Source organism: Tyto alba, unplaced genomic scaffold (assembly GCF_018691265.1).
Source record: "Tyto alba isolate M040663 unplaced genomic scaffold, T.alba_DEE_v4.0 Super-Scaffold_23, whole genome shotgun sequence".
Lineage (NCBI taxonomy): Eukaryota > Metazoa > Chordata > Aves > Strigiformes > Tytonidae > Tyto > Tyto alba.
This window is the reverse complement of record NW_024881297.1, coordinates 14,140,289-14,428,646: the sequence shown is the minus strand read 5'-3', so window position 1 is coordinate 14,428,646 and position 288,358 is coordinate 14,140,289. Positions and strand designations below refer to the sequence as shown.

At 36.4% G+C, this 288,358-nt stretch overlaps 3 long non-coding RNA genes across 3 annotated transcripts; all 3 read left to right on the top strand.

Moving 5' to 3' along the window:
* Positions 1–62,465: 62,465 nt before the first annotated feature.
* LOC116962801 lies at positions 62,466–230,377 on the top strand. Its single transcript, XR_004407826.2, has 4 exons — positions 62,466–62,549; positions 71,180–71,304; positions 215,639–215,846; positions 230,299–230,377. It is a non-coding gene; the product is annotated as an uncharacterized LOC116962801 (long non-coding RNA).
* LOC122153786 lies at positions 79,786–93,561 on the top strand. Its single transcript, XR_006165674.1, has 3 exons — positions 79,786–79,807; positions 85,453–85,458; positions 93,550–93,561. It is a non-coding gene; the product is annotated as an uncharacterized LOC122153786 (long non-coding RNA).
* Positions 230,378–250,150: 19,773 nt separating the features above from the next.
* Positions 250,151–261,174, top strand: LOC122153787. The gene is made up of 4 exons (XR_006165675.1): positions 250,151–250,317; positions 254,824–254,895; positions 255,688–255,777; positions 259,475–261,174. It is a non-coding gene; the product is annotated as an uncharacterized LOC122153787 (long non-coding RNA).
* The last annotated feature ends 27,184 nt before the right edge of the window (positions 261,175–288,358 follow it).

The following is a 288,358-nucleotide window of genomic DNA, read 5'->3' as shown; positions in this document are numbered from 1 at the left end:
TAGCTTGAATGTTTTCTTCACGTATATCTTGCACCGAATTTTCCTGCATTAAAACTTACTTATTGGCATCCAGGAAATCTGATCATTCTTTAATGGTTCTATGCCTTGCTTATTATCCTTAAAAACTTTTGTAGGTGTGGCAGAGTTGCTGGTAATTATATTGTAATCTGAATTGCTGATGAAAATACAGGAGAGCATTTGTCAAAATATGGATTCACAAGGGTCTGTTGATGGTTTTCTTTACCAGGAAATTTCAATTTGGTTTAACTTGAAATCCATTTTATTGTGTGATATATTAATTCCATTTACAAGTTTTCTTTAGTTAAGTAAAATGACCTGGAGAGTGGAAAATAACAGAAAATTAAACCTGCAGTCTTCAAAAAAAAGCCCTGACAAACAACAAAAAAAACCCCAAGTTTGCTAGAAAATATTTGAGCTCAGAGAACTGTCTGAAAAGCCTTTAATTTTCTTTATGAAGTTTACCCCTCTTAGAGGCTTAAATAGGTAGTCCCATTAAACAGTCCTATTCCAGATTCATCAGGACTATCACTTACTGGTTCCCTGAAGCAATTATCCCCTTTTTTTTTTTTGGTACCAAAAGGGATGAATATTATTCCCACTCACTGCAGAAACATGCTGTAAAGTGAACATCTCAGAAATATTTCAAGCCATAGAATATTTCCATCCTCACTGGGAGACTGAAACGCTCTCCTGGCCAGGACAATTCCCTGAAAGGAAGCTGAAGAGCCTGGTGATCACCTGACACACACCTTGAGATGCAAGCAGCCATGATAAGGAATGCTTCCTGGAGAATCAGTGATTCCTGTTGTGTCTGTAGTTCAGAAATCAGAAGAAATTGGGAAAGTACAAATATCTGTGGGGAAAAAGAAGAGGTTGCAACGGCTACTGTGTCCTAGGAGGTCACTCAGTGGACTTTTTCTTCAGAGGCACCCAGAACCTTGTAGAGCTCAGGTCAAATGAAACACCAGGTGTGAGGGCACGAAGTAGCCTTGCTGAGCTGCCTCCCCTCCTTTAAGGAAATAGGTGGTCTCTTAAAGGAGCTATATGGGAAAAGCACTCGCTGCTCTCTCTGCACCCCCTACAACCTACAAAAGTGCCAATAGAGGTGAATGGGTGTGCAAGGAAATCACACCATGACTTACTTTTCTCTGATCCAAGGGGGAAAATATGGAAGGGGGATGTAACCCATTCCCTAGGCTCTCCTGCTATGACAGAAACTGTTGATTTACCAAGTCACTCAAAATGCTGAGAGGACACTCAGACTATCTCACATAAGAAAAGGGGATACTGGTAATTTCTCCAAGATCTGAGTATGAGAATTCAAATTTAATTTAAAATTAATTTTGAATTTAAAATTCCATCAACCAAACGTACTAGACTGTTTTAATGCCAAGTAAGTTTTAATTCTTGTTCATGTAGGTTTACAAAATGAAGACAAAGAAGAGCCAAAGAGGTGAGAAGCATTCTTGCTATATGTTCAGAAATGAACTAGAAATAACACCTAAGTTAGGGAATTATTTATAGAAAGCAGAATTTGAAGAGAAATGCCAAGAGATGTCAAAACTGATTGAAACATGCAGCCTTGATGGATCTGAAATTCATAGGCTGACTGCCTGCCAGAATTTGTGCATGATGCTTTATTTTCTTCAACCGCTAAGTTTGGCTATCAGTGTGGTAGAAATGGATGAAGGAAGACAAGAAACTAGAAAACATTTGTCAGCTCTACTTCCTTCCCTCAGTCTTGCACGATGTATACTATTAACCGCTCTGATGCAGAACCAGTGCAGCTCCCTGAAATAACACTCTTTTAATTTAGTGTTAAAAAGCAGTTTAAAGTAGATTTCAAAAAGATTAAATTAGACAAATTTTCTATGCAAATCTGATTCTTGAGTATGATACTGAATAATAATTACATTCTGATCATTTTAACATTTCTCACAGCAAACCAAATTATACAGAGAAGCAGCACCAGGAAGGACTGATATACAACAAGCTCTATTGTCCTGTCAGGGTCCATGAGTACTATGTCTTTGCACTGAAATATTTGAAGTTACGCTATTATAAAAAATATATAATAAAAAGAGAATGAGATACAGTAGTTTTTTTTCATTATAGCCATAGATTAATCAAAGTTCTGTAACAGTGGCACAGAACTTCAGTGTATCTGAAGCATGTTATATAAGCAAGCCTTGCAACACCACTGAAAATATAAATATTATTATACTGTAGTATTATGTCTTTACCTACCTTATTATCCTCCTTTAACAAAAAGGCAAACTGAACTGTACAACAGTTAACTGACCTATTTAAAGTTGCACAGTATCTTCAGAGGTACATCTGAAACTAAATCTCAGATCATCTAACCCTGATGTCTGCATAAAGACCAATAAAAAGATTTTCTTTTCTACAAAAAGAAAAATAAATAGGCTTTGCACAATGACGTCTTATGTAGATCCATATAAAGGCTTTGTCAGATGTAACACTGTCAGGATTCTCTCTTATTCAGGACCCATTATAATCCAGATTCTCCCAGAGACTTATATGAAAGCAAGACGTGTGCCTTGTTCTTGTTATGCTGTAAAATTTAAAGGAAAACTTATCTTAAATAAAAGTAAAAATAGCAATTATGATTATTCTGTGTTTTTAATTTACATATAAAGCTCTTACAGAGATAGAGTAAAATAAACACAGAAATATTTTAGGAAGTATTAATCTGATTTCATTACTATACATTTCAAACTGGTATTTTCAAAGAATATCATTTATCTATTCATAACCCCTTCTTAGAGTGGAAAAGTACATTCTTACAATAAAAGCAAATTTAGGAGTAATACATTAAAATTGCAGAGGAGATTTTTCTACTGATTTGGTGCAAACAGAAGATAAGCACTTCAATATTTCAATAATCATCAGAAATACCTTTCCAGTTTCAAGACATAGATATGTGATCAATTTTATCTTTCTTTAATTATGTTTCTTAGCATAACCTTCTGCTGACAGACTACTCAAGGCTTATGTCAACCAGAATAATAGGTTGCACATGTTATTGATTTAACTATCACTTCTAGGAACTGATCTTATGGTTTTATTAGACTGTTTCTAACAGTTCTTTTCAGACAAGCTAATTCTACAGATCTAAACAAATATAGATCATGTTCTCTCGAGATGTGCAATCATTATACCTTCCTTTTAACCATCTATGATAATCTATTAAAATGACAGAGTATTCAGGCAGATGTTCAGATGCATTATGTTGGATGCATTAAAGATAGAAAGATGTAAGTTAAGAAAGAGCGTGTATGCAAGACAGTTTTATGCAGAGTCATTATATCTGAGAAGTTATCCCTTAAAGCTAATCTGCAGAATTTTTGACCACAAGTCATAAGGATTTTGTTTACCCATTTCCGTTTCAATATATGCCCAAGAATTAAGGAAATCCACCAGGTACTCTTGAGGGTAGGAACACCATCAGACCTTCCATAAAATAACATTTGTTTAGATTTGGTGGAAACTGTCTTAGTTAATGTTTACAAGTCCTTTCTTTTATATTCAAACCTTAATTCAGTGCTCAATAAATTAGAAATAGTGAGACTTTTCTTTCAGTGTTGATGTATGCCTGCACTTTCTCTCTTCCCTCTGCTTTTAACTTTTCCCAGCTGTGTGCTTCTGAATAGGCATTTAGGTTTCTACATTATGGATCTGTGACCCTTAACTCCAGGTTCATGTTCACACATTTACATCCTACACCATTTGCTATGTGCCCGCAACATCCTTCTGCTATACATAGGTGGTCACTAAAATCCAAGGGATAGTACTTAGTAAATAAATTTTGCTCCACTGAGGTGAATAGAAGGCTGCTCAGTTTTGTGAGCTGAAGCTGGCATTTAGACTGAAAGCATGAGGCCTCAGCCTGCAGTGCTGGGCTATGAACTTCACTAAACCCCCGGAAAGTTTCGGTAGTCCTTCAAGCTCAGTATGCGAGTGGTCAGATTTATACCTCTGTTTACAAGCTATAAGATGCAAACGCCTGGCTGGTTCTGTTGGGCACCAATGTCTGCGCATACAGGAGACCAAGAACCAGAAGCAATGACATCAGGCTTTTAAAACTCTCCTTCCCTGAATTTCACAGTTTTTCTTCCAGAAGGCTCAGCTCACCTGTTTTTCTCATTTGAAACTTCTAGGGGTTTTTGACAGGTGAAGAAAAGGTGACTATTTTCCTTTTAATTTCCATGTTTCCTATGTTTAATTTTCTACACTGTCTTTCTTTTCCTTAATAGAGTTGAATAATTAATGGAGTTTCTGCCTTCTAACTTTGTAGTACAAACTGGTGAATCATCACAGATCTTTCAGTGTTACCTTTAGGGAAACAGGGAGCTACCTTCAAATATCTCCTATTAGAGGTAAGTAATTTGATTTCTCTTCCCCATAAATCATTCTTTTTTAGAATATAAAATTAAAGAGATTTCTTGACATTTACCTACCCTTACCTAGAAAGAAAACAAAACTGAAAGACACTTCTTTTATGTTTGCTGTACTAAAACTTTGCATGTCTTTTCAGAGTTAGATGCGTACAAGCTTTACCTTAGTTTAAAAATAAAAATAATAAAAATAAGATAAAGAAAATACAAAGTTTTCCTGTGAAGTACTCTGGGACTGAATTTCTTTCTTTGCACTTACACTGAGATGCTGATGAAATGTCAAGTAGATGATATCTGCTTCTTCTGCTGAATATAAAGCTCTTGACAATTGGAATCTTCTCATGTGATAGCATGTAGGCTTGGTTTGAACCATGCTTTCCATAAAGTTCATAAAGAGCTGAACTTATTTTACTTCTGCAACTCCACAGGAATCATATGGAAATACTTAAATTGCCTTCCAATTTACTATTGCAACATTTTGGTGAAGTCAGTCTCACCAAAATTGACAAAACTCCACTGATGTAAAAAAAAACCTTTACAACTTTACATTGTATTATTTGTTTTTACTTTATACTTACTGCTGTTCCTGTTTTACAATAGTATTACTATCATAGGAAAGAGGTTGACAATATCCAAATCATAGCAGAATTTTTCTTGCTTTTCTAACTTGTTAGCTTCATCAGAATAACTACAAATGTGTTGGGAATAGATGCATATAGCTTGCAGATTTGCTTGATACGCTTCCATCTTCTAACTCATTCTGTTGTATTTCTGTGTAACATTATTCAAATCCACTGATTTTATTACATAGATATCTAATAGTTAAGATTGTGTTCAACCCACTGTAACATGTCCTACCTCTTATAAAAAAAGTTCATTAGAGTGTCTTACTGTCTTGTAACAGACTTTGTTTGAGGTATATTCATTGGTTCAGAAGAATGAAAACCTACATGTGTGCATATAGTGTCTTTAGTTATCAGACCTACTGTGCACATACAATATGTACAGTTACATTTATATAAATTTATTCAATCTCAGTTGTTTTATCAAAACTCACTTGCTTTTCATTATAGTCAAATACAGGCAGCCTTTCTGATGTTTCAGCTCCCCTTTTTAAAAAAGTGTTTTCAAAAATACCTTTCCGTATGGTATTGCAAGCTTTCTAAATAGGTCAATTTTCATAGCTATTTGGTTAAAAAAAAAAAATACTGAACTCAAGCATCAAAATATGTACATGTACTTGACAACTGAAATGATAGCAAAGATCTGTGAAATGTATCAGTGGTAGTAATTGCTATTTAAATTATTTTGCTTCTTGCTAATTAGTGGGGTTGTCTCCTACAACTGTAAAATTGTTATAATAACTATGCAATGTAAAAGTTGTACTAAGAATGCGCCCTTTCTTTTTCCCTAGTTATTTGATAGATGTAATACATTTTAAAGAAAATGCAGAACATTTTGTTTCCATGATTATCCCTATTTTAATAACATGCACTTCTATTTTAGACCTGTTCGGTATAAAATCAGGCTTGTAAAATGTAGATTAAAAAAAAAAAAAAACAAAAAAAAACAAACAACTCAATAGACAAGTTACAGCTTGCAGGATCAATGCATTGCTGTAAAGAAAACTAGGAGGGATGAAAAATTGGAGGGAAAGACTGGTGAAAGCGAAAGCGAGATCATCAGGTAGAGATGTGCTCTTAAAATATTTTAATTACTGAGTGTGTGCTAGTATATAGAGGGTGTAAAAATAAAATGGTTATTCATAGTTACTTATATTCTGCTGTGCTGTTTTTTCTATTGAATAGAATTTTTAATTAGCTTTGTAAGTTTTGCACAATTTGTAGTGACCGTACAATGTCCATACAATGCTTCTTTCAGGATATCTGGGTCATTATTTTATATTTACAGACTTTCACCAATCTTCTGTCAACATTCACAGTAAAGTTTCCCAGAACATCTTCTACATAAGTACTGGTTTCTAAATTTGAGAGTTCCATGGATTCCAAGCACAGCTGGAACATAAGGAGGACCAAAAATCTGAAATTCTTCAAATCACGTTGTGCTTTATCAAGAATTAAATTGATCTTATATACCAATCTTTAGGAATCTTTAGCACAAGCTACTTTATTCTGCTTCAGGGATGTGGAACAAAACTGTACTTTGTGCTACTTTTTGTTAAGAACACTGTAAGCATAAGTAATATTAAAACTGAATAAGCGGTTAGAGTCGAGAATAAATGAGGTCTGCAAGAATTGAGACAGGTATTTAAAACTTATGTTTGGGGTCAGATAAAGTGTCAAATCAGTGCCTTCTTGCTTCTATTCTTTTTGATGCTTGTTAAGTCAAAGATGAATCTCACTAGGTATAGAGTAAACAAATATTTTTTTTACTTCAGCAAAGCATGTACATAATATTATATTTCATTTTTACATAGTATGTCTTAGATTATGTTTTTGCTGGATAGAAAATCTACTAGAGCTGTATCTTTCACTCACAGCAAGAAGGCAGTGTGGTTGTGTGTTTCTACAAAGCTTTAAATTACCTTCTTTGGAGTTAAAAAACTTACATTATTGAGAAAACTTGCAGTGATCCTAAGACACCTAGTGAGAGGGCTGTCTCTTAAGTTCCTGAGTACTGTCTGTGATTGATATTTGAATTATATTCATTTGAGGAGCCAATAATTTCATTTTACTGAATCTCATTGCATTTTCATGTTACTTTCTGCCCTCCTAGCGTACAGTATTGCTACAGGGTTGATTCTGAACTTTTTGTGTCTTTCAGTTACTGGTAAATCTGTCAAATTCTTCATACTTTTATTAAATAAAAACTTGTAGTTGCAGCATTCTATGATTAGTTCCATATGTGATATTTAGCTTTTTTAAGTCTTTCAAAACTGGGGGAATTTTATGGAAAATAAAAAAACTTTTTCTCCTTTTATTTCAACTATATTCATTTTATTTTGCCAACCAAGAGATGATGACAGCCCATTTAAAATGTCAGATCCTTAGCGTCATTGTTTCAGTGATCTGGGTTAGAACTGCCTTAAATCTCACCTGAGAGGAGGACCTCTGTGGGCACACAAACCTGAAGAAAAGGCAAATGGATAGCGAATGTCCCTTACTTTTACTCTGTGTACTAGATTGGTTCTTTGGTACAGATGGAAGCATCCCGCTCTGAATTAGATGTCGTGATGCTGAGCAATGCTCAGGTTAAACATGAGACTAGAAGAACCAGACGGTGGTTTACCTTTGCCCGGGTCTTCCATTCCTGGACAAGGCAAAGTTCTCATTCAACACAGCTGCAAGCACAGGGTTTGCTGACTCCCCAGCTTCCACTACCCCCGGCTGTACCTCAGGCATTGCTGCTCTTGGGGGCACATCTGGGCCCAGGTGAGTCAGTTTTCCCTCAGCGTGGCACTGCCACTGGCGCGGCGTGCCGTGGCTCCGTGGTGAGGGGACAACAGTAGCGTGGGTCCCTCCGGGTGGGACACTGAGCATTTCACCTTTATTTCTCATGTCTGAAACTTCTAGCTCATTGCAGACCACCCTGTGCTTTCCTGACTAACAGGTCTCCTGATTTCAAATGAACCAGTGACCAAACAAAAGTGGGTCCTAATTACTTAGATCCCATTTTTTTTTTTCTCTGACAGAGTTTAATGTGTATGAAGTGTTACTATTGATTTCCATGGGAACAGGAAAGAGCTCGTGTTATCCAATGCATGCTGAAAATCCTATGACAGTTACTGGAAGGCAGAAAGACACACTAACTCTGCTTTAAATTGCAGGATGAAAATTGAGTATTAGAACAATTATGCCTCAGGGTGAATGTGTAAGTATAATGATACTGAAACTTGGCTTCTTTTCAAAATATACAAGTCTATGACAGTTTTGTATTGAAAAGCTAGTGATTCACATATGTAAAAAATAGAAGCTGAGCAAAAATGTCAAGGTGCGACAGAGGGCAAAATTAAATTACTTCCAATAAGAAAAAAAATTGTTCGTTTTCAAAAGCATAATTGCCGAGTCTCTTTCTAGGAATATATTTATATCATTAAAATATCATTTATGTATTAGACATAATTATAAGTTGGATGGAATAATTTTTTAAAAGGTGCAAGTATATAAAGAAGCCTCCCACTCTGCACATTTGCCACACACAGAAACAGCTCATAGTATGGAGAGTAGGAGTTAATGGTCAGTTTTCTTGCTGGAGTCCCATGGGGACGTATTCATCAGTGATCTGGAAAAGAGAATAAGCAGAGAAGTGACACAGTTTGCTAAGTTATTCAGGGTAATGAAGGTAAGGGTAATGACAAAAAAGGTGTGGAAGGTGCTCTCAGGGACTGAGTGGTAAAATAGCAGATCAGGATCCATGTTGATACATGTAGCGTGGTAAATGTAGGAAGAAAAATAATTGTAATTTAACATACATTATGGTAGGTAGTGAATTAACTCTTACACTGAAAATCTTGTTACTGAGTGTCATAAGAAAGAGTTTTATGAAGTCCAGTTTAATTTTTCTCTGTGGCCAAAAACCCCAGATATTTTTAGGAAAAAAGGATAAAGCAGAGAGCATTGTAAGCCATTGCACATACAGCTGCCATGTCACCTCAGTTTGAACACTGGGCGCAGATCCACTCCGCCCTCTCAAAACAGTACAGCAAAATGTGATACTATACACATAGCACAGTAAATCTTGATAAGATACAAAGACAGGTGACCAGGATAAGGAGTGGTTGTAACAGATTTTGGGCAAGTATTTGGGAAAATTCAGCCATGAAAAATGGGGCAAAGGAGGTGAGAATAAAGTGTACAAACAATAATGTGCCTGCACTCCTACACTCTTCCAGAGATATCTATAATTGCCAGTCAAAACCACACTGGTTTACAGACCACGCTAAACTAGCTTGCTTTTTCGTTTATACCAATACCGCTACACTTATGAAACGTATGTACCTGCATACTATACTGTTGAAACATTCTGTTTCATTTAGTGAGAGAAAATATCCTTTTTATTTGCACAAATATCATCCTTAGATACACTTGCGTAGCTTCTACTGAAGTTACTGGATGTCCTCCAAATTCTAGTGAAATGATAAGCAACTGGGCACTGGACTAACAGAGGAATTCATATGAGTTGTGAGTAAGTAGCTTAGCACCCCTTCGGGCCTCAAACCTTGTAGCTCAGTAAGTCAATTATATATAATAGTTACATATACTACCTCTACTGTTATCCAATTTACAAATGAACTATACCACTCTGTCACATCCATTTATTTCCTATTTAATTTCTTTCTTTCTGGCAATTTCAAACCACTCTGTTCTTTTATTATCATTTAATCTAGGACAAATTGAAGAAGAAACAAGAGACTAAATTACAATTTTTTTCTTTTACTTTATTTCAATTTTAAGCATCTCTTCCTTTTTTTCCACCACATTACTAATACCACCTGTTACTTTTTGTGGAAAATGTGTTTTAAAACAACATGGACTATGTGCAAGCGTTGGAAATATATAGGTTTATGACTGCTGCCAGGCTTACAGTCAGAGTACTCTTTATCTCCAGTCAAAGAAACATTTAATTATGGAGGGACAAGATTTATTTTCAGGACAGGTTGAAATGGTGCTGGTCCAGAAATGTACAACACTGCTTTGGTTTTCATCATGCTTGGTTTGGGGGATCTCTGAAGTAAGTGTTGTAAAAAACTAGGACGATCTGCTTAGCTTGCTTTGGCAGTGATTGCTTTTAAAAATATCTCTTTAAGTCCATGTCAGTATTTTGTTATGCCACAATGAAGGTTTTGTTCAATGTATTATGCTTTATCTCATTCAGTTAATAGTACATTATTTTTTTTTCTTTGACAACATGTTTTGACTGCATGGGATAACTTCTAAAGGGACACCATGCTTTGTAATTATGGTGACCCTTAGGTAATGGGATGATTTTACTAAACCATTGTACCTGTCTATTGCAAGATGGACTGTTAGAGTTAGTGTTATACTTTGTGAATGGATGGTTATGCTTCATACAGCAGTGATCTGGCCGGAAATTCTGTTCTGCTCCAGCAGAAAATCAGATCTGGAGGAGTTCAGTGTTCTCTGATCTTTTCCACATATGAAAGGAGTATTTAAAAGTATAATGTCTTCCATGGTCTTATTTCATCAATTTGAGGGAAAAATAATAACAGCATTAAATGAATTCCTGTGTAGAAAATTGCCTAAGGACTTAGGACCCAAATGGTTTGAATTTCAATATAAAATGAGAAATAGCTGCTTTTCACCTATCACAGCATTTTTTCCCTTCAGCTTTTCAATTCTGCCTCTGCATGTCGTGTAGCTTCAAATGTACTGATATCCTGAGCATGAAAACAAGCTCTTCTGGATATTTTCAATCCAAATTTTTATGAATACTCTTGAAGTTACCTATTTACGCACCGGCCTTTTTTCAGCTTTGTGTTCAAATCAGCCACTCTCAATTGAACAAGTGGGGAAATTGGTGTTTATTCATATTAGGTTTCTTAATATCGCTTTTATTCAGCTACATTGCCTGCTTAAACATACATTTGTTAGCATGAAACCTTACTATGAATAAGATATTAATTGGTTGAGCGGTAGGGGAAAGGACAATTTTGTCAATTTAGCTCATAACTTACAGGTTTATGAAACCTAAGAAGTATCACTGTGTAAAAACTATAGATTCTTGAATCAGTATTAATTAATAAGCCCAGTTAACCCAATCTGACCATTTCTTTAAAAATTCAAGTAATTTGAATAAAGCCTACCACTTAGATTCAGCACAGTCACCTGTAATTTGGTGTTGAATTCACTAGTGGATTCTGCAACATCTTAAAATCTGCTTGGGAATAGTAGAAACATTTTGCACTTTCAGTGAAAAGTTTCTAAACCAGCCACACTAGATGTTCTAGCAAGTCCGGTTTGAGCTGCAGGTACTCAATGCTTTTGGTTTTCCTTGAATAAGTTAAAAAAAAAAAAAAAAAAAAATCCAAATAGGGAGAATTTAGTCTACTTCATTCTGATAGACCACTGCATTTTGAACCTTTGCTTTATTTATCAGGATTTGCCACCCCTTTAGCTCACACTTAATTCTCCAACTTCCTTTTTAATCGCTTGTTGTTTGAATCCTACTTAGTATGAAAAAATTGTGTGTTATGCCAAAAAGCACTTTGAAGCACTCTCCCAATCACATATAATTTCCCATATATTTTTTAAAGCTTCTGCATATTCAAACCAGGGGTTTCCAACTCAATATGATATTTAGCAATACAAACTTTATTAAATATTCCAATTAATTCCTTGCTAGCTGCTAGAAGGATCCTGGATTTATTTTCCTTTTAAGACTTCATTCAGAAACAGACTTCATGCTCTTCTGCCTTTACAGATAAGAATAGGCCAAGTTGTTCAAATTTGGTAGCAAATGTTCAAGACCAGGGACATACATAAAATACAATACAACAGTCCCCTCTCCTATAAGCACATGATCAGCTACAACTACTACAGCTTGGATAGATTCCAAACAGCTGCCCTTACACAGCAAAACTGACATACCAATAAACAAAAATAACCTTTGTAGAGTGCCAGAACTTGAACTATGGAAGCATCACACATGAGGTGAAATGGTGCTGCTTTATTTTTGATTCTAAAATGGCTCTCTTAAATAAGGTACAGGTTAAAACACGACATTCAAAGCATAAGGGACAAAGAATTTCACTGGATGTGCAATTAGTAAGAACTACAGAGTATTATCTTCCAATCTTGCTTGAGAAAACAAGGAGAGCTGTTTCAGAGTAGCAGAAAAAAGTATTCGTATATTCAAAGGGACCCCTGTACTTCCGAGGCTGATGGAAGGGAAATAAAGGTCACTGCTTATGCAAGGTGTGGCCTCTCAGAGACAATACCAGTAGTTTGTTACGAGTGAAAAACACTCTGATTTTATCAAGGTCATGCAGAACAGCTCAATTTTTCTGGAAAAAAAGATTTTATTTATTATGCCACATATCACACTATTTAAATCTTTTCAGCCTTGTGCCAAGTATGTTTCTTAGGCCATATTTTCTATTGTAATACACTTACTTGTAGGAAAGTGTCCTTGTCTTTTTCACAGAAAGATCATCTTTACTGAAAAAAAAGTCCTTGGTTGTATTAAAGAAGGGTTTTCTTTTTCCCCCTCATAAATTATAAGACTAAGGTAAACATTCCACTTCTGCTCTCCTACATCATTAATAATAATTGATTAGGGGAAAAAAATGAAGAACTTTGTTTTGTAGTTTATGCTAGATTATGCTTTGTAAAGTCCCAAATGCCTATTGACCTCTTTTTCGTCAACAGGCTGAGTTTTTATATGTTGTACTGGTTCATGAGCTTACATAAATTGCACTGCATTGTGGAATGACATAGGAACACATTTTTTTAAGGAACTCTGAAAAAACAAGCAAATGTGGACCTTTAACTGTAAAGCAAGCACTTAAAGAAACTATGGTCTTCAGTTTACTTAGCACTATGTGAATTCTAGTTTCTTGTTTCTTATGAAAGTCTTTAGCTTGCTTCTGAGTTATGTGTAGCTCATGTAACTAAATTATAGTAACGTGGTTAGAACTAATTTGTTCATCCCTACACACAGATTTTCTAAATCTGAGGACTAAGTGATGCCAAATCGGTGTCATGTCTGCAGCAAGAAGTGGTAACTGTAGTAATTGGATGTGAAATCACGTCTTTTGCTGGTGTCACATCTGTGGCTGCCACCTGACCTTCAACACGCTGCTTTGAGGTAGGAATGAAGGTTCCTCTCCACAAGCAGCTTCAGACCATCTCCCCAGACATCACTGCATGTTGCTGCTGCTCTTACTCCTCCTCTGCACGGTGGCAGCACCAGTGCTGTTGCAGAGCTTGTGTGCTGGAAGAGTGGCCATGGGAATCTCCCGATTCCCTCCCCTGCTCCAGTCCAGCTCCCCTGATGACTGAACTCCTTCATGTTTCTAGGGGCCTGAGGACACTCCTGACTCATGGTAACCATCACCTTTGCACTATGAACAAAGAGCCGTGACTTCCATGATGCGACATTTTCTTTGAGATCTCATGAAAGAATGTATAAGATGGGCATTAGCCCGAAATAACATCCCTAACATATTATCTATGGGGAAAATCAGGAAAATTTTCCTGAGTTTTTCCTGTGCTGGAATGCTTTCCATATCATAACTGAAACTTTGTCACAGATTCCATTTACAAGATGTTTAACAATAACATAAGCTTCAGCTGAGCCCTTTTATGGTAGATATAAGGTGTTATACATAATCTTCTTTAGAGCTTTGCATGCACTGCCTTATACAGACAGAATAATAATAAAGTTACGTTGACTTGCTCACCAAGAAAAAAAGACATTACTACAGCAAATTAAATATTCTCTTAAACAAGCATTTCATTAACAAAACAAGATACAGTAGTTATTGTTGGTCAATTAGAGATGTAATAATTATTCACGATTAGCTGATGAGAACATGGTAAGTTGACAATTACCAGAAAAGAACTAAAGTGCAAGTAAAATCAAGTAAAGCATATATTATGTTGAAACAAGTAAGTGGTAACTGAAGTATACCACCAAGTCTTCATCTTTTCAAGTACATGCTGAATTTAAAATAAAAAGGTTGGTATAGAATGGTAGTATAGAGCTATTATTATAATATATGTAATTAATATATACATTAAAATACTATGCTCTTAGTGTAGAATAGCATTGATCTCTCTCCCTCACTCTTCACTTTCAGTTGCCCCAGTTTCTGTAAAAACAAGAAAAAACTGGGCTTCCAGATTGTGTCAGATTCTTCTCAGAGAGAAATTGAGGCCCAAATGGGGATATATTTTCTAAAGATTTTTATTTTTAATATTTATTAGAACTGGGGAATCAACTTACAAAAATTAACATATTCAAGAATGACTGTCCTTATTCTGTTTATAACTTATTTCCAGACTGAAATTAAAGAATTCATTCTTATTCAAAATTACTCAAAAATAGATTATGCAAAGATAGACTAGCTGTTCACTAGCTCTTTTTATAATACTTACCTAAATCATATTCCATTGTTCCTTTACTTTGATTAGATCACTAAAATATTTATAAATCTGCAAAAGGATAATCAAAGATTTTCTAGTGCTGAGTTCTTGAGGCTATCACTGAGATGCAGAGACTAACAAATCATCCATTAATGAAAAATAAATTTGATTAGCAAATATTGAATCAAATGTCATTGACAATAACTTAACCTTTCCATTTTGATAGGAAAGGGTGCCTCTATTAGACACAAAGTAATTTTCATAATATTTCAAATAATTTAAAGGGAGACACCGAGACTGGACTGCACTGCAGTATATTTTTTGTCGCTCAGCTGCTGTAAAGAGATTACAAAATAAACTCCATCTGCTCCAAGGGATAGCTCTAAAGCATGTTCAGAAGTAAGTACTTTACACATCTTCTAAGGCTTGGTTTTCAGGGATCAGATCAGGGGTGAGAGTGGCCATAGCCAGAGCACTTTTACAGGCATTGGGGTCACGGTGCAGCCTACGCACAGGAGGTTTTTAGCAGCTCTCTAATTTAGATGAAGAGCACGGACTCTTCCCAAGGACTGAATTCTCCCCCTGAAGAAGGGTGCCATGGGCATTTCTTTGAAGGCAATACTGGCTTAAATGTCCTTATCTCTAACACTGCTCCCTGCCCCTCGTGCTGCTGTGCTGGTACTGCTGTTTCCACAGCTTAGTATTGAACTGGACAGGGGAACGGATTCCTTAAAGAACCCAAAAAAAGTTGTTTTGCTTTGTTTTGTTTTTTTCAGGGGGATCACTTACCGCTTTTTAACTAAGTGTTTCTCTGTTCTCTGCTATAATATCTAAAAATAATGGATGCATTTATTAGATTCCTATTTTTAGGACAAATTATGTAATTTTTAGATGTAATCATATTTCCATTGTCATCCACTTTAAGATCGATGGGCAAAAGTATTTTTTAACTGTAGCCAAGTCTTCTTTTGAAATGAGGTTCATTTTATTATTTAATTATTCTGTTTAATTTAAATGTTCAGTATAATTATGTAGATCAAATAATGACTCTGAACCTGTGAAGTGTTGGATTCTGAATTTTAACATCAGATTCATCTATTGTTTTATTATTTTCCATTCATCACGTGCAACTTAAGAGGGGAGCCATTGATTATACAGCTCTTTCAGTCTCCAGGTACTTTAAATATGCTCATCCCTTTTGCTTTCTGAAGGAGCTGCAACTTAGACCCAATGTTCAATTTCTGCAGTTTTTATATTCCCACTTTGGGAATAGAGAGCACCACAAGTAAGTTCTTTACAATGATTATCATTCTGTTGGTATGGAAGATGATGTGTATAGACCTCATTGTATTAGATAATATCCTTATTTATCACCTTCAAATAATTATACCAAAGGGTTCAGTGGAAATTACACTAGTGAAAGGTCACTATTGGATGGAACTAATTTTATTTTCCTACCAGGAAAAGAAAGGCTCTTGCTTTTTCCTGATGGTGCTAGGACAAAAAAAAATCATTCCATGATGTGTTCATTACCTGCATACCAATCACCTTGGGTAAGTATGCACAATTTTTTTATTTTTTATTTTTTTTTAACTTAAGCATCTTTAGTCCTTAAATTCACAGAAGTCCAAATCACAAACATCTGATTCTTTGAGTGTTATTCTGCAGTTTCATCTTGGTGAGAAACGTCACAATGCTAGCCTACATTCCATTGGTTTTGTAACATTATTTCTTAATCATGTCTAAACCACAAATTTGACAAAGGCAGAAGTACAATGAATTGAGAGCTTAGGTCTATAGTCTGCTGCACTGTAGGACTGGACAGAAGTCAGGAATCCCTTCAATGGTTGCTTAATGTTACAGGCAGTAAAATCTTAGCCTGGGAATTTGGACGCTCAGGAGAATAAGATGATGTCAGTGTATGTTCTTTAGTATGGTTCACAAAATGAAACCTTTTGTCTTTGTTCTGTAGAACTGGCTCTTTACTCCAGCCAGTTTTCCCCATATATTGTGTTTTGAACATGAGAACCAGAAGGTTGCTGAACTTTCCAGTATCTCTGTTTCTTTACTGTGTCTTTTTTAAGAGTTCAGAAATACCCATGGTGCATTTTTTGTTAATTCATAACATTGGAGATATATATTATCTTGCCTATAGATCCCTTCATTTTTGATTCCAAATAAACAAAAAGTATGCATCTAAACAATTGTAGAAGTGTAGTTGGAGTGTAGTTGGAGGCAACTCTTAAAAATAGGGAACACTTATTACAGAAGTCAGTGGATCCAATGGTGCACTATACTGCTACTGCTTAATCTCCCTCACAATAAAGGCATTTTCAGCACAGTAGCTCTGCAGCAGAAGTATCTTTGGATGAAGTTTGATGGCATAGAACTTTCACAGTAACTCATAAAAAAGAAAAACCTTCCTCCATAAAGCCAGTAGGTCTATCTGGACAACCTCAACTTGCTGTTGGCAACTAAAATGAGTAGGAACAACTTTTGTGTTTCTCTGGCCTTTAACCATTGGATCAGCTGGCATCAAGCCTTGCCAGAATCCAAGGTCACCTTCTCACTGCGCTTTTCATCTGAGAAAACTTGGCTATGATGGGTGAGAGCCTGGACCAATATATACCGATATGAGAAATCAATCCTTAATTCAGCAATAATAGCTGATTAAACATTGGTAATTTAAATAGAGAGTCATAAGGAACATTTCCCTAATTAATGTACTGGCAAGAAAACTCTCTCAAGGAATGCCAGATTTATGTATTTTGAATGTGCATTATATATATGTCATTTGTTAATGTGACTCTGGAGAAACTTGACATCAGAAACTCTAGAAAAGCAGTCTGTACTTTAAAATCTTTAGCCTAATGGAAGTTGGAGCACTTAGAAAAACAGATGGAGAAAACTGAAGGGAAAACATGAAGAAAAGTACATTTCATATCTACGGTTCCAACAACTTTGAAATATTGGAAGACCCATTGAAATCTTTATCGTCTAAAAATCATGTCCAACAATCTCAATATAACTGTTTGTTGAAACCCAAATTTAAGCTGTTTAACCTTGTATTTACTAAAAATCAAAACCCAAAGAAAACTAACCCCAACAATTATATATTTCCATGGTTGTAGAAAGGTTAATGTCAGAAGATAGATTCTAAATCTAATGATCTTCTAAGTATTATAAAGCACAGTCATTTTGCATTTTTTGATTAAGTCAATAAGTGTATTACTATGTAAGCAATTTTCTTGACACAAATTCAATATCTCCTTGTGTGACCTGGATTTTCCACAGTGAAGGTGTCCAAACCATAGAGCATATCTATTGCAATGGTAGACTATAACAGTATTTGAGTATTCATCATCATCATCAATATTAATATTACTATTAGCAGTAAATTAAAAAACCCATATGTTCAATTTATGTCATTATTGATAGCTACTAAATAACTTAGCAATAAGGCTCTGCTGTGTTTTATTTGTTTAAATGATGTCTAATCTTTACCTGTGTTTTCCTGAAAGTATGTATGGATGTATTCTAATGGTTGCAGCAGTCTGGTCATTCATATAAATCTGGAAGCAACATTCTTTCTGAATTCAGAATTATGACACAAAAATAAATTCTACTTGTGTGCTCTTCCACAGAAAGGTGGACTTTTTGGCTAATGTTGCTGTTATTCTGTGATTCCCAAAGGATTTTTATTTAGAAGTTAGGTTTGTGGAGTGATAGTTAGCCATGACAGCTACAGAGGTGTTCTTGCATAAGTCAGATTTTTGTAGGAAGACCTGTCAGAAGCCAGAAAGGTTTAAGTATTTCACAAGCTGTCCATTTTTAGTAGAGAACTTAGGAAGTAGTAGTGATAAAATTTATAGTTGAGAAAGAGAAACCTGCTGTGTAGTCTCATGGTATTTTAGATCTAATCATAGAAGAAAGACATTCTTTTTAGTTGTATTTTTAAGAGATAAGAAACAAATAAAATAAGAAGACAATAACTTCCTTTTATTCTCTAAATTACCGTATTTATTTTTGTGGGGAATATAAGAGGGAGAATGTGTGACTTCTACACGTGCTTTCAAATTCTGTGCACCGCTGTAGCTCTTTCAGGTACCACTCTGAAAGAAACTGTGCTGAGATAGAGTATTTTTTTTCAGAAGGGACTTTGGGAGAGGTCTGATCCAGCATCCAACTCAAAGCAACTTCAACCCTAAAGTCAGATTCCACTCTGGAGTTTAATGAGGCTGCTCAGGGCCTGGCCCAGTTGAAATCTCGGATGCTTACTCCAGTCTCTCTAGACAACGCGATGGCTTTCTACCTCATCGGCTGCCAGACTGCACAGGTGTGGGGGGACACTGTGACCCAGGTGCAAGGCTCTGCATTTTCCTTTATTGAGTTTCATGAGGTTCTTCTAGCTTGTCAAGTTCCCTTTGAATGGCAGCTTTACCCTGCAGCTTTTCAGCCTTTCTCCTGATTTAAATAATTTTATATTTTACATTTCATTTAAAGTCTTCATAGAATATTTTATGAAGAAGTGTATCGTAAGAAGCATTCAAGAAATAAGGAAAATGTAGCACAGAGATGTAGCATGAAATGTTCAAGGTGACTGACCTTTGGTAATTGTATTGAGCAGTCAAAATGGAAATGAAAAACAGTTTTTTATATCTCTTCTGGTCACAGAATGTACTAAAAGTGAGTATATAGTGTCTAAACTTAGGACTCTTAGACAAAACCTCCATTCAAATACCACTGCAGAACAGTCAATGACAAAAGGTGATAGCAAGGTAAAAGGGATGCAAAACACAGATGTAGGATGGAAACCTGGGGAGGTCCATCATGACTGAGTCACTTAGAAACTGTGTATTTACTACCTTCTTAGATATTTTTTCTCTTAGTGGCTTATTAATATTTATCATGTGTATGTCAATATCAGTACAGATCTACTAATAAGAACTTTTATTTAATAGAAAATATTTTTAAATGTAGCTACTTTTTCCTCTTTGATGCCTGAGTTTAAGAACGCTTGAACTGCAGCAACTTCAAAAGAGCTAATTTTCAGTGGGTGAATGTCAGGTTTTTTTCTGTATCAGACCTTTTGACATTTCCCCTTAGGTTAAGCAAAGCAAACAAATATTTTTTACTAAAAATCTAACTTGAAATTTAGTCAAGTACATATATTTATCAACATACTTCTATTTCTGTGTATACCTATGGGAAAGTCTCTTCTTTGTAGATGATTTTTAAAGCAACAGAAAAGTCTATTTAGATCATCTTTTATACAGGAATATTGGAAAGTTTACTGGTAATCCAGTTAAAAGCCAATTAACAAACAGTAATTAACAAGCAACAAACAGTAATAACAACAGTAGGCAACAGTAATAGCAGGCTGATAATAAGGTAGTTACATTCACAATGGAAAAATGAGAAGTAAAATGCTGCCAATTTGATTACTGGATATTGAATAACTTCAGATAAAATCCTCCAGTGATAGGTTTGAAAGAAATGCATTGAACATTTAAACCTAAAATTTAAGGTGAAAACCACAGCAATAAAAATTGTCACTAAGCATAACTTTTATGGAACCTGAAGTACTCTTTTATTCTCTATAGACTCATATATAAATAAATTCTGAAAATCTGTACTGATCAGAGAAGGAAATGTACTATGTTCCATAGTTAAAGTGCTTATGCAAATACACGTTGCAATATTACATCTGGGAGACATGATATTGCTGCAGTAGTTTTAATATATCATACTAATGCACATGGTCATACACACAACATATTCAGGATAAATGTGTCATTAAACCATAAAAATGCTGCTAGTTGTAAATGATGCATTAATGTGCTCTTCTAACATAAGAATACATAGATTCATGGACATTAAGTTAGAAGGGAGAGTTAGATAATGTAGTTGGAACTCTTCTGTACCAAAGGTGTTACATTTCACATGCTCCCAGTTATTCTGCCCCAAGAAACAGAGAATCTCTATTTTCATTTGTCTCATAGTTAATCATCTTCACTGCTTACAAATGTATATATATGTGAGTATATCCTTACAGTTTCCAACAACTGTCTGAAGTCGAAATCATCTCAGCTGGTGCACCTGTATGAGGCAATCCTATTTTGTTTGTATGATACTCGGGTGTTTGATATAACATTCTCCGAGAGATAAAAGAGAACCTTTCAGAATTCAGTATTTTCTTGTCTTTCACATATAATTCTACAATCAGGTTTTGCCCCATGCTGCTTCTGAGAAGACAAAGAGACAGTTCTTTTTTTCTCACTGTAAAAATTTTATCTAGCATTTGTGACTTCTCATTTTCATAATTTTTCTTCCTTAATGTGGACATGAGATCAAGATAAAACATTTGAGCATTGGTATCTTCAGTGCTACATAGAAGGATTAACACCACCTCACTACTCCTGTCCATTATTTCCAAGAAGACTAAGATTGCTTTCTTTATTTTCATTTTTCCATACCTAGATTTGTTTATTCAATGTAATCCCCACAATAGATTTCTGTCCTTGGAAACCTTAGTTCAGTCCCCTGTGCTATAGGTAGGACTTTGGTTAGTTTCCATTAGATGAAAAACATTGCATTTTCTTATTTTAAAACTCATTGTGCTGGAAGGAGCCTAGAGTATCAAGGGTGAAGGGATTTTTAAGGAAGACACAAACGCTTTCTACTAATACTCCAAAACCCAGACAGCAGCAAAATGGAAGCTGTGCAGTCGTGAGTAGCAGGACTGTGTGCTCAATAAGCTAATGAACAAAGCTGAAAGTTCAAACGCACTTGTTAGGCAGCCTGCATCTGCATGCCTTTTGCATCAGAGCTAGAACGCATCTGGCTGCCTCAGAGCAGAGCCAAAACCAACAGAAGTCAAATAAATGTAACTATTGTAACCCAGATCATTCCAGATGAACGTGAGGCCTGATTATAATTATTTGCCACTCAACCGATCCTTGCATCAGCCATAAATTTTTCAGCAGTGATTTTGTGATTACTTCCAAATCACTGCTCAAAATATTGAGAAGCATTTATCTTAGAGTCCTGTAGTTGAGTCCTGTATCACTCTACTACAAAGTGCTGTATGTTTAAAGTGTTTGACTCAAATTACTTAAGAGATATGCACCTATAGATGTATACAGTTTGACAGCATATATATGGTTGGAAGTGTTCTCTAACAGCAAGAGATGCTCCTAGACAACTACTTATAATTCACCTAATGATAAATTTAGACAAATCACATCTAGTAACTATTTACAAACCTTACAAAAAAAGTTTTTATAATTAAAGGGCTGTGAAAACAGCTTGCCACATGTAGGAGTCACAAAGGAAAAAGAGACACACTCATACCACAGTTAAAATTCCTGTCCTGAAAGTAAAGATGTCTTCATACTTGTTTATTTAAAACTAGCAGCCTGAATTCTAGCATCCATGTGAAAGTCCAAAATGGAAAACATGAGTGATTTTATATTCTTTAGGATTGATCTAATTTATAGTCTCAAGCAACAACTGGATCCTTAGAAGACTGCCAGAATACCATGTATTCTGGTCACTCCTCCCCTCCCTCCCTGGACACTCTTTTATTTGAGATAATTAAAATACTTGTTTACCACTCAGGTCTTCAATTATGCGGTCAGTATCCCCAACTGGCCACTTAATCCGGTTTTGGGTTTGTTTTTACCAACAGTCCAGCATAAAAGTACCTTTTATGCAGCTGGATCTTGACTATACTTTTCAGAAAAACAGTTAAGTATTATTTGCTGATTTCATTACTGCTGTCTAACTGATGACTTTGCAGTCTTATTCTTTATAGTATATTAAGAACATGCACTAAAATAAAATCTCTGTCTGCATAAAAAAAAGCACTGGTCCAAAATGCAGATGGAAGAGTAATATGGAATAATGGCCATTTTGTTTATTTTTGGCTCTAGGCATTTCTGGCTTTAAATATCTACTTAAGAAGTATATTTTGCCTTCAGATGTATCACTAATAGAGACATATGGAGTGGTTTTCCCAAGGTAGGTCTTCCAACTTAAGTTTTCTTACACAGGTTTAGATTTTCAATGGCAGTGCCTAAAGGACATGGAGGGATAAGAATATCATTAGCTCAGTAATTCAGAGCACATTAGAGTGACCTGGCTGTCCTAATTTTAAAGGTTATTTTAATTTTATGTAAATCTGTAACTGCCATTCCCCCCCCCCAAAAAAAAAAAAAAAAAAACAAACAAAATATCTGCATAATATGCTTGCATTTTAGTTTTACATCCATTTTTGTACATGAACATGAATTAACTTATTTTTTTGTGTCTTCCGGTACACCAATGTTCTCAAGTGAAACTTGAAGAACTAACTTAATTAAAACTGAAGAGGCTTTTCTCCACCCTCCTTATGAAATGCAAACTCGTAACTTTCCATGCTTCCTTCTTTTTGTTCACCAAACAATTTTCAAAATTATGTGCAGAAAAAGCTGACTGTTTCATATCTTTGAAAAGAATTATCTGAACCAAGGAAAATATTCAAATGCTTAGGCTAGACTCTGACCCCAATACTCATATTAGTGAAGGGTTATTCACCTTATTAAAATTAATCCCATGTTCATGTCACTACCTGCCCCAGAAGGCATTTCTTTATTTTAATATTTATTATATTTCATATTCTGTACTTTTAATTAAATTTTATCTTTAATAAATCCCCTTTTGCTTTGTTTCACCCTTGTGAATCACAGAAGTTGCATGATAGGGACTCTAATTTCCTGATTGGTTAAGTCTACTTCCAGAACAAATCTCTAAAACTGAATGATCACATTTTATACGTTACCAGAAAGTCAAAGAGAAAAGAATCAGTGCAAGAAAATGCTCCCTCTTCAACAGCAGCAGATGATATCTTCTGTTCTCTGTACTTTGAAGTTATTTTTTACCCTTTAAGGTTGGCACTGGCCCTGGCTGAAAGAAATATCAGAGCACATTCTTTGAAAATCTCCTCCTGGTCCTTCCCCTGTTTGGTAAAAGAAAGACTGCATGGCAAAACACACAAATATGCAAAACATCATATGTTGTTTTTTGTTTTAATCAGAGGATGTTAATCTAAGGAGGCACAAATTTTCACAGGTATTGGAACACAGTAACATGTATGAAATTCATGACATCAAGCCTCAGCTATGTAAGAACTAGACATCTACTCTTAGTGGGTCTCCTAGTCCCTCTAATCAATTCATAGAGGGTAAGAAGGGGTAATAAATTAAGGCTGTGGAAGCCTCCGTAAGATAATGGGGAGAATCACCCTTTGTAAAACTCTGTCTACTTTCAGTAATGCTAAATATCCAAAATATTTTCCAGAATGGTAGGAATCTATACATTTCTGAAGAACAGATTGACAATTAAACAAAGATCATTACTTTCTGTCATGAAAATAGTAAAATCATGTAACACCACATCATTTAAAAAACCTGAGCTCCAAAAACTCCTCTCCAGGTGAGGACATGCACCTCAGATACCAGCAGCAGTAAATTTACCTTTCTATCCATGTAGTAGAATTATTTCAGTTAGTTTTGAAGTATTTGGATAATCTGGATTTTAATTGTTCCTGGATTTTAAATATCCTGAAGCTCTTATCAATATAGGGTGGACCATGAGTATGATTTTCACATCACACTATAAAATTGTTAAATCTTCCTGTCTGTTCACACGTATGTTCTGGCTAGGAACGTGGTGATAATGAAGTCCTCACAACAGCAGCATCATGTTAATCTTTTTTTATCTGTTGCTGTCGATTCTGGACTTTACCATTTTATAGTTCTTTTTAGTTTAACTCTCACAATGACTTTGTTCATTGTTCTTGTTTTATGTTCAGCACGGCTCATCAGGAGAAGAAAAAAAACTTGAGGCATAAGAAACATCACAGAGACTGTCAATTAGTATCTCATTAATAAAGAAAACAACAACAAAATGAACAAATAAACAAGGAAAATAGGCTAAGTGGAAAGGTGTTAATTGAGGAAGATCTGAAAGGCTTGAAAGATCTAAACATGAAGAATTAAGAGTGAGTTTTTCATCTGAATTTATCTGCTTGGAGGTTTGAGGAATATGTCCTGCACAGCTGTGATGTTGTGCAACAACATGCATAAGCAAAATTGTCAGAACTGAGAAACTGAGTAGACAGTCAGGATTCTGGCTTAGTGTACATGGAACAGACACTCAGTCAAAGACTTTTTGTTTTCAGATGTAATTGGAAAAAAATATTCTAGTTATTTCTACTAGCTGAACACCAAGCCAGTGATCTGTAGTAAAGAAAAAAATAATCAACATTTGTGACTCCTGTTTTTCCTGAAGGGCTTGGTGTGAGGGATGTGCAGCACGTCTCAGGTCTCTGGAACTCAGTCTCCTGTATCGGTCACTCTAAACATTTTACTTTGTTCTCTTGACCTAGCTATGTTAAATGCCAAAATGGATGAATGAAATTTGAAGACTAATATAGCTTTGGGGGTTTTGGTTTTTTTTTTTTTTTTTTTTTTTTGAGGATGACTAGGACAGTTGGGAAAATTGGAATAAAAGTGAGGGGGGAGGAAAAGAGAGAGACAGAATCCTTCACATAGAAGTCGCATCTATTTAAAATCCAGTTAGTACAACCAGTGATAAAAATGAATTCCTGTGTGGTAACTTTGAAGAAACAAGTTGATATGTGCAATGGAGATTATAGGAAAAAAATAGTCAAACTACACCTCTGACCACTGCATTATTGACCCTTACTGAGTATTCTAATTAATTACAGTAATTAATTTTGTTAAGGAACTTGTTTCACCCTGTTGTGTAGGTCTAGCTATGATTAAATAGTAAAACATATAAACAAAATATGAAGGTAGTTTTGATGCATTATGTGTAAGAGAAATTTTAGTTTCAGTCTTCTGTATGATTCTCATTATTTGCATAATCATCTAGTACTATGTTATTTTTTTCCCCTTTCTTATATTCACTAAGACAAACATAAAAAAAAAATAAAGATCTTGGGATATTAGTATTTTTAAAGCTTTTTTTAATCTTTAAGTTTTTTTTTATGGAATGAGGAAAAACTAGCTGAAATCAGCAAAGAAAAAAAAAAGCATGATTATTTTTAGAGCTGGCCTCTTGGGCTGGGTATGGGCATTTCAGATCACTGGAGAAAATCTTGCAGTTCCAGTGTCATACTTTCTCTCTTTGCATATTTTAATTTCTAACGCTGTCAAGTCAAACCATTTTATCAAAACTAAATTGCCTGAACTAAAAAAATAAAAACAACACAACAACAAAACCTAGACCTTCTTCATTAACCACAGTGAATAAGGTGTACAGTATATTTTCCCCAAGACCAATTTATTCTGTGAACCATGCATTCAAGCTATCAAAAGCTGTAAATTAGTGGTCACCTCAGGCATTAGAAGTAAGAGCTCCTTTACATGAGCTCCCATTGAGTCAGTCTTTTTCATCTTTGCTAATTAACACTTTTTTACCATTGCCTTATAATAAATAATTGAAACTATCATGTAGGACATGATTCAGAAAAGAGAGAGCAAAAACTTTAAACTAGATAATTTTCAAAGAAATCCTTCTCTGATTGGCTTCTTCAGTAAAACTCTGAGTAATTAGAAAATAAACTGTTTTCTGGCTTTAAAATGTCTTTGAAAATCTCTAATACCTGAACAACTTTAATTTATGTGCATATAGAATATCTTACTGGTGCTGAAAACCAAACATTTCATTCCCTTAAAAATGCAGGTAAGCCATGAAATACTTCACAAGTAGCACAAGGATCACAGCAGTGTACTCTGTAGTATGTAAAAATGCTGCAGTATCACAAGATATTCTAATATGAGGAAGCAACTTTTAGTACGAAAAGGAGAGAGTTCATCTTAAAGCTTTTGGATTGTGTGTCTTTGATCCTGACTGTACAAGCAGAACACTCAGCCAGCCATGCGAGCAAGGTTTTGCCCCTATTTTTCAGTAGCTTTTAAAGCATCCTAACTTCATACTAATTCTGAGCTGGTACTAGCTCTTAAGTATCACCAAAGGCAATAGTTATTTGTGTATTTTGAGCTACCTGAGGTAACATGATCAGAAAAGAACATTTTTATGGTCCCGGCTCTCACCTGCACTTTTGTGTGCTTTGAGCAATTCTGTAATAATTAGACACACCTGCATAGCCCTCATTTGCAAGGAAGAAATTTCTGGTATACTGTGATTGTCAATATAAAGACTGGTGTGATTAAGCTGTGTTAAGCAAACGTTAAGTGTGCCTTTTTAAGGATTGGTCCACAGAGTTTCACTGCAAGGAAATGCTGTATTAATAAATATAATTACAGAAAAAGAAAACCTAAAGGTAATTTGATAACCCTCTGCAGAATTTAGCAAGGTGTCTAAAAATGAAATGTTGACATTTCTATGGTTACTTTACATATAAAAGAGGTACCTTTCATAAAAAGCAAAGCACTTACTTAACATTCCTCAAAGGTGGATCTAGTATTCTTCATTAGCTAAGTTTCAATTGCCTTTGTCAAGCTTGTCTTCCCAGCAAAGGTCTCTGTCAACTGTGAAATCCACTTAAGGTAATTAGTATTCTGTTAGATTTAACAGAGTCTGTGAATTAGAACTGTAACAAAAGAGAATGTCTACTTGTTTCTTCATCATCAAACAAGTGGAGCTTCCAGCTCCTGTGGCAGCTGAATCTGGCTCTTTTACATGTCATACAGGCCACGCTTAAGAATAAGGATTAATAGTCCTGCTCAAAAATTTGATTTTCCATTTTACCAGAAAACATGGCATTTCAAAGTGTTTCTGTTCTGATTCATAACTAGAGTAAATCTCATCCTCTCCACAATCAGGAAACATTCACCTCCAAATCAGTGTATCACTTTATTTTAAAATTTTCTACAGATGTTCAAAGTTTGTTTAAGAATTTTGGCATTTTGCGTTTTATCTGTAGTCTGTAGTCATACTGTTATTTTTGTATTTAAATATGTGATAGAATCAGTGGCCATGTATAAATGTACAACTGTTGCAGACCTCTGAAACTCTAACATGAGGTAACATTTGAAGTATTCTAATGCATACTTTATTTTCAACATCTGTCACTGAATATTTGCCATTTGTTGACTGGAATATTTTCTCTTTTCTAAGCCAAAAAGATGGGGGTTTTGATCCAGAAAAAGTATGCTGGGATGAAATGGAAAGCTTTGCTAACGTCAAACCTGCACAGACTCAGAAACAAAAGTTCCCAGGTATTTATAAGCAGATATAAAATCTGAGCAAGGATACAAAACCTGGAAAAACACTGGGTTATTCTTTGTAAGATCAAAGAAGAGACAAGGAAGAAGATAGTAGATCCATTGGCTGAAAATCTCACTGTCCATATACTAGTGCCAGTAATATGGAGAATAAACAACAGAAAGAAGGAAACCTTAACAGTTTATGAAAACATATGTTTTAGCCTAAATTTATGATTTCTCCAGCATAACAGAATTTGATAGAGCAAGACTTCTGACTGGAATATAGTAATAGTAAACACAATATATTAGCAATAAAAATTGACATAATATGAAATGAAAATTTGCTGTCCTATGCTAACACTACACGTGTGCACCCTCAGAACTGCAGACTATAAAACAAGATGGTTCTGTTAGTAATCTATTAACCACAAAGAATGGCTCCTTTTTCTTCCTTAGGAGACCAAGGGAGTGTCTCCATCAGGTTTCTACTAGTTTATACTTAAACATGCATGTTCTTAACATTACCCACGCTAGCTAAATTCAGACTAGAATGGATATCTGTACTGTCATCGTATCTTCAGTATGTTGTATAGATGTACTCTGAGATCAAAGTGTTTTCTGTTTGTCTTACAGTGACACAGTTGGACAATTTGAAGTACAAACACCCTTAATTACAATACAAATAAGAGACATTTTTGACACAGAAAATCTGTACCAGTCACCAGGATGGGTTTGTCTACACAAAGATGCTAGTGAGAAATTGGGAAGTACGTGAATTGAGAAATAGCAGCTGTTGCAGACTAACTCTCTTGTTTGGGCAGTTTTAGTAGGTGCTTATGGCCTTTCTGTGATTTAGCTAAAACCATCTGAAAATGCTTTTAATAAGAAATATTAACAGCCACACCAGGGCCTAGAATACATTAATGATGCAGGTCATTTTAGAAAACTGTGTTTAAGTAGAAAATGTCTCTCTTGCCATGAGTGAAACTGACTAAAACATGAAAACATGACAGAGTTCTGTACTTTTAAGTCTGAGTTTGAAATTCTGAATTTCTGAGTTTTCTTCTGAAAATTTCACATATGATTTAATACTCCAAGAAAAAAAAAAAAATCTTATCAAAATAGCAGCCAGTGCTCCTCCAGGCAGAGTTTTCACATTCCCAGTTGTCCTGTGTATGTCCTTTGTATTGCCAAGTCACGCTCTCTCAGGGTAATGCTCAGGGAAGGAATTATTTTGGTCCATCTCATTTGTGTGTTCACACAGCTTCCCTGTGGCACACTCACTATTGATAGAATTCTTCAAATAGCTTTCATATCTCTGCTGACATACACATATAGCTTGCCTTACTGTCTTATTTATATATATGTTTTAGTTTTAACTATACCTATACTTTTTCCTAAGTGCCTGCTATTGTTATGAATTGTCCAGGGGGCTTTTCAGAGCTGTGCTAATGCATACACATGCGGTGGGAGAGAAAGAGTGAGTCAGTCCAGCTTGCCATCTTATTTATGTATTTATTTTCTTTTAAACATACCTATATATTTCCCTAAGTGCCTGGAACAATATATGCAATAAACAATATTAATCAATAACCATGCTCAAATCATTTGGTTCCTTCAGTTCAATGCTGTGAAACAAATGTGAGAAACTAAATGGACCTTGTAGAGTGCCCTATAGTTCAATAAATCCAAGGCCTGTCTGATCACAGAGACAAGGTAATTTTAGCAATTGACATCTCATCTACAGTACTCTCCCTCTGTTTCCCCTTCAGCTTCAACTGGAGAATTATGAACCCTTTTTTTTTTCCATTTTCAATTTATGTTAACTGTTATGACATGAAATAGGAGGAGAAATAGTTAAAAAGAAGTCAATGGAAAAAACTCACACCGTTTCAAGACTGACAAAGTACCACAAATAGCTTGATTTTCACTCAGTGAAAGAATCTTGGACAAAGAGGAGAAGAAAGAAGAAAATCTTAGTGGTAATCTTAAGAAAACACTGAAATCCAGAAGAAAACTGAGAGAGAAGACAGTTAGAGGAAAAACGAACAAGAAAGTGCCAGGCATAAGTAAGTACAGCTGCATGTCTGAAGTGTTAGTTGTATCTCTAGGTGTGTTTTCAGTTCTTCTATACAGTTTGCACAGTTAATACTGTATTCAGTATTACTCCATAGTAACTCTTATTCCCATAAATCTGGGAAGTAATATTAAAGCAGTTTCTTCTCATCAAAAGCTGAGAAGAAAAAACAAATAATTCTGGTTTTCAAAAACATGATCATACCAAGCACTAGTTATAAAAACAGATTATGCTCAGAGTTTTCACCTTTGCATGTTATAAACTTTTCAGTTGCTGAAGTTTCAGACTATTAAATGGGAAAGCAGAAATGTCAAGTGATTTCTGTCACAGGAAAATGAAGAAATTTGCACAGCTATTGTGTACTTAGCATATAAGTGCACTAATAGGACAGGCCTGATACAGTGGAGAAAATGTATCAAATCTATACAATAACTGTAAAAACTGACAGCTAACAAATGTTTATCAAGTTTAATTTTTATGACACAGTTGTGGTTTTTTTTGTAGTAGTAGATCTATGATCTCTTCAAAGAGTTTGAAGTTGAAATTATATGGACACTCATAGACCTTGAAATATAGCTCCTTTGACAGTGTTCTTTAATTGAGTAACGGAAAGTGAAGACAACCTCTTCCCCTCCGTCAAACACATATCTATGCTGGCAGTATGTCTGTGCATTTATGTGAGAAAAAAAAACAGGTACATGTTTTTCTGTTGTAATTATGGATTTATTTTCACTGTAAAGACACCTATTTTTTTCCCTGTGTGTCAACCATGGATGTGAATTGTTCACCTTGGTTTTAAGTCTATGCTAGTGACTTTCTGTTTTCTTCATGTGCTTGTACTGCAATAACACTCCGGAGACTCAGTCATGGATGAGGTCTCTTGGGGCTGAGAAGGGTGTACAAACCCAGAACAAAATATTGGTGATCCAAATAATCTGATTTTGTCCACACTTTCTTCTGTCCTTTAGTATGAATATCTTTAAAAACTGCTTTTCATCATTAGGTTTGGGGTTAGAATAATCCTTTTCTTTGCTGTGGCCTGATGATTTATTTAGCTTATGTAGACTGCAATTTCAAAGTATATATATTATTATATTATTTTTTAAACTGCAAGACACATTTGTTTGTAGAGGTTTTATTGGTAACTGAGCAACTGTACCAGAGACAACATGTTGTATTGGCAAATCTGTCTCCAATTTGTATGCACACAGCTTGATATTCTTCTACAAGGTTCGTATTTTAAGCACTGGAGTCTAGATGTTCAGGTTGATATCAATCAAACAAAATGAAAAAATGAGAGCCAAAATGCCTGCTTATCCTCAGGGATGCCGCAACAAATTAGTAAGACGATCTCATATTATAACAATGCTTTCTGTTGTTATGATAGTTGTCATATTTTAATTCTTTATGAGCTTTCATTTGGGCACCATCATCAAAATTATTTGTACTAGCTAATTTGCTTTTGAGGTAAACCTCCCTTATTTCCCAGTTCATTCGAGTATGTGCCAGCCTGGTCCCCTGTGATTCAGAGCATCCTGAGAACCACTCCATTTTCTAAGAGACTGTCTGTGTTCCTGAGGCACCGTTTTGGCAGCAGCTGATGATGGAGATGCTGCAGCTATCCCCGCTTGTCCCTGGCTGTGGTGGTGGTGCTGCTGCTGCAGAGAATAAAGCAACTCTGTGCCACTTATGGATTAGGCAGAAAAGTCATCTGAGAGCTGTTTTAGTTGGGTTACAGTTGTTCTATGCTTCCAGCATGGCACAAAGCGTCTATAAAACAACATTTGGGGCATGGGGTGGGGGGGATTGTGACTGTCCTTTTGTATCCTATTCTAAGTTGTTAAGTAATGCTTCTGTTAATATTTGTCACCAACCTAACTAGCTTCAGACTGAAAATCAGGAGATAAAATGATACAACTGTCATTCCTAATCCCCAAGTCACTTCTGCTCTCAAGTCTTGAAAATACTGTGGGTTGGTATGTTGGACCTTTGGTAAGAGTTTCTTCAGATTTTGATTACATTTCTTCATTTAATTTGGAAAAAAATTAACACATCAGTGCAGAGTCTATTGTGTTTATTCTTAAGACATGAAGTGACTATTAGTAGCCTTCAGAAAGTGTAGATGATACTGTATTGTACAGCTGCATCGTGGATCTCCCTCCTCTAAAATAAATCTAAATAAATGAAGCAGCAAACCCCAATCTTGCTCTGAGATCATGCACTGAGTGGCTAATCCACTCTTGCTAGACATTGGAAGTCTCTGTAGACTGAGAAAAGGTGTCATTAGCGGATTTTCATTCCAGGACCAAAACCAAATACAGCCAGGGCTGAAAAAAAACCCCAAAATGTATTAAGCTGACAAAAAAGAAGTCTCCAGTGGGAAATGGAAGACAACTAAAAACAATGATAATAACATTTTCATGTGCTTTCATTACATGAGCAATTTGGGGATGTGCTGAACAATTCACAAATATTTCAAATTGCTGTGTATATGCCATAATTGCTGGTTTACAAATATGTCAGATTCTTTACCATGCAGGCTCCTTTTATCCATTGCAAACAATTCTAGATCAGATGTTTTCCATTTAAACTGTTAGAAGAAAATAGTGCAATAGTATTAATTTGCTTGGCTGCACTGATGAGGATTACTCAAGTAAAATATAATCCTGGCATTTATCAATCTTAAATTCCATATTGATCTCAATTAGTCCCACTCTATACTAATGCAGTATAACATAGAATATATATATACAAAACTAAGTATAAAGCTGAGTTGCCTGGGACAATAGTTAAAATGGACACTTGCAAAGATGATAGAATTAAATAGAAATTACCTTTGTTTTAGATTATCTGGTCTAGCATTAATATAAACAATTGATTTTGAACATTTATTGCTTGTTTATATTGTAGCAGTAGTCATCCAATCTGAGGGTTTAGCATAATAATAAATCTCTTTAGCTGCTTATTGAATCAGAACAATTTTTATATCATTGTGCCTTTCTAACTTTTGGATGGTAAATTTTATATTTAAAAAGTCACTGAATTTCCCCCCCTCTGAAAAGTGGTTAGAGACCACAATATCTTTGTCTGATTTTACCGGTTCACTAGAGAGAGAGGCAAAGGAAACCTTTTGCAATGAACTGCACTGTAGACCTGGAGGAAATGCCACTACTGATCTGAAGGTGTTTGACAATCAACGTGCACTGAGCAATTCTCACTGACTGCTTACAACCCCACAGAAGATGAAGACCGGTGATGTACTGTTTAGCAAATGCCCTGCCTGGAACAAGTTACTCTCACATCTTCCCTAATACATTTTTCCAGATTCTCATCTCCATCAAAAATAAATGCTATTCCAACATGGGGAAAACTCCAGGGGACTACCTGCCATCTCTGAACAGTGCTAGTGGGCCATGCAGGCATTGGGCAGATGCTTTGGGATGCAACTGCAAAGACTTAATCTCCTGACCCATCTCTGCTTAAAGTACGTTGGTTTACGTCGTGGAATAGCCTCAGAGCTTGAGAATCTCCTCCTTTTGGGCAAAACAAAACAGGAAGATGCACACTCCAAGAGCTTGGCTTCTGCACTTCAACAATCAGAGAATGCTCAGTCCACAGGGTGAGTATGAAGTAGCCACCGCAAAGCACATACAGTGTCAATAGTGAATTTTTGGCACCGTTTGCTTTGTTTGCGTGTTTCCACTGTAGTATAGAATTTGCCCTGGTAGCCATTGCTTTTGTCTGGTGGAATTGTACCATCACTAAGACTAGGTGAACAGGTGGTCTTGGGATTTATTGCATCACTGTGTGAAAATTAGCAAATTCCCTAATTCCCTTCACCTTATCACAATCCTAAAAGAAAGGGAATCTGGGAAGATTTTGACAATTTTTAGTCTGTTTACATCACCAAACAGTGTCACAAAATATGCTGGTCCCCCTGTCCTCATATGATAAATTAACAGATATTTGTCTGTGAATCATTAATAGAAATGAGCTTCAACCAAGGGTCTGGAAATTTTCATTTTCTTGCAATGCCAAAGCTGTACATTGCAGAAAACACTGCACAATGTCTGAGTAAACATTTTCTTGAAGCATGCATAAAGAATCATATTTTAATTGGAAAGTCTTACCCAGTAGGGGTTTTAGAAATGGAGTAGATTATAAAAACAAAGATTTGTTTGGGCTGGATTGTTTGCAGAAGGTTTAAAAAACAAAGACATTAGAAAAAATATGAATGTATTTATATTATTTTACCTCTCTCTTAAATTCCCTGTAAACAGTCTGGAAGCAGTATCCTGTTAACACATTCATTTGGTGTAATACAATTACTGTATTAAAATTTATGCTGTTGATTTAAGGATGTCTGCTAAAACTACCAAAGCCTCCCACTTGAACCTTCTGTCACCTTATGCTATTTAATGTGACATGATTATCTTAACTGATTTTGAAATTCATATATAGATTCACAATGCATTTGAATGGCTTCTTTCTTATATAGACCATTTGCATGAGATGGCATTGATATAACTTAATTACAAGACGACTGTAAGCAAAATGCTAAACATGGATGTAACTGTCCAGTACTGGAGAACTGCCAACCAGAACCCCCACACTTAAAAGAAGCCTAGGTCTCTAATTTATAGCTTAGGCTTGACTCTTGCTGTAATGACATTTTCCTCTTTATCCTATCATCACTTTCGAGTCTTCTTGTGTGGATTTGAGGGTCCCACCAGGCTGGGAAAATACAGAAGAGATTATCTAGGTCTGTGTTTATAAATAATGCAGAGGATCATGACAAAACAGTGAAACTAAGCTTATCATCATGATACATAATGGCCACCTAAATAATGACCAACGTTTTGTAGGCTAAAAATATTTCTAATGCTTATTAGCTAATAACATGAATGCAAAAATAGATAATTGAGCATACAGTCAGTAATCATCTTACAGTATTTTCCTTTATGGCAAATAAGCAGTTGCGTTATCTTTGGGGAGTAAGACTAGGATGAAGCTTGATGAAAATAAGCAAGCAAGGGTTCTTGTGAAGGTGCAAACTGCAAGCGATAGATTCACCATCACTGATTCTGTGCTGACAGTAAGTCACAACCAAGATAGAAGTCTGAGGTTTGTTCAAACTTTGAAGCATTTCAGACTTAGGTCCTTGTATTTCATTCACTCCTAGACCTACTTATGAAGGAGAACTGGTGGCGCATGTGTATATAGATATATATGTGTGTGTGTGTACATGTATATATACACCAGCATATAAATCTTAATTAGGAAATGGTAATCCCAAAATGTCTAAGTAAAGGAAGCATTTAATTTTGTCCATTATTACATTCCATTGGATGTGCTTCCCTATTGCACATCATACAGTGAATTGAGTTCATGTTTGACTAGGCAGTAAGAAGGTTAAATCAATCCTATGTTCCAATTATGTTACTGTGATCAGTCAAAAAGAAAAAATTATATGATAGAAAGAATATGCCACAGTATAAAACTACAGGGAACAACTGCGACTACAATTTCAATCTCAACCTGAATAACATTGGTAGGGCTCTGTTCAAGAAATAGATAGGGTCCTTTCAACCACAGTCATTCTTAACATTTGTTGTAAAGTTAGAACTAATAAATTAAACAAATGTAAATTATATTTGTTTTGTGACACAATACTTCAGCAATAATAGCATATTTCTCATTATCAATGTGATAACATTTGTGTGCATAAAAAAATCTAAGTTAAAAAATTGAATTTAATTTTAAATGTAGGAAATGCACTGAGAAGCATCAAATCAGTGTAATCTTCAATACCATGACCAAAACACAGTATTAAACTTTGCGGTTTTCTTTTAACATTCAGTGATGTGATTGTGTGCAAAACTGTACTTCTCCTATTAGTTGATACATGGTGGAAATATATTAATAGTAACAATGTACATATCCTTACATATCTGACCCATTTGGAGGATCATATAATTTGTTGTGGTTTGAGCCTGGTCAGCAACCAAACACCATAGCTGGTCACCTTCCCTTCCCCCTCCCCACCTGGGAATGGGGGAAGGAATTAGAGGGGTGAAGGGAGACTCACAGGCTGAGATAAGAACAGTTTAATAATGGCAATAAACCGAGAACAATTATGATGATGGGAAAAAAAGAAGAAATATATAAACAGGCAATGCACAACGTAATTGCTCACCACCTGCAGACCCAATACCCAGCCCGTTCCCGGCCAGTGACCCCAAGATACCAAGATCCCACAATCGCAATCCCGGAAGCGAGAGAGAGAGAGCTCCTTCCCAACCACCCCTCCTTTATATAGTGAGCATGATGTTCCATGATATGGAATATTTCATTGGCCAATTAGGGTCTGGTGCTCTGGCCGTGCTCCCTCCCTCATTTTTCTCATACCAAACCCAAAGCTAAATCCAAAACACAGCACTCATCTAGTCCCTGAAAAGGAATAATAACTCTACTTCAGCCCAAACCAGGACAAATTAAAATATAAGTAAATATATAAATAAATCAGATTCTGGAGCAGTTTCTTTAAAAATTAAAAATTCTTTTCTTTTTCTCGCAATCTTGAGGAGAATACTATTCTGCCTTTAATCTGTAACTGGAAAGGCTTTCTTTTGTAGGCTTTTAGAAAAATGCAGAATACATTGGCAAATTATACATAGAGATCTAGAGTCTTCTATATTATTTCAAACTGTAGATAATGGCTTCTTAAGTAACATGGAAAATGTTCTGAAGTATTATAATTTTTAAAAATCAAATTGAATATCAAATGCTAATATAATTATTCAGTGTTCAATAATAACTAATGCATTTGAGTGTCTATCTTAATACATGAAAAAGTACAGATTTTTCACTTTGAGTCTTCTGTAATGTTGAGAGTATTTTCTTTGAAATCATGGCCTTAAAATTGTTGCAGTTATTATACTAAGTAAAAAGTACAGTGAAACTGTTTATATTTATATTTAACTAACAGCTCAAGTACAGTGAAAATCTGGAGGACAAGACAAATGTGTGAATAGTTTCCATACCCTGCTTTGTGAAAATTTCCATTCCAAGTTAATCTTGAGCACATATGATCTGTAAGGAAGTCTGTCTAAAATATAAGATCTTATATGAGAGCATTATTTTTTACCAGCTGGCTAAACTGTACAGTTGTTACTTTGGTAATGTTTTAAGAAATGTGATACACAGTAGGACAGTTCACAAAAACTACGAGAATTCTTCAGCGCTGACATTTACTAAGGATGTTTTCTTCCTTATGGACGAAGAAAACGTTCTTTTTTTAACAGTGGCTGCACTGTGGAAGTGAGGTGTTGAGTGGGTTTTTTTGCCAGGGGAATTTGTAAAATTTGAGCATGTTTTCTTTGAAATTAAAAAAATTAGTTAACAGATGTTGAAAAGAGCTGCTGTTTTAAGTAAAGCCCACATCCATGGCAGAGCTTTCCTTGGAACGCAGAGCATGAGGCACACGGGACTGATGTTGTCAGTCTTTGCAGCAGCAGCACCACGGGACATTTAACACTGTCTGTGCTCTCCCTCTGGTGAGTGCAAATGATAAGGAAACCATGAGCAGTTTTATTAGTAGAGACAGAGGCTCTACAGAAGTATTCTGGCAACCTTGATTTTTAAGATGAATCCTGTTATGCTTTGGTTGAGTTTTATTTTTAAATGTTAAGTGTTGACATAGTCTTAGTAAACTAGTAATTTTGTTGTGGATTTGCACTACAGGTTGTATATTGTGCCGATTCATAAACTGATCTGTCCTTGCTTGGTTTGATTTGCTCCAATTTCCTATGCTGCACTAAGATTCTGCAGCCCAGACCTTTTCTGCAATGCCATTCTCAGCATCTCCGTTTTAGTTGGCGTTGTGAAGAACAGCTTAGCAGCTACCCAGAGTTGAGGACTGTTGCCCAAGCTCTTCAGCACAAGCAGAAGGCAGCAAGTAATGTTCAAGCTCAGGCCTGTATCCTGAAGTGCAGCTCAGTGTAATCAGAGAGATTGGTAGGCAGCATTTTCCCCCTAATGCTGTGGCAAAGAAAAGCTTGGGGCTGAGAAAGAACTGAAATGGATGCAGAATGGGCATGGATAAGCAAGAGAAGAGATTCACTATCTGAAATAGAATATATAGAAAAAGATTGGACTGTATGGATGGAGGATTCACAGATATGAAAAGTATGTGGATAAAGATTGAAGATTAGAACAACAAAAAAAAGAGAAATCAGAAGCAATAGGGAAAAAAAAAAAAAAAAAAAAAAAGAACAGAAATCTCAAAGTGCAAAATCTCTTTTTGGTGATGCCCTAAACCTCATCAGTTCATCCAGAAAAGAGAAAAGCCTTATATCCCACCCAAAAAAGAAATACTGCGGACAAGAAAAGTACTTATCTTTCTCCTAGAGAGCAGGTTGTCTCCTGCAAGACAGAACAGCAAAAAAGAGAAACAGAGAAATGCCTGTTGTGAGGTCTATATTCACTAAGTATATGTCACCTATTCCAGGAAACAAGAGAAAGGAAAACAAGAAGAGGCTGCGTTCAGACACAGCAGTATTGAAATTTATAAATGTTTAAGTATTCCTTCAACTTGCACAGGTTCTATATTTAAACATGCATTTTTAATTGACACCAGAAATAATTTCACTTTATATATAGTTTTTATAAGTCTGGGACCTACCTGTCCTAGACCTATTTGAAGATATATCTACAGAAATCTTTTATGAAGGAAGGAGGGAGGATTTCATTTACAAAGGGCTAAATCCAAAAGCCTGTTCTGGAATTTGTCTTAATTATTGATGTGCAGTTACACAGGGATTTCCCACACAACCTCCCAGCAGCATCAGATTACCTTGAAGTTACAGTAACCACTGTAATCTGAACAGGTCCCTTGTAAAGAGCAGAAATATAGGTCTGGATATGAAAAAAATCTTTAATGCATTGCACATTGCCAGCTTGGGACCACTCTAAAACTGTTCTTAAGTGATTCAGGTACTGCCCTTTGCTACTTCACATCCTTTCTTACCTATTTCTTCAAGGAAGAGAATCTCACAGGTTTAACTACAGTAGAAAGAAATAGATTTGCTTGGTAAAGTAAAATTACATGCAACTGGATAGTTTCGGGCTGAGGTCATAGTATATGGGGAATGTCTTTTAAAGATGTATGGGGTTGCATTTTCTTTTAAAGGCATGAGCAGGATTTCCAAAAGCATATGGGGAAGAGTCCTTCACAGTACTCTTGACATGGATACTGGCTTCCTTTATGAGGCTTTAAGTACCTAAGTATCTATAAAATCTAGCCTACAGTTCTTTTATCTCTTTGGTGGGGTCATTCCTACACCTGTATGGCAATGCGCCTATAATTTAAGGGCTGCATTTTTGACAATAGTCCCTGGAAGTGCTCTGAACATGTATGGAAGACAAATCCTCCTGTTCTTTCTAGAGCACCGTTAATAGGACACTGTGGGAAAGGTTTCATTATTGTTATGCTTAAAGTGAGCATAAACATGGGCATTCAAAAATAATACTTAGCTGTCATAAGCCTTGTATTTACCAACTTTCATCCAGCAAAATTTCAGTTTGTTTTATATGTTGTGTTTTGTATATAGGGATCAGTTCAGTCACCTCTGGGGCAAAATTCAGCAGCTGTTTAATAGTGGCAGCAATGCTGCAGAGAACAGTTTTAGGATATAAAGAGTAGAAGAATAACTTATCTAATTGAAACTGTGTGGGGAATTTAAGTAGGCAGAATGTAATTACTCAAGCTGGAATTCGGCCATTCAAATATTGAAGCCTTTAAAGAAATGCTAATAACTATTCACAGCTTTAGGAATATATCTTCAAATCACAATTTTAATAAGAATAAAAAAGGGGAAAATACATTTAGCAGCTTATGTTAGGGAAATATTGTATTAACTGTAGAGGACAAAAATGAAGGTAAATATTTAAATACATCTGTTATCATGGGATAAGACTTTGATATATCAATCCCATCTCCACTAAAGCCTCCTACTATAAAAATAAAACTCCCACACTGAAGTATGTTTCTGTTTTCCTTTTGCTATGATAAATAGCTATCACAAAAAAGGAAATTTGGCATAAAAGATGTGATTTAAGAAAATAACTTAAGGCAGTGGTTTTCATTACAAAAAGGTACAAAAGATGGAGCAGAGGCAGCGATTTGTTTTGCATAAACACTTTAAAAAATATTGTCTTTGCGATAGATGTTTATATACTTGCTATTCCATTGTATTAGTGATTGCTAGTTGGTGTGGTTATTCCTGAAGACCAAAAAAATTGGCAGAGTTATAAAGGTGGTCTATAATTTTATCAGAAGATAATTGCAGTGTCCGTTAGGTAGAACTAATTGACATTGATAATTTCTAGACAACCTAGTCTTCTTCAAAGTTTCACTTTGAAAGTTTATATAGCAAAATTTATGTACACTATCAGGTTACTGACAGTGATCAGAACTTTAGCAAGCCTCTCTATTAATTCTATTTCACTAAAAAAAAATTCCAAGTAATATTTAAAATTCAAGTTGAAATTTGTTTCAGTTTAGATGATTAGCTGAAGTTTAGCTGGATTGCACAAGCATCTGCAAGCTGACACAAAGGACTCCACTAGCAATGGTGGTACTTATATCTTCCTCTACTGGTGGGAGCGATACCTATTGCTATCAATCTTGTCACTGATGGTGCTAATCCTCCTAGAAATGCAAGGTTATGCAAACTAGTATGAGTATCTTCCACGTGGTGCAGTGCAGTGCATTCCTGTGCAATAGCTACTGGTTTGTCTTGAAACCATCAGAGCTCTATTAGTGCAGCACTTTGTCTCAGCTTATTATGGCTGAGCTGATGAGCTTTATTGCCATTGGTTTGGTCACGATGGGTTTAGAGATTGCTGCCTGGTGCTCCAAAACACACTGTAGACAGACATCAAATTTATCTTAGGCTTAGATACAATTAAAAACCAATAACAACAAAAAACACAAAAGGAAACCTACAGTGCAGAGGGACAGATAAGCATTTCTGTTTGAGATTCAACTCAGTCAGCATACTGAGTATGGTTGGCTGCAGGGTGTAAAACTAACATGCTTTTTACACATTAGCTGAGCAGCTAAGGACCAGAGTGCTGTTCCCTCCTCATGACAAAGATTTGAAATCTCATCTTTCCAGAGTCTGCCCAAGGCTAGCCTACCTGTTCCTGTTGAGACTGGGACTACTCACTGTACAGGATTTGTGGAGAACAGAGGAAAGGGCACACCTGTATTTGACACTGCAGTAATGTGGCGAGTCTGTGTTTGTCCCTTGGGCCAAACTGTCCTTCCCATCCTTCTGCCAGGTGAGAATTGCATGCATTCCTCTATGCAATTATGCTCACACTGGTTTTCGGCCTGAAATGAAAATAAGTGAGAGAGGAAACAGGACAGTAAACAAAATAGGGAAGGTTGAATGTCAATACCTTTTTCAGCCTCATTCCCCACAGTTGTCATCAGACTGCAATTATGTACCTTTCCAAATGCATCTGTGTGCCCGGCTGTGTGCCTCCCACATCCTCCAATAACTTTTGATAATTTCTGCACGGTTCATTGCAACCAGATTTGGTGGAAGGTAAAGGTCTCAGAAATAATTACATGGGTTTGAGTTTTGTAGCCACAGACAAGGTACAGAGGGAAACTGCATAAATGCAATACTGGACACCATAGAATACTCCCTGGAGAGGCCTCCTATAAAAACCTTTACGGCAGGAAAATCTTTAATGAAGATTTAATTTTCTATCACACTAAACTAGACAACAACAATAAAAAAATTCCAAAATATGGGGAACTTCGTTTCCTTAGTCCTGTTAGTCATGGAACTGCCTTTTTTTTCTTTTTTAAATATGGCTTAATCATCTATAATTTTTGTAACAAGCCTCCCAAAAGGTAATAATGATATGCTATGACAAATTTTATACATTATGATACATGTCCTTTAGGCTTTATAAAGGCTCCTTGTGATGGGTTGGACAAGCTTCCCTGAGGCAACTGAGGCTCCTTTACATATAGTTCATTAGTTGAAAAGAGAAATGGGCTTCAAGGTGCTTTAAAAAGATTAATATTTTTTTAGTTCACTGTTCATGGGGAGAAGTGCATGTAAGATAATTCAGGGCCAAATTTGGCTTTAATCAGAAAAGTATGTATTTTGGGGAAAAAATAGAAAGATTTATAGCTGGTTGCATAGATTGATAGATGACTGTTCATCAGAACAGAATGTGGCTTTAACAAGACAATTGCTGTCCTTAATTCTAAAACAGAAGTAGTTTGTCCTCTTTGTGCCAGATGCTGCAACATTTATATCAGAGAACATTTATAATAAGCTAAGAGCATTTATAATAGGATAACCTAGGACAGGATAATGAGTGTTTCTCAGTCACTCAGGGAGAAAGAAGTACAAAAACCTGACTCTCGTCTTGAGCTATACTGCCTCGTCTAGAGCTCAGCCATTAGTAAAGGCCTGTGCCTTAACATATTAGCATAACCTTTCCTTGTATTGTAGGTCAGAGAAAACTCCCATTTAAAATCTCCCTCATTTGTCAAGACAATTTCTCTTTTGACATCATCCAGAAGGTAGTTGCTCTTATTGCCATATCTCTACTATTTTTTTCTGGAAACAGATTATAGGAGCAGCTTCCATGGTCTTCCACATAATTACTCCCCTTCTGCCTTGCTACCAATCTTGATTTTTTGAGTGTGTCATTTAAAATGAACCACCGGCTTTTCCCTCAGGTGTAAATCCCACATAGGAGTCTCCTCAGTGGCAATCACTACAACATATCAAACAACACTAATAAAACAGATATGTAATGTTTTTATACTCCTTCCTATCTCTCTTGCAAGTCTTATATTTATATATACCCTTAATTACGGTGTTATGTTAATGCTGTAGGGCTTCAAAGTTAGTATGACTGCAGTATTGACTACCATCAGCTGTTGCTGGTAATCAGTGTTCAGACAGGTCATGGAGATTTACTCCAAGCAAGCTTTAGTGTATCTAGTAACATGTATGTAACTCTGAAATTAACTAGTAGCAACCATTATGGCAAAAAACATCCCAAGAAACTTATGTATAGATGTGACTTATGAAAATATTCTGTATGTATTAATAGACCATATGTTAATATTCAGGAAAAATTTATAAATTTATGCGCTAAATAACTGGCAATTTTTTGACATCTGTTTTTTTACATTTGTGTCATAATTAAAATGGCTTCAATAAATTCTAACTTTTGGTTATCAGATAAATTGTAATCCATCCCTCTTCCTTTACTTCAGTCATTCTTCTGTTATGTTTTGTTACAGAGTTTTAATACTGTAAAAAAAAACCCAAACCTTTGAAACCTTACAAGTTAAATTGTTATTTTAAGAAATATCTCCAATTTATATGTATTATATTTTAAAAACATATTTAGAGCATTCATGAACTGCATTTGTTATCATATGCATGTTTAGTTATTGCAGATAAAATCAGCACATACAGGCATAACAAATCTGTGAGGTAAAATCTGTAAAACTGGTCACACAAAGGCTTTTTATCTCTCTCTATCAGTATAGCTAAGTCGAGCCTGGTTAAAAAAAAATGAATACATGCAGCTTATATTACAGACTAAAACAGCCATAGGCCTTTGCATTCAGTGGGACTATCATGCACTATCACTCAGATTATATAACACTACATAAATAGGAGTGTCAATGGTTTATAGAGAACCTTGTCTTTCAGTTATGAGTTTCTGCATTTCAATCAAGTTTTCTATCAAAATAAAACTTACAGTAGCTTGCTAAAGATCAATGGCTAGAACAAAAAAAGTCCCGATGTTCATTTTTTCCCAGTGGCAGTTTCTCGTGACTTAGTTTTAAGAACTGATACTGATAAAAATTCCTCCTTATTCAGTATTTGAAAATACTGTATGTTTCAGTCCCAAATGTAATATTCTTTTAAGCACATCTGTACTACCATCTACTGGAAAGGTGAGTAACTATGTATCAGCAATCACTGTTTCCATCTGCTACTGAACCCAGACTAAAAATTGAAAAAAAAAAAAAAAAAAAAGATGAACCTTACGTTTCTCCCCCCAAAATTGCATCTTCATGTGCACTTTAAGTTGTACTGACACAAGAAATCTCTCATTGGTAATCTTTTGCAGAGATCAGGTTGAACTGAGGCTGGATAGTTTCCATGAGGATATGTTTCAGCCAAAAGTAAGATATTCTTTATCATTTTCTTATGATAAGGTATTGCACATCAATAGTTCTCTTTCAGCTTCTGAGATAAACAGAGGGAGGACAGTGAGCATGTCTCTGTGTGTGTGTGTACAATTACAGTTCTCAAGCAAGTAAGGAAGTCAGAAAATTCAACAGAGCACAGCAGAGACAGGTACTGTGCATGCTATTTTATATGCTTCCGGACTCCAGATCTTGATTGTTTTCTCATGATTCTGTTACACCATTCTAGGATATCTTGAAACAGCCCTGCCAAGACTGGCGACTTGTTTAGCAAGATGAAGAAACATCTTCTGAAGTGAGATTAGATTACTCTTTTTTTCTATATACATAACAGTCTGCATTCTGCACTAACCAGCTGTGCATGCACACACACAACAAATGCAAACACAATAGGAGTTTTGCAAATAGTACAGCTGGATACCATCAAGGGAATATGAAAGCAATCTCTAGCTGCCTTGCACGTTACCAGCCTCCTAGACAATTGCATCATATCTGCAACTGGCCACACACACACACTGTTACCTGCTTCTAGGCAATTAAATAATATTTGATACTGATTACAGACTTTTCCATTTTTATTCTTCAAAAACATGCACAGGCAGATGCAGGGAGAGACATGCAGGAGTGCAAGATGAGTGTACATAAATGAAAAGCAGAGGATGGCAGCAGTGTTATTAGTTTCTGGGTATGAGGAAATGGCTGTTCTCTGTACATCTATTTAAAACTATTTAGAATACTGCATATGAATTATTTTCAAGAAGGTCATTGTGTTGTTCTTAGGCACATCAAGGACAGCTAAAATAATCATCATTTGTTCAAATAACATTTAGATGAGAACTATTAACAATGTATACTGTTATTAGCATACATTATTTCAGCACATGTTAAGCAATGAAAAGTGTTGCAAAGAAGACTTTAAAAAAATGTATTTGATGCATTAGACCAAGCCTGTAACAACTGGGATATAGTTTACCTCTGTCCTTTTGCCATCTACCAGTGAGTGGAAGAAGGAACCCTGTCTTTCAGTAGGAAGCCATCTAAGACCCATTGTGCATCATCAGAAATCAGTCTAGCAGCTCATTTTGTATCTCTAAAAGCAGTGATAACTTATTTCCAATAACACAGCATGCAGCCCTTCTAAGAGGATATACAGTGAATGCCTTCCACAAAGGTATCTTCCTGACATCAGGACAGATAGTGGATAACCTCTCCCAGTCTTCAAAAACAAAAGAGAAAAAAATAAAATTGAAGGGAAAAATGAAACAAGCTAACAAAACACACTCCATTCTTTCATACGCTCTGAGTAATCCTTGCTGGATTTTCACCTCTTCTACAGTGTCCTATCACACAGGGAGAGCAGAACACTTCACAGTGATTAACACACTGTTTCATAGCCTTCCTTCAGCTTTAAACCTCATGTTTTCATGTTTCTGTTCAGACTTCATCAGTATAAGTTCTTTCTGTCCCTAACCCAAGACTTAAGAACCTTCAGTGATGCCAAAGGAAATATAGATCACCATTCACTCTCTTTTTTCCTTTCTACCTTCTCAGCAATGACATCTACCCCACCTTGTCTTGAATTTGGCCTTCATGCTCTCCTTTCTCCAAACTGGATTTTACCTTTCTCATTTCAGTGGCTGCTTTCTGATACAGTTGTATGTTCTTTCCTCCTTTAATATACTTAAAATTAACTTCTCTACTATTTTCAATCCTGCAAGCCATTTTTTTTTCAAATCATCTTGTGTAATTGGATTTCTTTGTTCCCATTATAGTTGTATATCTTTGAAAATGCTGTAACATAATCTTTACTTGCACTTGCTAAAATTCAGCAGCCTTTCACCATTTTTATCATAAATATCCTATATAAAGTTGCAGATACCAAATTTACTGGCAACAGTACTCACAGATGTAATACTGTTCCAACTGATAAATATCTCTAATACTGTCATTTTTCTTTGACTGTATTATCTGTGCAGGATATGACTTAAAAGTGTGAATTTTTTTCCTGATGTGATCTATAAAAATGATATCTCTTTCAAATACTTCCTCAAGACTCAACTCTGCCCTAAGGCCTACAAAATTCTAGCTGTTAATCATGTTGAGGGAAGTGATGGGCTGTAACAGTAATTGCCTTCCTTTTCTTATCCCTTTTTCTAATTAAACTCTCCATTACCCTCTCTAATTTTAAGTGAAAAAAATCCCAACAACATATAATTAATAGTTATATCAGTTCTTCCCTTTCTTTATTTACTTCAACACTGTAGCTGTATTTCTTACCTATCCATCTATTGCACCTTTTAAGACTATAAGCCCGCTAGAGACCAAAGTTTCCTTTCTCCTTACTTGTTTGTACAGCTAGCACAACCATTCTCTAAACCTGAGGGAGGCTGTTGAATTCTGCTATCAAATAAAGGTAACATCTTTTCACTAGCTCGCTGCTGTCAATTAGGCTAAAAACTACTCTACTTTCCCCCTTTTTTTTAATGTTATGATAGAGAAAGAGAAGAGGGGAGGGAAGCGAAGGGAAAGGGAAGAACCTATCAGTTTTATTTCAGGCTAAAATACATGTCTAGTCATACTTGGGCTGGTTGTATCTGTTTAATCTGAATCATTTGACAAGACAAATTGTTTGGCTGATCTGCACAAGGGTTTCTAGAGGAATGAACCAAACTGTTGTTGGAGAAAGGGATTAATCTCTCTGAAAAATTCCAATATATATGTAAATTTCAACATACTCATTTCCACCATGTAAATGGAAACATGTACATAGAAACATGCAGTTTGCAATCATCTGACAGCAACTTGGGGCTATCCTTCAAACTGCTCACAGATTTCTGACACTAACTTCCAGACCCATATATATCAGATATAGTTTTGACCTAATATGGAAAGATATTAATGTAGTAATGCAAGAATCAGTAAAACCCTATCATGTTCAGAACATTTCTTCTTTCAGGCATAGGTATAAAGTACAACACCATCACAAACAGCATGTTCCACCCACAAAAAAAACAAAACAAAACAAAACCAAACCACACCACAAAAAATTTACAACAACAAAAACCCATCCCCCTCACCCCCAACTTAAAGCCTGTTAAATTCTAAAATGTGATTATACTCTCTAGTTCAGCAGGGGGCCCAGCAGGAGAAACAGTAGCAAAACAACACCCTACACCCACTCCTGGGCTGCTGCTGAATTCATGAATATTGCAGGAACATTTTAGCTTGATGAAAAGGAGAGTGAAAAGATCAAATAAGAGCACTGAGTAGGAAAAATAGTTCTCTAAGCCATTCACAGTGGGAGGAGAAAAATATAGAGAAAGTGAAGAGAGGTCCTTTTAGACTAGAGAATGTTTGAGATTGGAATGACATGATTTCATTCTGTCATTATTAAAATTCATTGTTTTTTAAAATAGTACATTTATACAGCTGGGTTTTTTTTGACCCAGGCATGTAAAAAATGGGGGAAGCTATTCTGTAAATTACCTATTTCTGAACGTTAAGTCAATCCTATTTATTGTTCTTTATGTGGCAGGTGTGAGTGAGTGAGTGGATCTAAGAGTGAAGAGTGCCACCACCAGGACAACTGGCCAAATGGAAGCAATTTTTGTGAAGGTTGGTTACTCCTTTCCCAACTTCAAGGTTTACTTGTGAACATACTCTCCAAAATTGTCTTATCTAATCTTACCTGAGCAATCGGACACAGTTGATTGATTGGATTATTTACAGGAGGTGGAGATTTCTCTGAAACCTCACACTCTCTTTGTTATTCTCTCCATGTCACAGCACGTGGCTTTTTTCAGGTTTCACATTTTTCTGCTTGTGGTCTGTGTTGTCTTTTGACTCTTTCACACAATGGCAACTAAATCAATCCCAGTCCTTTTTTTTTTTTTTTTTTTTTTTTTTTTGTTTTTTGTTTTTTGTTTAGTCCTTAGACAACAGTTTCTTTGGTTTCTTTTATTGATAACCAAGAGAATACTAACTGTTCCTTCATTTAGTCTTAATGGAGATCAGAGACAAGCATGTTGAGAGCCACTTCAACCTCTGAATTAACAATATATTGCAAGATCTCAACAAACATGGCAGTCTCATTCTTCACATTTCATTCATACTAGGACTTCTTGAATTCAGAGGCAAACATGTTTTTGTTCTTTCATAGAATAAAAAAATAGTGGATATCATTAAAAAGTTCATTAAAAGTGAAGCATACTGCAACAAGCTGAGTAACAAACTAAATCTTGCCTTGGGCAACAAGCAGAATTTTACTTTTTGTCCCTTTATCTTCCAATCTTCTCATGTCAGACTGTGATGGATGAAAAGAGTTTCCACACCAAAATCTGAATTCTCAGCAAATTACTGACAGCTGGTGTCATTCCAAATTAGAGATAGGCTATTACTAGTGATTTACTAGTTTATTCCATGAACTTAGTCTTTTTGACTGCTTGCAAATTATTTGTGAATTGGTTTTGATTTTTCATGTGCATTTGTTTGTAATTGATTTTTGCTTGAGATGCTGCCTGTGTGGAGAAATGTTAATCGTGTAGGAAACTTGTTTACCCTCCATGAGCTTTGTAATATTTTTTAGAAAACTCATCTTACTATTTTCCTTCTAAACAAAAGAGGTTATTTTCTACTTAGCATTTATTCACTAACGTTTTTTGAGAATTTGTTTTGTGAAAAATTTAAATTATGATAGAGAGCTCTGCAGTATGAACCATTCAACAAGTCTTTTTGAGCAAGCATACTTAGCTCTGCCTCTGTGAGAACATCCCTGCAAATGAAACCTATCAAAAGCTTTATGACTGGACAGTAGAGAAAGGTCACTGATCACAGCAAGCATCACAGTAAAAGCACATTTTCTTTGCAAGGATATATAAAAATAACATTAGGCTTCATTTGTGTAATTCTAATTCAGTAATCTCTTTTGCATTATCAGTTTCTTCCATGCTTATCAGCTCGCTAGATACTACCTGTCAGTACCAGCAAAAGAGAGAAATTAAAGGATATGTAAAAACAAAATAGTGTACCTATTTCTTCTTTATATCATTCCTTCATGATGTGAAGTATAGTCTTCCCCCCTCCCCCCTTTTTTTTTTTTTGCAACAGATAAGAGATCATTTAAAGAAGCACATAAGCAGAAAAAATCTTCACATTATCCTTTTATAACTTGCTTATTCACTCCCTCTCCTATTGGCTTTTTTTCTAAGAAGGAGGATTCCCTCACATTTGATTTTATATTCCGAATCTCACGCTTCTCATTTCTGACCAAAAAATATGAGAAGGGAAGAAAGACTGAACCAAATTGTGTTGTTCTACACGGCTTAGATGATTATATACACAAAAAGAACCTTGCTGCAGTGCCAGGAAAATTAACTTGATCATCTGGAAAATTTTGTCAGGGAGGAGAGTCTTCCCTCTACTTTCTGCATATTGCTTGAACCAGTTCTTTTCCTTACTTATTGTAGGACATTTTGTTCAATAGGGCTTTTAGATGGTTGTATACCATTTTTACTTCATATTTCTCACAGCACAGAATTCATATTTATGATTCCTAATCACGTCCATTAGGAGAAACAGTCCCAGAATAAATCTTTAGTATTTGACCTTTATTTTTTAGTAGATGAGAACATTTTGGAACATTTTTTTTTTCTCTTTTCCCCCTTCAGTTAGATCTAGAATCAAAAAAGCCATTCTCTATATCTAGCTCAGCAGTGGTAAAAGATGTCAGAAATCTCAGGAGACTTTTGTCTCACAGGAAGAGATGGGTCTGTATCAAATGTGAATTTTATTTAAAATGGACTTTAGTTTGTGGAGACCTCATAAGCACATCTCTAATCAAAATGGAGTAATTTCTACACCAAAGCAGCATTCATACAGAATACACATTTCGATGCAGCTGAGCTTGACAGGGAAGATTTAAATGATTTCAGGAAGGGATATGCATGATTCAACACTGAGTAAAGGCATAATCTTTAGAGAACACGGAAAAGTGGCTCTTCTTAGAAGTATAATTTCTGCTGCGTGCAAAATGCATTAACATGAGAAAAGAGGATTGCGATAAGGTTCCATAATACTGAAGCTACATTTGTTTGTTCCGATGCTCTTTGTGTGACATCAGTATTTATTGCCTTACTGATTTGCATTATATGTCAATATGCATGCATCATTCTGGGGCTTCCATGAATCACATTGCTCCTTTCATTTTTCAGGTGCCACAATGTCAGCTGGACTGGTGCTGCCTCCATTCAAGGCTGACAAATTCAGCAATGATAAAGTCACCCTCCTTTTTCAGTATTTATGCAAAATGTCTTTGCTAATTAAAAATGATCTATCATTCTAAAGGTACTTATGGCACTGATGTATTTTCATCCCTGTGAAAACTGAACCCCTTGCAACACCCCACTGATAGAGAAATACTACTATTATTTTCATTTTACAGATGCAGAATCGCAATAGACAGAAAAAAATTACTTCTCCAAGGTTATACGGTAAGTCTACAGCAAAGCATGGAATTATCTGAGATTTCAAAGCTTCAGGCTAGCACTATAACTATTGGACCAAACATTTGTCTTCTTTTCAAGAACATACTGTATCCTAAATAGAGAAATGACACAAATCCTTAGAGGAAAGAAAATTAATCCTAAAGCACACATTTCAAATCTGTATATAACATTATGCCTACCATACAATTTTTCCCAGTACATTTCTGAAGCTTTAAGAGTATCAAGCATCAGACAAGCTTAGATTCAGGTGCTAGTCTTCTATTTTTTTTTTTTCAACCCTCTCACAAGTAGAAAAAAAACACAGCAAGTCTCCAGCAAAGTAGAAAATTACCTGAGTTTTCAAAGCTTCAGGCTAGCATTACAGCTATTGGACTAAATATTCATCTCCTTTTCAAAAACTTTCAGCATCCTGAACAGAGAAGTGATAATAAGTTACTGCAAATTTGAAAGCAAGTAGGACTGTTGTTTGATTACTTCACTGCACAGTAAGTAGAAACATTAGAGCATGAAATTTTCATATATTTTAAACAGTGGTTGATCAGAGTTTGAGTTAGTTGATATTCAGGTAGGAAATTCAGAAGGAAGGGGAAAGACTCTTACATAATATTTATAAATTCTCTGTTTTGTTTATCTCTGTTTAAAGAGAAAGAAGACAGAACTTTGGGTTATTGTTATTACACAAATGTGATAAAAGTTATTAAATGATAACCCTATTAACTTAATACATTAGCCTTTTTAAAAAAAAAAAAAAAAAAAAAAAAAAAAACAACCAAAAAACCAAACAAACAACCCCCCCCCCCAAAAAAAAAAAAAAAAAACAACAAAAAAAAAAACAAACAACTTCAGGAATGTTTCAGTTTTTCAAAGCAGACTGTTTCTTAAAAATGTGTTTGAAATCTCTTTCCATCAATGTAAATTACAGGGAATAAATTTGTTTTTTCCAATAGTCTTATAAATGGAAAGGGAACAGAACAAGCAAGAGGCAACATGTGCTTTAAAGGAGGTTGAGTACCATTTGCAAAAGTCATGTAACACACTCTGTAACAGGCCAGTTTTATTTCTTCTTCAATTCTTCAATTCAGTGGGAGAAAGTGGGTCTTTCCTCTTAGCATGAGTGGTATTACTGAAATAAAGACTGGTAAGCTGGAGACAATAAAAAGAAGGTAGATAAAATGCACAGTTCTCTTTCAAACTTTATAATGGCTGTAACATAAGTGGTGGAAAAAGAAGCAATAAAAAAAGAAAAAATCATAATGATACGGATGTTTACAGACCAATTTCAGACAGTCTAGTTTTGGGCCTCCTTCTTTCTCAGATCTTTGACAGTCACATTTTTTAATATGCCAGTCACATTTGCATCAAGGTAAAATGTTTACTTTACACATTTAATTCACTACTACATTTTATTGATGTTCATGTTTTAGTGAAATTCTTAACATTATGTTAACGTAGGTCTGTGTAAAACTCTATCCTTTAGAGGAAAGAAATGAAGGGATATGTGAGTAGGATAGTTTTCTAGGGTATTTATACAGGCTGTTTCTGGCAAAAAGAATGATACTAAACCACCTTGGTATTCTTAGAAAACAAAAATGTTGACTTAAAAAAACGGGCAATTTGTCAGTGGTATTTGACTCTGTTGCTAAACTGCCCTTACTGACTGCTCTCTAGAGTGGCCCTCCCCACACACTTGCTCAATGAATATATAATTATTTACATCAGAATGAGATTTGCTTTACTGTCTTCTGATGAAATTATCTATCGGGGAACTTCCCTAAAGAGTATTATGTAGAACACCAGTCTCTATGGTCAACATAGCCTTGTCTGGATTTATAATCAATTAATCAAACTTGATTTTAAAAATGAGAGAGAACCCCTCCAGGACAGGCACTGTACTGCAGAACACTCCTCAGGGATATCGAAAACCGATGTTCAAGTCACCGCTATACATCAGTCAGGTAGATTGCTTTGAAACAGTATCTCCCACATTGCAGGAAAGTGTTTTCACCACTGTTACCTGAGTACAGTGTTATTTGCGTACTCTTTTCGCAAGAGAAGTACTCTGCACAAGGAAAGTGCTATCTAGGAGGACATGAATGGTTGACAGCCATGTGCAGAACGAGACAGATTGCTCTGCAGAGCTGCTGCCTGTGTTACACAAATTAACCCAGGACTAGTTGCTCAAGTGCCATGGAAAGCATCATGACCCTTTCTTTCTCCTTTTCTGTCTTAAAGGATTCTTTCTACAGTTCTCTTATTCGTGTTGTGTGCAAGCCAAACTTCCTAACACAGAACTTGATAGCAGCCAAAAGTCACATGTTGGAATAGTGAGAAATCTTTGGAGCTCCTTTCTTAATGACTACTCCTTTTCTTTTTCCTCTACTGTTCCATTCACTTCTAAATAGATTAACGCGGCTAAGTGATATGGATAACTGCACCTGTACAAAACATCTTTTCTGAATGCTTTATTTGCTACAAAACTTCAGGTTGTCACAGATAAAAGTTGTGGACCTCAAAGTTACAATCACCTGAGTAAACAACTGAAATTCCCTTAACTTTGTTGTCTCTCTTGTTGTGGTGTGTTATTAATAAGAAAAGAAACAAACAAGGCTATTTTTCAAGCGTGACTTTGTTTTTCAACTTCAGAAAGCACCTGTAAAGAATTTCAGAAGGGGTATCAATATTATGGTGTAAGACTAGAGCTTTTCTACCACTTTTTTTTTTAGGTCTGCCACAATTTAAAAGCAAAGCATGAGGTTCAAGTTGTAGCAACGCATCAGAAAGATTTGAACTAGGTTTTTCTGATACTCCCTGTGAGTTTTTCAACCACATCACAGTTAGTTAAAGCCTTGATCGTTGCTTCAGGTGAGATGATTCCTTCAACAAGTTCAGTTCCTAAGCCTGTTGTAGTGCATTGTATGTCTCCAGAGTCTCTTATTGAAAAAGCTATTTTCACTGAGGTAAAATGGGTTTTGCTAATAGCAAACTTTGCAAAACTGCACTCAGCTGGGTTATGCTATGTATAATTGAAACTATATTCTTCCTTTCAGTTTTCCTCATGGCAGAAGAGACATACCTCATCACAGTAATTAAGCCATTATAAATATACATTGATTATTCTGAAACCTATGATCTGATATAAAATCCCAGCATTACTGTGCTTTAAAACATCGCTTTGACATATTACTTAGTATTACAGTATTGTACTCCAGCAAGATAGTAAACTATTCAGTATAGTACTCTCAAGGGAATGGGGGAGGGGACAGACATAAAACCAAGACGTTGGTGCTGTATCCTCAAGTACTGATTTTAGTAAAATGGCTTAGTACTATCTGTACAGGGCTAAAATATCCCCCTGCTTTGTTTTGGCTGTGAGAGTCAGAGTTGTCACCTACCTAACTACTGAGGTTAAATCTACAACACTATTTAAATAGTTTGCAAACTAGCACTTTTAAAAAAAAGTTCTTCTGTGGATTGACAGAATCTGGGAGGTGTAAAATGCAGAGGTGTGAATAGCTGGCAACAAAATTCATAGTGTGGGCAAATTTATAATGTATATCATAGACCTGTATATCCAGGATTTCTGTGTTCCATCGGAAGGTTTTGGCAGGCTCTTACTATCGTAGCATAAACTGGGTGAGAGAAACTTTTTTCTTTCTGATAACTAGTGGACAAATCAGTTTTAGTCCTTTTTATTTCCTTAATGCAGCCTTACTGATTTTGCAACACTATTTCCAGTTTTCTTGGCAACAAGAGAAATTTCTTAAAATTCATCTTCTATAAGGTGGCAGCCCAGAGCCTGAGTGTTGGGCAACACTGCAGAGTCAAAGTTTAAGGATTAAGGTTGTTCTTGCTATGGCTGTTCTATCTATTCAGAGCCTGACCCTCACTTCAGAGTCCTTGACTCGTTACAAGGTTGGTGATTTAGCTATTATGTTGTAGTGTATGTATTTGCATACAACTGCTCCGTAACTTCAGTCTTACCCATCAGTGACTGTCAGTTATCTGTAACAACACAGTCCATTAAAAATACTAAATTTATCATTCGTATTTGTTTTGAAAGTCTATTATGTAGAAAGGAAAACATAGTGTATTATCAGAGAGCCCACTGTACTGTGCAGCCACTGTTACCTATTAGTAGCTGCTTGTCAGTAGCGCTTTTGTTTATCTGAACTTTAACAAGAGTTACTTTTGCTCGTCTTCAGACTTGTGAAAACTTGTTACCTACGAGTAGAGTGTAAATGTTCCTCAGGAGGATGCACTAGATCACCTGCTGGGAAATCGGTAATGTGTGATTTTCAAAGTGGCGAGATTTCTTAGTGCTACTCAATGTCATCCTGTCATCATCCAGAGGAGAAAGTCGGCTGGCTGGTTGCTCAGCTTCAGCTCTGTGAAATAACTCTTGGTAAGGAGTCACAGAGAAGTGAGTGCTGTACCTTTTAGAGCTCCACTCACCACAACAGTAGCTTAACTTGAATCTTTTCCTCCTCTGTCCTCTGCTGGAACCAATCATCCGAGGAATTGCTTGGGAACATAAGTTCCTTCTACAAGAAAGGATTGGCCATCTGATAAGCAGAGCGACATGTGTGTGTTAGGATCACAGGAAGAATGTGGTCCACTGAAGCAGGTATCTCAGGATGCTCAGTCCTATGCAGATTTCAGAGAAGGAGAGTGTCAGAAGGGACAGCTATAGCTTTGTCTAGCTCAGTCTTGGAAAACTCCAAGGATAGGAAGTACACAACTGTTTGGGGCAATGTGGTCTCCACAGCTTTGGGGGAGGCTGTATCACTATCCTAGAAAAGGTTTTCCTAGTATTTACCCTAAGCGTTCCAAGACAAAATGTGTGGCCATTGTCCCTCATTTTACCATCTGCCACTACTAGGAAGTATTTGTCTTTATCAGCTGCAGTTTCTATCAGTTAAATATTTGGGGCCAATCCATGCTCTCTGCAGTCTTTTTTTCATGTTTGTCAGTGGTTTCATCAGCTTCTGATCAAGCTGGTGAAATGACAATAATTTAAAATACAAATTTTACTATATCCATTTTGGTAATCTGGGCTCAGCAAATTTGAGTAACAAACATTAAAGGTAATTCTTTGAACCATGTCTAGTTATAATGCTGACTTTGGTTTGCAGCAGCAGAGAAGCACAGTGCTGGATTCTAAGATGAGTATTTCAAACCATACATTTTGCAGATCAGTAGAGGATGATTGACCTCTAAACATTTTTGTTTTTTCCATTTGTAATATGCAATTCTATAGTGAGAGTTTTTAAACAGAAAAAAAAGAAGTTAAAACTCTTTGTTAACCAGGTAATTCCACAAAAGTAGTACAATTACATGCTTTTAAACAGCATTGTGTCTAAAGTCTAGGACAAAAATTGCTTAAAATGCTCTTTATGAAGAAACAGGGTTATTTCTGGCTTTAACTGAGGGACAGGCAAAGACACACTTAAACACCAAAAGATTTGAGTCTAATGTAGCAAATCAGTTAAGTGTGACCTTAATTCTAATGATGAATTTAATTCATAGCAATATCTAAAGGATATTTAAATGTAGTCCTTTGATCCAGAGTACTGCTTCTGTTTTCTTTTTTTTTTTTTTTTTTTTGGTACTTGATGTCTATTTAAAAGTGCTATTCTAGTGTTAAGTTTGAATTTCTGACCTTTTAACTCACAGATCTCACTATCTAGCATTCACTTAGTATCTGAAGTCATAGTATCAGTAATATAATGCTAACATTAAAGTTGATCAATATTGTACAATTCTATTATGTACAGCTGCTTTTTGAATTAGGATACAGCATCCTTAGCCAGATCATTTACAATTTTGGTACTACTTCACAGAACCAAAGATGGTGACATCTTTGTAGCTGACAGAAAGAGCAGGAACAAGTGTTATCAGAGAACTAAACAGCTAGCTTCAAAGAACTGGGACTAATAAGATTTTAAGAATGGTATTGACATTGTTCTTACATTAGTATGAATATTGAGAGAAGTTAATTTAATACAGTAGAATTGCATCCATACAACTGAACACTGCATCTTATCTCCAGACTTTCTGGAACTCTGGATCCTCAGACAAATCTGACTGTTGCTTCCATCCTTTAAAAGTAAATTAATTTAATACCATATAAATAACTTGGAGTTCTTACGGGAAGAAATAACAAACTTGTTTCTTTAGCATGGATAGGAAAACTTTTACTTCACTTTTTGTAGAAGTGCAGTAAAAAAATTGTAAAAATTTTGTAAAAAATATTTCATCTAAATGAATTGCTACTATCATCCCCATATATGACCAAGCAAGCTGTTGACTAGTGTTTTGCATGCTCCTGAGCTGTTGCAAACCGTCCCAGTGGCGATTTATATTTTAAGTCTGCTAAAGGCACATAGTTTCTGAAACTTGCTGAAGTCCTTTAGGTTAAAGGGCGCTATATAAATCTAGTATGCTTTAAAATATTTTTCCCTGTCAATGAATGCACATATATTTTCAGACATCAAGCAGAGATTGCACTGGGAATTTTGCAATACTGAAGGGATATTGTCATTATAATCAGAGTGGTTATTGAATAAGACGCATATTGAGGAAGACAACTGAGACCTGAGGTGACTTCAGAGTGAAATTCCAATCAGTTCATTGCAGCCCTTTCTAGGAACAGGAGAGATCCCATTATTTTGATCTGTACTGTCATTTGCAATACAAGCATACCCTTTAGTGAACCTTTCTAAAGCTGTTTATACTTACAGATTAAGATTCACAGTCTACTTTCCTTTGCAACCCATTTAGAGAGTATCTGCTGCATGTGCAAGTCTTTATGCTTTTTATTGAACTACATGCATTTCCACTTCTTTTTTTCTTTGGCTAAACAAATCATGTGTTGATAGGAGCTCTTACTGCAGTAGACGAAACAGCCATGCTCTTTGTAAAGTTCAGCCATAGAAGGATGAAGAGGAAAAGAATAATAAAAAAGGTTTTGTTAAATATTTTCTAATAATTTCTATGCTTTATGAAAACTTTGCACTTCTTGAAAACCAAAGAAATGTCAATATATTAATTCCTGTCTTTGTTTGTGAAGAAAATGGTACACTTCATTCAACAGATCTATTTTCTTTCTCTTCTTTCCCCCATGAAAATAAAATACATTATCTGTTCACCTTAAACAAGATATGTCTAGTCTCTTAGAAAGACGCCTATGGAAATCTTCAGCTCTTAATCTGATTTTTCCCTTTTTTTTCCACGACAGATAGGCACCTTCAAAAGTTATGAGAAAGTGCTTTAAACTCATATTTTAAGAGACACATATTCAGCCATTGTGGGGATGCGTGCAGGTAGCTGCAAGATTCTGCTTCCTGGAAACCCTTTAACACTGCTGCTAGAACTTCCTATATTATATTTTTTAGCAGAAATAAATTAGTTGATCTGATCTGAAGGTCTCAGTTTACCACAGGTTTTCAGACCACAACTACAACAGCTATGCTTCTGTTAACTTGTCACTGAGTTTATCTCATCTGTTCAGAGAATCCTAACTATGCCAAGCTATAGCACAGAAAGAAGCATCCTGCCTTTATTTTTGCTGAAGTTATTCCATTTTATTTAGAAGAATTCAAGACTTGTCAGACAAAGATCACCAGAATTAACTTGACTGTGTAACCAGTAAGAGTTGTCTTGATACCCAGTCCTTGTTTGAATTATATTTTATCTAATCACATAACGTCTACTTCATGTAAAAGTATATAAAGTTAATGAATTTGGGTCTCTCTCAAGTGAAAACTTTATGATGAGGCAGGAGTTATATCTGAAAGCGCCACCATCTAATTCTTGCAGATTACACAGGCGGCATTCAAGCATGATGGAATTCAGGATTACGCCACCAGGTTATCCTCTCCTGGAAGTTTTAATTCACTTACATTATCCTCCTATGTTTTCCCTGTTAGGCTGTGATTTTTTATGAAGATAAAAATTAAAAAAAAATCCTGATGTAATCCTATACTAAGCCTTAAGAGGAATGGCGTGGGACTTGTCTTACCATACTCCCTTAAAGTTCTTGGGAAACAGTCTAGACATTTTTTGTTGTTATTTTTTTCTTCACTGGAGCTGCCATTATTCTAGCTCACAGTACCAGATCTTTAGAGAGTCCCTTGTGGTGATGAATTGTGAGTAAAAATCTATAGTCATACACTGATAGTGGGTATTCTTAGGCAGGAGCAGACAAAACCAGCTGGTTTATATATAAACCTCTAAATTTATTTCACACAAAATAAGCTTTTACAGCTTTAACCACACAACTTCTCTTTAATTTGATTTAAGGTTTTACATTTCATTTGACAGTCACTGAAATGTATTGCATTGTCTCAAAGTGGTACTAAATTCTGAGCTGCCAACACCAATATGGCAGTCTTAATTTTATCCATCAGTAGTATAAGAAGAAAGAAAAACATTTTAAAAATGGAGGAAGTATACTTTGCAGAGTTAAGGCTTCAAGAAGACAAATGCAATTAGTTTTTTACTCTCACTGCTCAGTTAACAATTTGCAACCTGGAGGAGTAACAAGTCAGTCATTGAATAGTGTGTCAACACATGTATCTCATCTTTTATTGTGGCATTATCCTGCTGTTTTTACATTCTCAGAAGTGGACCTGCTACTGAAACTTATCATTATACAAAAATTAGGATGATTTAATAACAGTAGTTCGATTCCAAGGTTTTCCATGTAATTGGTTATTTTTTCTGTAAATCTTTATGTAATGCCAAATTGGCAGTGCTCAGTTTTCACATGTAGCATAGTTTGGTTTGGGTTTTTTTGAGTGCCTTTATTTTTTCTGAAAATAATCTATTCTTGACACTTACATCTTAGCTTTTAGAATTAGAGGGCCCTGTAAACACATATAACACAGAGGGAGATCCCTTCCCACATACCAATAAATTATGGATTATTTAGAAACTTTTGTTTGCTTTTTAACTTTTATGCCTATTAGTAACAAAATAAAAGAGAATTGACTTCCCAGGTCTCTCTTTGAAGTCTATGAGTATTTATACTGCCTCCAATGGTTAAAGGTCCCCTGCCCTAAAATTTACCTTGGAATGAGAGGCCACTCTAAGAAGCTAAAATGAAAGCTTCCCTACTGAGGCTAATTGTGGCACCTTTATGATGTCCCTAAAGCACTGTTAGAGAAAAAATATTTTGATCATTGAAGGAACTGAGCCTTCAGGCAGCACTGACAGCAGTGACACTGTAGTCACTGGCATAGAAGATAAATGCAGTGAATTCAAGTGAGTGCTTAAACTTTAAAGCAAATGGGTGTAAAAATCTCATCAAGTACGCGATTTTTATAGAATCAGACCCAACAGAATATTTTTCATTCTCTTAAGGCAGGTGGGCTCTGCACAGACAGCACTGACAGTTGGAAACTCCCAGATTTTAATCCCAGTTTCCACTCAAATTCTGTCTGTGATCATCACAGGCTACTCACATTGCTTACTGTACTTAAAGTCTCATTTCCTAAAAGGGCCATGTCAGAAGGTTATTTAATGAAGAGAATTTTACATCTGGAGCAATATGTTGAGGGAAGACATATTGAGAGATTATCACGTCGCACAGCAACAGTGCATGTTTTAAATTCATTAGCGGTCCAGGCAGTGCCTGGTGCCCCCTGGCTCCCCACAGTTCCCAAGATAGTTTTGAATCCGTCCTCCCACTCTGTTAACTCTGGTTTCTAACACTGGGTCTGTCCAGGCAATCCACGCAGCAGCAGGGAGGGAGGGCAGAGGCTGCAAGCTTGGAGAACGTAAGTGACTTTGGAAATGCTTTTCTCCCTGACAATATTGCCTCTGTTGTGAAGGACTGGCTTCCTCAGACAGTCCTATCAGGACTGCAAGGTTCTCAGGCCTGAAAAGCTACCCAAATAGAGTGTTTAGCCTTGCCTGGACTCAGACTATTGTTTTGTAATAAAAGTTATAAATTGAACTTCAGCAAACAGCGTTAGTGAATAAATGGTGCATCTGATGCTATAGTCTTTGAGTGTAAGAGGCCTTATAGTTTCTGCCTCAAGAACATCAGCTAACACACATAACTTGAGGTCTGCACCACTGACATCTTGCACCTTTATTCCTATTTTGCCCATTCTTTTCATCTGATGACTGCTGCTCCCGTTCATGTTGGCCTACACCTAGGAAAGTGTTTTCATTACTGAATGGGGGAGGCATGGGAATTCAAATGCCTTCTTCAGAGCAAAACAAGATTATAGGAGTCATGAGACTGTTACCTCTGTTCACTGTTTGCATTAATTTAGACTTAGTAACGATGAAATCCCTTTTCCCTGTTCAGTTACTGGATTCTTGAAGCTGTCATCTTGTCCTGGTTGGAAACAGAATTTCAGTAAAACCCTCCTCGAAAGACTGCAAGAAATGTTCCTAAGCCAACTTATTGTCATTAAACATTTAGTAAGAAGATTCAGTTTAAAACACTGTGAGTTGGCCACCACTTCATTTAATTAACATTGATTCTGAATGCACAATATAAATTTTAGTGCTTTTTTTAATCACTCTTTATATTCGTTGCACTGATTCTAAAGCTTATATGATTATAATCATCATCCTCAAAGTAAAAGGATTTTTCCCGTGCCTTCCATTCCTTAAATTGTTTTTAGATTTCCCAAGGGGCATATATTGTGTAAGATTATGATGATAAAGATTTTAAGCAATTATGTTTCTTTAGTTGGAAGCTGAAGTTAATGTTTTTGAAGGTTGCATTCCCAGGAGCCCTGGTAAAAACAGAAGCCATGACGCCCCTCCTTTACATCTAAGGCACCCAACTGTCAAAAACAAGGCAGAAAGGCTAGCCTATCTTTGTGAACCACAAGTCAATTTCTCACTTAATATATCTGCTTTTGGTTGACTAGAAGATGTCTGTAACAGAACATTAACAAACACTGTAATTTGCTGGGGTCAGCCAGGTCTGCAGCTTTGTGACTCTGAGCCCTCTTAAATTATGCTATCAGCTTTCAAAACCTTATTAGGTTTAACCCATTTCGGCGCCACTGGCTTCTCGGAATCACCAATACACCTCTAATCAGAAAACCGCAGAGAAGCCAATCTGCTGCTCTCAGAAACCTCAGTACAATTTTGTGTATTAATATTTCAGAAAGCATGTAGGAACACATGCTCCCTGCTGAGCATTACAACCAGGCAAGCTACAGTAACAGCGGAGATTGATCGCCAGTAAACCTGGCCAGAGAAACTTACTGATGTCTCTTGTCTGGCTGTGGATTTGGTAACCAAAGAAGGGAAAATGAAATGGGTTATTTGCCTTGTGATTAATAAATTCCCATAACTGTCAAGTGAGACGACGCACAGAAGTTACATCTCTTACAGGAATAGAAAATACTTAAAACAGCACCTGAGGGTTACAATTTTTGCACCGTTACCCTATGGCTGATGTTACAGACTTTTTCCCATCTCTGGTGAAAAGACATTCGGGCAAGTGTTTCTGAAGTGCTTCTCGGACATATGCAGCTGTGCATCCTCAGGCTGTTTCTGGACTGAATAAGCAAGCCACTGGAAAGAGAAGAGAAAAAAAAAAAAAAAAAAAAAAAAAAAAGGAGAACTGTTTTCCAGTGGTGAGCTATTACACATCTCGCTTTTCCTCCCCTTGAAAGTCCATATTCAAAGACCAGGGAAACACACCTGACACCCGTTCGCTGCGGTGCCGGTTTTCACCGTAGCGGCAGGCGAACACGGCGGCCGCCTCGACGCCGGGGCCGGGCTGGGCCCGGGGAAGGCGCGATGGGCGCCGGCCCGGCCGCCGGCAGCGTCGCCCCTTCCTGTCCTTTCCCCTCCCCTCCCCTCCCCTCCTCCCCCCGCCCCGCTCCGCGGCCACCAGCGGAGCACCCGGCCTGCCCGCCCCGCGCACCCCGCTCTGCGGCCGCGGCGGAGGAAACGGGAAGGGCCGGCGCGGCCGGGCGCGCAGGTAAAGGCGGGATCGCGGCGCCGCGGCCCTACCTCCCGCGTGTGCGGGGACAACACGGTTGTTTTGTTTGTTTGTTTGGTTTTTTTAAATAATTTTAATATTTCTTTTTCCTCAGTTTGGAGCCGTTTTACGTCGTTAGAGGTAATTTGTGTCCGGGTGGGTGCGGCGGCGGTGCGGAGGGAGCCGCCTGGCCCTGCCCGCCGCCTCAGGGCCCGGGGCCGCGGGCGGGCTGGCCCAGCTGCCCAGCCCTCCGCGGAAGGTATCAACCCTTAGCGCTTACAAGCTTTCAGCCCTGTTAATTTAAACTAACGTGAGATCTACTGGGAATTATCTATATTAAAAAAAAAAAAAAAAAAAAAAAAAAAAAGCAAAACCCCCAAAAACATGAACCCCCAAACTTTATGAAATCAGTGTTTCGCTGACACTTGTGATGTTTGGTGTGGTGTTTTCCTTCTGGAGAGTTTGATTGAAAGAAAGTATCAGCGTTTATTTGGCCCAGCTTTAACTTGTTTGCAAAGTCATCTCTCTGAAAGCTTCCAAAATAAGAAGTAAGTTTACAAATGACAAAAATATTCTTTTATTGGAAAAAAATACGTATGTACCCACGTAATTTGGAGTGCCTATATAATACTTTAGCAGTCTCATGTCTTGCCCACTTTTTTTGCACTAGACTGTAGAAGTTAATATTTTAGATTGCTGTTATGAAATAAGCTTAAAGGGCCCTTTAGGACTGTCGCATCTCTTCAGGCTTTAATTTATTATTTTTTTTTTTTTTAAACTTCCTCCAGGCTAGTGCGCAGAAAGTGCTTTTGTTCTTTGGGACTTCTGAAAATAAGCTATGAAAACAACTGAGTTTTAAGCAGAAGCATACCCATTGGACTCCATAGGTTATGGAGACATGCACACCAAAAAAATTAGTAAAGCTACTATTTACATTATAAACTAAAAATTTATCAGTTTATATCAAGAGTTATCCTGACTCCAGGGAATCCAAATTTGAGATGTTGCCAAAAGTAGCTAAACCTTATCAAGTCAACAGAAGTTCTACTTTTTCTATTCTTTTTCTTTTCTTCCCTTATTGATTTTAACAGTATTTTGAAGGGATTGTCTTGGGCAGATCAGAAATATGTGCAGTATTCTAATGGCAAAGCCTGATGGTGCTTGATGCTTTATAATCTTAATCTGCTGGAGCAGGTGATGCTCTACCATATCAAAACCTAGATATTCTCTTTTTAGTACTCTTCTTGATCTGCAGGTTTTTCAGACATTCTCTTCAGACCACTTTGTCCGTGCTTTCATATCCTATTTTACCACCATTTTTGTGCCAAGATAGTGTGGTGTGCTCACTCTTTGACTGAAATGTTTTCTTCTTTGTATGACATATTAATAAAATTAGCAAGAGAGACAGATTTACCCTGATCTAATAGGGTAGCTGGCAAGTTGAACTGTTCATGCAGGATGTGAGAGATCTCTAGTTCTCAGTCATACCTCTTAGGAGAGTTCCCTAACGTATTTTAAGCTATTATGTAAAAGGTAGTATTTGCACTTCTCTGCTTTTAAAAACAAGTGACTAAAACTACTGAGTGATCTCAACAGACAAAAACCCCTTCAGAACTACACTAAGTAAATTGATCCATTTTGATCAATCGATAATCTGAGGATTTTTAGACTCCTTTTTACCTTCTGATCAGTATTTTCATCAGGTCTTTGACCTGACCTAGTCATTTGACAGCTCATGCATGTTCTGTATACTCTCAGAGCACTACCATCAACTCTGAGTTTGTGTCAACCTGTTCTTTGTGTATCCTAGAATGACATCCAAGATCAGATTATTTGAAAGCAATATTCTTGCTGTCTAATTTCCTTTGTAGTTTTCAGAGTGATGGACAGTTTTAACGACCCTGGAAAATCACTAATGCTTAAGCAGGTCATTAAGAAAGACATGGAAGGAAAATAGGGACACTGGACAGTAGGAAATAATGTGGAGGCAACCTAAGGAGACCATGAACATCAGAGTGTAGAATATAGAATAATTTACATCATATGCCCTTGTCCCCTCTGTGCACATAGGTGATTGCTATTGACTCTGAGCAAAACTATGTTTGCCCATCTCTGCTCAAAGACTGAAGGATGCAAAGAGTAAATCGTTGCACATGTAGCACACTTACATCCAAGTTTTGTTCTGTACTGCCCGTGATTCAACTTCTATATTATAAGGAAGTTACAAGAATTAAACTTTTTTCAAAGAAGTTTGAAGATGAGTGCTCAAGACTTAATAGTTATTACATATTTATTGATCCATTCAGAACTTCGTTTGATAGTGGCTGATGGAGGAGGCTTTTAGGCACTAGTTTATAATGTCAAAATGCAAAAATAACGCAGAACGACTTAGAAGGAGTGGTAGCACCAGGAAGAAAACGGTAACTGTGTCTATCAGTATTTAACTTGACATTGTTACCATTTGGTCACTTTCAAGAAAAAAAGTTTATATATAAACGCAGAAAAGGAGTTTACACAAATAGATCCCCTAATTCCAGGGTAACAGCCTGTCTCTAGCGATGCGTTTTTTATGTTGGAGACAAAACTACACGATAAAACATTTTTTAGAAACATTTGCTAAACAAAGCCAAGTAACTTTCTGGGAGTACAGTGAGAAAGCTGAGCAAAGGGAGCCTGGTTAAATATCTAGGAATTTGGAATTGTTTGTTGCTAATAGCACATTCAAGATGTAGAGTTGTAACTGCTAGTGCCATCCTTCTGATGAGTTGGAAAAGTAATATTCTGTAAAGGGAAATAAAAGGTTAATCTTTAATTCTACAGTTATTCCACAGCAATATGAAGATATCCATCTTAATGCCAATCTGACAAGAGAAAGAGATAAAGCTGACTTATGGTATTGGGGGTTTTTTTGTTCTCTGGAATGATGCTGGGGCAAGGTAGACTATAGCTTCAGACTATAGCTGAACAAAGCTGAACCACCTTCTAATCTTGTATGCATAGATTCTTATGACAAGATTATGGAAATCCCCAGCTCATCCAGTTGTCCAAGGCTGCATCATAGAAATTCTCAAGCACACAAAGAACATTACTAGTGATGATTATAATCATGGAACTCATTTCTTATGTGAGGAGTCCTAATACAAGCAAGTAACCCATTTTTAATTTTTTTTTTCTTGCCCACCTGAGCACCCTGATCCCATTTTCTGTAGTGGTACTGTTGGCATGAATATGGATTAAAAGATCAGCGAAATTGCTAAATATATGAAGCCTCTCAAACCCATTTTCTGGACAAGGATCTACATGTCAAATTAATATCTTTGGAAAAATCCATGTCTATTTCTAATCTGGTCAGTGTAACTAATATAATCTTTCTTATGGTGTAGACTGTTGGGGGTCCCTCCAGGAAAGGTCTTCCAACCCCCCTTTTCTGCAGTTTAAGAGACCTTGAAGTAGCAAATATGAAAACAGTTAAGGAGAAAAAGATTTAAATATAGGAAAGATCAGGACACATGTGCCCACTTGTTCACAGAAGTATTGAGGAACTATGTTTTCTGTGTTGGGGAGAGGGGAGGGGGAGTGGGGTAAAGATGTAATTGGTGCTTATCTTCCAGTAATTTAGTATTTTCGTACTCAAAAATTATCCTGATTTGATAGCAAGCTAGAAATTAAACCACTTCTTGAAATAGTCTTGAGGCAGAAATCTTCATGCCATATAATAAAATATATTTTTCTCAATTAAGGAAAACATTTGCATTGCTTTTTTCCTAGCCAAACAAATTCAGTTAGGAGAAACACAGTTTCATTGTGCTTCCATGAGGATTCAGACAAAATCTTGTTTTGCTGAATTAAAAACCATTTGTTACAAGAGGTAAATGCCTTCTAGATCTTGTGGGATCCTGAGAGGTCAGCATATCTAGATGTTGTGATCTGTGTGGGGGCCTTACATTTTTGCTCTGTCCATAGTCTCCAGGAACCCTGGTTCACTTCTAACAGGGTTCTCTTAATGTGCTGCTTCGCTTCATCTTCCCAGAACTAGAGGCAGTAATTCCATCAAAGTTTATAAGCCATGGTTTTTAATGCACATTTCAATGATTTTTTTTGTTTTTCCCTTGCGCTCCACTTCCTGCAGCTTTATTTTGACTCCATTCACTTTCCCAAATATCCTGGGAACTGTAAAAGAATGACAGAATTTTTTCTTTCCTGATTAGGTACCTCTGCTGTCTCACTACCTTGCTTCTAGCAATGCAAAACTGATGAAAATCAATGAAGGTCTTGCACAGCTTTACGTAATATTGTTTTTCTGTCACCTTTCTGGAAGCCACATCTTACCTTTAGAGTTTCATAATAATATATAGCAAGTTCAGAATGAGTCTGTATTTGACTTGAAGTTTGCAGAGAAACTGCTGTCAGTGAACTAATGTTTTGCTGTGGCTTTGTGTAATGCAGTTGTTACTTAAAGCAGAAAAGCTCACGTGGTGGTTGTGTACTTCCTTCTGAGTTACTAGCATCTCATGCACTTCTTACAAGCTGAGTTGTAGTTTGTGGAAAAAAAAATGATGTACTGAAAAGCACTCCACGTGTGCGGGTAGTACAGGTGCACACATACAATGCTAATGAAATATGTGATTTCTCACTGCACATCACATCTCCAGTCTTTCTACCAAGTGTCAGTATAAATAAGCATTTCTTGCTAAATTGCTTTAATTTCATCAGTATGACTGCAGACTTTTGGGCCTCTGACTTTGCTGCTCATCTTTCACACAGCTCGAATCAAAAGGCTGTAAAGTTACCCCTTGTTTACAGAAGTGTCTTGCCAGCTGTTCGTAAATCATTCCTGATAACCTGTGAAGTAAACACCCTGATAGAAGTGCATTTGTTAAGAAGCTTCAGAACCACTTGATTGTTGCTGACTATACTTTGAAATGACTCTTGTTTGGATGTCAAAATTATGTTGGTGTTTAGCTATTGGGACAGAAGTTGGGAGATTAGAGGTTTATTTAGCTATAAAACTGCCTTTGTAGATTTATTAGAATTAAAAGAGCTGAAAAATAGTCAGGTAGTAGCCTCGAGTTTTCAATTCTTACAAACTTTATTAGCTAATAACCTGACAGCGCATTGCTGGAGTCTTACTGGTGTCAACAGGTGCATTGACAATCTCTGTATATTGGGGAGGATGGAAAGATTAATGCATACATATAAATTAGTATACATGCCCTCAATTTCATCTCCATTACAAAAATAATGCATATGGAAATGTACCTTCAGTTGCTTTTCATGAAAGATAGACAGTTTTGTGGATTGTACTAGTTCTTTCATTAAACCCATTACTGAAGAAAGGATGTTGTTTCCTTTCTTTAAAAGAAAGAAACTAGTTTGACGTCATGCATTCAGGACTGCACTTAGGCATGATATGATTTGTTATTATTTATATGAACAGGTTTAGTTACTCTTCAAAAACTGTGTTTTACATGTTCTGGGAGTCAAGAGTATTCCATACAGATATCCAATTTGTGTTAATTTCTGTATAAACAGGATATTTTTGTATGACTGATAAGTAAAAGCAATTTCAGGTCACAGAGGAGCATTATTTTTTTTCAAAATTTTCAACAAGCTGTCAAGTAAATTATTTTGGATGTTAGAGGATTAGAATTGAGAAGTTTCAAAGCCTTCTTTTTATACAGTATACTTCAGTGCCTAAAGCACTTGCCTGGCTGGTTTTTGATCCTGGATCATACTTCTAAACAATAGTCATTTTAAGTTTTTAAAAAAATATGTCAATTCTTAGAGGCAGATTGGCCTTTTGAAAGTCGTTATATTTAAATATGTATGTAGGTATTTACAGTCCGTTCCTATTGTTACAACCTAACCCTAGGAGGATGATAAAAGATGGTGGACCACTCTCCTATTTTTTTTTTAATTTTTTTTTTTTTTCCCCAAAGTCCCCTACCCTTTTTCTTGTGTAACTAGAAAGCCTTCTGACACTGTAGAGATTAAGATTCTTGCTTTGTAATTTTACTGTGTGAAATAGTTCTTTAATGATGTAATACAGTATCTAGGATATTGTACCAATTAATTTGCACTTGCAGTGCATATGACACAACAGTGATGTGTCTGGTAGCATGCTTTCGCATCGCTGATCACATGACCAAATTTTTTTCTGATTGTCAAATATTTTCATTTGGATATGCTGCTTAAGAGAGCTTGAACCCTCACCCCCCTGCAAAATCAACAAAACAAAGAGTTTATAGATGTCTGCTAGTGTAGATTCTCTTAGTTGCTTAAATAACACAGGCAACTTAATTATTATTTTTAAACTGATTTTTTCTGTTTAAATATTCTTACTCCAGAACAAGAGCTTTATGTCTTGTTAAGGCGTCTTGCACATTGTTGACTTCCATTCACATCAGAGGAAATTGAGTTTCATGCAATACTCCAATGAAATTGTTCGGTATTATTCAGTATTACCTTAAAAGATAATATAACAAAATTTATTATCCAGCCAAAGTCTGAATAACTGCTCATGGTATCCTGTCAGAGTGAATCAGAAACTCAATATTGGACAGAGCAGTAAGTGTTACTCATTTTTAACGTTGCCAGCAGAAATAATAGAACAAATGGGAAGGTACTGCACTGTGAGTTATCTCTGTAATTGGCACTGCCTAAAGCTGACCTTTAGGTTTCCAAAGCATAATGTGTATCTTGGGCACACAGCAAGAAGAGGAAATAATTAAATTGACAGGTTGGACTCATCATTGGAAAAAAAAAAATAATATATATATATATATATAATCCATTTTACATTGACACATAATTCTTTGAGATTCTGGAAGCCATCCAAAATCCATTTTAGTATTTTGAGACAAATGGCTGACACTTTGTAATAATCAGCTATTTAAGGTCAACAATTTAAAACAGTGGCCTACTTGTTCCAAATTAAATTTATTGTTTGAAAGGGAGTTTAGTGTTCAGCTATATGTGCAGAATCTGAAAACAAACTGACCTCCTAGAAGGAACTTGTCTGCATACACAACCGTTTACATGCACATCTCATGATGTTAATAGTGTCATAAAGGTTGATCAGTTCGATTAAATGCATTTGCCATTCTCTAGTAATGTACAGAGTGGCATGTGCATTATCTTATTAAAGTTTTACTTTATGAAAGGCAAGCTGGTTATAAAATGTTCTGTCTGCTGTGACATATTGAAAGACACATGGTGTGTATACCCAAATCACCTATCAGATCTCACTTTTCTAATTAATAAACATTGTGGCAAAATTTTGCTCTAGGCATATTTTGACTTTTACTGCATATGTTTTTAAAAACATGTTCCAAATGCTGGTCTGTCATCTTGTATAATTCTTTATTTCATAACTTAGCAATCATGACAGATTTTTGTAGGTGTACTGCCTACTGAAAAACTGCGTCTTGGTCAATACAATTTATTGAAAAGCAAAGGAAGCATTAGCTGTGTTTAATATCATTCTCAGCATTACACATAACTGAACCAATGCTTTACTATGCTCCAGGGGTGATAAACAAAATACCTACAGCAGGATGAGGTATAGTTCACAGAATTTCACAGTGCTTTTAACAAGAATAAAGCTAAAGCTTAAGAGAATTAATTGCAACATTGAATGTAGAGCACTTTGGATTATCTTTCTTGATCATTTGATTGAAAAAACATTTCCTACACATGCTTTCTCAATACAAGATCAGAATAATTACAGCTGAGTAAATGCCTCAGAAAACCTCTTGTGTTTACACTGAATAAAACAATATGCTAAATTGCCCTTGCCTGTGCTTATGCTTTCTCCCTGCTTGCCCCAGCTGTTTTAATGAATAGTTTAATATGAAAAATGTGTGCAGAAAAAGCTGCTTTCTCTAAGACTTCAGTAATTGTTTTTGAGGTTACCGGTCTCAAAAGACAGTAATTGCTCAAGAAATATCATCATAAAAAGTTGCTTGGACCAGTCATACTGTGGATCACATAGTGTGTGTCCAGCTCTAATTAAAGATGTAATTAAAGATCGTTGGACACTAGTTTAGATGATTTGGTAAATATTATTCAGCTACACTAGCTAAAGCTGCCAACACATTTGGACAATGCGAAATGGGGAAAAGGTGAACAGTTCCTGCGCCTGCTTTCTCAGAGATAGTGTCGGATTTTCACTCGGAGCCTGGACGCCGTGGGCCTGCGATTGGTATCCCCCTCTAGTGCTCCCTCAGCTTGGAGTGAGGCTGCTTTGAGCAGGGGGCTGAACAGGGGACATGGAGGAGTCCTTTTCAAACTAGATTACCCGCTCCCATCCCCATAAAGCAAAATCCTATCAGTGAATTTGCTTCATTCTTCTGGATCTGCCTTTTGTTCTCATTTGTTGTGCCATTAACTCAACTTGGAAATCCTGCTCAGCAGTTCTGCTGGTAGGCCTCGCAGAGGCAGTTGAGCTGCATTAGACTTTGTGGAAACCACTTGCTTGAACTACAGTGATTATCAGCCTTCTGTTTTCACTTGTGGAACAGCACATTCGTTGTCTTAGTATTTGATGTACTTAATTTTCATCCTGTCGCTGCATGCTCAGAGGACTGATCATATCATTTTAACTGACGGCATTTAATTTAACTGTCCAGGTCAGGATCTTGACTGCACTCTGGAGCTGATGGTGTGTTGGGACCCTCACTTCTGCCCGTGCTGGAAGCGGAGCACATAGACCTGGCAATGGGAAATTCCCACAAATGCGCAGCGACCTTATACAGTACGGTACCTTATGGTGGTAACTCAGCTATCTGGAAATAAGATAAGCTTGCAAATGTATCCTTCCCAGGAGACTAAAATAGCTTGGTCAAAATGCAAATAAAATGCTTCAGCAGACAAACCCATTTGTTTAGGCCTAGTTCTGCATGACCCCCTGTTTCACAGGGAGTTATTTGCAAAGACCTTGTCCAGATTAGAAGGGTTCTGCTCTCAAATGGTATTGTACTGATGCAGTGAACCTGTTTAATTTATTAATTACTCATCTGGTATGAAGTGGTAAGCAGCTGCATGTGGAAGTGTGTGGGGAAGGAGCTGCAGTGCAAGGCAGGGGTACAGCACTCCTCCCTGCTGCGGCCAGGACAACTGACTGCATCTGCAAAGTCTTCTAAACAAAGTGGGGTCTGCAGTAGGGTAGAGGGTGCTAACAAAAGCTTAACTAGCTCTGTGCAAAACAATAAATTTGGGCAACTTTTTTCGCCTTGATAAAGAAATGGACAGGAGAATCTTACTTCTTTTTGTGATACAGAATGGATGCGTCGACAGGTAGAAAATCTGAAAAAAGTAAGAACACCAGGGTTTGATTGAGAAGTGTTACTATCTTCATTCTTCTTATAACATTATTAATGAAATAAATAATATCCCTATAGGTAAATATAGAAAGGTGATGATAACTATAATTAAAAAATCTTTTAGCATTTTTACACTAGATCTTGATGTTAAATATGACTTTTTTTTTTTTTTTTTGACATGATGATATGTAGTCTGTTTAACCTATCAATACCAAAAGGACTAAGGACTCATGTGGAAAAAATGTTATTCACTGTATTTTCCCATAACCTCATATCTTCTTCAGTTATTTACACCTATTCACAGTGGATGCAAAACAGTGATAGATTGTAATTATCTCCTTGTGTGAAACAGTGCGTGCATTTTATCATTTACACTTTGCCTGGGTGTAAATTACATGATCAGTCCCAGAACATTCTCTCAGGAGTGGATTACCTGAAGAAAACTTGAAAATGGGGTCATCAAAGTAGTAAATTCATAATTTGAGTGTCAGTGTCCTGCTTTTGTTGAAAACAGTGTCTGTTTTTTTCCACTGTTGGTGGGGAAAACATTGAAAATGAGGGTCTTATTTTAACTACCTGAAGGGGATTATAAAGAAAGGACAAAAGAAGTTATTCGCTGTTTCTTGGTTTGCATCAGGTACAGACAGTTTGCTCTGCACTTATGTCCCAGTTGTGGTTTACAATTAATATTGCTTCACTTTCTGCATACGGAGCTACCCGAGTGCTCCTGTGTCAACACTACAGGAAGCTGTAGTGAGATCCTAAATATCATAGGAGGTAATGTGTTAGTCTCACAGAAAACATAAAGCAGATCATGGGCTGAAGAGAAAGATTGTGCTTAATCACTTCATTATCACCTTTGTTTTGTTCACCCAGACCCTGTTACAGTTCCACATTGCTAAGGGACTGCCTAGGGACAGACTGTACTAAGAAAAGTGCAGGTCCTGTTTTATGTCAGTGCTGTAATTTCTGCGTTCTTTTCTCACCTTGTATTGTAAGAAATAATCATCTTTGTTACTAGAAGTACTTTTGGTCTTTGTTTTCATACCACATCTTGGATTTTGATTTGAACAGCTCTGTTTTTTTTTTTTTTTTTAAAAAGGGGCTTGGTCAGCCAACAGGTGTTGATAAAGGTATGTGAAGAATTTTGCAATGTGTTCAATGCTGTGTCTTGGTGATGGGTAAACTTCATTGCTGTTGCAAGTTCTCTGAATACAAAACAAGGACTTCAGTATCACAGAGTTAAGTAATATGCCCGTGAAGAACGTGGGTGGTTCTGCTTTTGGGAATAACACTGAAGATGAAGATATTTTAGATTTCCTTCAGAGGAACTAGTTGCAATTGAACAGGTTAGTGGTTAGGATGAAAGTGACTGTGAAAACCAAGATAGCATATCTAGAGAAAGAAAATCTTTAAAACAGTAGACATTTGGATTAAAAGAAATCTATAAAGTTAGTATTATTAGTTGAAGTTAGTAGCTGTTAGTTGGTATATGAAGAATTCCCTGAGGAAGACATCTCACTGGGAGTAAAAGAACACAGGGTAGACAGATGGCAGCTTTGAAAAGGGAACATTCAAAAGGCACAGTAATGGTCTGTTTGGTGTTGAAAAGGATAGCAAGATACCAAAAGTATTTACCAGGGCCTTTCAGTGACCTGAAAATCAAAACAGAATTGTGCAAGAACATGGCAGAATATATTGTTAGGAATGGGTATAAAATAGTAATATAAGAATGTTTGGGCAAATTAAGGAATATTAAAGATTCTAGAAGTACTTTGAAATGTCATTTGAAAACGAGGAAAGCCGGAGGAAAGTATAGCTTCAGTGCCTAACAAAGTGAAGAGGGGAGTACTGGGTGAAATAAATGAGGCTGAAAGGTTTAATGCCTTTGTGTTCTAATTTTTCCGTTATTGGTGATCACGTGGTTGCCAGCGTGATCACAAAGCATTCTATATTAACTATTAGGGCAATGAAAATAATAAGTCTAGAATATTTAAAGGAACTACTAAATTGGGATAATGTGATGAAATTTGTAGTAGGCTATCTGTGGAGTTATCTGAAGAACTCTCTGAATTCTTAGTATTTGAAAATGATCGTAGGGTCCATAGGACTCCACATGAATGGAGGTTATCTGGCACAATTACAGAAGCAGAGGAAGGAGGGTCTGATATTCTGAACTGGTCAAACTAATGTAAATAACAAGGAAAACTTTGAAATAGCTTATCAAGCAGTTTAAAAGCCTCCAAAGGTGAGAAGAAACAGCTTGAGCTGTTCTGCTGAAAACATTGTGTCAAAAGCATTCTAATTTCTGTCTTGACAGAAAAGTTCTAATAGGCCTATTAGGGAGAAAAAGTTATGAATTACTGTGATTAGACTGTAACATTCTTATAAGAAAGAAGGGGAAATAAGTGCACAATGGTGTGTTCCTAGAGTGCTCCTACATTATAAATAGGCAAACATAAGTGGAGCATATCAAGTATTATTTTTTACTTCTGTTACTGCTTTGATGCCAGAATGGGGAAAGTATTCTAGTAAAATCTGAGCCCTAGTACTTCTGTGATTCTTGTTAGTGTCAGAGAACCAAGACTCCAAACACTTGTACAATTTAAGACAGGTCCAACAGAATGTTTATTGACTATGACCATAGGGAGAGAACGCTCCCCCTGTGCTCCCCTGTTCCCTGCCAAGAGTGCAGACACCCCACCTATCTACTGTTTTTTGGGGAAAAAAAGAAAGATGATGAAAAAAGCCAGTTGTTTTGATGTTAACAAAGCCAAGTATCCATCCCTGGGACGGATGGACTCCTTAGGTAGCTTGTTAACTGCCACAAGATGGAATCAAACAGAAGATACCCAGACAATATGGAGAGGGGGCTCTTGGTGGAGCCTGTGGGAGCAGCACAGCCAGTACTGTCTTGGCTCAGAAGTGAGGAGCTACAAGCAATCCCAGACCCTCAGCTTTTAGTCAAAAGGAAAGTTCTTTTACTAAAGATAACTTCCTAGCTAGGCCTCTCAATCTTAAATACTAATCTTTTTACCACTTCATTAGTTAAAGCAAAATCTGAGACCTTCTATGAGTGAAAATAATGTTTACCCTTGGAGATCTTGCCAACAGAATACCATTTCCCATAACTGGGAATTCTCTTCTAATATAAGAATACATATTTTTTCTATAGTGCTTTTGGCAAAATGACATAAAACTCTTCCTTTGCATTTTTTATCTGTATTGTGGGACAGTAGAGAAATCTGCTTTATTAAATTTAATTTGGTTATCTCAGGTGGGAAGTACTCCAAAATGCAAAGAACAATAGTATTACATGCCAGTAAAAAGTGATAAACTTATTCAGACTTTTTTTTCCCCCTCCTTCCATTCTAGTTTTAACTTGTTTATATTTGGTCCGTATTTAAATTTCAGCAGGTAGAAAATCTAAGTCCTCATCTGGGGGCCTGAGATTTTTGATTTCACTGCACAATTATCAAAGAATACATAGAATAGCTTAGGTCACACCTCAGAAGCCCAGAAGGTATGTGAAATGATCTTTATATTATAAGCTCTTGCAGCCTTAGCATGCTGTTGGTGCAAGTTACTCTCCTAAATTACTGGTCTGGAGCTTTAAAGTGCAGAGGTTTGCAGAAGTTGCCACTTAATACTAGTAGGTCTAGTATGTCAGTCAACATGAGCCATTGCATCAAGCGATAAGAAACATGTTTTTTCATGAAGTGTGAAAACGAAAGCCTGTTTTCCTTGATCTCTGTACTGCAGTAATTCCACCTCTTCTTTTATTCCCTCTGAAGTTTATAATTCTGTAATGCTTCCAGTTGCCCAGCTGTCCCTTTTAAGCCGGTAGTCTCACCTTGTCCTTGTGTCGTTTAATTAAGAGTACATGTTTTGCCTGGTTAACAAGTACATGCATTCACTTTGGCCACTCAGAAGACACAGCTAACTATTAATGTGACGCTTGCCTTTTGATGTTGTAAACATTTAATGTAGGTATTTCCCCTCTATTGGTTTTTCAGACTCCTCCTGATTTTTCACCAAGCTTGTAGAAACTTTGTCTTTTTAAGATCCTTATCGTTCTCTCAAACTGGGTTAAAATTGGCCAATAAATCATAGCTTACTAAGGAAAATAAGCACAGAATGCAATTCCAGAAAAGTTTTGGGAAATGCTTTAAAATTGTAACAAGCATCAACACTGCAGCTCTATTTTAAAAGTGGTGGCAGAAAATCCAGAAAAGTAGCATCATTTCAGTCTACCAGTTGGAAGATGATAAAGGAAAAAATTACGCAAGTCTACAGCTAAAAGTCTAAGTCAAAGCTGAGGCCTGAAGCCATGTGAAGATGTGTGATAGAGCATATGCAGAAGTGTAGCAGGTAAATACCTGGTTTTCCTGGTAGTATATTGGTCGTGCTTGAGAATCAGGCGATTCACATTCAAAATCTGATGTCATTTGTGTGAGCTGAAAACAAAAATGTTTGATTAGTTGCTTAAATCACAAGGGCTAAAGCAGTATATTCAAAACCAAAAAAGGGTGTCTTATCTGCCTCCCCTTTCTGTGGGGCTTGTCCCAGTCATAACCAAGTGAAGCAACAGGAGAGGCAAGAGGTTGAAGCATAAAAACACAGTTATCCTATTATATCATAGGACAGAATTCCTCATAATACTATAAAGATTAAAAGTTATGTGAAGGAAATGAAAGAGAATAAGAAAGTTCTGACGTTTTAAAGAGAGCTTGAGAGGGCACTTAAAAAGGTGTGTTTTGGGGAGGTCTTACCAGTGCAGTTAAGCAGTTAAGATGGAGAGGTATAGTGTAGAAGAGATGTGCAGGAGGAGGGTACCTGTGCATTGAGTAGATAAAACATGGGGAAGTGTTTTTCCCTTCCTCAAAAATAATATTTCTCTATCCATGTCTGTTTTAACTAATATATAAAACACAAATGACTAGCTAAAAAACTGTTTATTGCCCTGTCATTCTATAGCTTGTTGGCCTAAATATCTCATGCACATGCCACAAATAAAAAACTGTTCAGTTAGCATTTCTCTGGCAAAACCCCAAAGTACTAATGAAATTTTAATTTGTTTTGGCAAGTTGTGCATTTAAAAAAATATTTTTACTGGGGTGTTATGGATTAAATTTACATAGCTACTGGAAAATAGTGATAAAGGGCATGCTATTTTTATAATATTTTACCTGCTTAAGTCTTCTATATGTTGGTTAACTTTAATTATTTTTCCATGAGAATAATAGCTATTTTTTACCACTTGCACCTCCAGGCTTTCTGTCCTTCTTCTGCCAAAATAATTGCCACTTGTAATTCCTAGGTTTTCCTGAACTGTAGGGTTTTATACCTTTATACAAGAGCAGCTTGTTTAATGCCCAACCAGTCTTAAAAACTCTGTTGTCAGGAAATTCGAAGAATATTTTTGGGTGATTGTACTGTTGTCATCTGTTTACAGTAATTTACACTTGAATGACCTGTTGATCTGTTTCAGTGGGATCTGGAGTACCCTGTTAGGTGTAAAATTGTATCTAAAATAATAGCTTCATACCATATTATGTTCCAGAAATTGTATCTGCTGAAGAAATCTGTGTCATAGGATACAGCAGGCCTGTGAAATACTTAAGAGCTCCCTGGATATTTCCATTTTAGATTATCTTGGTCCTGAGTATCTAACTCATGATTTTGTACAATAGACAATAACAGAGCCAATGACACTAGATGTGCTTCACATGTCTGCTAAACACTTTTCACAGCACTATCTTGATTTATTTACTATTTCCTCTTCTCTAATTCAGAGCTAATTAAAGTCTTTTGACTGCTTTAAAGATACAAACTGTTTCTGTGGCTTTTTTTTTTGTTTGTTTGGGTTTTGTTTGTTTTGGGTTTTTTTTGTTTGTTTGTTTGTTTTTCTCAATGGTACTGAGATACCTGGAAAGAAGAAAAGAAAAAACCACAGTTACTTACTGCCTGCATAAACCGTGTACCTTATCAGATATTTGCACTTTTACTTTCTATATGCTTTAGCTCCTGCTACTGATAAACTCAGTACAGACCCAAATATTGCTTTAAAGGCAGTTTCTCTCACCTTTTTAACTGCTATTTGTGTCCCAGGAGGTGACAACTGTGTGAAAAGCAGTAACGTAGAGGGAAATATTCTTTTACTTCTGATATGCGTGTTCCTCATGTAAGTATTACACATAAATATGAAAATATACACCATGGAGTATGTATGTTACATTGCACTTCTGCAGTGGATTGCCTGGCTATTCTGTCATTATGTCCAATTCAGTAAAGAAGTTGCTTGTTCATTGGCTTTTTTATTTCTTAGCTAACGTGGAAGCTAGAGGGATTGCTCCTCCTCCTGCCCCTCCACGCTGAGTATCTTATTGGTATGAGGATTGGGACTTGACTTTAATGCCTGCTAGGTGTTGGCTGTGCTTAGAAGAGAAAATATTACTGGTGACAAGTGAAGGTTTATTCCAATATAGGCAAAATAGCTCAGTGTCCTTTCCAATACACTGTATAATCCATTTTTATGCCACATCTGTCAAGTCTGAGAAAGAAATATTTTCTTACAGTAGAGCTATAGTGAACCGGTCATCAGAGATATTACTGGACAAACACATTCAGGTTACCTCTGAAAATTTCATTAACTCCCCTACTCCTTACTTAAAATCTTGAATGAAACAAAGGATCCAAATCTCTTAAAGAGATTTATAAATTTATAATCTGGAAATTCAGATCTTAAGTACAGCTATTCCAAATTTGATCTATGAGTAGTGTAGGTTAGAAAGAACAGTTTCAGGAATAAAAAAAGCCTATGTTAAAAAAAAGAAAGTAGTCATAAGGGGTTTTCTTCTTAGCTCTTCTTTTATCTTAATTTCTGGTTACATAAGATCAGGGCTTTAAAATAATACTTTACTAGAGAAGCAAAATTTAAGCCAAGTTGCCAATTTAGATATTTTATATGAGCTCTCGCATCCTTTATAATAGTAATTCCTCTTGAGGAAAAGGTTAATTTTTGTAAGTGGAAACGCACCATGTTGGTGAACAATATATTAAAGTGGATTAAGAGCAGTATTAATATTATGGTAGATCAGGAAAAAGTCAGTTTTCGGAAGGGGACTTCTGAAACTTAGAAATATTTTAAGGTATTGTTTGTAAGGCAGCATACAGTAAAGGAAATCTTAAATCTTTTCAAACCATATTAGTGTACTGACCAGCTGTGTTTCTTGTGGAATTATGGGATCCAGTTGTTTTTGTGCTTATGTTTGAATAATATGATAGCACTCATAAAATGAAATTCTGAGATTACTTGGGATGACTGTTCCCAGGCAACTGGGTTTTGGCATCAAAATATTAGAGATATCTAGGCTACCATCTTTTAAAAGACTCTACAGTTCATCATTATATCCATTTTGCCTTTAATGTTCTATCTGGGTTTTTTATTCTTTATATGAAAGGCAGATGTACCCATTAGATGCTATAATTTTTTGCTTGTACTGAGCAACTTGTATGTTTTATTAATATCAAAAGGTATGAAGACAGCGGATCTAGAAGAGCTTCTAGATCTTGAGAGTATTTGAAGAGGCAAACAAAACACCTGTCTTGTCAAACATCTAAGTCACTGAGCTGTTCAGAGGTTTTCTTAAAGAAGATCCAAAGAATGTAGGAATGATTTTTATGAAGATCAAGTAGTGATGTTTTGTCGCAACTGTATGTCTTAGAGCATTGCTTTTCTTTATCATTCCAAAGTTCAGATCCTCACATGGATTTTTATATGTGTATAAATACACTGCTCCTTCAGGATCAGGAATCAGGGACTCCCTGGTGTTGCAATGTGGCATTTCTGGTCACTGGAGCTTGTTTCACTTCCCGAACTGGCCCTTACAGCCAAACGGGGAGCTACACTATCAGTATTTTCTATTGCTCTTTGTATATACTTAGTATGTAAAGGTTCTGGTTTCTGTGAAAGTCAGTTCTGAATTTGGTTTCATGTGTCACTGAGTTCAGGATCAGACTGTGAAGCTAGCTATTTGCTTTAACTCAATCTTGATTAACATAAGGTAACTAAAAGTCTCTCTTTTTTTTTTTTTTTTTTTTTTTTTTTCCCCTTCACAAGATCATAGAATAAACACAGTAGAAAAACTTTATACAGGTACAGATAGAGGACAATGAGAAACAAAACTGTGTTTACTAAATATTTAGATTAGCTCTGTTTTTTCTTCTCACTTTCTATGCATACAGCTGACAAGTTGACAGATGTTTTCTAGGCTCATGATCTGATTTATTTTCAATCTTGCGATGTCTCGTCTCCCACATGGAAAGAAGTTGCAGTTTGGAGGATTCACACTTTTTAATATATACCTTGCATATTTTTCATTTAGGGGGATTTACTTCATCTCTTTTAGGAATGACTTAGTCTGTAATATTATGAGAAATCAGTTTCAACTGTTCTTTGCAATTTAGCAGTAAAAAGCATTAATATCCATTGGGCATTGGTAGATGCAGTTGTCACCTATCCAAGTAGGTTAACAACTAGGCAAGCCAAAAATAGGTTGTGAAGGCAGTATGACACAAAATGTTTTTAATTGGCCTGGATTATGTGCAATATGAGAGTAAGACCTTTCTGTGTATTTCTGATGGTTGTGTATATATAATATACAAAGATGGACATTGCCAGTCACACATAGTACAGCCTATAAACGGGGTTAAGACAAGCACTCCATTACTGGCTGTCTTTTGAGACATGATGTGATTGTTGGTAACCAGTCATTTTGGGGTGATACTAGGGCTGTGGTTCTGACTGATGTCTTGAGTGATATGACACTATGTTTACTGAAATAATTTAATTTTAAAACCACTTTCAAATATCAGTTCCTTAAGTGATAAAAAGAATGTTATTGCTAACACACTTGGGTTTAAAAGTTGAAACTCTTGCTGTTCTTTGATCATGTAAAATGCTAATGTGTTGAAGGTACATACTTATAAATCTTTACCATAAAAATGAAACATTATATAATTGCCAATATGATTTTTATGTAAATGATGGAGTATAATACTGATATGTATAGGCCATTCAGTCAATAGCAATTTTTAAGATCAGAACACATTTCATTAACATAAGTCCCTAATACATAGAATCTTTGACATATTAATTCATTGACCAGCAATGCTTAACCTTCATGCACTAATCAGAAGAAAGAAAAAAACCAACAAGCCCAACAGAAATATCTTTAAAAATAAGTGAAAATAAATTATGATGCTTTTGTTGTTGTTGTTTATACATTTAAGTGTTTGAGGCAGAAAAAACACAAAACACGCCATGTATAGAAAATAATAAACTTTTCTTCATTTTTTGATACTCAGTACTGCTACCTTACTGCATATTCCATTTACCTATGCTATAGCAAATAGGATCATCAGGCCAAAATTTTATTTTTAGCGCTTCTACACTTTGCCTGAGTTCTCTGTAACTCAGGTAAAATAAACAGAAGTTAAATATCTGCTAAACCAGCAGTGGGTACTATCTGAGAAAAGGGTGACTTTCTAGGATGCAGCCCCTGTTGAAAACTTCCCTTAGAGGGAGGCAGATTTCTATGAGAAAATGGTAACTAAACCCAAAGTTAAAACTACAGTTACAAAAAATTAAGTCTTAGTTAAAATATAAACAACTATTTTTAACTGTATAATCAATTAAGAATTAAATACTATCAGTATATACATATATAAACAAATTGTTTAATGTAATACAATAAATCACAAATAATAGTTCAAGGACTCCTTTCCACCCGGGTTTTCCTTGAAACACACTTTCTTGCATTCTGTTTAGGTACAAGTCCATTAGTTTTATCATATAGATAACAGGAGCTTCTGTGGACAAGTAGGAGGCTAATGTGCAGTCTTACATCTTTCTTCAGAGAAAGATGGAACTTCCTTTGTATTTAGCAGTGAATGTCAGTACTTTTTAAAAAATGACATCAACTTCTATAATAATTACTGTAATTGAGTTAACTTTGTGTTGCCTAGGTATTGAAATCTATGTGAAATATAGATCTTGTATGAATTCAATATGTAACTGTGTTGCAGGTGAAACTTCTGAAAATCAGGTTTGCAGCAGTGGAACAGTTGACCATCTATTCTGATGAAAACTGAATTTCCACACTCATATTCACCTCTCTGAGTAGAGACTGATAAAAGTTTGAATACTAGTGGTAGGATGAAGACTTAAACTTTTCTTAGAGAAAAATAATGGTATTTTAATTCTTAATGGTCTTTAATTAGAACTCTGAAGTAATTAATTTATGCAGTACATGTCTAACTAAAAACTAAGAAAATTAATATTATTCAAGCCATCACTATAATTTGCTGTATTTCTCGTATTTGTTATGTAGTCAGTGACTTGGAAACCTGCTTTGATTTCTTTCTAAGGGCTTTGAAGTTGCTTAAGGTAACTGTAAATGTTTAAAACTGCATGCTCGCAAATAAGAAAGTGGGAGTATAATTTTTTTCATTGTGACCATGTTGAACTGAATGTCCATCCAAGCCCTTATCTGCTTTCAAAATTACAGTTGATACACATTATGCTTCTATATTAACTAATGTAAAATATCTAATAGAACTAATGAGGAGAAAATGTAAGTGAAGATTTTTTCAGTCAAAAGTACTATAGAAAACTGAAGATTTCTGTGCATACATAGGGCAACGGAATTCTCTAAAGGAGCGATAAACACATGTATTGAGTTAATTAATGAGCTTTCAAGTGAGTAAATTATTCTTTCTATATGTGAAGACATACTAGTATAAATAAAAATAATTTGGAATATATGGAATTTGGGGTGGGGGGAGAGAGGAACATGTATTTGTTGTTCCTCAGCAGATAAGTATAGAAAAGACCTTTCAGAAATGCAGACTTAGGCAACAGTATTTATCAATAATTTAGAGGCAAGGATACAGTATTTTTTTCTGCATTTGCAATGAGTTTTAGAAAGAAGTCTTGAAACAGATTTAAATTACAGAAACAGACTTGAGACACTCAACGTTAACTCAGCCCTGTACTGACACCAGGAGGAAAAAGCAAATCTAGAAACACTTTTCTCCAAGCTGGCATCTTGGTCACTAAAAGGCTTTTATCATGTCTTCATGATTAATGCATCGAATCAGTAATAGGAGCAAGCTGGTGCCTCTCATGTCTGTTTCTACATGTTTAGAAATCTTTTACATTAACCTTAACAGGTTTTTCATATTCATGTACTGCTTTGATTTGCCCAAATTTTTATATTGTTTTAATAACTTACCTGTTAAATTACTGGTAATTGTAATTACACGTTAAGTCTAGAAATACCTTTATATTGTGTGCAACACATGGATATAATCTCTGAGACATATCTTACGTATACAAGATACCCACTTGTGTAATTTTTGCAGAAAAATTGAATGTATTTTAAATTTTGAGCATAATCTTGCTTTACTTGCAACAGGAGAAATAGATTACTGTTGGATTTAAAGTACTGCTATCAAACATGGCCACAAACAAATAGGAAAATCTTGAGTAGAGGAAGAATCGTGATTTTGTTTTATACAGCAGCTTTTGACAAGTCCAGTAGACTGAACTAATGTATGTGCTTGAATCTTACTTCATGCTGCAGTCATGCTTCCAATCTTGAATGCCTCCACTGTTAAGAAGTCAAACGTATGAAATCTGTATGTTGATATTCAAGTGGCTTAGGGACTTTGAAGGATAGGATGTTGCTCAGATGATGTTCATGTGTAATTTCCCAAGAAACAGGAGTAGCCTAATGGTATTCCTCTGGCCATCTTTATCTGAATGCCAGTATTGTTCAAGGTGCACCAAAAATTCTTACAGACTGCAAGCTTTCGTGTTAGAAGCTTCATACTCTTTCACTTTCAGTTTTCCTCATATAAAACTGTTAGGGGAGAGCAGGGAAGGACACTCTTCTGTCTCTTTTGTCTGAGCAGGTAGAAGATTTGAGTCCTGAAAGTATTTTCTTGACTTCCATTCTCCACATCTCACAGGAGGAAGTAAGATTTTTTTTGGTTTTAAGTTGTTGCTAGCAAAGGATCTCATAATACTTGAATTAAAATAAATAAATAAATAGATAAGCAAACAAACAAATAAATAATACCTGAATTAGATTTAAAAAAAAAAAAAATAAAATCTAGCAGCAGGAGCTCACAGAGAAGGAGATGGACAGTTAGAGAGGAGGAGATGTTGGGCAGTTTCCACTCTGTCCTGCAGTTGTGAGGGCCCAGAAACCCTTTGTTGTGTTTTTACCTCCTCCCATGTAATCATGAGGTCTCTGACCTTAACTCCAGGATCCCTCAGCACTTCATAACCTGATAACTGAGGCCTTCTGCAAAGAGAACCAGGGTAGAAAGGGCTTTGGGGGAGAAATGAGAGCATTGGGTCAAATAGAATAATGTATAAATTAATGCATGTGATCTGGTATGTAGGTAAAACACCGAGCAGGCAAATGTTGGGCCTTGTGCACAGTCTAAAAATCTATTTTTACTAAAAGTATTCTTTTTATAGTGGTAGTAGTTCCAGGGCATGCTATCTAATGATCTGCAGTGTGCTTGCTTATTATTTTAAAAATAATTTTTGCACTGTAGATTATATTTATGTAAAGCTCTGCTTCTGGGTGCCCCAATTTCAATCTGCACATGTTAAGACTGTTAAGTTTAAACACTGCTTTGCTCCTAAGGTGGTATGTATAGAGCACTTGTACAAGAGAAATGGCAAATTTCATTGGATAGCCGTAACTGACAAACATGATATGACTCATATTGCTGCTTTCCCGCATGCACTTTATGAGGTGATACAAAGGTATTTCCAAGATCTGTGATGGAAGTCTAAGGGATTGGTAACAGTAATAGCTTTATTTGAGCAGAGTGGTCAGTGAACAACCAGGTGTATTTTTTGTTTCAGCAATGAACTATTGAAAACGTAAACGGGGTAATTACCTGAACTTTCCATAATCACTTGGTATCTTTTTTTATTAGCAAATTATCACTGGCCATTTTGCTTTTCTAGCACTGTAATGCTTCAATTAATAGCTCATAAGCAGCTTCAAGTATGAAACTCCTGGTTTGCAAACTCAAGATAGGTGTGTATTAACTAAAAAAGCCAACACATACTACTACTTTGACCCTAATATAGTACATGTATTTTGAGTTCTATGAAAAGTCTAGTAATAGGATAAATAAATAAATGTACCTCTTCAGGATTGAAGTATACCTTGTCATCTAAGAAATTGTTTTAATTTCTCCTCATTTCAAACAGTATAATTAGCAGCTCTTGCCCTTTTGAGAGCTGCCTTTCTATATAACTGAGCTGAATAATTTTTTTGAACTTTAAACCTACAGCTGTGACTTACCAGATTCCAAGCCAGCCCCACCTTCAGCTTTTCCACACTCACTAAGAGCTTTCCTAAAAATAAATAAGTAGTGCAAGTAGAATTTAAACCAGTCTGCCTGCCCCAATCTCCAAAGTAGTCAAGCGCTGAGAGATAGGTCTACTTGACCATCTGCATCAGATGGAAAAAGCACAATGAACAAAGATAAATGTTGCACACATTTTGATGAAATGACAGCCCCAAATAGCCTTGTTCTGTCCCTGAGAAGCTTCACATAAACATTGAACAAGAAAGTCAATAGAATGGAATGATGAAAAACCTGCTCACGGGAGCCCTCTGGGCAGATGAGCAATTGTCCAACATCACCCTCTGAGACCTCCCTGAGAGGAGGGACCAGAGTCACTACACTGATTTTTGGCCATCTTTGCCAGTGTCTGCAGATGAGTCGACAAAACTTAATGGTTCATGTTAACAAAGGTTGCTGACAAAGCTACAATAATCAGCATGGAAACTTGACCTCTGCAGTTTGCCAAGAGGAGATCATAGACCAATTAAGCCAGTGTAGTCTTTGTACCTCACCTAGGCTGAAAGCCAGATTGAAAAGGGTTGTGGAAGTCAAAGATGCCAGATGGCATAGCAGCTGCTTAACATAAACTTCGCAGTCACCTTCTTCACTACAGGCAGTTTAGACAGTGGATGACAGTTGTTAAAATTACCAATACTAAGCTGACATCTCAAATGCAGGTATGTAGCTGATTATTAGAAGAATGCTGGCATTTAGCTTTTCATGTACTGATAAGGAAAGTGGAGTTGATAACAGTTCTGATTATTTGATTTTTGTATCTGAAGAATAGTTTCATCCTGCTTCATTTTACCATGCCTATTAGGGTATGGTTAAAATGTCCAGAATTCTTGGAATTGATCCATGTATTTCTTAGCGCTACAAATGCCTTTTTTTTTTTTTTTTTTTTTTTTTTTTTAATTTATTTCCTGTTGACATTGTAATCTTGAATCAGAAATCTGCAGCTTCCTTTAAAACCTGGATAATTTAATTAATCTGAAGGATATCTGCTGGATACTGCTTTAAATTTTGCAGTTCAGATGGTTAAAAGAAATCTCTTTTTCTGCCAAGGTGGAAAACAAGCTGATGGATTATATCAATGATACATATGTTACTATTTTTCCAAATTAATTAATCCATAAAATTATGGATAAATTATGGGTAAAATTGTGTTTGAGAAATTAAAAGAAATGTTTACCCATCGCCAATTTTCAAACACGGAGATGCTTACATTTTTAGAAAGAAATAGTCTAATTTATTTTTCTGTTACTGTGGAAAGTGAACTTATAGAATAGATTCTGATGTAAGAGTATTTCTTCTGATGGCCACTGTGATAAATAATGAAGAATTAGGTGATATTGAGATGTCTAAGTTCAGTTCAGCCTACTGCAATCTAAGGTGTTCTGGTCTGAAATTGTCTGTGTATAGTTGGTAAATCTATACTGCTGCACATGCTCCAAATATTTATAGCTCTAGCTGATAGATGCTTAAGGTCATGTAAGAAATAGGCACTTAAACTGTAATTTCTAAAGTTAAAACCTCTTTAAATCTGCAGAAGGAGCAAATCCATTAGGCCTTGTGATCCTCAAGCCAAAATGAATGCTGACAAATAGCACTGAGTTCGACCTGAAACGCAGCAAGGGAAGAGGTTTTCCCAGCTCTTATAAAACAGCCTGTTGATTAGAAACCTTGCCGAAGAAGCAGAAAGCCGGGCTATAGAACTTCCCCAGTGTGAGGGAGAAGGGACCCACTGCATCCCTTAGCTTTGAAGGTGTCCTAACTGCACCTCCTATGTGGCTACAGATTGGATCATCCTCCTTGCTTCTTCTCGTAACAGGCCACTGAGTAGAAAGAAATTCAAACTAGGGTTTGAGGAGTAAGAATAATGTAGAGGAATCCTGATTCTGTAAGTGTCAGCTCTTTGAAGGCAGTCACAGCCTCAGGGATTACTTGTGAATTTTACAGTTACATGAATACCTAAAATGCACAAGTAGCATTAGTAGTGTGGACCTGAAGGCAGGAGATGGCTCTAACCTAATCTGAAGCCAGACTGACGGCCTACTAATGTGTTTAATTTACTGAATAATAAAGGCCTATTAAGTTCTTTAAATTAAATACGGTTTCTTTACAGTTACTTTACTGTAGTGAGTGGATAACTTTTGGAAAACGTCAGATGTAATCTAAAGTTTTCCAGTGAACAGCATGCGTAGAAATGGAGACGCTCATATGGCCTGCATACACTTCCCTACTCATGTGAGAGTCGACATAGGTGACACTTAGATACAGTTGTCAGTAAAGAAAGCTCTACCCACTCAAGCTCATTTTTTATCAGATATTCTGTTTGTTTCTAGGCATGAATTTACAGAACTCATCATCATCAAAAAAACCCAAAGAGATTCCCAGATGGGAAAAGGAAGGAGAAGAAGCCTGAAAGACGTTTGCTTTCCTGTCTGGCAGGGTATAGAAAGGCAGGAAGATGTAGCAAATTGCACTCACTAGTAAGTGGATTTTTTTTTCACTTTTAGCCTTCCTTATAGACTTCACATTAAAATGTAACAATTTGAAGAGCTACAGGTATCTTCTTCCCTTTCTTCGGTTATCAGTGGCATCCTTGCAATAATAGAAGTGAAAAGAGTGATTCACCCTGATGATGCAGAAAGCTTTAATACGCTCCTTTTCCTTTACTTTCCTGTGGAGCTAATAGGTATCAGAAAGGGGCAAGAGATGAGAGGTTTTGCACATGTACATTTATGTTTTCAGCATTGCCAGTGTGTTCAAAAGAAAAATCACTGTGGGACTCTTTTTTTATGGGATGATCTTTTGTTGCATCAATTGAGAAAGGAAGTAATCACTTGGGAATATCTACTTTATACAAGTTCAAAAGCCTCCCAAAAGAGAAGAAAGTCATGCTTCTCTATACAATACAGCAAATGCCAGAAAAGGTGGGTCATTCTCACTGCAGGCCATAGGACACATGAGGTCAGATTTAACCCTTGTGTAAATTCCACTTGAAGTGACTGGAATTATCAGAGGATGAAACTCGATGATCATCAACAAAAAATAAAAAATTAAGAGAGCTCATTTGAATATGTGGAAGTTTCACTTTAGTTTGCACAGAAACTATCAAAAGCTATTGACTTGTCAAGCATTACTTACTAACTTTTTTCCCCAACCGAGTGCTAATTAGCCAATTTAGGTACATGTTTCCTTTCTGTTCTAGAAAAAGTAATGCCTTCCTTATAGTCTGGAGGATGTCTCTAGTCCCAGCCTAGGCAACCAGGTCTATTTGTGGAAATACATAGTGCAGTATGGATCTCAAACATGACAGAGACATCTAGACATTAGTCTGCTGGTAAGAACAGATATCTTACAAACCAGATTTTATTGCATGAATCTACTCCATAATGAAGCTTTGTTTCTTCCTAGTTTGCTCGCTTCTGAATTTATAAAAGGCCTACATAAATGCTGCACCAAAATTAAGAGAAGAATTAGATAAAAAAGTAAATTACCTGCATACACAGATCAGAATACAAATCCAAGGACAGGGAAGGGAGGAGAGTACAGATGTGTACCTGTAGAGGTGCTGTGTCCCCAATATTACATAAAAGTGAGGCCCTGCGGCTTTTGTTACAGTACCTGTTGTTGTTACAGGATTTTCAGAGCATGTAATAGTTGCTTAATTAATCTTTTGACTGGAAGCACCAGGATTTTTATCACTGATTTCAAAGTAAACAGAGGTTGTATTAACACATATTGCAAGGTAGCGTACCAATACAGTATTGAAGAAAGCCTATTTTTAAATACAAAAAGCATTTAAAACAGAACATATCCGTGTATATTTCTGATTGTGTTCAAAGAATTCTCCTGCTATGAAGTCTTTGATTAAAAGTGATTCAAACCACAAGTAAAATCACTCAATGATTACTTCCAGCATTTTCTCACTAGTCTTGCATGTGATCTCAGATAATGCTACACTTCACAAAGTCTTACTCCAGGAGGTCCCCCACCACCTCTCCTTGTGTTGGCAGAAAAAAAGATATGAATATGTTTAGCAGTAAGACTCATGTCAGCCTTCAGGCATATTGGATACTTGAGAGTTTCTATGTCTGTAGTTTCTGGTAGCACCTTTCCCCTTTGGCTTCAGCTTTGGCACCCAAATGGGCTCTTAAGTGCTATCAGCCTCATACTGGTCAAAGGATTCTAGGGAAGTAGTATTTGTATTCCATTTTCTCCCTACTCTTTCTAGAGGAAAAATGCATTTTCTGGTTCTTTTCATCAGTCTTTTAGGAGGTTTGTTTTTTTTTTTTCCTGCAAAAAGAGAGCAATCTATTTAGATATGCCTTTCATAAACAGAACAATGGCTGGTTTATAAAACAAGTAGGTTCAAAATGCTGGAACTTCTTCCTAAGTGTATTTTCCTAGCTGACAGTTTTGTGGCATTCAGCTGCACTGTACAGGCTTTTGAAGAATTTTGCCTGTATTCACACATGTAGTTCTGAATCTTCTCTCAAGTAATTAGCTTTAAATTACTCTATCACTGTAAACGTCTACTTTGTTAGGTCTACCTGCTGTAGTTTCTTTAATGTGCAGCATTAGTAGTCATAAATCAGTCGCTGCTGAATGGGCATTAATTGCAATGGATAGCATTCTTTTCTATTAGTGCTTTTAGAAGGCTCTTCAAATCTACTTAAATAATATTTACACTAGTTATCATTTATTGGTGTTTATTTTATTCTTTTGAAGAAATGTACGTTTTCAGGGAAAAAAATGGTAAGCAAGGAAAGCTTGCTCAAGCAAAAGGGTTTTTAAGTATTGAATTTAAATAATAGATAAAAGTTTGCATTTTTTATTTTTTTCTTTTGTTCTCTTGTAATATTTGCTTCGTTGGCTTAATTATTTTCTTAATGTAAAGATATAATGTATATTGTACCCTCCTCTCATTGTGTACTAATTACCAGCTTGCAATAAATTTGGCAAGTTAGTTTGATAAAATCTTCAGCAATTATTTTGATTTTTGCTGTTGTTGCTCTACAGTTTTTGTCAGCTACAGAAATGTTAACATATTCCCTAGGGCTTCCAGATAACCATTAGCCATATACTTCTGTATGTGTATTCTAGCAAAGGGTCTCCAACAGTAATTTTGAGTGTTTGCAATTTTCAACCCAGCTGGTTGCGGAGCATCCACAGTGAGAGGAATGAAGCCAGTACTACAATTTATAATAAGAACATTCCAAACTCCTTGAGGATTAAATGTAGTCTTCTTTAATCCCTGGCTTTTACTGTGAAGTATGCAATACTGTTTTCATTAGTCAAATGCACTACAAATTCATCCCCAAAAGTGGTATAATGAGGGTTGGTTTTATTTGGTTGTTTTTGGCAGCTCAATCTTTACATACCATCTTCATTCTTCAAATGATAGCATCATTATATTTCTTATATGAAGTTAGGAAGTTACTTTCTGGTTTGGGACAAACTTACTGTAATTGGCATCTTACCACTTGTGGCTCTGTGGTTTTCTGTAATACAAACCAGCATCCACTGTGCCTTGGTGATCAGAGAGTAAACTGGCAGATCGCTCATTCTTTCTTAGTTGTACTGCATCTCCTCCTACCTTGGTGATTATAAGGTTTATTTCCCTGGATCAGTAGCCGTAATTTAAAGAACTAAATTATTTATCAGTATCACAATGCACATTGGACTAATTGTATGGGGTTTTCTTCCTCTTCTTACACGTGGGAAAATAAATTACAAGTAAGTATTTTAAGACCATAAACTGCATTTGTTGCTGCTTACTAAATACAATAAGGGAAAGTTTCTATTGCATGTATGTGTCAGATTCATTTAGATAGTTACTCTGTGCACTCACATACCATAACAGGCCAGCTACTATGTGCTCAGAGACATTAATTTTATACTAAGTTGCTTGTATGATCACAGTCACTGGAGATCGTTCTGTGCTTCTCTGAGGCTGAGGTTGTTTACAGTGAGCAATGGGAAAGCACTAATCCTCCCTCAGAGCTCTCCATCTGCAGCAGCAGATGACTGTTCATTTCAGAAATTTGTCCTGATACAGGGCAAAGAGCACATCTGCTTAATCACCCAAATGGCCCGTTTTTATAAATGAATGCTTTCTTTTATAGCTATCATGCACACATACAAATACAGACACAAACTCCACTGTAGTTTCAGTGATTGATTTCATTATTTTAATGGGTGATAATCCACATTACGGAATAACACGGATCTTTTAGTATAAAGCTTTTACAAACCACTTTATTAGAATATGCTACTTAAAATAGTAAGAGAAAACAACAGAACAGTTACTACTTAACACATACATAAATATATTTCTTATGAATACCTGAACTGACAGACATCTAGCAACTGTTTATTGTAAAACATATGCAAAGAAAGAATAATACATAGCAGATATTATCCCTGACCCAAACAAGAGGACACTAGAGGTAGAATCTTTTGTTTGAAAGACTGCTGCCAGCAGCACTGTTCCAGTACCCTACGTGCTATCAGTACCTCATGCTCAGAAGCAACCTTTTTTACCTGCAGGAACAATGGAACAATTTTATGCATATAGAATTACACTATACAGTATTCTTGTTAAGCCAGTACCCAGTGGATAACCACTGGAAGAACATACTAAGTGGTATGGATTTCTGAAAGAATTATGGAAGATTTTCCAAATAATGGACAAATATTACAGTGCTGTGCAGTTTCTGTATTTTAGGAATTACAATGTTTGTTCTCTGTTGACAAGACTGGCCTCAACCCTAAGCAATAATAGAGCCTCTGAACTATGGCAGTGAGAGAAGCTACATGGAAAACAGTTTTCTATACTGTGAAACTTTTCAACTTTTCAAGTTCTCTCCCCATCTTTCTTAACAACTGAGAAAAAAGGCTTAATAAGTGTGTGTGTGTGTGTGCATAGAAGTTGGTTTTCAAAGGCAGAGAAGAGGAATATAGAAGAGAAATAAGATGAGACTATCATTAAAAAAAAAAAAAACACCTCAGACACACCAATGTGTGATAGTCAAGTACCTGTGCTGACATCCCGCATCAAGCTCTTAAATTATTAATATGGTTTGCCTTCTTTCTTGGTGGATGTTGTGTCAAAACTGACTTACTTTGATTGAAATGTTTCATTTTTGAAAACCTGGCATTTTTCCAACAGCCACAGTTTCATTAAAGCTTTTCCATTAGGAAAAGAAATCATTCAGTGGCAAGCTTCTAAGTGTGGACTCCACAGTATCTGTCCTACAGCACTAGTGAGGAATGAATAGTAGCTATGTAGGGGTCCGAGAATGTAGCATACCCACCAGCGCTCGGATTGTATTGTATGTGGCACACAATAATGTAGAAACACCATAATGTGATGAATATTTTATACATTTCCTGGTATAAAATATTAATTTAGTTACTCATTCACCTTTAATGAGCTAAATTAGAATCATATTTGAAACCTTGTTTAAAACATTATGCATGTTTACTTGTCTTATAACATAAACACCCATTAAAGATTCCATATATCAAGTTGCAGACCACATCTTTTTTCAGATTCCCTTCCTCCTTGCAGCCCTTATGACAAGTTAGTGATATTTGCATCTTATGTTTTGTTTAGTTATATGAAAAACCATAAGTAGGAGGAAGAGCTATACAGAAGTGCAGTTGCGACTGGAAAACATGCAAGAGCAAGCTGTCCTTTCTATTCCTCCTACTTTAGTCTGGAGCAGATGCACAAAACTTCCTCCTTATCTACTTCCTGCGATCACAGCTTGAGACCATCTGACACAGCCACTCCAAATGACAGGGAGGGCCGGCTTCACTCATTAGATTCAACCACAATTTAGACTTGGGTGGTAATACCAAATAAAAGCACTCATTTTCCATTGAGCATACTCAAGTGAATGTGGAAAGTACAGCATGAAATTGTCAGAACAAAATGAAGTGAGGAAAAACATAATGGGGAATGGAAGAGTAATCAAAAAGAATGAGGGGATGCTAGGTAATTGGCCAGGTAAATGGCATCAGAATGTGAAAGGGCATGAAAAAGAAACAGAAAAGGGTAATCAAGAAGATGAAAGAAGCGTATGTTAAGCCATAGGGCATCAAGTACAAGTGTTTAAACATTACCTGTGCGTTCTGTCAGATATATCTGAAAGGGAATGTTTTATGCAGTCATATTTTCAACTTTATGACTTAGTAATTACATAGCCTGACTGCCTCAGAAAAGTGAATTAGAATACAGTATTTAAACTACTATGAGCCGCTATCTCATCTGCCAGGTGTTAGGCATTTCATAGTAGCTTGAGGACTCTATTTATGTGTATTATATGGCTTTAAATATTGTACAGATGTGAATACAATCACATCATTTTAAATGTGCACATTCAATGAGGCATCTGCGTTTTTCACAAACATCATAATTGCATAAAAGAGGGAATTGTGAATGAATCCTTGGATCTGTGATTTTAACATAAATATGTGGTAAATATTGGTAGCTCTCTATTAAAGGGGACATGGGCTAAATACAATGAGTGGTGAGAAGTGGTATAATTCCCAAGTGTTTTGTGTTAAATATCTAATCAGCGTGGAAGATTCCATCTAAATCTCAGCAATATGAAATGAATGGCTTTCATTTTATCTTTCTACTATAGTGTTCAAAGAAAAGTGCAATGCACTTTACTAAAAAAAAAAAAAAAAACCCAAAAAAACAAACCCCACCCCTGACCTCCAAATTCCTAACCCTTGTTCCCTAAGAAATAGCTTTCAGTGTCATATTTTATTGAAAAATTAATCTGAATGCAATTCTAGCTTAGATAGTTTTTTCAGGATACAGTTCTACAATGTAATGTGTTGGGTGAAGAGAAATGGGCACATTCGTAAACTATTGAAAAACATCAAAATGCAGATACTTGTATCTTTCAGGAGTGATTCACATTGCATTGCTATCACCTGGCAGCCTCTGGTAGGCATGGGTGGAATGAAGTAGGCACTTGCTGCCTCCCACCTGAAACATGACCCTGACTGTATCCGCAGCTCCTTCTCAAATGCTGTTTTATGCTGGTACAGGGTGGAGGCACTTGGTCACACAGTGGGGCTGTGATCTCATCGGGAAGCTGTATCCCTCCTGAACGAGAAGGGTATGTTTCTGTGTGATCCCTTCTCTTCAGTCAATTCTGTGTTGCTTATTTATTCCTGGTTTGCACTGGAATGGAATAGGCAGAAGAACATAGTTAGCTGGTCTGAGATGGGCAGTTCCTCTGTGCTGTAACTTGTCCATGTCAAGGGAAGGTCAAACATTTATTCAAACCATCTTCAGTGGTTTTAAGCCTAAATCTACAACCCTTTTTGTTTTGAAAGGCACTGGATGTGTTCATATTGTCAGATACAGCAAAGAAGCAGATTAATGTGGTTTCCTTGCCTTTTTTAGCAGTTAGTTGTGATCCTCTGGGTGAGACTCTGTGTCAGTGTAGCTGCAAGTGTAATTGCTATGTAATTAACTGTGCTTAGTAAATATGAACACAACATGACTGGGTTTATACTCAAGTTTGACTTCACGGTACCACTGACATGCCCCTTTTTGTGCTGGGTCACACTGTTTAAACAGATGTTTGCTGCAGAACTGGTCTTTTGCCGCTATACCTGAGAGAGGCTTGGGGTAACGTATATGGGAAGTGTAGTTTTATTTGTTTTAAAAAATGCCATTGACCAAGAATGTTTTCTCATGATGTAACGATATGTAATGGTACATTTATACTGGCAAAGCCATCTGCATTGATGATCGGGCTTTTCAAGTGTAGTTTGTGATTAGCAATGTTTATCAAAATACATAGGTCTAAGAGTTTAAAAACATGAATAAATTATGTATCTTGTTTTTTCCATAATTTACATTCAGAATGTTGTCAGAGCATGTTTTTGAAAACCTAATTTCAAGCTAAAAAACTGCTGTAATTTGATAACTAAACAAGCACACAGTTTTTCTGAAATGCACGCACCAGACTGTGAGAGATTTTTTATGATTTATATTACTGTAGCTCAAACGATACAGGTATGGATCAAGTTCCTCAGGAATCTGTACCTAAAACCTATATCACTGCCAGTTCAAGGTTATTATGTTCATGCAACTATTTGGTTATTTTGAGCAGAGAATAAAATTCCAAAACACCTATGGCAGTTTTATCTTAAGTTAATTTTTTTTTTTTTTTGACAAATTCAGCACATTATTCTGAGGAGAGAGTTATTATTATTACTGTAAAATCATTTAGAATGCATTTTCATGGCTTAATTGACCTTGAATAATGCAAACTCTTCTACTCTGACTGACATGAGATGGAAGGAAAAGGCAGTGAAACTTGCATAATCTTCCTATTAAATTCAAACTGCCAAAATGAAAGGAAAACTGACTTAGAATTTGTCTCTAAATCACTTTCCTCTTTCCCCAATGAGACGAAGATACAAAAAGAACCTGAAAATAATTTGGTTAACCCTCAGGAAGGAACAATCGTGACTAATTTCAAGATATTTAATAATGGCTGACATTTTCTATGACTCACAGAGCTCTCCTTTATAAAGATTATGGTTTCAGTAATGGTAGGTTATTTTGAGTTTATAGTAAACTTTAAATTTTTTATTCTGTTAGATTGTTACTCACCATGTTATTTCTTAGTGCATCATATTGTGGTGCTGAGGTTTTTTGAGATACCTAAGCAGATTTACTTGTTGATTTGCTCATCCATCCATCCACAATGTGTAAACCAGAGCTTTCCACAGCTCTGTACAAGATGCTTGTGTTTCCCACTAACCTCTGATGACAACTCTGGTCTTTAGCTAAAATTCTTCTTAAGTACTTTCTTTGTAACCTTCATTTCTTCATGCTGTTGCTTTTCACTTGGTGGTATTATGTAGTTACCTTAGATATTTTAAAGAGGCATTACAGTTATGTCCAGTATTTACCTTTGGTGCTGGTGGAAAAGTGCTTCTGGTTGGTAACTTCTCAACTTTCTTCTCTCAAATGCCTCCAACATGTTTTGTTTTTTTTTTTTTCTGAAGGCACATATTTTCCCATTTAAAGTCTGATAGATGGAGGTCTACAATTATATCTCAGAAAAACCCACAGTGATTTACTCTGATTTTAATTTTTTTTCTTGGGTTTAGTGAATTCTCTGGATTGCTTTTCTAACTCAGAAGTTGTGATTGCCTCAGAGCTACATTGCTTACGGTGGTTCTAATCACATAGGTATAGTTGAACAACGATAATCCAAATATATGAGTTACTAGAATGCAGATTACTAATCTTTCTGTTACACAACTACAGTATCTGTGAACTGGGCTTTCTTCTTTCTTTTGTGTTACAAGCCTACCTCTTCAGTTCAGCATAGAGTTTCCTGCTTGATGAAGTCTTGAATATGTGTTTCTAGACTTCTCATATTAGCTCATATTAGTCATTCCCTGGTTACTTCTGGTTTTATTTCCTCAAGTTAGCAGTATTTTTCTCATTGCTGTTTTCTGTGGACTTGTAGGTGAATAGTACGATTTATTGTATTTCCCGTGATACAAAGCCATTTTTATAGCAGCAAAAGCCACTGGAGGGTCTGCAGAAAAAATATGGCTCCATTGCAGGAGAAGTGTGGGAAAAGTCTTAAATAGCGATTGGAGTTGTCTGCAAAGTTAGAAGGCTTCTTCGAATACTGGAATTTGTTTGCAAAGAAGCTTCCTTTTCAAATTCTCTAGCATTATTAGAAATTCAGGACTTCATTGGGGCTTCAGAGTGTCCTTAGTGGTTCACTTCACAGTCCTTGTACTACAGTTTTCCATATCGGTGGCTTTTTTTGGTCTATGGAACAGTAGAATCTAGTGGCCTTCCCATTTCAGGAAACAAACCACAGAATCCCAGTACATATATTAATTTTGCTCTATTTATTTTTTCTTATTGTATTTATAACTATTGTGAGTCTTCCATCATCCTTTTGTTGGCATTTCAGTAAATGTGAAAGAACAACGATTAAAGAGCAGCCAATGCAAGTGTGACTTTAATTAAACTATTGAGCCAGGATATTTCATTCTGAATATTACTGAACTTGCATTATCTCACATTTCATTGATTAAATGCATTTAAATGTAAATTTTGATTCCACATAGCCTATATTATTTTTTATCAAGATAATCTTGCCTTAAAATATGGCAATTTATTTCTGAATCAGTGTTAGTGAGAATATAGTATTTACTCTAGATTATTTTAGCATACTACAGGGACCAAGGAAAAGTACACTTGGAACTATCCATATGTTTTTTCCTTCCATAGCTAATGTAACATTTCTGGATTTTTAAGCAAATATCATGAGTCTGTGTCAAGTATATTGCTGAAGTACAAGTAAGGATTGTTCAGGACAGGAGGTTAAAATTATTACAAATTCAGGTATCTGACAACTTCCTTATTGAATAAAAGCAAAACATTTTTAATAAATTTAAATAAATGGTTTGTATCAGAAATGGTGACCATTTCAGTTCAATATATGCAAAGCAATACACTCGACTTCTTGATTTAAACCAGTAGTATTTGTTTGAAAATTAATCTAGCCTAAGAAGTATTTGGAATCCCAAAGAGATAAACCAATATCTTTTGAATAGAATTACATTTTTAGCATTTATTTTAAATTATTTGGAATTTTGCTTATTTTTTGCTTTATTATAAAAACCACAACTCTAAACCATCTGAATTTTATTTCAGATTATTTATTCAGTCTTCTTTACCATAATACTCCATCCTACATCTTGTTGTATTCTATGCCACAATATAAATCTGTTGCCTAATTCAGTGGCTGAATAAAAACAGAGTCTATATTTAATGAAAAAAAAAAAAACAAAACTCTACAAATTTTATGTTGTGGTTGCCTGGGAAAAGGAATCAGGATCAGTAAGGGCAGCTATTTGCTTCAGTTCTTTTAAAAACAAGTAGAATGTGGGCATCTCACTGCCACTTGTGCATTTGAAAATACCAAAAATATTGAACACATGAATGGTGGGCCATGAATGCTAAATCTGGGTCAGTATATTTGCTTTGTGCTCTTGTTCCCCCCTGTTCAATTTGGTAACAGCTGATATCAAAGCTCCAGCAGCCCTGAAGCATATCACTCCATTTATGGCCAGTCCAGCAAAATGAATCTTTTCAAACATGAGTTTAAGGTTAATCAATTTTAAGTATGCTCACTTTTGGGCTAGTGCAGCCTCTACATCTTCTACTGCTGAGTAAAAAATGATCTCACTTATGTTATTCCCACTTGGAACAGAACTGGGTGTTCATGCAGTTGAAGAATCTATTGACGCTTACCACTGTTTGGTATGTACTTGTAAATTATTTGATAAATATTGAGAATATCTTTGCCACATAGCTTGTGTTGTGTGTTTGTTTTGTTTTTGTTTTTTTTTTTTTTAATTTTGGACAGGGCATGCTCATACCATCGGTCTAGCTCAGTGAGATCCATGTTATGGGTTGATGGAAACCATTCAGACTAGGCTGGGGGGATGGTTATTAACCACCTTTGTTTCTTTTAAAGTACACGGTAGAATGAAAGTTAGCCAGTCAGGAAGTTTGCATACCTTTCGATACACTTCTGTGAGACAAAAGAGTTAATGACTTCTTGTTTAGTTGGAGTAAACAGAGTGATCAAAACCTGTGTATCATAAAAAGTAAACAAAGTTAATGAAATAATTGTCATTTTAATGGTTACTACATATAATAGAAACTCAGCTGTCAAACCATGTCAGCAGTTGCGAATGTATGATTAAGAATTGAATTTCAATGAACTGCAATAGTGTAGATATGATTTAGTTTAAGAAGCAAATAGCCCTTAAAAGTCTCAAACCAAAAGGGACTGTATCTTTCCTACCCTTGCTCTGTATATCAAAGTAAATGGGAAAGAACATTTACTTAGTGAGAGTCTCTAAGCAGGATTTAGTTGTCCATACATCAAGAACAACTTGGACCTTATGATGGACTAGTAGCTCCTTGCCTGGTCAGGGTATCATAGGACCCTCCCCAACTTTCTGATTGGTGGTGACATTAGCTTATTAAAATTCTTTTTTTTCTAAGAACAAGAGCAAACATTTGCTTCTGTTATGCTTTTAATTGTACCATTTTGTATGCCTAGTCCACTACTGTGTCTGAATCCTTGGCCTTACCCATTAGGCTGTAGCACTGAGGTCCAATATACGAGGTAGGCTTTCTCCCTGGGATATTGACAACCATGCTGGATTTAAGTTGACTTTACTTTTTTTACAAGTGACATCCCACCAAACTGTAGCCATTACTTTTGTTTAAACTAGACTAGTAGCTTATTATCCTTATCATCATTTTTACAGCAAATGGAGAAAAATAAGCACTTCTAAGATATAGTTCATCTCATCCTGAGGTAGATATCTGAAATAGGCCACATATATCACACCAAGTGCCTGTTTATCCTCAAGAATTTTAAAGAGAGCTCAGGGTGATTAGCTCAAAAACAGATGTCTCTAGTGCAACAGTCTAAAACCAGGTGAGATAAATCTTAATATCCATGGGCAGCTATACTCTTCCTTAATGGCTTTAAATAAACACTCTCTTGGCAAATGTATAATCACTTCCAGAATATTTATCACCCTACTAAGAGCTTTGACTAGAGAGGGATATATATTTTCTGCTTTGAATGTTTAGCTTCTAGTTTTACAATACTAACTGCACTGAGATGGCATCTGTAAGTATCATGTTGTTTTACGTAAGATTCAAGTCTTCCAGTAAACCAATTTTAAAAATATACTCTATCTGTTTTTAAAGTAAGTCATCTCTTAATAATAATCTTGTACCATCAGCAAAAATTCTGTGAGGATATCTAAGAGGATATTTTTTCTTCTGTGCAGGAGCTGTCCTTTCATATATATGAAATGATGAATAAAATTCTCCCTTAAATCTAGGGGTTTTGGCATCTTGCTATTAGAAATTCAGGTTCTTGCTAACTCACAATGAAAAGCATAAAAAATGTTAGAGTTTTTCCTGCTGAGAAATATCTCTAGTGTCAGTGATTAAATGATTTTTCTCAGGGAACTGCAGAACAATTGTCTTGCACCATTTGTTTAAATTAAGCCTATTTTATTGGCCTTTTGCACCTCAGAAGGACCTCTCATATTACAGTGGGTTGAATTCTTGTCATACTGTGATAAATTCATGTGGTCTCATTTTCACAAGCTCTGAAGAGACACTGCTCATGTTGAAATCCATGAGAGCTGTGTGAAATAGTGCTTCTACAAATGCAGACCAAAAAGTTGTAGTGCAGTCTTATTATACCTAGACAAGGTAGTGGGGTTTGAATTTTTCTCTTAGAAGTCTGTAGGCTAAACCACCTCAGGTTAATGGAAATGCTTGAGGATGTTGTGACATGACTCTCTAAACAGAATGTTACACATGCACATGCTCACACACATGTGCCCATGCACACACACGCAAGGCACATAGTCTTTGAGGAACAAAAGCCCATCTGAACATTCACAGGGATAACATGCACACTCATATTGTGATGGTAGGTATGGCTACCACATCTCAAGGAACACTTTGTCAGTCCATAAATACCCTTCCTATTGGGTTCATATGGAAAAGTATATCAACAATGGGAAAAAATTATAAATGTTTGTATAAGGTACAAATATGCTTATATGCGTATAAATATATAGTAAAGACTTTGCAGTTAGTAATTTCAAGCTGTCTATAGAGCAGCTGCTGCTGAAATTAGTAGCCAGCAGGGTCATTTTCATTTTGTATTGTCTTGAAATGTCTTCAAAAGATCCAGTGCTCATTAAGCTTTTGTTTTTAATATTGCTATTTTTCGGTGACAGTTTACACCGGTTGTTTGCTCCTGTATGTATGTATGGTTATGTGATTGCAGCATTGCATTGCTGGGAACTATATAACAGTGTAAAACATTTAATTAACACCATTGTAAACATTCAGAATTACCTGGGCGTTAGTTCCTTCTTCCCCCATCTCTTTCACTGCTTCCCAGGACTCTGTGAGCAATAGGAGGGGGAAAAAAATAACTGAAGGATGTTCTTCGATATTTGATAGTTTTCTTCTTTGTTTACACACAGTACTCACAAAGTCATTTTAATTTTGCCATAAATTACAAACCGACATGCAAAGAATATGACACTAATGTAAGTAGCACTTATGTCATTTTGAGAAAAGCAGTACATCTGGGAGGAAAAGGGTTTTCATTGAGAAAGATATGCTGTCATGTATAAACATTTTCTAAAAAAAAAATAGGCTTCTCTATTGTACTTACAAGAAGAAAGGCTTTATTTTGTTTCTGTTTGGTCTATTAATCTTACATACTGTACTTAATCTGTCAAAATCTCCTTTTAGAGGTATCTCCATGACCAGTGAAACATGACACATGAACCATGAAAATCAGACTCGTGTACTGAGTTATTTTGTGGTACTGGTGGTTCTTTTGTAAGTTCAGCTAATACAGCTTCACAGGTCAGCTGTGGGTTATAATTGAGTTCGATCATGTCCTTGTGGCTTTGAAACAGCAGATCATCCAGTGAAATGTTAACAGCTGTAACACTCATAATTCGCTAAAACCAGCCGTGAGTAGCCATAGTTTCAACTGTTTTGAGTGGTGTCTTACCTGTGAATGTGCGACAAGGTATTAGTTTAAATGTAGGTCTGTAAGTGTATGTAAATATATGTCTTTATAGAAATTTTTTTTTTATAGGTAAATAGATGTCTTTGCATATGCAGTTACCTCAGATGGTGTGAGTTTAATCAATATACTGCAAAGCTTTACTTATTTGTCTTAAAAATAGAAGAATCTATTGCAGGTTTATAGAAGAAAAATCACATTTTGGCAAACAAAGGATTATATTTAATTTAGGCCATGCATGGAAAATATGATGCCTTAATGAGTGCAACATGAGATCAGGGAAGGGCTTCCTGCATCCCACAGAAGCAGGGATCTCATTTGTTTTGTGCATCTTCTCCCAAGCAGGGGTTGACAAAACGGCTGGGTGATTGTGTCCCAGAAGGTGATGGTGCTGACGGTCTGTTCAGGGGCCCAAAGGAGCTCTAGGTCACCAGTGTGGGCTCCAGTGCCTGTTGTGGCGTGTCAGCCTGCTGCAGTGGGGCTGTTGTGTCTGCCAGAATGGTTCATCAGTGTAATATTGGGGTCTTCCGCTTCAGACAAAGCTCTCCATACCTATCTGTGATGGAAACAGAAGTTAAATCATTGCAATCGAAGAAAAGGGTTGTTGTAGCTCCTACCTCAAAGGCACAAGCATGGTCTGAGTAAAGCTGGAGCCAGAGCTGCCGTCACTCAAGCAGGAGGTGTTGCTGGGCTTTGGGTGCTGAGCTGTGGAGCTGACATGAAAAAATTATCTGCTGTGAAGTTAGAGTCCTGCCTTGGAGGCAATATTGTCTGGTAGCAGAGATGAGAGGTGCTGCTGCTCTTTCCTTGCCCTGAGGGTAGAGGCACGCCGTGTCGGTTCCAACTTGACAGTAGCTCCTGGAGGCCACGCTGCATGGCTGCCATGCCGAACAGTCCTGCAATGGAAACTGTTTCCACAGTAGGGGTATTCCAGTTGTACAGTAGGAAATATTCAAACAAAGGAATACATTCTTAGTTCTGTTGAACTGTGTAGATGTAGGCAGGCATGCCTCTACACACGTTTCCAATTTTCAAAAATTCTGGAGAGTAGAAGAAATGTATTTCCCCCATCCCATCTCTAAAATATTTGTTGTCTTTGTATTTATCAGGGCACTATGCATGCTCGTAGTCTCAGCCTGTCTTGTGTAATGTGAACTTTGTTGTATTGTATGTGTAACTTTGCTGAAGAAAATGACAAATTTGAATGAGAGATGTTTCATTGTATAAAAAAGAGATATTTATTTATATTTCCCAGTGTATAAAAGAGAACCTCACTCTGGTTCTCTTCTGGTTTTGTGACCTCTGAGATCATGCTGGATATTGGAGATATATGTATGCAGACTTCTGGGACTGAGGAGAATTAGTTTGTCTTTATTATGTGGTCTGTGTTTCACCAGAAAAAGCTTGTGAGGGTGTGACTGTGCTGCTCTTGAGGTAGAGGAGAGAACAGGCTTTCCTCACCTCTCAGTACATCTGTACCATGAGGGTGCAAAAATCCTTGTGTTCCTGTTTGCTTTTATTGACATACCATTTTTGTAGGTGGAAGTTCTCAGGTTACTTCATTAAAGCTAGTTGGCTTTTGTACACTGGAGAAAAGTAAACCATTAAGAAATGAAGCGTAGACATGAGTTAATTTTTTTTTTTTTTTTAGTTTTAATATTATAAATTGATTCAGTCAACTGGAGATATAGACTAGATTTTTTTAAAAAGGGGTTGTATTGCTTTGGCTGTTCCATTTGCATTATTTCAAGGAAGTTTTAATGAAATTGGAAAGATGTAACACTAATCTGGATCAAAGTGTTTGGTTTGAGTGTGTATTATTAACTTGGAATCTGTGCCTAATACTTTTGATCATGGCAACATGGGATTGAGCCCTGTAGTTTGAAATTAGTCAATAACATTAAGATTGGCGTTACAACATCCTTTGTATCATCTCCTTGCTGAAGTCATAGAAGAATTGTAATAATTATCTAGATTTATTAACAAAGCAATTAGCAGTAGAGTGAGCTATGCTTTATGCAAGACTCTATGCATATGTAATATAGGGATTATTTCAACATATTAGGGAAGATATTTGCAGATGCAAATAATTTTCAATATTTTTCATTGGCTGCTAACAAAGAAGCAAATGTCTGTTGTAACAAAGGAAATTAATATTTGAAAGTGTTTTAATTATCTTAAAAAAAATTTCTCAGACTTGACTTTGAAGAATGAGTAAGAAAGGTATCATTTAAGTGATGGTTCATTTATTGCCAGACAAACAACTAATTGAAGTAGCAGGTCAGCCAAGAGAGACAATAAAGACAGATATCTTAGAAATATAATGTCACTTGTGTGACAATGTAAGGAAGAAGCAGAAGGCATCTGTAATCCATACATTTTGTCATAAGGCATTGTATCGCATGCTTTGTATGTCAGCAGTCTTGAGGCAGTTTGTCCTCTTCCAGTAAGGCAACTCTGTAGTACTCTTGGGCACTGGGTCCCAATTGCCGTAGGACTGCGCCAGAATTTAGCTGCAATACTCAGTACTAGAGCCATGTAGGGGATCTTGCTTCAATGTGAAATACTGGTGTTGGGGCGGGGAGGGTTGTAGGTTGTTTTTGGTTTTGTTTTTTTTTTTTCACCTGTTACAGTTTAAACTGTAAATCGTGCTATTTCAGAGACAAAAATGTGATGCAAATTTAAGTAGGGTCTGTCCTACTGAAGAGAATGGAGTTCTCTTGAAAAACATAGTTCTTACATCTTTCACAGGCCTCAAATAACTTAGTAAAATGGTGGTAAATAATTCTTTAGATTTTGTTAATAGTTTTAGCAAGAACTAAAGTAGCTTTCCAAAAAGAAGAAAAGATCACCCCCCAAATGGTCTGCTTTGTGTACAAGAAAGCATGTGGCTTTTTTTGGTTCTCTACTTCCACCTGCTGAAAACGTTTCAGTCGCCAATCTAATCAGCCCTTTACTCTCTTCAGACCAGCTGTAGGAAATCAAATGGAGATAATAGTGTGAATCAAGTTCAGGAAGTTTCAAATCTGATCAGAATCTCTGTTTGGCTACATCTTACGTCAATGCCTACAGTAGTAAGTTTCTAAAATACAGGAAATTACACTCTTGAAAATTAAGTGTTCAAGTGATGTATCTCTATTAAAAAAATATTTTTTTTTCTTTTTTAACTAGTGATATGATGCTGCTCTGCACCTGTGGTTATGTTACAGCATTCTCTCAATGCATGTTAAAATGATAAATGATTGTTGCCTTGTCAGTAGGGGAGCATGAGATTTGGTTAGTGTGTAGGAAAATACTGTATTTGCTTCTTAATGTTGGTTTTAGTACTTTTCCTCTTCCTCGTGAAACTAATTTGCTTGGTTTTAAGTGAAACTTCAAATTCTCTTGTAAATTTAGGAGTCCAGTATCGTGAATTACTGAGAAAAAAACAAGTTGAATACTGTGAGACTTGCGATAAAGTTACAGTGCCTGTGACTGTAAACTAAATTTCTAGAGGAGTATTTCTAGATAAATGTTTACTATGTTACTAAATATATATTAGATTTCATAATTTAGATTATTAATTTAGATGACAAGGCTTTAAAGGCTTTTCCTGTAAGTGATTTTGGCATGAAAGTGAATATTAATACCACAAGTATTTCAAGATTTGAATGAAACTGTTGTTGTTGCCGTTGTTATTTAGATTTGTTGTATTGTAGGACTAAATGGTGGATGAGGCATGTTTAATCTCCTGTATATGTATGTAGATTTCAATAAACCACAATGTCATCAGGTGTTTTTCAGCGTATAAGAGGGGATGTCACATATGGGCATAAATGTACAGTTTGATTTGTCTTACAGAAGTAACTTTTTTCATTAACCTGTGCTGGTAGAGAATTGATGCAGGGTTCGACAGGAGTTATCACCTTAGTGTTACATGTTGTCAAGATATCATTTTTGCTTCTATGTTATTATAGAGTACTGTCTATACACTAGTACTGGCTTTTGCTTTGGCTTTTCAGGAGAGAGTACTACATGTGGTATATAAGGACATACCTTAGAACTCAATGAAAATATGTCTCGACTTGTATTTTTATTATTTGTAAAGCTCATGAAAAAGCCTGGCAAAATGGTGTAATAGATGTATGACAATTTATGATCAACAGTGCTGTATGAACCAAATCAGTAGGCAACCTATCGTGATATTTAAGTGTTCAGTTGGCTAATCCAAAATGGATGAGTGGCCTAGAATGACAGAGTCTTTGTAATCTGCTCAAGGTAATGATGATATTTCCTAATGATACCTAGGCAGCCAAGAACCATCACACTATGACATTTTTCAGGCTTCGCTGTTTTTTTGTGATAATATCATTAGCATGACAGGGGAGAAGCAAAGGGCTGCTATGCTCACCTTGTGTTTGCTGTGAATACCTGTGCTAATGACCCCTCTGCTGTTCAGCTGTGTAGGAGTTGAAGCTGATTTTTAGGACTGAAGCTGCTCCTTTTATCTATAGAAATATGGAATACTGTCCCATGGCACAGGGGTCTTTCTCCTCTGAAATGCTTTCATTATGTTTTTAAATTAAGGAAGCTTCTTGTGTTCAGAGTGGTGTGTAAGACCAATAAGTGATTTTACAGCTAAATGTTTTTGATGCTGATCTAGTGAATCATTGTGAATCTCTACCCATTTCTGTATGTTTTAAAACAGTGAAAATATGATCAGCGGCTATGTGTGTTACATCTCTACTGCCGACAGCAACATTATTAAGGGTCAGGGCTTGTGGGTTCTTTAATCTTCACGGTGTCCTGTCTTGCCCCAGGAAGATGTAAAACATCAGAAATTTATTCATTAAGCAAAATTATATTGCCTTGTAAATGTGCGTGTTGACAGCCTGTTTTAAAATGTTACAAGAGCCATAAAAATCCTTGAAATGTATTTTTTGTTTTGGAGAAGTGGAGTTGCAAAGCTTCTGACGTAGATTCTAGTAAAATTCATTCAAGCATTGAAAAATCATAAGGAAAAGTAGAAATCAGGACTTTGGAATGGACTTCATCTGCCATTTGTAAAGCTTAGCTGGTCATTGAGAAAAAAGATGAAGTATGCATAGTGCAAATGTATGTATTGTCTCCTAACCCTTCATATACATTCTGCAAAGCATTAGTGACATATTCCTGCAGGATATTGATAGTGCTTTAGACATCACAGATATTAGAAACAAACTGATCTGTTCTCCTGTCAATGTATTCCTCCTCAATTACCTCTTAGCACAGAACTTTTCCTTTAACATATTCTCCAGCTCATTGCCAATTTTAACTATTCAAAAAAGGAATTTCCATAATTTTTCACAATAAGTTTTCTTGATACTTCATCTAAATTTACACTCTCTTAAATTCATCTGATGTTGCAGAATTTTATGCTTCTAGTGTCATTCTAATGTTATAACTGTACAGTCTTTTAGGTGTGTTTACATATGTCCACAACTTTTTGTTGATTTTTATAATCCTTTTCATCATGTGTTCAGTATTTACTGTTTTTAAATCACAAGTAGCACTTCCCACACTTAGGAATTGTGAAGGATTTGCTGCAGTTTTTATTTAGGCTGTATGCAGATTTTATGATTTCTTTTAGTCGCCATTATTCATTGTCCATCATTGTTTTCTCTGTACCCCTAAGTAACATGTAACTCTAACCCCTATTCATGCAAATTCTTTTTGGATTCCATTGTTTGAAGACCAGACAACATGTGATTTGACATCACGACAAAGAGAATTAAACAATCTGGGTGTTTCCATGAAAAATATGTAGCAAAATAAAATATTATAACCAAGAAGCAGATAAGTCCCATTCCGTAAAAGTTTGATTACCAAAGTTGTTTGCTACATATTTGTAACGGTTTTGAAAATTCCTGCAGACATACTTTTTAACCAAAAGGGTAGGTTCTACTGGGCAGTTTTATTTAATATTGAGTTAAGGTAAAAGGAGGAAGAGATTTGATATTGCTGATGCAACTGAGATACAAATGATGTTGTGCTAAAACTGTCAGAAACTGTTTTTTGATTTAGTTCTTCCAAGTAGTAAAGCAGAGAGAAAGCTCTTAGCCTCTTGGTCCCAATTCTTAGTTACACGTGACTCATCCATACGACTCATTTTCTTTACTTGTGCAGATTTCAGTCATATATTTGGAACATAGTACTTAAGTGAATAAATGATGAGCACATGTTACGCAATATGCTTTATATTTTAATTAAAAATGATAAACCGTGTATCTGCATTCCGATCTGCTACATTTAGATTGAAAATTAAGGACTGTTTTAAGGTGTTCTGTGAGACAGAACTAAGTGATAACTAAGTGAAAATCCTGCATATATTATTTCAAATTTGATTTCTAATTTGGAGGGGCTATTATTATTATTAATTTCTGTGAGAGGAAGGAAAGGGATTTATTTTTCATGCCCTAAATCTTTCTTCTTCATCCTCTTATCACTGTTTGCATCCACAAGGAAGAGACTTTCCATCACCTGGTGATCAGAGTGTATTGCTTTTAAACAAATTATCCTAGCTGGGTTCACAGAGATTTTAGCACTCAGTGTATTGAGCTAACACCAACTTGTCATTGTTGGCCTAACCCACAGCTGAATCCACAGAGAACAGAACGAAGACATTAGTTTGATTTAGCTGTCTTTAAAATACCATCTCATGTAACTGCAGTGAAACACTGTAATGCATAGTTATTAATGCCCGTGGAAGAATTAGGTAAACTGTTATATTTGAAAAAAAATTTAATAATGCCCTTTTTTGTGGTGTTTTTTGTTTTGTTTTAATTTGAGAAAATATTTAAGAAAATACATTAGATGCTTACCCATCTGACTTTCATATTTTGCTTGAAATAACTTGTTGCTTGTTATATCATACTCCTGCTCTAATTACCTTTGGTAAAGCTTTGCCTGTTTATCTAAGATCCAATCCACCATCTTAAATGAAGAGTAACAACAGGAACCAATAAACAAGAAAGAAACAGATCTTGTGTGTGTGTTTGCTTTGTGAAAATGTTCCTGGTGATTCTTAAGCAACTGAATGAAAGGGAGACAATTGCAAAGCTATTTTATGAAATGACTAACCTGTCCCAGTGAACACACACACACACACACACACACTTCATTTACCAGAATGATCTCAGTGGTTTGATGGTAGAGGCAGACTAAGCCTTGAGTACAGTGTCCCCTTTGCCTTTTAGTAATATTACCACATACCTGCTTGCTCTTGCGAGTAGCTTATCCTGGTGAATCAAAAAAAATGGATTGCATGGTGCTTCTGCACATACTAATGAAGTTTTGAAAATGTTTTGGCTAAATAATGAATGAGTAGGGACTTTAGATATGTCTGCCTCCCATTATAGTTCCTCTTGGAAGATATGGTGAAGCAGCAATTATTTTAGATCTCAGTAGAGAATTGGGACAGATCTGTATGTGGCTGGTCAGAAGACACCATCACCATTGCACAACATTTTCCTTTTGTTTAAAAATAATGTTAATAGTCCACAAAGATCTTTTCAAATGAATTTGATTTCTGTCTTCAAGATGTGTCAGTATGTTAAAAAACACTTCAGAAATTCTTAAACATTAATTTTGCAAAATTTGTTGCTATTTCATTGATTGATAAAAAGCAGAAACACTATAGCAAGTTATAATACTGACTTTAGAATTAGAAAAAAGGTTCTAGAAACTCATGTTATTTTGCAGGTTTAAAAATAATGCTGTTGGATGAGTGTTAAAAGTTAGCGAACAGTGAGTGTTCCTCCATCAATTTAAAATGCTAAACTCCTAGTCAGAATAATATATAATCAAGATGGTAGCCCTTTATTATGGAGTTTAGCTAATGGACTGCAGCTTTTATAACTACTCATTAGTTTAGGGATTTAGCTATATAGAGAATGGGCACAAAATCCTTCTTTAATCTTCTTTCTTTCATTAAAATTGTGACCACTGTAGGATATTAAGATAACATAGTGATCCTTATAATGGTTTTGTGAAAGTCAGTTTTAGTAATATGAGTTAGGCAAATCTACTTTCTAGTCTTCAGGATAGTAAATTAGATATTTATAATCTTTGAAGAAAGCTGTTCACTGCATACTAACCTTTGTAATATAACAGTTGTTTGGCTTTATCCATAGTGTATGTACAAAATTGAATCTTTCATATTAAAAAGTTGCTCTCATGCAGTAGGTAACATGTTTCTTATATCTCTATAAATTTAAAAAATGGCTTTGAGTTTTCAGAATTTGTGGCTGTTCATCTCTGATTACTGTGTTTTCTGTAGCTGTTTTTTAACCAATTTAATATTTACATGTGGGTCCTTCATCTGTAAAATGGCAGGACAATCCAGATAATAGTCTCAGTTATGATAAATTAAATTTTTTAGCATGCTGTGAGAGAAAAATATGGTTGTAATTTGGGTAACGTTGGCTCTGATCCTGGAAAAGATTGACTTTTTCATCATGTAGATAGAGAGTTACTGGAGTAAATGTGTTAATCTTTATGCATATGTGTAAGCTAAATTAGAACTAAGTGAACTTCACAAGTTTTATTTTAATTTTAAACTTATCTTGATTTTTCTTTTTTAACATTTTTTTCATCATAATGTTTTCGCCTGTTCTTTACTGGTATTTATGCAGTTTGGCTTCAGTCATTCAGATCCCTGAAGGCAGAAGTAAGTCTTACATATCTTACACAAATATAACTATATTATAGTTTATTTTTTTTGAACTTGACAGCGTAATCATAACCTCTGTAACTGAAGCACAGGAAAAAATAAAATTTCTTATTTTTTATTAGAAACCACTGAGTAAGTAATTCACAAAGGAGTTAATTTTAAAGATGGGAAAAAAATTGTCACTATTGATATGAACATGAAGAGCAAATAGTAGAGTTTCATCAAATCATGAGTTACAACTTATTTGCTCATTTTATTCAGCATATTTCAGTCATTACTGAAACCATACTGCAGTGACACCAGAAGTAACAGAAGTATTAAATATTTAGGCATACATGTCTGAGAAGCAAGCTGGTAAACACTGTGTAGACTATGTAGGTTGAGAAAATGAGGAACAAAAATCTCCAAGTTGTCTGCACGAAGTCATAGTTCAGTCTGCAGCGAAACAGTGAAGGCTGATGGGCTCGGTTACTGGTAGCTTCTTTCTTCGGAAGCTCACGGTTACATACCACATACAAAATTCCTCTATCAGCATTGGAAATACTTGTGATACTGTCATTCTAATTTAGTTGTTAAATACATGCATTCCTGGCTCTTTTACTGTGATTTACCATTACTTTGCTCCACCAGTAGTCTTGTGGATTCCAGGGGCCACTCATATAATGAGCCTTTCATGAGATCAACAGCACAAGAATCTGTGTTTGCAGTTGACAGGTTTTGTTGTTTGTATCGACTCTAATGAAGTATTTGATGAATTTAACTTTATACAGTGTTTGTTTTATAAGCATTGCACTGTGCTTCTCTGAATAGATTATCTCCATCCTGAAAAAGTGGAAACATTTGTGTAGCACAAAAGAAAACAAGTCAAAATTTCTATTTAAGTTGCTTAATTTATGTGCAGATGCAGAGTAATACTCAGAATGCTTTGAAAGTCCACCACTAGCTCCCTAAGGCTTCTAGTATGCCTGGATGACTTTGTTAATAAGGCATGGTGAACAAAGATTGATTCAATAATGCTATTTTGGATAATGGTATAGTTCAGGCAAGATGAGACTTTTCTGTTGGATTGGCAGAGACTGCAACTCTTCACTCAACAGTTCCCAGGTCTGTGATGTGCACACTGCTATACTGGCAGACAGTGTCTGGAAAGCAGTTGAAGAAAGATGGTTGACTGACCAGAAGTGTGGCTGAGCTTTTATTGTTAATATTACATGGTGTCAGCACGAAATGTAAAGGTATATTTAAAGGTTTTTTTTTAAAAAAATAATACAGTAGTTGAAGTTCACCAATGTAAAAGTGTTAAGCTTTCAAAGAAATAGGTCAGACTTCTGCACAGTAAATGCAAAAGTCAGAATGGCCCACAGCTCCAGTGTGACAAACTTAGCACTGTGCAGGAGAATGGAGTACAAGAACTTCATGCATTCACATTTGAAAAAAGAAGTAATAATAAGAGGGAAAATTGTTGCTTTTTTCAGAGTCCTAGTATTGTAACAATCTCAAGGAATTTTTGAGCATAATACATTTGGTATTGAGAAAGAAATACCAAAGATGCTAGATTGGTTTGTAATAGAGCTGAGAATATTCACACGTTTTGTTGAGTATGTATTTTACACATCGTATAATTTGGAATAGAATTATAGGGCGAACTGAGAGTCATGGAAAAAGAATTATAATGATTTGAACATGGCATAGTCTTTCTGAGGGTGGAAAGTAATGGAAGTATCAAACTGAACAACAAAAAATGGAATCTCTTACATAGAAAACTGTTAAAAGAAACCTTCAAGTTATATTCTTGTCTACAAATGACAAAGTTGCAGAATGCATAATTGGCAGAAGAAAAATAAAAAAGAATCTCTGGTAAATTGAGTAATTTGAGGTGTAAAACAGTTATATATAGTTTTCAGGCTATTAACAGTAAGAAATGGTATATCAGAACCTTAGAAAGAACATAAATACCACTACAGGGGGGCTCTCTTTTGTAAATGTTTTTAAGAGCAAGGGTTGGTACAACTGAGAAAACATTTCATGACAAAGAAAATGAAACAAAAGAGCAGTGTTTAGTGTTATGTGTACATAGTTCCTAGAACTAGGTGTGTAAAATATAAGATCAGGCTTGACCTGTGAATACATATTTTGATCTTACGTGTATTGCAAGCAGTTCTTCCACCAGTGTATCCAGGCACTGCATAGAATAGCTTGTGTTTGATCAAAGTGTCTAGTTTTCATTTGCAGATACTGAGAGATAGAAAATGAATTACTTTTCTTGGCAGTTTTTTCCTATTGGTTAGTTTGAATTTGTCTGTCTTCAGCTTCCAGCTACTGAGTTGTGTTAAGGCTTTTTGTGTTAGAGACCTGTGGAAGCCCATATTTTCACCCTTTGGAAGTGCTCTTATACTACTGTCAAGTCACCTCTCAAATTTTCTTTGATGAACTGAGCAGACTGGCGGCTCTGAACATTTCTACAAGCACCAGTGAAATAAATTTTTTACCTCCCTCTGAATGATTTGAGATCATTCTTTATAATGCCTGTCCTCAACATCATTTAGCATGCTACCATTTTTTGAGCTCATCACCCATAATTTTTTAATTTCTTAATGATTGATATGTTGCATAACATAATCCCTAAATTTAACTTCTAAGGAATCATACTTCTATTTATATTTGACTAATGACTTTTGCTTGAAAGCTGCTTTGGACATATATCTACTAATCTGTTCTAAATTCAAATTAGTGTAAGCTTCAGCAATGTAGTGTAGTGTTAATACTGTAGTATAAGGGTTTTTTTGACAAGCAATATGGGCTAGTAAATAAAATTTATTACAAATATATTTATTAGTTTATATCATTATCTGTGGAAACCAGAATGGACTATTCTGTATAAACCATGTTAAATGTAGTTTACTTTTCTTTAACTCTTATCGTCATGTTTTCCTGTGATTGATTGCTGCACCAGTTGCCACACATTTTCCATAATGATGCTGCCTGCCATTTAAAACCATAACTTGAAAACCCCTGATCTCTAGAATATCTCTGTTATGTACAAGGTATGCAAAATTAATATCTCCAAATTGGGAAGATCCTCGGGTGACTCAATTTAGAGTCCTAAGCACTAAATAGTGGGACTTGCAGATCTAAATGAAGGTCTTGATCCATAGTCATAGTATCTCTCATTCTCCTTGAAATAGCTTCCAGTTTTTATTTTTTACGATTATGATTAATGAAGTTTTGTTCTGAGTCACATGAGGCTTCCAGTACTTTAGAGAATTTGAAATCTGCAGTAGTGTGAACTGAGGTGTTTTTTTTGGATTTTTTTTTGCATTACAGACTGGGCCTTAAAAAATAAGATCTTTATTCTCCAGGTTTTTTTTCTATGTTCTGTAACACTGTTCTAGTCTGTATTTTTCTGTTGTTTGTGTTTTCAAGGTCTGTGGTTGTTTGTCATCCACAATAAAAAAAAAAAAAGAAAAAAAAAGCAATTATATTTTTAATGTGCATTTTCTACACCATGTTCATCCCAGACATATTTTAAACAATATTTTAACATTTCAGTCTTTGTCATCCAAGAATTTCAAGTAATACCAGCTTTGTCCCATTTCTTTTCAGCAGTACATATTTACGAGGCTCAAGAAATGGGCCCTTGTGAACTTTGTGAGGTTCTGCAAGGCCAAGTGCAAGGTCCTGCATGGTAACCCCCACTATGAATAGAGGTGAGGGGATGAAGGTATTGAGAGCAGGCCTGTGGAGAAGGACTTGGGAATAGTAGGGGATGGAAACCTGACTATGAGCTAGCAATGTGTGCTCGCAGGCCAGAAAGCTAACCATGTCCTGGGCTGCCTCAACAGCAGTGTGGCCAGCAGGTCAAGGGAGGGGATTCTCTCCCTCTACTCCACTCTTGTGAGACCCCACCTGCAGTGCTGTGTCCAGCTCTGGGACCCCCAGCATAGGAAGGACATGGACCTGTTGGAGTGGGTCCAGAGGAGGGTCACAAGGATGCTCAGGGGGCTGGAGCACCTCCCCTGTGAGGCCAGGCTGAGAGAGCTGGGGGTGTTCAGCCTGGAGAAGAGAAGGTTCTGGGGAGACCTTCTAGTGACCTTCCAGTACTTAAAGGGGGTACAGGAAAGCTGGGGAAGGACATTTTAGTAGGGTCTGTTGTGATAGGACAAGGCATAATGGTTTTAAACTAAAAGACCATAGATTTAGATTGGATATGAGGAAGAAATTTTTCATTATGAGGGAGGGGGCTGAAACACTGGAACAGGTTGCCCAGATGGGTGGTAGATGCCCCATCCCTGGAAACATTCCAAGTGAGATTGGACAGGGCTTTGAGCCACCTGATCCAGTTGAAGATGTCCCTGCCCATTGCAGATGGATTGGGCTAGATGACCTTTAGATGTCCCTTACAACCCAAACAATTCTATGATTTTGTGATCTTCTTATTTGGGCCAGATTGTAACAATGGCTGTGAAAACAAATTTATTTTTTCTTCCTGTCCTTTGCAGGTTAGCTCATAACTCCCAAATGTGCTGTATTTGCTTGGTTAGAACTTTCATTTTAAGCTATTGTGAATTGTCAGGCTATTTTAACTAGCATTCAGTTTAGTAGAACAGCTTCTCTGTCTTTTCTGTGGATGCTGATATAGCCCCTTCTCTGCAGATCACAGACCTAGCATCTTGAGCTCCACAACAGGTGTCGGTGTATCCAATTATTTTTTTCATTCTTCTTTCTTGTTTGAGTGTAAGGATTTTCAAAATCTTTCTTTTCTTTAGTGTGCTGTGAAGAGTCACACACCAACTGTTGTATTTCCACATTATCTTACCACCACCTGCACTTTTTTATCAGTATCATAGATGTATCAGGAAAAATAATGGTTATGATACATTTTGGGCATACACCTTGAATTTTAAGAACAAAACAACTACTATATTGGTTCAGACTGTAGGCTCATCTTTCCTAATACCTTACCTTTTCAACAGCATCCAATAAATACAGAGGGAGCAGAGCAGAATGATCCTTTCCGTACACGTCCAATCAATGGCATTAGCAGTTTCCTGAGGAATTGCATTCCAGATCATTGTGCTTACTAGCCACTAATGGATTTATCATGCCTTTCTGTGAGACCTTAAACATCTGGTGGTTGTGTTCAGTATGGTGTTCTAACAGTTCACAGCTGTATGACTTCAGATTGGGGAAAAAAAAAAAAAGGTAGAGTTATGCTTTCTGTTTCTTGTTAGTACTATTTTTTTTAGCTTAATAGGAATGCTGATATGACCTTAATAATGCTGTTAATAGCAAATTCACTCAACAGGTCATATTCTGGATTAGGACTTCATTTATTTCCTTGTGTTTTGGGGTTTTTTTTGTGTGGGTAGGAGTCTGACCCACTGTGACTTTTGTAGCCTTTAGGATCTATAAAACCTTAGAGAGGTTTTTTTTTTTGCCCCCTCAAAAATAAGTGATTTTGTAATTATCTTTCTGGCCTAGAAAAGCAAAACAAATATAGTGTACCCTTTCAAGCTCCTCACTCACTGTGTCTTACTGACCCCTTCACTGTTGTAGGGAAGAATTACTGAGGAAGCAAACAAAATAGGTGCTTAAGGAGGTAAGGGGGCAAATGGCACTCACGGAGAAATCTCTTGTTGCAAATCTGGCCTCAAACTCAGTCCTCTCTTGTGCTTGGTATTGCAAGCAATAAAAAGAGGCAATAAAGGAGCCTACCCAAAGGCATCTTCCAGCAGTTTGGTATTTTGACCAGTTGCTTCACAATGATGAGAACAGTCCTACTTAAGATTAACTGAAATTGCCCCCAAATCACCAAAGATACAATCAGAACAGCAGCTGTGCAGCCTGGGGCAATTTACTACCATCACAACTAGTGTGAATGGTCCTTTCGGGCCATTTAACAATCACAGGATGAGGAAAGTGGGCAGAAATTTGAAAGATGGCGAAAGTAGTTCTATCGCTGCCTTCTGATAGGGTTACTCCATGTAGTGATGCTCCACACAGCTGTACAGTCACTTCATAACTGTCAGTAGTTGAATTCTGTTGGCTTGTCAAACCGAGGTTTTGGCATCCTTGCCTTCATGAACTGTCCTTAACTTAATTTTGAAAAGAGACCATACTCTATGCTTGAAAGGAGACCAGTTCTCCTAAATTAAGGTTTGTGAGTCTCCTGATTGTAGCACTCCATTTATCATTACAGTCCTGGAAAAATTAATCAATAACAGTTTCTTCAGACACGTTGCCTTACAAACTAATTCCAGTTCTGACTTTACCCAAGATCAGGAACCTGTTGAAGCCTGGAAATAAGAAATTTGGTACTCAGATTTACTTATTCCAGCTTTCAGTTCTCCTCTATAGCTCTTGCTAACTACAGCACTAATTTCATCCCTTGCTTTCTCAGAATCCAGTCTCAAACCCAGCCTTCATTGAGGTGGAGGAGTAAGAACTAAACTAAAAATTAAAACTAAGGAACATTTATCTCCTGATGTCAGCTGTCAGCTTTGCTCTGCCAACCTGATAGAATTTAGCAACGGTTCAGGTTTTGCAACCCCAGTCTTTCTAAACGTGAACATTAACCTCAGTTCTAACTCTAGCTCTTATCTTCTAATACAGATTCGGCATCTACTGCAGCTGTCTAAATTGAAAATATGACATTCAAATCACCTAATGCTTAATAGACTAGTCTCTACAGCTCTTATTTTCCTGTTTGGGTTTTGTTTTGTTTGTTTTTTTTCCAATCTTCAGCTACAGAGAGAATACCAGCTGAGAATCTGGTGTGTCCAACTTCTGTTTTTGAAGTTAGCAGCATTGTTTTGTTTTACTTTGAAACAGCAGTTACCAATGTCTAGTGCTAATACTGTTTGTTTGCTTCCCATTAATATAATTAGTGGTTTTTACATTGGTTTCATCTCCCTTGTTCCAACATCCACCAGATTTAACCTTTTTTGATAATGAATGTCTTTCCCAAGTTAAGGAATTACTTTGGTTGGTGGTTGCAGATTGTATTGAAAGGGTGGCATTTTACTAAGTTCTGTCTGTTTATTATTCACATGTACTACTAAAGTGCCATCTGTATTTTGAGCTGATTTTTATATCAGAAAGTATGTTCTTGTAAGAATTTTGAGTCAATAGCTGAATTTTTCTGTGATGCTCTATACTACAAAATAATAAATTCCACAATGCCATTTACTGACTTGCAAGCTCCTAGCTGTTGCTATAAGTACAGGGTTGTAACTGGAGCTCACATATCAGCGGTGTCTAACTATATCCATAGGTGCAACTCCTGCCTTGCACGTACCAAACAGTTTCCTGAGTGTTAAGGAGGTCTCTGACCTCCTAGGTTTGTACTAAGTGCCGAGCACTGTGTATGTGGACAGTCAGGTCTTGAGCACCTTGTTTCCTCATCACCTGAGGAAGTATTGTAACTAGCTTTGAGGAAAAGTAAAACTTTCGATGTTCAAGTAAATATCAATATGGAGGGATAAGTAAGTCAAAATAAAGCATAAAAAAAATCAATTTTGTGAATGTGGATTTGAATGGGCAAATCTATGAGAACCACAAGGACTGGGTATAACCGATACTGTCCAATAACAAAATGATATTCTGAAGAATGCTGTGCCTTTAATCTGTTTTAAACAGACTATTTATAAAGGAAAAAAAAATAAACAGGCAATGTTAATGTAACTAGACTCTAAACTTTTGAGAAATTACCCTAGATTTATACATTTCTGCTTTTAAGTTTTATATAACTGAATTTTTATTAGTCATAAAACAGGATGTTTGTTTTCTCTGAGACAAAAGTATTATGTCAGTCATTTTATCTGCAAACCTAGTTAAGAAGAAACTGGAAATGTTAGTGCATTGAAAGTGTCATCAAAATGTTTTGAAAATGTTGGTGCCAAGTTCAATGAAGAAATAGTAGTTTAGCAAAATGAAGTAGCATTACCTTTTTGGATGAGAGTTGCCCAGTGAAGAAACGTCAATTTAGCATAAAGAATTATCACTTCAACTTTCTAGACTTGAAAGGAACCGAAAGTCCTACTTTTATGAGAAAAAAACAAGTTTTTCCAAAACGTTTTTGAGTTGCATACTTTAAAATATATGAAGGAAAGTATCTGCAGTACCAATCATATGTAAAATAATGCTAAAATAGTTATTTTTTAACTGAGAATATATGTAAATTGAGGTATTAATGCTTTTTGGTAGGGAAGTCTGTTTTAATTGAGTAGGATATCCTTCTCTTCTTAAAAATCTTGACTGTAAAAAGTGATGTTTGATTTCTGGTTGGAATGGATTTTTTCCAGTTTTGTGATTAATCTCTCACATGCTCTATCTGTTTCCTTTAGAGTGTTAGTATAAATGAAGAGAAAATAAAATATTCCTTGGAAGTAATAAGTTGTCAGATTTTGCTTTTGTGTTACATGTGGCATATGGATATGTTTAAAACAAAAAATAATACTGCTGGAATACACTTTTAGAATACAGCTAGATCAGACTTAAAACATTTTCAAAACTAATTGAGTCTAAAGTGTGCAAAGATAGATGGGTCATTCTCAGATTTTATCTTCTGGACCTTCATAAATTCCACTAGCAAACACAAAGCTGCATTGCAAAGGATTGGGGGTTTTTAGTAATAAGGATCTATCAAGCAAATAGATTGCATTTGATAGCAAGACTTACTTCAATGCTGAAATATAGTTTAGGAAACTGATTTTAGGTGCTTTTTTTTTTTTTTTTTTTTATGAAAGTCTTGACTCTAGGTCTAAACTCACTCTATACATGTCTGCATACATGATAAAGAATGCTTCAGATAAGCAAATATCAGTCCATATGAGGAATGTTGAACTTGAAAGCAAAATTCCCTCATTTATTCTGTTATCATTTAGTATTGCTAACACTAAAACTGTCAAATGCACCTTTTTAAAACAGAAAAAAAAAAAAAACACAAAAACTTCTTGAAATGCAAAAAGAAGTATATGAAGAAGCCATTATTAATCCAGTAATAATAACCTAAAAAAGTATTGCAATTACATACATACTAATATAGATAGCACAAATGAAAAAAATACCTAATCATAAATTAAAATTAACAACCACAACAGATGATAATCCTCACGGTTTTTGGATTCTCCACAAAGAGGTTCTTGTATCTTTTTAAATTTTCTGTTTTAGTGATTTAGACCCTATTTCTCTGCTGGCAGAAGTCTGCCTCTTAAATATGTTGAGTACAGTTTCTGTACTTTTGCCTATTATGGGGTATGTAAAGAAAGGAAAGGAGATTGTTCTCTCTTCCTGCTTGTGAAGAAACTATTTCATACCACTATCTACCAGCTGGGTGAGTCTGGGAGAAAATGTCAGAGCTGGCCAAGCACTTATTGGATACAACTTTCACTGATGAAAATTTTGCTACTATTCAGCAGTAGCCTGGGAATATATATGCAGGGTTATTTGTAAAATGGGTTACTCTCAGACCTGCATGAATAGGAACATTGTGAGATCTTCAAATGTTTTGCTGTATATGTTGTAGTGCAATAACGTGATACAGAGCATATACGCTTAAAAGAAAAATTGAATCTCCTTATGATTATCGGAATAAATTTGTTGCTTTCAGCTAGGGAGGAAACTCTGCTGGACTGAATTGAGGATATAGTTAAGAAGCTTGCTCACTTTGTGCCCAGGGACTGTGACTTTACTCCCTTGAAGTCAGGCTTCATGGTATTCATAATTGACATGGAGAACTTAAACTGCTGTTTATCTGTGCGTTTGATCAAGAAGGCAGTAATTATGCCAAACAACAGTGAATACATCATTCTGTTCCTGAAAGTGTCTCATTTAACTTGGTGAAACAGATTACAAGGAAAAACGGGATACAGAAAGAAGACTGGCCCACGTAGAACTAAGGACAAGTGTGGCAGGAAATGCTAGATAAAGCTCTTTAAAAGAAAAGTAATTTTATGCCACTGAGGTTGGGGTAAAATTACAATGGGATATCAGCTATCTGTTCACATACTGAAAGGCTCTGTTTTTCTTGCTGTTGAGGAAAAAGATCCCAAAAGATGGGAAGGAGGAGGAGTTATGGTAGAACTAAGAACAAAAGCACTTCAGGTCCAAGTGTCATAAAATCTGGCATTACAATTTAAAATATTCTCTTATATGGCAATATTAATTCCAAAAGGCTGGAGTGAACCACTTTCTGATAAAATATCAGAAAAAAGCAGAAAAAAGCAGGAGATAAAAGCAGAAAACACATTTGATGGTTCAGTTTGGCTATGTTATGTTAGGGAACTGTGACATCAGAGTCAACAGTGGACTTGTAGGCTTAATGATGCAGACTTGCAGTTAGCAGTTAAAACTCCTGCGCTCACACCTGTATAGTTATTGTGCAAAGCAGTGACCGCAGGATAATTCAGGTGGGAAGGGACCTCTGGAGGTCTCTGCTCCAACATGCTGCTTGCAGCAGGATTGGCTCTAAGGTCAGACCAGGTTCCTTAGGGCTTTATCCAGTTGATCTGGAAAAGTCCTCTGGGTGAAGACTTCACAGCCTCTCTGGGTGAGCAGCTCTGCTTCGTGACTATTCTGTAGTAATCTTACTGCAAAACAAAACTGGAAAGTGTACTTTACACCAGTGGTCTGTACTGGAAGGGAGAGGAAACAGGTAAAGAGTCTATATGGAAGTTTTAGATACAGTGGTTCAAGTAGAATTTTGAACCCCAAAAATGTGTTTGAAATACTGATGCACCTGCAGATTCTTAGCAAAATAGAAGTGGTGAGAATGCCTGACTTTTTCCAAGGATTTACCGTTCGCTATTTGCAAATGTCTCCATCTGGTTTAATGCCAGGAGAGTGCCAAGAAAATAAAGGTTCATTCACCATCTGTCATACCCACAAGGTGCTTTTGAATTTGATAACATTGATTCACAGTTTAGTCCAGTATATGAGTCATCATGAAACTGAAGACCTAGGACATAAGTACCAAAATACGATATTAACTTTTTTTCTTGTGATTTTTGACTTGTGGAGTTTCAAGTTCTGAGACCACTATTTTCCTGATAAGGAAAACTCCAGTTTATGAGATGTTTAGGATATGGAAATAGCAGCATTATGACTGTATTTGGATATGCTGAATGCAGAGCAAGACAAAATATGTAGCTGCGCATAGAAAATCTTACCTTCAGAACCTGATCAGAATATTAACTGGGGGGAATCTCGTGTTCTGTGGAACAACTGCACACACTGCAGACTTGAATTTAGATATAAAAATTACCCAAAAACGGAGCTGCAGAAACTGCAAGTTCTGCTCAGATATGGGAGGGTGTAGCACAGGGTAGAGCTTTTGTGCTAGTCTTCAGCAGTTTCTATTAGAATTATAATCTTGGCTCAGATTGGCTATGACCAGAGATAAAACGTTCTGAGAATTTTTCATCATCCTCTTGGCACTGAGAAATTATCGGGAAGAATTTACTCACAAGTATTCTTTTGTTTGGCGAACTACTACGCTGTAGTTCTCATTTGTTAAAGTGTGACTGCATCTGCTCTATCAGGTCAGCTAACAAGCCTCACTTTCTGCTTTGGATTTTAATTTCACAAGACCTTATTCTGGTGTATTCTGTTTGAATGTGATAGAACAACAGTCCTGGAGGGGACATGTGTTTAAAGAATGTCCTGAAAAACAGGTATTATTTACATGAAATATCTGAATGATGGTGTGTAATGAGCTTCTCACAGCACTTGTAATATTTTTTTTTTCTAGTAATTAGTGTGAATAAGTTCAGCTACTATCAGACTTTTAAAATAAATCTGTTGAAGTGAAAATCTGTAATGATTGCATGAAGCACTGTAGATTCTCTTCAGGGAGTCCGATATGGACAAGCAAGGAGGAGGTTTGTATTTGGCTGACTATCTAAACTGCTGCATCCCGGCCCTGGCACTCAAAATTTCGATAGCTCTGACTTAGGATAAGGGAGCCTTACAGATTCACGAGAATTCGAGACCGTTAGATTCCTGTCACAGCCACAGCAATGATGATAAGGTATCTGTGCCTTGTGCACTGTCTTGGTGACTTCTTACTTTTTCTCTTGGCATTTGCATGACAGGGCTCCATATTCACAGTATGGAAGTTCATCATCTGTAGTACCTTGCAGACCCATTAGTGTTTTAGGATGATACCAGAGATGAGTGGAGTCTCTCAGTAGGAGTCCAGTGAGATGACCAGGCACTGTGTTCTCAGAAAGGAAACTGAATATGTGAATGCAAATGGTAACCTGCAGAGCCTTAGTTAGAGACAGTCTTGTGGCAGTGAATACTGAGGCCAGTCTAATTTGAGTTTACTAATAGGGAATGGACACCTTCAGATCTGCTTAGACCCATGCATCTTTCCACACTACCAAAATAATCTAAAATTGAAGCAAGGGACTTGAATAATATACCTTGACTGGAGAATTAGAGCACCACAATTACACACAGGGCATGTGTATATGTATACATGTGTGTATTTATATACACACAGATGCACACATGGTTATAATTAAAAGACACTGCCTGCATTTTCAATTCTACTTTCCTGCATTCTTCCTAGGTCTATGTCAATTAGCTCTCAGTAGTCACAAGTATGTATGGATGAAAATACTATTTAAATAAAAGAATAACTGATGCTTAAGGCAGTAGATTTTAAATAGCAGTCTCAAAATGCCACCAGGTTTCATATGACCTTGAGCAAACTATACTTATCCCAGGTGAACAGTGCTTAACTTTACACACACTCCTTTTTGTGAAGTTTAACTGGACTACTTTCCTGATCAGCGTGAAGATAATTGTCATTGAACAGAGATGAGGTTAAACAATTGCTCACAGTTTAAAAAAAAGGGAAGAAGTTAATACATGTTAATAGTCTCTCAATGTTAAGTATCTGTGGCTTCCCATCTGCAAAGTGTGGAAAAAACACTTTTTTTCCTTTTCTTTGTTTTGCCCACTCAGATTCCAGTCCTGCTACTTACATCAGCCAAGTATATCCCTACACAATTTGAATACCTATCAAAGCCAAGAAGGTGTGACAGGGTCAGGTGTTATACTTGTGAAACCTTAGAAAATATATTTGGGAGAGTGACTAGTTAAGATGTACCTAAGGCTCGACACTGTTGCAGTGGAGCCACAACATCTGTATTTACAGTTTTAATCCAGGTAATACTTCAGCTCTGTCCTGTACAATATAATGAAATTCCAAAGCACAGCCTTTTTTAAAAGAACAAAATAAAACAAAAAATAAGTTAGAGCAAAATGCACCTCAGTTTGTTCTTGCAATTAAATTAACTGTTGTAACCTGATGGAGGATATTTTCATCCCCCAAAGAAAGAGGTGATTCACAAGGGTCTGCATTAGCTGTGCCATGAAGAAAATTGCCTGTTGAAAGAATAAGAATGTGTATTTGACAGTATGGAACCTGGTTTACAATCTATAGGAGATCTCTAGGATGTTATCTTTGAAATTTTTGGCCTTGAGTTATAAAAATCTATTAAAATTTGCATGTCAATTAAGCCTCTCAATATATGTTAACACCTAACAGGAGGAAAGAGAAGGTTCTTGCAGAAATGTTTTATTGTTCTTTTGATGAATGAAAATGTGTATTTTCTTGACACTTTGGAACTTTCCTGGAAAAGAAAAAAACATTTGGGAAAACTGTTTCTTAAAGGGACGTGCAGTGATATTTTGAGTCTAGAGCAGTAGTTAATTCTGATATTTCCCTGAGGAGGATGATTTGATGAAGTAGTTCTCGGAGGCAGTTGTAAACCTATTTTGTTTATGACACTGCTCATTCTTTCCAAATTTCCTAAAGCATGCCTTTTTGACCTGTACACTTGTTCTTTCCTTCATGTGGATCTTGGAGAGATTTGTAATGCACAGCATACATTTCAGTGGTAGGAAAAGTTGTCAGTTTCCAGATGAGGAAACATAATAATATTTCATCACATTATGTTTGGTAAGCACCCAACAACTAGGGAGATACAGCTAACACCATGAAGTAGAAATGAAATATTTGTGATCATGCTGAAGTGCAACTCCATGAAATATACCCAGTGCATAAGGACTAATACTTTCTGTGTAAATGTTTGATTCTGCTTGTTTCATCAGAAGAGAATAAAGGAAAAAAAAAAATTTACAGCGCCTCTTCAGCTGTGAGAAGGAGCACTAGAAAGAGTGGGTAGGAGAACAGACTGTTAATGAGTTAACAGAAGTAATTATTAATGAAAGAAAAATGTAATTGTTAAAATCACAGTGAAAAAAGGTGCTACTATAATATAAATGGCAAGAAATTAAGGTCAAGAATAAGATTCAGACAGTTCATCATGGTAGAGTGGGTCATCACTGAAGTAATTATTTTATATCTGGCAAATGTAATAATTTACTTTTGTTGTACGCAATATAAAAAATCCAGCAAATTAAATACTCCACTGTAACATTGAAGACAGTGACATTGTTGAAGCACTGGTAGATGTGAAAGGGGAATATATTGTGAACAAAAGATTGGATATGTGTTACAAAATAACAGGTAAGTGTTAATGAAGACAAATTGTATAGTATAAGATTTTCAATTTGATAATGCGCTTATAATGTTTTTCACTACTTAGCGGGGTGTGCTACAGGCTTAGAACAAGTAATTAGATTTTTTTAGATTTATTTCCAGGCCAGTGTTTTCCTAGGGCTGTGCATTACTTTATAATGCATTGCTTCACCCTATAACTCTTACTGTGGGAAGATGTAATTATTTTAGTTTGGTCTAGCGTTGAAGTACCAGCATCCTGTCTTGCATCTCTTCTGTTACTGTGTAATGTGACATTACATTACAAGATGTTTGATCAAAGTGGCTTTTGGTAACTTCTGTCAGTCTTCACGCTGCGTGTTCTGACACCCTCAACTATATAATTGCTTTAATTTCTGAGACTTTTTCTGCAAAGTGTTTGAACCTATTATTTTATGGACTAGATTGCTACACTGGTGGTATTGCTAATTCCTTCCATAAGTTACTTTAAAAAAAGAATCTTAATGTGGACAAGAATAACAGAAGCAATCTGGACAGTACCAGAGTTAGCTGCAGCTGTAAAGCAGTGTCTGCTGACTCAAAAGTTACAAGTATTGGCATGTCCAAATTTCAGTCAATGAGAGTCCAAAGGGAACCCCTATGTGAGAAGAAAAAGAGATTCAGTAAAAACATTTTATTGTGAACTAAATCAGTCTATGAGTTTTTCAACCCTCATACTCAATTCATGCAATTATGGTCTTTATTGCCGTCTATAAAAGGAAATGAGTTTGAGGTTTCATGTGACATAAATAATGAAAAGTAACTTTTATAGACGCCCCCAAGCCAAAGATAGGGTTAAGTAGTTTGTGGGCTTGAGAGTGCTCTGGTAATCAGTGAAAAATAGTTTCTGTGTGGAAAAATATAATTATTATTCTTATTAACAAGACAAATATGAATATGAAATGAACTTAATTTCACCATCACTACTGTTAACATGGGTGTTTTTTAAGTTCATTTCTAGATACCTGGCTGTGTATGTCAAACCATTTCTAATTTATCATCTCGTAGAGAACTTCTTTTTCATTTTTTTGTCATTTGTTGACTTTTCAGCATACTCTGAGTCATTAAGTGCAGTAAGGGGTCTTCTGTTCCTGCTTTCTTGACTTCCTAAAGAATAATATTTGTACCATGAAGTTAATGCTCCCTAATATATGTCAGTCTCTATAATATACCCTCAGACTTCCAGTAGGTGAAACCCAGCATTATTCAGTCTAACTGTACAATTCCTATCATATCAATTTTACAGGAACTTCACCCCAGGTGACTATTAAAGGGACGACTGAATTCAGGATTAACATACTGACTTTCAAGGTGCTTAGCTTTGCCTCCTGAATAAATTTCTGACTTACTAACCCGTATCTACTGTGGCAGATTTCCAAATTCTTTGCTGGGAATATACTTCCATTCAGTAACACTTTTAAAAAACCTTTGAGATTTTTTTTTCACCTGAATTCATTAAAGGCTTTAATGTCATCATATTTAGCATTTTTTTATGAGTGTCTTTGCCTTTGAATCTCCCAGAAAGCCAATATGAATTAATCAGAATCATACCATGTACTACTTTCCTTAATCTTTTTTTCCTTAGCTATCACACCAGGAGCATATCAGTTTTAATGTTTTATGACAGTCCTTTGGGGAATCTGCATTCAAGCGCTATTTTCTTACGTTTATTCTTGTATTTCATCTGCATTTCCCCAAATCTATTGTATACTTTCAAGAAACCACAGTAGGCCTGTAGTATTAGATACAAGACTCCAACCTGGCTTTCCTTCCAAGGAACAGAGAAAGAAATTTGTTTTATTGAGTTTAAAGGGAAAAGAAATCCTTACACTTTGGAAGCATTACTACAAGATTAAAATTAAATTATTTGTGTGGTTCCAGAGGCTACCTTAATTTCTTGTGCTGTGCCATCTGATGCGTAGTTTTGGGAAGCAGTGATAGAATTGTTTAGAATCAACCAGAAACTCATACACAGATGGGAAATGATGCATTGAAGCCCCATGATTATCTTCAGAAGGGGCTGAAAGTTAGCTGTTTTTTTTTTCAGCAAATTCTGGTTTTGCATATCATGTTCCTATCTCTTTTACCTTGCTTTTTCAACTCGAGACAATATTTTTTTTCATCTTCATTGCCAAATTGCAGTCTTGCAGTCTGCTGCTATGCAGGTAACAAATTCCTTATTGGCTATGCTTCAGGAGAGAACAAGGCAGTAGCATCATTCTGTTCTTGAAGAGGTTTGAGGTTATTTTAAAAGTGACCCTAAATTCAAACATCTCAATGTTTCTGTTAGAAAATGTGGTATTTTCTAGTGCAACACTGAATAACCCAAGCACCGTCAGCTGTAGATTTTTACGTTACGACCTATATACAGAGAGTGTATTGTAGTGTGCATCTTCTATTGAAAGAGTCTGTCAGTCCTTTATGAACAATGGACCTGGTTAGTTTAACATTCCATAGGGTGGGTTGGATTCTCATAGCTTACATCTTCTTGCTGACAAATTCAACAAGATGATGTACTGAAGTCAGTAGTGTTCACTAGTCTGGAAGTAACATGTTAAAGGTTATATTCATTATGGCACACTATGTCAAAAGGCTGAAAGTTATAAAATGTCAGCTAACACTGTGTAAGATTATGACAAAATTAATTAGGACAAAGTATACTGGTTATGGCTCACTGCAAAAGGCATTGCTGGTTAAGTTTAAACAATCATGTAGATAAAGGTGACAAAGTGCAAGCCTGCCAAATAATGCTTTATCATTCTCAAATTACTTCTACTCATCCTTGATCTAGACTGGGAGTGTCTGTTCGGCAAATCTCCTTCAAGGAAATTTCATCTAGTATAAGAAATTGGATAAAAGTTAAACCATTTTCTGATGCCTTTTAAAGATAATAAATTGCTCTTAAGTTAGACTATGTAAAGAAGATCCCAAGTTATATAACAAATATTCTTTGACAAGAACCATCACTAGTGGTGTTTAAGTTGGAAAAAGAGTTTTGGAAAACAAATATTTTTTTAAAAAGTAAAATGGGCAGTGCATAACTGGGGAAGAAACCCATTGTGTTTCTATGGTTTGGAGAAGGTGGTAGTTTTTGATTGTTAAGTATTTCTGATTTACTGTATAGAAGGGTTTAAATTAAAAACTCAGCTTCTCACAGTAGCAGGTAGGATTTTCAGCTCTCTCTGAGTAATACTCAGGTATGGGGAATCAGAGATTTTTATAAACCAAATATATCTAAACCTATAGTGCCACTGGCTTAGAACTGATAAAATTTACAACTGTTACAAAGAGCCATTTATCCACAGACCGGGTCTTGAAGTGTCATTACAATGGGTAAACACAGCCAGTGTCCCAAGGTGCTCCCACATAGTGTTTTCTACAAACAAGAAGGCATTTAAGTGTTCCCAACCAAAGTTCCTGAGATATATATCTGCCTCTGTTCAGATCCTTTTCTTCAAGCTTGGCTTTAATGTTGAAAACCAAAATGCTTTATATAGCACTGTGTAATATTATTAACTCTGCATGTTCTTTTCCACCTCTGATTTTGTGATGACTTTAAAGCCAGTTACTGGGAAAAGTAATGCTTGAGGATTTTTGTTTTATCAAGAAATGTCAATCTAACTTTCATCTGAAATCTGGAGTATACTTTTAGCACCAAAAATTATGGGAAGGTAAGTTGCAGTTACAAGTGCAAAACTCTTCCTAACTCTAATGTAGCTAAATCCAAGTTTGACAGCTTCTGCTGATAACACAACATTTAAAATAGTGGTTTGAGTACTTCAGTCTGATGAGGCTATTAAGCACAAAAGATTAAAGCACACGAACAAGATGTTCTAGCAGAAATGCTAAAAGTTACTTCATAGCATATGTGCCTTTATATTAACAAAATGAAAAATGAGCTAAGAATAACATTTAAACAAAATACAATTTAGAAGAAAATGGAATGCATGAAAAATGCACAGAATTCTTAAGTAGTCTACCATTGGTGTTGGAAAAAAAAATGTTCTTTATTGGTAGTTAGATTTTCAGCAAATACAACAATAAACAGTCAACAACAAATTATAGTGCAAAGGGAGGATATTTACATACAACAACAATGCCTGAAAATGCAAGTCAAAAAGATTGTAATGAGTATTTTTTTATTAAAATTCTGTTAATATTTACGGCCAGTCTTATAAAGTTGTAATGAACAAATCAACCATTAATATTTAAAGTAGTCTTGAAGTATATATTTTTTTCAAGCTCAAACATTGCATAGATCATTCAAGCCTATTTTTTTAATCTCATCTGTTACCTTGTCAATATTTTATATTTATACTAGAATTTACTTTGAGAATTACTTTATATATGCACCTAATCATTGATACTGCAGGAATAATTGTTTAATTCTGCCACTTTGATTAGTCTAAATGAGATGAAGTATATAAGTATTAGGGCCCTGTTTTTAATTATTATTACTTTAATATGCTCATGTCCTTAATCAAGCAAAAGAATTATTGTCTTTAGTTTGACTGTGCCCATTTAAGCGCTAGTATACCAAGTCAGCTATATGAAAGAAAGCTCATAACTGGAGTGCTCCCAGAACATAATTTCTAAAAAACTGTCTATAATCCTTCTATCCTTTCCACCATATCTGAAGGTTTTAAAAACATTTATTCTATCTTCTGTTTGTTTGCCTTTGCCTTTCTGCTGTATCACTAGACAATTTTAGTGTGGCAAATTACTGTGGCAAGTATTCAAGTTTTAGTCATCATTGCAGACAGAGCTGTCTTGTTATAAATTGTAGTATACATCATATTCTGATTAAAAATATTCAGTGTGTTGAAATTCACAAAAAGAAGTTATTCTATCCTGTTTGCTTAGAAACCAGAAATATGTTTTGTTTACTCTATTTGAGGCAGTTGTAGAGAAAAGAAAAGCAGTTGGCATGTAGTTTATCTTATTTAGGAATAGATTATTTTGAAGTGGGAGCTGAGTGGAATTTAACTCCAATGGGATGTTACCTGTTTTTTTTATAAGCTCCTGAAACATAAGGAAATGGAACTGTATGTTGACATCAAGAGAGTAGATAGTTTTCATCTTGGTCCTAAAGCAACGTTAATAACATGCATGCAGTGTGTCATAGATATTAATCCAACCTGCTGTTGAAGTCCTCCGTAACTTTCCCACTTAAATCTCTTCTATTCTTAGAGAACTGAAATCTGTTTTTAAAGTTAGAAGTGTTTGGCTTCTTTTTTTCCATTCATCATCTGATTTAAATCTTCTTAAGATCTTCAGTTCTTGAACCACTCACCGTGGTCACTGGAAATATAATATATTCTTCTGGGGCCTTTTTGTATTTTTGAGTATCAGTGTCTTCCATATTGCTCTTTCTTATTCTTGTGAATAACTCCAGTTTGTGCGATCTATAAGAGAGATCTTATTTTCTTAGACCTCTGGTTGTTCCCAGTGCTTTTCTTGGAGTCTGTCCAGTTTGTTTGTATCAGTCTTGAAGCATAACATCCAAAACTGAGTGCTGTACTGAGCTGAGAAAAGCAGAAAGAACAAGCTTCATGTGTTCTGAAGACTCTTTGCCTGTACATTCAGAGAAAAGTTTTTGCCTTTTTCACTACTGTGTGTCTCACATGTGATCCATTATATCCCACGGGTAATTTCCTGAAAAGAAACTCTCTTAGACTCTTGTTTTTCACCCTGTATCTGAGCAGTTGGTTATTCTGACCTAAAAAGTCTAACTCTTCTGGTCTAAATTGTCTGTCTGCACTTCTCCTTTAATCCTTGCATCTCATTTTTCAGATAGTTTCTCTGATTTGGGGTAATGCAGAAAAAAATTTCTAAAAATCTTTAAGAAAGTTTCTGAGGATAAAGTATTGTAACATATTTTCTGAAAGTCTAATGAAATTTCTGAGGATAAAATAGTGTAGAAATATATTTATTTATATGCAGAGATATTTGCTAGGAGATTGGATATCCCACCTTATTCATGATGGGAGATCAACCTTCCTTGATCTGGTACTGCAAATACAGTACTGGAGTTGTGCAGATAGATTACTTTTGCTTAGCTGTATATGTCTGAAAAATCTCCTTTACTCTGCCCTCTGTAAATACATTTTTAGCTCTTAGATTGTACTTCTGCCCTTCAAAAAGATGGGCATGTGATGTGAAAACAGCTCAAAGCCACTGCAAAATCAATCTCAGTTGACCTATTTCTACAAGAATTTCACCGGAGGGGGGAAAAATTGGAGTATGTTAATAATCTCTAATTATCCTTCTGTATCGTCAAAGGCCCCACATCTTCCTGTCTATCCCTTCCCTGTCCTTTCCCCTGAAATAGTCTTGTAGTTTTAACTTATTTCTAATGATTAATATGTTTTTATTACTAGTAGTGATGATTAATATAAAAGGTGACAGAAAAAGTATATTGTTCATGCAAGTATATTTGCATTTGAAGTGTTTTCATAAGAGCAAATGGCACCAAAATTATTAGATGTTAAACTAGTCATTATAGGTTAAGCCAATGTTGTAAACATACAGTACAAGAAACACATCTGGATTAAAAAAATCCAGAAACTTAATTTAATGTGATATTCATTTTGCTTCAATGAAATGCAAATTTTACCATTATGTGTAGACACTATAGAATTTCTAATCTCATATTCATTAAGAAATGACTATGCATGCAAATGTACAGTTTTTCTGGCTCTTGTAAAGTCTGAATTTATACCAACATATAGCTTACTGCACATCTAACATCTGTGTTTTTCATCAGATTCTGTTCAAATTTGAAATATCCCACACAAGAGATACAAATATGTAAGTAAGCCTGGGAAGGTTAAAAAAGTGATAATCTGAATTTATTAATGAGGTATGTTAAACAAATTGTTCCCAAAGTTTCAGTTAAACCTTAGTTCATGTATTTCCTGTGCACATTTGGTGCATGTATTCAGATATTTCATAACACTCTCAGTATTCAAAATTAGAAGTCATGTTGTGAAACAGGGCAAGTATTTAGTGCTCCTAAATTTGCGTTCCAGGTCTTAAGGGGTAAAGACCTTGTGAATGTAGTTTTAATTTATTTTTAGTTGTCTAGAGGCAGCTAAAAATTACTGTTATCAAAGAACTTCTAGACATAGGTAGCTAACCCATTCATTTCTGATATATGGTAAAACTTGGCTAGTGAATTTTCTCTGCCTAGCCAGTTCAATATTTTTTTTTTTTTTAAACAGGTGCATGTACAGAATAACCTGACTCAGTTAATGCTTTTTCCACACTACCTAATTTGGGAAGCCATCGGAGCTTCAGAATGTGAAATTAGACACGTTAACTGGCATAGCCCAAGCATAAGGAAGAGCAGTGGTATCCTCAGTTTACTGTAGATAATATAGTCAAAGCCTGTCACCTTCTGATCAAAGAATATGTTCATTTAGATATTGTGCAATTCTATCCATTTAAATTAGCTGCAGGTTTTATACTTTGCTGCATTGGCACAGGAGTAATGAGGGCTTCCATAAAGCTGAAGCCCTTCTTACTTCCTACCTTGTCCATCCAGTTACACTGAATTAGGATGTATTAAAATTACTGAATTGTGGTATAAATATAGAACCAGTAAAGATTACCTACATTAAAAAATAAGCATTCCTAAGGAGTTGTAACACATTGAAACTCAGGTAGCTGATTTTAATGTAAGGTTATTTCCTGTAATTAACTTAGTAATATTAGGATTTGAGGCTAACTTAACTATGATTAGAAGAAATAATTCGGTGTTTAGGAACTAGATTTTTTTTTTTAATATGGGCTGTTTATTTGGCGTGTTAACAACGGAAATACAACAAATGAATTTATATTGAGATTTTTTGTTGTCTAACTTAAAAGCTATGAAAATTTACTATCTTAACCTGGAAATCTGTGGAAACATCTTACAAGGATAAATTCTGAAATTTAATAACAAATATGTGTTTGTGTGGCACATATAAATAAAGATTTCCTATTAGCCACTTATGCATAGTTGCAGAACTTGCTATTTTAAGAGGGTCTGAATTAGTTTAAAATTTTTTGGGGGTTTAAGGATTTCTCATTTTATATCGGTTGGATGTTAGTATAAAAACCTGATGTTTTGTAGTTCAAACTACAAATATATATATTTTTAGGCAATGTACTGAGGACAAACTGTTGTGAAGTTGTTTTTGAATCATATCTGTATAATGAAAATCACTTTTTGGATGGATAGTTTTGACAAAATAGTTTGTGGAAACTGATGTATTATTTCCATTATATACTGTACATGGGGGAAAGGAATAGTATAGAATATTTTTCTGTTTAAGTAAATTAAATAGTGTATCGTCTGTGAGGTTTGGCTCAGGCATAAAATTAGTGCTTTGTTTTGCTAAGTGAAATAAAATAATTTCAATAGATAATACTTCTTTTTCATAAGCAATTTATATAGATGAAAATACTTCTTTTAAATTAGGATTTTGGCAAGATCATGTATTTCCATACAATCACATAAACCTGAAATTAAATATATGTATATCCTAAAGTTGTAATCTGTATGAAGAAGAAGGCACCTGCTTCAAATTTTAAATCAGAGATAGCAGTAGCTCAGTGTAACAAGCTTTAATTAATTAATTAACACCACCTAAGCAAGGGCAAGCTAGAATGTTAATGTTTGCAAGATCCTTCAGAACCTCACATCCCAGATCAAAAGACATTCAAAGCAGAATAAGTATGTGATGTGCTTGTCTTGCTAAAATACAATATCTGATTAGCATTTGAAACCGTACTAGTTTAAAAATCTGATTTAGCAGCTGTTGAGAACTTCAGAACATTTACTGTATCATTGGATCTTCCTGTTGGTGAGTCCTTGTGTGTCATGTGGCTACCCTGATGAGGATGGTTTTTAAATAAATAAAACCATCAACATAAAGGTTTCTTCAAGGTTGCTAAATGTGCTGCTGCTGACACAGAACCCTAAGGAATTTGCAGTTGAATATTGAAACCAGGTAGCCTGTATGTCACTGTATTCAGCTACAGTAGTAGAGAATAAAATTACTATTCATAATGCAAGCACTTTATCACTATTCTTGCAAAAATACTGCCATGAACTTTGAGACCTTGAAAACTAATATGCCAGAAACAATAGTGGAGAGATGGGGAGTTAGAAAAGGTAATTATTGAGCTGTTGTTAAATAAAGACCCTTTTGGGTCCCTGTATCTGAAAATATAAAAAAAAGGAGAGTGTTTGCTAGCTGGAGAGCTATCAGAAAAATGCATTTTAAGGCAAATCATTTTTGACTAGAGGAAATATAATTTGGGGTTTCACAGAGCCTGTAGAGTTTTTGTAAACAGTATCAAGAGTTTTGTTAAAATAAATAAAAATGTAAAGCTATTTCAGATAAACACTTCCCTTTCCCCAGGGGAAATTATTTGGTATTCACTAAAGCAGTGAGTGAGAGATGGTAGAGGGGTAAGGAAAAGATGGGATCAACAACCAGCTTGCCAGGGTTTTTTCTGACTGGCAGTAATCCGATGAACACTCTGGTCATAAAACTTGTAAAAGCAGTTATACAACTAGAAATACAGGAAACAATTTAGAAAATTTTTAGTTTGAAATGGACCTCCTATAGAGGACCTTATTTTCTAATGCTCATTTTCCTTCTGATTGTTTTGCAGCTGTTCCCCTGTTTTCCCAATACTTAGCCCTCTTCTGTACTGTCAGGCAGTATTTTCCCATTTCCTGGTTTTCTCAAGGAAGGGAATACCCAGGACATGGTAGCTGTGTGACGTGGAACAAAGTTCAGAGGCAGATTTGAATGGAGAAGGGAAGTACATTAGTTTTGCTGGTAAAAAATAACTAGTTCCGTGTAGGTATTTAACTTTCCTTTGCCTTGGCCCAGGGAGCCTTGGAATGTGTTTTCTATGTTTCCAGCGAGGGTTTTATTTGTTTGGTTTTGTCTGGCCTGAGCTATCATCTCACAGCAGTTTGTGATAGGACTCAAGTATCTGTTTGATTTTTTTCAGACTTCTATACTTAAACACATGCATACAGGCCACATTTCGGATGTGTGTGCATGTGTGGGACACAAAATAAGAAATATTACCAGGAAGCTAGGTATTAAGAAGGCATACTTTGATGTTTTAAATCTATAGTGTTTTTATATTTTATGTTGTCTGCAAGCTGGGAAGAATTTTAGTTTTCCACATTATAGCACTATGGCTAATACAGATGTCAGAGGTCATTGGGAATATTTTCTTCCCTATTACAACCTTCTGCTGGTTTGAAATTTCTTTTGTTCTGTTAGGAAGCAATGTCTCAGTGCATTCAATTTTTACCTTTGTGAATACTGAAAGTTGTAAGATTTTGTTAGCGAAATACATAAAATCAGAACTCTAACATTGCTTAGATATGATTAAAGTCTACCTTGCAATCCTGTTGGCCTTAGTGACCATAATGTGGATGGAAATCTTGACAAATGGAAATACTGATGAATCTTCAGTCAAAAATTGGAAGAGGAAAGGATTTTTTGGAAGAAAACATGCACATTCTACTGTGAATATTATATTGCAACCAGGGCTTTAGAAAGCTTTTCAGATGGATACAGCTTCTGTTGCACATTGGCGATCTAAATGAGGAAAGACTAAGTTCACAAGTCCTGATAGTATCACCATCTTTATCTTCACATATTTATTAATCTTAGTGTTTTTAAACTGTACTCAGGAATAAAAAAAGATCCTGTTTTACTTCAAGAACACAGAGCCTCATTGTATTACATTTCAAGTACAAAGCATGCAAGCACACCACCACACTAAAATTATTTGCTGTTTGTTAGAAGCAAGAAAAAGGTAACATCTTTGATCAATTCACTGTCTTGAAATGCCCTCTAATTTAACCGTTATAGAATTATATTTGATAGTGAGTCCACCAAATGAGCTACTTTAAAAACGAGGAGTGTTTGTGTCAATGAATGCTCCTGTCACTTGTGCATCATTCATCTAAATAAAAATGTAAGCACTGAATTTCAGGAGATTATAGAGTATGTTACTATATGAATATTTGTACTCTTTTTAGTTAGCTTGTATTTGAGAAGTATGTGTCCATGTCTGACTGTTGAGAATATCTTCATAACATCTTCAGTAATGCTTTAAATTAGAACTGCTGGAATACAATCGATATTTTAATGAAGAGACTGATTGTTTGGTAAGATTGGTAGGCCTAGCAGGAGAGTGTGAAGATTTTATAATTGATAGTTGTCTCAAATCTATGCTACAGCAGCTGTCAAGTCAATTAAAGAATGTAGCAATATGTAATAAAATGGAATTCAGGGATCTTTCTCTCAGTTGGTCTTTCATAAATAGATGTGCTTTCAGATATTTTAATGAATAAACTATTGCTTTAAATAGGTATGTGTATATATGCTGTTAGGATACGTGTGCTTTGCTTGATACTGTTCTAACAAATGCCCAATTATCCCAGCTCTTGACGGACGGGGCTCAAAAGTGGATGGGACTTCTGGGTGCTGATGCTTATCCAGTGGATTAATAACAGTCAGAACAAGAGCACAATCATGGTGTATTCACCCTTCATCCGCTTCCCTCCATGCTGCATGGTGTCCTGTCTTTTCTAATCTGCTATGAGTTACAGTGTTAAGACAGTAACAAAGTATGTTGTCTTGGCAAATCTACTTAACCACTGAAGGATAGTAACACTGTTTTTGCTTTGTGCAGCAGATTTACTTCTTTTTCCCTTTTTACTCTTGTAAATAATGTTTTGTATCATCTGTAAAGAGGCAGAATTAAATACGTATCCCAGCTGATTAGCCTGAAAATGTCCCACCATACCTGTCATATCCTGATCTTTCGCTTTCTTTCTAGAACATACATATCTTGTAAGTCTGAATACACATTCAGAAGCATCCAACATGCAAGATAGGGCTGATCTCATCTAACCTTTGCCATGGAAAAGTCATGCAATTGTCCAAGTAGTTCGCGGCTTCTTGCCTTAGACACCAGGATACTCAGTTGTCCCAAAATAGTCTTAAAATCAGAGGACTGACCTCTCTGCTGAGACTTCATGTATAACTTCCACCCAAATGAATGTGAGAGACATCCCATCGTGCAAAGCCATTCCTCTGCTGGGTACTGCACACCTGCTTTTGGACTTGTTCCTATGGGTGAGTTTTCTGAATATGTGTGGGGCAACACTTGTTTGTAGCCTCTTGTGAGATTACAAAAAAATCAGTTTTCTGAATGGTCTTTTTTTTTGTTTCCTGTTGTTTGAGGTTCAGAGATTGACTTCACTGGCTGTGGGACGGTGACTATTGTGTTTGATTTGCAGGGTTTAGGAGAACTACCTAGTAACTTTCCTGAGGACCTCTTGTGACAACCTCTTGTACCCTTACTGGTCCACTACACAAAATCTGCTGTCTGAAGGCTTGCACTGATGAGCCCATTTCGTTAGCACTATGTAGTTCAGCTTTGCTTTTTCAAAAACTTTTTAAACAAAAAAGTCATCAACAGCTGCCTTTTTGAAAGATAGTAATGAACTTGAGGCCTCTTTAAAAAAGAAAAAAAGAATGCTAAGCAAAAGAAAACCATGCAAACCCCAAAAAAACCTCCAAAAGTATGGCGGGGGGGGGGGAAAAACCCTATATTTTTGGCACAGAGAAGATCACACTTTCTTGTTCTCCATCCCAATAAGTCCGTTTAGCACTGTGTACATTCTCTTTCTTACATAACCTATTGTTTTAGAGGAGAAAACTGAGATACCTTTTTGGATAATAGATAGGCTAGAGACAGTGATTGCTAAGTAAGGTGCATTTAGTGCCATGTAGCAGTAGACCTACAGTGGAATTTTTATGTTGTGTAGATTTGTTCTGGTTTAATAAATAGAAAATAGTATCTGTTTCAAATGTATGCATGTATATACCTTAATTCCTCTGCTTTAGACAAAGAAAGAACGAAATTAAGTAAATCCAAACTATTTGAAAACATTTTCTACTGTATGTCAACTCTTGTTACTTGCTCTACCTTTCACATGTTCAATACTTTCCACTGAAATTTTCCCCTTTATAATCATCCGTGGTAGAGAAATGCATGTAATAGTTTAAGAAGGGTCAATCTCGAGAAACGTACATTGCTTTAGTTCAGCAAGCTGAGGATTTACAAAGAAAAGACCTTTAAATTTACCATATGCTTTATAAAAAATATGATTTCTGGTGTTTGTCACATGAAAGCTGTTGTTCAACATAGTAGCTATGAGTAGTACCTTTTTATAGGTAAAAATAATGACCTACCAGCCTGCATCAAATAACTTGGAAAATTCAATCATAATTAACTTATGTATATGATCACTGTATTTATCTTATTGCAGCTTTAAATAGAGATCAAATGTACTCAAATGAAAGGAGAAAATGTACCTGTATTCAAATGGTCTGAATTCTACTGATGTTCCTGTACCTGATGTTCCTAATTGTATCTTGATGGCTCCCATTTTATCTCAGCAGTTTATTCAGAGCATCTGGATTGCTTTTTAGAGGCTCTCAGGAAGTGTTGACCTTTTCCTATTGACCAGCTATGTGAATTTACTGCATTATTTCCCAGGGTCAAAACCCAGGAATATTGTCTTCAGCTGAGTATACAATTCTGCAGGTTGTCTTGAGCATTGCATCCTCTAAACTGAAACTTCTAAGTGATGCAAGATATGTCTGACTTTAAGAGACTTAATCATTGTAAGGATGCTAGGGTTACTTTATTCTTGACTACAGGTTAAAATACATCTCTATTCAAACCCTTTCAGAGTTCTATTTACTATTCAGCTATAACTTTATCTTTGTAAACAGTTGCACCTTCTGACAACGTATGTCTGCAAACCAAACTGCATACAATGAAGTGATTCTGTCAAGATGTATCTAAAGGAAAGTTACTGGTAGAAAACCTGTTTTAAGAGTGGCATTAGTATAGCAGTAGCTAAAGTCATAGTGGCCTACAATTACTGTATGTTTAAGTTTATTACTTCTATAATTTTATCCAGGGCAAAGGAACGTTACTCACTATAAGACTAACCTGAATTTCACATGTAGGCCTATGATACTATATTTAAAGAAGCAGTTGCCATCCTCAAAAACGTGTATTATGTAGAAGTATATTATATATGTACTGCAGCTGTACCCATAGTTGAACCATTTAGCGTGGGGATGCTCAGCTCCTTGACAACTGAGATCAGGTTGAATTACAGAGTTTTGGTAGGTTACAGAAGGTAATGAAACATTGCATCGCAGCTGGATGGAAATGTCCCAGGCCCAGGGATCAGTAGGTAATTTTGATACGGAATATCAAGAAGATAAAGAATGGAATTAGCAGTGCAAGAAGATGTGAGGGTAATAGACATAACTATTTGCCAGTGTATTTGATCTTTCTGCTTGAGGACAATTTATTTTCCAGTTACAATATTTTTCCTCATTTCTTTTTGATGTAATTCCCAATATAGTTTGTGTTTAAAATGATGATTTGTCAAAACAAGAGATGTTCATATGGAAGGTGATGATTCTGACTAATTCCTGAGGCATGTGGGATTTCTAAAGAAAGCATTTCAGAATTATTTATAGGTCTCATCTAAATTGTATCCTGAGTATTATGAGAATCTATTTCTTTTACCATGATTTACAAAATTTCTCAATGTTATTTAGCCTTTGATTTGTATGGTGCATTCTTATTTGTTGCTTTCTCTCTTGAATGGCATGAGAAAAGATGAATATTAAGACATTAATTCTCTTGATTCTGAGTATCTGTATCTAATTTAATTCATTGAGCCTTTTTAGTCCATCAGTACATTTTCTGATAATGCACGCACATCAGGAGAAAATCTGCTATTTATGAACGTTTTCATAATTCGAAGTTTTAGCTTATGCTTATGTGCAGTCTTTTGTTCAGATATTTCACTAAACTGTTGTTAGAAAGTAAAATGTTTGTTTTGATTTGCTGGCACTGTGTCTACATGTGTGTAAGCACAGGAATTATCTGGATTTAATCTGCATACTGAAAGCACTCTACCTATAGTAGCAGTGTTTACTTCTCCGGAATCTACTTAAATTTCCTGCACATTTCACAAATGAATGCAAGCCTATTCTGTATTTAAGTAATTCATTTTAATAACTAGGGACAGTATTAAATTATCAGAGTATGTAGCTATTTAATATTATCATTGCAAACTTTCACTTGCTTTTAAATGGAAGTGTCAGATAAGAATGCTCTCATTTAAAAAATTTGAAAGCATAAACCCCTCTCTTTTCAACTACACAAGCATATTTGATATAAATAAAACACTTTTTGCTGTGTAGTAGTTGAGAGAATGTTAAGATTTTGAGCCACATTCAAAACAAATCCTATCCATCACTTCTCATGTTTAAAGTCCTTGAGACATGCCTGAATATTCTTTAAAGAATGCTTATCTTTTGGCTAAGCAAACCTGGAGATTATGGTCTGCAATACTTTGATCCACAAATCAGAATGCACTTTACAAAAAGCAATCAGTAATACTTCATACAGATATGGCTTCTTAATAAGACTTTATTTTCTTTCATATTATTAACTAGCAATGATAGGAGGTGATGTGGTATACAGAGGGGAGACCGTTTCTCCTTTAAGTTGTTCAAACCTGCTGTTTGCCTGAAAAGCACTGATTTTTTAGGAGTTACTTTAGTTAACAAAATGCTTCAACTAGTAAAACTAGCCACTATTTTTTTTTTTCAAAATTCACACCAGAAATTATATTTTAATGTTTACAGAGGCATTAAAAATGCAGGATAATTTTAACTACCTAATTTGACTTAGTACTTACTATTCATAACACAGTTTGTATATAAAATGATGATTTGTCAAAAGAAGAGTTATTCATGTGAAAGGGGGTGAAGGGTGCAAATTTTTTGAAGAAAACATTTTAGAATTACTTAGAATAAATATAAAAGTATGTAATGTAGTAACAGCAATAGCTGTATGAGAGTTAATCACCACACATTGTATTCTCTTGTCTATCCAAATGACAAAATTATAACACTGAGTTATAGTGAATCATACTATTCAGATGAGTGTTACATCAGTAACATTTTCCATGCATAGAGGAAGCAGGCTTCTTCTGTTCATTCTCTGATGTCCAAAATCAGAAGACAGACAACTGAAGAAGTTCTTCATAAAAACTGCTTTTTAAATAACTATGTTTTCTGAAAGATACTATTCCACTTTCTCTTATTAAACATAGTTCAGTAACTTTTAAATTACATGGAATTCCTAAATTGAGAAAGAAGCTCCTTGCTTGTTTTGAATATAACTTGGGACTGAACTTTAAATCACATTTGCTTTAATACCTCAGTGTTATTCTTAACTTGCATGTGGCATGCATTGCTCTTGTGGGAAATAACGTTGAAAATGTTATTGATGGTGTTTGGATCTAAAAATCAATTTATATTAAACTGATGTGAAAAGAAATGTATTGAAACAGGCATGCACAAGAAAGCATGATTTTTTTTCATCCTAAGAACTGTTTCAAAAAGTTGTTTTTAACATTGACAATCTGATTTAGGTGGCAGCATAATTTAAGCAATATTCTGAGTTATTCTGATGAATTTCAGGTTTCCATCCTTAAATTATTTCTATTTCAGTTTGATTTTGGTCTAAAACTATTGTCAAAGCATGTGTGTGATACTTGATCATGATATTCCTCAGAAAAAGCCTTCCCTAGCATAAGTTCCTCATTGCATCATACACATATGTACTTCTATATGATCTTGGAAAAATCGAGATTACCTGTTTTCCTGTCCATGCCTATTTCAGCCTGTTTTTTTCCTTAGCAGTTAACACAAGTTTGTGGATTCAAACATCAGAATCATTCATATAAGTACATGTTTTTTGTAGAGTGAGAGAAAATAGAAAGATTCAAATTCCAGAGAAGGTTGTGGAAATATTTGTGCAACACAAGAGGCCTAATCTTTGGGAAGTGCAGAGGCTTGCTCTGAGGCAAAAAGAATAAGGACTGATAAAGTGATCCATTTAGAAAATACAGTTTAGTCACAGATTGTATTCCTAAAGAATACAGAGAAACAGTGTATGAACTTTATTCAGAACATGGAATTTAATCCAGAAACATCATTATCTGGCTTTATGTTCTGATGCTATCGTTATATGATGAAAACATAAAACCATTTCTGTGTTTGATAATGCAGACAACATTGCCATCTACGTTGTAGTGAATTACATTTTTTTCAAGTAATCCAATGAGCATGTGAGTGCTTGTGTGTTGTATGTTATGGGTGGAGACTCTAAAAATATATGAAGATTACAGGGGTTTCATTACTGTAAGTACATTCCCTTTGCAAATACTGATATAATTGGAAAATTCATTAACCACAAGTATTCAATCCTGTATCTTACACCATCCCCCACCCCCCAATAATATGGTTAAGCTTGTTTTTAAAGCTCAGATATTTAGATTGCTTATCAAAAGCAAAGTTAGAAAGTTAAATCAAGGGTTAAAAAGAGAATTGCTCTTTTAATTATAAACGGTAATGCAGAATTATTTTGGAAATGTATGTGCATAGACAAAGGATTTTTTTGTTTGTTTAATAAAATGATTAATAGGGTTTTGCAGATAGTACATTCAAAGCTGTTGAGTAACTGAATTTATATGCAATATAAATATCAGGTTACCATGACATTATAGATACTTCAAAAAAGCTTTTAGTACTGAAACTGCTGCTGTTAAGAATGTGCACTCTAAATAGAGATTGCATTACTGTTTTTCAGATGACAACAGTGAATTTTTAGAACCTTTTTAATTAGTTTTTTTTAACACTATCTACAGTAAAATGTCAAATACAAGTAAATTAAATATAACAAAACAAGTTAGAAATATGTGTATGCACACAAACACTAATAAGTAAGGGCAAGGTTATAAGAACCTATGACTAGAACTTATAAAGAATTAAGGGACAGACTCATAAATTGTCTTATTAAAAGACAATTTTTTTCTTTCCCTTCTGTGGAGTCAAGACTCAGACTCAGCAGCCATAGTTCTGGGAAAACAGTAAATGCAAAGTCTTGCTGAAGGCCTGAAACTGAAGGACCAAAGCTTTGTAGTTTTAACTTTATATATCTCTTGGTTTAGAAGTCAACTAAGTTAGAAACTCTTTAATGCTGATTTGGAAATGGCTAAATAAGAATGAGGCAAAAAAAACATATTTAAATTTTTTTTTTTTTTAATCCAAACCAAATGTTTCTCCAAAACCAATTTTAAGTGGTGCCATTTTAAAACTGTAAGTGTGGTAGTTTTTCTTATTCTGAAGGTCAGATCTCTGATGACATAGTGTTGGTCTTCTCCAACGTGCTTTCATGTACAGCACTTTCCAACCAAAAACCAGCTCAGGGATTCCTGAGTGCTGTGTGCCTGTATAGCTTAAGAGACGTAATTTCGCTGATAAACCTGTAACATGTATGCTCTTGGGAACATCAGAATTGATCTGAGGATGGCCCTTTTCCTTTGGTCAGCTCAAGGAAAACTTTCCCATGGCAAATTTCTTAAACTTTTTTGTTGTTAAATTTTCATCTTGGCATCTTCCTTTCAGATTTCCTCAGGATGAGCAACATATGCTACAGACACAGGCTCTTCTGTGAGATGTGTTGCTGTGATAACTGTGAAGGGAACACCACTGAGCAGTGTGCCACAAATCCTTCTCACAGGCTGCCGTTTCTTGTGGCAGACTTTAAAAATGTGAACTTTTCTCCCCCTACCTCCCTAGCTAAAATGTGAATTACCGTGCATGTATACTTCTGTGTTACAATACAAACGATGCTGCTGTAATCTCAAGGCAGTTGTCGGAGATCAGGACTGTTCAGGAGCAGCACACGTTTTGCAGGTGCCAGTTCTCAGCTGACTCACATTGCTCCCATCTTTATAAGGGTGGTCAGTTCAAAACTGCATGTGGGAAAGGTGTATGGCTCAAACACAGCACCTAACATAGCAGATCTTAGTGAAAGACTTTACAGGAGAGGAATGGGATTCCTTTTTTGAAACAAAACTGATGTGACTCGTTGATCCTTGCCCACATGCTCCCAAGCACTAGGACACATGTCTCCACATGCCCTGGCTAGAAAGCCCAGATGCTCATCAGACCCAGGCAGCCTGTCTGGTCCAGATCTGTTCACTGGACTCCGAGCAGCATGAGGGTCCCAGTGCCAAGCCCTGCCTGCCATACTGGAGTTTCCCAGGCTGGCAACGCCTGAAGGTCTGGGAGACCCTCTCTGTCCCTTGTTGGAGCCAACTGGGATGACTCTCCTTAGAGCCATCAGGATTTCCGTGATGCCCCTCTCCTGGGTGTCTGGGGTAGAAGTATGTGAGATGTGTTATGGTACTTGGGACTTACTAACTGGCTAATGTGGATGCTGTTAGCTCTTGCCATTTTGAATGCCCTTCTCCAGGGTTTGCTCCTCCTGTGGCTTCCACACCCTCCTGGCCCCATCATCCCTGTCCTAGTGCTCCTATTAGTGCACTCTGTACAACTTTTCTTGCTGATGAATGCCATGTACCGATGACTTTCTAGTTAGAAGCTACGTTATGCTGCTGTGTTTGAAAACCTCACCTACATAGTTGGCTAATTCTTAGGTCAGTTATGTTGGAGGTCAGCTGGAACAGAGAGGGAATTGCCTGGATGGAAAGCACAGCTACATGCTTCATGCAGGCTGGATGGGTCTAGCACTTTGCCTGGACTGATGTCTTCCTTGTATGCTGTCTGTGCTTCTTGTGGTGTCTTATGACTGATGACGGACGCGGCCTGTGATTCTTTGCAGAAGGGTTTAGCTCTTGTGGGGAGCAATGGCAGCCAGGACTGTCTGTAGTCCATGCTCAGATGTAATTTTAGTAAGATGGGGGTGCACAAGCATGAGGCTTTTCTGGAACAGACCAGCTCAGGTAAGCACAGAAGTGTGGAAATTTATTTTAGTTATGGATTAGCTTCATCTCTTCCTTCAGAGTCTATTATTTTTTTATTCTCTGTATAATTGTATCCTGGGTTTGCTTCTGAACCCTGAAATGTTCTTTTGTCTTACTGTTAACTAAGTAGCCTGGAAGGCTCTTAGAAGGACCCTTCTTAAATAAAGCTGAATTTCTTTGCAGTTTGTAAAGATGCTAGTGGATGATCTCTCCCTTAACACTTTTTTGGCACTTTCAGGAAAGTTTCTAGCAGCCTTGACCTTCAGCAGATTTTCTCTGACTTCTTCAAGTTGGATGCTAGAACTAAAACCTTCTTCCTCTGAAGTTTCTTCTTTCTTTAGTGGCAGCTTAATAAGAACTTTCAACAGAGCCTGCTGTTATGAGTACATCTCCATGGAGAGGTTCATTTTGGACAGACAAATCACAACAGCTACAGCTGAAATCTTTGTACACTCTGACTGATAGTTAATCTAAAAGGAGGCTTTTAATTTTTTTTTTATTCCTCCTTTGAAAGATCTATCCCTAAAAGACTTGTGCTCATTCATTGTCCTAGACACACAGGAACACAGTCAAAATGCAAGGGATATGATTTAATTAGGCTTCAGCTGTACTAACTCAGCTGGGAAGTATCCAGCACTAATTCAAACAGGGCAGGTCATGATTCTTCTCTGGTGGAAGCCTGGATTGCTTCCTCATTAATCTTACTGTCCACCTGTTGAAGAAGTGGCCTGGTACCAAAATCCTTGCCTACCACCTGGGTGCTGGTGCTTTTAATTACTGATGCAACTGCTCTCTGTGTCAGGGTGGAGAGATGAAGGGAAGGGAAGAGCATTATGATGGTGCTGAGAGGATTCAATCTGTTATCTTGTATTGAGAAGTTAAAAAAAAAAAAAATTCTTTCTTAAAAACAGACACTTGTCATTGCTTTATTAGAATGCTTAGCAATATTTCACAACATTTAAAAATAAAAGCCAGTCTATGCAACTTTGCTGTAGGGAGAGTAAACCAAAACTGAAACTAAAGCCAAGGTCCTGATCATATTTCTTTGGCAGCCTCAAGCCCATAAGCAGAAAATAGACATCTACTTACATGTCTACTTTTTCCTTCAATGTAGCACAGCAAGTAACTGCTGGTGTTTATTTCCCCAAAAGAAATAGTTACTCTGATCCTGTGGTTTCTGCACCCCGCAGCTGCTTCTGGCTGAACATTTATCTTAAATTAAATAATTTCAACAGTGGCTAGTGTGCTTGGAGTGTGTACTGATAACTGATACAAAATACATGAAAATTACAGATTTTGTGGGGGGTAAGAGGGAGCTGGAGAGGCTAGTGGCTGTGAAAGAGATCTGCTAAATCTCACAGTAGATACACTAAATGAAATAAAAATTTCAGACAGAACTGAACACTCACTATCCTTCATAGAATATTGTCTTGAATTACATGTCTGGTTTTTATATATTTATGAAGAAAAACTTGTTCTTTCTCTAATTAACATAGATAGTGTAGCCTTACAGGAAACATTCAAAAAGATAAGCAGTATTTCCTATTGAAACAAAGCTTCAGTTTAAGTAATAAATAAAAAGACTGTTGATCATTAAGTTCATGGAACTAGCTCAGTGGAATTCCTGTACTGAGGATGTTTGGCCTCTACAGAGCTTTAGGAAATATTTTGGTTCATTGGAGATAACATCTGGTCAACAATAAGAAGTTTTTCTTTAAAAATGTTTTTATAGGAGACTCTGCTAATGCAGATATTTCCACTGACAACTGGTTCTAAGCAGAGGATAATGGATTCATCTATCAAGGGGAATGGTATATGTATTCAATCTCTTGCCATGGAAGTTATAAGGATTTCATGTAAATGTGAAAATAAAGGAGTATAACAGATGACTTCAGGCTTGTTTAATGCTCTTTCTCTGCTTTTTCAACTCTAGGTATATGAGTCTTGTATATTTAGCTTCAAACGTTGATACATATTTTAGCAACTCAGTATACAATTGGTTCTGCTATTAAAAATCCTATCAGCCCTTCTGTTATATATACACTATTTTTTTGAGGGTGTTGTTTCATTTATTCCTCTGTTTGAGCTAAAATGTCCAAGATATTACCAGTCTCACACACAATCTTGTCACATATCTGCCTATGCCTGCTGCTGGAACACTTGGTTTGGTAATTGGAGAGACAGGTATAGCAGATTCAATTTTTAATCTGTTTCATCCATCGAGATTTAGCTTTCCATTCAGTGATCTTGTCTATGATTTTAAAGGTAGCTCACCTCAAGAATATGAAATTATCTGTCAATTAGAGAGTTTTCACTGATCCTAAAAACTAGTGTGCTATTGAAAAATGTAATTTTTTTTTGATGTATCATGATTTTCTCTTTTTGCTGGACATTAGTTTCAGCAGCAGTTTGATTTTTATCATGCTGCAGCTTTTTTTTCATTTCTTTTTGTAGTGTTTCTTTAGCCCAACACAGTTGTAATTCACTTTTCTGCTAGTTTTCATTGCTTCCCTAGACATTGTTCCACTTACTGTCGCTGAATTGATATTATAGCAGAAAGGATTCAGTTTTATATCTAATAGCATCATCCTTTTATTAAGTAGAATAATTTGTATGTGTACGTGTAATATAGAGAGATATACATTCAGGGATATATACTATGAGAATGTTATTAATATAGCAAAGTAACTAATGTAAAATGTAGGAAATACCAGAATTAAGATTTTCGCATGCAAGCTTAATTGGCCTTTCCATGTATGTTACCTCCTTTAATTAGATCACGCTCTAATTTTCACATTCAGAGTCCATGCACAGGACACACTGCAATACTGTGTGTGCAGATATCCACGGTATTGTCATTGTCATCCCACAGGCTTAAAGGGTGATGCTGGTTTAAAAGTCAGGAGCTACAGCTTTGTACGGATCCTGGATCCCACCCTCTGGGGGATCAGGGAGGGTGTGTTAGGAACGGAGGGTCTCGGTGGGGAGCCTGGCATGTCCATGGGGCCTCACCCGCAGGGCTGGGTGCACGCATGAGCCTGCCTGTCTAAAGGAGACGGCATCTATTTCACCTACTTCGATGAGTTTCAAGGTTGACGGAATGACACTTGCCACTAGGGAACAACAAGCAAGCAACTCCGGTGGAGAATTTCTAAGCAAGTTAATGCTGTCCTCATTTTAGAGATGTAGAAGTGAGATGTTGGGAATTTAGATCAAAAATTTGGGGTAGGAAAGTTAGTAAGTCAGAGAACAGACTTGTCTGGAGTGAGTGATTTTTGCATGTTTAAAGAACTGTCCTCCTTGTCTTCCAGTGTGACTGTGAGTAGTCTGTTTGACCAAATCTGTACCTCTCAGAGTAAGCTCCCTGAAAAATGAATTAATGCATACTTATGATAACTTCGATTCATATACTTACCCTGTATTAAGTGGCAACTTCGTGGGATAAAGCCCAAGTTTCTAATTTAGCACTTGACTGCACTAATGTTCTCAACAGTTAACAGCTCAGAAGTCTGTGTTTAAGATAAAATGGTGTCAGTAACTTCTTCTCCTTTGTATGCATTTCCTAATATCTCAGGAACAGAAGCATGTTTTTCCACTGAGACCAGAAACTATTTCCTAGGTAACAGGAATGGCGTGACATTTGCTGTCTGTGGTAAATCTCTCTTACCATCTCTTGTCTGCTGATACTGTTGACCTCATCCTGCCTCTGATTTCTGCTCCCTTCCTGTGTTCCTGTCAAGTTTGCCTTATGATTCCTGTCCCATCCTTTCCCTACTCGGTCTTTTGTTAAATTTACACGAATGTTTTTTTGAATATATACCCTCCTGGCTTTGCAACAAAATAGAATTGTTGAAATTCAATGGAAAAGGATAGGATTTTTTCATTGCCATTTTCTGCTCTACTAATAATTTCTCAAAGCAAAATTCAGATGCTGTTTTTCCGTTCTAATCCATATTTATCAATTTCCATACTACTGCTTTGCGAGCTTTACTGTCTTAGCACATTGATATTCAGTGTGCCTCTTTCTATTCTTCCAAAAGCTAACTTTCCAAAAACACAACCATGAAAAAACAGAAGAAAGATATGCTAGTATAATTTGAAGAGTACCTTACCTGACTTGTCCCTTTTAGTATAGATGAGATACTCTTGTGTAGGAAAAAATGTTTTATAATTAAGTCCATGACGAAATAAAAAATGTGTAATTTTGCTCTGGGGGTTTCAGACATCTGTCCTCATGGCACATGTTGCATTGTAAAATAGTGTGTTTTAGGTATATCTTTTCATACTTTCTGTTTCAGAACACTTAACATTCTCCTACTGAAAGAAAAGAACAAAAGAACCCTTTTTAATTCAGTTCCATAGAGGGTGAAAGGCAAGCAGCCTTTTTTTTTTTTTCCCCCCTTCTTTTTTTTAATATTAGGCACAGTAGACTTACTGTCCTGTTGAGAAGCATGAATACAGCAAGCAACATGAGATATTTTGGAAATATACTTAGGTATGTAAAAAGGGTGAAATTTTCCTACACCCGCTGTTCTTAAGTAAACATGGAAATTACAGATGTTTCTAGCATGTGTGCCAGTCCACACTTGTATGCTCCTTTCGAATATATATATTACTAATTTGAAGAAAGCCTTCTATCTCTAAATATCTAATTAAAGTGAAGATCAAATATACCTGACTTCTGACTCTTAAAAAATTATGCATTGTAGGTGTTTATCCATAAAGTGAAAATCAAGAACTCTGTGTTAGATGCATCATTTTCCTGTACAGTGTGTGTGTGCACGCGCACGTAAGTAGAAGAACACTATATAATTCTGAGTGAAAATATGGTAATTGAAGATTTTTTAATGATAGCATGGAAGAAATAAAGAACAAAGTTATGTGCTCTGTAATTTCTTTATTTTGCTAAGACTTAGGGAACAAACTAGAATTGCCAGAAATACTTGACTTCTCCCTGACTGCCAGCCCTTGAAACTGCTCATGAAGTGCGCCACATGAACTTTTTTTCCTCTTTTTCCTACCCCTCTTTACCCAAGAGAAATGAACAGAGATGATTTTCTGGAGGAGATGCATCAATTCCTTCTGCTTCCTGCTTCAGGTGTGCAAGTTCTTTTCTGCAGCTGTTTTCCTCTCACCAAGCAGATCATCAGTTTACTACTTATAGTTGTGTGCGTATCCATTGCTTTTACAAGGGAGGATTAGTAAAAGCAGTTGATGCTACTTTTTCTTTGTTCAGGTTTTTTTGGTCTTCATTATTCTCCTATCTACTTTGAACTTGTGCCAGTAGTATACAATAGGGTGTTACATGCTTGTCAGGCAAGTTGCTATACTAATTTGTGAAACAGTTCTGAGCAGGATTATCAAAATAGGACTTGAGACTGCTTTCCCTCCCCCCCACCCCTCAACTAAATCTTTACTGTAACTACAGGGTTTTTTCACATTAGCCAGAAAAATCAGGAATGATGTGCTAAGAGCATGGATTCAATTTTTGTGAGATGAATCCTGGTGTCTGCTTCAGAAGGTTCGTTGCCTTTTTATAAGTAGACTTTCAGTCTGTTTGAAGTATGTAAAGTCATTTCTTTTCCTTTAGAAATACATTTTTTTTCTGAATTGTGTTATATAGAAGTGAGTGAATTTATGTAAATGACTATTCTGCATGTTGGAGATAAAAATAAATATATAAATAAATTAACAGTTTCAGACATCTGTGACAGAATTTCTAAATTGAACAATGGGAATAGTTAAACTGAGAAATTTGAGAAAAGTAATAAATGCTCACCTTTTGATTCTTTAAATGTAAAGTGCTACTTCAAAAGTCAAGTGTAAATATCACACCTTTGGAGTTTTAAATGACCATTTTGCTTTTAAGCATGTCAGTTGTTTAATTACTTTAATTTCCTGATTTCTATTTAAATAAACACAGCTGCACAATAGAATATTATTCCTGAGCAGCCCATGCTGATGGAAACCACTTTTCCATGAGAATGTTGTATTGAAAGGTTGACACCTTTAAACAAAATCGAGTTGGTTTTGTTTGAATAAAATGTTCCATCTTCTTCCACCTGAATTCAGTTCTGTGGGAATTTCTTAAAAGGCAGACTTGAAGGTTTCTGAAAAGACAGAAGTGCCCAATCCGAGACATCAGAGAAAGTCTGAATGTTGAGAGAAAGTACCTAAATTTTCAAGGCTTTATGTAATGCGACAAAGCATTCAACTCTGTGTTTTCAATAATTTTGAGGCATTTAGACGGTGTTTGTAGTAAGACATCTAAGGACACCCAAACTGTCTCAGAAAGAGGCTTGGAGATTCAGATTTTGGTAGTAACATAGATAGGTAAAAGTAGTATGCTGTGCATACTATTTGGACCTGATAATGAGCGGTGACTTGTAGTTCAGGCACAGTGTTGTACCAGCAAAACCCATTATATCTAGAAGCTGAGATGATATGTTTGCACACTCCTGTGCTGTGATACTGCACTCAAGTTGGAGTCAACTCATGACCAGCTCTGTGTAGTATAATGCAGGTTTGTCCTCAAGATAGAGGTATGTTCACCTAAGCATCCAAGTCCTTTAGGAATTTAGCTTTTATATTTTTTATTGGGAGTTTCCCCATCCACTATTTCTTCATCAGTCTTTCTACTGCTGCTACTTCATTAGCAGGAACTTTCCCTTTCTAATTTTCATCTAGAAATGCTCTTTCAACTATGGATGGGATAGTCAACTGGAAACGAACAGTAGATTCTGTTTCTGCACATTGGTAGGTGTGTTTTCCTGCACAGATGTAGTCCAGAATATGTCTGATAGTGTTGTTAGCAGATTCATTTTTCTTGTTTTCCTCCTATTTTCTCTCATAAAATAAGATCTCAAGAGAAGCTTTTTTTCCACATAGAATAGCTTTTTCAGCAAATCACTGTTTGCCTTTAATCCTGCAATGTGTAACTGAAAACTAAAAATGTGATCAATAACTTCTCAACAGGTTCAGATAAATACAGTAGGATTACTTTTTCCTTTCCCTCCTGAATTTGATCAAATTGTTTTCATACCTTCCCTCTGAAATGAAAATATATTTTGGAAGAGTTCAGTTTTCAGGCCTGATATTTTGTGTAGGTAAAAGCATCTGAAGGTAGAAGACTTGCATAATCACAAATCTGTATTTCAAGGTCTCTAGGTATTATCTGTTGAGTATAGAATAAGCAGTACTAATGTCATTGTTGATGCTGGCTTACAAATATCTATATAAATTTGTATTAATTCAATATAAGATTTAAATTTTTCTTTTTAAGTTCAAGATAGGAATAAGATTTGACTTCCATTCTTACCCCTGCTACCCATTGCTTTTTGTTCATTGTCTTTTCCTTTTGCAACATGCATTAATGTAATGAAGTGGGTAAGGAATATACAGAGTCTGTAACACATGCATTTCCTTATTTCTGTTGTTTTCTGTCTCTACCATTCCATGCTAACTCATCTTCTTTCTTATTATTTTAGGTGTATTTCTTTTAATTAAAAAAAAAAAAAAAAAAACATAAATGTAGAAGTGCAACTAAAAAAATCAGTAGAGTTGAGTTTTAATCAAATACTGTTATACTGTTTCTTAATAATCATCTGTTTGTGAGGCTTTCTTTCAGTTAACACGGAGGAGGAGAATTTTAAATTATTTTTAGTGCACTGAATTGTGCTAAGATGTGTATATAAAGATTATTGTTTGGAAGTCTATGAAAGAATAACTTGAAGTCAGTTTTAATACAATTGGTTATTTTTGGTTAGTAGATCATTTTGTCTAAACCACAGTTGCAAAAGACATAAGATTAGTAGGGAAAATAAATATCATTACTAAATGAGTTGATACAATTGGAGAAAAAATCCAGGCAGGTTTTCAAGCACACAAATGCTCTTTCCCTCACCCACAACAGTGAAAGTTTTTATGGATAGCATTTTTCTGAATCGCGAGCAGCCTGCATAATCTCTTTTCTTGTATTAAACCAAGGTGTTTATCTTGTTATCTTGAAGCACTAATATCATATACTGTGCTCTTTATTTTGTTTTAGTAGGCTTTGCAGTTTATCAAGAAGTAACAGATCAGGGGATTTCCTCTAATCAGAGGGTTTGATCATACTAAAATATATAGTCAGTGGTACAACTTTATGTGTACAAAGTGGTTTAAGTTGATTATTCCAGTTATTGAAGGTGGAATGGACCAGTTGCCTTTTTCTGTAGCCCTGAGCACTACTGAAATATACAAATTTACTTAAAGGAGTCTAGATATAGCATATCAAAGGTTTCCAAAGAAAACTTCTGTTTATCTGGTTACATCATCTTTTCACACCATGAATAAAGAATAGCAATGAAAATTAACCATGCTTTCTTTTCCATCAAATAATGAACACTGACTACCCCATCCACTGCCAAAAAGACTGCAAAAAAGAAAGGCCATTAAATACATCTTTTGTGAGATAGCCTGTCTTCAAAATTGAGTTGTATATTGGTGTTAATCAATATCACTGGGACATTTACTGGAGGAAAACCTGCAGAATCCACATAGAGTGAATAAAGCCTTAGGCTTGAACGAATGCGGAGAAGTCACTACAAAACTCCTCCGCAATCTAAGAGGAAATAAACTTTTATTTCTTTTTTTCTTTATCACTGTACATTATGGTTGCGAGGGCAGTTTCACAGGACCTGTTTCAGTTTTCAGCAATAAGGTGATTTTTCTGGTATTAATGTGCTGGTGGTATCTAGGTTTGGGGACATGCATACACAACATATAATCACTCAAAGGTCCCTAAATTTGGGCCAACATTACTTCTGTGTTTTATGATGAAGGTGAACAATTCCTATAGAAAGGGTGCCACCAGTCCTTGACTGCTAAAAATGCCTTTATTCTTTATGTGTATACCCAAAAGCAGTCAGACAGTAATAGTCCTTTCACAGTGTCACTTTTGTAGGGGAAGATGGCTGAAGTCAGATGAGAGCAACATCTCCCATAAACTGTTTTATGCCAGTTTATGAAATATGACTAGTAGTGGAGACCATCATGTCTTAAATGCGGATAAGAATAGGGCTGCACTTATGATTAACTGTTATGATTTACTATTTCACATTTTATTTCAAACTGGTGTGCTAGGAAATGAGAGAGGACTTGATGGGCATAAGTCATTCCCAAAGGACAATCTCGTGGCAATCCAACCATCACCTCTGGCAACTAATTGCAGGAGCCTGGCAGAAGCAATAAGCCCTAGGGGGCCCAAGGGTGGCCTGGGCTCTGTGGCTGGCATAGCAACTACACCACGAATGTTTGTCCAGCCATGCTGAGCAGATTCGGGTTAGCTTGTGGAGATCTGAAAATTTGAATCCAGATAAAATTAGCACCTGACTGTGAAGCATGGGAAATTGCAACATAGGTATTTTAAAAAATAATGGAAATAAGAGTAAGTTTTGCAAATGTTGCTTGTGAGGATTTATCTTCAAAGTTAATGAGAAGTTTCTTACCTCCTACTTTTGTTTTTTGTAAGATAACGTTAGATGTAAATAGTGGAAAACATGAAAAGGCACATGAAAAGATGTCATGATGTAACTGTCTTTTCTGTTACATTTAGAGATTCCAAACTAAGTTGTGTGATTTTCACTGGGAGCAAGTAAACATGCCTTCAGATGTTTTTATTACTTTTTATTTCCCTGTTTGCTTTTGTTTTAATTCTTCCACTTAAGGTATGAGTGTTATCAGCAAATGATGGTAAATTGCAAGCTTTCCACCACTCTGTTTCTACGTACCATTTACTGCTTCAGCAGGTTTTCTTTTTCTTAAAAACAAACAAACAAACAAAAAAGCCCACAAACCAACACATTTTGTTTCCCAGTAAAGATCTTTGCCTCGCTTACCCTTCTCCAAAAACCTGTATTGACTATCACTGATGGGAACTGAACTGCATTTTTTACTTTTGCAGAATGTTATGCAAATGCTTACTACTACTTACAGCTATGCTTACTTGGCATTGGTTCTATTAATAATGGTATGAAAATAACATCACTATAATAAGTAAAGCCGTAAATGCTGGCCTAATAATTATATGCTACCATCTAGTTTATGGGTTTTATGGAAACTGCAGTTAGAATGTTATGAAGAATTATACAGATCTTTAATTGCACAATCTTTTAAATTAGGCAGTCCATGAACACAGTTTTTTCCAGTGCCTCACACTACAGCAGTTAATTTTATATTCCCATAGTTCTGGAAACCAAAGAGTTTCTTTAACAAGTCTGTGTTTTGTTATCCACCAAGTTCTGAGGTTTTCTGTTTGTTTTTTTGTTTTTTTTTTTTTTTTTTTTTGGGTTGGGTGTTTTTTTTTGTTGTTGTTTTGTTTTTTTTTTGTTGTTTTTTGTTGTTGTTGTTGTTTTACTTGAATGTTTCTTTCAGAACTAAGTTCTGAAAAAGGTTACATGCAAAATTACCCTCAATTGTAATTTTCAAAGAAATCTAAGATTCTTATTAGCAAGAAATTACATGTATTTTGTTTATGGAGAGAGGGAGAGGGGGAGGGAGAGGAAGTAGTTACTCAGTATTTACCAGCATACAATACTGAAAGTGCATCTCCATGGCTCTCTAAACAGCAGGCAGCTTCTTGGATTAAAACTCCAGGATTAGGTTCTTGCACAATACAACTCTGAAAGAGAGCTCTCTAGTTTACAAGTGTATCTTACAGGCTTCAGCTATGATAATGCTTTCTCTTCTTTTAGTGACCAAAACCCAACAGCATAGCAATCCGAAGAAGGCACAGATACCATGTGTTGATGTGTGTTTTTTTTTTCTCTGCTGGGAGTTCCAGTGAATTTGGAGAATGAACATCAACCTATCCACTGACTTCTGTGATGTCAAAAGAAAGTGGTGTAAAGTATAAGCCAGCTGTGATACAGAGGAATTATACTAGCATCATTTGAAAGTTTTCTGCCATAAAATATCATAATCTGATCTTTAATGACCCCCATAAAAAAAAATTAGAAAGGCTTTTTTTACCACCAGTGATACTTAGATGGCAAGTGTTTGTAGCTCAGAGATTAAAAAATGTAGACTTCAGTTTAAAAAAAAAATTGGTGTGCCTGTCAAGCTGGTGAAAAGGATTTTAAACTAAAGTTGCCGAAGGAGGGGAACCTCCATCCATCCCACTCCTATCAGCTTGATGCCTGTGCCAGCAGCAGATGCCCAGAGCCTGGAGAGGTGTCACAGCTCATCGGGAGAGCACCTGAAGAGCAGCACAAAGGAATTCCATCCAGTAAATCGGCTTCATTGGGGGTCCAACTTAAATGCCTCTGTGCAAATGCACATAGCATGGGGAATAAACAAGAGGAGCTAGAGACGTGCACATGCCTGCAGGGCTATGATCTTATTGACATCATGGAGACTGGTGGGATGGCTGCTATGACTGCAGTGTTGGAATGGAAGGTTACAGGCTCTTTAGGAAGGACAGCCAGGGGAGAGGAGGAGGGGATGTTGCCCTCTATGTCAGTGACCAGCTGGAGTGCGTGGAGCTTTGCCTGGGGATGGTTGAGGAGCCAATTGAGACCTTATGGGTCAGGATTAAAGGGAGGGTGGGGACAGGAGACGTTATAGCAGGGGTCTGCTACAGGCCACCTGACCAGAAAGACCAGGCAGATGAGGCTGTCTATAGACAGATAGGAGCAGCCTCACGTTCACAAGCCCTGGCCCTCATGGGGGACTTCAGCCACCCCAGTATCTGTTGGAGGGACAACACAGCAGGGCATAAGCAATCCAGGAGGTTCCTGGAATGCATTGATGATAACTCCCTTCTACAAGTGATAGACGAGCCAATGAGGAGAGGTGCTATGCTGGACCTTGATCTCGCCAACACGGAGGGGCTGATGGGGAGTGTGAAGCTCAAGGGCAGCCTTGGCTGCAGTGACCATGAAATGGTGGAGTTGAAGATCCTTAGGGCAGTGAGGAGGGCACACAGTAAGCTTGCTGCCCTAGAATTCAGGAGAGCAGGGATCTGTTTGGTAGAGTACCATGGCCTAAAGCCCTGGAGGGAAGAGGGTCCCAAGAAAGGTGGTTAATATTCAAGGATCACCTCCTCCAATCTCAGGATCAGTGATGCATCCTGGCAAAGAGGAAGTCGGGGCAGAATGCAAGGAGGCCTGCATGGGTGAACAAGGAGCCCCTGGACAAGCTCAAACATAAAAAGGAAGCTTACAGAGGGTGGAAGCAAGGACAGGTAGCCTGGGAGGAATACAGAGAAACTGTCCAAGCAGCCAGGGATCGGGTTAGGCAGGCTAAAGCCCTGACAGAATTAAATCTGGCCAGGGATGTCAAGAGTAACAAGAAAAACTTGTATAGGTAGGTCAGTGATAAAACAGAGACTAGGGAAAGTGTGGGCCCTCCCTGGAAGGAAATGGGAGAACTAGTTAACCAGGATATTCAGAAGGCTGAAGTAATGAATGACATTTTTGCCTAAGTCTTCAATAAGAAGGGCTCCAGCTGCACCACCCAATATGCAGAAGGCAAAGATGGTGACTGGGAGAATGAAGAACAGCCCACTGTAGGAGAATATGAGGTTCGAGACCATCTAAGGAACCTGAAGGTATACAAGTCCATGGGGCCTGATGAGATGCATCCACAGGTCCTGAGGGAACTGGCGGATGAAGCTGAGCCACTGTCCATCATATTTGAGAAGTTGTGGCAGTCCGGTGAGGTTCCTGCTGACTGGGAAATGGGAAACATAACCCCCATTTTTAAAAAAGGGAAAAAAGGAAGACCTGGGAAACTGCAGTCCAGTCAGTCCCACCTCTGTGCCCAGCAAGATCATAGAGTGAATCCTCCTGGAAGCTATGCTAGGGCACATAGAAAATAAGGATGTGAGTGGTGACAGCCAACATGGCTTCACTAAGGGCAAATTCTGCCTGATGAATTTGGTGGCCTTCTACAATGGGGTTACAGCATTGGTGCATAAGGGAAGAACAACTGACATGGATTTGTATAAAGAATTTGACACTTCCCCACACAGCATCCTTGTCTCTAAACTGGAGATACATGGATTTGATGGATGGACCACTCAGTGGATAAGGAATTGGCTGGATGGTCACACTCAACTGTGGTCAAAGCCTCAATGTCTAAGTGGAGAGCAGTGATGAGTGTAATTCCCCAGGGGTCGGTGTTGGGACCAGTGCTGCTTAACATATTTGTTGGTGACAGGGACAGGGGAATTGAGTGTACCCTCAGCAAGTTTGCTGATGACACCAAGCTGTGTGGTGCAGTCGACATGCTGGAGGGAAGGGATGCCATCCAGAGGGACCTGGACAGGCTTGAGAGGTGGGCCCGTACAAACCTCACAGAGTTCAGGAAGGCCAAGTGCAAGGTCCTGCACATGGGTTGATGCTATCCCAAGCACAAAAACGGGCTGGCCCATGAGTGGATTAAGATCAACCCTGCAGAGAAGGACCTGGGGGTGTTAGTAGATGGAAAACTGACTATGATCCAGCAATGTGTGCTCGCAGCCCAGAAAGTCAACCATGTCCTGGGCTGCATCAAACAAAGTGTGAAGTGTGACCAGCAGGTTGAGGGAGGTGATTCTCCCCTTCCACTCTGCTCTCATGAGACCCCAACTGGAGTACTGCATCCAGCCCTGGGGCCCCCAACATAAGAAGGACATGGACCTGCTTGAGTGGGTCCAGAGGAGGCCACAAAGATGATCAGGGGGCTGGATCACCTCCCTTATGAGGACAGGCTGAGAGAGTTGGGGTTGTTCAGCCTGGAGAAGAGAAGGTTCTGGTTAGACCTTGTGATGTCCTTCCAGTACTTAAAGGGTGCTACAGGAAACATAGGAAGGTGCTCTCTCTCAGGAGTGTAGTGATAGGACGAGGGGTAACAGTTTTAAACTGAAAGAGGGTTGATTTAGATATAAGGAAGAAATTCTTCCCTGTGAGGGTGGTGAGGCACTGGCACAGGTCGCCCAGAGAAGCTGTGGCTGCCCCCTCCCTGGAAGGGTTCAAGGCCAGGTTAGACAGGGCTTTGAGCAATTTGGTGTAGTGAAAGGTGTCCCTGCCTGTGTCAGGGTGGTTGGAACGAGATGATCCTTAAGGGTCGTTCCAACCCAAACCATCCTGTGATTCTACGATAATTCTGTTACCTGTTTTCAGGTATGAAATGTAGATCCTGATGCGTTTAAATAGAAGTACGTATATTTACGTGCCTTTCTGAAAGTGTTTTCTGCGCTTGATTTGGTATGGATTTCACGATTAGTCAATTTTGCAGAGCCAATTCCCAGAGAGGACTAGGGGTCAGTCTAGCACTGTGCTCATGCACCTTTCTGGGGAAGAAAATGACCTTTAATAAGCAAAATCTGCATTGCATTAGAAGTATATCCTACTGTGTAAACTGGATACATTTTCGTTGTATGTTAGCATATACTTTTAGATACAATGCAAATATTTTCCACATCTAAAAAGAGACTGAAAAACATTGTATTTCCATGTCAGTGAGAAGTGAAAGGGGAAGGGCACAAGAACTGGAGATAGCTTATATATAAATTTTTGAAACTTCCCAAGAAAATGTGATTAGATTACATGAATTCTCTGAAGAATCTGTTCCTCTTTCTCTCCCACTGTATCAATTATGCATACAAGTGCCTGCAGTATGTATATTTTCTGTACAGAGAAAGTGACCTGCAGGATATCTACATTTTCATTGGGAAGAGAAGCTAAAACCAAGCAAATGTAGTTTACGTCAAGATGTTTTATACTTTACTGAGTTTGGGTGGTGATGTACTCAGTTGTAGATGATGGGGAGGAGATGTCACTGAAAATAAACTTAAACTTGAAGGGCTGCAATGACAAGCAGCAAAATAAAAGATTACAGATTAAGAATGCTTAAATTGACTGTCCTCTGCTTTAGCAGCTATATCCGCCTTTCTGCAACACACAGTTTCAATCTCAATCCACAGAGGAAGAAGGAAAATCCTTTTAGTTATGTTCTGAATTCACTGAACTATAATCTCAGAATAATATATTCATATTTCAGTCTGTGGTTTTGTGGGGTAAAAACATCTTCTCCATAATATCGCTTCTGTGTTTTTCTTCATTGTAGGAAGATGGACCAGAGTTTTAAAAAGCTGAGGTTAGGAAGATGCCTTTGAGTGAAAAACAACAACAGATGTCTGATTATTCCATGGGAACCTTATTGTCATTCATTCTAAATCTCTTCTTGGTGTAATTTAACATAAATAATTCAGAATAAGTAAAATAGTGTATGAAAAATGTCATTTGACAGAGATATAAATTTGTAAAGTAGCTGAAAGTGGTGTCAGGATTTTACTAGCTGAATTAAATGTTTACTGCAAGTATATGGATGTTTCATCTGAAGAGAAAAACAAATTGATGTTTTTATCATTTATATGTATCAGGATAAACACACAACTCACCTTCCTCATCAAACAGAAATGTATAAGAATTGCATTCTAAGATGCTGAGTCAATGCCATGTTGTACATGAAAGAACGAGACTTACTGACTTCAAGAAACCATATTCAAGTGACTTTTTGTAGGCAATGATGCAACATGCATTAAAGCATCAGAGCAAAATTAGCAGCAGAAACCAAGTAAATTGACAGTATTTTTAGTAATGAATATTGAGAGATACTGAAAGTGCTAGAAATGAGAGTAGACTGTAAGGGAAAAGAATGCAACAGTAATAATATTCTAGAGAAATAGCTTATTTTACATTATTGAAAAAATACTCACTGGTATTTGTTAGACTTCAATTAAAATTTCATTTATTCATGCCTTTATAAATTATAATAAATGGTTAATGACTAACAATTTTCATAAGTACATTAGTATCTAATGATGTAACCGGTATATATAAAACATTTTAGATGAATCTAGCAAGAAACTTCAGCATCTATAATTTCCCATTTTTTTCAGAATTCTTTCAAGAGAAGTGTTACCTGCATACAGTGTAAAATTTTATCAGTCACATTTTAAAATAATTAAAAAGTTTGTTCTCTGGAATTGAAATATCAGGCTTGGTTTGCAAGACACTGAGATTTACATTAAGAGATAGGTTATAGTTCAATTATACTTTCTGACTTTATTGATAATATCTACAGTTATTTATGTTGGTTGTTAAAATGTTTACATTATATATTTCTCTTATTTAAAAAGCCAGTTTTATGCTTTTTTTTTTTTTTCTTGGTAAGATAGTGAAATACCTCTTGAAGAGTTGAAAACAAAGACCGCTTTCATTTTTCTGTTTTTATCTTCCCCAACAAAAGATAGTAATTTAAATCCTAGCATTAGGAATTCTACCATTAATACTAGGGTCTCTTTCTGTGGCTATTGTGGTTTCTCTGAAATCTTCTATACTGTTTGCTAGAAAATAGTACAGTGTGCTTCCTGAATAAATCTTGTTATGGCTAGATCCACTTGGGTCAAAGGAAAATGTGGGTGAATGGTTGGGTGTGGACTTTATGGACCTGCCCTTGGTCTTCGGACTTTGCACTGATTTAGCTACCCAAGTCTTTTCATGATCTTACTGTTTCTGTAGCTTTTACTTGGGAAAGAGGAGTAACAGTGTTTCTGTATCTCTCAGAATGAATAATTAAACAATGAGTGTTCTTACACTTTCTTACAAACAACTTTTTACATGTTACCTTGTCTATTCACTACAGTGGAAAGCAACGATAGGCTAAGCTCAATATTTTCACCAGCAAGGCTTTTTAAATACAGATACTTCTAAATTGTTGTGTCTGCTGAGCTCAGCTGCTGAGATCAAACTGATTGTAATAGCCTTGTTTTGTAAACTATCCTGTGTGACAGTCTGTATGCTATGTGCTGTGCTCTGAACAGCCTAGATAGAGTTGATACATTAGATATTCACCAAGTGAGGCTTGTGAGAGGATAGAGTGCTCTGATTCCTTTCTGTAACGTCACAGGGTTTCTACACACTGCATTTTACTCTCTGGGATCACTCAGAAGAAAGCAGTTGAGACGCTCCTGTTGCCCATGGGCTACACTAGAGTACTTCTCTTTTTTGTGTATATCTTAAACAGATTAAAGAAAACAGGATTTAAAAGTTCACAAAACATTTACAATGTGAAAAGCTATCAAGCTATTTTTGAGACATTTATATTCCTGAATATGTGTTATTAACTTTCCTTTAATGATATTTGATTTAAATAGATGTGTAGCTTAACTTATATTAATTTTGTTTTGTTTTGTTTTGGTTTTTTTTAGCTCAGGCCTAACAATATTGTACAGCTTAAATATTTCAAAAGGGGGAGGCAATTCCCTTTCATTTGGAAAAGATGTTAATGGCACTAAAATATATGATACAGGATATAAATCTTGAAAGAAGACAAAAAGAAATTTCCATATAATGCTTTAAAAAATTCTTAATGCAGGGTTCCATTTTTCTAGTTATTCCTTCATAAAAAAAGGAATAAACTGTTAAAACTCTTCAACATACTTTGCAGCTTCAATACATCAAGTTGAATAGGTGTCTTTTCACCTGGATTATCACTGCATGGGTATTGAAATCATGTTCCTTGTGAACGGAAATTTCATCTTTGTTAACAAAGGAGAATGGCAGAGCTCTTTAGAAGTTAGCACCATTATTATGAAGCCTATTCCTATCTTAGCATTAAACTACCAGAGCCAATTATGACATGACACTCTTTTGTTAATTAGAGTTTAAAATAAATACTTGAAAATAAATGTAACTTAAAAATATTATCGCTATTCATTAATATTTTATCTTTCCTTTTGGTGATACCCTAAAAATGAATCCTTAAGGACATAAGAAAATGCTTGTTTAGTATTGCTTTTAAGATATTTTTTGTATCAGAGAAGTCCCTAGCTCTGAATGATTCCACTATAAAGCGGCATAGCTTTCATTAATTTCAAAAGTCTGGTTCAAACTATTGTCAGCTTCTGTGCCACCAGACTGTAGGTTCCTGGGAATATTAACTAAGAGTAGCTGAAAATGTGCAAGAGTCACAGGGCTAGGCACATAGCTCTTAATTACAAAGAAACAGTTCATAAACATTCCTGAAAAGAAGTTGAAAAGAGCATGATAAAAACTAGTAAGAGGGCAAGTCCAAAAGCTGAAAGCTAATGAAGGAAAATAAAGTTGTTTTCTTACCCATTCAGACAACTTTGCCATAGGTACTGGTGGTATATTGGGCAAATGAACATTTGTGAGTTTGCATCTTTTACTGTAAAATCCGTAGCTAAAGAAATGGAACAGTTATTATTAAATGTGATTTCTGTTTAGATTTATATTAGACCAATGTTTTATATTCTCCAAAAACTTCTAGTCTATTTGATTGATTTTTCTATTTCCTGATATCTTATACTTTATTCATTTGATGCCAGATCAGGCTTGTACTGTAGAAGATGAGGAAGAAGCAAATTTGGTCAAAGCCAAATACCTGAGGTATTGAGACATACACAAGGTTTTGTACATTGAAAATATGATTTTTGCAGCAAGTGGAAAACACAAGGAGGAGATAGAATCTGCCAGACTGTTACTGGAGAAAAAGCATGTTCCTTGTTCAGTATTTGACCTGTAAATCTTTGGAGCTCAAATTGCAATGATAGGCATGAAATGAAAATTATAAGTGACAGAAAACAGCTGACAGCCTTTAAGAAAGTTGGCTCATTTCTGAGCATTTGGTGAATACAGGTTCAGCATGAAGTTTGTGTCCCAGAAAAGTGACGTGACATCCCATAAAATACAGTTAAGCTTATTGCTTAACTACATCTGAGCTTGTCTGATAGAATCAAAGCTTAAAGATCAAACTTGCTTAATCTGCATGTAGCGGCTAGTAGAGCTAAAATTGTCAACCCATGATTTATTACATCTCTTCATCAGTAAGGTTACATACAGATTTTTCAGAAGTGGTTGAAAACCTTCACCTCAGATTGTGTGAAAATATGAAGTGGAACATTGATTAAATAGCTATGTTTTATGTAAGTTACTTGATATCCTCATTTCTTCTATCTCTAGTCTTTCTAATGAAATTCAGCACTTTTACCTGCTGTCTGTTGAAACTCTTCAGAGAAAGCAGCACTTCTTTGGTAGCAGTCAGAGACCTTAACAGCATGGTATTGCTTCCCTGGTTTGGTAGGTTCTCAGATTAAAAGACAGTTGATTTTTTTTTATTTTTTTTTTTTTTTTTTCTGGGTTGTCTCCAATTAGAATATGTCTAAAAAGTAGTTTAGAATAAAATCTTCAAATAGAGGCCCAGGCTGCACTCAGCAAAATTATTTTGAAGGGTAGCAGCGTGACTGAAGGACAGGTACAAACTGAGGACATTTCAAAGGGCTGGGAAAGGTCACAGTAGGGAGAAGGGGCTTACAGGTAAAAAAGACAGAACAGAAGGATGAACTGAGGAGGTGAAGAGGACAATAGCTCTGCAGAATATAATACATAGTGAACATTGAATCCAGAAAAGATGGAAAGCAACACTGAAATAATAAAGATATACTACCTGTGCAGTACAAAGTCTGATGAAAAAGTAAAGGGGAGATTCTTTCAAAAAAGACTATTTGAAGGCAAAGTGAGGGTATAGAGAAAATTTTTGTAGATCATGATCAGAAAGGTTAGAAAACATGGGAGGAAAAAATAAAAGGGAAGTCTGTGAAGTAATATAATTGACAAGGTTGACAGCCTCCTTACCAAACTGAAGAAGATAATGAGCATGTGGAGTTACATATCTTTAAATCTGTTGAACAATCGTAATACATGAGAATGCAAAACATATTAGTGGGCTTATTTGCCATGCCACTGATCATGGAAAATTTTGGAAAGGAAACTAAGCTTTTCTGACAAATATTGCAGAAAAAATAAAGCAAAAGTTCTTTGCCTTGTAAGAGCGTAACTCTTACAAAAAAAGTTATGTGGCTGATTTTTAAAATTTTTCACTCTTGGTTAAGTAGATCAAAATGCTAAATGATACACAGATAGTGAAAAATAATCATTCCAAGTACTTGCATAGAATGTCCTCACACAAATGGGGAATTAGGCACATAGAGTACACTAAAGCAAAATTTTTGATAAATATAAATTAAATTTTTCAATACTTTTTTTTTTTTTCACCACTGAAGTAAGCGTTACCATGAAGCAGTCATTTTTTTTGTCAGTGACTTTGTCCAGTGATGAGAAATATTAAAACTTGTTCTGATGTTATTTGTCGAAGACAGTAGACGTTAGTGCGTGTCATGCCATAGAGAAAGATACAGGATATTTCTCTTTCAGTATGAATCCCAACCCAGTGAGGCTGGTTAAAAGGCTAATTTTGCTGGCTATGGTGAGAGAGTAAAGATGGAGCCACTTTCTTTTTAGTGTTGCCCAGTAACAGGACAAGAGGCAACAGTAACAAGCTTAAACACAGGAGGCTCTGTGTGATCCCTACTTGGACACTGGGGTTGCCACCAGAATTTGTTTACTTACAGAGGTGATGTACTATGTGTAATATTCTTACTAGAATTAGCCTATCAAATGCATGAGCAAAGGCTTGTGCTCTTAGGAGGGTTAACTTTGAAAATTATTGATTGGAGAACATGTGATTTTCAATTAGATGAATGAAGATGGGATTTAGTATCCAAAATGTGTTTATACCAGTGGCATCTGGTTAATCAGTCTTACACCAGTTGAATGTGTTTGGTATTAAAGGAAATTTATAAGTAATACTTATGACGACACCACTTCATTTTTTCATTTTCAGAACTTTAAGTTGGCCTATGCCCTGTTTTACCTCATAACCATTGAAATCACAGTGAAATCTAAATATGCAGCTAAGACTAAATATTTGTGTAAGGGTTTTTTCAAGCAAAGGTGGTTTCTCAAACTAGCACATATGTAATGATAAAGTACTATTCACTCTTGACCCTTTTACTTGATTTTTTTTTTCTTCTTTACAATGTGCCTAAACTTTTAACTGCTCTTAAATTACTTGCTAACTTAATTTTCTTATGGGTAATACCAGAATACAAAGTGAAATTCTACTTTGAGCCTTCCTAGTCATGAATTTTCACTCCCTTTTCTTACTTCATTCTTTATTTCTATCCACATCTCTGGAGTACCTAATTTTGACAGAAAATATTTTTCATCTCTAGACTCTGAATACTGTGAATCTCAATCATACTGCTGTTGATGGTTTGGCCTTCTTAATGGTTATAAATATTTAACAGTGGGTGCCATTAGACTAATTAGTGGTATGTGCTCAAATCATTTCACATGTGGACTCTTACAAAATTTTCTTGTTTAATAATTGACACTTAAAATCTGTTAAAAAGCCATAAAAATCTTTCCTACAAATAATTTCTTGCTATTGTACTAACTCTCAGCTGGGCCATCTACCAGTGCAACATCAAGATTTGTAAGATACCTCTTCAAATGTAGAATACAGCTTTTTTCAGTAGCCAGCTGAAAGTAAAGATGTTAAAGCACAGAAATACGTCTACAAACTGTGTCTGAAAGTTGTGCAGTTAGTAGACTGTTATTTGCAAGACATTAACAGTACTGAATATTGACATAGGCCTCCTTAGGCTATCACAGACCTACAGCTCGGGATGGGCCAATGAATACAGTTTCTTACTACTCACGTACACTGTAAACTATTAATCACTTGTTTTGCTGATAGCTGCAGTTATGGTGAAACTTTTTGCTGATATATAGGATTTTTAGGGATATTATTAGCTTGTGTAATGAAGCAGCTGTTGATATGAAAACTTTGGTATAAAAGTTATGTGAAAGTAGGATGATTTAATCATCTTGCCAAATACACGTAACCTGATAAGGTTTTCAGTGTGTTTACACATTTTTCATGCATTTCACTGTGTTTCCACACAGCACGTGTGGAAGCTACCAGGAACTAGTCAGTAATTATTGAAAGCAGCGTGTAGACAGCATGCCACTAACACTATACAGGATGGTCATGTCCCCTTCCTCACCCAGAGCCATCCATTAGGATCTTGTCTGAAGCCATTTGATTTTTTTAAACTATTGAGTGCTTTCTTTTCTTTTTGTGTAAATAGAATAAGCTCGTTCTAGATCTACCTTTTGTGCTGTATGCAATATCTGCATGACACTTAAAAATACCATTCAGGAAGTAATCAGCTGTTTGTTCTTCCATGTTTGATTTTCAAAATCACTCCTGATCTTTTGTAACTTAATTCAAGTGGTTCTCTGTGTAGCCTGCTTTACTAAGTCTCAGCACCTTACCTCTATTTGGTGAGATAAAGCAAGCAAACATAATTTTCCCTATTATGAGTCCATGAAAGCCAGCTGGGATTCTCAGAGGAACCATGTGGAAAGAAAGGGTGGGAGGTCTGCAAGGTCATAACAGGAGAGCAGGCAGAGTCTGTGGTCAGAAGTAATGGTAATATATGACATTGTCAGAAGGATCCAGGATACCTCTTGAATTTCACATGTGACTATTTGATGCATAAGTTTTCATGCTATCTTTTCTAAGGCTTCAGTCTTTTAAGAATCCGTTATGTGCCTGATCATAAATTTTGCTTCTCTTTCTTATCTTCATTCCTTAATATTGCACTGTACTAAGACATGAAGACCTTATGAAATCAGAGCTGTAAATCTCATTACATTATGGCTTTCTCAGGTGGCAATTTCAGTTACCACCAAGTATTTGTGAACTAGGAAGTAATCAGAAGTTGTATGTGTCTGGTACCTAATAATTTTCTATAAGAAGGACAAAGACCTTGAGTTCAAGAGAGAAGTGACATCTTGGGAAGAGGCTGAAATGGTAGAATGAAGTTCCACATAAAATAGGGACAGTTGTAGGTTTTTCCTATTCAGTTCAATCTTACCCTATTTCAATGTTTGCAATGAAATAAATGCTGGGAAAATAAAAAGAAAATAAACAATATCCTGTTAAAAGCTTTCTGTAAAAGCCTCTTTTCAAACTGGCAAACTTACTTCAGGCTTCCTTATGAATGTAGACGTTAACAAAAAAAAAAAAAAAAATTAAGCCTTGAGAATAAGTGGGTACTTTAAAAGAAATTAAGAAAGGACACCCCTCTTTTTCTGTGGACTTCTCTCATAGAATATTTCCATCAGTAATTCAAAATTGCTCTGTGAATATTATGCTTGCGTATTTGTGAACCCTATAACCATTCAGTGAGTAGTACCAGCATATTTGAGTGACAATAAAAAAACCAAACACAATGAAAAATAGTGTACCTACCACCAAGTAAAGAAAAGTAAAATCCAAGTCACCTTTTATTACCAGGACTGATGAGGCATGAAAGAGAAAGAATCCATTGCAAGATACTGTCCTGGCTGGGGCTGGACTAGAGCTCCCGTTGGTCTGGCAGCGGGAGGAGCTGCAGCACCCTGAGACCCCAGGGGCTCCCCAGGTCCCAGTGCCCTCACCTGTGTGCGGGGGCGGGGGGAGCACAGCTGGAGGGCTGGGCCCCGATTGGCTGATAGTCCATGTCATGTGACATTGTGCTCACTATATAAAGGCAGGAGAGGGCTGGGAGAGGCTGTCACTTCTGGGAGTGTGGCTGTGGGGCCTTGGTGTTTGGGATTGTCGGCTGGGAGCAGGCGGGTGGTGAGCAGCTGTATTGTACATTACCCGTTGGTACTGCTGTCAGTGTATTGTTCTGTTACTGTTATTCAACTGTTTGTATCTCAACCCACCAGTCTCCCTTTGCCCCTCCGGTTCCCTCCCCGTTCCCAAGTTGAGAGAGGGTGGGTGAGCGACTGCATGGCGTTTAGCTGCTGACCAGGCTCAAACGACGACAGATACAGATCTCAGGTTTAGTTTTCAGGGCTGACATGAAAAAAATCCTTAGCAGATATCAAACAAAAGCATGTCTTTTTATTCTTTTGAATTCGGAACAAGCTGACTAGATTACTAGTCACCCTCCACTCTCAAATTATGTTTAGAGTTTGATATAGGTTTTCTATCATTTTTATCAAGTATTTTTCCAGTTTATTTTCACCAAAGAAATCCAAACGCAAAATTGTGACAAAACCACATGCGATTAAATCACCAATAAAAACTCCATAGACATGGCAGAGAACATTTTTAAAATTATGCTTCTAGAAGTAGGAAAGATCAACACTGAGAGCTGAAGCAAGAAAAAAGGGAAAAAAGAAACCAAAAAGTAATAGCAGACATCAATATTACTGGAAGTTACAAATTTCAAAAGCACCTACTTTTTACTGGGCAACTTAATCCTAGTTTCAAAGCCCTTCAGGAGCCTTAACTACATGGATTTTCAATATCACTTAGGGCTAAGTTACACAGAGACGTTGCTTCAGGGCCATATGTTACCAAGCCTCAGCTGCTATGCAGTAATTGCCTTCACTTTGCAATAATTGTGATTTAGTCCATAGCAAATGCATGGCCTTCTGAGATAATTCGGCCCACAATTAGAACGCCAAGGGGACTACACATGATGCAGACAACAATTGCCAATGTCAGTGGTATCCAGTAACTTCTCCACATACCTTGTTTCTATATACTAAGTGTATTTCTGGAGAACTTCCATTCAAAAGTGCAGATATGTACTAAATAGAACTTTTTTGAGCCAGGCTCATAAATACTTTGTACAGTATCAATAGATAAGTATCTTTAATTGCTTTTTGAAAGCAGTATTTAAAGTTAGATTTATTTATTACAGAAGTTCATTAATGTTTCATTTTAATCCCAATGTTTACTCAGAATGTAAGAAAAAGAAGAAATGCCTATGCAAGAATACAAAAACAGCGCAAGCAGAGTTAGATTTTTATCTCGTGTGAAAGATACATTTTCATACTATTTAACATAGGCTGCTTAAATCTGTGTTACTAAAAACAGTCCATACAAGTTTTGAAGGATGAATCTACAAACGTTTAAACTTCTCCAAAACTTACTAAATTTAGTGGTCCCATTATATAAGCTAGAGAAAGAAAGTTTAGACTACATCAGGAAAAAAATATTTTTTTCCGATATAAATCACAAAAAATCCTTTTTTTTTTTTTTTATGCAAAACCAGGAATGTTGAAGGTTTTGTAATGATTGATTTAAAGGTTAATGCTACAATATATATGTTTGATTGTGGAAAATAATGCTAATGCTGTCATGGGGAGCTCAAGAATCATCAAAAACATTGGGGAAACCAAAACCATTGAAATAGATTGTCCTGTTCCCATATAGAAAATTTATAAGTATCTTCTATTATGTGATTTTCTCAGTTTTTTTTTTTTTTTCAATGTATAATAGCTATTTCACATCCAAAAATGTTTTAATTGTATTTTTTATGCATTTTAAGTATGATTTTTTTTGCATTTATGCCACTTCCAGTTTCTATTCTCATTCTGATTTAATGTCTGAGAAATCCCATCAGTGAACACAAGAAATAGAGATGTGCTGTAATATTCTTTCTAATTCTGGTTTTGATCCTTGACTAATAGTCAAAATGTATTCCAGAAAGGCAAGTAATAATCAAGTACTCGGAGTAAAAGGCTTAAAGCACCCATCTTCATGCATGAGAAAGAGTCTTTGGGCATGGGGTTTGCACATTTTTAACTTCTCACTATCAGTCAGGGGAGTGAAATGCGTTCAGTTTACCATGTTACTGCCCTAGTCAGGTTGAGGTGTGATGTTTTGCATGGGCTGGGTTCTGAATGTCTCCCCAGCCACAACTAAAGACTTGAGGCAGAATTAAAACTCATCCTCACACAAGACAGTAAAACAATTTTTGGATAATCTGTTTCTCACATTTTTTTTATATAAGGAGTTAGAAAGTCAAAATATGTCTTTAAATCCCCATTTAAATTCAAACCAGTGCAATTTGCAGAAGTGGCTTTCTGAGGACTGGCTTTTGGACTGCTGGTTATGGTGGTGTCAGCTTTAAGTGTACCAGCCCTTGCAAGCTCCATCCTTCCCTGACCTGAGCCTTTGTATCAACTGCAATTAGATTAATTATGGTTTCTAGAGAAAAGCAAGGGCTTTAAATACAGAACACCTAATGAGTTCATGTAGTGATATGACAGGGAAGCTGGCATGAACCCATGTGTGTTTTGGTACGTGTCTGGATGACAATAATTGATGTCCCCTCTTAGTTGTCAGCTATCTCTCAGTTTAAGCGTATGGCATATGACTGAGCTAACAGCAAGGCAATACATCATTGTCAGCATTTGGGTGTGTCTTTTCTCAGCGCGTGGAGTGCATGAAGAGACACCAACATCAAATTATGGTAGGTTTGGGAGCTGATTCTCCTTTTGATTAATGGCACTAATTGAAGTTAAAGTCTGTGCACACATCAAGGGCAGAACAGAACCTTCTTAATTTGTCTCTTTCTACGTAGCTGACACCCACTCTTCGTGGAGAAGTTCCAGTGAGTGTAGGCTTGTAAACATTTAAAGTTCCTGCTTTATTGCCATAGGATGCTCATAAATCCCACCGCTATGTCAGTTTTGACGGGAGTTATTTGTGCTCTACTTTTGTTTTTTAAAAATCCCCAAAAGCTCTGGGATCATACATGTTGCGTTCTGCTAAGCATTTATTGAAAAAAAAAAAACAAGATTTATAATGATGATAGGAGTGACATCTTTTCTACTAACTGGTTATGTTGAAACTCAAAGTTCAGACCGGAATTATCAACATACTGGACAAGGTTCTTAAATCTGTCAGTAAGAGCAGATTAGGTTTTCTGTTCTGTTATGTTTGTGGTTGATTTACTGATTTTTCTCGTTCCTGATGAGGAAAGTTCAAGTCTATGTATTGATGCTTGGCTATAACTGGAAACATGGAACAAATACAGTAATTGTTCTGTTTTGCTTCTAAACTTGGAGTCGGTCTTGGGGCCGTAAAATAAAGTTTTGGGAATTTATAATTGCTGAAGAGAAGTGAGCCTTTGCCAGCTCAAAATTGGTGAAACTTATATTGCTCTGATTTATGCTACTTGCAAAAAAGCTAAATAAACCACTAACAATTATCTTTCATTTAAAAGGAAAAAGTGAATAGCTGGTAATGTCTGGCTAGCTTGAAATCTTTGCTATTGTAAAGTTCATACCTTCCTTACAAACTTTGTTTTTTATCGTAACAATTAGTGAAGGCCTTTCATAAAAAAAAAAAAAAAAAAAAAAGATAAAAGTTTTAAGTTCAAACCCGTTAAAATTAGTAACTAGTAACTGATATTAGCATAGAATTGAAATAAAACTAGAACCTCTTAAGATAAAAAATTATTTACTTCTCAACCACTTGAAAATATAGCTTTTTGATCTATTTTTTTGGCTTACCCAAAGGAATTCCAGGTTAATTTGCAGCCTATGTATAGTACAAATCTGAGGTCTTGTAAAGGCATTGGTAAACTGGAGTTTGAGAAAAATATGGTTTGCAGCCTTACACAGTGGAGAAGGAGTTTCTGAGAGGAGGATACCTCTGTTACCTGCTGCGGTGCATATTTTCAAATTTATATCATGCTGCTGTGTTTGTGTATCTGTCCAGCTTATCTAGATAATAGGCTGCTTGTGACACCTTTGTAAATAAATCCATGGGATAAGTGTAGAAATTACCTTCTGTCTTATATAGAGTGTTAGAGATTGGAAATATGTCTGCTGAAAGACGGAGAACTAACAGAAGATCCTTGGAGACTCTTTGGAGGTTCAGCAAGTTGCTGAGCGTTGTCTTCCATGAGCTGAAGTGGGAACTGCCCTTGCACAGCACCACCTTGACAGTTTGAGTCTTTGGGAGCTGCAGGTTCTGACTGTAATTGGCATTGCCAGAACTACTGTGCTGCTCTACACACTTGCGTACACAGTGTACATGCTTGGTGTGACACAGGATATAGGTGATGAGCCTGTTCCTAGATAGCAACTGAATTCAGCCTGCTTTTTATATGTTTCTGTCAACAATGAAACCTTAATTTTGTTTTGCTTCCCACTGCACTTCTGCAGTAAAATTATGATATCAACCTCCCAGCAGTTATTTAGTCTGTTAATATGCCAGTATGCTTCTAATTAGCAATAATGTGTTTGACTTCATGATTTCAGACTGAATTGCAGAACTGGCATTTAGAAGCCGGAGACAAATCAAAAACCATAACCCCAAAGTAATTGCTTTTTGTGCTCTAGTAAAAAGTAAACAAAAACTTGAGTCACCTTTAAAGAAAATTTTTGCTAGAACTGTATCCGTGACTGTATTTGTAAAGTCTTGGGGACTCCATAGTATTGGATTCTGACCTGAGCACTGCTGCAGTGTTGCACGTGTGACATGCTGAATAGGTCATGTCCTCTCTTTTCACACTGTTAAGTTGGGAAATACTGACCTCTTTTGTAGATTACCTTGATAGCTGTAGTCAAAAAGTTTTTATTAAGATTAGTAGTGATACTATCTGCACCCTATGTACTTATGAGGAATGTCTTCTAATTGTTCAGTTATAGCATAGTAGGTAAGCTATAAAAAGATGTAGCTGAGCAATTACAAAATGAACAAATGACCATTTAGCCTGGAGAAGAGAAGACTCAGGAGGGATGTCATCAATGTGTACAAATAGCTGAAGAGAGTGTACAAAGAGGATGGAGCCAGGCTCTTTCCAGGGGTGCCCAGTGACAGTGCGACAGACGAAATGGGCACACACTGAAACAGAGGACGCTTCATTTGAACATCACTGTATGGGTGACTGAGCTCTGGCACAGGTTGCCCAGGAGGCTCTGGAGTTTCCTTCCTGGGAGATATTCAAAAGCTTTCTGGACACAGTCCTGGGCAACTGGCTCTAGGAGGTCCTGCTTGAGCAGGGGGTCGGACAAGGTGCCCTCCAAAGATCCCTTCCAGCCTCAGCCATTCTGTGGATCTGTGAAGGATGCCAAAGAGGTTTGAGAGTAAACTTTTTACCTTTTGAAGGGCACTTTCTCCCCCCTCTTCCTGTAGCGAGAAAACCTGTGAAGCAGGAGGCCTATCCTAAGAATAGCATTTGAAAGACAAAAAATGTATGCTCCATTATTTTAAATCTTTCATGATGTAATCACAGTATTATGTCAATGCTATGGCCATCCTGTTTACATTTATCTTTTTTTAAGAACAGAAGGGATTGATATTTTGATGTTCACTATAATAAAAGTATTAATTTACTTATTTCCATATTATCCCTATTCTGATTGATTACAGAAAAATCTTTAGAAACTATAGGTTTTCTAGTGCTTTAAGCAGTGAAAAATCAAATTTCTATATGTAATTTCATCAATACTTTTGTACTGATTTCCAGACTACCAATTTTTCTTGCAAGTCTTTGAAAAACAGAACAATTTATTGATATTCTTCCTACAAGGCAGTTCCAAATGTGGGACACTATTTTAATAATAGTATAATTAGTAGTGGCATTAATACTCTTTTCAAGTTTAATATGTTAATGATCTCTGCATACAGCTTTATTCTGCTGTTTAAAAATTAGAATTGTAAATTTCCACACATATTAATGTTGGTTGTTGGGGATTTTTTTCACATTAAGAAGAGATTGCAGAGCCCATTAGGTAAAAGAGGATGTGTAGTTGAAAGAAGTTTTGTGTGTGATAGGAAATGTGCCCATCATTAGGATGTCTGGGTGCTTTGTCAGACAGTTGTTAAGATTAAGTTAATATATATATATAAAGTTAATTAGAAATATTTTTGTAGCAAGGTTTAAGTTAGATCTTTACTTCAGTTTTTTCTTTAAAATTATTGGAACCTATTTGACTACTTGACATTTTTTTACTCCCTCCTGTAGTGACAAGACTTAAAAGCAGTCTGAGAGATAAATCAACATTAACTCCTCTGTATTGAGGGACTGGAGTAGTTGGACAACATTGAACCTGAACACTGTGGAATGTGAGTTAATGGAAGTGGGTAGAAATTGTCCAGTTTTCATTAGTGCAGCCAAGGACAATGATAGTACACCATGACTTGATAAAATAAGGTGTCTTAATCAGAGTAGTATGTACTCCTGTCTGTTTAAGGAGTCTGTATCTATCAACCTTGCTGTTGGACAATTAAGTGACAAGAAAAATAATCACCGTGTGGGCTGCTAAGTTTAGAAATATAACCTTATTCAAACCTAAGCCAGAGATAACAAGTGCCCTGAAATGCCTAAAGCAGCAGTAGTGTCCCTTGGGTTTGTAGCTCTCCACTTTTGCTTTTAAAACAGATGGAAAGCCGTGCCCTGCATTTTTCATGGAGATGGGCTGATTATCCGGCCATGGAAGCCAGGAGTGTTTCAGTGCCACTGGTTCCTAGGAGAGGACCAGAAGATGAGGTGTAGGTTGCAGAGGGACTGTATCCATCAAAGTCCCTTTTTCACATCAGGACATATTTAGAGACGCAGTGCATTGGTACTTTAAATGACTGCTTGCTGCGCACAAGCAGAGGTTATATCCCCCCTATGCATATAGTAATATACAAAGGAGTTGGTTCCTATGGTAGCTGTAAGTCAGTTTTTCACGTTGTTAGCTGGTAAGGATCATCTGCTCCAGGAAATTAGTATGTGGTGCAGTATGGGGCAAAATTATTTTACTGGTCAATTAGAATTATAGTACAAGTCCACACAGCTGCAAGTTTCCTTGTGAAGACCTGTTAACCCGTCTGCACTGACAACAGCAGACCGAACTTTTGTAGGTCTCAGGTGTGCTAACCCTGCCAGCCTGACACACAAGCACAACATCAGTCTGGGTTCTCAGTACTGGACACAAGCTAATATTTGTAACATTGAAAAGAAATGTTTATAATTCTTGGAGACATGGCTCCTAAGAATGGATGGTCCTATGTTATGGAACAAATTTACTCAGCAGTGTCTCTACTAACTTCAGAATGTCTGCGTCTTGCTCTGTTCTTCTCTATTTTAGAGAATGAAGTATCAGTGGGAAATAATGCACTATAAATTCAAATCCAGTTTACTGAACATTAGATTTTCCCACACAAAGGAGTGGTTTGGTTTTTTGTTTGTTTGTTTTGTTTTGTTTTTAAGGTGATAACATACAGAAAAATAGAATGCACAGTGTTCAAGTGTTTTGCCTCAAAAGCTTTAGTAAGCAGTACCAATAGAAAAGCATAAAAACTGTAGGAGTTCAAATGTAAAATGAAAATTAGTAAGTGAAAACTTGAGGAGCAATTAACTTATATTAAAAAGAACACTGATAAGTATATCCAAGACAAGAAGCCTTTTACTTCTGTTGCGGAGTTATGGAAGTAATTATAGATGATGAAAACATTACAGAAAAATACTTGATTTATTTACACAATTGAAAAGATACCTCCTTCCTCATTCTCTTAGAGGAACAAAAATGCAGTGAAGAGCTACTAATAACCAAAGGTAGATTTTTTTTTTCATTTTATTTTTTTACACTCTCCAAGCTCTGAAGAAATATAGAGGTAGAACAGCTTTTGGTACCTGGATCATCCAGCTCACAGTGACATCCCACCAAGAATGAAGTCGGTGGCATGACATACACAAAGAAGTCTGGGATTAAGTTTGCGCAATAGGTTCAAACAGCAATAAAGGAGAAATACAGAAGGAGGTTGCAATTACTGAAAGCATGTAAAATCACAGATGGAAAATGGTTCTTTTCAAGACTCAAATATTAAAAACTGAATGTAGTTAGAAGAGGGGGGGAAATAGCTTTAATGTGAGGGATAAAAACAATTCCTGTCAGTTAAATATGAGGAATAATCTCCCAAGGGAAAATAAAGATACTCCTATCACTTAGCACTTTAGTAATTGGGTTGCATAACACATTCTGAAATACGCAGTACCGAAAGGAACAATTCTGCACTGTCGGGCCATTAATTTGTTACTCCTAATAAACCTCTTCTGTATTATGCTTATAAAATGTAAAATGTACAGATACTTTACCTTCTTGACAGCCTAAGCACTTCTGTTATGTACAGCACTCACACGTATGCAGTTATCTACATGCATAATTTATTTAGCCATGTAGAAAAAATAAACCACAAGTCTTCACAGTAAGAGAGTTAATCAATAAGTCTCAGAATATATCATTGTGAAAGGGATGCTGTGCTTGTTGACTTTAAGACCATCCAGGACTTCATTAACTCAATTCTTTCAAAGATATTATCTGAAGAACCGACTCACATAGATCATTTACTGCATATAATCTGAATTTGCTCAAATGATGTTGACATTGGTGATCAGATAATGAAGTACTTATCTCGTTCCAGACATTTTCAGTACATCGTTGATGGTATATTTCTTTTGGGGCTCAAAATATAGTCTAAATAAATTTGTTTTCACTGAATGTGATTATATCAACTTCATAATCCTAAAGATGTCCAAAGATTTCTAAGGAACTCTCATGTTCTCCTTTTGTTGAAATAACGGCATTTAAACTATCTAGCACAGGAGAATGAGATTTCAGGACTGACTCCTATTAGCCAAATCCTTTACTTTCTCCAAGGAAAATAAATTTCTGGTTTGCAATAGTTAGAGTAAGAACCCAAAGACATAATGAGGATGCCAGACCCCTGAAATTATAATTGGGCAAGGGTGGGGGGAGAGCAAGTAATCTTGTCTGAACAGCTAAGAACCACATAAAGATTACAGAACAGCCTGTGATTTTTACAGTTAACCAAATGGAATTAGACTTTTTTTTTCTGGAATTAATAATATAAAAACATTTTACACATATAGGATACTGAACTGATACTTGAACTCATCAGTTGGCTCACGTTTAGACACAGAAAGGTGCATAGTTTTAATTTTTGTTATCTGGAGCTGTTCCATTTATTTTAGTTTGGATTTTTAAGGTCATCTTAATCTCATCAATATATTTTTAGAATCAGTTAACAGCTGAACTTGTATCAACATTTAATTTTCTTTCTCCTTCCTGAGACAAAGCCTCGTATACTAAAGGAATGCAGATCTATGTTTTGTGCATGCTTTTACTTCTGTATTTCAGGAGTGAAAATAAATAGTAACTCATTACACAACAGGAAGGAAAAAGGAAGGGAATGGGGAAGGAAGATCTATAGATTTATGACCTTGGCTTCTTTATAGTCATATTGTTAATCACTGTGTTTTTTAATAAGCATATTAAGCAGTGTCAATCTGATGACAGTGTTACTGAAAAGCAGAACCTCTCTGTCTGCTCCCACTAGTATATGTGTAGAAAAAGGGCTTGAAAACATCTCTGTATTTACTGTATTTCAATGCACAGATGAATGATTACTCAAATTGCTTATTGATCATAACTAGACTTGCACAGCTAATTGCATAATATATTGAAATCCATCTATTTCTGCTTAATTAGTCATGCATTTGCAAGAAGAGATATTTGTGTGCATTATATTGGTAGAATACATAACAAAATTGGAACCAAGCTTGTATCAAAGTGCAGATTTTAATAATCTAGACAGCAATGTCAGCGAAACTCATTAATGTAGAAAGCAAGCCAATTTTGTCTCTTTGCAATGGCAAATACAAAATACAGTTCCAACTTCTTTTAAAAAAATCAGAGGATTATTTAATGAAATGAAACCTTTAAAGAAATATCTTACTGTATTGATGATTATATTATTCATTACTATTTTCATGTTTGTCTTTTCCTGCCTGAAGCTTATTTTCCGAAGTCCTACATAGAATACTATCAAACTCTATGTAAGCAACTATGATGCTACATTTTATAGTAGTGGAATTGCTCTAGTTTGGAGGGAAGCAGCAAAAAAAATGACAGAGGAGAATAGAAGAGGTAACTTTCTATCCAGGGTGCCAGCACTGACTTGTGAGGGATAGAATAGATTTTATGCAATATAATGTTTTTTTGAATGATTTTTATACAGTGTTGAGGTTTTCCTACTAGGAGGCTGCCAGACTGTCTGGAGCAGGCAATGTAAGGAAGCCTAGGATTTAGGATTGCTTCTTGAAAGAGAAAAAGAATTTAACTGTTAGGAATGGAGAAGCCTGCTGTGCCTATGTATAGCAAAGCAACATAATGCTTAACACTTGATACGTGCAGTGGGCTGGAGTAAGGAGCATTTTTTTTCCAGGCTTTTAAGCAACTGGAATCTTAAAGGGAAATATCCTACTGTCAAGTCTGAGAACCTATATGCTACTTGCTCATTTTGTTTTATTTCTTAGTCTCGCATCCTATTTTGATCAAAATTTGATTTCAAGTCAAATGGTTGTTGACCAACTAAGGACAAAAATGTGTCTGGGTTGGAATACCATAGTCTCTTCTTTTATGCAAAGGAGTATTCAGAGACAATCAAAACTTTAATTAAGTCAGAAGTGTTCACTCTGAGGAGATACCATAAATGACAGCATTAAACAGCATCTTCAACCTGCTGACCTGAGCCCAGTTACTATCATACTACATTCTGAGAGATCTGAAGAGTATTTCCTGATGGCTTGTGAACCTTTATCTATCTGTAAAATTGCACTTGAGAATAGCTTCAAAACCTCTATCTGAAGCTGTGACCTAGTATTGTGTGACTCAATATGACTTAATCTCTGGCCTCTTAAAACAGTAAGTTCCATTTTTAAAATAGTATTGGTATTGGAAGCCTAATAAAAGTTGTCTTGAATGTGAGTGAAAATATGAGGAAAATTAGCAATGATACATCTCAGCCAGTTCCAGTCTACTGCCAAAGACGTTTACTTGGCGGGAAGATGTATGCACATGAAAAAGTCATAGATGTGGTTCTTCAACCAAAACAAATTATAAATAAATCAAGAATGCAAATAGATAGTGGCAAATGTTTATCGCATAAAGTGATGATAGGAAAACTGGTTCTAGAACATGCAGTACAACTAATAATAATTTCCTTAGGATTGATGCATTTATCATGATTGTGAATTGTGAAATGTGAATAGTGTAACTTATGCAAGCACTCAGTTTTACTTGCAGTGGTCTATTTCTTTAACTGAAGGACTCAGAATTTGTCTGGTATCTTTACAGATATTTAGAAAAACTATAGGACAACATACTTCTTAGTATACTGAAATAAATACATGACACACTTCCGTACTAGTAGCTTGTGTCTACAACTGAAGACCAGGAAGCATTAGGGCCTAGAAGGGGATCAGAAAATCATAAGGAAGACTGACAGCACAGCTAAAAAATTAGAATCATAAGTGAGGAAGAGGTTGTCTGTTGAAACCTTTTTGAGCAGTAAAGGTTGTTTTAGGTGAAGGAGCGTACTTCTCCTTTGACAACAGAGTAGATGTTCGTCTGCTGAGAACTCCTGTTGGATTATGCATCTGAAGCATCATATGTGGGAGAGCAGCCCCTCTGTGCTTCCTGGGAGAGCTTGGTTTTCAAGATGAATGCCTCAAATGGAATTCCTATATGTATGCCAAGAAGCAGTTTCTAGAAGCCTTGACAGTTTCCTGGTGAAAACTTTAGAGAGGCTTAAAGACTGTGATTTAATGCGTTGATCGATAACAGTTTTAAGAATGTTATATTTTGGATCTGAAACATATAGGTCCTCTAACCTGTGGATCTGCATCCTAGAAGTTTGTTGAAACATTAAATCTCCTCTGTGCCAGTGATTGAAATATAATTTGTGTTGTAATTGTTAGAGAATAACACATAGAAGTTTCTTAAAAGACATTGTGCTCCAGCCATCTGACTGATTTCTAAATGGCTCTCCAGATTAGAATGTCTTGAAGATGGCTGTTTTTGTAAAATAGCAGTGCCTCAGTGGTTCACATACTTGTTCATTATAGTTACTGGTGATATGCAGGCATAGGAGTAACAAACATCACATAGCACAGATCTTAATATTTGAAATTTCTTTTGAAGAGTGAGTCTTAAATTGGCCCTTGACAGAACCTATAGAAAGGAAGGATAGCATAATTCATAGTTTGGAAAGCAAGAATCATAATTCAATCAAAAGGACATAAGTTGCTAAACTTATTGCGCCTTCAGATTCAGCAGTGTACTTGTAAGCATTTTTTATGAAAATACTTTTATTGATATAGCCATAAAGAATTAAAAAAAAAAAAAAAAAGAAAACTGAATGAATCCAGTCATACATTTTATTGTAACTGAAGATATTTATGTAAAAGCATACAAACAAAAGCAAAAGTGGACTGACTTCATATTGTAAAGAAAAGAGTAAAATTTTGGTGGAATCTACTCATCTAATCTAAAATAATCTTTCAAGTTCCTGATCCTGCCCAATTAAAGACAACAGAAATATTAATATGTATTCTATTTAGCACTGAATTTAGTCCTATAACCTGGAGCGGGATTTGATGATGTCATGGTGTAAAGTAGCTAACGATAATTAAATATTGCATTTTCCTTTTCTTTCTGATCTTTGCATTTTTTAGGTACTTTATTTCAATCATACTGTTTAAAAATGTAAATTAAGCAGTATATTATATGTCTGACAATGGTCAGGAAAACAGAGCAACCAGGAATTCCAAAATGTTGGTGACAATAAAAGACAAATAATACCTAGCAGGTTTAATACAGTTGTCTGGGCATTAAAACGGTATTAATATAAATCCATGTCTGCTAATTAAAAAAAAAAAAAAAAAACACAAAAAACCTTGTTTGGACTAAGGTTAATGAGATCATTTATCAATGTGTTCTAAGAGGAGAATGTTTTGTTCAGAACAGCTTTCTAGAATCCTACAATAACTTTGATATACCCTTTTCTTTACAATTTAATGCAAGTTGAAATTTCTGAAGGGAAAAATGTGTATGTGTGGTGTACTGAGTATTTATGTGCACTTTCAATATGCCTTTGCTTTTCAAATGAAGAATGTGTGTATGTAAGTATGATAATGTATTTTTCATTGGCTTATATTCATACTGACTTGAATAGGCTTTCACAGTGTGTCATTTAAGGTGGCACTTGGGCTACTGTCTGTTTATATTTACACTTTTTGTCTTCTATGTATTATTTTTGCCCTCTGTTCACATTGTTCATCAGTGCTCTGAACAATTTATAAATTCTTAATTCCTACAGAATATATGAAGCTATATTTGAACTCATGTTTAAGATGCAAACTAAGTCCTCTTTATACCCTTGAGAAAGGAAAGTACTGCTATCAGGAATAATTAGGTTTTAATTGTCGTTGACAAGTTGCTATGTATGTGGCTTTGTCAGACCTTATTTATTCCTTCTTCATGCTTTCTTTCTTTCCTGTATTTAACATCCCTGATATTTCCTTCTGAATATATAAATTTTGATTTCTTGACTAAAATAAGTAAACTCACAGTTGTTAAAAATACTGAAAAAAGCACAAGGGAATACTTAGTACTTACTAGCAGGCTTCACTTAACTTACTTCTTATTCCTCCAGTTTATCTGAATTGCGCTCTGGTTTAATTCGATTAACCAGAGTAAAGAAGACAGGGGGTCAACTGATGCTGCACAGAAATTGCTTGAAAATGTTCAACACTTTATTCCTTGGCATTGATAATGAATCAATATCTGGCCTGATTTTGAGTTCTTCTGGGTGGAAATATGGTGATGAAAAAAAGCTTATTCCTTTTATAAGTAATTATTTGCTTAAAAGATTCCTTGGCCCCTCTTAAACCCTGTTGCTTTTTTAGTGTCATGCACAATCCACACTTATCCTTTTGTTTAATCAATAGATATTAGATGTTCATCCAAGTCTACTAGCTGTGTCAGCTTTTATGTCCCTATTCCTGGCTGTGATGTGCTACTGTATTACCACTTTAGGCAGACTTTTCTGAATGCTGTGGAGTTGATACATTCCTTTTCATTTGGTGCAACTGCAGAAAGAGTGTCAATATGCTCCTTACTGAGTGTAAGAAAAAAAATGTTGTGAAGTGCTAGAGCCTTCCATCATGTCACTCTCCTTCAGTGTGTAGAGACTCTTAGTTGTAAATCCGAACAAGACTGTGGCCCATGAGCTAAATTCCTCTCTAAGCAATCCCTGTTTTCCTCCTTGCTCAAGTACCCAGCAACAGAAAGGAGAGAGCAAAAAGATTTAAGGAATAGTTCAGGGATCACAGCTTCGTGCTATAGTGCAGCAGCTTTTCACAGAGCAGAAGTGTTGAGGTGGTGATTCTCTTTACGAAGGAGAAATATCTACAGGCAGAGCCCTGTAAAGAGCCCTCAATTTTGTCCTTGTTTTCTCCTGCCTTCTCTAATATCTGGCTACCCTGCGGGAATGTTTCAGAGCTCATTTCTGTTGGATTGTTTGTGAAAGGTGGAAAAACAGATGTGCAAGTTAATGTAGACTGGGGATGGGAATTCCAAGTGACCGTTGTCTGCCCAAACACTTGGATGAATATCTCTGTGTCTGTGTAAACTTTTGTTGGGTTTTTCCATATGCCCACTTGTGAAAGCTATGCTCTTATTAAAATGCTTCCTTGTTTCTTAGTCAGAAAAAAGTTAATGAAAGTAAAGTCATTCTAGAGGACAATCTCAGAAACACAATGTAAAAACAGAGGAGAAATGCCAGGGAAGGAGAATGCATTTTGCTGCATTTGCTCAGTTCCATTTTAAAATGCCACTAGTGTTTGGCATTTAGCCATTTGTTAGAGAAAACAGATTCCCAGGCTCAGAGTCCTAATGATGTACTAGAGATTAGAAGGGAAAATTATAATTAATTTTGTGTAAAGTCCAAAGGCGAAATGCACTTGAGCTGGAAAAAAAAAATAAAAATAATTGTCCTATTACAAGTGCTGGCATTCTTCAGAGTGATGATGGGGACATATACAGGAAGAGGAGCTAATGAGCTGCTGTTTTCTAATCAAAGCAGAGAAATCTTGTGGCAAAATGACAGGCTTTCTATTTCAATGTCATTTACAAAATGACAAAAATAGCCCTTTGCTTACTCAGTGAAGAAAGAATTACAAAGTTTATTGCTAATGAATTATTTTTGTTGTTGTTTTTCTTAATAGGTTGAATGTATGTTTAGTTCAGTGTGCGTTATGTAAAAATGACACATCTCCCATATTTCTTACAGTTTATTGATTTGTCAAAGAAGGCAGGTATTGATAGATGCTGTCTTTTTTTACAAGCTTTTCCAGTTGAGAAGCTCTTCCAGTTCCACAACTGTGTATATCTGTCTGCCTGTCTGTCTTGATTAATGATAGACACATAGCATAATTAAGAGTAGAAATTTTTGTGCAGCAGTGCACGATGGCAGTTTACTGAAAAAATAAAAAGAAAATGTTGAGAAATATTGATTTGATCCCATACGGAAAAATGGTCTGCCAAGATGATACACTTGAAAACTACTGAAAAAACTTTCAAAAATTTGAGTGGGGAGTAACAAAAATGGAGAAGAATGATGTAATAACAGAAAAACTTATAAGGAAAAGCCTATTCACCTAGGAAGACATTGTCATAGAGAAGAAGATACCAAAAGAAGGAATATGTTGAATAGTTTTGAAAAATTGCAAAGTAACATTGACTCCCTAGATCTACTTAAAGTTTAAGCCAGTCTCCGATAAATCCTCTGATTTATCTTTTTTTTTTTTTTTTTTTTTTTTTTTAAATGTCATCTACTACTCCTTTATTTCATAAAATAGTAGTCAGGTAAGCAAGACTGATGAGTAAAATGAACAGGACATCCTGGGAAAGAGCATCTCTTAAGGCTTTTTGAATATTTAACCAGGTGGCATTCCCTTCACTTAGTAATATTTTATACAGAAAACAATAACTTTGTGTTCTATTTTTTCTGATATGTGTACTGAAACTTAGCAAAAGCAATAATGTCCACTATAAATCATGCTGTGGTAGCATTCTCAGGAGAAGAAACAGCCTTTGAATATTTGACATTAAATTTGTGTACAATTCAAAAAAGAATAGCAACACTAGCCTTTAAAAGTGAAGCAGCCTTAAAAATTATATCAGAGAGATTTTTCTTCACCTATACAAAAATGTCAGGTTTTCTATCTTCCATGAGTTGGGTTTCTTGAAACACCCTCTCCCCTTCACATCTTCCCAACCTATAACTAATCATTTTACGCTATATCACAGCGTATACAAGTATGATTATTCACTTCTTTGAGATTTTGACCTAGCTTTAAAGAACAATTGTTGTCCATGGTTTCTAGTGGTGCCTTTTCTTATTCCAATGCTTCCTAAACATTTTATTTTTTCTCTAAGACAAATAGTTGCTACTCAAATTTTTCTATTTCAGCTCTCCCTGCTAACTACTCTTTTTTTTTGTACTTTTGACCCTTCCTTCCTTTTCTAGTGCCACCTTCTTTTTTTTTTTTTTTACCTGTCCCAACAGCTTTGGATCCCCCACCACCAACCATCAAGGCTCTGTGCTTCTGTGTATACTGGCTGCACATCAGTAAAACAATAGCTAGTTCCTTCTTTGTGTGAGAGACAAAAAGAAAAAGCAGCTGCAGAGTACACATGCACCTTCAATACCTGTTCAGTTCCTTGTTGAATTTTTAATCCAGTGCCCAATTTCCGTCAGATTAGTCAGAGAAAATACTGATTTGTGACATATTGCAACTCTCAAGTTATGTGAAAATAAACAGCCATGTAGGAGACTGAAGTAATTACACCCTCAGTAAGGAATCACTGCAATATGAATTCTGCCCTTAGTTTGATATCCTCACACTAACAACTAATACATAAGAATTATGTTTCCGATAGATCCCTAAGAAAGAGGTTTCAATTAGATTTGTTGTTTTTTTCTTTTAAAAGTAATGACAAATATTTAGACAAGGTATGTGAAATTAGTGAGAGAACCTGCACCTTGATCTTGGCTCATGCATTGTTCCAGTAGAGCACTGTTAACCTATAACTGGGAAGGTGGAGTTTGTCTTGGTTCAGCTAAATTCTTAGGATTTAGCAATGAACTAGTTTAGATGCAGAACAAGATTTTGTAACTTACAAGAGCTTTCAGAGTTTAGTTCCTCGCCATCATTCATGCCCAACCTTCAGCAGCTGACAGATTCAAGGTAACAGATCTAAGTTTGTGATATATTGCCATGTATTTATTTCAAGCCTTTTTTTTTATTTTTTTGCCAACTTTGTTTTCTGAAATAAGTCCTAATTTTGCTGCCTGAATGTTCTTGTGATTTTCTCTGCTAAACTTCACGTGGATATTTTAGTTTTACTGCTGTGTTATAATTTTTTTTTTCCAATGGACAGCTGCCTGAGCACGCACTTGAAGTATAGTCAATTTTTAGTCTCAGAAAAAGTAAGTGTATCTGAATGATTTTTGGAGTTACAATTTAGCGTCAAAGAACACAAAAGACACAGGGTGGGAGGAAAACATCTGTCTGCACTATATTCAGATTTAATAAGAGTTTAGTGTTTTATTCCTTGGGTAAAATAATTTAGATTGAATATTTTGGAAGCCTTCATCTTTGTTTCAAAGGTAGATTAACCTTTTGCTTCTATACGGATTTCTAAATTAAAGTATTGAGCAGAAGAGCAAATATGCATAGACTGAAGATTACATACCTGTTATGGCTCATTGTTTTACCCAGAAAGAAATGGCTTTTTGCTCCTGTATTTGCCTAGACAATTTTATTACAGAGGTCATAGATGTCTTTAAATTTCATGCGCATATGGTTTGTATAAAAGTAGTACTGTAAAAAAGGTATGAAGTATTGAATCAGGTAATATTTAACTGTATACAGTGTGAAGTGTATGTATTATGTTGGCACAAATAACTATGGTTAAAATGTGAGTATAAAAAAAAGGACACAAAAAAATCCAACATTTCCTGTCAGTCTATACAAATACACATCTAACCGAAATGATGTGCCTTTGGAAAAGCTCTCAGTGGTAAGTGATTTAAAATTGAGATAACATAAGAGAGCAATTAATGTCCTCTATGAAATTAATTTGATAGTGTAAGCCGATACCCAGAAAACAAAAAAAAACATTCCCCATGGAGGAAGCAAACATCCCCTTTTATTGCCTTCACCCTGTCATGATTAGGAGTGTTTGCACTGATGGAGAGGTGCAGCAATCCCCATGGGTCAGGCTTGCAAGGCTAAGGAGGATAGTAATAGTAACATACTGTTGACATCCTATGTCAAAGTGATTCACCTGAATCCCAGGCAGCTAATAGTAGAACATCTGTTCTCGGCAAAATATCTGACAACACTTCTCTGAGAGCCATTTTATGCTGCTTGGATAGTAACAGCCAAATGCAGTGCCAAAGTCAGGCATTTTGTATGGGGTAGGGAAGCAGCAGAACCATAGATCTGCTAAAGGGCCTTAGTTAAAAGTATTAGGAAGGAAAATGGGAGGAGGATGAGCAAAACCAAGATCTACCTGCATGAAGGTACAAATCACTCACAGAAAATAATAAAACTGAGCCAGTCTGGCATGAGCATATGTGTGTTGTTTGGCCCAGCAGCTGGAGGTAGGGCCGTTACAGAGAAAGACCCAATCTGGCAGACCTATCTTAGGGAAACCAAGCGTGGTCATGGAACAGCTTAGCCACGGTGAAGCCAGTCCTTGCAGTGGCCATGAAGAGTGTCTCTGTACTTTGTTGGCCAGCCTGGAGTGGCCAGACTGTGCCGTTCAGCAGGCAGATGTTTTGAATTGGAAAAAGAGCAGAAGCAGAGGATATTTTTATTTCCAGGTGCCCTTTTATTGGTTTTTCTTCCATGCCATCCTCATACGTTGCAGGGATGCTTGTTGTTGTGGTCAGTGGTCATACAAATTGTCTGGTCTCCAAGCTCATCTTCACTGCCCAAGGCACAATTCAGAATTTGAGATGGTATATCTACTGCCTCTGGAGCTCTGTGCTGCCTCCCTAGTCTTGACTGTTCCTCACATCTCCAGCAAGCAGGATTGTTCTGGCTACAGCAACAACACTGTCTAGGGAAGGATACCAAAAACACTCTGAAGATTTAGGTGAGGTCATTACTGATGAGTGGGAAACTGTGACTTAATCAGCAGACCCATGTAACTGCCCAGACACCAGCCCTCTCTGTATCCTTATGGAGGACACAAAGGTTACAGCAAGGGGGGGGTAGTTCCCTCACCTCCTGCTATTGCTAAGAAGGTGCAGAATTCCCCTCCTCTGCCTGCCCAATACCCCCCCCTCCCCCCTTAGTTCACCGTGTAGCTCCTCTTGCAACTTCTAGAAGAATTTTTTGAAGAGGTGTAGTATTTTAGTTCACTTTCACTTTGCTGTTAGTGCCATTCACTTCAGACTGAGCTCCCTTAAGTGTTTTCAGCTTCCGTTGCTTGGGAGTTTGGGGGTAAAGTTAGAACAAGTTCTTGTTTTTAAGCCTGGTAACTGAGTCCTATTGTATCAGCGAAACTGATACATATATACAGTTCCCAGTATGTTTGCGCCCACCCAGCCTCCTTTTCAAGGACTGTATATTCCATTACACCTCCCTACTGTAAGATCTCCTTCTCCTGCAGTTGAGTCACAACTACCCCATGCAACGCTACCAGTTTGGGAGGAGTGGCTGGAAAGCTGCCTGGCAGAAGAGGACCTGGGGATGTTGGTCATCAGCCAGCTGAGTATGAGCCAGCAGTGTGCCCAGGTGGCCAAGAAAGCCAATGGCATCCTGGCTTGTATCAGAAATAGTGTGGCCAGCATGACAAGGGAAGTGATCGACCCCCGGTACTCAGCACTGGTGAGGCTGCACTTCAAATACTGTGTTCAGTTTTGGGCCCCTCTCTACAAGAAATACACCGAGGTGCTGGAGCATGTACAGAGAAGGGCAACAAAGTTGATGAAGCATCTAGAGAACAAGTCTTATGAGGAGCAGCTGAGGGAACTGGGGTTATTGAGTCTGGAGAAAAGGAAGCTTGGGGGAGACCTTATCACTCTCTACAGCTACCTGAAAGGAGGCTGTAGTGAGGTGGGTGTCGGTCTCTTCTCCCAAGTTACGAGCAATAGAACAAGAGGAAACGGCCACAAGCTCTGCCAGGGGAGGTTCTTCACTAAAAGGATTATCAAGCATTGGAACAGGCTGCCCAGGGAAGTGGTTGAGTCACCATCCCAGGAGGTATTTAAAAGACATGTAGATGTGGCAGTTGGAGGGACATGGCTTAGTCATGGACTAAGTGTTAGGTTTATGGTTGGACTCGATGATCTTAAAGGTCTTTTCCAACCTAAATGATTCTATGATTTCCCATCCTTCCAGCTGCAGTGCAGATGTTGAGGGTGGGGGAAGCTGCTCTGAAAGATACTGTAGGACACCAGCTTCTCAAGGACCAGTGGGTTTCAGGGACTGGAGTCCTTGATGATCATCCTGATGTATTGATGATGATGGTTAGATACAGCAATTAGTCACCTTATAGAACTGTTAATACTAAACTACACATTTTTTTGTTTGTTTATCAAAGACCCACTGAGTTACCTACTCAGCCCTCAAGCTGGTATTCAGAAGAGACATACTGAAGGGTATTGTAATGTGCAGAGCTGACAGCCTATTGCATGGCACAAGATTTATTGCCCTGGGTATTGATCCAATTCATACAGAATCCACACTCATATCAAAGAGGTGAGAGAAATCAGTTATTTGAAATACTAAAATAAAGTTTCAGTGTCAAGTTCCACCTTTAATTTTTATCGGTTTTGTACAACTTGTGGAAGCCAGATACAATGAACTGTAAAAAACGAAATAAAATAAAAAAAGTCAATTAGATTCTGTCAGCTAACATCTGAAAAGAATGACACCTACAGAGCAAAAAAGCCAATACCATGTATATTTACACAGTGTGATGTAAGAACACTGAAATAATTTTTGCCTTTTCCCATAAAAAAAAATTTGTGATGTATCAGAAAATTAAGATTTTAATTAAGATTGATAAAACTGAGCCAGCTGCTGTTACTGGCCTTGTTATTAAAAGGCAGCAGAATTTTCAGGAGCAGTGATATAGAAATCCAGCCTAGGAGACTGCAAACTGCTAGGAAATTAGAATGGCACATACTGTAATGACAAATTCATAATGCCAATATTAATTAGGAAAGTTTATTTAAAATATATTTTCCTATCAATCAGTTCCTTTCTGCCAATATGTATTTTCAGATTTATCTACTTAGAAAAAATGTTGAACAGTTTTATTAAAAAATCAAGTTGGCAAAAAACATAAAAATCAGGATATGTGTAATCATGCCCACCAAAATATATACTAAGCTATTTGATGCCAGTAATACTTAATGCATATTAACCTGACTCTAGCCATGTAGATCCCTGAGATGCCAGTATATCTACTTCTGACTTTTTGTTTAGTTACTTGATTCCTACTGAGGATTGAACAAATGCCACACTGAATCCCTATATGTAGTAATAATTTGGCCCTAAGAACAAGCCCTCAAATTCATCTCATGCTCTGAGGGCAGGTGCCAGAGTGATATCCTTCTAGCTTTAGGTAAACAAAAGGGAAAAAACTGGCTTTCCTCACAAAATAGCAGGGCTGAGAAACTGAGCTTTCAGCAGCTTAGACTGACATGAAGGCTTGGATAAACCTTATTAAAAGTGAACAAATATTACTTGAATAAGTATGCATAGTTTTACAGTTAACTCAGAAAGTCATATAATTACAGGTGCTAGCTGTAAAGTTGGAACTGTATCAAATCAGTTATTTCATCAGTGTTCTTGAGGAGCTACACAAATGATTGAAAAGAAATACTGGACCAGACTTGGTAAAGATCTCACTTTTTTGTCAAAAAAATGGAGGACCTAAATCGATCTGTCTTGAAATACAGGACAAATTTGCCAGATCTGCTGCATGTAGTTGTTACATTTTTCATTGAAATGATGGATATCAAAAATCTCTAAAATAGATAGACGTATCTCTGTATCTCAGTTTTCCTAAAACAAATAGCTCTAAATTTAGATTCTTTGATACAGTTTTTGGTGTTCAGACTTGACAAAGTACCAAAAAAGGTATTGGCCCTTAACCTTAACTCTGCATACGTTTACTCAGAAATAAAATGTATCCATACTTACAATTGTAAACTTTTCAAACTCATTACAGAAGTGTAAGTACTAAATAGTCTTATTCTTCATTACTATATTTCTGTTTTACCCGAAGTTAGTAATGAACAAAATAGGTGAATATATTGTCATATGATATAGTTCCTGAATGATACAATATTGCCATGCATATTAATTCTGTGTTATGTTGTTTGATGTTAGGATGTTACCATCATGTATTTATTTTCTTTCCTACATATTAAAAATTCTGATACTTTGTTTTTTACTGAGGCTAATTTGTCATCCATTTTCAGTATAGCAGAAAAAAATACTTATAAGCAAAAACAGTTCATGCTTCATTGGGGTTGTCCTCCAAAAATTCAGTCTTGATAGGCATTACAGTAAGTAGTATTAACTAAAAGAGAGCCTCCAGGGTTTCAAATAAACAAAATTTTAGAAGAAAATAAACAGTTACTTTTTATTTATGTTGTATTTGGTTTAATAGAAATTATGGTTATTTTTTCAACTGTTAATAATAGTTCAGTATTTTTACTAAAAAAATAATCAAATGTCTTTGTATTTAATTTCAAGGAATGTTTAATTGTAATTTTATGCTACAGATATATATGCTTTCCTTGAAAGTGTAGGGCCTGTATGTACTGCTTTTCTAGTCCTTTTGCTGAATTCAGAGTTTTTGTTGTTTTTGTTGGGGGTAGTTTTACCCTATTTTTCCTGTGGAATTTATTTTGCATAATATTCCCACAAAGGCACTTACAGATGCATACCTTTGATTACCTAAATATATTGCCTCCTGTGTTAAGAATGTTTTCCAGTCCTGTGGCTTTCTTCTGAACCAGCTCTGACTTAACAGCATCTGTCTGAGTCAGGGGTGTTAAAACTGGACACTGATTTCTGGGAGGGCTTTAGCACTGTCAGAGAGATAATTTCATTTTTATGCTCCACTTGTATATCCGACAGAAATGTTGGCCTTGGATCACAATATTCTGCCAAAAGCCTTTGCCCTACCAATTCTTAGGGGACAGATGGTGACTTTGTAGGGGTTTTTCTCCTGGCTTCTTCACTTTCATTAGAACATTCATTAGGTAAATGTAATTTGCATATGTCTGCTTTACCAAGCTATTTTATTTTTTATGTCAGTCATCAGTCTTAATTATTTATTATTTCCTTCACATAGTATTTCTCTGGCAGGATTTTGTGGATTCTTTTACTTCAGTGCTGAAATTCTGAAAGAGCAGGAATCCTTCCCGTAGATTGCTAAAAGGACTTCTACTTAGCAACAAGTAATCACAAAAAAAAAATATTTGGAGGGCCAGGCAGCCAGTTTTTATTGCAAATATTATATGCTATATTGATTTTGTGTTTTTCTAGAAACTTCATCAAAACTTCATGTACATATTATCAGTTACATAAATGTGACTATTACATTTCTCCTTTTCATATGTAGAAAACAGATTGGTAGGTTTTGTTTAAATCTGATCACATAGACAGGAATTAATTATATGATCACTTTTAATTCTTCAATTCTGTATTGTTTGGGTTTTGTAGCATGCTTTTTTTTGGAGACTAATAAGCCTGTAATTACATACCTCATCCTGTTTATCTTTTTATATGCACATTATCAACGCATTAGTTTTCTATCAGCTGCCTAGTTCTTCCTCAGCTTTACAAGACTTAATGGAAAAGAACATTAGTGGTTGAAAGTGGTTCTTGCAGAACTCTCAGATGCAACTTTTCTAGACTTACTAACTTAAAATGACTTAACTGATCCATTATGTAGAATGAAAAGTACGTCAGCATCACTTAAAACCCGTTTCTTTCTCCAAATGCAGAAAAAATCTGTTATCTATTAATGATTGTTAGCTGACAGTTATCTGTTAGTATCTGTTTATTTGTTAACAGCTTTTTATTTTTAGTGGTTTTTCCTGTTGCCCCATGGGATCACAAATATTTTTTGACTCTTTGGAACGATCATTTTTGGTTCAGGTAAAGGAAAGTTTTTTCAGCTTCACATAGGGAAACTTGGAACATCTGCTATCAGGGCTATTCTTCCATCAGTGACCATCACAGAAAGAAGTGCCCAAATTACTCTAGAAGAAAATAATTTTAAAAACCACAAAGTTTTATATTTCCCAAGCTCCTTTGCCTGCAGGGAAGATCACTTTGTAACTAATTTATACTACAAGATTTGATTGCTAAAAAGGAGCAATTAAATACTCTTAAGTCTTGAAATCTCAGTGGTGATTAGGGGGACCCGTGAGTCATTTTCTCATTTCGATGAGTATTTTGATAGTAGAGGTAACTGCCTTACATTCTGTCCAGCAAATTCAAGACAAAACCACCCTCATGCCCTGACCCTCAGTCATCAAGTAGGCACAGTTACCAAGTCCTTTTCTTCATGGCTTTTCATGTCATGTCTTTCACTGACATTTAGGAGTCAGAGAGTCTGCTGTTTATGATGAGAAACACAATCATTAACCCAAACCAACAATTATATCAATTTTTCCCATTTTCCAAAATGGCCAAGTCTAGTGTCAGCCATCTGAAGAAGTAGTGGTGCACAGAGACCTGAGTTTACACAGTGGCAAGAAAACACCAGTCAATATCAAGTACTATTTGTAGAATTTGAATAAATTCACCAATATTTGATGGCTACAAAAGGAACACATAAAATTCATGAATATTTTGAAGTCTGAAGAATCTGAAGTATCGGAAAGTTTATCTGAACTTCATGATTTATCACCTTCTATGATGGGTTAAATCCATGACCTGGTTCAAGGTGCGTTCAGACTGCAGGCTGAGCTAAATTTGTTTCCCCTGTCTTAATAATGCAATTGATATAGATAGAGGGAGCTTTATATGTGTGTGTGTGTGTGTGTGTACACACATTTATCTATCTCTGAAGAAAAGATTTCTGCATTTAAGAAAATATTCTCTGAATGCTAACAGATGTGTACGTAACAGGAGCAGTGTAATGAAAACATCTCAGATACTTCTGTGATTAATTTTGGTATGAGGCTAGATTTATTAGCTATCAAGTATATAACAAGTTTTGAAATCTGTTTTTTTTATTTGTAGACAATCGTGGAGGTCAGTAAGAAGTCAGTGCAGTTTCAGTCTTTGTGGTGTATCGTTAGGACTTTTTTGTAATTTATACTTCTGTCTTCAAGCAGTGGATTGAAATGTTTGGCTTAATTTAAATGAAATTCTAATACTGTTGGTCCAGATTTGTAAATTTAGGTAAACATTTAAAAATGCCTAATGTCATTCCTACCTTTAGGCTTTTTACAATGCTAGCCTAAAAGCTTAAGTCATTTTAGAAAACAATACTTCTATTCTAAAAGACTTAAATACCTGAAAAATTGCATTGTTTACTGACAGCCATGTCTGCTAGCAACTCACAGTGAGATCTTAAATGTTTGCAGTACAGATGACTCCAGTAACCAGTAAGAGAGGGAGGAATGTGAAATTTCTTTTAACATTTTCCCAGCTATACAGCCCCTATTGAAATGTGAATTAGCCTTCCAAATGTAGCCAAAGCAATAAATGGTCTGGATGATGAACCAGAATAGAAGATTATGTGAGTGCAAATAAGACAATATTTTGGTGTAGTAATCAGATCATTAGCATTTCAGTAATTCATCCTTCTGGACAGCTTTCAGGTGACAAGAATACTGTTATCTTTAATGTTGTGCACTATCAACTAATTGTGATATCAATTAGTTAGTACTGCACAGATCCTAAATAAACAGGAGGTCTACTAGATTACAGAGTACATAACTGAAATTTAAGGCAATACAATATCATGTCAATTCGTTACAATGAAAAACAAATGGCTCCTTGTACCATTAGTGTTGCCACATGGTAGTGTTGGTTTTCTTTAAAGGAAGGAAGTATAAAAATACATGTTTGTTCCTGGTGAATGGAGACCTTCACCATAATAATTTGTTAAATATTTGTTTTAGGGAGAGAGTGAGCTTTACTAGCAGCTACTCTCTAACGGTGATTTTCCAGAAAAAGCCCTGTGATTAAGTAAGATTCCTACTTATTTTAAATAGGTCCTTTCAGTAGAATAAGGAATAATTTATGACAGTGAGTATAAACCATGTGTATTGTACATTAAATTCATGTACTATTTAATTCAATCAATAAAGTAATTCATAACTGAATAACCCTGTTTGTCGTGGGCATTGCAGAAAAGAATATAACGAAAGCACCAATAGCAGAAGCTTAACTACCCTCTGTCATATTAATTTAATGAAACATAATGCTAAACAACTTTTCAGAACCAAGTTGTGGAAGTGTAAATCATAGAATGGTGACAAAAGCTTGCAGAACACTACAGCACAAAAAGGAACATATTTATATTGTTTGAATGGGAAGATTTAAATCCTTTCTCTTTTTGTTTCTTTGTTCATTTTGACTTGTGCACAATGTTCTCTAGTATTGTGCTGACTTCTATACCTTGTCAGAGCCCTGCCTGATAAGAGAATATGTGTCAATGAGAATCATGTTTTCGTAGATTAAAACAATTTTTCTCCTGTTTCTTTTAATTTATTCTAGTCTAGGGAACACGGAAAAAATTGGACTAGGTCCTGTTCTTCTTCCATAATTGTACTGGGAGGAGCAGGTGAACATTTTAATGTAACTTTCAGGATAAAATGCAGTTACAAAAAAGCCAAAACAGGTTAACTGGCCAGAAAGTGCAAAAGATCTTAGCTGTACCAGCAAATCTGAGACAGAATATTTAAGTAAATTCCACCTTCATGGAGAAACTCTGATAGCAGTTATACTTCTAAAGACTATTGAAAGCGGTGATGTATAATGTAGGTGAACTTCAAAGACAGCACAGACTGCACAGCTGTTTCTAAGAGGACAGTTTGACCATATAATCTGCCGGATGTTTTCCTTCCAGTAAGAGGAGATGAATAATGCATTAGATTACTCATGCAGGTGATAACTCAGGAAAACTTTTACTCCATGAATATTGAGTTCTTCTACTTTACTGTATTTTGAAGTATTTGACAAATTGTTTATTAAAAACAAACAAACAAACAAACAAAAAAACCCCAAACAAACAAAAAAAAACACCAACCCACTTTATTCTTTGTTCTTCTGATGCTCTTTTCTGTTCCCTGTCTGAATGGTTAACAGACTAGAAGGAAATGTTGATATTCTCTATGGAAATGCTCTCTTTGTTACCATTCATAAAAAGCAATGGTGTTTTCCATGTACATATATTTTGTTTCACATGAACCATTTTGGCAGTTTGCTAGCTTGCGCATTCAGTTTTGCTACACAGAACCTCAAATTTTCTCCAGAGTGAGTCCTGCTTTAGCAAATGCATTTGAAAATCAATAGAGATTGATTTCCAGATCTGTTTTTTCTCTCCATCTCTCTCACCCACACATAACTACATATATATAAGTATTCACATATATATGGAGGTATATATTCATACATGCTTATGTACGTCCATGTCTGTAAATAACACAACTGCCCTTGGGTTCTTTTGTATACTTCTAGTAAGCCCTTTCTAAAACTGGATCTGTTTCATTTCCTTAAAGGCCTCATAAATGGTCTGTGGTGATTCATCTTCTACCTGATACAGGCACAATGCAAGCTTCCCCTTCCTATACTTGACCTGCAGCTATAACTTCCCTGATCTGAGATAGCTAATAATTTCTCACTTTGCCTTGTACATAGTGGTTTAATTTCCTTGTATCATAATCCCTTCCTGAATTCCTATGAATATTTATTCAATATTTCATTATCTTGTATATGATCAAAATGACAGTACATTTGGACACTGAATACTGAGGCATATAAAAATACAGTCCCTGTGTAAATGGTGGAAATCCTAATTTTCTCTGAAATGTTTATTCTAAATGTTTTCTGAAACAGAAGAGCAAAATAAAAGGATTTTAATTCCATAATGATACAACACATAGCTGAGACTGGTTACAAGAGGTCTAAATGTCAGAAGCTTCTTTTCCACAGTCTTGCAGATGAGACTCCAGCCCCACTGGAGCTTTCTGCTCCTGTCACTGCAAAGAAGCCCTGCAACTGTTTAAACAGGGAGTCTTTTTCATTTGTTTTTCCTTTTCCAAAGATCCCAGAGCTTATCCCCAGTAAGAATATAAATTGATACCATATTTTTAAAGGAAAGTGGTCATTGTTATGGATTGTTTAATAATCACTGCTAAGTAGAAATCAAATAATAGTAATAGAGGATCTAATTTGTGTCACACATGACATGGAAGCATTAGTCAAAGTAATTGTATGAATTAATTGTAAAATGCATTAATCATCCCTTGCTACTACACATTAGCAAGATACCTACACATGGCTAATAAGACAACATTTGCTTGTGGTGTTCCAAACTGCAAGATGTTAATAATTTATCTTTCTTTATGAGGAAAAAGTGGAATTATTAAATAGCTAGGTGGACTTGCTCAAATTCTGACTGAAGAGAAGCATATGAGCTTCAAATTAGGTCCCAAGATACATAACTATCCAAACCATAAAATATGAAAACCAGGTTTTTGATCAAAATCAAGCCCTCTTTTTTTGCCCCCTCCCCCTTCCTAAAATATGACATTGCACAATATAATTGCACAGGAAATTAAAACTCTTTTCACAGGTTTAATAATAGATGAGATATAGGCTTTGAAATAATTGTTTTTATTGAGCTCTGCCATTCTCTAGCACAGCATGCAAGCTGTGGCTCACAACTTGCACCTCTGTCAGTTCATAGATGGATTAGCAAAAACAATACGGGGTTCCATTTTGAGACCACAGGAAGCAAACAGGTGCCAAAAGCACAAGTCCTTCCTCTTGTCTTTTTTTTTGGCCTTCTTTTTTTTTTTTTTTTTTTTTTTTCTGTATGAGTGCTTGTTTTGAATCACTGACATCCGTCTGGAAAAAGTGTTTTGTAGAGTTGTATTTCACAGGCAGCAGGCTCCTGAGCTAGCTGCTGCTGTGGGTCAGTATCTTCTGGAATCTTCTGCCTATTCTCACATCCGATGGTTCATTCTGCTCTTCTTGCCAAAGGTGCCATTTTTAGATTCTGAGTCTCCTGACAAAGGGAATGAGTGAACTTTATGAAGTATAGTCCCAGAATGTGACTTCAAGGAGAAAATAGCCCCACCTACAGAATTGCTGAGCTGTCACCCTGAACCTGGGCAGTACAAAATGCTGTCTAACTTCATATCAAACTGACAAATATTGCATAATCAAACACAGATATACTTAAAATCCAAATCCTTGACTGAACCTGGGGCTTTTGTCATCTCTACAGTATTACGATTTTCTATCAGCACAGTGGTGTTGAAGTTATACCAGCTGTATTGTTTCAGCTTGTCAGGCACCATGGTGTTTGAGTTTGCCTACATCTCTTCGTTTTCTGTTGTCTGAGTCTTAGATATTGTTGATGATCTACTCAGACAACACTCTGAAGGTTTTTTGAGAGGCTCTTGGGTAGGAGCAACAAGAGCTGGCTCTACATGAGACTTTTCATTCCTAAAGTTGTCTAGAAAAAGAATAGACTGTAAATTATAGGATGAAGTTCACATACTTCTTGGGAAGGAATTCCCAAAATTCCTGTTGTCTTTTTCTTAAACAGTGACATTTGAAGGTTTAAAAGTTGTGTCTTTGGTATTGTTTTGCTCTGCTTTTATTTTCTGGTTTGCATGTAGAAGCTGCTGGAAAGAGGATGTTATTTCAGAAGCAGAGAAAAGAAAACTGGAACACCTTGTGGGAAGGAAGCAGAGATTGATCTGGCAGAGATTGATGTTGCTTAGTAACCTTCAGCAGGGAAGCATTTAAACAAAGTTTGCATACTTTGGGGCAAAGGAATGGGTTTGATTCTCCTTTGATTTTTCATTGTTCATTGTTTGTCAAAGTTCAAGGAGTGTCTGGACAACACTCTTAGTCATATAGTTTAGTTTTAGATAGTCCTGTCAGGAGCAGGTAGTTGGACTTGAAGATCCTTATGGGTCCCTTGCAACTTGAAGATGTTCTACAATTCTGTGATAGTTGTTGTACTCTTGTTGTATTTTTGCTTGGTGCTCATTTGTCAGCAGAAGTCTGTTTTTCTTGCCTTATTACTGAGGCTGCAAGATGGAAAACAAGAGCTGTTTATTTTAAAAGTCATCAAAATTGTATATGTTCTGTGATATCACTATGAATCCATAGATTGCCTGTACCCTTGTCTCTTTTTATAAGATTCAGTGGTATCATACACAAGGCAGTGAACACATTTATGTCTTTCAAATGTTGGATCTCCTCTGTAAAATGCTTGACAAGCTCATGTCTCACTTCCTATCACAAGAATTGGGGTGGCGACTACCGGAAAGAGGTCAGCATCCAGGTCCATGGTTATTACAATGGCCAATAATCATGTGCTAACATTGAACAGAGAAACAGCATGATGCAGAGGAATTACTTACTTAAGGAATAATAACAGCATATAGGAACATGTTGCATACAGTCATATTTTGGTCATACTTCATATTAAGGATATACAGTTACAAAGATTAGCCAATAAATGGTTAATGTTTTAGTGAGGAAATAATTACTGGTTTGTAGTAGCACCCAAAATGTATTATCAGGAGCTTGTATCATTCATATGTCTGTAACATGCTTGTAACCTCTCATGTACATGCGTTAATACTTTTTTAAAAGTTGTAAATTCACTTTTAGACATAGTTTATACTTATTTAACATCAGTAAATATGTTGGAGTGAAAATAGAGCAAATGCTTTCTATGAATAGTATGCACAATTATAATACAGTAAAAATAGTTACCTGTGACAATTTTATGACGACTGTAGGATTTCTCAGCAAAGAGAATTTACTGAGCTGTGATGTTATCGAACATCTCTGTTGATTAAGGTATTCGGGAGGAATGAATACAGAACAATTTCTTTTAGACAGCAATATACGAACAGTTAGGGGACCAATTCCCAAGCTCTGGATCACTACCCTTCCAAGAGCTGCAAGTCCAGAATTATAATTGGAAATGGGAAAGTAGAAACAATAGAAATTATCAATTTAAGATATACCTATGGTGCAGTCACAGCAATTACGCATTACACTACATCATAGGAACACATCAAGCAGCAAAGAGCTCAATAATTTAACCTGTTTCTGGGGTCAGTCTTACTGTCCGTGCTAAACTTGCTGCAGAAGACAGTTGGCACCTAGGAATATATGTGTATATGTATACACACATATATGTGTGTATATATATATGTGTGTGTGTATATATATGTATATTCTGAGAAGAAGAAAAAAGGTCAATTTCTTGAGAACTCAAGGAGGAGAGTGGGCAGTCTCAGTAAGGACTTTTGAAATTTAAAAGAAGGCAAGGCTTCAAGAAAAGCTACAGAAAAAACATATATATAAATTAGCATACTGTTTTTTGTTTAGTATTTTACATTTTTTTTCTTTTGATGCTGATGCTTACTTTCAAGAAAGCTGTTTCTTTTCTAATCACTGCTGTCATTATTTCCAGAAGGGAGGGAAAGGAAATCTGAGTTTCGTTTATGCTTAGTGTTAGTACTGTAATCCTGCAATCTCAAGTCATAGAGAGAAGAGGGTATTGCGTGAATCTGGTGTAAGTTTATTAATGCTTGAGTATCTGGAAAAACATGTGAAGATCTACAGGGAGACACACGTATTTCCAAATTTAGGGTGAATGTGGCAGACCCTGAGTTCAATCATCTAAACTAATGTGGAGTGCTGATTTTTAGTGCTTGATACTGCCATGCTTTAACTGGCCAACAGTTATTTCCTATCAAAAGATAACACGTCTCAAAAAAAGATTTTTTTTTTATCTTACTAAAGTGGGACACGGTATAATTTTATTTCAGTACAGTCTTATCTACATTCAGACAGAGCTCTGAGAATTCCTTCATGCTGTGTTAGTTTGTTTCAGTACATTTTAATAGCATCTTAATAAATGTACACCCCAGAATGACTTTTCAAGAACCATAACATTAATAATTTGTAAGCTTAAGCCATAAAAAAGAGTACGCGAAGTAGGGTGTATTTGATTTCTCAACACAGACCTCTGAAAGTATGCTGGTGTCTTGTGTCACCAGGACATCAAGGTAGAAAAGCACAGGGATTTCTTTCCTCAAAAAAGTCACAAAGCAGCTGATAAGGTTTTCTAAGCTGTGCACTCTGAGAGAGTTGTAGGTATGTATATACAGTCAGGAGTGACACAGCTGAATGAGTATCCAGCATCGGTTCAGTGGTGTGTGTCAATTCTCAGAGGGTGCAAATGTCAACCTAGTGAGGTAGTTTATGAGGAGGTTGAGGTCAACTGCAATTATCTGCGCTCAGGACAGCTGATGCCAGGGGCAGTTACTTCCTAGACAGATTTCTGCTGTGAGAATTTGTTGCCATATCTTGTAGTTTTTACAGTTCAGACTGGGCATCTTTTGCAGAGTATTCTAAATCAGTGTTTGAACATGGTCTGTTCTTTCTTAAGTGATTTCTTTCACATGTTTTTTGTCAATTGATGCAAGAGTAAATACAGATTTATTTCTTTCCTATTCGATTCAAATGATGATGCAAATGGCTGAAAATGTTCTTACACCCACTATGAGCCAATGGATGATGAAGAGACAGAGCCTTTTGGGTCCCAGGTGATGCAGATGACTTAGCTGAATATTGACATCTGAGATGCTGTTACACCAGGTTACGTGTAACATGTGAGCACAGGCTCAGTCCACCAATCTCTCATAAAATATCCAAGGTCAGGTGACAGAAATGATGGACAATGGATCAGGGCTTTTCCTTGCCATTGTGATTTTACAGCCAGCTGCAGACAAAATATGGGAGTCAACCATAAATTAATACCAGTGGTGCTATGAACACATCAGGTTGGAGACTGGGAGACAGGGCTTAAGTTGCACTCTGATGGAAGACAGCCATAAACATCATTTATATGTAACCATGGCTTCACATAAATGATGTTTATGGCTGTCTTATTTAGTGACCTCTCTGAAACAGCTCAGCTCAGGACTGGACTAGTGCCCTGTTGCTTGCCACTGAGAGGCAGCTCTGCAGGTAAGGAATGGGAAGTTATCTTCTAGCGAAGAATCACAGAGGTTGTCAGCAGTTCTATAAATGGCTATTTTTGTAGAGAGTTCTGTGACATCCACCTTCCTTTGAGTGTGACTGTGGTTCCTGCCTCTTTTCTTCTGTTCTGCAACTTTTTTGGTAATTATATTTGTTCTCATGTTCATAGAGTCAACCGATGTAGTTCAACAGACCTTATTATTCAAACTGAAAATTTAAAGTAAAAAAAGTTGTTGACTGTGACCTTTGAAAAAAATCACACACTTGTATTTAAGAGGAGGAAAAATATTATAACAAGTAAACTTCCATTAAAAATAGTTACTCTTTGAAACTCCAACCATGAAAGTCCCACCTTTATTGCAGTGTACACTGTACTGATACAGAATTAAAGGACAGCCCTCAAGGAGACCTTAAGCTCCCCTCAGAATTAATAGTTCTAAGGCTTTTATTATATAGCATAGATACTCTGACCTAAACTTCCCCTGTAAATACTGGTGTGATATGTATAATGAAGTCAAAGCAGATAACTGCGACACAAGGACTGCCAAAAGAAAGGTATCGGGCTGTGAATGAGACAGCCTTCCTAGATATATTTTTTTTTAAGAAAAGCATAAAAATGCAAGATAATTAAAGCTAATATATACTCTGAATTTGGAAATGCAAAAATACATGTAGTAGTTAGTATGTCTTTCATTAATACTCCAGCTTCTTCAAATTGCCCTATATTATACCTACCTCAGTTACATTAATCCTGCAAGTTTTGTTAGAAATTAGAAACGATGCTTTTTTCATTATATGTTTCCAGATTGCCAGGTATCAGGTAACACACAAAAGGAAAGAAAACTGCCTTAAAAACTGGACCAATCATTCAAGAAATGTATCGTGACTTATCTTCTATTTTTTAAGCAGCAGACATGAGCACAGATGCAGCGGAAGCCCCTGTGCTCATCCAGAGGGCCTCAAGCAGAGAATGCCCAAATGCAGGGAGAAAAGACAGTTTAAATATGTTGTACAAGTCTGGATGGTGTAGTCAATGACTGTATGTATAAATAGAGACAGGTGTCAGCACTGCTTATCTTCAGTCTGACAAGCTTTCAGAAGTGCACAGAAATGCCCAGAATTTTGACTGTAATTTGACTTTCAGTGGTAATTCAGCCACCATTTGGACCAAACAGATTTAATGGTGTAGACCCACATTCTGCATCTGTAATTCTGGACTAACACCCTTGGTTGGGTGACATTGCTTTAGATTTACCCTCTCTAACTGTAAGCGTAATTTTCTCAGCAGATGCAGAAGATTATGACTATTTTTTATCTCTTTTTTTCAAAACAAATAAAATAGAACAAGTTTAAATAAAAACATCTGACAAAAAAAGGACTAACATGAAATATGTATAGGTGCAATTTTAAAGCATGTGTTGAACAATGAATTTAGCAAAAGATTAATATAAGAGAAGGATGTTTAAGTTCTAATAACTGGAAACTACAAATTCCAATTTGGTTAAATTCAGCCTGTAAATAAAGTTGAGATTTTCTTACATTGACAGTATTTAAATGTTGATCCAAACTCTACACAAAGTGTGGCAGACTTCTTGCTGGCTGATAAGTTTAAATGTTTAAAATTGTAGAGATTGATCTTACCAGCCATGCTGGAAGTCATTCAAAAGCTGTGGTTTTAATGTAAGAATCAGTTGACAAAAATTAACAGGTTTTGTTCACAGAAATGCAAATCTGTGTGTGTTTTTTCTTGGGGTGGGGTGTCACAGGTGTTTCAAATGCTGATGAAATAATTTTTATAGATACCAGTCAGCTTCTATGGGAAATACATTTTCTGAGAGAAGGAGTTCAGTTTTAGATTTGATATGTTGCCATAGACTTTTTGGTCTACGAAGTACCCAAATGGCTCTTGCTGGGAGTTTTGTGTCCTAAGTCCAACAGGCAGGTGTAACTGACTGAGGAGCTGTGGGAATAAGTATTTCATAGCATTGTACAATAAGCTATTTTTTTCCAATCAAAGGTTGAGTGTTTGAGTTTAATGTAGTTGTATGCATCAATTACCAGTGTATATACACACAATAACAGAGTAACTTGTGTATCACTATTTATTTCAAAAGTGAAAATCAGAGGAGGGATTGATCCATGCCTTTGAGTTGCGTTGATTAATTGTCGCTGCTAGAAGCACACTTTAGAGTTAGCTGGGTTCCTAGACAAAGCTTCATCTTCTTTCCTGTGAGTTATTACCAAAGCAGTGTCTGTGTGGAACTGGGCACTGTGTGGACAAGGTAGGTAGTTTACCCTATGCTGAATTTTCTCAAGGCCATCCACCTCTTTCCCTTTTTTTGTTTTGGGAGATGATGTTTTGATAGCCAGTAAATGGTTATTCTAAGACCATAAGACATGACACGCCATTGTTGGCGACTGCCTAATGCTGTTTTCAATGCTGTTTTCAAACATGTACGTGAACAGAGGCAAAGGGCAACCTGCCTATTTCATGGTTAGGCAGGTGCTGCTGATTAGGATAAAGTCTAAAATGCTGGCCTTGTCCCTGTTATTTTAATACAGTTCTTCAAGGGATCACAGAATCATAGAACAGTTTCTCAATATCATCCTAAAGAAAGCTAGATATAGTTAATTTTTTTGTGACAGTCATATGAGATAGGTAGTTTGTGTGTGGGAATCAGCTCAGCTAATGCAATTAAGTTTTACCTAACATTTAAATTGCAGTATTGCTACTTGTTCACTTCCATTTTAAAATTAAAAAAGCAAACAGTTAGGAAAAAAATTCCTCTAAATCAACTGCTAGACTCTCCAAAGTTTTGTTTGTGAAAGTGGGCAAATCTTGTATGTTTACTTGGTAGTCTTTGCTTCCTTTGCATGCTTCCATCTTTTGCATTTAATAATTCTGGGATTAAATAAACAGAAAAATGTTTCAACCTTTAGTTTAAGCAATTTGCCACCTTCATTTCCTGCCCTTCAGAAGCTAACAGCCTCAACCTTCATTACCAGGGTTTAGATTGAAAGTATCCTCATGTTTATGAAGCCTGTGGCTTTACATGTGGTAAAAACATACTTCTGGAAAATAGAAAATGTTATAATGAGAGAGGTTTCTATTAGGTTGTCTTCATGGGACTAGCTCTGCACACATTTACGTATACAAAAGCTCAGGTAGATGTAGAGGATTTATAGTGAGTGGTTTTTCTCAGTGATTAAGACACAATGCCTACCTTTAGTTACAACAGCGTGATCACCTTAGGGTATTTTTATAATCAATTGTGGGGAAATGGACATGACACCACAACTATTCAGATTTGAAGTTAAACCTCAGGCATTTGAAATCACTGTTGAGATAAAGGTCCTTACTCTTTTTTCACTGACTGTAAAGAGTAAAAAGGGGATGCCATCTTCATTAGTAACCCTCCTGTGTGCCACAGTTCCGCACATGCAGAATGGAGGTACTGCACCCATATCACAAATTAAAACACACAACTGTTCCATGTTTTGCCTGTGACAAAGTGAATGAACAAGTGATACCCATAATATAAATTTTAACTATGTTGTTATGAAAGCAAGGAAGACTGTTGTTACTGGTTTCTTTGACAGTTTTGTTTGTACTGAAGACTGTGCCTTAGGTCATGATTACAGATTTCCATTCCACTCCAGTTTTATGAATTAAACAAAGCAGAGCAGAAACAAAACAAACAGAAAACCTTGATAGACTGATAAAGCAAGTGTGTAGAGCTGTAAATCACTGAGGACAGGATGGTAACTCTTTAAACTTGCTGTGCACAATCTATTATATTTACATTTAAAGTGATTTTTGGAACTCCCCACTTCTTTTCTATAATGCACATTTATCACAATGTAGAAGAAAAAGCAATCAAGCTTTATTTCTTAGCATTTGTTAAAAACATATTAATATATATTGAAAGCAGAGATTCTATTCCATCTAGAATGGCTGCCTATTCATTAAATCTGTATCACTAGGCAGACACCTCAAACAACTTTATTCTTCAATTAGGAATGAATCAATTTTTTTACAACATGATAGCAGGCAGGAAGGTTTCTATGATGGAGCACTTGCTGAGGTAGGAAGCCAGATCTACTGCAAATAATACTAACATTGGATCTAGAAAACTGTTTTAAATACACCTTTTACAATACTTTCAATATATAAATCAATTAATAATAAGACATAATATGTTATGTATATATTTTTATATTTCCTAATATAACATTTCCATTAACCATAACCAAAATCTTTGTGACTGTCATATCATTGAACTATACATGCAATAAATCATATATGCAGGGCTGTGTCTTTCATAGTAGGGGTAAAGCTGCTAGTAATATCTTTGGAACTTGTTTTTCAGGTTATCATGTTAATATACTTCAGATTCTTTGTTTTGGTTGTTATTGTGATTTTAAATAACTTGAATTCTAAAAATATTGAAAATAGTTTAGAAATCTTTTTCCTTGCAGTTTATCTTGTGTCTCTTGCTATGTACTACTTCTCTATCAATAGTGAAAGTTATAATTATCTGATTAGCTTGTTATTGCAGGGCTGCTCGGAAAATAAGCTTAAGTAATTTTGTTAAGATTTAAAAAAACAAATCAACTTTTGCTAAGTGCATATTATACTTACTGATTATTCAAAAAATGTTAGTCTTCATTTTCATTGTCTGAAAATTTTATTATGCAAGAATTTACCTACAAATGTGTGAAAACTGTATTTTTAAGTGGTAGGATTGCTTTCAGATCCAGTGAGTGTAAAATCTTAGTATTTACCGAGGCTTTATATTTGAACCATTGTAAAACAAAATGCTGAGCTGAACAAGATTGTTTTTTCTCTGTTTTTTGTGCCAAGCCGTGGAAAACCTTGATACCTTATTCTTTAAACAGAAAATAATAAATCAGTCAAACAAAATTTACAGATGGGTCCGGGTTTACTCATAAAAGTTCACAATATAACTTTACTGGATAGTAAAAATCATGGACCTGATAGAGGTATCCATTTTATGGCATGTGATAATTTCCCCTCTCCCTCCCAAACTATTGTGTCATGTGCTACCAGCAATAAATCTTCTTTCATCCTTAACTGCAAGATAAAACTATCTTATCACCTTTTCCTGATATAATATTTTCTCTATTCCAGTAGTCCCGACCACCTTTTCTCTTAGGTATTTCTCAATTAACATATCTATTTAATTTCAAAGCTAGTGTTCTCTGCTTTCATTACTTTTGAAAGTTGTTTTTATTTTTCAGACCGGGAGTAGAATGCATATTGCTGAAAGACTGACTATATGAATTTGTCAACTGTGTTGTCTTTTTGAGGCCCTATAATAACATTGCATTCTTACTTAGTACTTCAGTACTGCAAAATGTTTTGTTTAGTTTAGGGTTTCTGAGTGGAAGCAAGTTTTGTAATTTATAGTTCACTGATAGTGTAGAAATTATTACATATTCTGAGATTAATGGGGAAAAGAAGAGGATATTGTTGAGAAGATGATCTAAACTAGGATTTAGCCTCTGGACATTGTTCCCTTTAAACCAATTTGGTACTACTCCCAATTCTTGTCTTCTTTTCTGACTGTTAAATTGCATTAATCTAAAAATTTAATTCTACTTATCCAGGTAAGGTATTTTATATTACAGACATTATATTCAGTTACAGGATCACATTAGAACAGGTAGAAGAATAAACATTTTATTCAATTGTGAGCATGAGAAAGTGTTTCTTGATACACTACCTCTTCTACAATGGGGTCCATACAATGAAACTTTGGATCATGTCTCATTTCAAATTAATTTAAAGCTTAGAAGCATGGTTTAGTCATATATTATTGCTAAGAATATATAAGAATATAGTAGGGTTCTACAAGTTTCTAGAAACCTCTGAGAAGGCTGTGATGTGATAGTGTCTGGGTAGGTAAGCACACTACGGTTGTTACAATCTATTTCTACATTCAAAAGCTGTTTGACAATGCTCGTCCTCAAACGGTCTTTAAAAAAATCTCCTAAGCTTTCAGAGAACTAAGGATCAAGATGGTTGATAATACTTTGATGATTGCATGCAACTACGTGTTAAAAGAAAAAAAGGTGGTAGAAAGAAATGCGTTGTCATGAGGGAGAGGGGTTACTACTGGCAGCACACAGTAACATGGTTTGGGAGCTGAGTTGTGCAATGTACATGGGGAGGGATTTACCAGCAAAGCTACAGATGAGGCTCTGCAGATTGTACTTAAGATTCTAAACACAATATGTTTTATTGTGAAGAGTCCCATTACTGAGTGATAGGGCAATAAAATGGCAGATGAAATTCAAAATTGATAAATGCAAAGCAATATTCTTGTGGAAAAGCAGTTTTAAGTTTATAAACAGTGGTGAGCTCTAAATTATCTACTCCTATCCCAGATGAAATGGCAGTATGTTTGACAGCTCTATGAAACCATCAGCTCAGAAGCAAACAGAATTTTAAGAACGTTATTTGCGGAATAGATACTGAAGCAGAAACCATCCAACAGTTCCCCTATATATGCCCATGAGATAGATAACAACACTTGAATATTGGAGCCTGTATTTTGAAAGTGAAAGTTAAAAGTGTACAGAAAGTATTATAAGGTTTATCAAAGTGTAGGGCTGCTTCACACAAGGAGAGCTTATTTGGACTAAGACTTTTTATCCTGGAAGAAAAAAAGTCAATCAAGGTTGGGCGTGGTATATTCTAAAACATGAGTGTTAAAGTGACAATAAGGTGATCAGAATCCTAGTACTAAGTACATCAAGTGAAACAGATTTGAAACAAACAACATACTTATAAACCAACCAATTTGTTTAAAACAAATGAAGTATTTCTTCACACCAGAGTAGCATTAAAATATACAATATATTTTGAATGCCAAAACTTTACAAGTGTTCAAAAAAACCCTGAACAAATTCACAGAAGAAAGCATTATCACAATCTATGACATAAAAAGAAGTGCTACCACAGAGGTTTTTGAAAGGTGGACAGGTTTTCTGAAATAAGTATCATTAGTGTTTTTCTTTATTTTTTTACACCTTCTTTAGGCATTGATTCTGGCCAGTCAGAGGTAGGACACAAGGCCACATGGACCTTTGTTCTAACTCTGTTTTATTGTTTGCACCTGATGAAATGCAGATAATAAATTTTTGCCATTGTACTTTGAGAGTCTCTCAAAAAAAAAAAATAAAGATAAATGGTGATCCTGGGCATCAAATATGAATAATGGCTAAGGAAATATGTGAAAATATTTGGCAATTTTCTGGTAAATACATCACATGAGTCCTAATGTTTCTCAGATTCTAAACCCTGCCTCAAATTACTTCTCAGTGTTCTGCCCCCCCTTATTTTTTTTTTTTTTAGGATACTGTCATCCCTGACACCTCTGACTTCTGACGTGCACTTTCTTCCATCTTCCTACCACAACTGTCCATAATATGATTTCAGAAAAGACACAAAACTGAGAGCCATTTTCCGCTAATAAAAATGAGCAGTGCTACTTTCAGGATGGGAAACCAGCTAACTGGAGAACAGATCTGAAATAGTTTCATTGACCATCTCTTAACCAATTTTGGCAGATGATTGATTTTTTCTTCTTCTATTTCACTTTAACTTTCACTGACTTTTATTATTTTTTTTTCTGAAGATTACTGACTTGTATCTTAATACTCCATTATACTGTAGTCTCAGGAGTCAGAGAAGTCAATGACTGCTGGAGGTGTCCAGAGCAGCTTAAAAGTTACTCAGAAAATGGTAAGATAAAATCTGCAGGGAGAAATAAAAATAATTTTTGCTATCAGACATTTTCCAATCTTTCTGTACTTTAGTACATAATTCATTTGATTATCTTACGTGTTGAAATTTTTGAGCTATGAATTTTTGAATCTTGCATGACAAAATAAGTTCTTGTTCAATACTCAAATCTTGTTCAGATGCATTTATCTGAACTGAGTGTCTGAATTAGGGCTTAAACATCTTTTTCATTAGGTGAAAATGTCACTTCTCAGTTTTATGATAGGAAGAACATTTGGTAGCAAATTTAATAGGCAGGAAGTAGGTCTTGGATTTTGTAGTTACACTGCATTTCTTCATATCAAAAGGTTATGGAGTTAGAGATGTTGCCAGCCAAAACTCCTGGAGTTATTATTCTTCAGTTGTCCTTTACTTTGATTGATATATGTTTGAAAGTCTATAAATAAATAATTGAGGTTCTTTGCAAGGTTCATTTACCGTTAAGGCCAATATACGCCTTGCCAGAATGTTTGAGTGGTAGGTTGCTTTCACTACAAGTTATTCTGAGCTATTTAAATATACTGATAGGAACTTTCTCTCCACTGCTGTCCTCAAGCATAGTGCTTCTGTTCTGCATCTCAAAAACAGTAAACGATGGGAAAGGTGTCTTTTGTGCAAAATACTTAAACTATTATTGATGCATTATTTATATAGGCTAATCTTTCTAAATCAGAATATTGAAGAATTTAGTGGTGCACTCTAAAATTTCTATCAACTATTACCTTTGCTTAATGTTTTTAGCTTAGGAACACAGAGATCGCTGATGAGGCAAAATTTGAGGTGTTTATCCTTTAAGATGCATGAATTGCTTACAAACCATATTTTTGATTATGCTACTAAGGGTCACACTTAGAAAGTTGTAAACGTGATTTACACAGAAATGAGCAATCATGTTAACTCACTCATTTAAAACTTGTTCAGCAAAAGACAGTCTTCAGCAAGAAGATGAAACAGGAAAATTATATACAATAAGGCTAATTGCCATCAGCTTCTTAACCCTTTCAATGCAATAACTAATGGAAGTGCACTCTTGAGTGTAGTGAATTTTATTACCCAGTTTTTCTAGTGGAATGAGTCTTTTTGCTTGACAGAAGCTGGAACCTGTCCCTCTATTATTGGTGGTTTGTGTGTCCCCTTTTGCCATTGGTTGTCTGTCAGATCTCTTTACTGTGTAAAAGTCTACATATCACTTCTTAATAGATCTACAGATCTAAGAGGAATATATAAATATATATTCAATGTATTGTTTTTACTTTTTATTTCATTATTTTCCCTCTAATCTTTCACGGAAAAAGTGAGCAGCGCCACACAGACACAAGCTCCATGTATAAAATAACTCTCGTGTTCTTATAAAATTTTTCAGAGGAGCCACATATTTTTCATATGTTCTTAAAATAATTTGCATCAGTATATCTATACCCTATCTATTACTGAAGCAAAAGCTGAAATGAGTTTTGGATTAGGACTTACTCTTTTAGGGCTATAAGAAGATACATATTTGATTAAGGGGAAATGATGTGAAAGACCACTTTGCTGGCATCTGTTGACTTCACTGCGTTGATAGCCGTTTACCTCTTAAAGCTGCTGCAGGTACAGGGTGCAGGGTTTCCTCAGTCTCCCTTCACCACTCTTTATATATGTAGCCAGTTATGCTGGCTAATGTAGCGAAGTAGGAGGAGAGCAGGAACAGGACTCCATCCACTCCTCAAGCATTATCTCTTTGCCTGGAAGGGACAGGGAATAGAAAAGACTCTGAAAACCCCACAGTAATAAGCATGCATTTTGGGGCAACCATGAAAACAAGATACAGTTCTCTCTCCTCTTGATGTTGTAAACCTGTCAGCTTTCATTCGCTCTTTTAGAGTTGTAGCTGTATGTGCGTATATGCCAGCGTGTATTTAAATAAGCCACTGATTTCTTCCCAGGTACAATTCTTACTATCTTTTTATATTGTAAAATTTACATTTTAATTAAGACTGCTAAGAGAAATGCTACAGTGTCTCACAGATGAAGAAAGAATTATTCATAGGAACAAATCCATTTCTCAGCTACTAAGGCTGAATAGCCCCTATCTGTGTGTTCTGTCGTTGTTTAAATATTGCTCCTTTCAGATGAACTTCTTGATTGCAAGTGATTTAGAATGTGCCAATGTTGTTAAAATACATTTTCACTTGAGTATGAACTTTCCAAGAATAATCACTTTTGAAGAAAGAAAACATGAGAAATGGAAACCACAAAAGTGTGAAAAATGACAGTAAATATATCTATCCTATGGTTTCTTCATTTATGCCTTTAGTTAGTCAGCTTTATTGTATGGTAGAAAACAATTTGCTGTCATGTAATCTTGTCACCATAACCTTAGCAGAGCAGGCATCTGAACAGAGCAGGAAGCAGGGTAATCTTTACACAGCCTGTGTAAAGCACCTCACATGTAGTCGCTCTGGTTCCCAGTGCGCACTTAAAACCAGACAAGTACTATGGTTGGACTGTGCTCTTCTCCAACTTTTCTTTTTTCTGGGGACTCTGTGTATTTCTTTTTATTGTTAAAACATTTTTAAAATTAAGTTTTAAGATTAAATAAGATAGTATTCAGAAATTACCAGCATTTGTGACATTTTTGCCAATATTTTAAGACCGTGAGCTATTTCTGCAGAGTACAAACATACTCTTTTCCTAACATCTGCTGTTTTGTTAAGTGCACAATGTTGCCCTGTAACTTAGCATGTTGAGTGGGTTTATCAGTAAACTCTGAACCATCATTGTTAACATCCTCCGTGAACAAAAGAGCAGCCTTGATAAGTGTCTGTGCTCCTCTGAATTTGCACACCAGCATTCTTCAAACTGAAAACTCATTTGACTAGGCTGTGTGTTCCTGATAAACACAGCAAATTCTAACAATGTACTATGTCACAAGCAAATATTCTTTAGCTGGAAACAAACAAACACCATCCAAACAACTCTCTCCACCACCTCCCCTCCTTCAGCCAAAAGCTTGTCTATGACAGGAACAAATGCTTTGAAAAAGGTGAGTCATTAAGTCCTCCAGCTTTCTGCTCAGAAATAAGTACAAAACGATAAATCTGGATGTTTAATGATGGTCTAAAGATTATTTTATATTGGTACAAATACACAGGTTAGTAGAAAAATTAGAAATTTTTTATGACTGGTGAACTACTGTGGAGTTGTCTGCTCCTTCTGACACATCTAAACATGGTGAATAACACCATGTGCTTGCCAGGAAGGGACAGTGAAACCTATAATTCCTCTTTGTCCTTCATATGCTCAGCCTGCTGACCTGGGAAGTCTTTAATGAACATTACAAGTGACTGCCTTCTCCTCAGAGCACATATATTATCTCATGGTGTTTTCCTGTGTTACTACTTGGGCACTGTAATTCTGTATTGCTCTTTCTTTGGGTTTTGACCCAAAGGCAAAGGTTCTACATTAAATCTATCTTCGGCATTAAGAATCCTTTAAATTTTGGCATAAATTAAACCTTTATTAGTGATATAAACATGAAATCATAATGATTAGTACCTATTATATCCCTTTACTATCTGTTCAAAGCATGGAGTTACATTTGATGCTGTTATTAGAGCTTTATGTAATACAGTATAAGATAAAGATATATAGTGAAGTGTTAGCTAAAGTGTATTCTCTAGTAAATAGATAAACTGGCTGTTGAAATTTTGAAAATACTGGAAAACTTAAAGTAATTGTTCTCCTTACATTAAAAAAATGTATCAGTTCTATATTGCATAAGGTCTTCAGTTTAAAAAAGAAAAACAACACTTTTGGGGGTTTTGCCTAGTATCTATGTGAATAAATATGAAAACAAAGGGTTTGATAAAAACCTGTTCATTCTTTAACACTTAGAAAAAGCTCTAAACACCTGTATTAATCTCTACAGGTACTTCAGTCATTATTTTAAGGTGAGCTATAATTAAATGAACGTGAGTATTCAGTTTGATCTGCCCCTGCAGATCCAAGAAATACTATTACCAATACCCATTCATTCTAAGAAAAAGGGGAAAAAAGCTGATTTAGAACTGTCAGATTTGATCTACAGGAAAAAAAAAAAAAAAAAAGAATATACAGTAGATTAGTTTTTTTACACCAGATACTTCATTGCAGAAGGGTGTAAATAAATTAATACATAAACCATTTTGTCAGTCACTGATTACATATAAGTAAAAAGCAGATGTCAGAGACACCTGTAAGAATTATGCCATGTAAGTCACTATAGAGGAGCACAATAAAATACACATACCTCCTATGAAACTCAGACCAGACGTTTTGTGCTGATTTTCTCACATGGTAAAAAATTATTCTTCATTCCACAATCCTGAGGGGGGAGCGGGAAGTCCCTAAAAAAGCCCAAAAAAGTTCTAATACATCACAGCTATTCATTTTTCAGCTCAGTTTTTCAGATAATTTAATGCCTTTGGAAATCACACAGAGGTTTTGACTGATGGTGTGGCATTAAACTGTGTTTTAAGTGCCAACAGAAGATGCGGGAACATCATTACCTTGAATTAAAGAGCAAGAAAAGCATTCTACTGGGAGCATTATGGTACCTATAGGAAGGAAATAATTCACAAATGCTCTTCATGAAATTAGCTTTTTACCTCAGTTCTAGAATAAATGATAAAATTGTCTACAGAATCTGTCCTAAATCAGTAGAAAGCTGCCCCTCCTAAATCTCAATAACTGTCTAGGGTAATCTTCAACAGCTGGGTGCCATTAGAGTTCGTACTAATGGTTATAATGTGGAATCCTCTAACCCAGAGCTTATTGCTGCTTATCTAACATGGGCTTGAAATGAGGTGACATAGTAATGAGTTGATACAAATTACTTTTTATAACTTTCACACTGCTTCTAGGCAGAGGCAAGCAATCTAAGGAATGCTATTGTCTGCTTTTTTGAGATAATGTTTTCCATTTGATTGAATACAACTGTTTGTTAAAATATTAGAAGAAAATGTGCCACTGGTTTCCATTCTTTACCTTCTCTTTTTTTGCTCTGGTTAGGCAAAACTACTTACCTGGTTTTACCAAAATAATATTTATTTTGCTGGTGACAGCAGAACAGTTTTCTGGATGGTACATGAGCATTTGCTACTATAACACAGCCTAAAATAATTTGCAGCTCTGTGTGTTAGCTAATGCCAATTGGTGTGATTTTACTTACGGCACATCAATTCATAATTAAAGAGAATACCTGCAGACACTTTATACTTTCTGACCCAGCAAAGCACTGTCATAAGCACAGTGATGACTGTGCACTTGATTCCTCCCTCATTTAAATCGGTGGAAAAAAAAATGGAACAGTGCAGTTGAATTATCTGAAAGACTATGCTGTACATGACAAGCCCTTCAGACTGTCATTTTTGCAGAAAGAATTTGACAGATCAGCAAGTTTTGTTATATGCAAGGAGTAGCTGTGAAAGAAGCACAAGCTACTATTTCGATTTTGCAGACTTGTAAAATTTACTGTTTGTGCTAGACTTTCGTGAATAATTTTCATAGAATGATTTATTCAGTGTAGTTAGCTGCTTTCTCCTCTTATATAACAGACTGTAGCTTCCCACTAAATTATTACTAATTGATGATTCTTTTTTTCTGAATGTTGCTTTAACTTGTATGAATTAATCTCAGGAATGTTTCTTCTGCTATTTGATACTTTTCAGACTGTGCAAAGTATTGGATCAGATAAAATATGAGAAGAAATTGTGTTGAAGATGGGACCGACTGCACGTGCAAGCACTTCCAGTGTGGATCTTCTGACCATCAGTTAATAATTTCACATCTATGAAGAACTGTTCTTGTATAGAATTGTGATCCTGCAATCTTTTTACTGTTATCATACAGGGCCACAGAGTTCCCTGTGGATGAGCGGTAAGGTCACCCTATGTTAAAATGTATCACTGAGAGGTAGTTAGAACCTTAGATCATTGAAAACTTCTAAAAGCACAGAAAGGACGGTTATTTGTTAGCTTTTTTCATAATGTAAGCATCTCTAAATATTTTAGACATTCCTATCCATATTAAGTTACCTTGTTATGAATTATGGACTGGCCCAGGAACAAATCCATTGCTAAATTTTAAAAGGCAGCACACAAAGTAAAAGAGGCAGCAGTTTGTAATGTGTTTGATCAGTGTTTAAAGAATTAGCTTAGTCAAGTTTTATCCACACCATATGGGCTTTCACGGTGCTCTGAAGGATACTGGATCACTTTGGTGATTGTTTGCTTCAGGTTAATTTCCCAATTTCATGTGCTTGTGTCTGTCATCCAACCAAACAACTTGGGGATAAGCATTTATAGGATAGCAGTGGACTGGGCCACTCTTTTCAGAGCACATGGAGCAACACAAAAGCTCCTACAGCTGCAGCCCTCCTCCTGTCACTATCTCTGGACACATTATAAAAGTGAATTTGTATTTTCTAAGTGTATCTGAAGTTGGGAAATGTCATTGGGAGGCAGAACTTTACAGCATGGATGGATAGTAGAATTGGCAGCAGGCCTTAGTCTTTGTCAGGATGTGGTAAAATTAACAATGAAAATGTGTCCTACAGTGCCAAGATACACTTTTCTCAGTAATTTCAGAGTTGCAGGTGAGCATGTGCAACTTCCAGATCCTTTTTTACTTCTTACTGGGTAATATATTCCAACTTCACATTCATTGCTCAGCATTTCTGAATATTCATTCAACACTTCTGTCTTAGCTTTAACTATGTTGTTTATTAAATCTATTTATTTACATATTTAATCATTTGCATAACCTTCTCCATCCTTGTCAATAAGATCATGTTTCAGAGGGGGCAGGTATTTATCAGCTTCTCTGGATTGGTATTCCTATTAATAGCTTGAACATCTTAGTATAATACTATGGTAATCTACATCATCAGCATTTATGATGTTAAATTACAGATTTGGCTGTTGAAGATTATTGATTGCATTTGTAACTTTCTCACCCTCCAAAATGTGTCATCTTCCTGCCTGGTACAGAAACTATACCCTCTTAATACTTTTCCTGCTCTTGTTGGGCGTGGAGGGGAGGGGTTGTCATATATGAGTTCTGAACTACAATATTCCCATATAGTTTGAAACCACTTTGCAATCAAAGTTCAGGTACTGTAATCGTGTTGTTCAAACTCTACATATAAAAGGAAATCACTAAGCCCCTATATATCTACAGAATTTTTCAATGATCCACATAAGCAGAGGTAACACAAAATATTGTTGCCGTTATTTGGGAAGCCAATTTTATGAGAACTCTGAATTTATTAGAATTACTATCTTTAAGCTTTATTTATTTTCCTTCAGGAACGGGCTTTCTAATGGAGTTCTAGCTGCAGATGAATAGAAAAGTCAAGGCAAAGCAAATGTAATTTGATATTATTTATATGGAAAAGTGAATTAAACATGAGCATTTTTATGCTATACCCTACTTAAAATTTGTGATCGAAATTCCACTTTGTTGGGATGACTTGAAAAATTTCAGATCTATGTCTTGTCAGAAAAATAGGGGAAAATATGTATCATCTGTAAGAGATGTAAGTCTCTATTTCAGAGACTTCAGTTAAAACAAGTCTGACAACTACCATTTGCTTTACAGTTATGATCAAATTGTCAAGTGTTGATGAGATTCACTACCAGTGCTCAGCAATGGGAGCCTGAAATGGAAAGAGTTAGGTCAAGATAATCCACAAATGGTCAGGACACTCAAATTTCCTGATACTATGCTGGCCATCCTGCTTGGTGCTCCAAGAGATAGTCCAGAAGTTCAGGAAATCATAGAACTTAGTTGCCTATCTGACAGGAAAAGTAAGTGGGAACTTGGAAATCCCAGACAATTTGTTCTATACGCAAGCCTCTGGAATGAAAAAGCTTCTTATGAAATGAGGGGAAGATTAAGACTGAGAAAAATCAATGTGATACATGCAGAAAAGATAAAGGAAGTGTTAAAACATCACTGACACTGAAATGATTTTGCAAAATACTTTTTACGTTTCAGTACATTACAAATAGTAAAAAAAAAAGCCATGGAAAATTTTTTTTCTTAAATTCGATACTTGCTTTTCTTTCAGAAAGAATATTTTGTTTAGGATTTTTTTTTTTTTTTAATTTCTAAGGTCCTAATTTAATACTTGCAGAATAAGGCCCTCTTTTGAGAATGGAATTTTTAGAATCCTTCGGACAAAAACTCCATTCTACCACATAAAGGAGGAGGTTTTTGCTTTCAGGTATCTATTGCTAGCTGTTTGGATATTTTATTTCCCATGTGTCTTTCCTAAAGCTTGATTTGAAATACAGTCTTAAATTTTAGGACTATCCAAATTTGGACGTAATTGCCTGAGTAAAAGTGTATTATGTAGATAGAAGTGAGTCTAATGTGTTACCGGTTGAGTCTATCAATTTCTTAGAATCATAGAATCATTTAGGTTTGAAAAGACATTTAAGATCAAGTCCAACCGTAAACCTAACACTCCCAACTCCATGATGAAGCCATGTCCCTATACACCACGTCTACATGTCTTTTATATACCTCCTTCACTGGCTTTGTTGATCATCTGTGGACAGTGAGATGGTGTAGGGTAAAGCCTACCCAAAAGCACCTCTTAAATAACTGAGGCCATGATCACATCTGCTCAGCTCTAAATTACTAGATAATCTGATAGGAGCTAGAAAAACAAAATAACAATAGACAAATTAAGTTATAAGGAGCTGTAGCCCTCCCCGGAAAGAGTGGAGGAGGTGGAGCTGCTATGTGCAGGGGCCAAATTCCCATCCAGGACCTGATGTGGTGACAGGTTTTGGTGAGTGCCTTGTTCCCAGGCTGAGTGGTGCCAATTTGTACAAGTGTCAAGTGTCTGAGTGTCCTAGAGCAGAAGTTTTGGAGTAGAGGTTGCTCTCTATACGCTGTACCCACCCATCTTAGTAAATAACTTCTAGATTTTAACAGTTGGTGAGAGCGGGACAAGTGTATATCAACATAGCTTTGCAGCAGCTCATAACCTGTACTGATTTATGCCCGCTTTACATTTACAGATAATCTTAAGAACTAATAAGTGATACTGGGTTTATACTGACTCTTTTCTTTGATGGTACAGAAGATTGCAACTTAATAATAGTATCTTGAAATACCATAGTTAATTTTAGTTCAAAGACTTTCTCTTTTATTTTTTAAATCTGGTAGTTGATCGTCTTTTTCCTCTTCAAAGGAGGAGAAAATAAGCAACTCCTTCTTTGAGAATAAAATAATGAAACAAAATGGCTCACAGGAAGAGTTTTTAAGATCCTCTTATCTGAACGGATACTGACTCTCAGAAAACTCTTAGCAAAACTGTCCACAAAACAAAGCAAAAAAATCCCCTAAACAAAAAAACAAAATTAAATCTTAAAATTTTTTTCACTCTTTCTGCCTTTAATTGTTCACAGGGAAATACAAAAGTATTTTCCCTGCTTCTTTTTTTTTTTTTTATTTATTTTTTTTTGGCTCTACATGGCATATGTGCCTTTTAGCTCTTTAATTTTCTTCCACAACATCTTTTTCCTTCTCTGCAATTTAATGACTCCCAATTTCCTTTGTTGTACCATCTGGTTCACTCCATGTCTGTGAGACATTATTCCTTTCAGACACATGGTAAGTAACAACACCATGCCTAATTTTTTAACTGTATGTAACATTTTACAGAACCAATTGTTAAACAGTTTTGTCAGTGGAAAATAGGGTGACCCTCCCCCAAGAAGGACAATGGCTAATGAAATAGAAAAATAGTGTAACTCAGACTACTTGAAGTGTTTTCCAAAGTTTGGTCTTTGTGTATTAGTGTTAATAGCAAAAAAAAAAATTAGGATCAGATATCACTGATAAAATTCTTACAATGTATGTGTAAGAAACTTCCCAGATTCTACATTCCTGACTTAGAGAATATTCAGAAAAGAGAATATTCCTTGTTTATGGCCTCCTATATCCATCACAATTTTTCAGAGACATGCTGCTATACCTTTTGAGACAGTTTTGTACTTGCTTACTATGTTTCATATTTCTGCTTTGTCCTCTGAAATAATTTACTAATTCTCCCCAAACAGTAATTGAACTTGTCCACATCTTTAGGCCTAGCTACCTCCCAAAACTATGGTGTAGGGGGATGGGAAGAAGGACAGTATCTTGTGTCAGAATTGTCCAATAGTTATTGCTTCAGCTGCCTAATTGCATAAAGGAATTTAATGGTTCTTTACATCTGTCCTAGATGACAAGTGACTGTTAACACCCAACGCTGTCAGCAATTCGTAACAATTTCCATAACCTATCCATAGCATTAAATATTTAATCAGAGTTATAATAAATAAGTTATGCGTGCAAGTCAAAGTGCAGTCACTTGCACCTACATCGAGAAATAAAAAGAGCAAATAGACTTTTAGAGTAGCTCTATGTTAAGGGGAAACCTAGTAAAATTAAGAATTCAAAAGCAATTCAAAAAGACCTGAAATGCAGTCATAATGAATCATAATAAGAGACTTCTTAATTGAAAACTGATGATTTTTCCACATTTACGTTACACCTAAAAACTTTGCATTGCTTCTAGACCAATATTTTTCTGCTTCATTCACAAGGCATTAGACAACTCATTTACTTACAGTTTCCAGGCAGCATATTAATAATTGCTTGAGACCCTTTGTCCATTCCATATTTTATTTTTACCATTCTTCACTTATGTTTTCCTTTGCAAAATCTGAAACATGTATTTCATTCCTTCCAACCTGTAGACCTTAAAATGTTTCAAATTGAATATGACGTCCTCAGATGTAGGATTTCTATATATTACAGCAGGACATCACTAGGATGACTCGTCAGGCTTGTTTTGCATGAGGCATTAAGTTGTATTTACCTCCAGGAAGGGAAGAAACCTGGGGAGAAGGTAAGCAGAAACAAGTTAGTCTTTGAACTGGAAGCATTGACCAGAAATGCATTCAAAAGGGCTCCATTTGAGTCAGCTGGTGCCTGAAATCAGTGTACTGTTCAGAATACAGAATCATGGCCACGGTTATAAAACCCACAGATTTTGAACTTGACTTTCAGTCCAAAGCTGGTAGTCTCCAAGGTGCAGCAGCAGCCTATTTGGATTTATCAGCCTGCCTTGCTTGCACATCTACCTCCTGTATTCCATCTTAAGTTTCCTTAGAGCTACTGCACAGCTAAAGATGATTGTCAGTAAAGGGCTGAGGGTAATACAGATAGCCTCAAAGAAGAAAGTTACATTTATTTATAGGCAGTCAGTATGATATACCAAGCCTTTCTTGCAACCCACAACGGACACTGACCACTGAGCACGGGCACATTATTTTCATGACGTGTCTCATCTGTCAGTTCATCTGACAAATCATTTTTATTGATTTTGAACCGAATGTCCCTGTCTACTCATTCATCATAGCATGTAACCACTTGTTTAACTCTTAACTATGTAATGTATAGCTACTGAGATGGCTGCCTAAGAACAGGTTTAGCTCTGAGACTTTAAAAAACCTGCCATATAACCTTAGAAGATATCGTGACCCTGGGAGTCTTCCTTTAGTATGCTTTTAAGTGGTTTCAGAATTGGATAATACATACACCAGCTGTGAAAGATGAAGGAATGAGCGGATTTCTAGTTTCTGGCTTTTGCTGAACAACTGTTGTCAGAAAACAGTAAAACTTGCTGGATTTCGTGCTTCACTTATCCAACTTGGGTTGTAGAGAACATTTCTGAAAACAGGGCCCATATGCACTACTGTTCATTGATACTGAGTAGAAGATGCACCTGATGAGTTCACTGTTCAAATTCAGTATATATCCTGTGAATATTATTTCCTCATGCTGATTACTGAAAGGAAACAACAGTTTCAGAAAAGTCATATAGAATAAGAAATAATCAAGGGGATTTTGTAACTGCATGTAGTTAAATATATGTGACTTGTGGTAATGAATTAGATTAATAATAATATGTAATCTTTCTAAATTACAAGACTGAAATTTTAGTATGTTGTGTATTTACCAAAAAAAAAAAAAAAAAAAACCAAAACATTTAGTAATAAGTTAGCATATATATATGGATATATGTGTATTCCTAGTCTTTTCCATAAAAATAATGCTGCAATTATGTTTCATGGGAAATACTGACCACTACTTCTTTTTCAAGCATAGCCTGAGATTCTGACTTCAAAACGGGGTTGACACCTCTGCTTTGTCTATTGCTGACTAACTGTAGCATCCACACTTGGCATAATCCCTTCTGCCGTTTATAGAAGATTGCTTTCTGTTGCTTCCAAAAGAAATGTTAGCAAAAGGTCTGTTGTGAAATTTTGTCATTTCCCTGTTCCTTTAACTACCACCCACACATACTGCAAGCCCCACACTTAACTCTGCACGGATCCGTTCTGGCATCTAGTCCTAGGTGGTTATTAAAATTTAAATCAACATAAGAAAGCAGGCAGTTACTCTGAAACTGTCTCCTCTGATTCACTGGGTTATCTTTGGGCAAGTTTGCATTCAAGGGAGTAAATTTGGGTAAAATAACAGTGGTGTTACAGGTTGCAGAGAGCACTGCAGTCAGCCATTCAATTTAGTGACTGATTGTAGTCACTGGTGGCTGCAAGTGAGGGAAGCAAAGGAGAAAGGAACTGACTTATTTTCTCCTTTTTCTTCCCTTTCCCTTTCCCTTTCCATTTCCCTTTCCTTTTCCATTTTCCTCTTTTTTTTTTTTTTTTTTTTTTTTTGGGGGGGTGGGGAGGGGGGGTGTTGTTGATTGGTTGGTTTTTGTGAGCTACAAGTAATTTGTCAAAGCAGATGCCCTTGGCCTGGGTTTTTCTCTCCCACCTCTTAAAGTACTAGTCTTCTGATGGACCTGTCGGGGCCATCAGTCAGTCAGTAGTAAGGGGTTCTCAAAAGACATTGCTGGTGAAAGGGCTGGAAGGAATGTCCTATGAGGAGCAGCTAAGGACTTTGGGTTTGTCTAGTTTGGAGAAAAAAAGACTGAGAGGTGGCCTCCTTGCTCTCTACGGCTTCCTGAGGAGAGGAAGTGGAGAGGGAGGTGCTGATCTCTTCTCCTTCAGATCCAGTGATAGGGTGCATGGGAATGGTTCACAGCTGCACCAGGGGAGGTTCAAACTGGGCATTAGGAAGCATTTATTACCGAGAGCTTGGTGAAACACTGGAACAGGCCTCCTAGGGAGGTGGTTGATACCCCAAGCCTGTCCATGTTTAAGAGACATTTGGACAGTGCCCGTAACAGCATGCTTTAAGCTTTGGTCAGCACTGAAATGGTCAGGCAGTTGGATAGATGATTGTTGTGGGTCCCTTCCAGCTGAAATATTTTGCTCTATTCTGTTCTGTTTGAAAGTTGAAATGAGATAAATTAATATAATAAGGTGTTTAACAGGTTTGAAAGAAAGATGGCTAATTAAGTTCAAAACACCTGTTTTCAAAAGCTGGTGAGTGGAAACTGTCATTCCTCTTTACCTGAAATATATATTTAAGAGGAACTTGAAAGGCCATATCAAAATACTACTTTTAATTGTTTTTAATAATCCATCAATGAATTTCTTATGTCAGCTTCCTGGTCTTTGACCAATTTATAAATGGATCTTTATGTTCACAGTTGTATTAGACTCTTTTCTAAGGAACCTAATGGGAGACCTATTTTGACCTTCTTTTGGGAGAGGTAGAAGATGACGCTTCCTCAAAGGACTTGCTTTTTGGCATTAAACATTTAGAAGACAAAGAGATGATCTAAATCTCTGACAAAATAATGTCACAGCTTTACTTTCAGACAGATTTCTACCATCAATGGCATTAAAGGATTTGCAGATCCTTAGAGTTGTAGGTCTAATTAGCCAAGTTAAATTAAAATATGAATCTCTGTGGAATAATAGATTATTAGATTATCTTTTCAATATTGACAACTAGACTGACTTACTCCTAGAAGAATTTTTCCCTAAGCAACTCACTTAACTCTTGTTATCCTGTACCCTCTGGGTTTGAGAACTAAAGATGATTACAGACGATGAATCCCGATAATGAAAGAATACCAGAGGCTGTGAGTTTTTGATTAAGGAAAAGTTTTGTCTTAGCTCAACTGCTTTCAGTTGTCCACATTACAAGCAGGAAAAGGAAAGGAGAAAAAGCATATATATGTTTTAACTTGGGTGGAAAAATTTAGTAATTGCAAATGCATTATGTTTTTCAACAGAATAAAACCAAGGAGATCTAGAAAGATAAACATCAGAAAGCATGAGGTAAAAACAGAAAAAAAGGAAATCCAATTTCCACAATCAAATAAAACACCTTGCTCAATAGCAGGAAGAAGTAATTTCTGGGGTTTCTGCACCATTGTATTTGTTAGATTTCTTCCATCTCTGCCTAATTGAAAGAAACAAGCAAAAAAGCAAAAAAGATATTTTGAAAGGGCTAGTAGATCTCACATGGTGGGTTGGAGATTCAAGATAATTTCCTTTATATAATTGGGAATATTTCATGCATCTGTTCTGAAAATTATATTTAAGATAAAGGAAGCTTAGATTTAGACACTCTCCTTTAGTGACCACAAACGTTTACACTGTCTAATATCATGACCTTACACATACTCAAAAATGTGTATAACTTTTTTTAGTTTTCACATTGCTGTATCTTATAATCAAGTTCTGTCTTCCTTGAATATCCTGTAGAAATACTTTTTCAACATCGTAATTTCTATATTGTCTTAATTCTTTTATATTGTCTTCAGCTTCTGAGAAAAACTGATCTGTGAGTTAAAACCTGTTTATGTTTGGATTTTGTAAAAGGATTAGAGATACTTTTAGCAACAATTAGGGCTCCAAAAGAAAAAGTAATTACATTATTGTGGTATGATTAATATTTGTATTTATGTTTATAAAAATTAAAAGGATAGAAAAATATTAGTCTTCATGAGAAAAAACAATGCATCTGTCAACTTTAAACTTATTGAAGCAACTCTGAAGCCATTGCAATGTGATAGCTGCATACACTATGGTGTACTTTCCAATATATACCTAATTTTCTGTTTAACCTGTTTGTTTTTCAGAGTACCAATTACTGTTGTAAAATTCCAAAAGTATTACTTGTGTTGGATTTATGCTTTTCACAGGAATAACATTATTACTCAAAGTCTTATTGGGAATTATAAAAAAAAGAAATGCTAAACAAAAAAGTGCCCTTGACCTTACATGCAAATATTTTTTGTTTTTCTTGTTTAAACAACTCAGAAGGAAGAAAAATAAATACTACATTGTCTCTGTTACTATTTGCTAATGGTCAAAAGCATATTTCAGTTTTATAGAGATTCATGAGGAGGAAGCTAGGAGTGACCTGAGGCTGAGAATAATTATGTTCTGTAAGTTCCAAAATGAAATAGAAAAATCTTGTCTCCACCTCTAAAAGATGTATCCTTAAAATATGAATAGGCATTTATAGATGACTCTAGACTTTATGTAAAGGATTAATAGCCTTCATTTAAACTTTTCCAGTGTTGAAATTAGCATACTAATTTTGTTCATCAGTTTGCCATAATAGGTGAAATAATGCTTTTTTAATACACATAAATGCCTTATCTGCGAACCTAAGAGAAATACGACTGTACAGCAATTACCTGGAAAAGTTATAATTTCGTGTTAGAAACATAAAACGATGCAGTGCCTTGTGTCAGTATAGTACTAAATTGCAACTATAACATTTATGGTAAGAATAGTAGCAAATGTCATTCTTTAGTTCACACAATACCCTGTGTATTTTGAGGCAGTTGCACAACTGGCACTATTCTCCCATTCTTTACCTTGAATCCATTATCATGTCATATGTGGTGTATTATATTTAGCATATATCAGTGCAGGGAGAAAGCAGCAAGTATTTTAATTTGATCTGCTTCCTTATGTGTGTTCAAAATGCTATGAAGTTGAAAAAAAATAAAAGAGCATGATTTCAAAACATTAAAAGTGATATTTTTTTAATGTTTCTCCAAAACTCTTCACAAATTCTTTCACTGAGGTGATATAGTATACTTCACATTTGCTAGTCGAAATGGTTAATAATTGTGCTAGTAGGTATAGTTACTGCACATATGGAAACAATTACGAGGTTTTGAAGCTTGGTCGATTGGGACTTTGAAGCGTGGTCAAGATAACCTTGATTAGCAATAAGAAATTCATAAAGGATAGACTTTGATCTCCAAAGCTTAGACAATAAGCAGAACATCCTGAACCATAATGAGAATAGTTGAGGATGAGTTATTTGACAACCTGGCAAAGTGACTATTCGATTAATTAACTTGGCAGTGAAACTGTTAAGTGTCCTGAAAGTGAACTGCTTTCATTACAATACTAAAAACCACACCCACCGGTCAAAGACCCCTGCCCAGGTTAAAACCCTTCCCCTGAGCGTGCATACTAGTAGAAGCATTATGTAAGCCGTATTATAATTTTATGTTAATCACCAACAAATTGGTATCTAATAGGCATGTTTGGAAAAGTACTACCCTCTGAGTTTTGTGTATAAAAGAAGCAACAAAACCTGCTGTTGGAGTGCTTGATTTGTGGAGAAGTCCACCGAGTACCCAGGCCTGTATGAATACAATCTCTCTCCTGAGTGTGTTAAGATTGGTTTATTGCTTGCTTGGCACGAATCTGCTTTTTAGGTAACAGAGGGAGATACCTAAAAGAGTGCTTTAAAAATATGGCTAAAATGAGTCAGACTTACTTTTTTGCTGTGACTTAATGGAGAGAATATTACTTGTTCTGTGGGGTACTGACATTTGAAAATCCGATTATTGCAATGCACAGCATTTCTAGTATAGACTATTGTTCAGGGGCCTTGTGCTACAGTGACCACTCATGCTTAAGATAATGTGTTAGGAATGTTCCTGTTTAAATCAGTAGATGTAATGAGAAAATTTAAAATTATGTACATGTGCTAAAACTTTGAAGAGTTACATATCTGTTCAACTTGTGAACACTGTAATTTTTCTCATTAGAAGTACCTTTAGAAACAAAAAATTAACTGAACCTCAGTATTTAATGAATTAAAAAAAAAAAAAAAAAAGTTTATTCTGACCACGGAAACATTATTTATATCACAGACGTTCTAGAACAGCTTCAGATTTATGTGGAATAGAGCACAGTGTGCCTCTGCTGACGAGAGAGAGAGAGCAAGACAGTTTTAAAGAAAATCTTGTTTATCCTCAAGTATTTTAATATTAGAGTAAGACCTGATGACCCATGACAGTGTTTGAAGTTGTAGGAAGACACGTTGATCTTAAACAAGATCTGCTTGTATCTGTTTTCTGTTCATGCACACATCTTTCAGTGCATGTACATTTAGCTTTTAGTAACCTGGAATTAATTCATTGGCATCCTGTGCTCAAAACCAAATGCACTTTGATGTCTGAATAATAAAATCTGAGGCTCCATGTTTATTACATTGATCTATGTGGCTGACCTAAAAATATAATGCTTCCATAGGAGCTGTTAGGACTTTGTGCATATAAAGTGGAATAGTGGGGAAAATAAAAAATGAAAATAACATAAAATAAAATAAAGTAAAATAAAATAAACTCAATGAGATGTCAGAATGAGGATGACAAGGAATCATTCATTATGAGGGCATTCAGCAGGCAGGACAGCAGGTCTGTCTAGGTTGCAGCATCATGATTTCCATGCTGACATAGCAATTAACTAATAAAAATTAACATAGCAATTAACTAAGTTAAATACATTTCCATGCTGACATAGGAGTTAACTAAAGAGAACAGGATATTGCTGTGCCTCGCAAGCCTCGTGATCAGCTGCCCACCCGGGATGGGGTTGAAGCGTACCCTTGCATCTGGATAGACCATAAGGACCTCTAGCTGGGTGTGTAAAGCAAGCGGCATCTTTGGCATTGGCTAAGTAACATCTGCAGTTTGTTGCAGTGTAGGACTCCCTGTCCCTTTCTCAGCTGCTGTAAGCACCATTCACACCACTCCCTGCACCAAATCTGTTCCTTTATCAGGGCAATGACATGACTCTCTTCCTGTCCTCTGCATATGTGCTCGTGTTTGTGCATGCCAGCCTTTCCCTGTATCAGAAACTTCCTTGTCCTCAGCATTTGGTCTGTACATTGCAAACCCTTCCTCTGGGGTTGCTGTGAACTTACTTTCCTTTCTTACAGTGGAAACATCCTGGTAAAGACCGCTTTCTCTAAGCTGGGTGCATTCTCAGAAGCCTGGCTTTGCCCTCCACTCAGAGTTAACGTGTACTGGCAAGTATTCATATTCTGGGGAGGAGGGTGTTAAACAAACCCACCTGCTGCAGTCCTGCTGTGCTGTTTAGTGTCAGTGGTAGCAAATAAGGGAGGTTTTTCTCCTTTGTTTCTTTTTTTTTTTTTTTTTTTTTGGTGTAAAGGCATGAAGGTATTTTGTTGTGGTGGTTTTGGAGTGCTTTTTTGTTTCCATGACACAGGTTTTGTATTGCTGCTTTTAGAGTGTCTTCCCTGAAGACAGAAAATCCTTTTTTCACTTTTCATCCTGTTTGCCCACAGAGCTGATAGATGTGGTCTTTATCCTGTTTTGCCGCTGCACTGCATTACATTTATCATTAAGGAGGCTGCATGAGGCCAGATATCTAATTAATGACATTAGAAGGGCACAGGTTGAGGGAGAAAGGGAATACAGTTTCTGATGAGGTCAGGTTGGTGATTACATCTAATGTTCTTCAGGCAGCCTTGCACTAATCCATGGGAGTAAATCCCATATACCTACAGGAGAAAGGCAAGTAGAGTCTTGTAAGGGTACATATCCATGTTGTTCACTAAAATAACACTGGGGTTTTTCTTACTTGTCCAGAAGACTATACCTGCCTACTGAAGAAACAGCAAAATAATAGTCCTTTCATGTGATACTATGGCTCATACACTTTCTGTCTCTAAAATTCCACTTCATGTTGCCAGCAACGTGTTCAGACATCATTGTGTTGTGTTGTGTTGTGCAGAATAATTCAGGGTTTTAAGGGAAAAAGGCTGATGGTATCCTGCTAATTTGCATTTGTAGATTGCTGGCTGTTTATGCTTTAGAAATTACTATTATATGGCTCGGTCTAAATGAGAAAAGATGTTGATAAAAGCCTTACTGGAGAAAGGGGAAAATAAAAAAAAAACTTTTAAAGTTATACATACATTAAAAAAGCTTTTTAAATATATGTATTGATCCTAGACAAATAAACAACAAAAAAAAAATTCTAGGATTTGTTTTAAAAAATAATTCCACAGATTTTTACCTTTACAAAATTGAAGATATTTTAACAATGTCATTGTACACACCATAAATGTTCACTGACTTTTTCTTTAATTCCCTACCTTATCCTCATTTTGGTTGTCTTTTTTTAATCATATTACCAAGTTCTCCAAACCCACATTCTATGTAATGTTTTCTGTCTTTTTTTGTGTGTGTGTGTGTACGTGCTGTTTGTAAGGAGTAGGTCATGTGCAAGGCAGATAATGAAGGCAGCACTGAGGGTAGCAAGAATGACCTGACTCCTCTGTGAAGAGTCACGGTGGCAAGATTCCTGCATTGGTCATGCAAAGTGTGTGTGTGGGGAGGGTGGTGGCAGAGATGGGGGGGCACAGAGGGCTTCATTTTAACCAGGCAGATGTTAGAGGAAAGAAGGCATCTTTAGTCAAAGCACTGGTTACAGTTTTGAGCAACTGGTAGGAGACTCACAAGCAGCGTGTGAAAATTGAAGTCAGAATAGAATCTAGTTCATACCCACCTCTTGTGAAAACAGGCAGAGCTCGTCTGCAACTGCGTGTGTATGGTTTGATGTGCACCACGAAAACAAGGTAGCAGTTATTTAGCATTCTCTACCCTTGTGGCACTGGAAAACTTCCCCCTCTCTAGCAGTCAGTGGAGATGGAAGAGGGTTAAAGCAGTCTGAATGATTTATGTACTGCCCAAACAGATTTCCAGCAAACGAAAGTTTCTGATGCCAGGTCCATTCTTCAAAAAGAATCATTAGTCCCAGTACAGATATTTTTATGACTGTTGCCCATGTTGACATGAAATTAAGTTGTATTCTAGCATCCTGTCCAGCTCTTTGTGGTTTGGGAGCTGGAGTCTGGTTAGACATGTGTTTTCTGTCTTAAAAGTATGGTCCTCCTTCCTTCACTTCTGCTTCAAATTCCCATATCCCAATTGCAGCTGTACAGCACTTGCATTTTGGCCTAGCTCAGGCAGTGCCATAGTCACAATGTTCTTTTTTGTGCCTTGTCTTACAAAATTTGTAACATTTTTTTTTTGTAATTTTTTTTTTTTTTTTCCCTGTAGAGTAAGAATGTCTGAGATTTGTCTGTTTTGGAAGCAGTGCAACAGTTAGGTGCAAAGGAGGTGTTCTCTTCCCTTCAGGTAAGATATTCAAGGTATTGCTGAAGTGGTGTGGATTGTTGCATGAAAAGCTAACCAGATGTACAAACAAGGGATATAGCCAGCAGGCAACAGAGACTATAGGGGTTGACTTACTGAAATAGGATGGGGTGCTGTAAAAATTGTCAGATGGACCATTAAAGTGCTTCAGCAGGGAAAGGTAGGCACAAGAACACAGCTGCAGTTTAATTTTCTCAAGCAGAAAATGATTTACAGGTAAGACAGGAGTAAAACATCTGGATTTTTTTCCTATTAACCTGGCTGTGTTGTGTTCACACAGATGTTTTTACATTTATGCAACTGACTTTCTCCAGAATTAATTGTATATGTACAACATCTTTGATAATTTACACAGCACTGTAATCAGTCTTGATCAGAATATGATGTGGAAAATGGCGTAAGTACCTGTGACAACTTAAAGTACCTGAACAGACAGCTTATGTGCTTTTTGCCATTGGGAACTCTTTGTACAGGGCAGAAACCAAAGGCCATTCTGAACAGGAAGATTGTTTGTGTCTGTACTTGTCTTCCCTCTACTTTAAGTTGAAGTCTGCAGGAGCTGGCAGTTTGCTGCTTCCCCCTGCGTACTCCTGCTGCAGTATAGACACAGAAACTCTATAGCAAACTTCAGTCCTTAATGCAAAAAGCTAGAAAAGCTATGGAGTGGCAATGAAAATGATGAAGGGGATCACTGATGTCCTAGGTTGATGGAGCAGCAAGAAGGAATTTGTCAGACAAAACTGTCATGAGAACCTGTGCAGTGAGCAACTAACCCCTCAAGGTATGAGAGAAAGCAAAAATATTTTTAAATTTCTGTAGCTCAGCATGGGAGAAAATTATTTTGTAGCTCCAACCCAGTTAAACCTGAATGCATGAACAACCTTGGACATACTCAGCTCTGCTTCTGACCTTGTGTTCTCCACAACTGTATTTGAATAGGAACAAACAAACAAACAAAAACCTTTCATGTTTTACAGTAAACGAAGGAAAAGCTACTGTAATTATCTCATTCTGTTGTGCAGCCATATGACAGATAAGTTAGCTATTTATGTGTCCTGTTGCCTTGTATTAAGTTAATAGATATTCTATGTATAAAATGAATGATATTTCACAGTATTTGTGTAGGGGGAATAATTTAACAGGCACTCATGCAAAATAGATGGTTTAGGTCTTTTTTATCAACTCATGTCTACTTTTTCAAGTTACAGGATATGCTTCTGAGACAAAAATGAACATTGTCATGACCAATAATATGATTATAACTTTTCTGTATTGAAAGTTGAGCTGAAAACTTCTAGGTTTTTCACTGTATATTTTTATATGTTGTTCAGATTATGTAAAGTCAAGAGGAGACTTAATTTAGTGCAGAAGGCAAGAGGTACTGATAAGATGATTAGCTAAACAAAATAACAAGCCTTGAACAATGGACAATGAAAAAATATTAGCTGTTTATTCTGAGTTTTACTGAGGAAAATATGGAGGAAAAATGATGGAAAGGAAGAGTTTGCAGACACCAAGTATGAATAAAAGACTCTCTTCTAGCAGCAGAATGGTAGAAAGCTTAGACTAGGATGTAAGGAAGGTCTAGGTACTTCTTTTACATTAGGAGAGAAGGGTTTTTTTAATGAGTTCTGTTTGACAAGCTTTACTGATCCAAGCTAGGACAATTTAAGGGGTTATCACCTCCAGCTGTCCATCACATCCATTGAGTGGTGCTTACAAGTCCCAAAACTGGCTGAAGAGCAGTGGATCTGGTCCTGAGGTGCTGCAATTCAAAATCTAACCTATTAATGCAAACCCTCATTGATTTTAGTCTGTGTTAATATATTGATCTATGAACTACTGTGCTAGGAGCTGCAATTCATGATCGTGGGGGGATTTAGCAGCATTTAGGGGCAGAAGCCAATTCAGCCATCTTAGCTGGGAGCAAGGAGAGGCCATGAGCCTAGAGAATGCCACTGAGACATAAAATTGGTTTATCTGAGCAGCCAGAGTCATGACAGTGGTAGTCCCTGGGTGCGTATAGAAGTGCTTTGCTTATACTCCTGGGAGGTTTTGCAATGACAGTTCATATAACAAATGGGGGGCCAGTGGGGAGTCACTGGCTTACCTCTGCACAGCACAGTGATTTAAAGCCAGTGTGGTATCAGCTTTCATCAGCTCACTAGCTGTGTTAGTCCTGTACGCATGAATTCATTGAAAACCTCCTTTCCCCTTTCCATTCTATCCAGTTATGTTGAATTATCTTCTGGATATATTGGTGGCACCTTCCTGAGTGTTGCAATGGCTGGCTCGCATGTTTTGCTGGGTGCCAACAAAGTAAAAAAACTGTATTTGGTTGATTAGACAACGTTCCTTGCATTGCCAGTTGATGAGCTGCTGGTTTCAGGATCAGGCTGGCACAGCGTTCCTGGGGATAAGCTATACTATGTGACAGGCAGAGTAAGGTCTCAAAATCATAACTTAGTCATCTTGTTCCAGACTTAGGTGTCCTGAAAATGTTTCATACAGTGTATGCAGCTAGCACTTCTTAACAGGCTTTTTGGGTTTGTGTGTGTTTGTGGGCTTTAATAAAACCTAATGTTATAAAAGGTAATACTTTATACTAGAACATTTACAAAGTCAAGAAATCAAAAAGTTTATATTCCAATAGTAATGATAATATACTGCCTCCTCCATATAATGCATTTAAATGGATGACATATGTCTTTTTACACAGAATAATTTTAAGCAAAAAAAGACACCACGTTCAAATTGCTGAAATCTTAGCAAAACAAATCACATTTTACTTTTAGTTTGTTTGTTTGTTTGTTTGTTTGTTTTTTAAGATTGAAACTAAGTAGATAACTGAAAATTGAAAATAGTGAATGCTTACCTAATTATAATATTGCCATTGGAAAATTTTTTTTTGTTACATTGATACAAAGTTACATTACAGGTGACCTGAAAGTGGGGGGAGGAATATTGCCTTTTAAATTTCATTACATTTAAAGATAGACTAAAAATACTGTTAGTGTATCACTATCTGTTTGCAGTACATTTGTCTCACCCACCTGAAGTATTCCAGAGAATATGAGGGGTATTATTGCTGGTAGTTTTTTGGGGGAAGAAACTTTTGGGAAGTGAACATGAGAACAGACAAACATTCAGGTTGCAGTGAGTGAAATAATTCAGTAAGAATGTTCTCATTACCCTCTACAGGCCATGAGGCTCCTTTGTGAGTCTTGAATTCCCACTGTGCATCGTCATCATGAAGCTATCATAATCTTCAAAAAAGAAAACCAGTTATAATCTGATAATGAACTATGACACATAGAAGAGGGTGGAAGTACTCAGAATTATAATTGCAATTTACATGATGTAGTGATATTAATTGAAAACCATAACATTTCATTTTTTATACAAAGGTCAAAGGGAATTGTTCTTGTTCTTGTTTTTTGTTTATTCCCCAGAAAACTTTTAAATCTGTAGAGAAAATTTTCCTTGCCTTTCATATTCTGATCAGCTTTTGGTATATCATTATTCTTTAAGTTTTTTGTTCATCTCCATAACCAAACTGCAGTGACAAAGGACGAGCTGTTTCACACTTTTGTTCTTAGTATTGATTTTTCCAAAAGCACTTTCCTGTTGCTATCTTATCAAAGCAACTAGGCCTTTGCAATAACAAAAAAAACCAAAACAAAACAAAACAAAACAAAAAAAAAAAAACAACAAAAAAAAGAATTCTACTTAGAACATGTTAGATATTTCATAATGTGGAAAAAACCTGAAGAAACACTGGACAAATAGGATCATATTCAGTGAAAAAGGCACTCTCAGGTTTCTGAGATTTCTTCTTTAGGATGTTTCTTGCATGTACTGAAACATTTAGTTTTTTCCCTGCATGGCATGTGACTTTTAATCAGAAGTATCACTACTTATTTCATGTATGAAATACTTATTTCAGAATTCATATAGTGAAAATCTCTTGTCTTTCCTGGTTATGAAAGATGATCAAGAAAAGCCCTCCAATGCTCAGAACTCAGAGGCAAATAATAAAAAGAAACTTTTAAATATTAGCTTTTAATTTTTGGTAGAGTGATGTTAGTGAAGAGTGGGCTTTTCAAAGGTATTGGATTTTCCTAATGAGAAGTTTCTCCTACAGATTTTTAAATGAATAGTCTGAACTTTTTTTTCTTTTTCTTTTCAAATACAAGAAAGAACTTAGTAATGTTATCAGAAGTAGGGTGTCATTATTTGTTACATAATACTTTATGTTTACTTTCTCCAAATCAGTCATAAAGCCAAAAAAATCAGGTTCTGGCTATGTGGTATAAATATCCGTGTATCTTTCAGTCACCTCAGAGAAAGACCGTATTATATAGGCTTTTAACAGAATAGCCAAAATACAGTAAATCTACCTCTCAATAATTCATTTGTGTAATTACAACCTTAGGCTTCTTAAATTATGGCAGAGACTTATTTAGGAGCTGTTATTAGCTTAGAATCAAGAGGCATGCATTTTTTTAGTCCCCCGAGAAATTCTGATTCATAGTCCAGAGAATGGTGTAAAGAAATTTCTTGGGGAATTTTGAAGAGAAAGACGGAATTCACTAAATCTGGGAAATGTGATGTATGCTACATATTTGCTTTTATAAGAATTCTTGGGGTTCTGGAGATAAAGATGATTCTAATGTATCAAGAAAATACATTGTCCATCTTCTGATGTAAAATTTGCCATTGCTACTTCTTTTTTAATTCAACCAAAGTATTTGTATACCAGTTGAAAATTTGTACACCATTTTTGCATATGAAAATATGTTTTCTTCTGGGATATATAAACAGAACACAGGGATTTTGAGAGAAAGTAGAGATCTCAACAGAACTGTCGTGGAATGTACTGAAACATAGCTACAATATTTTCTGTTGTCAGCAGCTGTTATAAAATAATTCAATATAGAAGCTGTATGTTTAGCTTCTCAGATGCAGTACAAATGTTCTTTTTTTAGCTTTTATTCATTGTTTTACTTTCTAATTTTTGGGATGATCACTTAATATAAAAATTTGATCTATGTAAGATCTCAGAAGAGCTAAGAAAGATTTTAAAAATTAGTGGAGGAATAATGCATTTCAGTGGGTCAGGTATTTGGTTTGGGGATTTCCTTAGATAACCCCTTCTAATTCAGTTTTTGAATGTTTGTCTGTAGTGAAACCTGGGCATTTTTCTTGTTTACATATAGCTAATATGAACATGATAAAATACATTACTCTGGGTTCAATGTACACAACTTCTATGGTATTGAATGAAATGTGAGCCAGTTTGCCCTGTGGCTAAATTTGGCTGGATGTCTCCAGATAGCCAAATTTGATGGTCTGTGAAAGAGTTGAACATTTATGCATATATTCATATTCTTCTTTCACAATCACACTTTTCTACCCCAACTAAAGGAAAAAGTCTATTTTACGATTCTGTTTCCTTTCTAATTCATCCAGCAGAACAGTTTACTTTATTAATTATTCATTGCAGGGAAATCAGCCATGATTTCGAAGATTAAAAAGAAAGAGTAGGAAAAATCTAATGTTAACTAACTTGTGAGCAGAAGGTTCAGGGCCTATCAAATCAAACTTTATACAGTAAATTAACTCTCAAAACGTAAAACTTCTTCAGATGGAAAGGGCAATGATGAATTGTTTTAAGAGAGAACATAAGACCAGGGTCTTCTAATAAAAAGTCCTGACCCATGAATGTTCAACAATCTGCTGATCTCAATTGAGCAGAAAGATTGCCAAATTTAAAATGCACTGGCCCGATGATTGAGTCTTATTTCCAGCATATACACATGGTGGAAATAACTCTATTAGCATTCATATGCATCAAAACTTCTGTTTTACAAGGCCCTTCTTCAAGGATCTGAGGCAAAACTGTTAACATGAAATTCTGTTAAGCAGCACATTAACACGATTGCAAAATGGGTGCAGCAAAAGTATTGAGGTTCAATAGGAAGAAAAAGAGATATTTAATTATGGTACAGCAAGTGCGTGTTACAACATTTTGGATGGAAAGATGATATATAGTTGACTTGTTTTGCTAAAATGCAATAACACTATTGCAAATAAATGGAATAGATTACAGTATTTTTAAAAGGAGGAAAGTTATTGAAAAGTAATACAAAATTCAGCTGGCGGTTGATAAAATAAAGACACCTTTTACATGTGAAAGTTAAATTTATGTCTTTAGTTGATTTGAGTGAAGTCTGATGAAATTAAATGAAATGAAATGTAATGAAATGAGCCCAGACTCAGTGGGGTTTTTCATAGCCTGAAGCTATTCTTAGCATTTATGTTGACGTTTGGAATAGACTTTTGCAAGCTTTGTAACAATAACCTGTAAAGATGCTGTACTAGCATATTTTCAGTTAACCATGAAGTTGTGTATGTGTTTATGAAGAGTTTTCTTCCAAAATGGAATTCTGCTGAACCTTTAGTGGTCTTATCTTTTTTTTTTTTTTAAAAAATAGTAGCTGTCTGTTCCTTTATCTATGTGGGCAAAATGGAGAATATTGCAGGAGATGATATGATCGAGGCCAAAGAGCATACAGAAGTAGTGTCGTACACATTCTGTTCTGCCTCCTCAAAAACAACATTAAATCTTTTTTTCCCTCTCCTTACTTTCTTAATAATTAAAAGTAACCGAACCAATATAGCATAGAATCTAACTGTTATTGAACTAGAACTGTGCAAATTTTACATGGAGAAAGACGGTTGCAGTGATATCTAGATTATTGCATGTAAAGTAGCATGTTGAGAAGAGAAAATTTGAAATAACATGAGTAGAGTATTCTGAACTGCCTTCATGGGGAAATCCACTAAAGAATTCCTCATTAGGTGTGGGAAACAACATGGAAAATAAATTCTGAGTGCTGCTTAAACATCTATAAAGGATCAACAGCATACCAGCATGTAATATAATAATTTTCCCTAGTCATCAAGAAAATCTTGGAGTATTTTAATTTTAAATATGAGGGCATGCACATTATGTAAATGAAAACCTCCAATACCATACCTTAAATAGAAGTAGAGTAGAAACAAAAATACTCTTCTGAAATCCTGAACATTATGGAGGTGGCAGACCATGAAATTAGACATTTTCCATTAACCTTGTGGCTTTTATCATGGTATGTCCTAACATGCGTATGATTGGGTGGAGAAAATGTCATCTTCTTACTTTTAATGGAAGCGATGTCGATTAGTGCACAGCAACAAGTGGCATATTTTCATGATCCAGAAAAGAGCAGGACTATGTCCATCATTCAGCTCCTTCTTACTGGGGAAAACCAATGAAGTAAGTAGAGCATAGCATACTTGGCATAAATTGTTACCTTGCTCAGATCATTTTTTGGCTAATTATGGCCAATTTAATCTTGATTTATTTTTACGCTTTTTATTCCCCCTCCCTCGTTGCTTTGCACTGATCTTTTGGCTCCTAGCTCCTAATTTACCATTTCCTTCAATTAACTTTTTGCAGAAGTCTGTGTATTTTCAACTAGATAAGAAAAACTAGAGATGATGAACGAAAACTCAGTCTGTCTTCTGCAATGTTCTGATGTGCCTAGAGAATAAGAACTTCTGCCTTGAACAGAAAACTAGGAGATGTCCTTAATGTAACAGGAGAATTAAAAAGTACTGGTGGGAAGGATTTGTTAATACAATACCAGGTAAAATGAACAGTCACATGAGGGAGGGGGGTGTCAGCATGGAAATTATCAAGGTGCTCACCAGTGACTCCTCTGAGCCACAGTGATCCTTGGATGTTTCAAATCCCTTGAAGAGCCAGCTCCCTTTGCAAGGTTTTGAACGCTTTACGCTGTTTAAATCCTGAGGATGGAAACAAAGTGTGTAGATCCATGCCTCTAAATTCAGATGCATGAGCCATAATGTTACCTGGTTAGATTGTGGGACCCCAAAAAAAATGCATTTCAGCTTTCAGCTTGACCCATTAACCTAACACTTTGTTTTCTAGGGCCTGAATCTGCTGACCTGCATGACCAACAGGACATGCTGCAAAAGTAACTTGATATTTTTTAGGTTTTTCAGCTTTGGAGGATTAGTGGGATTAAGTCCTAGAGTTTGTTCTAGGTTTGAGAAGGGTTTTACAAAACCTATTCTTAATCAGAGATGAGCAAATGAATTGTCATCAAATATTTGTACCGTTCAGCAAATTTAATGTTTTGATTTTATCTAATTCAAACAGCCACTGTATTTGATCATTCTGCAGAAGCTAATATGTTGTGTTTGTATTGGAAACTGAATTAGAGGGTAGAAATGTCTCTATAAGCCTGAATAAACCCACCATGATACCTGAAAACACTTCTTACCACAAGTGTAAAGTTCACACACTCAAAACTGAATAATTGAACCAAAAAGTACTATATGAGTGTGAAGAGAGCCTAGAAAAGCTGTGTGCTGCATTTTTCCCATATGCAAAATGAATAAACAAATCTTCATGTAGGTCCATGGTTTACTAGTTCAAATATTTATCCTAAAACATGATGTGTGTGCACTGGAGAAATTTATGGGAACAGTGTAGCTCAGTTAAGATTAAAATGACTGAAGAAAATGGAAGTTGGTTTGTTTTTTTTTTTTTCCATCCTGAACTAAGATAATCTCAAGTGTTCTTCCAGAGAATAATCAACAGGCACCTTGGAAAATGTTGAAGGACACAGCTATAACTTTTTCCTTTCCAGTTATGCAACTTTTATTTTGATAGAGCAAGCGTGTTTCACTGATAAGAAAGACTGCTAAAATATAATTGAATATTTTAACTTTTAGTATATGCATAAGTTGGTTTATTATTCCTCCTCAGCAATAATATGTAACATTTTACATCAGGATTACATTTTTTCAGACCAGATATTTTATAATCAAATCTGTTTCACAGTTTAATCTTATCATTATATTACAGTCCAGTACTCTTAACTTTTTTATTGTTAATCGGAAGCTGGCAAGATTCTGTATCTCATATAGCTCTTCCTTGCTTCAAAAATGCAATATCCTGAACCAAAAAATGAAAAAAACCTCCAAACCTCCCTAAGATTGACAATACTTCTTATAAAAAAAATAAGACCAGGTGAAAAATAATGCTTTGGTAATCTGACTCAAAGTTATGAAGCTCAATGATTTTGAGAAATGTTATTTGTAGTTCATTTTTTTTTTTTTTGGATAACTAAGTTTATGTATTAGATTGGTCTGAAATTATAACAGTTTTTCTTTCATATATGTTTTCTGCTTGTCCTGGGTTGAGTGAATGATGGAGTTTTTTTGGTGGCAGGGGAAGGGGCTATCGGGGCGGCCCCCTGTGAGAAGCTTCTCGAAGCTCCCCCAGCTCCAAGCCAGCTCCACTTCTGTTTGGAAAACTGAGCCAATCAGCTGCACCTCTGCAGTAACGTATTTAAGAAGGGACATGGTGACGGGCAGTCGGACTTGTGAGGAGGAGTTGCTGCAGCTGCGTGAACACCAAGGTCAGTGGAGGAACAGAGGAAGGAAGGAGGGGGGAGGTGTGCTGGAGCAGAGACCCCCCTGTATCCTGTGGTGAGACGGCAGGGTGACCCCCCCCTGCCACCCATGAAGATCTGCGGTGGAGCAGACATTGATTTATGGCCTGTTGCTTCTGCTTGGTTTATCAAGGTTCTGTGCCCGAAGAAGGCCGGGGTCTCATGGGAAAAGGTAGCCCCGCTGCTGTAATTCAGTGCTGGGAGGATTGCAGCATGCGGGGGAGTCCCACGCCGGAGCAGCTCGGGAAGGGCTGCAGCCGTGGGAGGGACTCCAGTCGGAGAAAGTTAGTGACCCACGATGGAGCAGTGTGGGGAACGCTGCGGCCCATGGGAGGAATTCAAGTCGGAGAAAGTTTGTGGAGGACTGTGTCCTGTGAGAGGGGGACCACGATGGAGCAGGAGGAACAAGTTCCGGACACTTCCCTCACCGAAGATGAAGGAAGTGGCAGCGCTGACTGCACCCCCCATTCCCTGCCCCTGCGCCACTGGGGGAGGAGGTAGAGATATCAGGAGCAGAGCTGAGCCCGGGAAGAAGGGAGGGGTGGGGGGAAGGTGTTCTCAAGGTGTGGCAATGCTTCTCACTGTCCTACTCTGTTATGTGTTGTTAGTGTCTGTAATAAACGTATGGGGTTTTTTTCTTCCCCTAACGAGTCTGCCTCTTGCTCATGATCATAAAGGGGAAATTTTTCCCCATCCTAGTCCTATCTCGAACCCCAAGCCTGGCTCTCTGTCCCTTCTCATTGCCGGAGGGGAAGGGAGAGAGAGCTGCTGCGTGGTGGTTGGCTGCCAACCAGGCCTAAACCACGACACTGGTGCATTTGATTTTATGTCTCACTATTAAAAGTGGTAAAATTGAAAACTAAACTAACAAACACTTTTGCAAAAATTTTCCAATTATGTGCATTTTCTTTTGAGATTCTTCTTGCTTCCCTCCTCTGTTACTGTTTGTACAATGGCATTTTACTGGTCTCAAGCTGCTCTGGCATGGGACTCCCCCGCATGCTGCAATCCTCCCAGCACTGAATTACAGCAGCGGGGTCTACCTTTTCCCACAAGATCCCGGCCTTCTTCGGGCACAGTCACTTTGGTCATCCATGTGAAACACCTCACAGGCCATAAATCAACGTCTGCTCCACCATAGATCTTCATGGGGGGGGGGGGGGAAGGGCAGGGGGGCCACCTTGCTGTCTCCCCACAGGATACAGGGGGGGTCTGTGCTCCGGCACACCTCCCCCCTCCTTTCTTCCTCCGTTCCTCCACTGACCTTGGTGTTCATGCAGCTGCAGCAACTCCTCCTCACAAGTCCGACTGCACGTCACCACGTCCCTTCTTAAATACGTTATCGCAGAGGTGCAGCTGATTGGCTCAGTTTTCGAGCAGAGGTGGAGCTGACTTGGAGCTGGGGGAGCTTTGAGAAGCTTCTCACTGGGGGCTGCCCCTATAGCCTCCTGCCCTGCTACCAAAAAACCCCACCACTCATGCAATCCCAGGACATAAGTGAATTGGTAAAATAAGAAGTATTTATACTACTATGAAAATTATAGTCTGATGTGTCAAATGGAATACTTATTACGGGTGAGTGATACTATTGAGTGATCTCATCATTTACAAATATCAGTAAGATCAAATTTCTTTCATTTAAAAATTCAGAGTTCAAATTACTTCTATTGTGCTGAATAAACGTGGAGCTTGCTGATATTTTATGAGTGATGTGAATGTTCTAGTGGACCTCATTATTCACAAAATATCGATAAACCAAACATTTATTCAGTTCAGCAAACCATAAGGAAAAGTGAACTGTGAATTTAAATTATATGAAAATAAAAGGATATAAAGTAATGTGTAAGTAACTGTACATAATCGAGAAGAATAATCTCAGCCTTATTCCTTTAAACATGAGATTACTTAATGTTATATTGAATTCCCATTGATATAAATGTTACTCAAGTATTTAAAGTTAACCATGCTCTAGGTTCAGCAGGGGTTCTTAACTCCTGTTTACATTCCTAACCTCCTGCTGAAATCATGTGATTAAACATTTGCAGTATCAGACTGCTTCATATGGTTTTCTATACACATCATTTATTTACCCTTTTGATTTCAGACAATAAAATAAAATTGGCTTATTATCAACTCCAGGTTTTCAGAAACAAGGAAGTGTTTAGAAGCATAAGTCCTTTGCTGAAAGTTATAAAATACGAGTTCTTCATATTTTTGTAGTTACTTTTTGTTACAATTGCACATACTTACATATAGCAAGAGAGACCTTAGGAAAACAGATTTGTCTCCAAGGAACTGAAATAGTCCTGTATCTCATCTGACCAACCTCTATGCCATTGAAAATGTATTACATACATACCTGCATACAAAAATGCTGGAAAAGATTAACTTGAAAAAAAGTTCTGGTGGAAGGATAATTATTTACCCTCAAATAGCTAATTTCCTTTTTATTATTGCAATGCATTTTAGTAAAGAGCTCGAGATGTCCACATATGCTTTAAAAAAATCTTTGCACAGAGCAGTGATGCTTATCAATTTCTTCTTCCACCCTCTTGATTTGCATTTTCAATACTTGAAAAAGGGAAGAACTGCAAGGTTTAAGGGTTGAGTCTGACTGCTGAGTCTGGTGGAACTTTTGATCTTCCCTTCCCTCGGTGCTCCTGACCTGTTTGCATTTCAATGGCAGGTAATAATACTTTTATTTCCCACAATTGCAGGTTATGCTCACTTCACCATCTCCGTCCAAGTCCTACCTTCTTTAGTAATAACACTAATAAAGCTCTCCATCTTTGATGCTGCTGTTGCTGTTACATGGCTAAAACCACAGTCCTCAAATGCATTTCAGTCTGATGAGAAGTGGCTTTCTGGTTTCAAAAAATAAAAGGTCCTTTAAGTAGCAAAAAAAGAGAGGAATGGAAAACTGTTTAGACAAATGTTCCTTTTGCAACCCACAGACTAAAGTTGCCTCAATTACATTTTGCTCTTGTTGTCTTTTACCAATATTGCAAAGCCCTATATGATTCATATTTTAGATATTTCTAAAATACTGATGTTTCTACCTAAGTGTAACAAGCGGTTTTAGTTATTTTGCAGTTTTAATTTGAGCCAGTCTAACTATAGCTTAGGAGAAGAAGACCTGAGATCTCTAATATTCTTAAGACTATTTTTTTCTAATTTTCTTTATATTTACATTGTGGACTGAATCTTTTCTGTGTACTTAATTTGTGTCTTCATCTGTTCACACATAATTCAATCTTATGGCTCTGGTCACATATTTCTATAAAGCTATCCTTTAGTGTATTAAGGATATGAATCATCATGTTTAAGAAAACCCAAAAGAGAAGAAATCATTTAATAATAAAACTACATCAACAAAATAACATAAAAATGACTTTGTAATGCTTCAGCAGCCCCATTTCTACACTATCAATACAACAAGATAAAGGGAAATTGAAGTTGTGAATTATTCTCTTTTTCAAATATGTCCTACTAACCCTGGAACCTGAGTAGAAGTTGGAAAGAAAGTAAATTAGATTGTAACACATTAATGTGTATTACATTTTGCAGTCAGGTCAAGAGCAAAAAAGAGCGAACTGATTTTTATTATCTTTCTATATATCAAACATTCCTCATAGATTTTTCTCCATATGCTTACCTGATAAATCCTTTCATCCACAGTTCTGCAGATATAAGAATAACTGCAGATCTGGAAAATATGGACTATATGGAAAAAATAAATACATTTCTTTTTTAGCTTACATTTAGATGAACGGGCACATGGAAAATATAAATCTTGCAGCCCAAGTTTAAATAATAAAAGCAAAGGCATACATGAAATGCAATTCACAAGAGATACCCGGATTGACAGCAGGCATCATATATTGTTGTTAGAAGAAAGTGAAAGAAAGTGTTGATCCAGTACTTGAGAAAATTATCAGCAAACAATGCCAATGAAAGCTGATTATTTAATTTTCAGTTCCCACAGAAAAATGATCTGGTTAGTGTCGCTATTATTGATTATAAGAAGAAAGGTCTCAAGCCTGTAATTACAAAGAAACAAGTTACAGAAAATTGACGTTAGGTGCTGTCAAACTCACCCAGCCTCATCAGCTTCTCCCCAGGGTGCTCGGAGGCGTTCAGGCCCTGGCTGCGCCCAGCCCTGTGTTCCCCAGCCTTGATGCCGCGCTTTGAGCAGCAGGCGGGACTGGCGACCGCCCAAGGTCCCCCCCAGCCCAGGGCACCCGAGGTCCTGTCCAGCACCTGGGATTTTCCTGCACCCCTTTTGGAGAACTGGAATGATATGGGTTAACTGAACAGAGCCCGTGGAATAGCTGAAAAGAAAGAAATGGCTAAAAGGAAGGGTCTAGGAGGTCAGATTGTGTAAGTCGAGGATGTTGGGTCTGGTGAAAAGGGCAGCCACAGATGATCTCTCACTAAAATTTGCTGCTTCTAACTGTACAGCCATGCCAAAATTCACACTCAATTGATGTGTTATACAGAAAGACAATAAGGAAAACCCATCTTCTTCTGCACCTCCTGAAAGGTATTTAATGAAAACAGAAGAAACAACAAAACCAAAAACCCGACAAAAACAACAAAATCAACCAAACAAGGGCATTTAATATATGTAAGTGCAATAACTGAGAATGGTTTGCTGCTTTTTTACACTCATTGGCAGATTCTGTAAATCCTCCAAACTTTGACAAATGTGCCTCCCCGTTTCTTAGAAATCTGTGTATTAATTTCTTATCTAAATGTTTATTCCATGTGTGTTCTAAAACAAAGACTTACACTATTGCTTGGAATAAAATGTACACTTTCTTGATTATCCCCCAAACTCCTTTTAATTTATTTCTGTGAGAGACTATATTACGTTAAAGATCTTCTTTGGTTTTGAGGAGCAAGGGATGAAGTTCTTTTAGAGGAAAGTCAAGTGATTCAAGTATCAGCGTTTGATGGCTGTAAATATTCCCGAGCAGCCAGCTCCACAGCCAGCCTGTGAGGAAACAAGCCAATGATGGATTTGGAGACTGGGCAGGGAAGGTAGAAACATGTGGACAGCAGCGTCTGTGGGTTTGCTGGAGACCACTGCTTTCCTTTTTTTCATTGTTGAATGGTCACGCAATCTTAAGGATGTTATGATGGAGACATTATTATTTTCTTTTAAGCTAAAGGACTGCAGTAATTTCTAGCTGTGCTGTGGCCAGTGAAAGAGTCTGTGGCTCTTCCTGTTTCAGTGCACAGTAAGAAGAGGGCTGATGGAGTTGCTCAAGTTCTGCTCACAAGTTAAAACTAAAATATTGTGAGCCATCACTAAAATTAATTTCCCTTAATAAGATAATCCTCTTGAACACAAGATGGGTGAGTTTCTATGGTTGCCACTGAAGCCAGGTGAAAATTATAATTCTCTGAGAAATGCTGTGTATTACCACTTCGGTGTGGCATTAGGCTTTTTACTCAGCCTTTAAAATTATGCTGCTGGAAAGTAACCATAAGTGTTTCCGATTGAAAGCTAGAATTCAAAAGTGACAGGAACATAGCTGCAAATGTGTTATCATGTCAAATTTAAAATGATGTTTGACATCTTGAGTTTACCAATACCTAAGAGAGTGACTGAAAAAAAGGGCGAGCTAAACCAGCTGAAAGAAATGGGGTGACAAGAAGAATAGGTGCTCTTTACATGAAGGAACAAAATGTGAAGGGTAGGTTTTTTCATTTTTTTTTTTTTTTTTTTTTTTTCCAATTGGTGTCTAACATATGCTTCATAAGTTATAGAAAATAATGCAAGGGGATTTTATATTCCCCCATACGATGATGGTCTAGACCCTGGAAAGCTCTCAGTGGAAGGCAAAGATTAAGTTAAATTTTTGCAAGACTCTTAGGATTTGACCAAGACCCCTTAATATGCTCAGTTTGCTGTTAGAATTAATTGCTGGCAACCTTGAATCTCTTATGTACTGATTAGTCTTTTCTAGTAGGCTGTCAGCTTTACTACAGCCTCAAAGTGGAAACTTTACATTCTATTTTCTGTTCCTTTTTCTTTAATATGGTCATCTGTTAAATAATAGCTAGTGACTGCTGTTCGTGTAAATCACTGCCTCAAGATTAAAAAAACAATCTCTTAAAATGAGGAAAGTTACCATGTAAAAGGTTTTGCTAGTTGAAGAGGACAACTAGACTATATGTGAGTTACATCTTTAAAGAGTGGGATGCACTGTCTGACTAAGGAAATAAGAGAAATGAAGAGCTACTTACTTAGGGCTACTGTGGTGAAACATACTCACTCTGCTGACTTACAGCATTACATATGTAAGTGCTCATGAATAAGTGATGTTTCTGTGTGCAAGGCTTGTACTTCTCTTTAATCTTCAGTTAGAGTTCTCATCTTGTTCTGAGTCTCCTCAGACAGACGCGTTTAAATTCCAGAGACTGGAAAGCCACCCTCAGGTCGCTTAGAACAGCAGCTGTGCGGAAACATGCATACAGAGACTGATTCTGTGCATGTATATATAGCCATGTTGCACAGATTGTGTATGATGCATGTACACACATACGTGAACCCCCATCCCTACATTTCTGTGTATGAATGTCTGAACATAAGCAATAATCAATCACAATAAGAGGTAAATTTCGGTATTTCTGGGAAATGTCTGCTGAGGCTTTTATGTTTTTGCCTGAGTACAAGCAGAATGCTGAAAGCTCATATGGATTATACACAGAAATGGCTTTGAACACATTTTATTTTTGCTTATATTCATAATTTACAAATTATTTTTGTTAATATAAAATTGATTTCATTCTGTAGATTATGGGAAAAAATGATGCATAATTGTATCCAGCTATATAAAGTGATTATCATTTGACAGTTTCTAGAGATCACTGCAGAATTATATGGCAGTGGTGTAGATTTAAATACTAAGATTTTCTTAAGTAGGTTTGCCCTGCTCTTTGAGAATTTTGGGTACTGAATGCAATACAGTATATACAACTATAACATTACAGGAATGTGTCTTACATTCCTTAATGCTGAACCCACTCTAAGAAGTAAATCTGAGCATCAGTCATCTGTTACAAGGTTCACACTGATATTTTGAAGAAACAGTGAATAGGCCATTGTATGTGATATTAGAGGAACTGTATGCAGAACAAGAAGTAAAAAACCCCACATCAGTACTCAAAGAAAAAAGAGGGTTTGGATAAAAATGTAAAATTATTGGAGGAGAAGATTAATAGGCATTATTAGAGAAATAGGTATGTGTCAATGGTATTTCTTTAGCCCTTATTATGTAGTAAGTTTCAAACTAATGCTGTGCTTATAAAGACAGAGAAGAAACTTCAGGAACTGGCCTCTGTTTCTGCATAATTCCCCTATTCTCCCATTTAATTCACACACATAGAGATTTGTTTGTTTTATTTTCTGTGTTTTCACTGGATGGACCGTGTTACATTTAAACCACTCAAAAGGAATGAAGATCATATAAAGGCCACATAAGATAAATTACTTACAAAAATGAGAAAGAAATAATTCTCTTTTCCCAAGATATTATCGCCCAGAACAATGATATGAAATTAAAGGATGGGAAAATTGGGCAAATGTGAGGAAGTCTTCAACAGTGTGAGAAGGCCCAGTGTCTGAATAATTGCTTTTGACAGGTATGCTACAAGGGCCAGACAGGCAAGATCTTCAAAACTGTTTGTCATCTTCTGTTGTGATTTTTTACAAGAAAGAAGGAAAAAAAAAGACTGAAGTTGGAAACTTATATGTGTTTTGAGGTTATGAGGAAAGCTACCAAAGGCCCCAATTTAAAGATTTCAGAACTGTGAACAAGAAATGAAATGTTACAAGATTTATGAGGGGTTGGAGTTCAGTGAATGTGTGGCTAAAGAAATGACTTGCATTTTAATGAAGTGTATTACACTTGAGAGGCAATAGCTTGGTTATCCTTTCTGAACAATGACTTTGACTGTGTGCGGCTGTCAAAGAGAGCTCATTATACCAAAGAAGTTATAATTCAGCTCTATAGATTGATATGATGGCCTTCAATTCATGGTGTGCTTCTAAAGGCAATGGAACCAGCAGTGAGGGGCATCCAAAATGGTAATTACTTGTGGGAAATAGCTTCATGGTTTTAACTTGCAATTCAAAGGGCTCTTTTCAAGAAAAAGAACTTTTAATTTGGCCTGTAACCTACACCTCAAGGCTACCCTACAACTTTGCACAGCAGCAAAAAAATTGTGAGTCTATCATATCATCCAGATTGAGAGAAAGCACTTAACATATATCGTCTCTGAAGCAGAAGTTCGTAATTGATGTTATCTTTGTAAATATTGTGTATTTGTTTCATGTTTTTTCCCAGCTTGCAGAATTTCTCACTACTTTGCTTGCTTGTTTCAGCAGTAAATGTTGATTGGCTAAACTTTAGTCTTAACATCAAGTTAACACTTTTTATTAAGTGAATGGTAAAATAATTTTTCTGTCTGTTGATGCTATTATCAGTCAGCAGACTGCTTACTTGAATATTGTCATGGTGTGAGCCTGGTCGGCAGCCAACCACCATGCAGCCACTCTCTCTTCCTTCTCTTCCGGCAATAAGAAGGGACAGAGAGCCAGGCTTGGGGTTCAAGATAGGACTGGGATGGGAGAAAATCCCCCTTTATGTGCACGAGAAAAAGGCAGACTTGCTAGGGGAAGAAAAATAAATCATACGTTTATTACAGACACTAACAACACATAACAGAGTAGGACAGTGAGAAGCATTGCCACATCTTGAGAACACCTTCCCCCCACCCCTCCCTTCTTCCCGGGCTCAGCTCTGCTCCCGATATCTCCACCTCCTCCCCCAGTGGCACAGGGGCAGGGAATGGGGGGTGCAGTCAGCGCTGCCACTTCCTTCATCTTCAGTGAGGGGAGCTTCTGGAATTTGTTCCTCCTGCTCCATCGTGGTCCCCCTCTCACAGGACACAGTCCTCCACAAACTTTCTCCGACATGAATTCCTCCTATGGGCCGCAGCATTCCCCACACTGCTCCGTCATGGGTCACTAACTTTCTCCGACTGGAGTCCCTCCCACGGCTGCAGCCCTTCCCGAGCTGCTCCGGCGTGGGACTCCCCCGCATGCTGCAATCCTCCCAGCGCTGAATTACAGCAGCGGGGCTACCTTTTCCCATGAGACCCCGGCCTTCTTCGGGCACAGAACCTTGATTAACCAGGCGAAAAACACAGGCCATAAATCAACGTCTGCTCCACCGTAGATCTTCATGGGGGAGGAGGGGCGGGGGGGAGGGGCGGGTGGGATCACCCTGCTGTCTCCCCATGGGGGTCTCTGCTCCGGCACACCTCCCCCCTCCTTTCTTCCTCCGTTCCTCCACTGACCTTGGTGTTCATGCAGCTGCAGCAACTCCTCCTCACAAGTCCGACTGCCCGTCACCACGTCCCTTCTTAAATACGTTATCGCAGAGGCGCAGATGATTGGCTCAATTTCCCAAACAGAAGTGGAGCTGACTTGGAGCTGGGGGAGCTTCGAGAAGCTTCTCACAGGGAGCTGCCCCTAAAGCCCCCTCCCCTGCCACCAAAAAAACCCACCACTCACTCAACCCAGGAAAAATGTTTTTCTATTTGTGCTCTGATTGATCACCAACTATTTCTGCTTTCTAAGTAGACACCTACAGCTGCGTTGTGTATGAAAATATCAACATGGGTAAGAAGATCTTCTCATTGATACCTCTATTTTATGTGCATATATGTTTCCAAAGCAAAGCTATCCTCCAAGCCTTAGGCTAGCAAGCAAATTTATCACAGTGCTATCCCCTGTAAAAGAATACTGTAGCAAAAAAGTTTATACAAGATTAAATGAAACACCACTTGAAATTCTGATACATATTCATAGTTCTGAGGTTTTATTTATTCATTCAGATTTATTCTTTTTATAGCAACATCATGCCAGGATTTTTTTACCTCCTACATCAAGGACTTAAATGAAAATCCTACAACCACAGAACAAAACCAGGCTTAGTTCATATGTTAATGAGTCAGGATAATTGCAGCTTTCCCTAGGTAATCTCAGTGTCAATTATTCATGAACCATTGACAGCAGACATGACATTTCCAACTGACAGCTTTCAGTCGTTTTGTTTACAAGTATAAAATGCTTAAGTATGAAACGTTAGAAACGTTAGATAGGAGTTAAGATTTGTGACCTTTTTTTTTTTTTTTTTTCCCAGGAAAGATGGAAAAATAAGGAAAAAAAAAAAAAAACTAAGAGATACAGTGAATTTTCCTGATAAAGTACAGAAGAGTAGCCTATTCCTGCCAGTAACTTTTGCAGTGCTTCTGGAACAAAGCTATTGCTCAGGTATTAGGATCCACTGATCTCCAAGATCTGCACTGAGCCCAGGTAACAATATTATGTCCCATCCTGTCACATAGATAGTGCTATGCCACTGAAAGGGGAAGGAACCATGTTTTCCTTCCCATCCCCGCAGTGCTTGTTCCCCCCTAATGCACCAATGAATATCACATGTAACTCATGCTTGGAGAATATCACCAGGTGCCCTGCTCCAGTTCTGTCCTTTGGTCCATACCCCTTTATACTTCCAAAAAAACTAACACCATTAGAGGCATATTCTCAACTTTCCCTTTTGCGAAATTGGAGTCCCCTAACTTCAAAAGCTGCACAGAAGTTAAATGCAAACTCTGCAACCTGCAATATATAGGTTCTCACACTAAACGTTAAATTTTACCTACTAAAAGTGAAATTTCTGTGTATCTTTAAGTGCCTTTGAAAGTCTTATTTTATGACTGCTGTTCTTATATCTGTGAAGACATTAGAATACTTTCCAGTACCAGCACCCTAATTGAAATTAATTGACAATAATACAATAGGGAACAAGTTTTTAAAGGCATTTGAGTGCCTAAAGAAGCAGACAGGTACTTAGTGAGGTTTTTCAAAAGATTCTACACACCTGACTCCCATTATGAAAAAGTTTAAGAAGTCTCAGTCCATTAATAAGCTATTTTAGTTTTTCAGCCTTCATACTAATTTTGAGATAATGACTATTTAAGAAAATGCTCACCGAGGCTGACCATTTACATTTTTTCTAACCAGGTTATTTTTCATTTGAATACATATATTTCTTAGCATAGCATTACAAATGTTTTTTTAATTCTGTTTTTGAAATAAACTGGCAAGGCATAGTGGAAGAACTGGGTTTTAATCATGACTAGGGCTTCTTGAGTAACTAAAGTGGTTGGTTTTTAGAGTGCGTCAAAACTCAGTGTACAATAACATATTTCCAGAAATCCAGTCTCAGCTAAAGCGCAACACCCAAGACATGGACCCGATCCTCCATACTCTTTCAGCACATCTCCCCATATTAACTCTTATCTTGCAGCTTGCACTCATAATTCACTCAGCTACTCCTTCATGGTTCACAGACTCCGGTAGCCCATATTAACGCTGGTCCCTCTGGACTCTTGCTGCTTCTACAGTTCCAAGACATATTACTTTTCCATTTCATTATATAATTGACAATGTTCGATTGTCAGATTGAAAAGAGATATGTGGAATTTCCCAAAAGCAATGCTATTTTAATAATTTATTATTGTCAACTTGTCCATGTTCATACAGTCTTGTATAGTATGATCCTTCATCAGTCCTTTACAAATATGTTATTTTTCATATGTCGGGGAGGGGGCTTAATTTTATTCAAAGAAGTAGGTAGATTTGGGGTCTGTTTTAGGCAGGAGTGGGGTTTTTTTGCTAGACAACAAGTCACAGACAGCAGCACATTTTTAAAAATATTTAAATTAATGCCTTTAAATTGAAATAATTCAGATGGACAATACAGTAAAATACTCTGAAAACATTTATCCCAAAACTTCAGACATACTTCTTTCTTTTAACCATCTCTGGTTTTATATGAAACCATTTGTGGTATTTAGCAAACATGGATGCACTGGAGGACTTACTCTTGCCCTGCAGCTTGCACCCAGAAGTCCCTTTTATGTGAATGGAACATGCAGCAAGAAAATCAAAACTGATCCATAGTACATATGTTTTAAATATACAACACTAAGTACCCTCTTACTATTTGTACATGTATATGGAGGTGTTTATAGTCTCAGCTTTCATGCTGATTTGCCTTTTGAAGGTAGAAGGGGAAAGAGGAGGGGAAGGGTTCTCATGTGAGTTTTGCAGGTTTTTAAATCATTTGTGTCTTGAGCTGTTGTTGCAGTATAGTGCAACTTAAAATACCATTGCCAGATACACTAAAACAGCGATTTTATTAAATCTCAATTAAAATGCCGAGGGAAATAACGTTCCATCTTATAAAACTCAAAATATATTAATGTTGATAAAACGAATTGTTTTCCTTGACTTCTGGTATTGATTGACTGACTTCTAAACCACTTGATAGTCTAAAAGTATTTCAGATAAAAGGCAAACACGACCTTTTGCCATGATTATGTTCCCCAGATAGATATTCCTGTTTGCATGCACAGACAAGCAGATACTGTACTGACTTTTAAAGATCTTCCATAGATGTTGCAAAAAGAGGCAAAATTTCCTATTCTAAAATAGATAACATTAAAAGCATCCCAAAAGACAAGTGAGCAACAAAATTTTTACTTGTAAAAGTTTAATCTCTCAAGTGTAAAGCAAAGTAGTATGAAAAATATTATCCAAAGCAAACTGTTTATTTTATTTCATATTCTGAGTAAACCATCTGTGATTAATTCTGCCATGTAAATATCTGCCATTAGCTTCCCAAAACTTGGACAGAAGTTGGCCTTTTTTCACAAGATTCCCCATTTTTTAAATAAGCTGCGCAGTGGAAACACTACTATACAATAGCAAATTAAGTAAGTTCTTCAAGAAACAATTGTTTAAATTTTTTACAGTTGCTCTTTTAACTATTATGAAGCACTAGTGCATAATGGGTAATTCCCTTTTGTTAGATTACTGTCCAGTTGTGCATCTAGGTAATATTTGTGATGACTAGCTATTGCTAAATTTCCACGTAATTTCAGTTCAAGGATAAGGTACCACAGAAGATTTCTAAAGCTGATATGTTTCACTCCTTACCCTTTATTTTACAGTGTCATTAAGGAGACTGAGCTTTGCACAACAGCCTATGCTCACATCCATAGATAGAACACTTAGGGTACGTGCACAGTACTCCTCAAACTTGTCCACACTTCAAACAAAAGTCTTTAAATAGATATATGGGGTTTCTGAAATTTTCTTCATTAACATATTTTTCTCATGCTCTCCAAAATAGATGTCAGGTTATTGTTTATGATTGGGTCAACTGTTGTGCAGACATTGAATGCTATTCATTGCTGTTACAGTGTCCAGAAGAAAGGGTGAAGAAGCCTCTTAAATAAAAAGGAAGAAAAAAGTAAATCTGACATCAGTTTTGAAAAGTGAAAATGTGTTTTGCAAATCAAAATGATTAATTTGTCATTCTCTTGGAAAAAACTCTAATCAGTCAGAGACTCAAAACGCATAGTAAACAAAACCAAGAAATCTACAAAATAGCTTAAGCTAAAATAACCTTTCAGAATAACCATTTTTTATTATTTTTTTATAACAACAATAAATGGCTGGATTGATCTTAAAAGGTAGCATTATTATTTAGCATAGCAAATACTGATATTGTAGATAATTGCAAATCAGTTTGAAAAACACTGACACTGCTCAATTGACATTTTCTGGTTACTAATATGAGCTGAAAAACAGCTCTTCCATTATGGATGCCTGAAGAAAGTTTTATACTGGTAGAGATTTCATCTTTGCATCTAAATACAATGCTGTTGAGCACTTTGCAAAATCGGAACACCTTTCATCAGATCAGCTGTGCCTAGCCAGGCACTGGTTCATAAGGCTGAAGAACTTTTTCAGGTATTGTACGCTTCAGTGAAGTTGAGTAGCAGATAAATTGCTTTTATACAGTGGTAACTGCTCAAGAACAAATTTTAAGGATCCCTCTAAGCCAAGCGATTAACATTACAAATGTTCTTTAACCCCATACACTTGAGAAGCAGAAGGAGAGGTGGGGGAGGGACACACGGAGTCTGGGCATCGAACATCAGCAGTAGCTGGGACCTGTTTCTTGGCATTTACACCATCCTGAATATTTACATGCAGCCAGACCCAGAATTGCTTTCCTTTCCATCCCTTTTAAGGAAACAAATTTCAACTGGGTTTTCACTTTTTTTTTTGGTAGAATAAAAACTGTGTTATCAGTTTTGAATATCACATTTAGCCTCTACTTGTATTGAATCTGTATCAGATACCAGATCTGATACTGAAGATATATATATACCTATGTTAATTTTACAACACCAGTGTCATCACTTAATACTGTGATTGAGACTAACGCAGAAATTCCTTATCAGACAAAGGGGATGATGGTTGGAATGGTGGGATCAGGCTACCCAAACAACAAAATGTATGTCAGCAATGTTACAGGTTTTAACCACAGGTAAGGGATGATACCGACTTGGTGTGGGCTTGGCTTGGCAGGCTACTATCTATTATATATGTATGTATATGTACTGTAAACACAGAAAAGACACACGCCAGAATCAGGCACCCTCCAACTCTGGATACAAGTCTGACTGCCAGCGAGTCCCTCCAGGAAAGCTCTTTCCTCTGGAAGAGGAGGCTGTAGGGACAGCCCCCATCCATCTTATACATGGGTCAGGTAAAACACACCCTGAGGCTGTCAGTGCACTTAGATTCATGAATCAATCAGATTTTTGTCTGACTTTTCTATTAAAGATCCTATTTCAGCAAAACACTTACCCACTCTGAAGTCTCTTGTTCTAGTCCATTCATGTTCAGCAAACCATTTGTTCCTGTTTAACGTATACTTCTGTGACACTTTACTTTCAGTGGGAAATTCTGCTACGGTGAAGATACATTTATCCGCTTAGCCTTAGGGCTTATCTCTGAAGTGACAATGAAGTAAGTGAGGAAGTGCAACATGTTAGTTATTCCGTATCAGTTCCTTACCTGAACTTTTTAAGTGTGCAATAACCCTCTCTGAGTAAGCACTAGTGCTGTTCTACCATACTATCCCCTAGCCCTGCAGGTCACCTCTGTAGTAAAGAAATATCCCTTTACCTTGTGTCTGCAGAGCACCTCTCATCATGACCAAAGATTCTGAGTCAATTCTATAAATAGAGAATTTATATTATAGCATGCAGCAATTACTTATTTTACTGTATCTTAATTATACATTCTGTTATGCAATTATAAATTAAAATGTCACAATCATAAAAATTTAAAAGCAAACAACAAGTTGGATTTTAAACATCAAATTGGATTATAATTTCACAGTTTTAGTGCAAATGTATTCCTACCTACTATTTCTCTTTGCTATTTCAGGGGTTTGTAAGATGTTAGAAAAACAAGATCCAACAAAATTATAATACTTGTGCCTAATATGTAGTTATAAACGATAATGAAATAACCTTAGTTTTCCAAAACTAACCAATCTTTTTTAATGATTCATAAAACAGAAGATCTCTACTAATTACTTTATGGCTCAAAGTTATTTAATGAATGTTATGTGCATGTGCTTACTCTCATGGATAGCATGGAAATGGATGCCTGTTGGCTATTTGAAGTGACTTTTGATTCCTGGGTTGGAAATGGAAATGCAGAAAATGCTTTCTGCTGGTAGCTGCGCCTGAAGGAATTTTATGTTTTCCGATTTACCTTCTTTCACTGAAATCACCCGTGTGTTTATACTAGGTAAAAGATGTGGAGAAACCTGTCATTGACCAGACTGCTGTCATCCATACGAAGACAAAACTTCTGGGTACAGAAATACCAGCTCACAGTGTAAGTGCACCTGTTTCTTAGCTTTACTGTTCCAGAGCTAGATTTCCAATAAGATTGAGATTTCTGTGAATGCAATGTGCTGTTCAGAGGAACTATTAAAAAAAAAAAAAAAAAAAGGAAAAATACAAAATATGCTTTATTGATCCTGTTAAATCAATGACAAAGCTCCCATTCATTTCAGGAACAAATTGTTACCCCACAGTGACCCCACAATAGCTCTAATTGTCTGCAAACTGGAAGATTTTTCTAATATGCTACTTTAAGCCTATCACATCAAGCCCTAATGTCCCACTATAAATAAAAACCACATTTTAACACCCGTAATTATATGTTTATTCAGATTTCAGAGATAGGTCAAGAAAATTTATCTGCATTCTATGAAGCCTCTGCATTACGTGCACTGTAAAATGTCAGAAAATTTAAGGAGTTCTTAGTTATTATCTCTTCTGGTTGCATTTAAATACACATGATAAATATATAATATTTAAATATTATTATAGAAATCCAAAATAATAATAATAAAAAAATGAACTTACAAAGGCCATTGGATTTTTCATAGCAACATCTACTAGCAAACTAGGCTTAAGCAATCATTTGCATCTCAAACAAAATTTATGGATTGGCTTTAATTTCAAGCATTAAAAATTCCTTTTTCTTTCTATTTTAATTCCATTACATGATACCACAGAGTTGCAACCCATCAATCTTTTTTTCCTGTTTCTCACTTTGACATTTCACTTCCTTCCCTTCTTTTATTCTGTTAAATTTCTTTAATATTATCAAATCTTCCTCCTCCTTTTGTTTTCTATTCTCAATGTTACTTTCTCTCTTTGTTTTAGCACATAAATTATTTATACCTGCAAATTAGTCCTGCTCTGCTAAGTCTCACTCGTGGTACAGTGTTACAAGCTCTTTCCAATAGTTTTCCAGGTTCTGCTCATTCTCATTTCTCTGTAGGCTTCTTCACAGCTCACCTTCATGATCACCTAAGTCCACACTATATGTTATGCCGGGGAAACCAGTAAGCCTGATGCCAACTTCCTATGTTAGTTCCCCTGTACTTTTGCTGTCAGGAGCTCACACTAACAAACCATTATTTATTTTTTTAAAGTGGTTAATTACTGATTGATGAGTATAGGAAAACAAAACAATTGTTGTAAAATGCTTAGTTAATTATACTTTGAAATGAAATTCTAAGCTTTTTGCACTATAAACATTTTATTTCTTTGCCAATGAAAAGCAGATCCTTTTAGACTGTAGAGGTAGTAGCTTTACCTCCAGTGTCCTGGGCTGCAGTGCTATGACCATGGAAATGCAGGCTGATGTACAGCAGGGCATTCCCATCCACTGTTCCTGTTCCTGACACTTGCCTCTTCATCCTTCTCTGTACCTGCAGCTGCACTAGTGGAATTACATGGGGAGATGAACCATGGGCCTGATTTGCATGTGTGTGGGGGGAAAGTCTATTTTCAGTCTGAGCATGTTCCTGGTTGAGCTTAAGATCAACAAACATGACTACTGGTGCTGGCAAAGCATAGGAATGGGCACATATCCCTGAGGACAGGGCAAGAGGAGATGGCAAGACTCTGAGCAGATGCCCACCATTATGTCAGTTTAGGATGATCTTAAAACCTCAGCACTAGGAATAATGACATGTTAGGAAGCCATAAAAATGCAGTATCACAATGGTATAGTTTGTGTCCACATATAAAGTATCTTAACACATGCTTAATATAGCCAGCAGTATTCAGGTGACAAAACTGAGCAAGCGGAGCAGGATTCTCGTCATACAACTGCATACACATCCTCTTGCTGCGTGGCTGTGAAGGAGTAAACCACCTTCACACAATCAGTCACAGCACCTCAGTTGAGAGACAGTATTTCCTAAACCAGCTGTCATCTGTTGTAATTGAGCTAGGAAGTGTTCCTGCTTTATTTCACTGGATGGTTGAATGGATTAGTTGAAGGTAGCACAGCAGGGTAAGCAAGCTGCTCCTTGCACCTTGCTTCTTGAAGTTTGGTATGGAATATAAGCAGTTTTTAATATCAAGCTGCATCAATACATTCTTCAGAAGTTCCACAAAATTGTGTAAAGTATTATTTCATCATACGAGTATTTTTAAAATATTTGTAAAGCCTTCACTTAAATTGAATAAGGGCTTGTCTTCATATGGCATTCAGTTAAGTACTTGCTTCATAGTAAACCATCTGGAATTGATGACCATATTTGACTTTTGTGATTACTAAGTGACTTTGCACTCCATCAGTAAAAGAGATTATTTACTCCAGTTTCCTGGTTTTGGAAATGGAATAACTGTATCTTGTGACTATAACCGTGCACATGCTTTAGACTATCATCACTGAAGGAAGCTTACTAGTATGCTTCTCGCTGCACTACACATGCAAGTCCTCCTGCTCTAATACCAGTTCTCTGGGGAGGTCACCCAAATTAAGGCAGAATAATTTCTCAAATTAATAGAATTCAGACATGCCGGACTGTCATCAGCACTATAGTTTAAATTGAAGTAATTCTTGATTCCTTTTTACTTTACTGCTCCGTAGAGCATAATCGTGGTTTATTCAACTGATGTCTCATAATGCAACAGACTTGAGCAAGTGGAGCATATCCGAAACTACCCTTGGCAAATGCAATACACTTGCAACCTCTGTTTTATCTTCACCCATACTTCTCTGCCATTACTTGACAGGTGTTTTGGAGTACAAGCACAATAGTTGGTAAGACATTTGACCAGAACAAAACACCTGTCTTTTGTCTCTATGTGAATTGCAGTGCCCATAGAAAACCTAAAGTGCTGGCCTTACCCTTCAAATTTTAATGCTTACTTTACAGAGGTGCAAATGGCAGCATAAGATAAAGCAAACTTGAATGAGCTGTGAGATTACACAAACTGTTAGATTCATATCTTGTGAAATGATTTTAAAATTTCTCTTGGATCAGATACCAAGTAGGCTAAACAAATTTTGGTATTTCTACATTAGAGGGTTGTAAAAAAAATATCTGCTAAGATGCTAAGCATATAAGGCTAATATCATATTTATTGAGGCTATGTGACAAATAAGCGTAGTTCCAGAGAAGAGGATTGAAAAGTAATGTTTTTTCCAGCTATAACCTCACCTTCTTTTCTAATATATTTTAAATTAACGTTCAGTGAAATTGTATTTTATATCAGATACTTGTCAGTACAAATCTGAAAATGAAGGGGGTCTGTCTATATGAGACTTGCCTGTAAGAAGGGATAATTTTGAACTGTGAAATGAATACTCAGCAAAATCAATTCTGCCAATTATAGTGGCAAATGTATTATCCGAACTTGCAAATATTTACTGTCTCTGAGTATGTCTGGCTGGAGTATGCTTTTCTAATAAGAAATTTATGCATAATGAAATGTTTTGTTTTCTGGCTTTTCTTTGCTTTATCAGTAATGGATTAGGTTGTAAGCTGAAGTAAATTAGCACTAGAGTTTTTTTACAGTGACTAACACAAGAACAGGTACAAGTCCAATATTTGATTCCTTTTATTGTCACATTGAGGCATGTATGCCTAGCCCAAGTTCTATATACAACTGCACAAGTTTTAATTCTCCACTGCTGCTTTTACAAGGTGTTCTAACAGCTGAAAACATCAATGCTTTAAAGGATTTCTTTGGTGATTAGAACTCTTTTACTTAAACTTCAGCACAGTTTAAAGGAAGCTTAAGATCTAGCCAGAGCAAGACAACTCCAGATCTTCAAAGGGTGGTTTTGCAAGCCTGCATACCAAACAGAAAACTTACTCCTGGAAAGGATAACCTTGGAGGAACAAAGCTGTACCTGATTTACCTGTCAACTGGGTCAAGACAGCAGCTGGGAAGTTACAGTCCCCTCACGGTGCCAGAGAATTTTTGTTTCAAATTAAGCTCAAGTCAAGCATGAGTTGCAGTTTCATTCATATTAAAATAAATGGGTGCATTATTCAGCCTGGAAATAGGAAGGTTCAATATGTGTTTGTGTGTGTGTATTTTTTTAATATGTATGTATATTAACTCATGAAAATTAGAAAGTTCTTACTCAAGAGGTACTAGCGCAGACAGAGAGGCACGAACATGAACTCCTAAATGTTTCTTTTCCTCCATGTTCAAGATAAGTGTTTGTCTCTGAAGCCACTGAATTTTCTTCATAAGGTTTCTTAATATTTCTTTTGATATCTATATATAAAACAATTGTTACATAAGAATAAACAAAACACTTATATACTGTGCTAAATGAACCTGAATTTTTTTGATTCAGGTGAGTAAATCAAGAATATTGACCTATTTTCTTGTCCTTTCCCTCAATAAAACTTTTACTTTCATTCTTTTTCTAATTCTTTAATTCTGTGTTTCCTTTGTTTTCTCTGGCCAGTGCTATATTCAAGTTCTGGCTGGAGTATCATGATATGCTCTGAGGCTAGCAGAAAATTAATATTTTTGTAATGTAAACTGGCATGGACAAGACTAAGAAGAGATACCAAAATCACAAATACCAGACAAAGATCAGCTATAGACACAAAATTGTTTGAAATATTTTCCTCTCTGTAGTTCTGTAGAACAGTAAAAGCAAACATGTTTATAGAATCTGTACAAAATAATTTTTAAGAAAAATTCCAAGGCAAAATTATCGCTACTCTGTCAGCTCTTAAACTTCAATGCGAGCTTTCACGTAACATGTTTCAACACATCAGAGGCTGTTCACATCCAAGCCAGCCTCTGGCCTCTGGCTCTCTGTGCACACCGAGCGGCCCCAGCAGCCCACCCAGTCCACCGCTGGCAGCTGCCAGCAGCCACGACACGGGTCCCACACATGGTGTAATCCCGCAGGCGTCAAGAGTCTGTGGGAATCGCCACTGATGCCAGGCTCGTCGCGAGTGAAGTCCCCTACCTGCTTTCCCAACTGTCACACAAGTGGCCTCAACTCTTTGATTTGTTTCATTCTCCATAGAGTAGCACTAACTGGAGGTTAGGGAGGGTAGAACCATTACAATAAAAAAAAAAAAAAAAAAAAAAAAAAAAAAAAAAAAAAAAAAAAAACGGGGGAAAAGAATAAACAAGCAAGAAGACACAGCACTGCTGGGGAAGGAAAAGGGCTTTGGTTCTGGATAATGCGACATGCCAGAGGATTTTTTTACCCTCTGCTTGTGAGACTGACAGGCAGCACATCCATCACACCCGTGGATGGAACCAGCACCCCCTTCTTCCCCTCGCACCCCCTCAGCCCAGCTGTGACTGGCAAGGGCGAAGCAAAGCCCGCCCAAAAGACCCCCTGTGTGGTGTGGCGGCCCGACGGAACCCCAGCTCATGCCCCAAACACCGACAGCGAGCTCGGGCATGGGAAACAGCCTCCGGCAGGCAGAAGCTATAACCTGCAAGGCCGGTGTCTTGGTTTGGGCTGAAATAGAGTTAATATTCTTTTTCAGGGACTAGATGAATGCTGTGTTTTGGATTTAGCTTTGGGTTTGGTATGGGAAGAATGCTGATAGCACACTGATGTTTTCAGCTGCTACCGAGACTTCAAGGACTCTCCGACTCCCCATGTCCTGCCTGTGCGCAAGGGCACAGGGAGCAGGGAGGGAGCATGGCCAGAGCACCAGACCCAAATTGGCCAATGAAATATTCCATATCATGGCACGTCATGCTCAATATATAAAGGAGGGGTGGTTGGGAAGGAGCTCTCTCGCTTCCGGGATTGCAATTGTGGGATCTTGGTATCTCGGGGTCGCTGGCCGGGAACGGGCTGGATATTGGTTAGTGCGTGATGAGCAATTACGCTGTACATTGCCTGTTTGTGTATTTCTTTTTGTTTCCCCCCTATCATCGTTACTGTTCTCATTTTATTGCCATTATTAAACTGTTCTTATCTCAAAAAAAGAAAATTTCTTTTTTTTTTTTTGGGGGGGGGGGGGAAGGAATAAAAGAACATACATTTATTACAGACACTAACAACACATAACAGAGTAGGACAGTGAGAAGCATTGCCACATCTTGAGAACACCTTCCCCCCACCCCTCCCTTCTTCCCGGGCTCAGCTCTGCTCCTGATATCTCCATCTCCTCCCCCAGTGGCGCAGGGGCAGGGAATGGGGGGTGCAGTCAGCGCTGCCACTTCCTTCATCTTCGGTGAGGGGAGTGTCCGGAACTTGTACCTCCTGCTCCATCGTGGTCAGCCGCAGCGTTCCCCACACTGCTCCATCATGGGTCACTAACTTCCTCCGACTGGATTCTCTCCCACGGCTGCAGCCCTTCCCGAGCTGCTCCAGTGTGGGACTCCCCCGCATGCTGCAATCCTCCCAGCACTGAATTACAGCAGCGGGGCTGCCTTTTCCCATGAGACCCTGGCCTTCTTTGGGCACAGAACCTTGATCATCTGAGCAGGAACAACAGGCCACAAATCAATGTCTGCTCCACCGCAGATCTTCATGAGTGGCAGGGGGGGGCCGCCCTGCCGTCTCCCCACAGGATACAGGGGGGTCTCTGCTCCGGCACACCTCCCCCCCCTCCTTTCTTCCTCCATTCCTCCACTGACCTTGGTGTTCACGCAGCTGCAGCAACTCCTCCTCACAAGTCCCACTGCCCGTCACCACGTCCCTTCTTAAATACGTTATCACAGAGGCGCAGCCGATTGGCTCAATTTCCCAAACAGAAGTGGAGCTGACTTGGAGCTGGGGGAGCTTCGAGAAGCTTCTCACAGGGAGCCGCCCGATAGCCCCCTCCTCTGCCACCAAAAAACCCCACCACTCACTCAACCCAAGACAGCTGGTGAGATGCCGCGGGGGGCGGGACCTCACCCCAGCAGGCCGGGGTTCCCGATCTTGAGTGACATCATCAAGAGCCAATAGAGAGGCCGTTTTCACTCCACATGACTGGTCAGACCTGCGGGGAAGGGGTGTAGCTCCCCAGGGACCCGGTTCCAGAAGACTCTGAAGGTACAAACTACGCATGCGCCAAAGCCCAGCACGCCCTAGAGACACAGGCTGCTTAATTAGCCTGATGAGCCTGAGTACCTGCCCGGAGGAGGAGCAAGAGATTATAAACGGACACCAGTCGAAGCCCTGAGGAGTGGTGCTTCTTTGGAACTGGAGTCTTAGGTTGGCTGGGCCACGCTGGAACTAAGGCTGGTGAGATCCTTCCTTCTTGTCTCCCTCACTTGCCTGCCCTCTTTTTCTCTTTTCTTTTCCTCTCCCCTTCATTATTCCTGTATTGCTGCATATATGTCAAGGCTTGTTGGGGTATGTTTACGTTGCAGTTTGTTGGGGTAAATTGTGGGGTTTTCCTGCTTGTCACAGAGGTTGCATGGCTTGCTGACAGTTTCATGCCAACATCTGTTGTGAACAAATAAAACCTTAGTTTTCAAGTTGAAGAATCCCCAGTGTCACTTCACTGTAATCCTAATCTAGGAATCGGTGAATCTGAGTTGCTGTCCCAAAAGATTGGGATGTGACATATGTGTGCCAGGGGTCCCGCTCCCTCCCTGTGGCAGGAGGCCTCTGAACTGTTTTTTCACATTAACTGACAAGTCTTTCAAGCAGTACAACTGAATTTATGTTCTGCAATGTTTTATGTTGTGGTTTGTTTTTTTTTTTTTTTTTTTTTTCCCCTAAGGACATTCTTTCTTTTTTGTTAATGCTCTGTATGTATTTGATCTTCTTGCCTTCACAAGACAATCAGACATGGCTTGTCAGCAGTTTATTATCGAAAGAGAAGCAGAAAGGTCAAAGCGGGGTTACATGCACTAGGAAAATGTCTGGCTTAGATAAAAAATTATGAGGTCTGATCCTTTGGCATAGATAAACTCAGTATTTTAAAATCATGTCTTTCTGTAATCAAATCAAATATGAAGCTGAACTGCTAATCATGCAAACGGTTATTTTCCTTGAACCAGAAGTAAATTGTCATTTCAGTGCCTTTCTGAATGCTGCAAGAATTGAACCAAAACAGATTTTTTTTGTTGTTGTTGTTGCAAGCTAAACACTACAAAAAAAAAAAATGACAGCTCCCTAGCAGGGATTTATTTAGTATGAGCCTTATTTGCACTCAATAGGAGCTTCAAAGCAATGTCATGCCACAGCCTAGTCCCCTCTCTCTTCTTCTTCCCACTCGACTGGAAGGCATGTGCAGTGCAAACTTTCACTCCAACTACCTGGCTACTGCTCTGTGCTACCCCAGCAGGGAGAGGGTGCGTGGAGAGGTGACAGATTCTCTGTCCATGGAGAGGTTCAGAAGCCATCTGGACATGGTGCCTGTGCTCCAGCAAGGAGAGACATGGACTGGGTGCTCTCCAGAGGCTCCTTCCAGCATGAACTAATCTGTGATTCTGTCTCGGAGGGCTTATTGCTCTTGGAGACTAGTGAAAAGATTTGCCTATTCAGGAATATTGGCTTGCATAGAGAACTCTATGTGGGGAGGAAGGGAGAAATTCAGAAATGCAGGCTCTAATTTACAGCTGCAGAATTGATAATGGCCTCTCACATATATTTCAATGTATGTAATAGAAAAGACTTACCTGTCATTGCAACAGAAGGTTGATTTTCAGAATGATTTAAATGTCTCATCTTGATATCTCTAACTCTGATAAAATCAGTGGAGATGTGCAGCTCTGTCAGTAATATGTAAAAAGTGGCTGACTTTAAAATACTGATTCATATTAGTTTTACTTCATCAGTTTCACTGAGTTATTCTAGATTTATATCAATGCAAGCAAGATTAGAAACAAACCTGACATCTGCAACTTTTATATTTATTATTAAGAAAACTGTGATTCTCAGACTGCTCTATTACTGTTCCAAGCCTCCCAGTCCCATAATATACCTTTTCTGCTAAATGTCAGTGAATATATTTTGTATGACTTTTAATACTATAACATCTAATAGAAATCTGACCCTCTTGCTTAGCCTTATAAGTTGTCTTCTCCCTGCAGAAAGAACATGCCATCCACCTGTAATTTGTGTAAGTCCAGATCCCAGTAGTCCACTATGAAAGACTTGGTGAGTTGCCTTTAACCATCGATGGACTCCAGCTGCTTTCTCAGGCAGAGGCAAGGAGTCCTTTGCTAATCACTGTGACCTAAAACTGCAGTCAAGAGATAGCCTTAAGATAGAAACAGATAGTGCATTAATTCTTTCATCATACTCTATTCGTATATGGATGAGGAAAAAATTTGGCTCTTGGCAACTGTAAAGCATTCCAAAGTTCAGTGCTTCAAAGGGAAAAGAATTTTTCTTAATTATTTTGAGTGGTATAAGTAACTTATCCCACAAATTATATAGGAATAAATCTAGAAGTGTTAATTATCCTGATCTCTGACTATGTTTAATGTGTAGCTGTAGCCTTCATTTACTGCCAGAGTTAGTTTGTAAAAGCTTCTCAAAAGTGCCAGTGTTCTGCTCTTTCAATTGGGTTACTAAATGTTTAAACAAAAGCAAGTGAAATGCTCTCTTAGTAGCTAAAATTAATTTTATCTGTAAGGAAATAACCAAATAATTCATAGTTTCTTCAAGACAAATATTTTCTAGCTAATTTCTTCCTTTACACAAAGGAGTAGAAAGGCAAGCTTTCACCATGGATGTGATCCTTAGCCACTTGAGTGGCCTTGGTATTTTTCTTCATGACAAAAAATCAGATTAAGAGTAGCAAAATAGTATTTTAGAACTAAGTAAATCAGTTTAAAATCATGATTCATGTAATACTGAAGCCTGTGCAATTTCTTTTTTTCAAGAAACAGATTGAAACCAATTTCCAAATAAATTGTTTATTATATTGATTTAGCATACCTTCTCTGTCTTGCCAAAATTGATTTTATAGGGAAATTATATGGAGGATGGAGTAAAAAAAAAAAAAAGGAAGATATAGAGAGTTTGCAATATTATAATTGGAGAAATACTATCTAATGGGCAGGCATGGAGCTGGATTTTGGCATATGTGTTGACTCAGTGCTGTGGGTTCAGCAGTCTTAAGTAGCTCAAGAGGATCACTGTAACTCGTGAGGGGAGAACAATCCCTCCTTCTTTGTGTAAAGAGAAGTGGTATACCTATCCATACAGATAACTTACAAGTGGCTGACTTGTAAACAATCCATGTATATGAAACCCAACAAAGTAATATATTAAGAAAATTGCATTTGTTTTGCAGTATAAATGACTAACAAACCAAAATATTCAAGATGACTAAACATTAAAATCAACAAAGAAAATATGCATAATTTGTATGAGACAATGTTCAGATGATAATCTACTAAGCAGATAATTAACTGAATTATTTTATTATTTGATTTGATTTTACATAATAAGAACCCAGACTACAGCCACAGATCCAAATTATTGATAACTAGCTTGAGCTGTTTCGGCTCACGTATGGACTGTCAGTGTGTGTCTCAACTCATTTCACACTTGACCTCCTGGAGGGCAGCGGAGCTATATACAAAGGTACACTACTTTTGTGGTCCCTGACTTTGTTAAAAAGGAAAAAAATGCATCAGAAAATCTATATTGAATTAGTACCAGAACAGAAAAACCTTCTCTTTGAAAGCCTTAAGAAAGAAAGGAAATAAATTAATGAATCGAAAGCTCTGCCTACATAAAGAGTTATAGTGCCTCTTAAGTGTAGCACTCTGATGCATTAATAGTGGAGGCAGGAGCTCAGTTTAACTATCGCTGCAGCTTAAGGTACACAATTACATTCTTCAGTGTCGACATTTTCACCTTGATAAGCATAATAATGCCATGCAGATGCAGACTAAAACCCATAATTTCAGCACTCTGGTTCTACTCACGTTGATTATAATAAGGTATGGCACTGAAGCATGCACGATCCTACATTTAATTGTCAGCATAGCCCTTCATTTAAACAAGAAGTTAGTTAACAGTATGCCTTCTACGGTGAATGTGGGAAGCATCTCAAATAGCAGTGGCTAAATAGAGAAAATCAAATGCACCAGTAAAAACGTGCAAAAAAAGCTGGTGATGACTTAAATTCACCTCCAGTTTCTCTGTGGATGTCGATGCAAATTGAAAACAAAGTATGATATGTTTACATTTGCAAGAAAGGGCCTGATTCTTTTAATTTTTTTTTTTTAAACTAGGAAAAGTTTCCCTGTAATTAGCTTTACATCAGTATAAAGCAATAAGCCAGATGATGACAGTGAAGGACAGATTCTGTTATGTATAGCAAGAACATAAAAATACCTGAGTGTAGTGAATGTAAGTTTGAAAGTGAATATATAATATTGAAACTAAACATAGGAAAATCACGCAAAACAGGAATGTTGTACATTGTATTTTGTTTACAAAGTCACTTCTAGGAGGAAGAGAAAAACAACATACAGCAAACGGAAAACTTGATTTAAACTAGGACAATAGTCACACATATGTACACGTATATTTCATTCATACATATATGTATATATATAAATAGATTGAAAATTATCTAGTTGATAATTGATACCAAGAATAAAAAAAAAATATATCTGAAACATACAATTTCTTGGATCTTTTAGCCTGTGCTGTATGCTTTCTTGATTCTTGAAGTAGTTCTAGATTGGAGAGGAAAAAAAACAAAAACAAAAACAAACAGAACAAAACAAAACAAAAACAAAACAAAAAAAAACAAACAAACAAACAAAAACACCCCACCCAAAACTTGAAACAATCAGAATACCATCATTTACAGCCACCACATAATTCTCTCTTATGTTGCCATAATGCCTTGGTAATATACTTCTTTAATTCCTTCTAATCGTATGAAAAGGAGAGAAGACTCTCAAAAATGCATAATTTTGAAAAGGAAGGTTTAGCCATGCCTTATTACATGCCACATTATTCTTTCTAGGCATAATTCATAATCAGGCACTACTTGATACATGTGTTTTGTCAAATGACATATCTAAGGAATTGCAGAAGTTCAGCAGCTGATAGATTTCTTACTCCAAACTGAGAAGTTACCTTATGATTGCCAGTGGAAAGACAGCATATGTCAAAAGCAGAGCTGAGAAGATGCTGGGAGGTCTGGGAAGACATCAGGTGGGTTCTGTGGCTGGCTCACAGTCAGGCCACATCTTCTGGTAACTGAAGTTGGTGGCAGCCCTGAACTCAGCTCATCAGCATCTGGCACTAGATGGACTGATTGATTTTGTTGGAAATTTCATGATGCTGCTGTTCTGTTCTCCATCAGAAAGGAGAAAAAATAAAATGTAGGCTTTCTGGGATATCCAGATAGTCTGAAAAGATACCTCTCCATTGGTTTTAGCAGCAAAGCTATAAATTACTGTGCTGCATTATATATAATATAAGCCTATGCAAAACTATGATAGTGTAATTAGCCTATGAGCTTGTAGTAAATAGAGACTTCAAAGTAACTACTGTAGCAGATTTATGCACGCTTTTTGCCTATTTATTTCCAACTCACTCTGAAACTTAATGGGGTGTGATACTTCAAGGTCAAATCCCTGCCTCGGATTATGATGGATGCAATTCATAAATTTGAAATCAGTTGAGGCTTTGTTAAAAATTACTTTTTATCCTTTTACATAAATGAAGTAGGAACTCACCAGCTTCAGTTAAATTTTTCAGACTAGCAAGCCAATAGGTAGGCTTGGGAGGAAAGCCTTTGTACAGATCATGAAATTTGAGAGCAATGCTGAGGAGCACTACGGTATTCAGAGGCAGAGGGACCGTACACCAGGCATTGCAGAGATTAACTTTGTTCTCCCATGTCCCTTCTGTTTTCACTTGTCATCAGAGGAGCCCAAGAGTTTCTGTTAGTCATGTTAGTTATTAGTGGTGCTGAAACTGGAAGGGGTGACACAGGCCATCACTCTTTTTTTCTTCAGCTACAACCCCTACTCCTGCTTAAGGAATGCTGTGCTGCTTGCCACAGGGAAAGCAGGAAACTTAAGGAGCTTTTACAGAGATGCTACAATGTGTAGCACTAGGTGTTGTCAGTTATAGAGATTTGACATAGTAAGTGATGTGCAAGCTCTTCTGATGAATGTGCTTCTTGGTAGGCCAGTGTGCGGAGGTGGCTGCAGCACAAAGCAGCTAGGTACCAAAATCTTCCCCTAATGGAGAATAATACTGTGCTGATGGTACAGTAGGTACCATCACCTACGGTAGGGCAGAGCTTGCAATTAATTTAAAAAGTGCACTGTAAATTAAGTGCTTATAGTTTTGAAGTGTAGTGCAATTCAAATGCTGGGTGCTATATACTTCTTGAGCTTTAATTAACCACTACATTCATTTTTAAAAAGAAAAAAAAAAAAAAAAGAAAACAAAAAGGAAAATAATATTTCTTTCATGGGAGAAAACAGTTGAATGTGTTTAGATGAATCATTTAATATCTGTCAACAAATGATTACCAGATCTCAGAGGCAAAAATCATCTAATTGGCCCTTAGCATTTAGAAGCAGTTGAGTGATTGGGAGGATACTGTTACATAAATATTGTCACATATTATCTTAATAACTAAATTATATAGAATTTATATGACAAATTATGTCGAAGGCAACATGCACAACCATTTATTATTCAGAATACGAGGGTGACATGAGACAACAACTAATCCCCACAACAAACAGTGCTCTTTATACATTAATACTGATAAAATGAAGTAGTCAGACTAAATTATGCCTAGCCTTGCCTGTGTAATCCAACTGGCACCTCTGAAGTTGTCCTGATATACCACAAGTGAAAGTTTCTTCAGTGATTCCATTACAATCTACATTAATTTTGCAGCATGTTTTGTATTTCCATTATTCGCAGAATTATACAAAGACGATGTTTACTATTTCATATGAAGCTATCTTTCAAAACTAATGATAAAATTAATGTTGGAGGGGGAACATAGATGACAACCTTCTCAAAATTTTGCTAAGATTCCTTTGCAGGATGCTGTAAAATCAATACAACACCATTATCGTAATGCAACTGTTTTCTGTGCATTCTTCCTGTGGCTGGTCGTCTCGCTTTCCTGTTAGGATTGTATCTTCCTCCTGTGCTTCTCTGCTGCTGTGACCACATCTTTCTGTGCTCTAATGTGGGCGAGGTGAAACTGCCTTCTCCAAGTGCCTATCTTCCTCTGTTGACTATAATGGAGCCTAAATATCTGGCTTAGATCATCTAATGTGGAGGTTAACTCCAAGGTGACAGGAGTCTTACAAATCATTAAATTAAAAAGGTCACCTAGCATCTGACTAGTATTGTGTCATAGTTTCTCGCACCTGTCAGCATTTTTATTCAAGATCCTAAGGCTGCTTTAGGTGGTAAAATTCTAGTTCCTTTTACATGGTTGTTGATTTTGCTTCCTTTCTTCCTCTTCTGCATACAGATAAAGATCTTCATGTATAGATAGATATGCAAGTACCATAAGAGGAATTATGTTCTGACAACACTTGGGGAGGGGGGAGGTGTTTTGGAAATACCACAATCTTGAAACCAGCTCAAACGCCTGTTGTTTCAGGGTTTGCCCTCACAAACCTGAGGTAACTTTTTTTTTTCCTTCAAAATCTAGAATTAGTAGATCAGAATCTGTTATCATTAAGACAAACAACTTATGAGATCAGTCTGAATTGCAGAACCATATATGGCATAGATTTATTAGATTCAGATGTAGCATTCCTAAATGGTGCCTTCATTGCTGACGGTGTGCAGAAATTGGCCTAATTTTATTCTCACTGGTTCCACAGTAACAGAAGAGTGTCTTCACTGACATTGGCATAATGGTAGCATAAATAAAATCAGTACTAGGCTAATTGTCTCTTCTATGGTGTGAAGAAAACCAGATTGCATTTCTGCTCCATTTTTAGAGAAAAGAAAATAATGTCAAATTCAGAATATTGTTTCCTGGTTTTGTCCAAAGATTAATTCCATATATTACTGATTATAAAGGTAGTGTCTCTGGATAGCAGTTCATATTTGAGCTCATATGGGTTCTTGGAAAAAAGGGACCCATTTAGAACTGAGTTGTAATAGTGAATCAGAAAATGGAAATCATAGATGCAGTCTTTTAAATGCAAAGCTATAAACTAATATTGAAGATCAAATATAATTTGTTTTGGATTTATTTATATTATCTATAATAATCTTCAATTGGGAAAAATAATTTTTAAAAGTATATAAATATGTATGAATATATAAATGCTTTTGCTTGTTTCTAGGTCTTTTTTATGTATATATATAAAAAGATTTATATGTACACATTCTGTATAAAAACATAACTATGTTATATATATATACACTAATAAATAGATACTATTTTTGATAAACATAGATTTATATAATATATAATACTATATACTTATATAAAGATAATGTATGCATATTATTTATATTGTATTTTAAAGTATATATTAATATATAATATATAAATATCTATTTTGTATGTATATCTATAGAGATATATCTCTAAACAGATACATATAGAAATACTATATATAAAAGTACTACTTATATATATTTAGATATATAAAATAGTATATGTTTTTATACATAAACAGTATCTTAGCTATATATTAAATAGTATATCTTATCAAAATAGTATATATATCTATATATATACAATATATAAATGAAAACCTATACTCTACATATAGACATATACCTTGTTTTTAAATGGGTCTTGTTTTTTCCACTTTACTATTTTCACTTCCTGGAAAAAATTACTTAACTATCATCCGTTATATTCTATTATAATATCTGTACACAAAACGCACTGTACAATCTGAAATTCATATTTGTAGGGTAACAAAAAAATCTACTACATGTTCAAAACAAAGTTAATGTTTGTGATGGAAAAAAAATTTAAATCACTTGCTGATTTTTTTTTTCCCAGAAGTGTTTGGTGAGAGGTACAATCTCATACAAGCAATAGCATCTGTTTGTAAAATTTAGAAAACGTGATGTTACACCATGTTTTGGTAGAGAAGTTGAGAGAACATAGAGTTTTTGAAAAAACTTCTGTTGACTGTGAGATCACTGAGAGTCCCACTGACAAAATTAAGGGCTTGCTAATTAAATACTGTATGCTGCCTGCCTTTGCCTCTGGTTCAAGTCTGTATCCTGTTGTGTAGGACTGGGAAGAAAGCAGCAATATCAGTAATAAGTGGCACCAGTTGCAAGTCATATTCTTTTATTGTCTGGCCCTGGTTTTCCTTAATACATTTGATTTGCAAGTCCCATCCCTGATACGAGTACAGCTATCTGGAATGAAAGTAAATCTGGTTTTGAGGATATGTGGATAATGGCTATTTGCATAGAATAGGCCGTCTGGAACTACTACTGATGTTAATTCCTGGTCCAAGTATCAGGTTGGGTTCCTTTCAGCCAACATTTTTATGATTCTTCCATAGTCTCTCATGAGCTCTGCTGAGCGTGAGAGAAGGTGCCATAAAAGCAACAGAAATACCATAACAACAAATGTGATAAGAATAGATATAGCTGCATAATTCACTCCCCCATTGCTGAACAGTGTGTAGATGTGAGATAGAGGTTCAACAGTTTTGGATTTTCTACTGTATCTAACACTAGAAAGCGCAGTAAAATAGGAAACTAGAAATGTGCTGCTGCTGTTTCCAAACTAAGTATTTTATGCAGAATGTATCATAAATGTAAAAGGCCACAACATTGTTTTCCTGAAAACTAATCAATAACATTTCCTTCTCAAAACCTTGTAAAGCAAATCACAAACATCAAAACATTCTACACTGAGGAAAAACAGGTCAACCGCAATAGTACTGCAATATTTAAGAAATTCAGTGAGGTATCTTAATCCCTTTTGTTCATAGAGTCAGTACTGTCACAGTCCAAAAGAAATGTCTTGAAATGGATGTTCGTCATTTCCTCCCAAACCCCATTAGGTACTTGATATGCAGTTCACAATTTTCTGGAGCAGAAGGGATAAAATCAAAACTGAACTGAGTCACAAATCTTAATTGAATTTTTTAATAGCATAATTTTCAACAGTGTTTTCATGTTTTCAAATTAACTTGAATATAGTGGAGTTTATATTTCTACTGTAACGCTCTTTACATTCATTTTTGAGCATATTTGTGATGTTGGTGCATGTTTAGGTTTTTTTTTTTCCTTATTAGCTATTTAATTGTTTGATTTCTGCATCTATCAATAAATGTGCCAAAGCTGCTATTATGCTAATTCAGAACACTGTTTTTTTCTCTGGGTTATTTTGATAAGAAAGAAAATGCATACCAACTGTTGTAGGAGGAGGGAAAATAAAACAAAAAAACCTCATATGATTATGAAACAGTTTTTCTACTGACTGAATTCTGAGTACTGTTTAACTGAGTCATAAATGTTTGTATCTGCTTTGAGATGTGAGCATGAGGCAGAGTATTGCTGAGAGAATTAAGTCCTAGTACAAGTGCCTTGGGTCCACAGACAGTTGACAACATTCTTCTAATCTTTGACAGCATCTTTAGTAGTAGTTTTAGATACACACACGCACACACACCCCCCTCACCTCCCCTCCCCCTCAAAACTATTTCTGAAAATAATTGTTTGATCTTTAAAAATTTGCATATCAGCACATAATATAGGCACAGAGAACAAGTATGTATTTGACCAGAGAGAATTGTCATGTGTGTTACTGTATTTCGGTTAGTCTGTTAACTTTGCCATGTGAGTACGTGAAATGAAAAAAAAAAAAAAAAATCAAAATAAACCCCCCATATTTAAGGTAAGATTCAGAACACCTTAAAACTGATATTTAAAATAGATGATCTGCACCCTAAAAAAGTTTTCATTGACTATGAAGTAATTTGAGGATGACAAGCTCAGCTGTAATGTCTGCAGTGCAGGCAGCTAAATTTAGGTGAGATTAATTCATCCTCATGACACAGATTTTGCCCATAAGTCTTTGGATTGCTTTGCTTTGGGTGATTGCTTTTACTGAATGCGGAGACTTGAAAGCATGGCTGCCTGTAAAATGGGTGCATACACAATTATGTGTTACTAAAACACACTGAAATGGGTTGGGCAAGTGTGATACCTGGATGCTTTAATATGCTCCCCCCAGGCCAGGAGCCACCTTCCCAGAAATGTACCAACCCTCAGCCTTGGTGAGCAGCCACCTCCCTCCCCTCCACTTCTTTCCTTAGCGTTAATGTTTCCAATCGTCTCTGTGCCTTTTTTCTCCCAACCTTTGATGATTTCATGGCTTCGTTTTAAACTGTGACTAACCATATCAGAAACTCTCCTCCGTATTCTTTCTTTCCAATGTGCTTTCATTAAAACTACAGCATGCGGAACTGACTTTGGGACAGAATAAGGAAGAATCTGTAAAGTGTCCTTATTTCAGCATTTGTTTTACCTTGAGAAATGCATCTTGTCTAATCAATTGCTCTATGCACACCTCAGGATTCAGAATTTTCCTTTTTTCTCTTCTAACTTCTCCAAACATTGTTGCTGTCTCCAGTCTTAGTAGATCTCTACAGAAATGAAATAGTAACTGTTTAGTTCTTTCCCATATAGCATTAATTTTGGATATTTTAAACCTTGCTCTATTATAATACATCTGAGCTCTTTGACCCATTTTCCTGTTTACTGCAGCTTAATTATTACACTGCTCACTAAACAGACAGCTAACACTGTTTCAATTCATTTTTCAGATATTAAGATTGCTTGCAACAGAATTAAGCTAAAATTAAATTGTAGTAACTCAATTTTTGCTTCTAGTCATTTGGGAGTTTTTTTTTTTTTTTTTATATAAGTCATTAAGAATTAAATTATGTTTATTTGTTCAAAACATCCCACTGGCCTTTAAGATCTTGAAACATTAATAATTTAATATCTTACCCTCACCTCCAGAGAATGAGTCCTTGCTTTATGTGAATTTCTCCTACTGTTCTCTAAACCCTGGAAGATATAATCACTTTCTTCTGTCCATTTTTCTCTCAATTCCAGTCAAGGAAGTGGAATTCTGGTTTTGTTGGAGGGACTTGTTCTAAATTATTATCACAAACGCAATGTGCACACTAATAACTGACAAATCTTGGAAGAATTTGGATGAATCAGTTATTCAAGCTTTGCCTCAATGGTTTTTCTTTTAATGAACCCAGTTCTCAGATATTTTAAACCTCTATGTCAAAGGGTTTTGGCCTCTGCTTCAGTTTTAGTTATTTATGAAATTTCAGTAAAGATGTATGTTCAGACTTTAAAACAGGTTGAGGTTAAGACTGTTTGATACAGTTCTTGTCATTCAGTTGTCATTCTATTTTTTTTTACAAAAGGCACAATTTGTCAGATATTATTCAGATTGAGAAAGATGTTGGGGAGCATATAATGTGTGTATCTAGATCTTTCTATTTTTGTAGAATTATTCTGTTTAATACTTACCATCTTTTTATAGTCAGAGCTATGAGAACTGTTTTTCCCTTTCAGTAGTTTTTCTTGATTTTCCTTTTGTTTGTTCCATTTTTATTCTCTTGACTTTCCATCCTCCTTGCCTTGCCTTGCCTTCCCCTCTATCTCCTTGTTTGCTTGTTCCTTTAAATCATCTACATTTCTCCCATGGCCTTGTGGAAAGCACTCTTTGTCCTATACTAAGATTTGCTTTTTAGCCTTTCAACGTAAACATTCATTTTAACTTGCACATAGGCACTGTCACTTTTCTTTTTTCATACTAACCAATATTTAAATGGTCCCCATCCATTCATGGAGACACTCAGTCACTTGCTACCATCCTCACGTATTCCCTGGGAGAGCAAAGTGTTTCCTTATTTTCCTACTTGAGAATGGAAAAGGTTTTCCAAGTTGGCCTTCCTCCTGGGACAAAGGTACAGAGTAGGGCTCCCTGTGCCCGAGTTGCTGGCAGATGCTCCAGGCAGAAATGACAGTTTAGGACCAGCCTGACATCCTGCTTCTCCCGGAGTGTACCACAAAGCCCATCCATCCCAGCTTGCCTGTTTCATCACCGAGTCAGCCAGGCCAGCTGGGCATGGCACATGCTGTTACTACCAGGTTTTCGCTTAAGAAACTGGCGGCATGTGAGGTATGAATTTGTTTCTCTGGTTGTGTGGAAGATCAATAAATAACAGTAGAGGTACTGGCAGCCAGTAGTCAGTAATGTCTTAAGCTGGCATTGCTGTTTCTTCTATAGTGCAATAAAACTTTGATAAGAATGTAAATTGCAAGTTTAACATGGCCTATTCAAGATAAAGGAGAAAACCAAAGCTTTTTAAAAATACATCAGTTCAGAAGGTAGTCATATTTCATTTTGGTAAGAATGGAAAAATAACTGTCACCTTACTCTTCTCTTTCTGCGTTATTATGCATATAGATTAAATAATAGTTTGATTGTTTATCTATTATTCCTGACCTCCTAAGTAACTACAAAAAGGCCCCTCAAAAGACAAAAGTTCTACTACATCAGACACATTTAAAACACAAGAAAATACAAAGATATACCCACTTTCTAATGCAGCTTTTTGGACTTAAAGGAATTATTCACTGATGGAGAAATATTTACATGTACTACAAAGAGAAAGTTTGATTTAGCAAACCCAAAACAATGTATGGCATGACATGTATGTGATCAAAACTTGTTGTACAAGACATAATGTAGCAGTAAAAATAAAACTTAGTAAAAACATCAGGCTATATGCAAGTGCTTTTTTTCATGTATATTGTCCCATATTTTTTTCCAGGACCAACCAGCAATCTCCCATCACTGACCCCTGCATCTTTTTTATTTTCTGTACAGCCCTCCCTCCCTCCCCAGTTCACTTTTCTCCCAATATATTCAATTCCCTCAAGCAATTTTCGCTTTAGATTTGTTCACAAGCACTTACCAGCTCGCTCTCAGAAGCATCAGAGCAGTCATTCAATGCAGTGCTGGATAGGAGAATTTCAGGTGGTTTAAGAGAACAAACCTAAGATACCAAGTCACAGTACCTGCTGTAAGTGGAGGCAGTACTGGTTATTAGTTGGCTTGCGAAGCAGAAGGTAGGGGCCAGCTTGCTTGTTGCAGGTACACCAGGTTGCTGTACACCAGCTGGAACAATCCCTAAGAAAGTAAGTAATTGTGTCTGTAAGGTTATTTCAGAACTTTAAATGCTAAGATTTAAAATCTCTCATGTGAGCACAGATGGAAACAATGCTGTCACTGCAAAGGTTGCCATTAGAAACAGATTGAGCCTGATAATCAGACTGGATTACTAATGGCTACAAGTACACTTTGTCTAACCAGTACTGGCAGGATGCTTTCCTTACAGTGATAAATGTACAAGCTGTGACTTGCATTTCATTTCCAACCCTGGCAGGCTAAAATAGCCTGTTAATGAATGAAGACATCTTTAAGCATGCAGTTGTATGCCAACAGCAGTTGGTAATCCTCCATATCAATCTTACTTCATTCCATTTACAATTCCACTTGTAATCAAACAACGAATAAACTACTGATGCTTGTCCAGCAATACCCACATGACCTTAGAAAGTGTTTGAAATCTGAAAAAAAGCAAAATATGCTTGTCACTAGTATTTCTTACATTTTCACTTCAGCATGCAGACAAGCAGTGCATTTGAAAGTCATTCTGAAAATAAACTGCAGCAAACTCAATCAAAACTTTTATTATTAAACATGACATACAAAGAAAGCCTTTTGGAAATGATTGTTAAGAGTAACATTCAGCATGAGAAGTTTCTGATATAGCATATAACAGGGTACATAAAAAACAATAACGGAATTGCGGTAAAACCCAGAGGTTTATTTGTCATGATATTGCCACTAAAGAGTCTGAATTCTGCAGCAAACTGGAAACCTTTGGTTGTATAATTCTTGATATTAAAGGTAAAACTGTTTTTCTTATTTTGTGTTAAGAAAAAAGCAAATTAGAGCAAATAAAGGTATACTAAATTGCAGTACTCTGTCACCCACTGCATGATATACTTTCTCTTTTCCTTAGGCATGTGTAGTCACTGTGAGCAAAAATAAAAGTATTTCCCCATTCCTTCTTTGGCCTTGAAGGAACAGAGCTGCTGCCATTCATTAAAAAGTCAGCTGTTTTCTAACTAGAGGAAATAATTTAGTAATAATTACTTCTGCTTCTCATCTTGCAGCACAACTCAATTTAAGTACCTTTCTTATAATTTATTATTTCCCCCCTTTTATAATTCTTAGTTTACTTAGTTTAATTGAAATACTTGAAGCACCTAAAAAATGTTACAGAACATCTCATACCAAATGAAGTGATCTTTTTCAATACACTTCTGATAACTTGCAGTGAGAAAACCTCCCCACCTCTTCAAACTTCAATGAAAGGGAAGACTTAACGGCAAATCAGCACTCAGTCCATAAAAGTCAATGTGGCAGGGAACTTGTATACTTGCATTGCAAATTTGTTGTTTGGAAGTAGTTTTTAATCTTTGTTATGAAAACACATGCTAAGAATTTTTAAAACATCTTTACTGTAACAGACCACTTAGAGGTCATATAAGTCATGTACACTCTGTGAAGTTGAATTTTTGTATACAGTTTATCTGATTCTTATTGTGGTATAAGACTGTATTTCTTACATTCAAGATGAGAAGGATGTAAGTGAGTACAATCAAATGTTTACTTAAGCTGACAGATAATATAATTAAGCCCATAGTGAAACAAGTAAGTCTACCAAACTGTTCACTAAATTACTCAGTATATCTCTGACTAACTTTTGTTGCATTTCTAGTAAATAACATTGTTTTAACTGAACGTCTTCTAAGTATTAGCAAGTAACTAATTACTATGTAATATCTAGAGCCAAAGATAGTCTATATTTCAAAAAGTGTTTAACACTCCTAAGGTAATCATACAAAAAGATTAATTGTTCTTAATTTCCTGGGCTAAGTAAAAAAAAAAAGATTAATATGAATGTGTTGTCCATCTCCTGTCTACACTTTCTTCAGATATCAGTATGTGTGTGGATGCCAAGTGTGGAGCAAGAGCAGCGCCTGAGATTGCTCCCCTCTTTGGAGGTGGAGGTGCACAGTGTGGATAGGTGCTGGCCGGGGCGCTGGGCGTGCATGGGGACTCCCCAGGTCCCACTCTGACCTCGGCTGCTCAGCTCTGGGCAGCTAGGAGCAGCAGTGACACTAACGCAGGTGCCCGCGCTTCAGCGTTCCGTGATTTCCCTTTGCTGCTCAGTTGCCCTCTGCCACCCACCAAGCTGCTCCGCTCCCAGGAGCTGGAGCAGCCCAAGGCCTCTGCAGTGCTGTCCCCGCGGCGCCCCCACACTTGGATGCACCATTTTAAGCATCTGGAGGTAGGGGAGAGGTGAAAAAGCCTCAGGTGTAGACACAACAGGTAGGAGGGTGATATGTGTCCTGCAAGCTGCTTGATGAAAATCAGCAAAAGCATGGATAACTAAGATAAAAAAAAAAAAATATGGATAAAAGTAAAAATTACGGATAAACCAGAGCATTTGATATATGCAAATCCAAACTGAACTATTTTTAAAGGTTACAGTCAGTACAGAAAAGAGCTATTAGTCCCTATGTCTGTCCTTTGTTCATAAGCTTCAGCAAATCGAACAGATTTCTTACCTGCTAGATGTTTGTTTCTGCCCTCCCCAGTCTCACAGCAAGGATCAGTGTTTTGTCCAACTTCTTTCTCTTCCCAATTGTCTTTCAGATGAAAAGACATAGAATCAGTAAAAACACCACTAGCTTTATTACTCCCGCTCCTTCTCACTTGCCAGCAAAATTTGTAAATTTTCCAAAACCATAGTTTAATATTTTTTGTAGATGGATACAGTTATGGATGAAGCTACCACTTCATCCACCAGACAGCTAACAGAATTAGGATCTTCATAGTTTAACCTGCCCTGGATAAGATTTCTGATCAGTCCTCATAATGGAAAATTTTGCCATAATTGGAAGTCTTGGCTTGATAAAGCAGTGTTTTTGTATCCAGCTGAAGTAGAATGTTCACTGCCAAGATGAGGGTCTCTCACAGCACTACTCCCAGCTATAGGTAATGCCACTAGTTGTTGATTTGTTCAGAATTGTTTGTTGTAAAAATGAACAAGACAGAAAATAAGGATTTTTTTTCTTGTTATGTCCAGATTGTTTCCTGTTTCTCTAAGCCAGATGTGAGATTTAGTAAATCCATTGATTCATTACTCTGCTTAGAAGACAAATTCTGATGTGTTCAACGACCCTTCAAGTTTTGATCCAGATTCCTGGGGATACTGAGGAGATACTGGTGGAGAGAGAGAGGAGGAGAGAGGGAGAACTCACTAGGAAGTAAATAATTTTAATCAATAGGAATAAAAATAACAAATACATTTTGGTAAATGTATCAGTTAAAGTGAAGTTTGTTCTAAGGAAATGTATATAGTTCTAAATATTTTCATGCATGTCTCTGTGGCTGTATAAATATATTTTTGTTCTATAACAGAGAAAGTTTGGAATTTGTTACTATATAGCTTCTGTGACTTACTGATAAAAAACTGTCCATCAAAAGGGTTGGTGACACAGACTTATCTCACTAGTGAGCTATTAACAACACAGGTTGATTGCATGAAGAGTATAGAAGGATAGCTTGTCTCTGTGCTGTAGAATTTTATACAACTGAAAAAGTGAGGGGATTTCAAAAAAGGCTTTTTCCTTAAACTATCTTGAAACAAGCTTGAAATGGATCACTCAACCCAGGTTTTTCTTTACGGACTTACAGTGTTGACCTCAATTGTATCAATTAATCTCTTTGACCCTTTCTTCTTAACGAAAGGAGGAGAATAATGAAATCTATTTAATGTAAATTTTAAAGACTTTTTTAAGATTTAAGATTTTGGCCGTATAAAACCAGTGTCAGTAGCTACCTACACTGCATTAGTTATTAAGACAGAGAAATCTTTTCTACAGTTCAAATAGCTAAGGTCTGAGGTGAATTACTCAAAGGAGGCTGTGGAATTTCTATCAATTGTGAGTGGTTTTAAAGAACAGATTAGATAAACATCTGTCCATGCAGAGACAGGTGTGGCTCATCCTGCTTTTTGTCAAGAGGGTAGAGTAGATGACTTCTGAAGCTCTACTCCAGTTTTTTTGATTCTAAAGTGTTGCTTTTGTGGCCTTTGTCCTAGGACTGTAGCATCAATACATGGCTTCAGGTATTCCTAATGTTTTGTGTAGAAAGTATATTATGAAGTCAACATTCCTCAACAAAATTTTCTCTTAAAATGAACTTTTCCCCATGATTCGTAACAGCGTCTTCTACATTGCTCTTATAATGTACAGTGAGCTGTGAAACCTCAACTAATCTATCACTTAAAGAGTGAACTTTTCACATTGATTTATTTCTTGGTTTCCTTTCTGAAAATTTACTAGTGCTTTTGATATATGCTACACATGCACACTCCAAAAATCAAATATAGCAAGTTTTATCAAGTAAATTTAAGTAGTGAAGATGCCAAAGTGAGATCAACTTCATCGCCTCCATTTTCCTTTCTCCCCCACATATTTTCTACTATGTCTTTGTAGTAGAAATACAGTATTTTAAAATCCAGATTACTTTGACAGAAGCTTTGTATCGTGGCTTAAGGTTGGAAAACAACAAAAACTGCAAATTTTACAGGGTATTCACGAGGAAAAGTGGTTTCAATGAGAGTCAGAGAATTCTCAATTATAAAAAAAAAAATTCAGCATCAATTTACAGAAATACTTGTTTAATTACATCATCAACAACTGCTGTAATTTGGAGCTGCTAAAATGTTTTCTCAGCTAAACCTTCCCTTTGGAGATCTTATTGTAAATGGGATCCCAAAATATATTTGCTGACTCAGTGATAAAAGTATGTTTAGGAGGAACATAGTCACAATGGGAGAATTAACCTCAAACTGACATAATTTTCATTTAACAAAAAATTTGTCAATATTTCTATTTTATCTTTCACTCCGTACATGAACATGAAAAGAAGAAACCTGCTGAGTGTTCAAACACTTAAAGAGAAGTGATGAAAAACCAAAGTTACCTATCAAGGTCTGATAATTTTCAGAAGTAGAAGTTAATACCTAGGTTAGAAGAAAGTGGAAATTTATTAAGAAATACTTTGTGATTTCTACTTTTCATGAATCTTGGATAGGTAAGTATTTCAGACATAGATCCCATTTTTGTAATTACTTTTTTTTTAGCTTAGCTGCAATCCTTTTCAAATAAAAATACAGATACAGATAATTCACATCAAAATTAAAAAAAAAAAAAAAAAAAAAAAAAAAAGCTAGTATAGAAGCTAAACCTGATACCAAGTATAATCTTTGGGTTCTCACAGTGCTTATGTCCGGTCAAGAATCCTTTTTTAAGAGAATTCACTCCCTCCCTAAATTTCCCTTTCAACAATGTCTATCATGATAGGATAGGATACTACTGAGAAAGATAGGCATCTAGGTTACTCTGGTTTACCTGGGGGCCACTTTTTCTGTGGGTGTTTGCTCTAGTAAGGCTTCACACATGCTTGAAACTTAGACAAAACAACTGCTTTCTGGTGTGTAGATACCTAGTCAAGTCTACATCCCTGCTTTGACTTGGAGGTTTCTTACACATTGCAGGAGAAGAATTAAATCTCTAACATTAGGATTACTGTAGGATTCACAAAAATTCAGTGCACTTGCTTAAGGGAACATTTAAAAAAGGGATGGTGGAAATCAATGCCTCAAATATGGATCCTGTCAGAGGCAGACTCCTCTCCCTGGTTAGAATTCACAGGGTGACTGCCTGCTGCAGAAAAAGCAAGGTGACTTAACCTACCTGGACTGTTTTTACTCACACACAGGCTGATCCATTTAGAACTAGACAACTTTCTAGTTAATTTAATTCCAAGACTATGCCCTGAGCTTGAGTGCATGAGACCTGAGTTCACTCTCTTCTCTGCCTGAGAAGATCTGAATTCTTACCTTTCAGGAGAATATCCCATAAGATATTAATGAGGCAGGAAAATATTTTCCCCCTCCCGTTTCAGCCTGAAAGCTGTTCCACTTTGCAATAACGAATTAAATATTCAGTGCACCAAAAAAAGACAAAACTTGAGAGCAATTCCTTAGCCAAGGGCTATGCGTACCCCCCTTAAGATGAAGAACCACGAATCCAGTTCTTGCCTCACTGAAAACCTTGACATGGTCATCAGGGAAACAAGAACTAAAATATTTGCTCTCAAGAGACTGAACTACTCTACACAAAGTGAACGAAATAGGACACATCCTGCTTCCCTAGCCAGTACAGTAGTTATTTTAGAGATACGCAATGAAATGTTTTCTTGTATCTCTTCATGTAAAATGAAGAATTGACAGTGGGACTCCAGCAAGTAGATGGAATTACCGTAGATTAGTACCACTGCTGGCCTTGTATCAAAGCCAGTCTACTGAATGGGCTCTGAGCTTGAATGACATATTGAGGCATACAAGTGGGAAAAGTGATAGTCCTTACTGTGAAGACCAAGGTCCTTCTGCCTAAATGCAGTGTATTTACCCATTTACCAAGAAAAATGGGCTTGTAGTGGAAATATGGTTGTATCATTTAGAAAATTAATTATCATACTATTTAAATGAATAATTTAGGGGGTTGGAGGTTCCAAACCTTAAAGGCTATTGTATGCTTAGATCAAAGTAACATAAAATGTTTAATTCTTTTATTCTGTAGCATTAATAACTCAGTGATAATAATTAACATAGAAATATGCCCATCTTTATAAGCCTGAAAGGATAAAATGATTTGTTAATTGGTTAACTATAGTAATGATTAATTATAAATAAAGGCAGTCATATTTCTTTTCTAGGGATATCATAGCTGTCCTTTTAGCAATTTATAATGGACCTCTGGGTTACTTGTCCTAATCAGTGGGTTGAGACACTTTTATTAAACATGTACTAAATAGACCCAAATTGTATTATAAGGCAATATATACTTTATATGGCATATGTCACGAGAAACATTTCCAACAGTAGAATACAGAAAACAGACCATTCTGTCAGTGGTTCTTCAAAACGTAATTGACTGGGTAACCCACAGAACTTTACATCATTGTAGTCATTTGTACCCAGAAGCTATTACTCCTTGCACCTGTGGTTATTACTATATTTTTAAACTAAAAGAGCTTAACAAATCATGGATGACCAGGGAAGATGTATAGCACTACTTATGTACTACAGAACTTTCATTGTTGTAAGTAAAAGTCTGTGGCCAAATCTATTTCCTTTTTTTTTTTTTTTTTTTTTGACACCTGAATGAAGTCATAAGAAGAACCCAGAGTTCTAAGAGTGTGTGGGTTTGTACTAAAGAAACACCTTTTTGCTGGTGTATTTTGGCACCAAGGGGCTGCTGTCATGGGCCATGTCTAACCTCCTTGTGTATTACAGACCAGTTTTGTGGATACATTTGCAATGTTAAGTTGTTACAGTCTGATACTAGGATGAATATGACACTGCTCTTCATATTGGAATAGTTGAACATGATGTTCAAGTTGACTGATGTGTGTCATCTTGATTGCAGGCTCCCATAGTGAAATGAAGGAGCCATAAAGGAGGAAGAGTAGAGAAAGAAGAAAGGAAAGAGGGGAAAAGAGAACCCTTTACTTAGGGGTTAGTTTCTAGCTAAAATGCTAAGAAGTACAAAAGAGCCTGTTGCAAGAGGGAATCACACATAATGTCAAGGATAACAGGTTGGTCTTTCTAGTAGTTGGATTCTTCTGAGCTCCCTTTATTTACTGGGGTTTTATATATATGGCAGAACATACATCATTCAGTGGTTATGTGGCTGGAGTTTAAGTGACTGACTACCTGACAACTGGATTTTTTGCAGAGTTTGGACAAACAATTATAAGAGCTTATCCAGCAGAAGAAGGGAATGACTAACTACTTCATAAACTGCTCTACAATTGTAGCAGAAGAAGTGGTTGCAAAGTATTCTCATTCTCAGCTTTGGTAGATTATTCATTTTTTCCAAGTGGTTTTATAAGTTGTTTTGCTTTTACCCCTGATTTTTTTCCTTTATAAAGGTTGCTTGTGATTGGAACTGTACTGACTTTTCTTGAGTGTTCCACTGGAAGAAGTTTCCCAGATTTGGGGAAAAGAGTGCAGTTTAAATTTTGTATTCTTTACAGAGTTAAAGGAGAGCTCTTGTAGGACGGACCTTGCAATTTCAGTTTTAGAGATTGTCATCTTCAATCTTCATTAGTTTCTATAAAAAAGGGTATATTAAATTCATCCCCCTAGTTCTGTAAGATGCTGAATTGTAACTTTTAAATTCTTTTCTTTCTGATAGAAATGAATTTTAGTTTTTAACTGAAAATCTGTTTTGTCACACGTTTGATTAACTGCTTTATTGTTCATTGATAATGCTGTAACATTGACATATGACATTGCTTAATGTGGCTTGATTGTTTATGATTTCTTTGTGAAGGTGCTGAACATAATCCCAATTCACCAAAAATATTTGACCATGAAAATAAAACCACTTTTAAAAAAGGAAGAAAACTACTTCTGTACTTAAGCATTTTGAAGGCTACTTAAAGTCGGAAAACATGGAAATGCACCCCTTTCCCAAACAAGCAACACTAATACCTATTTGTTTTAATAGCATAACTAAAAATACATTTTAAAATTAAGTGAATGCTCTGGAATATCAGCAGTTAACCTGTATATATATTTTTTTTTAATAAACTTTTTCATATATTGCCATGTTTTGTTCTTTGTTTCTCCAGAAACCTGTTACCTGGAAGTAGCGATACTGAAGCCAATGCTGGGAGTAGTACAAGACTGAAATACAGATCTTGTGGAGATTTGATGAGGACAGAGAGCTTCTGTTTTATGAAATAGCTTTCTGATCTTTTTTTTAAATGATATAAATCAACTTGTTTAAATGAACAGGTTTTAAATATGAAAGTGTTGTTTTGCCCCCCCACACCCCCTGTATTTCTCACAGGATTGACTAATGAGCTATGAGTGATTTAGAGTTTACTTGATAAAAAATCAACCTCAAAAGAAAAAGAATAAGTTATTCATAAATAAGAACTGTAACTAATTAAATATACATAATTTCATTCTTTCATTTTCTTTGGCAAAGCTTTGCAAGACTTAATATTACTTTAATCAGTATATTCAAAATGAAGCAATAAAAATTGAAATTAGGTTTGAAAAATGGAAATTAAGCAAACACTTGCAAAGAATTCTGTTCTTTTGTCAGAATGCCAAAACAGAATTATGAGTCAACTTTATGAAATTTATTAGAGAATTAGTACAGTTACATGAAAGAAAAAAAATGAATTTTTGCTGGTTTAATTATATGCCCAATTTGGTGCTATTACAGTAGTTTTTCTTGATTAAAATGTTTAATGGGAACACTACATAGGAATATCTGGCATATTGACAGTTTGAAGAGTTGAATGAGCCAGCTATCGAGGCCACTAAAGAGCACTCTCATCTTAATCCTGAACACTTTGTTCTTTCTAATGGAAATGCATGTGAAACAGCTGCCTGTAAAAAAATACCACCAAAGGTAATTTCATCATTCACTGAATCACACAAAAACTCTTATATATAGTAAGGATTCCTTTAGGATGTTCATGCAACAATGCAAGGATCTGTGAGAAAACCATTTAATTTTGTGGGGTTTTTCTTCAACTACTTTTTAATCTATTGATAGCAATAGGGTTGGGGGGTTTTTAATTCATTTTAGCAATAGTTGTCTTTGATCTTGTCGCCCTAGATTTTCATAACTGAATAAAATTAACAATATTACATGACAAAATTGTAGTTGAAATGCACATAGTTTTCTTAATTATAGAACTTCATAGTGTGAACATTTTTAAACATCAAAATCTTCTGAAATGTGAATGTCAAATGTACCTGTTTGGCTTTTATGCAATTAGAAGGTTTCCTTAGCTTCTCAGAAAAAAATCATCTTTTCTCTAAATCTGTGACACTTGACTGTTAAGCAGAAGTCTGCACACTGTTCAGCAATTGCCCTCCATAGATTAAGTGCACCTGAAATGGCTTTTGAGGCATTCTCTGAGGGTATTAACTTAATTAATTAATTAAACAGCTCCTACCCGAGTGTTGTTCCCTGCCCGATGCTGAAACACTACAACTGGAAACAGTGTTTTCCTTAATAAACATGGCACTCTGCAGGCAAGTTAACAAGAAAGCTTGGCCCTTTTTCAATGTTGGAAGATCCGAAAAAGGTGATGGAACAACAAAAGAGCATTTTGAGTTCTGTTGGGCAAAGGCTGGTTAAATGGCCACTCACTTTGCTGCTACTATCCCAACATAGTAAATTAAGGAGAGGAACATGGACATGTGCCACTGGGACAAATTGGACTAGTAAGGTTCTGGAGTACATAAGAGGAGATGATAAAAGGCATCAGTTTACTTTGATGGAAGTGTTACATCTTATTACAAATATTTTTTTTTTCCTTTCCTTTTTTTTTTTTTTTTTTTTTTCCCTTTCAAAAGCAAAGTTAAACCAGCCTGTATATCCTGCAGGATGCAGCTGCTATAGAGATATGTGAAAGTTCATGCACAATTGGTATGTGATTACATGTAATCTCATCAAGAAATGGCTAGACAAGGGTACTGACTTCAGTTTTTATCCAGAAACTGAAAACCTAGCAGAGATGTAGCTGAGCAGCACTTCACACCTATTCTTCATATATTTAAATCACAGATAAACAGCATTTGCCAAACATTCCTGGATTCAGTTCACCCAATGAATAGTGAAGGATGAGCAGTAAATCTAAATCTCCTATTCAGATGCTACTTGTGGAACAATAATGAAGACTGTAAAAGAAAGGAAAGCATTCAGAGACAGAGAACTACAGGACACTCCTTGCTGGGGCATGAACCACAATGTTTTGTCAGACTTAAAGTTCACTTACCTACTTTGAGGACTAACTTCAAAACAGAGGTCTTCTCCTGATCAGTGTCCTCTCTGTGACTCCCTGTTGAGTTACAAGAAAAGTGATTATAAGACTTATCAGGCTAAGTAAACTTGGAGGGTGAATGCATATTGTGTTCTCTCTCACTCTCCTTTCTTTCCTTCCCGGTTCGTTAATTCTACATATATAAACCCAAACTGATTTTTGTCTGTTACACTGACATACAGAGGCCCATCTAATAATCTGTTCTCTTTTGCTCTTGTGAAGTCTAGATCATTACCACTTTTCCTCATATTATCCTTGTTTCAGATAATTCTCTAAGCAGCAGTTTTTATCTTTTCTCTTCCCAGATCCACTTCAGTCCCCTCTCTTTATCTGTATGGGTATTTTCAGCATTTCCCAGCTAACTATCCACTCCAAAATAGTAATATGTTGCTCCTGCTCTTTCACAGATGTTAAGGACGACTGGACTAGGCGATGATTCCTGCCACTCTCTGCTAGCTGCAGTACTTTTTGATCATTACCCTTTACTTGTCATTGCCTAATGGCAGAGTTCTCATCCAAGATAATTTTTGAATTATGTTTTCACTTAAGAAATGCTGCATCAAGTGGCTTATCAAAGATCATGTGCATTGAATGCAGCTCATATTCTTCATCAGCTAATGTATAATTCTGTTTGAAAAGAGAAGCGCTTGCCGCACACACACACCTGCA